Source organism: Mugil cephalus, chromosome 7 (assembly GCF_022458985.1).
Source record: "Mugil cephalus isolate CIBA_MC_2020 chromosome 7, CIBA_Mcephalus_1.1, whole genome shotgun sequence".
NCBI lineage: Eukaryota > Metazoa > Chordata > Actinopteri > Mugiliformes > Mugilidae > Mugil > Mugil cephalus.
In genome coordinates this window covers 11,523,823-11,757,022 of record NC_061776.1, presented here as the reverse complement: position 1 = coordinate 11,757,022, position 233,200 = coordinate 11,523,823, and the positions used below count along the sequence as shown (strand labels likewise).

Sequence of the window (233,200 nt, the reverse complement as noted above, 5' to 3'; positions counted from 1 at the left end):
AATGACTATGTATCATTTAAAGAAGATTTTGTGTTCAGATCGGTTATGTTTTTCTTTACTTCGTTGTTCTCCTTTCTTTGCCTCTGCTCGTTATTTCTTATATTAGTCAACATTTGGAATCATGTCATAAATCAAGACACAAATTTGACAATGAATCTCATGGGAAGCTTGAGAGCTTTACTAAACACAACATGGAGATTGATTTTCAGTGAGCCTTGATCACATTATTTTTTTATGAAATGATAATCTGTCAGAAGTTACAAACATGTTGTAAAATATTTATATATCAAGTATATGATCAGTACCAGGCTTACGTAGGACCGACCTGGTACGCGTGCTAATCCATGTTCAGTCCACGTTCGTCCAGTGCCGCGAAAGAAATCAAGTCTCGTATCCGCAGCCATCTTAATTCCACTCAGCTGAGCTCAACGTTATTATCTGCAGCGTGTTTGTTTGTATTTAGGAGACATCTTTGGTCCTTAGCAGCCATTGCCCGTGTTGTTTTCGCTGCATTTCTCAGTAATCTCTGTGCCAACACGGTGATGTCACCGGACTGGCAGCAGCTGCCAAACCTCCAAACAAACAGGCATGAGCTGTTCGGCTGAGACTACAAATAACAGAGCGGGCAGAAATTAACAGGGCGCCTCGGTGACCTGTCACGTCGATGTCTGCAGCGACGAAACCGCAGTCTTTTTAGGAAATGGGTTTGATGGTCAGAAACTTGTCCACAATACGTGTGCTGTAACGCGTGCTTACCTGCACGGAAGCAGGAAAGATTTAACCGTACGCCGTAAAGATGTTTTAGATTAACTGCCATCAGTTAGGAATATACACAAGTATTTATTGAACAGCCAGAGGAGAATTAAAATGTCTTTATAGGCATTGCCACCCCAGCTCTGAATCGTTTGGGGGTGTTGCATAGCTACCGTGGTTCTCACATTTCGCAGTGACTACCTTAAACCTGAAACCTGTGAAGGCTACACACTAGTTTGGTGTGTTCAATAAGCTGGGTGTGGAAACTGGTATATATATATTTACCAGGCGCCTCCAGACCTTTGGATTGCCACTCTGTCCTAACACTTTCATACAGCTCCTCAGTTCTCATTCTTGTCTGTAACTCCACAAAGTCAAGGCAGTTTGTGACTCAAAATATTTACACAGAGAGCATTTAGACCCGGCCGCGGTGCAGTTTGCAGAGAAATAAACATTTGAGTGCACTGTGACTCAACTAACTTTTCCTTTTCATCAAATTGAATGACGAATGACGTCAGGATGTGAAGAGACTTCTCTCCACGCGTTGTCCGAATGTGTGTATTTAGAGTTACAGCAATCGATCATCAGGGGAATAGCATTAATAATCTTGTTGCTATGCAATATTCTGCTGAGAATTCTGCTCCTGGTGTTCATGTTCATGTACAGTAGATGTTATTTAGACATGTACCTCAACAGTTGCTGCTTTTTCATTTCCATGAGAAATCTGCTAATATCGCTAAAACGTTTTTACGCTCTAATGAGGTGGTTTTGCAAGTTTATCGCAATAGTGCAATGGAGACTTTTGGAGATGACGCAGGGGGTCATGTGACCAGTTCATTTGAGGTCCACCTTCCTTAAAAAGAAGTCTCACGCAACAAGAATTTAAGAGAATTATGGGAAATCACGAGACTAGATTTTACAGGTGTTACAGCTTATTTACAAAACATCTTTCATGCACACACTATATCAAAATTTCAGAAATATCACGTTTATTTTGTAAGGAATTGCAATGGAAATGCAGCGGGGATGAAACGCGGCCTTCAAGGTGTTGACCTGGCCTCTGGATTATTTTGCGTCCATCAACATCGCAAACGGTCCCTGACGGGAAGAGGCTTTGTCTTCACGCGAATGGAAGACGGAAGCAGGAGATGTGGCGGGACGACGCCTGGCGGAGCCTGTTCCTCCGCCGCGTAGTTTGGCTGCCGTACCCCGGGGAGCGCAGGATGTCGCTCGCAGGTGTGAATGAAGAACCTGGCTGGTTGCCTCGCCTCCCTATGTTTCCCACTCAAACCCCTCCTCCCCCCTCCGTCACACGGCTTCTCCCCTCATAGCGCTGCAACACGCAACAATTCCCGGGTTGCATCAGCGGCAGGCAGTTCCTTTTGTTTTGAGTATGTGCGAAGAAGACGGGAAAAGCCTGCGCCTGCTTTGTGCCTCCCCCCTCTCACCGAACAGAAACACTTACCCTTTTTCGTTATGCATGTGAGAATTGGGATACTTTGGGACCCCTACCTGTGAATGGCTGCAAGCGCGAGAAGTTGATAAGAATAGGAAAGATAAAAAGATCTTATATATAGGAGCAGGAATAGGAACAATCTCATTTTTATCCTGTCTTTTTTCTTCTCATGTGTGCTTCTTTGTTTGATGTTGTCTTGTTGTATGTGATAGGTTTACGTCTATATGCTTTCCTGTATCACTAATAGAAAAAAAAATAGTCCACAAATATGTTACTGCGCCCATTATGAGCAAAAGATGCTCGCTTTTCTCCACCGCCCTTTTATTTTCCGTTGTCATATCCAGAGCCATGTCCTTAAAGGCAGCACGCCTGTATCATCATATAACCTTTTATTCGTCAGCGTGTTAGAGCGTTTCCCACCACACATGCACCCACGTGGGCGCACCAGCTCAAATTGCGTTCATTAAAAGTTAAGAAGAAAGCTAACATAACCACAAGCTGTGTGTCAGTGCGTAAATCCGACTCTCGTGAGCCCGTATCCCACGAAAGCCCCCGAACGTGACGAGCGTCTCCCTCTTCTTCTCTCGACTGCTCTCCATTCATTAACACTCGGCTCATTCAGGAAATCTGTCACAGCTACAGAGAAGTGAGGGGAGAATGATGTGGGAAAGGGTGCGACCGTGATGTCTGCGCGGGGTGGTGGTTGTCGTGGGTGGGGGGAGGCAATAGGCCGTCTTTCTCTTTTGTATGGAGGCAGGTGAGTGCGGTGGGGAGGAGTATTAAAAGAGCGCAGACACGTTTCTTCTCACAAATCTCACGCCGAGTTTTCACACCTAACTGCTCCAGCGATGATGCATTATTCAGTGTTTGCACAGCCTCGCCCGAGCCAGAACGGGCTCTGCTGAGTGTAGGAGCTACAAGAAGAAATAAAAACGCACGTAACAAAAAAAAAAAAAAAAAAAAAAAGATGCGAGGTGCCTGCACCTCACCCTGAACTCTGACCACGTGTGATGTTCAGGTGTAGTGGGGTAGGACATGCGGTGGCGTAACACAACCTCCTGGCACACTTCACTAAGTAAGTTCAGAAGACCCGCCCGCTGCGACACCCCCCTCCCCACTGCCATTGTTAACAGCAGAGACATCAAGAAGCACACTGGGCCCAACAGCTCTCTCCTCGACTCGTCTGGAGAACCGCACCGGGAGAGGGCCGCTTTAAAGAAATTTGTTTGATGTTAAACAGCGCGGAGCCACAAGCTCTGGGGATTCTTCCAGTTAAATTCCACCGACTAAAGGGAGAGGGGAGTTCTGAGGGTAAGGCTGTTAAAATGTGTGCTAACAAATTAGGGTTTCGTCTGTCCTACGGTCCTACGTGCAAGGGGGAAACGTGTAAATACTCGAATAAAGCGGGTTCACCATTTCCAAATTGTTCTTAATGCTCGCATTTGAGCGCGCGGATCGGATTCGCCTCCCCGCGACACTTTTAATTATTTTCTGTGGGGATCTGAAGGCCTTCAGGCAAACATTTAATTGTCCAATTAGTCTATGCAGACGACACCCAAACATTATTTAGTAACAGCATGACGGCAGACGCATCTCGACTTGTTCAGTAAAGTCATGAAATCTTCCCAGCTGCGCTTTCTCTCGGCTCCGTGAGTGTTTAAGCGTCTTTCAGCCCGATTTTTCTTGTGGTTTCATGGCTCACCGTGACGTCAGCCTCATTTTCGGACCTGTTTTCTCCAACCCTAACCCTAACCCTGACCCACGACTAACTTCCTGCAAAAGCACCAAACAGCAGCAAATCAACATAGAAAAATATTTTATATCTATGTTAATCTAGTGCAGAGATCTTCAGCATTTTCCAGGCCAAGGACCCCAAACTTTTAGAGAGATGAATGTATGTGTTCTCTTTCTAAAAATTATGAATATACATTATTATTGTTATCAATTCTAAGCTATTGCAATAATACACAGGTTCAATCCATCCATCTATCCATTTTTTTTTTATTTCAATTCCCTGCTTCCATTTATCCCTTAACTTAAATATGCCTGATTCATGTTATTGTGTAGTTAAAGAAATTTGAATTTATGGAGGAAAAAAATCATATATTAAAAAAATACACAAAAAATATCTAATCAACCAAAGATTTAGTGACCCTCTTGCAGTACCTCTGCGGACCCCCTAGGGGTCACAGACCCCCTGTTGAAGACCTATGATCGAGTTGCTAATGAACGCAGGCGCATGGATTCCGAGCTTGTTTTTTCTTGATTCATTATTTATTTTGACTTGTGCATTCTTTATTCTCTAAAATCTACATTGGAATAAAGTTATTTTAGCACTTGTCATCACATTTAGCTCTTGTCTCTTTGGATCTCTTTGGATTTTCAGAAACTGCCATGAGGCCATGAATTAAAAGTTTTCGGTAGACGGTTATTTTACGGTGCCACTGAGGAAAATGTGGATTTTCCCAACAGCCTCGTCCTCCCATTATGTCTTTGCATTTCCCACATTCAGCTGCCCACCTGTTAGTTTGCTAAACCCTTAGCCTTGATAGCTGCTAGGTGCCAGCAGTTGCCTAGCAGCGGCGTATCTCACGACTCGCCGCTGATGTTGCAGCTACCGACGCCATTCCGTGCGCCCGACTTCCCATGTTGGGATCAGAAACTTCCAATTCTCATCGGAAAATGACATCAGTCACACGGATCAGGCGTAACATCATGGGATCTAGTGAATTTGGAGGCCAGGTCAGATCCACACGAATACCAGGTCCAAAAGTTTAAGTAAGAGAGTCAATGATATTTACTTCTTTCAGTGGTTGTAATGTTGATTTATTTTGTGTGTATGTAGCATGTATTTATGAGTATTTTGGCGCAGTGATAAAACTTTCTTTGCCTCATTTGATCCACTGTTGAAAGCTCCACTACACATGACATCCCGGGCGCGCGTTCCTCGAGGCGACGTCTCTGTTCGTTTATTTTAAGGTACACATCACAGTCGAACTTGGCTCGGAGACACATGCGTGTAGTACAGTAGCTGAGAAAATTACATTTGAGAAGGTCATTTTCCTTCGTGGCCCAACAGCCTCATAATAAATGATGGATAGTTCTGGTCACCCGTGATTACTCAAGCAGCACAGGTAAAGTGTTTCCCTCTGAGCCAGAAGAAGCTCTTGATCAGTGGTCCATGTCTGCGAACCCTCGCCTACATCTCCTGTTTTCTTCCTCCCCTGTCTCTGTCTCCTCCTCCTCCTCCTTCTCTCTCTCTCTCTCTGTGTCACTCTGCTCCCAGAAGAGCGGCTGATCACCGCGGAGTGCCTCCTGCTCCGCGGTGGATGTGACAGGGCCCCACCACAAGATAGGATTCAAAAGGAGAACTGGGAACTTTTCGTGGCTAAGGCCATCAAGGGGTTTCATTGCAGACAGGAGCTGACCCCACCTCCCCCGACCCCCTCCAAAAAAAAAAATTTACCGCTAAATGATTCATGAGGTGAAATGCAAGGGTGGAGTGGGTGTGAGGGGAGGACGGTTGCATCATTGCTGTGTCTGGGGCCTCTCCTGTGTGAGTGCTGTATTCTTAACCCTGACACGCAAGAGAGATGCTGTGAGGAGGAGGAGGAGGAGAAGGGGGAGGAGGAGGAGAAGCAATAAAGGAAAAGTAGAAGCGATAATCATACAATCAACAGATCCGTGTTAGATCTCGTTCACGCACACTTCTGGCTTCACACGCTCATCAAGTACAGCGACAAAGAAGGGTGGGTGTGGCTGTGGAGCTGGGGGGGGGGGGGTCTGGGTTTTCCTCCCTGTAAAAGCCCTGAACGCAGCCTCCCCCTCCCCCTCCCCCTCCAACACATCCCGCGCGATTAAGACGCGTCTAGAGAGGCCGAGGGAACGCCGTTAAGAGCTGATTCCAGACTGGACGTAGCGTAGCGTGAGCCAGGCTGGACCTTTTTGGAGCTCTTCCCAATACCTCCCCCCCCCCCCCCCCCCCCCCCCCCCCCCCCTCACCCTCACCCTCCCCCTCCCCCGAGCAGAACGACCCAGAGACGCGGCTCTCTTAAAAAAATTAAGCTCGCTTGTAAAACAGCTTAAGGATCCTAATGGGGAGATAAGAACCAGAGCAATGCACGCCACAGAGCAGAGATGAATGCGGCGCTACGAGGGAGGAGGAGCCATGTTTTATTGATTCAGGCATTAATGTACATTATGTACAAATTGGTTGAGGGTGGCCCCTCATGTGGAGACTTACTGCTGTGCAAACAAATTGGAGCATTTGTCTCAATATCCACTTGTGGGCCTACGAGGACATGAATTTCAAATCCAATTTATTTGTGAATTTTTTTATTTTTTATTTATTTTTCTCCATTTCACCTGACTGAGTTGCTCCATGCGTCTGTAGTGGAAGCAGAAATGTCACGGGAGAAATCTGGGGATGTGGGCTTGTCAGGAGGATTAAAGCTTCCATGAAAGCGTCTTTTTCTTCTTCGACGGCTAAGAAAATAGGAAGTGTGGCGGCTGGGGTGGTGGCGTAAATAAAAACTAGAGGCTTCCCGTGTATCACATGTTAGTTAGTTGCAAACCACGACGATCTGCCAGCGTTTTCACAGCAAGAGGGCAACTCCCATGGACCGGTTTCCTCGGGGGGGGAAAGAAGCAAATGTGAGTCTCAGATCGGGATCGCGTGGCAGTTCCTCGTGGCTAATTCAGTTTTTTGTTCCATTAATCGCGTTTAACACCTGCGCTCTCCTGCACCGGTGACTGTGGTCGGGGGTTATTACAAGATCTGTGCTCGGGACCCTGTTTCCTCTCGGTCCGCGGACGGCGCCTGCACACGAATGTAAAACCGAGTGCAGAATACCCCTCCCGCCCCCCATTCCAATGCAGAGCACCTCCTCAAGGTCTCTGCCCGCGTGGCGCGCAACAAATAAACCCTCGCAGACGTCCGCACGTACACAGATCCCTCAATCTCGCTCCCTTTTCCACTCATACAAACACACACTTGACACATGCATAACCGTGTCCCTTTGTGGCCCGTTGCCACGCAACATTTCTCTGATTGGGTTAGTTGTTCTCTGGTGCATGTGCACTCACACACACACACACACACACACACACACACACACACACACACACACACACACACACACACACACACACATATACGCACTCCTGCTGCCTGATGAGGATCAGATCACACACAATCCTTTGCCACACCCATCCTCCTCTCCCATGGGACACAGCTGCACTTCCAAGGCCAAGGATGGAGAAAGACACGGCTGCTCCAGCGGGAGGGAGGGAAGGAGGGAAGAGAGGAGGGAGGGAGGGAAGCTGCACGAGCCGGAGTCGCGGCTTCTCTCTGGACGAGCTCCTCGGAGATTATCGATGCTTCTTCGGTTCGAATTACAGTTTTATTTATTTATGAGGCCCTTTCATGAAGTCCAGCTTGAAATTATTATTTGGAAAGATGTCATTATGCGGTGAGGATTGATCCGTAGGAGACAGCAAATTCATCTCACTTAGTTTTTTTTTTTTTTTTTTTTTTTTTTTTATCTTCGCTGGATGATGCAATGAATGTCTGTTTCAGAGCTTAGATCACACAAAGCGCGGAGGCTTTCTAACGTTTTCATTTCTGTTGATCTGCCTTTGGAAAGATAAATTGAACCTGATAGGACTTAACGTCAACACAACCCGCCGGGGCCGGTGGCTGTGATTGCTGTGATTGCTGGAGGTGGCTCCTCACCTTAATTTCTCTAACATGACTTTCTATTTGTGGCCTGTTGCAGGGGGCCGGTCGGATGGGATGCTGTGGCCCTCGGTGATCACGCTTTTTCGAAGGTAAATTAAATCCTCGATTATGCTAGAAGTTAACTTCCTAGTCCACGCGTCCCTTCCCCTGCTCTCACAATGTGGCTCTTTTAGGGAACAAATGATGTATTTCAAAGATTAGACATCGATTAGAAAATGTTGTTGTTTACAAAAATTTATTCATACAAATCTTACAACACTTTCATGACATTGAGCAACGTAAAACCCCATATAAGGACTCCTGTGTGTATAACGATGTCACTTGTACTAAGGTTCACTTTTAAAACACATAGTTTTCAGATAGATAAGAGATTAAACATTGAAGTAAGGCGTTGGGCGCTTTCAGAAATATCAACAACAGGCATTTTCTATGATCTGCACAACATCTCTGTTATGTTCTGAAACCCTTTTTATTCTAGATAGATAGTGGATGCACATAGTGGTAAAGAATATGTAGGGGCTATTTTTTTTCTTCTTCTTCTGATTAATAAATTACTGACCAATATCAAAATAATCAACGACAACACCTCATAATCAACAATAACAAACACTGGTCATTGTTCACGACTCTCACGGACACTGAACACCCCAAACTCATGCACGCACGCGCACAGAAAACGCACACACACACTCACACACATTTGCCTGCTCCATCAACATATACATTCTTTTCTTAGTTTTTTATGTTTTTTTATTTTTTCTTCCACTCAACAAACCATTGGCCATGCTTCAAAAGAAAGCCTAATTCTACTACTACTCTTAGGGGGCAGACTAAGCCGAGCGATTCAACAGAGTAAAAGGAAGTCTCGATGTAAGCTAATGGACTGCAGCATTGTAGGGCCACTAAAATTGCCATCTGTCACTTGTGGCGAATTTTTTTCTTTTCTTTTTTTTTTTATTTATTTTTTTATTTTTTTTCTCACGTCAAAGCAAGGCACCGAAGCCAGAAGCTGGTTCCACCTCCACGCGCGCTTTCAGTCACTCGAAACATTAAATGCGCGCGCTCACCCACACACACACGCACACACACACACACACACACACACACACGACACCCAAACATCCACATCCATTCACACACATTCACACAAAGCCTGCAGGATAAAGCCCGATTGAAGGAAGGAGTGGATTGATAGTTTCTTTTTGAGGGGGGGGGGGGCACAGGCCACTGATTAGATTGCAGAGGTGCATAAAGCTGCATTTGCATAACATTGAATAAATACATAAGATGTCTCTCTAATAAAAGTCAGAGGGAATGCCCCTGTGCTGGAGGGGCTGTGGTTTTTTTCATTCCCCTCTGCTCTGTGATGGGAGAGGGAATGCTCTCGGAGTGGCCTCGTCCGGATTCACTCACTGGAGCTAAAGAGGAGGGAATTCAACATCCGATATGTTTCTTATCAGACTCATTGACCCTGATCTTGCTGTGGCAGGTGAGCGGAGGCGCTGCCACTCCATCTCTTGGGGGCTTCCTATACATCGACGTGTGCACGTCGCCCCTCCTTCTGGCTCTTATGCAACAGCCTGCTTTGCTTTCCTTCTCTCGCACACTCTCTGCCTTTCTAATCCTCCCTTCAGTGCTCGCTCTTCCTCACCTGACACTCTCCTCCTCATCCTCCTCATCATCGTCCTCCTCTCGCACTTCACACCTAACGCACACACCTGCTTCGTCTAAACGGTCAACAACCACAACCACTATCAAATCAGCAGCTTCAGCGTGGCGATCTATCTGGAAGCGAAAACAAATGAATAAATGGTAAAAAACTAAAAACAAAAACAGGACGGAGGCGGTTTAGCAGAAAGGAGAGTGTGGGGTTTCCAGTGTCTTATCCTATGATATCCACAACAACAACAACAACAACAACAGCAACAGCAACAACATCATCATCAGCAGCAGCAGCAGCAGGGGAGGTGATAATAACTCAACAAGTCAGTGCAGTACCAGTTTCCACCGCATCTAGCCCTCCTCGCCTCGTTCACATCTCCACCTCTAAACATCTGGGGGAGGTGGTGCTGAAAGTATTCTTAGTGCACCTTCCCAAAAAGCAGAAAAAAAAAAACGAAAAAACAAAACAAAAAAAAAACACACTGTGGCATGCATATAAGCAAAAATCTTAGCGAGGTGTCAGTTTTCACATGCGCCGATAAATTAAGACTTTAAATATTCCTGACTGATGCTACCTTCCCTCTCCACCTCCTGTCACCCTCCTCCACATGCTCCTTACACGTGCGTCCGCAGAGCTGCCCAACACAACAATCAACAGTTGGGGCACATTCTTCCGAGCAACTCTGCTGACTGAACGCGGACGGCGTAGGGATGAACGATGTGCACCTAGGTTCTACACTGTACGCAACACACGCACACACACGGTTACATACACGCATGGGACATTCTTTTGCACAGTCCTACAGAGCACGAGCTGTCTCCCACTGTGAGCGACTCTGAGGCAAGTGAGCAAGCAGTGTTTTCTGCATACTGTCGAACGGCAACTTGAGTGCTTCCTTTGTCTTTAGTAAAGCGGTGAAGCTGTGGTGCCCTTGCAGAGGCCCTGCAGTGGACTTTTCTTTCTTTTCTTTTCTCTTGTCTTTTTTTTTTGTTGTTGTCGTTTGAAAGAAGGTTAAATTGCGCCACCAGTTACAGGAGTGACTGTGTAAGTCAATCAGCTATCCATCAAATGAGAGGCTGAACAGCAGAATCCCCTCCGAGCTTCCCCCGGGGGGGCAGCAGGCCGCACAAAACCCACGCAGCTCCCCCATTAAGGGAGAGCGTGGAGAAGGGGAAGGGGCGGGTGGGACAGGGGCAACATCTATCATTTAGGATATGCCTCACATAGCATGCTCACTGCTTCTTTGGGCCTGTTTTGGAAAACAAAACAACACTAAAAAAATAGAACGTTGGTTACAAAAATAAGTATAACATTCAATACTTTGATTGTCTTTTTAAAATCTATTTATTTTCTGCATATGTAGATGACCTTTAAAGATTTCAAGCGCATAACGTTGAAGGTGCACAATTATCTTTTTTTTCTGATTTCTTCTTCTTCTTCATCTTCTTTTTTTTATGCCATTTTGTTCTGTTTTCAACATCTTAACATGAAAAATAAAATATTGGTCCACAACTGTGCGGTATCAAGTGCTTTTGTACAAAAAGAAAAAAAAACGATATTATTATTAAAATATTCATTTTAATGGCTTTACTTCATACATAAATACATGTTGAAAGAACACAGGCGCAATCCACTGGTTGGTCAGGTATATCTGAATGACTTTGATTTAACGACTGGATGTATATACACAGGAGGGCAGTTTGGGCGCTTTAACAACGCTACAAATAGGCAAGTCTGCGTCCTTTGTTCCTGACTCTCTGTCTGTACCTTCTACCCAGAACCGCTGCCAGGTATTTCTGCACGGCCATCTGCTTTCTATAGCGACTGTAGCTGTCAGTGAAGATCCCATCTGAATGTCTTTTGGATAAGGGCTCTGACTCGTCTTCCATGCTGTTGTCATCACTGGAAAAAGAAAACAGAGAAAAAGAGAGAGAAATAATAATATAATCATTAGTTAAAGGTGCAAGATCTTCACAAAAATGTAGTAATTTCAATGGCATTTTAGTTTTATAAATCTAGACGCAAACCATTCATTAACAATACATGTATGGGCCTTTTGTCCCTTTTTTTTATTATCATTGTTATTATTATTATTATTTTTATAATTTAGTTTGGATAAAAAAACAAACAAAACAAAACAAAAAAAACACGCTAAGCAATATAGCATAAAAGAAACAGTGATTTAAGCGTTTTTTTTTTTTTTCAAAAACGTATCAATTATTCATTTACAGCCCATTGTGTATTCTGACGCATGGTTTTTTAATTAGTGCTTGGACAAAAAAAAAAAAAATCAATCAATCACTTTTGAAGACAATAATCACAAATATATCGCAGATTATTTTACAGCCTCAGAGACCCCTCATTCCTTATAATAATCATGAACGCAGAGCCACGCCACAACAAAAATAGAACCGAAAAAAATATATATGCATGTATGTATGTGTGAGTAATGATCATGTCTTTGTATAGAGGGAGGGTGAGGGGGGAAAAAAAATAATTAAAAATTAAAAACCACGCACGTAAAATGACAGACAGTGGTGGAGCAGCCTGAACTTGTGCAGCGCAGAAACATTACAACAAAAAAAAAAGAAAAAAGAAAAAAAAAGATGATGACTGCAGGTGAACGCTTATAAGAAATGCCCTTACCCTGCACGAATTGTCATCAGAGAATGCAGATAATGTCTCGCAGTTAACTGACCCAGGATCTCCCTCAAGGCTCTATCTAATTCTTCCTCAGCATGCCTTTCTGGTCTGAGATGATAAAATGCCAAAACACATAGATCATCAGTGACTAAAAAGCGCAGACAGAATGATCAAAAGTAGCCTAAAATGTCCCCACCCAGCCGCAGGTCCACTGTCAAACCAGGTGCAATTAAATCTCATAGTCTATTTTTACGCACAGGCTATATATAGATATATGCCTCCATATCTGCCGATCTTGGGTCTCGATTATCACCAGTATGGAATCAACATTTTAGGCTACTCGGTATGAAAATAACACAGAACAAATAACATGAGAAACTCTGGGGAAAACAAAGCGAGCAAACATTATCGCAAAAAAGTCATTAAAATGGAATCCAGCTCGGGGCTCAAGCTGCGGCGCGAGAGCACATATTTACCTCTTCTCCGGTGGGTAGTAAAGAGTGTACGCGTCGTCGTTTAAGGATGGTGGGCTTCGTATAGCAATCTGGTCGCTATCAAAACCCATGTCGGATAACGAATTCCCATCCTCATCGAAGGCGTCGTTTTCAAGTCTGCGGAGGGAAGAACATTCATCACAAATCTGATCCAAGTGGGACGCAGGCAGTGAAAGAACGCCAAATGTCTGCATCTTCTTCTAACAAAAAAAAAAAAAAAAAAAAGAAAAAAAAAAAAGAAAATCAGTGGGAGGTGAAGTGGAACGTGGAAAGGGGAAGAAAACTAACAAAATAAAATGCAGAGGGTGTTTTTAAATAAAACCAGGATAACGAATTATTTAAATGTGATCAAATAATCCTGTATTAAATGTGCGCAGCTTTGTTCCTTCACTATTTTTTTTAACATTTTGTTCTTCTTCGGGAAAATCGAATTAATTGAATCCAACTTGGGGCTTTTGATCTTAATACATGCTACACCCTCATTAATTATTTAAAAATCGAAACAATGGGTGTGGAAATGCTCACATTTTGTGCTGGCGAGGAACCAGAAAATATATATTTATTTAAAGGAAACGTTGAAAGCAGATGCGAAAAATAGAGAATCGATAAGAACCACGCCCAAATTATGGATATGCTTTTCACAAGAAAAAAAAGAGAATAAATCTTAAATGGATATAGCTCTCCTATTCGTTTTGCCTCGCCTCTCCTTGGTGACGCCAGTCCACCGTCATCCCATGGGCTATCCATTGCATTGACTGCACTCTCATTTTTAATAAGGGGAGTTCTGTGAACCGTCCCACCGGACAGATACCGCTGTGCAATTTCCATAGCCATTTTCCACACAGGACTTGCACTTGCGTGTGTTGAAATGACTGCATTTCTCTTTGTTATTGTCCTCAGGTCGGTGCTTTAAAAACTGCGCGCATAGTTTGTGCGCAATTAGGCGCACAATTCGAACAAAGTCTCCAAATTGAAATCCATTTATATTTAATCGCAATAATGAGCAGATATGAGGTTTAAGCAGCATTTTAAAAATGACTACTGACATAAAAAGAAACCAAAGCAAAGATCCACAGAGCACAGACCTACCTAATCTTAGGGTAACTTAGTCCGATAGGTGTGCAGAAGACGCTGTAGTGCATTAAGATTCCGTAGATGAGCAAGATTAAAGTCGCTTTACTCGAACTGGCCATGCTGTTAAAGAATGAAAAAGAGACGTGACATTAAACAGGTTAACACAACATGATTGCCTCCTCGCGTTTGATCAAATTTACAGGCAGTTATGGCCACGACCTAAAAGGCTGGATCGAACATAAACCTGTTTTAGATTAACGGGATAAACCTAACGTCCGTTGGCTTAATGTCCTCCCTCCCCCGAAAACACAGATATTTCTCTTTAATTCGTAAAAGTTAAACTGCCTGTACAGACACCAAATCCTTCAGCATGCAGCGCCAAAGTAATTTTAAAAAAATGCAGATTTCCGCGCAGTTCAGAATAAAAAAACAAAACAAAAAAACAAAAATCCGTTACTTTATCTCGCTCTCAAGCCCTGAATATCTCCGAGTTTTAAGATAATCCGGAGACAAAACACATACCTATAGCAGGGAAGCAGAGAGAGGCGGCTGTGCTGGAGGATGTGATCCGGGCGCGGCTGTGGTGGCGGCGGCGGCGGTGGTGGTGGAGTGTGTTGAGAGAGAGAGACTGTGTCTTTCTCTCGGCACTTCTTTCCTGGCTGAAGCGCCTCGGTCTTCTCCTTGTGTTGCCCTCAGTGCAGCCCGTCTCACTTTTATACACAATTGATGGGACTCAGCCGGTCGCACACAGGCAAACAAGAAGTCGGTGGGAAAGTGTGCCGTGTGTGCGTCTACATATCGTTGCTCCCAAACTTTTGTCCTGTGCTGTGATTGCCTTGGATTTTTATCCGCGCACCGTAAGCCTTGCCCCCCTCCTCCTCCCCCTCCTCCTCCCTCCAATAAGTCACATTAAGGATGCTATAGACGTCATCAAGTCTTCCTCCCGGAATATAATAGTACAGTTCCTTCCTCATCGATGCATCCGTCAGACTCAGCCCCCACCTCCCTACTAAGATGGAAGTTTACTTCGAAACTTTCTCTCTCTCTCTCTCTCTCTCTTTTTTTTTTTAAATAACCAGAATCGGTTATGAATGCAAACATGAATTCACACACAAACTTGTGCCAATCAATTTGTCTCGCGTCACCAGTGGGTTCAATTATGCATTAATGGTTATGACTGAGCAGGGAAAAGCTGGGAAATGACCATCTTTGTTGTTGCTGGTGGTGGTGGTGGTTTCATATGACTGGGGGATCAGGCTGCCAAGTTCAAGGCCTCTGGGGAGCCGGGAGCTGTCCGGTGCTGAAGTGAATCGTCTCAAATTGCGGCTTTCAGACTTCACAGTCACTTTTTCCTAATCATTTCCAATAATTGCCCATTGGATATGGAGTGGGGGGGGTGTGGCGGATGGCTTTAATGGCCGTGCAGTGACAGCACTAAGGTCTCGACCTATCCGTTAGATTGTTGAAATAAACGAGGCACGTAATCGGATTTGAACGTTCTGGTGACGCAGGATGCCGCTTCAGAGAGATACGTGGCCCTCTGAACGTCTCACCCACTTCCCAGACATTCTGCTGAAATTGCCCGTGTCATTAAAATGTGTCGATTCAAACGTTTAATCGAAAAAAAATAAATAAATAAAATAGAATTGTGATATAGAGGCTGTGCACCAATTAACCAGAAGCAGTTTGGGGCCTGGCACTCTTGAATTCTAATTTGTTGCATTTTGGCCAAAAAGTCCAACTTCTTTATGCTTCCGGCCTCTTAGTAATGTGCCACTTATTATCTGCCATCACTGCAGTCCAATAAAATTGCAGTGGAATCGCCTAAACTTGGCATTACTATTCATGCGAGAGTGTGCCGGATCCAAGTTATAGAGACTTTTAATTTGGAGGCTGTGGGCGCCTGGTCTAAAAAAAAAAAAAAAAAAAAAAAAAAATGATATATATATATATATATATATATATATATATATATATATAATAAAATTCAAAAGCTTGAATAGGACCTCGTTATAATCACCAGCTGCAGGCAGATTATGTATAAGATTATACTCCACTGAATCACACCTATAGCTCACCAACCTATTGAAGAGTTTGCCAAAGAGGAGAGGGGGAACCACGTCAGAGATTTGTTTACTCTGACGCCATATGACGAACAGAGCCAGTCACGGCGGGAGGGGGGCCTATCCACAACTTCTTTCCGCGCTACGTGCTTGCTATGAAGAGCACAACTTAAACCCCCATAGGTCTCAACTGGAGCGGACTGCTCATATCAGGCCTGGTGTGGCAGGTAAAGATGCGGCTCAGTAGCCTGAGAGAACGGCGCCATCATGAGGACAGAGGAAGTAAATGACGAGTAACTGCCGAAGGTTTGCTCGTCGCATCGCAAGGCAAACACCGAGGGAAGAGGGACAGTTGAGGCCCGCATCGTCATTCTGCCCATAGCTAAAAACTGATTAAATGTGTGCTTTACCTTTTACACACAGTATAAAGATGCATGCATGAATGCACCAAGTGTAACTTATATTCACAACCATAGATCTATACACAGGTTCCTGTATTTTCTGTTTTTGTTTTCTATTGTTGCTGCGTCACTTTGAATTTCCCCATACAGGAATCAAGGATCTTGTCTTGTCTTGTCTTGTCCTGTCCTCTTATGTGTTGTCATCCTCTCCTCTTTCTTATATTATCGCACCCCTTCTGGTTTTGTCTCGTCCTGCCTTGTCCTTATTTACAATTTATTTGAGACTCTCATCTCATGTTTTCTCATCTTGTCTTGTCCCATCTCATCTATACTATCTCACTTTGTCCTTTTCTTGCCTTACATGTGTTATCTTGTCTTGTATTTATATGGTTTGAGCTGATCTGGTTACTTGTGGCTGGATCTGACCTGATCTGATCTGATCTGATCTAGTCTGGTCAGATGTCATCTGGTGTAATCTGGTTTGATCTGGGCTCATCTTGTTGACATTTTGATTATATTTTAACATGAATCTCTAAACGTGCTTTGATGTGTGTGAAATTAAAGATGAACAAAATCTCATTTAAAATCTCCAGGTATCCAGTTGCAATCTCTTTTCGGAGAGAGCAGCTGACATGTGAGATCCTTAAAGGACAGGCATATTTTATCATGTATGCACAGTTGCTTCCTTTAGATGTATATTTTTATTTATTTATTCTATATATGACCATTTGTTTTTCATTCGTTTTTATTTTGGAAGGAACAACTCCCATAATCATGCAAGACTATGGGACCTACTTGAGGCCTACACTGGAGATCCATTTCAAATAATGTCCTGCCAAATGTTTCGCCAGCTGTACACCTTTATGATAAATATGATGATCTAATCGGACATCTGATGATTGAACTGCACACGTATGCCGAGAAAGTGGTAGCAAAGTAAAAGTAATGTTTTTAGACTAAGACTTAGACTTTAATCAACCACAAGAGAAATTGCTTGGTCACAGTAGCATGGTTGCGCATAAAAAACACTCTTGAGGACCACAAGTAAAAAGACAGATAAGATAAAATAAATAAGATTAAAAAAAATAAAAAATAAAATATAAGTAAAAATCTAGTAAAATAAAACAGTATAGTCATACTAAAAAAAAATGCACAATTAGCATATGAACAAATGTACATGAAATAGAGATGACCAACTTTTAGGCCTTTGTTCTATGAAGAGGGATCCAAAATAGCTTCAGTTTATTCAGCGTTGCCATTACTGCATTAGTGTAAACGGATCTTGTGGGAATGTGTGGGTGAATTGTGTACGCAGGTTGCTTTTTAAGTGTGCAGATCAGATGGCGCCTGCGCACAGAGCAGTCAGTGTCAGTAGGGGTCAGCAAATCCCTTCAGAATCACCTCAACGAGAAAAAAACAAAAAACTAAGCACACACATTACGACAATATCAGCATGTGCTCATTGTTTTTCAATTCACTTCAATTCAAATTACTTGATTTGGTAATTTAAAAGGGCGTGACTGGAGCTTAAAGGACGTACAAAACAGTTGCACATTCAGATGAACAGTAATTTTAAACTTTAAAAGTGCATTTAGCTTTCTGAGGTCAGAATTAAGAAGCTGGACGAAGGAGCCGGACAGCCTTGGGGACAAAGGTTGTCCACTTTGTCTGTGTCCTGCAGCCCGAACAATGGAGTCTGCGTCCTGAGGGAATCTACTCAAACTGAGGACACAGAATGTGGGAAGAGTCCTGTAAAATCCTGCGTGCAGCCTACGAACAGGCTTTAGAGCAGCCATTCACCTTCTGTACTGCAGTGTTTTGGAATAAAACCAACATGTAAAGGAGGATTTCATATATGTTTTTTTTTTTGGTTTTTTTTTGTAATGTTTTCAAAGAATAATGTGCACAAATATGCTCCCCCCTCATAAATATTATATTATATTATATTATATTATATTATATTATATTATATTATATTATATTATATTATATTAAAGTTTAAATATACTTATTTCCAGAAGCACCAATAAACAGTTAACCTTTTATCAAACCTAGAGGGCGCCAGACGCCTGCGCACCGTGAATGAGGTTCAAAGGTTAAGCGGCACCACAAAATAATACAACCCCACTGTTTGTCTCACGTTTAAATTCCGCATCTTACAAATATCTGCACACAAACGAGTCGACAGGTGGAAACGGGCACAGTTTTATCTGTCTGGTTCGGAGCCAGATGCGGGATTTTCCCCTCAATATGAGACAAGGATGTCGGCCATATTGGGCACACGGGAAAACCGTTCAATAGGACACGGCGTTGCGTTCAAGAGCTGTCGGAAATCATAATGATAAGAGACATTTCTTTTGTTCGTAACGTGATTGCGTGCTGTTTTATACTATTTCCACTGTGAGGTGAATTAAAAAGGAGTCACATATACAAGGGAAATTGCTTAGTCACAGTAGCTCATTTGCACATAAAAAAAGACACTTTGAAAGCCGATAGTTCAAAAAAAACGTGTAAAATATTAATTAAAAAAAAGAATAATGAAAACAATAATGTAAATAGTTATAATAAAGAAATAAAATAAAATAAATGTGAACCAAATAATAAAATACAAAGTATAAGCAAAGCAACAAAAACAAGATCTACATGTTCACATATGTTTTTCTGTTAAAATATTACTTAGAGGTTCTCAAACTGGATCTCCACGCAGGGTCGAAAGTTAAATCACAGGTAATTAATTAATTTAAGTGAGAGAAAACCCCTCTCCGCGGTAGGCAACGATATATTATTCTGCTCATCAATCGTCAATCTTTTTATATACATGTATATATAGATCTGTTTTCTTTGTGGGTGAAAAAACGTGGGAGTGACTGCTTTGAATAGGTGTTTCCAGTTCTGGAAAGCCCAGATGTCCGAGTCTAATCTGAGCGCGTGAACGCGGCATGATTCCTTCTTTGGCCTCGTCGGCTCCTCGGTACTAGTCCAGGGCTATTGTTGTGTGTCTTTTTGGGGGCAACCCTGACCTATCAGCAGGCGCTGATTTCTGATATTTGAACTGTTTTGCTTTGCGGCTCCTCTCCGCCATATTACGGCGTCTTTGTGCGCCCGCGGTGCGTCCTCGCTGCGAGGTGGGGAACAGAAAAGGATCCCAGTGCAGGACTTTGGGCTGGTGAAGTAGTTAATCGGTATGGGACAGACGGAAGACTGAGATTCCACGTTAGAGGCTGCTCGTGTCGGCTGTTTCCACTCGTTTTTGGGACTGTCGACGTGAGGTTAAAAGAAAAGGAAGAAAAAAAAAAACGTGGGAGGAAAAGATCACAGGACGCATGTAGCCGAAGTCCCAACACTGCTGAGGTCGCTTTTAAGGTAAGAAACGCTCGCTGTGGGGAGAGGGGGGGGAAAAAAGTCACATTTTGTCTTGGAAGTGGTGTGTGCGGGGCCTTGCGGTGTTGTGACACTTGGAGAAAGTTGGGGAAGGACCCAGATCATTTGCTTGGCGTGTTACATTGTGACTAAGAAAAAGAAACAAGCTTTGTTGGAGATCCCGAGTTGCTTCTTTTTTTTTGTTTTTTTGTTTTTTTTGTATCATTCGGTGGGTGAAGACAACAGTGAGGCGTTTGGAGGAGGAGGGGGGCTCTCAATAAAGGGTCCCGGGACAAAGCTGGATCAGTAGCCACGAAAAGTAACACAGGGAAAACGCAGCGTCGTTGTTACTCTCGTGAATTTATTTTTTTATTGGGACATGATAAAAGTTTAGCCACCTACTCCCTTCCTCTCCTTCTCCTCTGTGCCTCACCCAGTCTCTATCTCCTCACACACAATCAGCTGCTCCAGGCCTCAGCTGTAACAGGCCTTTAATGCAAGACACACAACAGAGTTCCCAAAATGACAACGTGTAATTCAAGCTTTCTTTTTTTTTTTTTTTTTGTAGCAGCAGATACTCTGCTCTTGCACTCACTCCTTGGGACGTTTCACATCTACTTCCTAATAATGTGTGTGTAAAACACTGCTGTGTTTTGTTGTTGTATGTTTTTTTAACTTCTATATTCGCTGTCCTGTCCTACATGTGTCTGCTGGTGTGCTTATATACTCCAGTGCCAAGGTAATCCTCCTCCACGGTAATCCCTCTGTTAGCACAGCCCCAGTTGGCTGGACAGTTGTGTCTCCTGCACACACACACACACACACACACACACACACACACACACACACACACACACACACGTTTAAACACAGCTGGAACGGAGAGGGCTGTTGGCGGACTAGTGAGGAGCACTAACAGGTGGCCCGCGTTCAGAGCCTTGGATTTGACTGGAGGCGTGAAGGATCGTCGCCGGCTCCCCTGGTGTCACCATGAGTGACACTCAACACGTCACTTCTGAGGTCGTGCGCCAGGGGAGGAAAGTCCAAGGTCCCGTCAAGACTCGCTCACACGTCGGCGGCCTGGACAAATGTTTGACTTTTTGCATGATTCTAAAAAAAAAAAAAAAAAAAAAGGATTTCAGAAATCCTCATTCATGTATGTGGGGACATGGGAACACGCAGCGCTCTTCTGTTTTCGTAGCCTGAAGATGGCTCGGTCTCTCTCTCTCCCAGCCTGACTCCAGCCTTTGACGGGCACAGCAGGTGGCCTCGATGGCATGAATGGACTCGGAAGGAAGTTCCTCTCTCTCCCTCCCCGTCTCCCTCTCTCCCTCTCTCTCTCTCTCCGCCCCCACCGCCAGCGAACTCCACTCGGTGTGATTGGCAGAGAGTGGCAGGCTGCCCCGAAGATAAGAGCGAGCCGTGCCTCGGAGTGTGTGCCAGGTCGATTACAGCTATGCTTCAGTAATGGCTTGCAGCCCCCTTGTAACCTCTCGTCTTTCTGTGATTGTGGCCGGTGTTGCGGAGTGAGTCAGTCAGTTCAGGCTCGTGCTCGACTTATCTTTAGCAGTGAGAACTGTTCGGTTTTTAGATGTGATTGCGGACGGCACCTTAAAAAAAAACATCGGCCAGTGGCTTTTCTTGCCGTGACGAAGGGATCAGGATCAATGGAGAACAAATCTGCGACGTGGTTATCTGTAGTTTAAAAAAAGTCCAAACAGGGTCAAGTTTCTCCTCTGGTTCAATTTTTGTTTCAGTTGTCCAAAAATGATGTGTGTCCATGAGCTTTACTGCCAGGTCTGATTAGTTTTTCCATATAAACTTTCTTCTCTAACAATCGACCCATCCCATACAACTAATGGTGAAAACTCTAGTGCCTGTGCAGCAGTGTCAATGTCTTGGGGTTGTGTGACTACCCGACGTTACACATGGGTGTGGTCACAGTACAATAGATCACATGCGGCCGCACCCAGCTGTGACATTGGATCAGGGGAACGTGAGCTCGGTCAGGGCTTGGTTGTGTTCGACGAGTTTCCGTAACTTTTTTTCTGAACGGTCTCATTTACATTAGATAACGCTTATCTGTAATTTTCATGAATGACTTTCAGGAAACACTGTTCAGCTCATTAACACCTACGTTTAACCTCTTTACAGCTTCTTTTGCTCAGCGTGCCCCAGACAGAACTGTTGTGACTTCCTTCTGCCGTATTGCTCCGTATTAAAAACCTTACGAAGACGTAATGGGGGCGACGTTCTGCCTTTAGACCGTTTGCGTAAAAACGAGAGCTGACGGGACAGAAAGCGTGACATGTCGTGTGTACAACTCCCTGCTGGGAGGATTAAGCCATATAATAATAAACAATTGACGGTTAACTCAGACAGACCACAACACCACTGTCAAAATGAATGGTGAAGGAATAACTGGAATAACTTGATTAAAGTGTTGTCAACACTTCAGCCACCGTTATTATTTGGGAGGCAACACCTGAATGCTTGGGTGGAAGCCAGGATAATAGGACGCCTCAGTGGCAATATAGCAGAATCTTTTAAAGAAAAGGCGCAACTCGTATTTTCAGTCCACCTTCCATTGGGGCCATTTGGACTTCAGAGATCTGACATTGTACAAATCGCTTCTGTGCATCCAGTTTGATGAACTGATTATTTCTTATGAAACAAAGGCACTGTGGGTGGTAAAATGTGGCACATCCTAAATATGAAACTATCTCTTTGCCAGGTATTTTATCTTTCATCACAAAGACGATGACGTAAAACGTAGAAATAGATGAATGTCAACAGACTTTAGCTTTGACTCCATAACTCATCTGTTTTGTCTTTTTATCCTTGAACCCTCCGTAATACGTAACTGGTTCCATATTCAGAGAAACCCAAATGGAAGGGTCAAATCATTGTCGCGCATCGAATAGAGAAAATATCTAAGGTGATTGGAGCAGAAACTACTAAAGTTGCCTCAAGAGCTGTCCAACGTATTGTTAAAAACTGGAATGGAGAACTGTTGTCTTCGAGGGAGAAATGTGGTCCTGATTGAACGTGATCGGTGATCGGTGAAATCAAATCAAAGAAAAACAACAGTAGAACTCAGGGCGATGTTTAATCGTGAAAGTAAGAGCATTTCCAGATGTACAATGGGAAACAAGGGAGCCCAAGGGAACAGCTGTGTAGCCTTAACAAAAGCAGTTATAAGTGAGGGGGAAAAAAAGGTTTCAGTTTGTTAGGGAGCATAAAGACTGGGCTCTGGAGCAATGGAAGACGGTCATGTTTGTCTGATGAGTCCAGATTCACCCTGATCCAGAGCGATATCTTGGTATCATCAACCAAGATGTTGGTGAGACATGAATGCAGCACTGGACGGGAATAATCTCATGACGTTGCAGAAGCTTATATTCAAAACAATGCCAAAGCGAATGCCGCTGTAATCAAAGCTAAAGGCGGTCCAGGCGGTGTATTTAGGTCTCTGCTAAAACAACACTGAGGTTTCCCATTCCTGTTTGCTCAGTTTTCAAAGGCTTTCGCCGTGAGATTACGTGAATACGTGTCTGAATGGCAGCGTGAGCCGCAAAGCGTATACGTCTGAATACACACTGTATGTGAGACTCGGTCTGTGTCACAGATCTGCGACTTCAAAGGTTACGCAAGGCAGCAGCTCGGGGTCAGAGGTCTCCTCCAGAGTTTCATCTGATCTCATTAGTCAGAACGGTTAACAGCACTCAGGAGCTGAGTCATGGATCACTTCGGTGAATGCATCCGACTGTGTCTTTTCTATCGGATTAAACATTATTCTTGACCCAGGAGCAGTTTTACATAATGCTTCTTGAAATTTCTTCATTTTTATCCATTTTTAATCCGTGTTTTCTGCTGAGAAACGTGCCCACTTCTTTATACAGTGCTATAAAATTCTTCTTCATTTATTATATAACTTTTTATATAGATAAGCTGAACCATTGCGCACTAGCTTGTACACTGTTCTCAGTATAAAACAGTGGAAATTAATACAGTTCAATGGGTTGTACCAATGCCAGGTGGAAAAAAAAACTTTTGATAATGCAAAGTTTGCACCAAGTACCAAGCTGAATTGATTTGAACTTTGCATTTGAGGGTCCTGAATCTGAACCTTCAGCCTGAACCTGAATCGGTTCAATTCAGATTTTGATTTTATCCGAGGTCGATTCACTCAGACGTTGCTTGTGTTTAAAAATCTTATGTTTCAAATCGAGATGGATTTAAACGTCCAAGGTCCCTCTGTCTACCTCTGTCCACAGACGAGCAATATGTTTGTGTTCTACTTATTTCACTCTGAACCGTTCGGGGCAGGAATGCGAGGCAACCAGAGCCTGTCGAGTCCATTACCACCCAACAGTTTTGAATAATAACATGTCGTGCTGGAATTCTTTTCTCCTGAAAGTTGTTGCATGCCAGCTTCAGAAAACAGCTCCCCGTCTGTGGCGCTTTAGCGTCGCTGCATCCGTCCCCGCGGGAAGCGGAGCAGCCTGTGTCTCCTTAATCTGACACGGCATCATTGGGAGTCTGGCCTCAAATGTCACGTATCCGCGGATGGAGTCTGGGTCCAGCATTTGATATTTGAACACGCATCAGCGTCTTTTGTGTGGTCATGTACGTCAAACGGATTAATTATTGAATATTATACTTGTTTCTCTGTTAGGCTCCGTGCATCTCTAAATTTAAAGAGACACAGAGAGAATTGAAGCTTCGTTATTAGTAACTTAAAATACAATTAATGACCCGACGGATTATCGGGATAAACAGTTGGCTAAGCTCGTGCTACAGAGACGAGGTTTGCAAAATAATATTCAATTAAAAGAAGTGTATATAACTCATCGGCGTATGAACACGAGGCACTAGTTACTGTACTCCCTCAGTGCTACCAGGAGAATGGCACATTTCTCTCGGCTAATCATGTAACGGCCTCATTTAGAAAACCCATCCAAGAGAGGATACAATAATCGGCCTGTAATTTGATTCGCCATGAAGTCGACTTGAGCAGTCATTAGTTTTGGTGGATTTGTCACACTACATTAAAAACACTGGTGGTAATCTTTCTACGCATATGTATGTGTATATATATATATATATATATATATATATATATATATATATACACACATACACACACACGTCACCACAGTGCATCGTGCAGTGATTTCCTTTATCTCGCTGAAATAATAAAACTGTCTGCCCGCACCAGCTGCGATTGTAAATTTGCGCCTCCGAAAGCATCTGTTTTTTGAATATTTAATTTCGGTGCTTACTTTGATTGATTGCGCCACATTAGCATTTGTGCTGCTCGACGTAGTCTGCATGTGTAAAGGGACGGAGGGGAATCGGGGGATCTCTGGGCGTGATGTGCTCTTTTGGGGGGAGCACCACGAGGTGCTCTGGCTTTAACCATAACAAAAGGTAGATGAGAATGACAAAAGAGGAGATCCAAAGGCCTTTTCTTCTTTAGAGGACGGAGGTGGGGGAGAGCTTTTCTTTCTTCTTCTTCTTCTTTTTTTTTCTCTCTTAGTGCAGTTCCCCGGTCTGAGGTTAAAAAAATCTTTCTGGTCATGCAAGGCTGTTGATTGAGACTTTTCAAAGTGGAGCTTGGGTCCGTTGAAGGAATTTGAGACACCAGATCATCTCGGTTGACTCGAGCCATATTCACACATGAGTTAGTCAAGGAAATCTCACACACATTGATGAACCACCCACTCATCTGGTGTCATCTGCATACGTTGAAATATGTTTTTTTTCCCATAGACTCTATAAATATGGACAATACGCCCCCATTTCCTTGCATTGGCCAAACTAAAACAATTTTTCATTTATGTCAGCGGCCATTTTTTTAGACATGTTGTATTCTGAGGCAGAGCAGAGGATTTGAACCGTTGCAACCCCCTTTATGCCGCCGTTTCACTGTTGTCTTACTTCTCAGCTGTTCACTTACTGCGGCATTCGCTCTAAGGTCAGACGCCAAGTGTTTCGGACGTTCGGAACAATGCGGCCGTCGACACGTGCGACGGACTCAGGTCAAAGGTGGCGGTCATGTTTGTGTTTGTCCCTGCTCCCGTGACGGCGGCTTCCGTTACGACCGGAGCTTCAGAGGCCTCGTCAAATGTTTTTGTTTTGTTTGTTTTTGAGCTGGGGTGTAACACAAAGAGCAGCTGGAAGTTCGGATCACAGTGGAAGAGCTGCGGCCGACAATTACTTCATCATCAGTGCATCCGACACGTGCGTTTCCCAGTAAATCAGCCTGCGCGTCTGTAAAATGTTAGAAAATCATAAAAGAAGAAAAATGTCGGCTGAGGTTTCCGCAAACCCTAATGTGCTCCTTGAAACTTCTTGTTTTGTATAAGCAGCTGCACGAAACCCACAAAATAATAAATTTGCTCTCACAAAAGACGAAGCTTTTAATTAGTCAACGTTTGAACATCTGGAACTAAGAGTTGTTTGCTTGAATAAAGATTTTTGAGCCATTAATCATTTAAAAAGTGCAATTTTTTCTTGATTAATTGTGACAAACTGAATGATTAATTGTACCTAATTAATACAACTTAAAGCATAAAACATGTATGTTTATGCACTAGAAAGTGGATAAACTACCATGGGCGTGTATTTGAAGGAAAATGTCAAATTTTAATTTGCGTTCTATACAAGAAGAAACCAAAATGATTGATAAACGGTATGAAGAACATCCATTGTGGTCGGGTTTATATTTGCCTCTTATAAATCATTACATTTAGTCATTATGAGGTGACGCATTCAAACAAACAAGCAAGCACATGTTTCAGACTTCACTGGCGCAAAAACCTACATGACTGTACTGCCATAAATAAGTAGACCAACTGTAATAATGTCATTTTAGACTTAGACTCAACTTTATTGATCCCTTTGGGAAGTCTCCCTCTGGGAAATTACATTTCCAGCAGCTGTATACAAAAACAAATTAGAAATAAGGACTAGAATAGAGAATGTACAATATACAATAAACTCTTAACTGATTTAATACAAATAACAGATATCAAGTATAAAGTATTTTGTACCAGTTAGATTTTTTTTTTGTTTTTTCTGTTTCCGGTTTTATTTCACCTTAACCAACTTGGAACTAAATGCCAGGGCGAGCAGCTCGCATGCTGTCGCCACCAGCTGTTAGCGGCCGTCCTTGTCTGCGCTCACAGTCCTGTGGAGGACGTCTGGATTCTGAAAAGGCCACAGTTTAATCCGAGTGGACGCGTCAGCTCACGGATTCGGATGATTTGGCTCTGCGATTTCGTAAATGCTGAAATGCACTCGTGTTTTTGCCGTCAGCGTCTACTTTTCTACTTCCTGCTTCTCTTTGATTCTCCGTCATTTGTGCTTATTTATTTCCATCCGTCTCTGTCGCCAGCTCCTGCTGCCTCACCGTCGGCTTTCAGTCCGTACTGGTTGCTCATTGATAGAAAGTCAATACACCGCCCGGCTCATTTAAATAGATCCATGTATTGATTGGTGACCTTCATTTGGTTCAGTTGTTGCACGTCTATTCACAAACCAAGGCCTCGCTTTCAGTCGCAACAGATATTTGGAGCGGAGGTTCTTGGGGCCGGTGGACAGAATAAATGGAGCTCGTGACCTTTAGCCGGACTCCGAGCTGAGTCAGAGTTAACAGGAGTCCACCGGCTGGGCGTCCGTAATGCTTTACGCGTACGTCGCTCGTAATCAGGCCGCATTGTTCTTCATGTTCCCACAGTCGCCGTGTTTGCGATCTGTTGAGCTGCAGACAAAGCACATTGTGCAATCACTCATTCATTTATTTATCCATTCATAGAATTCATATAAAGGCAGGAGCGTTTATTCTTCCTCCCGCGCAGTCACGGAGGAAATGTTTGCCCCGAAACCGTCCTCAGAACAAAGACGGATGATCCAGCGTGAAGTAAAGACTCGCAATCATAATTGCACATAAAAGAGGGATTAATTGTTAGTTTTTCTGTTGTGATCCCTAATTAGTCTTTTCTTGTGTTTCTGTGTTTCACCGAGACGATGCGATTAGTCAGGGACTTTCGAAGACTCTGATTTCCAAAATCATCGTTCACGTTTTGACAAGCAGAAGGGAAAATGTTTGCCCAAAGTTAAGTTTTAAGAATCCTGCGCTCTGTCTAATTAATGTAAACATGACATGTGGCGCAGTCTGCCATAATGAAAGGGTGTTCTTTTAACGTGAAGTGCCACTCTCGAGTCTAAAAATAGTGCAGGAAGATCAAGAACCGGGTCATTTCACCAGATTGCGGAGTCTTCGCTGCTGAAACAATGTGACGATTGCCCACGCAAAACCCACACGTAGCAGTTTTCCGTGAGGTTAAAAAGTAAATGACTGACGGATGATGTGTTAATATTTCAAATTTCCCAGTTAAAGTTTAAAATGCATAATTTATTCATTGAGAATCTTTGTATCCAAGAGGCGTGTGGAAAAACTTCGGCATATCAGTGAATACAGTTCAATATAGGCCAATGTTGGGCCTAAACGAATGTCTACGCTAACTGTTTGAATTACACTGATCAGGCATAACATTATGACCACCTTCCTAGTATTGTGTAGGTCTCCTTTGTGCCTCCAAGAGAGTTGTGACTCGTCAGAGAATGGACACGGGTCTTCTGAGGGTGTCCTGTGGTGTCTAACAACAGGATGTTGTTAGTGGGGGGGCCTTTGGGTCCTATGGGTTGAGGGGGGGGCCTCTGTGGATCATCCCTTTAGGGAATGTTTCACTTTGAAGTAACATCCACGTGAAAGCTTGGTGCAAAAGTTTCCTACCAGAATGTTGTCACGAGATGGTCAGTGGTTTTAATGTTCTGGCTGATCAGTGTAAATAGCACCTTAGAAATAAAACCAACACTCCGCTTACGTAAGTCCTCAAGCTTTAACTTCATCATATTTTTGTCAGCGTTAGCATATTTTCACAGAGTCATCCGCTTTATTTTACATGACACCGTCTGTGGCCATAGAACAAATTGAACTGAAAATGTGTTGTGTCATGCATTCTGCCCGAGAATCCCACAACTCTGCTTCTGTTACAAATACCTGCGTGTCCGTGACAGCCGCTTAAAGAATCTGCTCTAACGTTTTTACAAATGCCAGGATGTGAGTCATCGAAAGTGGAGCAGTCCTGAAGCAGGAGCTCGATCTGATGTGCAGTGGCAGCCGGTTTTATTTCGCAGACGCGCGAAACGCACGCACATAAAAACAGTTTGACTGAGAGGCTTAAGGTGGTAGAAAGACGAGTAAACAGAGCAGAATCTGCGGAGGATGCCCTCTGCTTATGAGGACACACAAACTCATGAAAGCCAACAAAGGAATGTGTTTGTGAGGACGTCACGGTGACTGAAGTTGTGCGGAAGCAGGCTTATCTCAGGTGGTGGACTGGCACACACCTCGGTACACAATGTAGTCGGGTGAGGGCATTCGAGCCGAGCGTCGCTGCTGATTTTCATTTTCAGTTAAGTTGAGAATCGATTCCTTTCGAGATACTCTTGACGTTGGTTTCCGAGATTTGTGGTTTTCCCACGTTTGCGTAGCCCCAGTCAGGTTTTGGATCTCCCTCAAACGTGGACTAATCTTGTGGATGCAGGAAATGTCATGTATTTAAAATAAATAAATAAATAAATAAAATCAATTCCCAAGGAATTTATGAATCGGTAGACGTGTCCAAAGTCAGGTACACACGGTGAATAAAACCGGTTGCGCGTGCAGTCTTACAGGTTTGACGACAAAGTGCATACTTGTTCTGGAAACGTGAGCCAAAATAATAACTGTTACCCGTATTTTCTGCTTATGTAAAGTCATTTGCTCTTAGTCCTGAATTTCTAGGAAACAGCGTGCACACACCCTGACTCACTGGGTCTCATGTATCCATAATCTCAGGAGTGACATGAGCACAAGCTCTTAACGCCAAAGGGCTGCTTTTCGTTTGTTAATTCTTACTTAGGTTGATTTATTTTATAGTTGGGTAACAGCAACAAGGACAGAATATTTGAAAAGGCTCTCATTACTAATGAACACACATTAAAAAAAGAACAGGGTGCTTTTTCCTTTTCATGCGTCGTGAGTGAGTCGAGAGTCTTTTAAAGCGATTCAGGACGCATTGCGCTCGCACAAACAAATGAATGTGGACACGAGATCCAGACCACCTCCAGATGTGGTCAGAGATCATTGGACCTCTCAGATGTGATCTCAGTGGTTCCCAGGGGGTGTTCACGACCGTCTTTTTACGTGATCAGGTCACCCAGATCGGATCTGAACCCGAGATCTGACCAGGCTGTTAATGAGTGCGTTTAACATGCACAGCTTAATGGAGCTATGTTCAAAATTCAACTTTCTGAATGTGGTTTACATGAAATGGAGAAAATCGAATAAGTGGGGGGAGCATGTCCTCCTCCACCACACTAGGTGGCAATATGTGTCTTTTCAGTGGGTTAATACATCCCCCTTTCCAGTTGACCTGTTACGTCATATAGTAGACTGGAGTCGTTCATGCAGCAGACCCGCATTATAAACAACAACATGATGGATAATAGTACGGCTCTTTTTAATCCCGTGCGTAATGAGCGCGCTGCTTATGGTGAGGATAAGATGGCGCTATCCCTCAGGTGGTTCTTCTACCGACTCAGTTTACCTTCTTTTTCTCCGACCGGCTTTCTTGTGTGTTTTTGTTCCGGGGTCATACACCAGCGCAGTGGTTGTTGAGCATGCGCACACGCGTTGTCTAGTTTAACTCTGATTAAGGTGTATACATGCCGGAGAAAATCAGTGTCCAGACACGTTATCTGGGTGTCGTTTTTTTTTTTCAGGTGCCTGTAAATGTACTGAGTGTGATCACTGGTGCGAGCTGGCGGTAACAGTTTCTAGCTCTGCTCTCTTGTCAGGGCTTTTGTCGAGACTTGTGAAGTCGTGTGAGGTCACTCGGCTTGGCTTGCAGTCTTTTGAGAGTTCAGTTATGTTGAAACCCACCGAAATGCTTGGTTCTAGCCTGAACAGCCTAAACGGCTTCTCTCCGTTTGTGTTGCACAAGCTGAAGTTCGGCCTCATTACAAAGAATATCATCAAAAATGTCCATTGCAGAATAGATTCCAGTTCCTCTATCTATTAATAAATCTGTGCGTGTTTCCCCCAGTGATCACCTCATTGTTTCCCATTCTGACAGGAGACACTATATATGTCTTACCCGAGGCAAATGCGAGCGCGCGCCGTAATCTGATCCTCAAATATTTCTCTTCCCTGCAGGCTCGAGGATGGGTTGCGTCAAGAGTAAAGAGGACAAGGGCTCGCCGCCGAAGTACCGGCCCGACAACTCGAACGCCACGCCGGGCCACGCACACCCGGGCCACTACGGGCCCGACCCCACCCTGATGGGCCACTCGCCCTCCATGAAGCCGTCGAACAACAGCTACAACAGTTCCGCCGTTACCATCACGCCCTTCGGCGGGGCGTCCTCGGTCATGACCCCCTTCGGTGGAGCGTCCACCTCCTACACGGCGGTGACCATGAGCAGCCCCTTCCCCGGTGTCATCACAGGTCAGTTTGTGGATTCGTGTCTTTCGGTGTACGCACAGAGAATCTGCGAGTCCGCCTACGGTCGCGTGTTTCTGCATATATTCGTTCAAATATTTTTTTTAAAAAAAAAAAACCCTGCTTCTCAGAAGTTTTGTGGGTTTTAATTAAACGCCGACGTATAAGTAGTAAATCAGTTTAATTAAATTGCGGAGAAGGATGAAACTGCCACAATTATTTCCCTCTGCCGTATTTCAACTTCGAAATTCTGTTGGCACAATGTGCAAAACAAACTTGAGAATAAACTCCGCTGGACATTCGCTGTGCCGAGGACATTATGAGCAGCAGATGTTATGCAAATCAGACATTTGAAACGAGTCAAAGAGGCAGAACAGAGAGCCAAAATAGCTCTATGATATGGGAAGCAATGCAGCAGCCTCGGCCTCTCCTGAGAGGAGAAGAATTACACCGAGCGAGTTCGGCGGCTTTATTTATTTACATTTAAAGTTTTCATCTCCAGCGGTAGTTTGAACTTTTTGATTAAGGACGCGCCTGTAATGAAAAACGACTCTCGGTGACATTAGGATGAGCGCGGTGAATGAACTCAATAAAGAACACTTGCACGCGAAAACCAGTCGACGCCTCGTCCTCTCGGGGAAGATCATCCGGCTCGAGGAGCCGCTGCAGATCTGATCCTGCCCCATTCAGCTTTCTCTGTGAGATAAACACATCACAGTCCTGTTGTCCCCTCTGTCACTCGCATTTTCTTTAATCGTACGTAAGTGGCGTCCCCTTTTTTGATTCGAAGGGATGCCGCCGAGTTTTGAGAACTGCCGAGGGAATGTTCTGTTTTGCCGGTGGTATTTTTAGACGCGCTCCGAGGCACAGGAAGTGGGACGAAAACAGGGGAAAAAAAATGTTCAAGGGTAATGCTCGCACTGATCAGCCACAACATTATGACCACCGACAGGAGAAGTAAATAAGGTTGGACCTGACGTTCATGTGGGTGGTACTTAGACCAGACCAGCACCACCACCACCCTGACGCAGACACACAGGTTAAAACGGAAACCAAAATATGAAAACCAACACAAGTTGTTGACCTGGCCTCCAAATTCACTAGATCCCAAACTGATTAAGTATCTGAGGCCCCTCCCCTCAACCCATAGGACCCAAAGACCCCCAATAACAACATTATGTTGCCAGACACCACAGGACACCCTCAGAAGCCCCATGATGAGTCACAACTGTCTTTGAGGCACAAAGGAGACCTACGCAATACTAGGAACGTGGTCATAATGTTATGCCTGATAAGTTTATTTTAAGGTAATAACAAAGACTGACCTAAATGCACATTTTGTCTTCTGTCTTCAAGGTGGCGTCACATTCTTCGTGGCCCTGTACGACTATGAGGCTCGGACGGCGGACGACCTGTCCTTCAAAAAAGGGGATCGCTTTCAGATCATCAACAACACGTGAGTGCATTTGCTTTTTGCTCCGACAGACTGCCGGGCGGATTTATGCGTGCGTGGTTGCGTGTGTTTAATCCCTCTTTTTATTCAGGCCCGATATTAAGGCTGAGATCTGTCTGGGTTAATGGCCTCCTCTAATGGGCCATCTGTTTAGCTGCCGTCGCTTTCCTCCAGCCACTGATCGTGCTTTTAGTTTGGGCACTCAATTTGGGGTTACAGTGTGAAGCGCGCCCTCATAATTGACGTAATAAAATATGAACGTAAGTAATAAGATTTAAAAGAAAGAGCTGATGATGGGCGCACTGATAATATGCCTCTGCTGCCAGAACGGCCTTCATCCCACACGTGTGAGAACGGGCAGAGCTCCAAGTCCGTCTCCTCATTCATCACGTCCGACCGCTGCCTCCACTGCTTTCGCAAAGGCAAAAATTACATCTGCTGTAAAAAAAAAAAAAAAAAAAAAAAAAAATTACTTCCCTCGTCTCTGTTACATATTCCACATGCGCTGTCAAACGCACCAGGAGCTGTGGCTACTAGTGATGCGGAATTTGATGCAGAAGGTGGAAAAAATATTGCACTTGGTCAGTTATTGCTCTCATTCCGCATGTTATGCATTTCATGCCTTGAAGTACGTGCACAATAAAATGAAATGATTTTATTCCTTTATTATCAAGAGGTTTCACTTAATTGTACATAGTCCATTTTCTACTACGTCAACTCCACGACATTTACTTTTTTTAATTTACTGTACTGCTTCTACATTATATGACAGCTGATTAGGGTTTACAGGAAAACAGGTGTAGCACAGTGATCAGCCACAACATTAAAACCACTGACGGGAGAAATAAATAACATTGATAATCATCTTGTGATGATTCACTGTTCTGCTGGGAAACGTTTGGACCTGGCATTCATTCATGTGGATGTTACTTGGACACGTAGCACCCACCTAGACCAGACCAGGCACCCCCACCTCATAGCAGTGACACCAGAAGGATGTACCCTGACACGGGGACACAGTCTAAAACGGTTTAGAAACAACTCAAAAAATCGTGAAGAACAGCACAAGGTGTTGACCTGGCCTCCAAATTCACTAGACCCCAAACTGATCAAGTATCTGTGGGATGATCCACAGAGGCCCCTCCCCTCAACACATAAGGACCCAAAGACCCCCCTCCAACACAGTAAAGGACGGTGGTCATAATGTTATGCCTAATCGTGTACTTACGTACTACTTTGTTCAAGCTTTAAACCAGAGGTTTCTAACTGTTTTTGTCTCGTGGTGCCTCATTAAAAAGCAGTTTGTCACATTTGAGATGTACAGGGGTTGTTTTTGAATCTAATTATATTGTTCAGAGCCAACAGAAGTAAACTTCAGCGCGTTGCAGATACATTCGTGGCCAAGTAAAACTTTTGAGTGGGAGCTGTGTTAATACAGCGGTGGTTTCACACTCGCCCATGCCTTCCTCCGGCATGATGACGTATCTCTGCGTGACGTGGGATATGACCTTGTTCCTTTCACATCTTTTGTGCTCTTTTAAACACCTGGTGTATTTTTTTCAGTCACGCTTCTTGCCTCTCATTTATAATTGACTTCTCCCCTCAGGGAAGGCGACTGGTGGGAGGCGCGCTCCATTAACACTGGACAGAAAGGTTACATCCCCAGTAACTACGTGGCTCCGGCTGACTCCATACAGGCCGAAGAGTAAGAATTCAGATCTTTACTTTTCATTTTTAATTTCTCGTTCTGGCTGTTTTGCCCTCACCCTTTTCCTCACCCCGCTCAGTCAGTTCTTTTTCCGATTAAGAAGAAACGTTGCTGCCGGGTGGACACGCGCCGCGACTGGCTCATCATTTACACACGGCAGGTTAAACAATGGAGCGCTGTATTTTTGCTGAGAGCCGCTGGCTTTCTCAGTGCTGTTATTCCGGTGTGACAGAAACGTTAATTGACTGTGCCGCATCTGCACCGGCCTGGTTTCTCTCTCGTGCCGGGGAAAAAACACAGTAAATGAGCCCATTAACTTTGTCTTAAGTATAAAAAAAAAACAGTTATTGACAGCTTGCAGGGCTTCTTCTTCTTTTTTTTTAAAATTCTTTCAAATTAGTCGGTGAAAAAAAATACCTTGCAGGTGTCACAACTCAGCTGCTTTGTTACACGTGTGAACATGTCGGGATTTCTCAAAATAGACTGATTTATTTTTTTTTATTTTTTTAAAGGTTGAAAAGCCTGTTTATAGCCGTGAGCTTCACTTACTTATTGTGACTAACGTTTTTTATGGAGCCATTACATTTAACAGAACGAGCCAAAGATGTGCTTCCTGGAACAAAGTTAATAATGAACTGTAATAATAGTTTGACGGGCTGCGTCATATTGACCCAGCTGAGATTTTATGGTATTGATTTGACTCTGTGAAAGAACCACGTCAAATTCCCGGTGTTCAGTGTCGGTTCATTTCATCCCAGAAAAGATTATACAGAAGATCCAGATGTCCGAGGTCTAAATATCACCAGCACCATATTACACACACGCGCACACACATATATATATATATATATATATATATATATATATATATAAAGAAATATTTCTAAATGTGCAATATGCTCGTGCTGCCTCTGACTGTTTGACTCTCTCCATTTTGGCAGATGGTACTTTGGTAAAATGGGCCGCAAAGATGCAGAGCGTCTCTTGTTGGTTCCAGGGAACCAACGGGGCACTTTCTTGGCACGAGAAAGCGAGACGACCAAAGGTGAGGCGATTTATACGACAGGGTATCCGCTGGGGCTTGAGAAGTATTTAAAGTTGAAATTCAGAGGCACAAACGACGTTTTAAAAGACCAGAGAACGCCCCGGGTACGTCTTGGTGCTAGCCACCGTGCCAGTAGCGTTGCGCCACCACAACCTAGTGTTAATGTTAGACACCACACCTGAAGCGACAGCTGAGACCTCTGCTAGTAGGACTGTCTCCTCATCTTTACCGACATCAGGCTCTGGGCGGCGCGGCAACGCTGCATGCAAACTAGTTTTGAGTTTATGCAAATGTGCAATATGCAACATGCAAATGTTATACAAGCGTTTACGCTAAACGTGTGTTTGCTTTCTGTCTGTTCTCTCAGCCTATTTGAATTCTCTTGTATGTAGAGATGTAACGATATGAAAATTTAATTTCGCAATTATTGTGACCAAAGTGATCATCATTATAATCACGGTATTGTTGAAATGATTTAACCAACTATTATTTTGGGAAAAAAAACAATAATCAGACACAATTTTAATGATAATAAAAATATTAACTGGTATTAGAAAGCGTCTGGAAACCGGTTATCGTTACATCCCTGGTCAGTGGTCTGTAGTGTTCATAGTAAACTACAAACTGTTAGGTTAAGGGTTAAAAATGTATTGAAATTAACTTGAAGATTCCTGTATGTACCGTGTACGAGAAAATAAATTAAAAGAAAGCCAGTGTAAAGACAAAAGGTGGTTTTAATGTTTTCACATTTACGGGATCTGCAGTCCTTCTTCAGTGAGATATAAAGCTGCTCTATGTGCAACTTGGTGCGTTTGTAGAGCGATGTCAGTGGAAATCTTCGTCATCCCACCGACGTTTTTCAGTTGGGCGGCTGTAAAATGTTGTACATTTGCTTGTTCGCGGTCTCCAGAGGATTAATCACGACGGGGATCTCCCCCCCGCTATCCCTGTAGTGTTGTCTCAAAGCTGGGATTTGATCCAAAGCTGAAAAACACTTGGTGACATTTGGCGCAGACATGATCCCCTGAGGATAAACTGTTCATTAATAACTTTTGTGAATCCTCAATTTCTCACCCAGGGATGTTATTCCCAGTAGTGTCATTGAAGACTTACTGTTACCGAGAATAACATGAAAAGTGGAAACAGTTTAAAAGACTTGAGCACTTATATAATAAAAAACAAACAAGCTCAGAGCACGTAGTGTGGCTGACCTTATAAGTCTTGTGTTCTTTTCCAGGTCCTGCAAATCTGGCTCTCAGACTTTACTATGAATTTGTTGATTTGTTGTCACATTAATTCTCACTTTAAATTAGTTTTCTACACTATCAGACACATCTAACGTAATGTCTTTGGATCTTAAAGGAGCGTACTCTCTGTCTATCCGGGACTGGGATGAAATGAAGGGAGACAACGTCAAACACTACAAGATCCGCAAGCTGGACAGCGGTGGCTATTACATCACCACACGAGCCCAGTTCGACACGCTACAGAAGCTGGTGAAGCACTACACAGGTACTCGCTCGCACGTCATGTTGTCTTGAAGGTAGCACTTATAAAAATTGTTGTTTACACCTGGACGGATGCTCCAGCCCAGAGCAAGCTGGTTATTTTTCTTTGGGATTCAGGCTCTCTGTGTGTAATAGTCACAGTAGGGTGTTCTCGTTTTTTGGAGAACAACACCAGTCGCCTCTGCTGCCTTCTTCCTGTCGCATTTCTGCCGGAGAGCTCTGGCTTCACGGCGGCGGATGCATTATTCAGCTGCAGATCTGTTGCCGGATATGCGTTGAATATGTATGCGTATTACAGAGGCTTTTTTTTTTTTTTTTTCATTTTTCGTGATTCTAAACGCTTTGCTGACATGGTCACAGCTTGGTAATCTCGACAAATACCCTCCAAAAAAAAAAAAAAAAAAAAAGCGAAGCCATGTGCGACTTAAGCCAAGAGACGTGAATACAAAAAAAAAAATGTTTCGTTTCTTAAGCTGCTGTAATCTGCACAATATTGATAAGCAAGCGGCTGTTCCTGGAAAAAAAAAAAAAATCCCCCATGGTCTGTCACGAGAAAGCATCTGCATCACATGAAGCGTGCAAACACACACATGGCAAAGTGTTTAAGAACTTTGCAGAAAATACTGTGAAAAACAAGTCGTTTGTTAACGTTTTCCCTTCTTGCACTGATATATATAACTCGCACTGTTCACTCACTGCTGTGTTGTCTATAATTGATGACTGGTAGATTCAAAGCTCTGTGCTTCTTCTTATCCCTCTGAGTGCAGCATTTGATCTCCAGGCAGAAGTCAATAATAAGTGAGAAGTTGCACAAAAGAAAGATCTTGAATACAATGGGCTGGTTTTCCACTGTTTCTCCCGTTCTATGTGCCTTATTTTATGTCATGAGATCATGAGTGTCTGAAAAGGCTTCTTCACCATAAACATTACTTCTTATTTTATTCTGAGTTATTCTGGAGGTCGTGAATGAACTGTTCTTGTTTCATTGTGGTTTGATTATGTTTTTTCCCGCCTGCCTACTGCCAGGAATGCGTTTGCATGTATCACCGCTCAGACACCGGGTGTTTATGTTCACCAGGCTGGTGGGGGTGAATTAGCAGGCTGGTCACTAACCAGCTCCACCTTAAAGCTCATCCTGTTTTTCTCCCTCTGTGTCTTTTTCCCACCCTCTCCAGAACATGCTGATGGTCTGTGCTACCGGCTGACGACTGTGTGTCCCACGGTGAAGCCTCAGACTCAGGGACTCGCTAAGGACGCCTGGGAAATCCCGCGAGAGTCCCTCCGACTCGAGGTCAAACTGGGACAGGGCTGCTTTGGAGAAGTCTGGATGGGTAAGAGACCCTTCATGTAGCGCCGAGTATGTGTGTCAGTGAATGAACGCTGGGGCCGCTGAGTCTGCTCCTCACAAATGCTTTTTTTTTATCATGGATATTTTCATTGTGCCCGTTCACACTATGAATGGGCAATGTAAAATCCATTCACATGGCAACTTGGGAATAAGGGGTGCGGGCGGTGGCACTTTGACACTTTTACTGCAGAGAGTTAGTTGGCGGTTAGCTCTATGTTGGTGTCTGGCTTCCCGAGAACCCTCGTCGTTACCGTGTATCCTGCACCTTTGACTCTATCGTGGACCCCTGATAATAGATTTCCAGCCAATTCAGCACGTTGAATCCTTATCTAATCTTAATTTAGACAAATATTTTCAGGCCAAGGACCCCCAAACTGATTGAGAGATTAAATATGGAGCCCGTTCCTACTATGTGTGTTCTATATTAAACTCGACCTAGTGTTATGTATAAATATACATTATTATCATTATCATTTTGCATTCATTATGAAGCTTTCCCTTTACTAAAATATGTTGGATTCATGTTAATGTGTATGTAAAGAAAGAAAAATTACATTTTTATATATTTTAAAAAATATATATAAAAATGTCTAATCAACCAAAGATTTTGCATTTTGATCTAGAATAAATAAACTATAGAGCACCTTTTTGGCAGAAAAGCCGACTGCCTGTGATGACTTGTTGCTCTTCTCAGCTTCTTAGCCTATGAGCTAATAGTGACCTTTTGGTCCAGACACGGCGGGATTAGGTGACATGCTGGGACTTTTTGAAATTTGAATGCGAAGGCGTTACATTAGTCATCTGCTTTAACAATTCTGCTGCTCTTGAGCATCAGTAATTCGGCCGTTTATCACATTTAAATTAGCCTAGTAGGAGATTTGAAATTTCAGTTTTCTTCTTCTTCCACTGCCGATGCCAGCTGTAACTTCATATTTAGTACCCAAATATTAGAGGGGAGCTGTGTTTTTCAAGTAGAACTCTTCCTCATACTGACTTAACTATAATATATAAATAGAAGGTGTGAAACGGGTGCCTGATAACGATGCGTTTTTGGGGAGAGATTTTTTTTGTACTTTTGTTGTGAGATTCTTCATTTAACACACATAACTAGCTAATTTATTACTGTGTAAAATCTGTCAGCAGAACTTGTGAAGAGTGGTTGTGCACATAAAAACTTAGGAGCTTTAATTATTGGAACTAGTGGGCCGACCTCAGGATCTGTCCTACCAGGATACTCTGGGTATTTATCAAACATGCAGCACTTCCTATATCAACAACACGCATACATAAACACACCCCGAACAACTGATGTCTGACACTTGTCATGAATTAGTAAAGAATATGAAGAGTTTTGTCGATGCATGCTTACCCGTCCATTAAAGGTTTACGTGCAGGACCATCCATTGTACATTATTAATAACTTAATGTACACTTAATGTAAATGAACATATAAGCAGGCAGCGTATATAAGGCTGTTTATAGAATTGGTTTCCTTAGTAATAAAGTTTTGTAGGATTATCCTGGGAAGTGCACTTGTCTTGTCACCACAGTAGCCCACATACCGGTGCATACACAAGCGTAAAAATGTTTGCACACAAACACACAAGTTTGCATGGCTGTCTTTGTGACATTTATTGACATAATGCATTCCCCAGCCCCTGACCCTAACCATCTCAACAGTGCTTTTAGAGTATTGCGGCACCTAGACACGCCTAGTCTCCGCTAGTGCGAGCCATTTTTACTTGTGCGCTCATGACTTTTGCTCGATCTGCAACTACGCCACCCGAGCACTAGACGGCGCTGTGACTTTTTTTGCCAGTCGAGTTAATTTTTGTTTCTGCATTTACTGATCCAAAACAATTAAAAAAATAGCGGCAATGGAAAAGCTGCTGGAAACACTAAAGCGGGAACATGCTACTACCAAGCACAGCTCTTGTGGTCAGCTACAGCGCTAGGCTCTGCGTAGGGTGTACGTAGGTATCTGCGTTATCGCCATATCGCGTCAACTTGAGGTCTAAACTGCAGGTAACTATAACCTAACCTAAAACTGAGTCTTAATCCTCTTACATCTTTGTAAATAAGTGTGGACTGGTCAAAATGTCCTCACTTGGCACAAATGTCCTCACTTCGATGGTGTAAAACTCAGCACTGGACCTCAAAAAGATAGCTGTACAAGAACAAACACACGTGTTTGAATGGCTATCTTTGTGAGGACATTCAATGATGTAATGCGTGTTCTACCCCCTTAACATAACCATCTCTATTAAGTGCCTTAACCTTACCATTATTGTCATCTTTACCCTAAAACCGAGCTGTAACCCTCAAATAGCCTTGTAAAAAGTGTTGAGCAACCGAACTGTCCTCACTTTGCACAAATATCGTCACTCCGATGGTGTAAGACTCAAACTGGTCCTCAGAAAGATATAGCTGTGCGAGAACACACGTACAGAGCCCAGTAATCACAGGTCACTTCCTACGCTTCATGTCTCTGGCCCGCATGCGATAGACGGGGGGGGGGGGGGCCTTTCAGCAAACACGACTCTCTTCTTTCATCACTCAGCCTTTCATTAAGCCTGGCCTGCAGCAAGCCTCGACCTGCAAGCCTCCTCTGTGCAATCCCAGGAATCCCTCTCTCCGTTTTTTTTTCCCCCCCTTGTCCGTGATTGCTCAGCTACAACTTTTTCTTGCTGCAAATCTGCTCTGCTCGTGCTTGTTTTACCCATTGCCCTCATTTTCTCTGCTCTGCTGCCACCAGCCCATGTTAGTATTACCAGATATAATCACTGTCCTAGTTTGTCCTTCAGCCTGTGTGTGCATGCGTGTGCGTGTGTAGAGTTTGTTCAGTATGATTCATTCATGAAGGTCAGCCTCATGACGGAAGCAGTGGATCTCCTGCCTCAGCTCATTGTATGTAAACAGGGCGTGAGTAAGTGGCTCTGAACCAGGAAGTGGCCGATTATCTCAGCTGTCATGTTCTTTCTCTCCTGAGCTGCTCTTTACATGCGGGAACACCGCCAGAGATCAGCAGCACGACGCTGATAGATCTAGTTTAATCACTTAAAATGGGTCAAATGTGTGCGTCAGTATTTTTAGTATTAAACGGTATATGTCAATGTAAGGAATATCTTTTGAATTGAATTGTCTCCTCAATCCTAATACAGTTTAATACACATTTCAGGCACATGGAACGGCACGACCAAGGTGGCGATCAAGACCCTGAAGCCGGGCACCATGTCTCCGGAGGCTTTCCTGCAGGAGGCTCAGATCATGAAGAAGCTAAGACATGACAAACTGGTGCCGCTCTATGCCGTGGTGTCCGAGGAACCCATCTACATTGTCACAGAGTTCATGGGAAAAGGTGAGGAACCGGGGTTCAGTTTCCCCAAACTAGAAGTCACGCAGATGTACTTAAATATAAAATATGGAACACCAGGAGCTGAATGCAAGTGGGAAATTTCGCGCTTCCGGCTACATCCGCTAAACCCGGGCCAGCTGCCCCTCAAATAAAGGTGTTTGCACTTTGTTGTTGGTTGGTCAAAATGCGTTTCTTGCTTCTTCTTACATCACTCTAGCGTCTGAGATCTTTTTCTAAAGACGCTTTGTGCAACTTGCAGAGAATAATGATTTGCTGCTGTGAAACGGCAGGTTCACAAATAAACACGAGTAAATTTGGTTCCAATTCATCGTCTTGGTTTTAAAAGAGAAAAAAGAATGAATAGACTGAATTGAATAGATGAATTTTGCAGTGTTTTATTTAAGAGGGAGAAGAGTAAGTTGTTTATTCGCCGCACTTTGTCGAGGAAGGTTCTCTTTGCTCTCAGAGTGGGATTCCTTGCGTCACAGATCTTTTCAGAGCTCCGTTTACGTCAACCGTATCCGCGCTTCTTGTGATGTTTTGCAAGTAGTATGCCCGTAAAATATGAAAGGTTGGCTTAAAGTTGGCGGCGTACTCCGGAATAAAGCGCCTTCCGCTGACGTTATGAACCAGCCCATGCTGTTATTCACCACTTCTTGTTGATCATCACTCTTTTGCCGACGTATTCCCACCGCGCCGTATTCTCGGCGGTTTAACAACCTTTGAAAACACTAAATTAATTTGCGGTTGCGATAAGTTTGAGGAACTTCGAGGTGATGAATCTGAAAGGTCTTTCAAACAGAGTTACCGCAAATGCGGAAGTTTTAATGGAACCGTTGGAGCGTAAACGCGTCACCCTCGATGCATTTTTGATAAAATATTTATGCATGAGAAGAAACCTGTTTACACACCAATCAGGTCATTAAAAGAAGAAATCACTGAAGGCTGACGTCAGTAAAATTGATCGTCTTGTGACAATTCAATGTTCTGCTGGGAAACTTTTGGACTGGCACGTAGCACCCTCAGAAGACCCATGTCCATTTGTAGGCACAAAGGAAACCTACACAATATTAGGAAGGTGGTCATAATGTTTTGCCTGATCTGTGTATACTAAGAAGATGAAATTTAGCACAAACTTTGGACTGATTGTAACTTTTAGAACATAAAAGATGGAAGAACGTCTTAAAGCAAAGTGTTTTTGTGTTTTTTTTTCTGGCCTTTTTATTTGTTGTGTTGTGTTCAATCACTGCGCAGACATTTGTATTGACTGTGCTCGTCTTCTCTGTCAGGGAGCTTGTTGGACTTTCTGAAGGAGGGAGATGGGAAGTATCTGAAGCTGCCCCAGCTGGTGGACATGGCCTCACAGGTAGGATCAAAACGGGCTCGCTCCGGAGCTGCAGCTCCCACTGTGCCTCTCACCGGCCCAGCTGAGCTGCTGCTCCGACTGTGAGGGAGGTTGTTATCATGCGTGTGCAGCGCTGCAGTATAGGCGACTTTCCAGCTATGCGTGCTGGTGCGTGGGAGTCAAATATCCGAGACCTGGAAATAAGCGTCTCTGTTTGTTCTCCATGTGGCTGCCATATTTATTTAATATCTGCCCCCCCCCTCGTCCTCCTCCTCCTCCTCCTCACCTTGTGTGTGCCTCCCCTCGTTCCCCGCCACTTAACTGCCTGTAGCACTTAAACGCCGCTCACCGGAGGCCCACTTAAGCTCGCTGGTGCAGTCGCAGAGTGTGATCTGCTCTTAATTCGCCTCTCCACGCTCGCGGGCTCCCTCTCCTCCCTCTCCTCCCTCTTCTCCCCACTCAGCCGAATGTTTGAGAATCGATCTGACACCGGCTGAAACTCGGAGACGCCTCAGAGGGAGTAGACGTTAAGAGTTTGGGGGGTGGTGTTTGACAATCGGGTTCACGATGAGTCCGATTCATCGCCACAGACGCGGATATTCCCCTTATTTTTCCTCCCTCTGTGGCTCAAGCCTTAAGATCAGTAAAGTTTTATTCTTTTATAAAGTGTCAATTAAATGTTTTCTTTCTTGACCCAGATCGCAGACGGCATGGCCTTCATCGAGAGGATGAACTACATCCACAGGGACCTGAGAGCTGCCAACATCCTGGTGGCTGACAACCTGGTGTGTAAGATCGCCGACTTTGGCCTGGCCCGGCTCATCGAGGACAACGAGTACACGGCCAGACAAGGTGTGTGTTTGGGACGGGGAGCAGCTGGTGTGTTTGTGTTTGCGTCTTGTCTGCGTTTGCGAGGACGTGCAGGTTATAAATAGAACTCATTCACTCTGAACCTTTGGCACACAGGCTAAACCTTCAGCGTACAGTAGCTCTTAAGGAAACGACCTCTCGCTCGTTACTTCTCAGGTGATCGTCAGCAGAGCGTCTTCGCACACTTTTTTAGACGACTAAATACAGATAAATACAAATAAGCAACAGATTAACCAGAGATTATGAGATTTTGTTACAGTTGATCCTTACACGACTTGAGGTTCACACCCTCTCATCATACACTCTGTTACTTTGGTTTAGTTTTAACCCTTTTCCTGCATTTTAACCTGATTACAGTGTTAATTTAACAGATTAGAAGTAAGTGATCATGTAGAAATAATAGATCCTCTTCCCCCCTTTTCACAAATTTTACTCTCTGTTTCCCAGGTGCTAAATTTCCCATCAAGTGGACAGCGCCCGAAGCTGCGTTATTCGGCCGCTTTACTATCAAATCAGACGTGTGGTCGTTTGGTATACTACTGACTGAGCTGGTGACCAAGGGCAGAGTCCCGTATCCCGGTAAGGAGAACACACGCCATCGAATATCAAATCATCAAAAAATATTATACACGTCTCAGCTTCACCTTTGCCTGTTTGTTTAGCCTTAAGCGGCTCGTCATCTTGATGATAAACATGAATGAAGTGGTTCATCAGCCCAGCTTTTTTTTTTTTTTTTTAAACTTCACACATGTGCAGATCAGAATAGAAACGTGTGTAGGCGTTGTGAGTCAACGCAGGTGCCTAGTGATTTATCAGCGCATGGGAAAGCACCCCTCTGCACAGCTCCCTGCTCACCGCTCACCGTCTGCCGCCTCCTCACTGCCCCCTGCTGTGTCAGAGCGGTACTGGCAGAGCCGGCGTGCACCGTTAACACTGTTTGACTGGCACCGGTTACAGAGCGTGCCATATGGGACTCTTAACCGCCGTCTCTCTTAGAGGGCCATCTGGCTCCTGTGGCCTTTCATGGTTTCAGTGCGTCTTTCTAATTAATTCACCCCAGAGCTGCAGATTCTGGAGGGGGGTGGGGGGTAGGGGGGACTCGAGTCCCTTCTCAAAACTCTAGTGTGGTCGTTTGCGTCTCTGTTTCGGCCCTTGTCTTAATATGTTGCATGACAGCGTAGGGACATTCGCAGGTCGGTATACCAAGCCTCTTCTGTTTTAGCTCCACTATATTTAGATATCTGCACACACTTGGATATGTGACAGACTTTTATATATATATATATATATATATATATATATATATATATATATATATTATTAGAGCGTAGGCTTTCAGGTGTAAGACATTAATCATGCTAACACCTCAGCATCCGACATACCGCTGCCACCATATCCGGGCCTCAGCAGTTGTTCTCGGCCTTTTCCTCTCTCAGGGTATGAGATAATCTGATCCCCACTCTCCCACAGTGAGACGGCGGGGAGGGAGAGAGGGAGGGAGGGGAGGGGGGGTTGAAGGATGCGGTCGCAATCATACCAGTGACTCTGTGTCATAACCTCTTTTAGCTGCAGTGGAGCTCCCCATGGAGCCTTTTCTGCGGCGTGTCACAGGGTTCAGGCTCGCTGTCTTCCTGTCTCTGGAAGGGATCCGCGGAGCAGGAAGAGGCCTGAGGATGGAGCACCGCTGTCTGCTTTGTGTTTTAAAATCCGCGCCTCTTATGAAAATTGAGGGTTTATGTCAGACAGGCTCTGTTTAAACGCCGGCACGTCTAGTTTAGTTGATCAAAATGTGTTTTTTATTTCACCTTTATTTAACCTCCTGAGACCCCTGCGTTGAGAATTACAAAAACTAAACATCATCTTTGAGCAGAGTGTTTAATCCAAACGTCCTCAAACGGGTACTTGCTAATTAGCGACGCTGTAGCTTGTTACTGGTGATAGAATTTGTTAAATTTGCATGGTGTATCAAACTGGAGACGTCAATAAGCATAAATAGACAAGTTTCAACCGTAAAAATAAAATAAGGTGAACACAGACTAGTGTATTGACCCTTTGATTCCTCTAAATGGCAAATAAAGAGGTCCACTTATTAGGACAATGGGTCTAAATGAAGGAGAATGAGCTATCACGAAACTAAAACCTAATGTCCCCATATGAGGACACAGGTTCTCAGGAGGCTAACCAGATAAAAAAGACCCAGTCAGATCAGGACCTGGCCTGTGTTGTACCTCTAATTTACTTTGAACTGAATTGTGAAAGTAGAAAGGCCGATCTGAAGCTAAACTCCAACTCTCATAGTTAAGTGTCGATTTCTGACAACGTGGTTGGTTCAAAAGCGTCACGTGACCGGACGTTCTGCCGGTCTGTGTTTATCAGAGAGGGGGACATTCAAACATGCAGTGACGTCTTCTCTAAGAAGAAAACTACAGCTCAAATTAGTAAGAAAAGTCAAAGAAAAGACACATGAAGGAGAGGAGAGGGGAAGTCAGACTCATCTGAGTTCATCCGGCCGTAAACTGTCTTTGGTGAAAGGAGACGAACAGCAATGACTCATCGTTCATGTTTCACGCTTGAATTAACTTATTGAAAATTGAATCTGATATTTGGATATTATGATATTATATACTTTAATATGATTATGTGATCAGTTTTAAAGAATTTAAGTAGATGTGGTTTTGTTACATAGTGGTTTCCAAGAGAAACATCCATGATGTTTCAATGTAAAACTTTAAAGGTCGTCTTCTTAAAATTAGTTTTTCTGCTACTTTTTCTCCCTAACTACATTCTGCGGGTATTTACAGAGGGGATTTTTCATATATCATCCATCCTCAGATTTATGTAACATTTTACTCCTAAAAACATTTTTTTTTTGTGTAAATTAGTGCATATTTAAGTGGATAACTCCTCTTTTGCATATTTAAATATAAATTCACAGAAAACTTATAATTTAAAAAAATATTGTATTATGTAATTAATCGACTGGAGAAGTTTCATGGTAATATCTGTTAGTTAAAACTTTTACCCTATCCCACTGTAGTGTCTCAGAAACACAGACGCTGCTGAATGGATTCCCCGTTGTCTGTCTTTTAGAACAGAGCGAAAGGCCTCAAATGAGATCAGACGTTCCCAGTTCAGAGAAACCGTCTGAACAATGTTCGTGCGGCTTTAAAGCGCTTTCTTTAACTGCGCTATATAAATCCTCTCCACGTTTGTCTGTATTTTCTCAGGTATGGTGAACAGAGAGGTCCTCGAGCAGGTGGAACGAGGTTACCGCATGCCCTGCCCCCAGGGCTGCCCCGAGTCCCTCCACGAGCTGATGAGGCACTGCTGGAAGAAGGAGGCGGACGAGAGGCCGACCTTTGAGTACATCCAGTCCTTTTTAGAAGACTACTTCACGGCCACAGAGCCGCAATACCAGCCGGGAGACAACCTTTAGTCCGGACGGTAACGGAGCGAACTCTGGCACGCCGAGCTGCACGAGCGGAGATCAAAAACAACAGAGGAGCGTGGAAGGAGTCGATGGTTGCGGAGGCTTTGGATCCTTTTTTGTTTTTCTTTTTTTTTTTTAACGAACTAGCTCACAATGACACCGGCCTGACATACCTGAAAACTGAAGCTCGTCCCCTGAGGACCAAAAGTTTTGGGGGGGAAAGCGCCCCGAGCGTGCAGATCGGTGCCGGTACGTTAAGCTCCGGGAACTCTGCTAATCAGAATAATCCACACGGGCTGGCCACAACACTGTGATCAAAAAGGTTTCAGATTAACTCGCGGACGCACAGCTTTTCCTCTTCTTCTTTTTGTTTTTTTTTAGTTTTTTAATTATAAATGCTCCCTCTCTTCTCCAATTCCCTACTTTTTATTTTTATTTTACAACTTGAGTCTTTAATATTAGAGTCCAGATCTTTTTTTATATGTACATGAGTTTGGTTTGAACGTGTAAGGTTGTTTGTTTTTAAAAAGTGACCGATAACTGTGGTTTGAAATGTCAAGTATGTGCTGCGACTGTTGAGCTTTGATTGCGAGTTGCGAAGGGAAGTCGGTTGGAGGAAGAAAAAAAAAAGGATGAACGAATGTACTGAGAGATCAAAGCAGATGTACATATTTAAAGAAAATGTATTTTAGCAGGTTTGACGAGGTGGACGATTGAGAGGCGGTTTGTATGATTCTTTTTTTTTAACACAGTCACTTGAAAGGCATATTACTATTAGTTTTCTTTCATTTAATCTGGGACTTGAAATCACAAAGAGGTATTTTCCCGATTCACATGTGCGACTGTTTTATGTTTTTTTTTTCTGATTAACATTTTATAAATGTTTTAAAAATTTCAGCTGTGAAATTTTAATCGAGTTCATTTCTGTTTGGGGAAAATTGGCCATTTAAATGTGTTTGTCTTTCTGTGGCGCACATCCACACAGCTCAATGATGCAGTGGGCGCGTCGTCCCGTCGCTTAGGTGCTGTTAAGATGTTTTAATTTCTTCTCGGTTAAATCGCACAAACCTTCCTCACTCGTGTCTTCAGGACGGGAACGTTTTACCCGAAGCTACAACTCATCCAGTTTTCATTTTCTTATTTCCAGAAAGGGTGGATCTCTTCTCGGGTGGGTTAACTAGGACCAGACAAACTAAACCAACACCTTAGGCTTTTATAGGTATTAAAATATTCACTTCTTAAAGGTACGTTCTGTTCAGGTGTGTGCAGGTGTGGGAAATTTCAGACGATTCAGTACGAAAGATGCCACAAAGATGTGAACTTTTCTTTTTTTCTTTTTTTTTGTTTTGTATTTCTTTCCGTGCTCCACTTCACTCACAAATGTGTGATCGTTCCTCGAAGAGAGGGAGAAAAAAAAGCTAGTGGAGACGTGAATAATGAAATTAATGAGAATGGTAACTAATATGATTTTTGTACAGACAAAAAAAATAAAAGTTTTTCCCAAAGCTGTCATTTAACGCTCACGTTCTTGACGCTCGATCGACAAAACCAGGAAGACTCAGAGACACATGACACAAGTTTTTATTTACTGCCATTGGTTGACGACAGGTACGTGGTACATTTACTTCCTTTTTACGTTCATTTAAGTGCACTGATTTATTATGTTTCAGCAAGATGATTCTGCCTACTTCACAAACACGATCTAATTCTGCCCACAGTTAAAGTTCTGCATGAAAAGACGCTTCAGAAGTTTTACTTCTCCTCAAACCTGCTAACAGAGAAAGAAACATTATTTGAGTCATTTACACATGAAAGGTTTCTGAAAAGTCTGAGAGCATTGTTTTTGCCTGAAGCCTCATGTCTGATCACAACGTCCTTCTTCTCTTTAAAGGAATCTGGAAAATGACAAACTAAATGTATGGTCTCACCTGACCATCTCCTTGTACTTGTCCAGAGCCTCCTGCGTCACGTACTGGATGAAGGCGTCGTCCTGCAGGTCCAGCTCCCCGGGAACGGTGAGGATGAGTGGGGGGGAGTTCAGGATGTTCACCTCCACCTTGGTGTCGGTCACAGACATGTTCTGCTCGCTGTGGCTCTCTGGCGCCACCTGGAGGGGAAGTCATGATTATGAACTCAGAACTTTGTGACCACTTTCCTAATATTGTGTATGTCTCCCCTGTGAGGGTGTCCGGTTGTGTCTGGTTTCAGGGTGTTGTTAGTGAGGGGGGGTCTGTGGGTCCTGTGGATCATCCCACAGATACTTGGTCAGTTTGGGATCTGGTGAATTTGGAGGCCAGGTCAACACCTTGTGCTGGTTTTTCATGCTTTATATTTAGTTGTTCCGAAACCATTTTTTGTGTGTGCCTGTGTAAGGCTGCTGCCGTTAAGGGATGTCATTGCTATGGGGTAGTGGGGGTGTCTGGTCTGGTCTAGGTGGGTGCTACATGACTAAGTAGCATCCACATGCACTCATTTATGTGGCATTTTAAAAGATTTTCTATTAGTTATCCGAAAGTGATGCTTTAAGCACTTTTAGTTTTATGTGTCCCTGCTCACCATGGTGATGCGGAAGATATTTTGGGGAGTGCTTCCGTTGCTCGCGGCCTGACCAACCCAGCTGAACTCGGCCGCCATGTTGCTGAGCCAGTTGACCGTTTCGTCGGTGTGCTGTTGGACGATGGACAAGATCTCTTCATACTGCTCTCTGGAAACGTCCAGCAGCTGAGACACTTGGTCCAGCTCCACGTGCAGATCCCGGACGCTGGGACACTCTGTGGAGACGAGAAAGAAGATGAGCTCCACTTTTATTTTTATTTTAATTATGGCACTGGAATAAACACAAGCTGCAAAGTTGGTGCTTCACCTGAGAGCAGAGCTCCCTGACAGGCCTCGCACTGGTTTTGCAGTTGCCAGCACTCTGATGTCTGTCTGCGAAGGTCTCGGCACAATTTCATGTTCTGCAGGAAACGAGGGAAACTTTTCTTTCCTACAGCAAATGGAAACATAGAGTTTAGACGATCATTGTTACACCTGATGCACACTTTCATTTCGCCTAGACTGAGCCACGGCAGCTCCATCGATCCCCTCACCGCCTTTCTTCTCCTCCTCCACTGCCTCGTGGACGTCGTCCAACGCCTGAGTCACCACGGCTCCGAACTCCTCCACCACGCTCTTGCCAAAATCGAAGAAGGACTCCAGCACCTCCTCCAGCCCCACGCCCTGCAGGAAGCCCGAGTCCCGGCCGGGGTAGAAGGGATCCGAGGTGGCTTCCTCTACCGGGACGTCGGAGCCGTTCAGCAAGGCTGTCTGGAGGACTTTGTCGAGCCTGCCGCTCACGCTGGACGCCAGGGTGATGCTGCGGTTCACCAGCGTCCCCACTCTGCTGACCAGGCGGTTGAAGGAGTCCTCGACGCGGGTGACCTCGGAGTCCGTGGTGTCCGGGCCCTGGTTCACCAGGATGTCCCCGGCCTCCGTGCGGGGCTCGCGGCGGCCGAAGCGCCTAGAGACTCTTTGGAAAAAGGTTTCCACCTTCAAAACAGAATTCATAAAAAGTGCATTTACTTAGCTGCGATTTGAGGCAATGCAGAACACAAGGTGAGATTTCAGCCGACAAACGTGCATTTTTATTTCTGTATCCCCTGTAGGAGGATGGAGTTTGAAGGTTAGAAGAGGAGCAGCTGCATTTTTCATACCTTAGTGTGGAAAGTAGCAAAGCCCCTGCGGCAGGTGGAGGTATAGAAGCTTTTACACGCGTCCTCCAGACAGGGTCTGCACTCCTCCCACTCAGACTGCAGGGAGTCTTTGCACTGCTCCTCCGCCTCCTCCAGCTTCTCCGTCACCTCCTTAGCCAGCTGTTCTGCTCCCTAGTGGTGGAAATGAAACCACTTGGATATTTTCATCATCAGCTGAAGCTTTTCTTTTTTTTTCTTGCTCAGGAAAGTGAACCTTACTTTCTTCTTGTCGCTGCTGTGTCTCAGCGACTTCATGAGGTGTTCGTGCTTCTGCCCGTTCCTCCACAGCACCTCCTTCATCTGCTTCACCCCGTACAGAGCTCTCCTCACCTCCTTATCCACGAGCCTCTCGCCATCCACGGACAACTCTGGGGGAGAGAGTAGGTACGCATCAAAATATCTAGAATGGACTGAACAAGCCCCTCTGGAGTGCTGGAAGCGATCCTGCTCTGCCGACTCACGTTTTAAGGTGTCATCGGAGACGGCCTTGGACTCATCGGCCGGAGCGGAGTTGAAGACGCTCAGCGTCGCCGCCAGAAGTGTCAAACCAAGCAGGAGCTTCATTCTCGGGTTCAGTCACAGTTTTTGAAATCTAAAAGACGGAACACGTGCGTGAACAGAGGTTTTGCGTGAAAGTGCAGACTCGACGCTTGGCAACACGCTCGCAGATTAACAGCTTGCATACACAACTCTGTGTGTACACATGCATGCATAAACACATGTTCCAGTTTAAAAAAGAACAACAGGTTTAATTTAGTCTGACCCAGAAAGGTAATAGGATTTGAGCTTGAGCTTGAGCTTGAACATCAGCACCATGCATGGTTATGTGCCGGCCTGCCACTAGGTGGTGTTGCTCACCTATCTGGACCTCCAGTCCTGCTATCATCTGTTCTTCATAGGTGGGATAGAACTGTCCAGATTTAGTTGGTTGTACAACACATTCCCCACAGCAAAACTAAGTGAGATCATGAAAAAAAAAAAAACTGAACTAAAATAAAAGTTAAGGTAAGTTTGGAAGCGTGATTTAAAAGAAGGTCCTTCAGGTAAATAGTTTGGAACACAGTAGGAGGGAAGTAAGGCTCATTGGGCTTGAGTAGATTTATGACGCAGGAAGGAGCAAAGCTTTTAAAGTAGTTAGCAAAAGTTTCAAATCAAAGCGAATCCCGGTACGTTGAGGGTGATGACATGGTTCACATGCTGAAGCCTAAACATGGGGAGCGGCGCTGGTCCAAGTGTGATGAGATGAATGCGTGCAGATGCATTCAAGTGCATAAAAACTTGAAGCGTCTACAAAGTTCTGACGTCGGACAAATCAAGACTGTTCTAAGTCGAAAATCACGTCTAGGTTGTAGGCGTAATCCCTGATGCAGTTATGCAAATGTCATCTTCTGAAATTAGAAACCGGGGTTCCTATGCTAGTGACCGGAAGTCTCTTTTGTCCAAGTCAGGTTCCTGCTCAAGACAAGTGATGAGTTCTGTGTTTAAACAAAGCCAGGTCCTGTCTTGTTGTTTGATTACAATCATTCAAGCTGAGTTTTTGTTTTCGCTGTAATCCGTGCCATCGATGTGTCAGCAGTCGACATGTGAGCACCAAACCTAAACTCCATCTCAGCAGAGGGCGACGTGGCGAGTCCGTGTTTACGTCTCAGATCATCTGCTGTGCCCCGAGGCCGGGCTCCATCAAGTCACAAAAATATACAAACACACAAAAAACTGCTTTCCTAACTGCTAACGTGCTGGTCTGCCCCGATTCAGCCATGAGAGGAGTTACACAATTTGGCATCCAGCAGGGATTTACAGTAAACTCAAATTGATACATTATTGGTTTAAGCCACTGCTAAAAGAATGAATGCCCTATTTTATCCTGTTGATGAAATGTCTAATTTTAATCAACAATGCAACATACGTGTTTAATTATTAGTAATAAGAAGTGATGGTTAAACAATTAGAGCTGCTGCTCCTGTGCCACTGTGACGTATTATGCTCTGATTATTAAAACGTGTTCATCAACCGACTATAAGACTCAGCAGAAGTTGCATACAGTACCACACTGTCATTAACACAAGGTGACGAGAACCTTCACAGCAGAGTAAACTCACCGGCAGACGACAGAAGCTGCTTCTCTGCAGACACAAACAAATGAAATGCTCCGTGTGGACGGCAGGTGCTCTTGACCACGTCTATTTGTGCTCTTTCCACTTGAGCTTTATCCTCTTACTGACTTTGGTTGATGTTGATGCCCATTAATCCTGCGTTCGTCACGCTGGAGGAGTGTTCTGCAGGAGAGACTGCTGATTCATGTCAAAAACACTGTTGACTATTAGACCAATTGATTAGTTATTCAAATTAGGCTTTAATAACATGATATATAATTGTTAGGCTGAGGAGGAGAAAGGCTAGAGGAGGGGCATGAGTCTGTCGTGTAATTTTATTTGAGGTACAGCAAAACATAATAATTTCTAATTATCCATTTCATTAAATTATATTAAGAAATATATTAAATTTGACAAAACCTCTCTTTATGTTCTGCAACCAGTTTTTAACACACACACACGTTTCTATAGCTGTCTTTGTGAGGACTATCAGTGACATAATGCCTTCCCCAGGCCCCAACCCCAACCATCTCCACTAAATCTCCACCCAACCCACAACAATAACCTGTTCACATTTACACTAAAACCGACTCTTAACACTGAAACAACCTTGTAAAGAAGTGAGGACCAGCCAAAATGTCCTCACTTTGCACAAACATCCTCACTGCGATTAACTGTACCTGGTCCTCAGGAAGATGCCTGTACAAGAACACACACACACAAATAGACAAAATGTTCTTAGTTCAGTGTTTAAATTTGAAACTACAGCAGCTCCTTTCAGTCTCAATGATGTTTCTTTCTTTTTTTTCTTCTTCTTTTTAATGGCTATGTTTCTGGCATTTGAAGCGGTTCATGAAGTAATCGCATCCTTTACTTGAGTGACGCGCTAAACTAAAAGTACTGGTTTGGTAAATTGGACCTAACTGGATAAATGGATTAATAGTGAAGCAGCAGGTTAACGTTGTAGCTGCTGCAGGCAGAGAAAGTTGTTTTGTTTGTTTGTTTTTTACTTTTTGCAGTTTCATACACAGACACAAAAACCGAGGATGAAACTGAGGCTACAGCATGTGATGGATAAGAGAGGAGAGCCTGGTATTTATAGGAATGTTTCCAGAGGAGGGGAAAAAATGTACTGTCTGGTAGATGAAGACCTCGCTTACACATTAACAAGCCTTTATAAGGTACAGTATTAGGGCCACCCATGAGAAAAATTAAAACTTAGAGGAGGTAGATTTTTTTTTCATCATGTACTTTGAGAAAAAAGTTGAAAAAAAGAAAAGACGAGCATCAGGACTCTATGGCGTGAGTGACAATATCCACACCGCTGTTTACATGCAACAGTCCAGTATAATATATCAGCAGTATATCTGAAAAAATAATTGCACTTCAATTTTAAATTTTAAATATTAATTAAGCCCCAAAACTCTTCCGCTGAGTATCACATACGGTACTGCTGGTTTGAAGGTCTACTTTCTACTTTCAACTTTTTTCTCAAAATTTCGACTTGATGAAAAATAATCTACCTCCTATTTTCTTTTTTTTTTCTCATCGGTGGCCCTGATATGTATGTGATGTATTTTCAGTGTGTTTTATATCACACCTTGTGTAAAATCTCAATCTCAAAAGTAATGAAGGACGTAAAATAAATAACGTGGAGTGAAGTATAAAGTGGCATAACATGGAAATACTCAAGCACAGTACAAGTACCTCAAAATTGTACTTCAGTACAGTTCAGTACTTGAGAAGCTGTAGTTATTTACCACTACCAGGAAGTTGATCTTTGATTTGTCAGAATTAGCTTCAATTATTTATAAGAGATCAAATTAAAATTTAAGTTGGAAATACATCTTCTTTACCTTTTACACTGCACTAAATACATTCACATTAAGTCCTGACTGTCAAGTGACGGCCAAAGTCGCTTATATAAAATTGACCACCAGTTATTTTTAGATCTATAAGAAGAATCTGGAGTATTTTTAGGTAAAGGAAGTATTCCTCTCAGCAGGAAGCCGTCTCCCGTCTCCTCACCTGATGAAATGTGAGGGACTCGGGGGAGGTCAGAGGTCTCCCCCGTGCCCGTCCCTTCACTGCTGACTCATCTCCCTCAGAAGTGTGCCCTTTTTCTCGCACGCTGTGACCCAGAAAACAGAATCCTTGCTGGATAATAATCAGAAACATGCAGCGCTTCAGCCTCTCTGACACATTCAGCACCTGGTCCCTATAACACCGCGGGGTGAAACGCTCTTCCCATGTTCTCCCACGGTTGGCCCTACACTTGAAACAGTCGGCAGTAAAAAAAAAAAAGAAAAGGGGAGCTCCAAGAATACAAGAATGCTGTTATTCCAGGAGTTCCTACAACTGGAAATTTAAGGAAGCGATCCCTGGTTTTTATTTGTTCGTCGTTAATCTGGCGTTGTCACTTCTCGTGCAAGTGTTTCCAAATTGTTTGGAGAGATTTATGAACTCCTCCGAAGTGTGACGGCAGGTTCATGTAAGAGGCTCATGGTGTGGTCTGAGTTTTGTGGCACCGATCAAAGTCCCAGACTGAAGAGATAAACAGGTGCTGAGGATAAACGGCTTTACAGGGAGCTGAGGTGGAATGGGTGGAACGGTTGAAAGCTGTGTCGTTTGAAGTAATAGGATCAGTGTAAATAACTCATTAAACGTCAAAAAAAAAAAAAAAAAAGGGAAAATGTAGCAGATACACTGATAAGCCACAACATTATGACCACTGACAGTCAATGTTCTGATGGGAAACTTTTAGACCTGGCATTCGTTCATGTGGATACATGTACCATCTACCTAGACCAGACCAAACACCCCCACCCCACAGCAATGACACTCCTTCATGGCAGCAGCCATCCCCAGCAGGATGCAGCCTGACACACACACACACACACACACACACACACACACAAAACGGTTTAGGAACAAATAATCAAGGGGGACCTGTGCAATATCATCGGTCATAATGTTATGCCTGATCGGTGTGTTTTCACGGTCATAAAACACGGTTGTGAAAAAGCAAGCAGTCATCTAGGAAGATGAGTTAGTTTGGCAAACTGGCAAAGGTAATGAGAAAAATTTGTTCCAGCTCTTTGTTTTCATTTTACAACCCGCAAGTTTGCTGTTGTGGTTAATTCCACAGCTGATGGAAACTAAAACAAACGTTAAAGAAACGAATAACTTATATTCACCAGGTGGCCATAATCGACTTTAAATTAATATTGTTGTCACAAAGGGAAGTACAAGTCTGACCAACTTCTTATTCATATCAATTATGTTGCTGCCCCCAAGTGGCCAAAACTAAACATTAACACAGTTAAAGTTTATCCACTTCTGGGAATTTTTTTAACAATTTTGCTTTTCTTTCTTTTCACTTTTCTTTTCTTTTTTAATGATCATCGTCTTAATTCAAACACAAAACTTATTTTGGATGAATTTCAAAAGCAAAGGAAAGTTTGCCCGAAATAGTCATATCACAATACGCACTCACTACCAATTTTCTACAATAAGTTCCAACTCTACGCATCTTTTAAAAAAAAAAATCCAAATTACATCCGCAAAGGGGGTGCGTTTTCATCTTCACTGTGACCCAGAGTAACCGAACTTGAATGTGGGGAGCAAAGACATAGGCAGACCTGCGGTAGTTGCTGAGATGGGACATTTGGTCACAACATGTGTCTAAACGCGAGGAATCCTCAAACCCTTCGCACGTATCCGTAAGCGGACCGCATGCGTGCACTTGTGCAAGTTTAAGTGGTGTTAACTGATACGATCACCAGTCCTTATTCAGCGTAATTGTGTGCAGTAGTAAAAACACATTGTGCGCGCACACACACACACACACACACACACAGCGACATTGAGCATGCAGGGGTGCAGACGGTGCGCACAGATGTGAGGAGCACGTGGTTTCTCCAAGCAGTCCTACGGGCGCACCACTTCCTCTCACGTTAGGATTCCTTCTCTTTTTGAGTTTGTCCTCTCCCTGCTGCGGGCATCACTTCACTTCTGAGCTGGACCAGGATACACCCTCAGCTCAGCATCCTTCCAAACAACCTGACAAATAAGAAGATATATTTTTTTTCCTTCTCTTGCTCTTGCAGCTCCTGCTTGCATCCAGTGTCCTGCCCTCAGCAAAGTTCACACAACTTTTTTTTTTTTTTTTTTTTTTTTGCTGCAGCACCGAAGTTACCTGCGCTGAAGGAGGTTTTACTGACCCATCTCTCAAGAAACGGGATATTCGGGTCAACTCTGAGATTCTGAGGAGGAACTGTGGCGCTCAACGGGAGCTTTCGGGCAAATGCCATTGCGATGCTGTGGATGTGATTTCAAACAGCAGCTTTACAACGTCAGTGCTCCGTAAACCACAATGAAAGGTAGGATCAATTAAGAGACACTTAAAAAAATAATAATAATAATTGAAAATATCCGATACGCACATACGTCATTGATGACAGTGCGATCTATTTTCTGCTCATTCCTCATGATGTTTCTTTGTCACTTTTCTGCGCTCTTTCTCTCAAGTCTGGGACTTGAGGAGAGGAGGAGGAATGCGTGGGCTACAACTCGCGTCTGACATCTGGTTTCCATTAAAACACTCTGTTTTGGATTGTTTTGCATCTGTCCGCTGCCGCACATCAAACACTAACCTACAATAAGAGCAGTATTCCAAACGGAGGCAAAGCGCAATCACCCGATGAGTTACTGTGGCGTTTTAGTGATAAAATCGGTAGTTCTTTTACTTTATGTTTAATCCACATGTTGCGCCTGCAGACTCGTGTTTGGAGTTTTTCTTGGCTTTAAGAAATCAAAGGTACCGAAGGAAGCTCTGAGTCACACTCAACTCGTGCATGAAACGCTTTATTGTGGTGTTGCTCCGTGCGCCCCGCACTCAAAACCTGCTGCCTAATGAACACATAAAATGAAATAAAACTGAAGGAAAGTGCACGAATCACTGTGGTCAGTGGGGTTTAGGTTATGGTTTCAAACAAAGGTTTATATTTAGTTTTCCCGGATCATCATGTGGTTCCCTGATGTTTTTGGACTAAATTAAGCTTACGCACGTCACGTTCACTGGCAAACAAAGGCTGGAAAGTTCAGCAAGCTGCTCTCCCGTTGCAAAGGATAAACACTGCACGACTCCTGTCACCTCGCGGTCAGTGTTAGAAGAGCTCCGAGTTGTGAGCACAATTATGAGCAAACCCATACAGTAAATCCTGGATGTTATTGGGTTGTATTGGCTGCCCCCTACAGCTCCTGTCATTGCAGTGAGAAGAGGTAGGATTTCACATGGAACGAACACATTTTTCGGCCCAACGCAACAGCAGCCCCAATCTATATTGCAGTAAGTTTTACTCTTAACCATAATATTGGAATATGACTGGGAAAAACCTCTGTTTAAAGATTTGTCAGGAGCAGTAACTTCAGTGTTCTACCGGGAAACATCTGAACTTGGTATTTGTGAGGATGTTACATAGACATGTACCACCCACCTAGACCAGACCAGGCACCCCCACCCCCGTAACAATGGGGCAGCAGCCACCCCCAGCAGGATGCAGCCTGATGCAGACACACACACACACACACACACACACAAATGGTTTAGGAACAACTAAAAAAACAAACAAATATGAAGGACAACATAAGGTTCTGTCCTCCAAATTCACTAGATCCCAAACTGATCAAGTATCTGTGGGATGATCCACAGAGGCCCCTCCCCTCAACACATAGGACGCACTAACAACATCCTGTTACCAAACAACAGAGTACACTCTCATGTCCATTCTCTGATGCCTCACAACTCCAAAATATCTTAACTCACAGTTGTCATTTCGTTTTTCGCATAATCATTTGAAACTGTGTTTTATATGCATCCTACATGAAATGGTTTTATTTCAGTTTGCAACAGGTCCTACAGTAACAATGCAGTCATTTAATGCTTTTACTTTTTAGTCAAAGCACAAGAATTCTTAAAAAAAAAAAAAAAATGCTTGACTGGACAATCACTAAATCAGTCGTAGATCTATTGCTGCTGCTGTGGTGCTCAGCTTTTTTCCCAAGTATTATGACTGCACACATGAATATATATCCACAATCCTCCTAATTACTCTCACTTTGACTTCACGTCTATTATGAAACCAGCGCGTTGGCTAAAACTGAAAATCCGTTTCCCAGAATGATTCCAAGTACACTTACAGTAACATCAGCATTGTAATGGGACACAAACATGTTGCTTGGATACATAAACAGGAAACAAATTGTTGGGGGGTATTGGGAAAGGCACATTCCTCAAGTAAGATGGGGATTGAGAGTTTGTTTTTATATTGTTCTTGTTACCTCTTAACTTTATTCATCCATCACAGGGTTTGCTCAGAGGTCACTGGGATTTGTTTCAAGACCAGTTCTCTAGAGCTACTGTACGTAGAGGGTCCCATCATGCATTTGATAATTCTCAGTTTGCAACAGATGAAACAGAGGTAGTCCTTTCACTGCTTTAGACACCTATAGATGCTTTAGACTCGACTATAAGAGATCTTCGGGATAGGTTGTGTTTCTTTATTTTCATTGGTAAAGGGGATGACAGAAAAAACAAACAAACATTAAAGCAAAGTATTTTCTCACAGACGTAAGCGGTGCTTAAAAGGAGACAAAACCCCAGGTGCCGTCAGGACACGGGTGATGGGCATAATATGACAATGTTGCTTTACTTAAAGGACCTTATCTGAGTCAAAATTCGACTTTCTGAATGTGGTCCTTGTCCCAGTTTACATGCAATGGAGAAAATCGAATAACGGACGGGAACATATCCTCCTCCTCCACACTAGGTGGCGATATGTGTCTTTTCAGCAGGGTCATTCTGGTTGACTTATTACGTCATATAATAAACAACTGGAGTCTAATGCAGCAGACCGACATTTCAAACAACAACAAGATGGATAACAGTGCCACTTTTTTAATCTCGGACGTAATGTGCGCGCTACTTCTGGTGCAGATAAAATGCGCCCTGTCCCTCAGGTGGTTCTTCTACCTACTCTGTTTACCTTCTTCTTCTGCGAATGACTTTCTTAGATGTTTTTGTCCTGGTGTCACACGGCAGCACAGCGGCTGTGGAGCATGTGCACACACGTTGTCTAGTTAAAGTCCAATTAAGCGTATACATGCTGGAGAAAATCGGTTTCCAATCGCATTACCTGAGTGTTGGATTGGATATTAGTCGGAGTTACGCCTTTACATGAGCTTAAATTGTCCGATTAAAGTTGGATTAAGGCAATAATTTCTGTGTGCATACAAACTTACTGTTAGGCAAATTCTGCTCTGATGTCTTAGGTGTCCCATTCAGTGGATAAATCAACATCAGGCTAACAAGACAAAAATACCCTCTTTCTTTCTCCCTTTGTTAGGACGTCTTCCAGTCACTCTGATGGAGAGAGATCCCATGCAGAAAAAATCTGTTGCTCAGATGTGAAGAGCAACACAATACATTAATTCAATAAGCTCTATGTACAGACTCAACTATGTCCTGTTTCAGTTTGTCCCCACTATTGTACATGATTTTACACGAGTAGTCTCCAGGAAAAAAAACCTTAAGTGAACCTTGACTTGAAAATTTTCTTGTAAGAGCATTTTCATGACTAATATGGTTAATGTTCACATTTGATCTAATATATTTCTGTGTTCTCCCACCAGACGACTTTGCTGATGAAGAGGAGGTGCAGTCCTTTGGCTACAAGAGGTTTGGTAAGTATCAAGTGACTCCCAGCATTCCAGCTGTGTCCGCCTACACAGGTTCTTAATCCTCCAGTGATGTCAGTCCAGATTAAAGAATATAGTCTTTTGCTTGGCTGTGGCCCGCATACAATAATTCTTGAGGTTAAACAGTGTCCACACCTCGTTTCCCGTAAAGGAACTCACTTTTGGCTGCCGTGTTCATATTTATTTCTCTGGAGTAACAACAGTTGGGGTACAAAAGGGAAACCGCAGCGTCCTGGGTGTTCCAGCTGATGACTTTGCAACCTTATCAGCATCATCGTGTTTGTGTTTCACCCACCAAGAAAAAAACAAAAAAACATTCAGTCTCCAAGTGACTCAGATATACTTTCCCTTGAATATATTTGGTTCTCAGAGTTAAATTGTCAGGGAACAGGTTTATAATCGCACCCAGTCAATAGGTAAAAAAAACTGCACCCAGACACCAGATGATAGAGACTCTAAACTGTGTGAAACAAATTAAAAAATATGCAAAATCTATATGCGGCATTTTATCTGGCCTCCTTCATGTTAGTTCTTTCTGCAGCCCTTGATTAAGTGTGTGTTAAAGCTGCCTAAATATGGATTATATCCAGTCAACAGAGCTTTCTGCAGCAACATATTTGAGATTTAGGCTGATCCAGCACATGGTATAATAAGAATTTCATTAACTTCTAAAAGGATTTGCCAAGACAAAGAAATGGGAATTTCTAGTCAAAGCCTTAAGGCTTGGACACACCTGACCAGCATCAACAAAAGTCAACCGATGTCACCTCATGAAACCAAAATGTTGCGCTTGAACGCACCACAAAGATTACAAACAACAGCCAGCAAACATATATGGTCTGTGGGTGGCTGTGGCTCAGTAGGTAGAGCAAGTTGCCAGAGGGAACCAGAGGGTTAGTGGTTTGACCACTGATACATGCCAAAGTAACTAGACACTGAAGTTGCTCAGAGTGTTTGACACTGGTGTGTAAACGTATGAGTGGGTAGACTGTGAAGTGCTTTAGCTAACTCTCGGTGGCAGTCGTCCCTATCCTTATCCTCATATTAGCTGTGAGGCTAGGACGAGCTGCCAATCGTTCCGCAAAGCCTTCTCTTTCCGACCAATCTGTTTGTCTACAGTTTATTCATTATAGATGATTAAGTCCCTGAGATCTCTTAGGGTTCTCTGGCTTCCTCATACTTAATAGATGTGGTTGCTAGGTTAATTGGTGATTCTAATATTACCATAGATGTGAGCATGAACGGTCTCTTTGTGTTGGCCCTACGTTAGACTACAGACTGTGCAGAGTTTACCCCACCTATTACCAGCAACCACACTCGCAACCCAGGCAGTTACAGAAAATGAATGAGTAAATGAACAAATATCATTGTGAAAGTCTTTGTGTATTTGAATGCCGCAACGAATCATTGCTTTAAGCTATAGCTACCACCCATCTGTTGTATAGTTCTGGGCTCTAGTGTTGTGTTATAACCACTATTTTTACGTAAACAGTGTATCCCTAGTGGACAAATCAGGAATAGCAGCTAATTTTTTATTGACAATCAATGTCTTCTATGTAATTTTCATACTTTGCAAATTCGTCCTGCGGGCCAGACTGGGCCCCCTGGCGGACCAGTTTTGGTGTGGTCTGTATGTCTGACACCTTTACACTGGTGTATAACTTCAGTTTGATGCATTTGTGCCTACTCACGCCATTTTTCTGCTTCTGTCCCAGGACAGGGAGCGAGTTACGGGAGTTTTGGTCTTCTGGTTTTAAGACACGCTTCAGTGCACATGTCATCCAAGCACTCAGCAGCTTTTTTGTCAAGGAGTGTGAATGCAGTAGGAATCACAATCAGTTTACTCGTGTGCACACGCCTCACTTCCTGTATGTGTTGATCCAGCTCCTTTAACAGGAGACAGTTTGACTTTCTTGGATACCAAACCAAACATCAATCTTCTTGTTATGCATGTGTTCATTTATCATTCTAGACAATATTTACACTGCACATTATTTAATCAGAGCATCTGTATTTTTTACCCAGCTGGTCAGCCCGTGGTATTAAGCAGCTGTGCAGCAGAAAGGAACACACAAAGCCATCTTTTGAGTATCAAATGTCCACTGTTTGTATTATTGAAAGATGTTAAAACACAAGTAAATCAACACAAATATAAGACAAGATAATATCCAAAAAGCTTTTTAATGCTTTTTGGATATACTAAAAAGTACAATACAAGATAGAGTTTGTGTCTTGGGAATATTTTTGAAGAGAGAAGCCCTCAGGAAAATATTTGAAGTTGACGATAATGCTGAAGATCACTGTCCTACTTGTAGCTCCAAAACCTTCCAAAGATGTACAGTACAGTTACTGCATGTCTAACTTATTTTCATCCAAAATGTTCACCTACACCTTGGGAGGATGTGTCTGCATTTGTTGCATCTCTTCATATATGTAGAGTGGCAATCTTGAACATTTCAGACCCGGCTGATGTGGTAACACCTGAAGCCGCTAGTTGTCGCTGCAGCTGTACCATACTTAGTACAGGTCTGAAAATTCTCGTTGTGGCAGAATAAATTGATGTTGCAAGGAATCAGTTACCTGGCTGGAGAGGTTAGAGAATTCTGCAGCTCTTCATCCAACAGCTCACTGACGTTTTTTCTTCTTCTGGTTCTAAAAATGGCCGTCATCTTTGTCTTTTTTATGTTGTTTTTTTTTTTTTTTTTTTTTGTACAGCTGCATCATTGATTAATGATGTGGATATAAAAAATGACTCCTTCCTGGTACAAGTCAACTTGCCTTTTGCCAGATCAGTGCTTTTAATGTGAAGTTGCATCAGTAGGAAATATTTGGATTGCGTTAGCAGCGATCTCTGATCCCGTCAGCTATTGTCAAATGGTGATCCAAAGTTCAGCATTCAGACATATGACAGATAATAGATTATCGGGAGTCAGATACGAAGATTGAAACTTTTCTTATGCTGGTGCTAAGAGGCAATTAGCCTAGCTTTGCATAAACAGAGTGTTACCACCCGTGACTCCGAGAGATCAGTGCTCTTAATACTTACTGCGTCTCTTCAAACCAGTTCAAATTTACTTTGTGTACTGACTAAACAAAGATCATAAAACATATCAGTTACCTTTAGATGTGTACTGGTTAACTGTAAATTCACCTTCTACCAATAAAAAGGACAAAATGAACAGTTGAGCTGTTCCTTTAACCTATCTTCGCTACACATACTTGAGCAATGACGGGAAACTATGTTGTCGTGGGTCTCCCGAGTCTTTCTCCGAAGAGAGGAATGAGGTCCAGGGCTCATTTTGACATCTGCTTTCCACAAGAGGTCTATTATCCCACTGAGAGTGTGTCCAAACCTGAGAAGTTGCTGAGCCACTTCCTGTGTCCAGACTGGAAGTTTATTCAGAGCAAACCTACAGTTTATACTTAGAAAGAAAGGCAGAGCGAGAGGTGGAGAACGCAGCATGACGGGTTGTGCTGTGTCAGCAGCAGGAGAAAGAGAGGGAAGGGGGGGGGTGGAAAAGGAGAAAAATGTGGAGATAATTTCACCAAAAAATATTTATTAATTGCTCCACTGTTGTTTTCTTTATTCTCGCGTCCCTCCATGTCAGCTTTTGCTTTCGGTAATCTGCTTTTATTTTTGTGTCTGATTCAACAGGGAAACATTTGTCAACAGTTTTATTTTGAGCTGAGAATCGCATTCCTCGTCTGACTTATTTTTGGGAGCAAAACAGCAAGTGGTTTTAATTTACGGGGACTTTATTACCAGAAAAGAATGTTTTCAGAATGCCAGCCTGTTACTTACAACCCCCTCCAGGACATGCATGCATGCCGTTTGTGTGCTGTTGTCCTAATGAAAGATTACCCACTTGTGTTTTCAATAAAGAGCGGAGCGAGCCATGGGAGGAGAAAGAGGGAGAAAACATTAAAGGATTACATAGAAGTAGGAAAACAATTTAACGTTGGGGAGTCGGTGACAGATAAAACTGCGCAGACCGCTGCTTCACTGACTTGTCGCTGATCTTACCGCAGACCTGCAAAGTCCGCAGGGTCAGTGCGTGAATGGTCACGGTGCGGTGGGTCAATCCTGGATTGACCAATGACAGGCAGACTGGAATGGATCCCAGACAGTGCAGAAATCACTGTGTCCTAGTGGGGGCCAGGGTAAAGAGGCATGCCACGGGGATTGCGGCTCAAAGCGTTGCAGACGTGGGTCAGTCGCAGGTCAGCAGAACAGACCCCTGCAACCAAGAGTCTGCAGATAAAGACAAACGCAGACGGTGGTGAACGTATCACTCTAAATAGCAATTCAGAGGACCTGGTACAACCACATAATTAAATGCACTGTCGCAATACAAAAAAACAAAAAAAAAAATTGATTTAGATTACAAACAGTGTCAGATGCCTCAGTTGTCTCAGTTGACTTAACTCTTGATTTTTGATGCTAAGATCAACTTAATATTGTGCGGAGTCTAAACTGATATTTCTGCTTCACTTGGCTTTGAGCTGGTTTCAAATTCTGGGAACTTAATAAAAATTGACCTGATGATGACTAATGTCACCAAGTCTCAGTCTGCACTCTAAAAAACAAATATTTTGGCTCAACAAAGAAAAGCAACGCAATAATTTCCATTTGTCTTTTTCAGTTCTTCTCAACTTCTCATGAAATGACTTTTACCGGAATTATTTTTTATTCTGCAATCAACAGTGTTTTTAATTATGGGCAACTCAGCCTAGTCCACTCTCAGTCATAACGCAACTGAGAATGTTCCAGAGAATGTACCAATCTTCATAAATGAAATCACACTCACTTTGAAATGTGTTTTCCATCACCGTTGCTGCACGATCAAAAACTAAGCCAATGGACGGCAGTAGCTCAGGAGGTGCAGTCCAATAACCGAAAGGTTGGCAGTTTCGATCCCACCCTGTCCCCAGTCTGTCCGTCGTTTTTTGGACAAGACATTTAACCCACCTTGCTCCCCTGTATGATTGTGATGACTGTGGTGGTCCGAGAGGCGGTGAATTGGCAGCCAGGGCAGCTATGACTGCTGAGGTAGTTCTCCACCACCAGGGTGTGACTGTGTGAGTATGTGAGTAGATGAATAATGTATAAATAACTCAGTATTTTTTCTTGGTTCTAAGTAATTTCATGAGAAGTTCTCGGAACTCAAGACGACAGAACAGGAAGGAATGTGTTGCGTTGATTTTCTTTGTTGCGTTTTTTCTCTTTTTAGAGTGTAATCAGTCAGGCCTCCTCATCAACATGTCTTACAGTTCATTCATACATCTAATATGAGTCATGACATTGGTTTCGTTTTACATCCTTAGTTGTTCACTGGCTCTGCTTCTTCACAAACGTTATTTCCCACTGACGGACTCTCTCAGTCGATGCTCAAATCGCCTCCACCCAAATAACCCTCCAAGCATGTTCTTATTTTGGATCTTAAGCTATATTAAGATATTTAATGAAGTGTAGCTGAGTAGGCAATTATGTGCTTCAGATTCACAAGGGAATTAAAGCACGTGCTCCAGCTGGTTGCCAAGTCGTCGTTGCCGTCTGCATATGGTTGAACCTTCCCTGACTTTGACTGAGCGGTCGTGTCTGAGTTCAAAATGTGTGAAAGCACGCCGGGGGTGGAGGATGGGTGTGGAAACCAGAGCTGGTGCTATGTCGCACACCGACCAATACTGGTGGATTTTTTTTTTTTTTCTTTCCTCCAACCTTACCATAATTTCAGTAGCCTAACCTCAGTCACCACGGTAACTATATCTTAGCTGAATCATTCCTTGGTTTCTGGCCTTTGCTCACACATCTGAGAGAACAGTGTGAAACTTTTAAACGGACACAAATTGGTAGATATGTAGGATGTATGCAGGAATCTGAAGGCGACTCAGATGATGATGGTGTCAAATTGATTATATGGACTGAAATGGACGTCCAGAATGGACGTACAGTATGTTAGATGTGACTATGAGGCGACTTCTGTTCCTGCTTAAACTCTGACATGGCTTCATTTATTTTTTTTGTTGTTGTTTGTTTATCAAGCCTGGAGATCAAAATGTCTTCCAGCTGCCCTGACTTCCATCTTATCTATAAAGCAGGGGGTACATTACTTAGGAGGAGGTTCCAGGCATTAACTCGCATGTCGGTGAAAAGGTACCTCCTGGAGTCTCTGTAGTTGCAGTTAGCTTTGTCTGTCTGGTTCTATATATAGACGTTGTTGTTTTTGTCCAAAATCAACCTAACCGCCCCGTAAAACCTCCTCACACCGCTCACCAGCGCCTGCAACCGACTGTCATGTGACATGGTGTCTTCTCACACATGATGGATGTTTGTCGAGTTCTGCACTTCACAGCAGCTTTTTGGCGCAGGCGCAAGAATAGCAGTGTCTTCAAGCGTCTGGCTCCATTTTCTGTCAAGTGTCTGCGTCTCGGCACCGGTGTCGTCCTCAATGGAGGGCCCCCAACGAGTGTCCAGCATCAACTTCGCTGTTTCCTCTCTTTGAAAAACAGCAGAAAGCTCAAATGAAAAGTGTGTACTTTTCTTCGTGGTGCAGTGAGTCACGGTGCTGCTCACTAGCTGACTCTCAGACCTGCCCGTGGGGCTGTTGTTGCTCTGGCTGCTCTTACCTTGGCCCCAAACCAGCGACACTGCTGCTCAGCGTATTTCTTGTTTATGCTTTAATACTCTTTTTTTGGAGATAGAGAAAAAATACCTGCGTTTTATACAAAGAAAAAAAGCCACATAGTTTTTTTTTTTTTTTTTCCATTTATTCAGCTCACAGGTGTTTAAAATGACTGTTTGAAGCCAGACATTGGTTTGTGTGTTCAGATCTGTACATCTGCTGCAAAGGAAAGTATCAGAACCGCTCGGTCTGCTGGAACATAGTAGTGCTGTGTCAATTCACCCAACATTACTCTAAATCAGATTTTCTCACTTACCTTGTAAAATACTTTCAGGTACTGATATTTGTCGTGCTTAGCAGTCAGTAGAGATGAGAAGAATATCTGGAGCTGAATGCGTTAAAAAAAGGAAAAAGCTGAAAAATGTGAAATGACAGAAAGAACGCGTTTCAGATTGTTTAATTTATACTGGAACAGCTTTGGTGGAAAAACATTGCTTGAATGTGACGAGCTGTGGAATGGACTGTCATCACTAAAACGGTGTCCAGGAGTTTTGATCTGAGCTTTTTTAGAAAGTCTGAAAATGGTTGGATCAGACTAGTGAGGATGCTGAAAAGTAATGTTGTTACCATGAAGTGAAATTTAAATCATTTACAAATCTTGATTAACTTAAAAATGTTTTTTTCTTTATGTTACTTTGTCAGATATCGGCTACATTTTTAAATGGACAGTCTCTCTCTAAAGCATCTGAAACAATCTCGATTATAGATTCCAATTTAAGTGTTTACACGGACGCAAAAATAAAATAATCCAGCAGGATGCAGTCTGAGTGTTTCCCTGCCTCAAAACATCAGAATATGAGGTTTTTCTGTCTGTGGAGATTTGAATCTTTCAAATTTAGTTGTTTCTGTCCGTGTCATAAAACTCTAAAATGATCTGATGGGACTGTACCAACCATATCCTTTATCTTAACTGAATTTTGCCAGTCTGTTCCAAATGGTCCCTAATTCTTATTATTATCTAAGTACCTGTGTTCATTGGATTATGTTAGACATCTCTGTTATCGTTTTCAGTTACTCCAGAGATAGTTAGAGATAACTAGGAGCAGCTTTTGTTCCTATCCTGCTCTCACAAAGTTTTTTGCGCTGCCAAAAAAACAATGTCCTCTATCTTAACTTATCTCTTAAGTTATTTCTGTTAGTTATAATGCCCATCGGCCATTGATGGGCACAACACAAAACTATTTGAATTAACTGGTTCAGCCCTTTAACCAAGATAATCTCAATGTTTTGAGCCCTTGCAGAATAAATCTCAGAGGTGATGTCACAAAACCTCAATGATGCATTTAGAGATGCAAGGACTAGATAGCACTTACAGAAATGGATAAAGTGTTTAATTTTGTTGTTGTGACAATCTGCTTCCTGGCTTCATTTGATAGCAAGAATAATAACACATTACACAACTGTTCCGCTAGTTTTGATGGGGGCCAGAGAAGAACTACGGGAGCCTGTAAAGGCAGTAAGATGCCATCTTCTCTGTGGTCGGCATCTTTCCTCTACAAGTAAAGCCAGACTTGGCTGGATCTCCGACTGCGTCCACACTGCGGTTTTATTGGCTCTATGGGCGATGAAGCTTGAAAGTGCGATGTGGGATGTGACGGGATGGAGTACAGCACGGACTCAGCCAGACTCAGGCTGGTGAACATCAGGCTCAGTGATGATTGTTGCTGATTCAGTATCATAAGTGCCTCCGCGGCGGGCCACCCAGCGGGTGCGACCGCACAAAAACCCAACTGCGCAGATGGTCCTCGGAGTTAATTCCAGCGTTCGGCTCAGCACCAGAGCGGTGGTTTTGGGCTCACACGAGAGAGTAATATAATATTTTTAACCTGTGTGACAAAATGTGCCTCAGTTTGTTTGTGTTCATGTTGTAGTGGTGGTTAGATGTGGGTTTTGTGACTGATCTCACTGCGTGTGACTTTTAAATGTCTTCCAAGACACAGATAGTTCTCAGTCATTATAAATTCTTAGATGACTTTTTTCCATAATAACATGGTTGCAATTACAGAATGGTTTGATATTTATCACACTTGTGTAATGTTCCACATTTTACAAACAAAGTGCTGCAGGGGTTGTTGTTTTTTTGTTTTTTTTTACCCAGGAATTAGCTGAAATTGTGTGTTTCTTGTGCAACAACAAGATCAGTGACGGCACGTAGCAACATGGAACGTCATTTAAGTTCTTGTTTTATAAGGCACGCTTGTTCGCTTGAGTTAACGCTGTCAGTGACATAAACCAGTGACAGAAATGGGTTTATATATGATGTGTGTGTGTGTGTTTTTTTTTTCTTTTACTGAAGAGGCCAATGCATGTGGTTTCTTTTATAATAACTTCTGAAGCACAGAATCTACTATGAAGCTTCTTTCACGCTGCAGTTAGCTTTAGCTGGATATTGCGTTGCTATAGCAACCTGTACTGAATCACAAGTTGAACTATTCATTAATTCACAGGATAAGGTGTTACAATCCCTCGTGCCAAGATCCGAGGCAAAACACATGTAGAAGCTCAGTCCAACGGTAAAACTGACCAGTGGGCTAGCAGTCAGCTACCAGCTAGCAGCCAACAAGGAGACACCAGCTAGCTAGCCTAGCTAACAGCAGTAGGCAGTATGTGGCACATCAAGGGGTTTTCAAGTGGGCACCTCCCTTCACCGATGTTTCATTAAGTTACACCCATGATGCCTCAAGAAGGCTTAACAGTGAGTCCCAGCCTCCTGGAGTCACCCCCCTCCATGCTGCCACCGCACAACCGTGTGACTTTTAACCGAAAGATTAGCTTAGCCCTGATACTAACTACTAACAGTCACTTTGTTAATCATGTTCATTTTAATGTAATCGGTTCACTGCTATGGTACTAGCTGTCTGAAGCGAATGTGTTGCCAACTCAACCTTACAAGGAGCTCCTGGCAACCATCCACTCATCTTTGCGTGAGCTCCCGGGGTAAGGACCTGAGTGTTTGTTTAGATGTCAAAGTAAAATAAAAAAAAATAAAAAGAAGGAGAAGAAGTTTTTTTTTTTTTTCCTGGACTTTGCTCAGCTGCTTCAACCACAATTTCTTTCTCTTTTTTTTTCCCAGATCAGAGGGTTGACCCATCCAACTTGCGCGCCTCTTGTTAGTTTATTGTATATTTGCTGGCTGAAATGTTTTAGAAACTAAAATTCCTGTTAGTTAAAATACCTACACAACAGCCCGTTCACATCAGGACTGAATTTAAAAGACGGTCAATTTAGGAACAATGTTTTCCACACACCACAACATCATCAGATGGAGGGAGTCCACCTTTAGCAACACAAACATGTCAGCTCCCACTGTCAGTGTCCTCGGTTCAACTCCTAGTTTCTTCTATACTTATGCAGGTCAATTGTGTCTTCTTTTATCGTGGTTATATTTTATATATTTTTCATGCTTACGGTGTCTGTGCTCAAACCCTTGTTTATAGTAGCTCATCCTTTCCTGATTTGTTATTGCTGTCATACAAAGTTTTTGCAGTAACTTCAACCTTCATTGTAAACATGGCTGCGTGCCAACACCCATAGTAAAGGCAAGAGCACATGTATCTCCATTCAAACAAGTCATAAGTCAAAGCCTAAAGAATGATACCCATCTGGTGAGGCTTGACATGGTGAAAGAGATCGGCGATCAACCCTCTTTCCTCCTTCGCTCTGAGGTTCACATGGTCCTGTTTTACGTGAAATGACCTCATTCCAACATGCCAACGCTGGAACATGAGCAGGAGGAGCCAGGGGGTCTCTTGTTCTCCACTCAAGCCAATAAATTTGGTTTATGGCTTCCACGTTTTTCTACAATCATGCATGTGAATTGTGGTGGTTAAATGTCCGTCTTAAAGAACTGTTTTTACTACTGAATATATTGTGCAGCGTTTGCAACAGAAGGTTGTGCGTGGAAGACTGTCTGGAATTTACTGTCTGTCTTTTTCTGGACCCTTACGCATCATTTTGTTTCTTAGCTGCTTAAAATGCCAAATGTCTGATTTTCCCTTCTAACAGAGAGAGAAATTACACAAACAGAAAAGTGTGTTTTTATATATATATATTTGAATCTTTCCTCTGAATGATGAGTTTGTGTTTTGTTAGGAGCATCATAATATTTTCTTGGTTGCCTCCTAGCTCGGATTTCAATCTTCCTGAGTGCCAGAAACCATGCACTCAGAGAAACCGTAGTTACATTTGTAACTCTCATTTTGCCAACATATTTCTAAATGCTGTTGACTTCCCTCTTTTTCAGCTCTGGCAAATAATTATTACTGATTGATGTAGAATAAATTGCTAAACAATGCAAGCAAGCATAGGAATGTCAATCATGTATGCTGCAGAATACACAAAGAGAGTAACTTTAGCTTAATCAGGATTGCGTGAACTAATATAGCAAGACCCTGATTGTTGCAGACGTTCTTTCATGTGTAAACATCCTGCACCATAGTGTTCAGTGCTCTAATTAATTATATGACTTTGGCAAATATCTTAAACCTTGTCCAATGAAACCAGTGCTCCCTGTTCAGCAGAAGTAAACAGCAAATGGTTCACAGAGTGTACGCTTGGTTTTTAGAGCACAGGGATATTAAGTAAAGTGTAATCGGCCTTTTAAAGCAGGAATTCACACATTTAGCTTCATGCTCGAATGAGTAGCAAAGTTAAAATGTGAGCTAACAAGTGCACATTATGCATGTATCGTCTTTTAAAGCATTCCTTCTTAATAGTGTAGATGCAGGTGCTATTTGAGTTGCACTTTACTGCCTTCCCTGGGAATGTTAAGTTTCAATTACATCAAATGGTCCCGCCTGCCAACTCTCCCACTGCTTGCCAGCTCGTGGTGGACCCACATCACAAACTATGTTTTATAGCACAGTGAGTAGTTGGTATTTTTTCCCATGAAACTTGTGGCAGCACATGTGATGTGATGAACTGTCCAAATCTCATCATAAGCTGTCAGATCCGAAGAGGTGAGCGTTGGTTTTAATGGAAACTGCTGACTACAACACAATCCTACCTCACCAAGTATCCCCAATACAGTGGTCCAGCTCTGTTTATGAGTCACACTTGCGTGCTTTAAAGTCTTTGTCTTTGGATTACAATTTATATATATATATGTGTGTGTGTGTGTGTATAGCCCATTTGTCATAGTTTGTCTTCTTCTAACCGAGCACAGATGGGATGACAAAAAGAGGTCTAATCAACTCCACGTTCACTGCGTCATTGACCCTGAGACTCTTTAATAACTTGTGTTCTGCTATTTTAGCACAATTCTTTCTTCTTTGTTTCTCTCTTGTTGCAAAACTTCAATAAAACTTGCATATGTCCAAAAACTTGCTGGAGTACTATGGATGCAGGTGGCTTTTGAAAAGACTGCAACGGCTTTTTAGTAAATAAATGTTATGTATGTTCTGCTTCACAGCATTTGAAAACTAGAAGTAAAGAATCATATATAAAGGGACTGTGATAAAATCATTGGTTAATAGTATAAGTTATTGTTATTATTTTAAGGAAGATCTTTCCAGTGTAATTAATCTTCATCTTCATTTTTTTTTGTTTTTACTGATAATCAGTGTCGGTATCGGCCTGATACCAGACAAAATTGCTGCGTTGAACATCGGACTGTATGAGGTATACAGATAAGCTGGAGTTAATTTAAGTTCAAAGAAGAACAAATAATCAAGTGTAATTAATACAATGTGTTATGAGCAGAGGCGGTGGAATTGTCAACTTGACAAACGCTTGGCAAAGTTGAACGCTTGCAGAAGCACCGCTGATATTAGTGCATTCAGACAAGTATAAATAAACATGAGAGGTAGTTGTTCAGGAGGTGGAACAAAATGGTATTGGACTGGTATCAGGTATGAATTCAGCGATTACAATATAATTTCTACCAGACAGCTCTTTAAAATCGTGTCCTTCTGGTTTAGTTGTTTACAAGTTACAGATATAGGATGAGAAGGCCTTTATAGTCTAGGACTCAGTGGCTGAAGGGAGTGTCAAAGAGGACGCCCATTCACATTGTATATCCCAGAATGGTATTTATGCTATGGTCTTTGGTCAAAGCCTTCAAAGAGCTTCATTCAGCTTCTTCAGCTTTAGGCAACATGTTTGTGTGTATGTGTGTGTGTGTGTGTGTGTAATGAGCGCATCCTGTTCAGACATGCAGCCATCCATATGTTATTTTTCCTTAATCATCAATCAAATGAAGGAAGCGACCGCCACCGAAAGCGCATCTTATGAAAACCTCCAAAACAAACATGGCACAGCTGAGAAACATGGCCGCTTATTCTTGTGATGCTTGGCATGAAGGGGCGATGTATCAAATGTTTGCATGCGTCCTTTGATTTGGCTCCAGTGTAACAAGGTACAGATGTGCAAGAAGACCCGGGCCCAATTTAAAGCGTCGTAAACCTGTTAGCATGGAGTTTAAAAAAAAAAATAGTCCACGATAGGCTGGCTCAGCAATTCAGGGAACTTAATGTCTCAGTAATTTGTCTCAGTAGTAACTTCCTCAGTTGGATAGTGCCTACTTGTTAACATTCCAGTTGGCGACTACTAGCTGTAAGGGCAGGGGGGAGGGGAGGAGGGGAGGAGGGGGACACCACGACCGCAGCGCACCCTGTTAGCCCAGTTAAACGCTGAACATGATCCCAAGAATGGAATCAGTCATCACTCTTTTCTTCATCTGCGCCACACATGATTCATTAACACAAATACAACCATTTGTTGTGTAGTCCAAGGCTGAAGATGGCTATGAAATGGGAAAAATGTGTTTTTGGTTGGTTCAATGAGTTGAGCTGGTTTGGTCCAGATGGAAATAACTCAACTCCTTTTGGATGAATTACTATGACATGTTCTGAAGGCAATCATTCTCACCAGGAGATGAAGAGAAATAGACGGCATGCATTGATGTCACTGCTGCCCCCCTGAGTGGCAAAAACAATGTGAAATCTATCAGTAAATACAGGGTCCTTGATTTGATCTGATAATCCAAAATGTGGATTATCAGATCAAATCAAGGACAACTGGACTCGACTATGATTCACATGTACTAGTATGGAAAAAGTGGATTAGCCTCACTTTCAGCCAGCTTAAGGTAATTTCAGTTATGATAAATGTAGCTAAATAAAAGATGCTAACGCTAAGAAGTAACGTTAGCCATACAATACTGTAGCGTCTGACCAGACATTAAAAAGATGACAAGGAGCAATCACAGATATTCAGTGTATTATTTTGTTGTTATCTATTGTTTGAACTGAAATAGTTACTGTCGGCCGTGACTACAACAAAACAACAACATCGACACATTTCAGAACGTAACATAATAAGCGACTTAAGTTGTGACTTCATCAAAAAACCACAACACCAGGGTTCGCTGCTTAGATTCCAGTTGTTTCGTTGCAATGCAGCGATCCATTTACTTCTCTCTTCTTTGGCAGTGGGAGCAATCTGTAAAAATATATCTCTGACTGCTTTTCAAGTCTGCTGGTTCAGTCAATCGCGCAGCAGCTCTTCCCCATTTTTTAAAATTAATTTTACAATTTAGACGATTAAAGCCTGTAATTCAGGCTAATGCTGCTAATCTCCGCTTGCTGTGACGTCACGTGCACACCCTCTATTTCTTTGGTGTTCCTGACGATGATTGCTGTGAGGTTGAAGGAGAAATGTTGTTGGATGGATTTTCTCCCTTGGGATGAAATACAAAACAATGCAATATCCTAACTCCTCAGTAGTGCCACATGTCAGTTTCATTGGGGTGCTAGGGTTAACCTTCTACTAGTTCCCCCTGCTTTTCTGTCTCTCAGTCTCAGTCAGATGTTTACCCCAGAACGACGTGACTTCTGTTCCAGGTTTCCTCCTGTTGAAGATGACTTTTTCCTGGCCAGTCTTAGAGCTCGCTGTGGAGGTTGCTGCAACGCGCCCTGCGACAGTTTGTATTGTTATTGATGCTATAAAAATAAAGTTCAGTCGAATTTAAATGAAAGTCAACCTCAGCCGTACTCTGTGTTTAGCAATCCGTCTTCAGTTGTCAGTTGTGGTACATGTTTGTTTGATAAGCATTTTTGTGAATCTACTTGTGTGTGTCTTGGTTTGTCGGAGCTTTTTTTTTTTTTCTTGAACCAAACTGCTTCAATGCAGGTCTGTGAATTACAAACTGTAACATAAAACCACAATTAGATGTAATGGTAGCTCTGACAGTTTGTACATTTGTGGATGGATACCACAAGCACTTAAAAGAAAAACATTTGTGTTCCCTCTTGGAATGTGAGACACACAAAAAAATAATAAAAAAAATAAATATATATATATATAAAAAATTCAGCATTGGCAGGATTGTACTCTGTCAGATTCCATCAAGGTGGGGAAGAAAAGCGCAGCCTGTGCTGGTGTTTGGCTTGTGATCATATCCAGTTTTCATATAACACAAAATAGAAGTCAAAGGATTCCTGTGGTTGAAGGAAGTAGAAGTATAGTATTAACACTTTGCACAAAGACTCTTCACACAAAAAGGCTCTCGTCTGTACAGGCTTTCTTTGTGTTGCTATGGAAATTTCCACTGCCAGCCAGGAGTGAGATGAGGCATTCAGGCACGTCTAATGGCAGGTACATGGAAAACGTTGATTTTTTTTTTTTTTTTTTTTTTTTTCTTACTCAGTCCAAATGAAATACAGCTGTTTTACAGACACCGTGCTGGACTGCCCCATCCTTCTCTCCTTCCTTCCTTCTTTCCCTCTCTCCCAATCTGCTTCTGTCTTTCCTCTGCAGTTTAACAACAACAGTGAAGCAATTAGCAACGATTAAAACCGGCCCACAGCCGAGCACGAAGCCTTCTGAGGATCAGTGCCAGCAAAATTCACTAGGGAGCATCTACTGCGAAGGATCAAGGCAGTCGAGAGGGTCGCGCAAATGACAAACTGTTCCTTGCTTCTTTCTTTTAAACAGAGTCCATGAGCGGTGCACTGCTGAATATTAATTATAATTCTAACATGCTGGTGTTGGGCCTGTGCTTAACATGTTTACTGTCAGAACTGCGACATCTGGAAATGAACACTAAACTCAAATTACGCATGGCTGGTGGGAACACCATTGGTTTTGCAGAATTCTAACCAAAAAAAAAATAAAAAATTGAAATGTCATGTGAATTTGTTACAAAATGTAAATGAATGATTAGAAACCGTAGGAATCCTTTCAGTCGTTTCTCTTTGAGACATTTCACCCGAGAGCATAATTCAACTCATGGCTCCACAAGAGGAGAAGGCATCAGGACATTTGTAGCAAATCTGTAATCCATCATATAGCTGGAATATGCCTCGACCACTGCTAGCGTGGCAAAACATAAATGTAAATCTTTTTTTTTTTTTTTTTTGGAATATATGTATTTATTTTTTTCTCAGCCCATGATCTCAACCCATAAAAAAATAAAAAAATAAAAAAAAAATAGAGGTAGACGTTTTTTTACTTGACAGCAATAATAAGACACAGTATCCCCCCACCATACTGCTGCCTTTTCTAGGCTTCTCTGGCATTTATTTACCTCTTGGGGATTTTATGGCTCATGTCCAGCCTGTAGATTGGGACGTCCTGGCTTCTGTCCAGCTTCTTCTGAGCTCTCAATGTGTTTTCAGTCAGCTCGTGACATGCGTGTGTCAGCATGTTTATGTGCAGCGGACGTTTACGCTTGAAAGCTATAAGTCACACCGGCACTAAATGAAACTTGCTGACTACTATGTGCACGGCTGTGACGGCTGTGAAAAAAAATTCAAAATCCAGTTTTCTGACCTTTGGATCTTTCATTCCCAGTTAGTATAAATTGCACATGACATGTTTTATTTATTATTTAAGACACTGCTGTAGAGTGGTTGGATAGTCATCATCAGGATGATTAACCTTACATACCGTAGCGTTCTCTGTGTATTTTACTGTCAAACGCAGTGGATTTTCTCTTTTTTTTCTGATTTCTATGCAACAGGAATACCACAGCTACATTGGAAGTGTACTCTCTCCGTGATTACTGTGCACTGCATCAGGCAGAATTCATATTTAAGCATGAACCCTCTGGAGTGGACCCAGTGGGAAAATGTTGCAACCCTGGACGCAGTCACCAGCTGCCCTGCCCAGAATGAATTTCCTTGTTCATTCTGCGGGAAGCATCGGTGTGGGGAGAACATTTATAAACTGTCCCAGCCAGGTTACACAACACAGTATAAGCTAAGTAATGTTTGTGTTAACTGCAGCTGAAACGTTAATGTAGGGAGGCCACAATTGTACGTACTGTCCTGTTGGTTCAAGTCCTTCTTTTTGGTTAAGATTTTATAATTGTAGACATTTTTTTTTCTCCCCCACGATGAGTAAAAAATAGCGTTAACGTTCCAGGACGGTATCCAAAGGTGACCGAGCGTTTTCCGTCGCTGCCCCCTCACTATGGAACAGATTGTAACAGTCCTGTTCTGTCTTGACTTTATTTTGAAAAATTAAAATGCATATTGGTTGTTGTTTTTCGGCTCTCTTGAATTCCAAATACCCGGATATGTTGTTGGAATATTACTAAATTATACTGCATATTTTAGAATACAGTAAATAAGACTGTTAACCATTAAGGTGCAGTAATAACACTGCAATTTAATCAGCAACTGTATGCGGGGGCATTGTACCTAAAAGAATGTGTTTGTTAGTAGAGAGAGATTGAGGAAAAGTTAATAATTGAAGCATTATTGTTTTATTCTGTATAAAAAAGCTGAGTGAGGAGAAATGTTTTGGGTGCACGGAAGTATTTGAAATCCATTGACTGCATCGGTACTTCAAAGTCTAATAAACACAGAAATACCACCTGTGACTCGCTCTTGACCCAGAACCTGCAGACATTTGGCTGCTTGTTTACATGGTGTGATGTTGTCCTTTAAGCAGCGTGTGGTGAGGACCAGTGGGGGATTCTCTGATGAAGTTCTCCACGCTCGCTCCCAACGTGAGGCTCTTGGTACACATAAGGACATCAGTGGCCTGCATATCCATGTCTAGGCCCACGCTAGGGGCCCCTTCTTTGAGGTGGTCAGAAGTGATGTTTGCACAGATGTGTGGGTCCGAAACCCCCCAGTACCCCTCTGGTGGTCCTGGCCCACCACTGACTGGGAAGGATGGCTTCATATTCAGTCCCATCATGGGCGACGTGACCTAAAGGCGGAGAGCTACACCTCTGGTTCTGTTTGAGGAAGGGAGTCATGCGAAGATGTCGGTCCAGCTGCACAGTCAACTTACCCATAATGCCAAGAGGACCAGAGGACATTCTGACCCAACAAAACTGTAATTGATTACTTATGTGTAAGGTCAGATTTAAAAGCAAAAGGAACAACATTTATCGATGAATATAAGAGAGTGATTTCAGATCTTTAGTTGTACCAGCAGGAATTACATTACAGTTGGATAATTCATATAATTCCTCTGGATCTTTAAATGCAAATCAGGATTTATTACAACGTATGACCATATATTTAATTAAATTTTATTTATTTTATTGAGTTGTGGTGCCTTGCACTTGTACCCAGAAGTTGGATTTTCTACTCAGAAAATCGTAGAAGATTCGCTACCCCAGAGAGCTGAGTTTCCAAGATGGCCGCCCAAACAGTAGTGTAAACAGTAATTAGAGGCTCCAGTAATATCCTGTTTATTAGCACTTCTGTTTAGTTTTTGTTGCATTAAATCGGTCGTACAGACAGTATTTTTCCACATACGTATGTTGAAATGCTGTTACAGTGTAATGTAAAAGCCCATGTTGCGCTAACAATGGCTAAAACAATAGCCTGCTAAAATCAAAGCAGTACCAAACACCATCGTGGCAACTGTGTGTAGTCATAGTGTATTTTTTTTGTACTTTTAAATTAAACAATTAAAACTTTTGAATATTTTTATGAATTTCTGCCTTGTGTGGTCCTGTAAATTTCATCACTGTAAATAATTCTAATGGAAAACTCATGAGTTGGTTCAAGTTTTGATTTACAATTTGTGTAGCTTAAATAGCCTGAATTTAGTTTTACATTCTAGCAATAATATCAAGAATGTTTTTAAAACTTGTAACATGTCATTGTTGAACACACTGAGTTATATTCAGATACGGCGAGGGCTTTCATGGCCAAGTAGTTTTCCGACTTCTGTAACTGGAACGCCGATAACTCAGGTGTGACGTCATCGCCAGAGCCGACTTCCTCCCTGCGAGGTAAAAAGAACACACCATGTCTCTCACAAAATTCTTGGTTGACCTTCGACCTCCTCATAAATAGCCACTCCACCTAAACAGTTAGTTTGCGCTGTATAGTCGTCTAAATTTTATGCCCAATCAGATGCCAGTCTTTCCAGCACAAAGACAATTCATATACCAATGTGCAGAGTGAAAATAAAAGTTGTAATTACTGATCATTTTCTCATTTTCAGTTGTCTACATGATGAGCACATTTGGTAAAATTGTGTTACAATCTGCTTGCTGTTGATCATGCTCAGGAATTATATTTTAAAAACTTCCTGTTTGAAAAGCGTTTCCATACATTCCCTCTTCCTCTATAATCTCATTTAAAGCTTGTTCCATCAACATAAAGACATTATTTGCTTGTTATACACCAGCTGCCCCCTTGCTCTGCTTGCCAGAGGCTACTTGGTCAGTTCAAGTGGAGTCAAGCAAACATCCTGTCTACAACGTTTAGCATTGTGTCATTTAGTCTCGTTGATTTTCAGAAAGCAGTGGTGGATTTCTGTGACGTATACGACCAAAACTTTCACTGCCCTGTTGTTTTAGGTCGGGTGGCAATGAGGAATGGAGCACAAGGGGAATGGTTTTGTTTTGTTTCGGTTTCTCCGCCGTATGGATAACACATGTGCAGTGTTTCCAAAGTTTCGTAGTGAGTCTTCTCGTCTATTCATGAGCCCAAGTGTTTTCAATTGGTGCTTGGCTGCGGACAGGCACAGCGTGTTCCACTGCAGACATGCAGGACCGAACTGGGTTATGAAATGGATAAAACGTCAGCCATGTGATTTCACTTTTGAATGAAAACCTCAAAAGTCAGCTCATTTTTTTATTAACTCCCTTCTGCAGTTGCACAGTCTACAGTTAGACCCAGGATTATTTGGACAGTGACACAATCCTTATGATTTGGGCTCTGTGTGCCACTAACATGGCATTTCAAATGAGACAACTGAGATTCAATGAAATTTTTAAGTTACAAATAAACAAATACCCTATGAAACGTTTAGGAATAGCAACCATTTTTATACAAAGCCTCCTCATTTCAGGGGCTCAGAAGTAACTGGACAAATTAACATTAACATGAATGCAATCTTAATTTTTAAGTATTGTTGAGAATCCTTTGCAGGCAATGACTGTCTGAAGTCTGGAACCCATGGACATCACCTAATGCTGGGTTTCCTGCTTTGTGATGCTTTGCCAGGCCTTTACTGCAGCTGTCTTTAGTTGTTGCTTGTTTGTGGGTCTTTTTGCCCTAAGTTTTGTCTTAAGGAAGTGAAATGCATGCTCAATCAGGTTGAGCTATGGTGATTAACTTTGGGATTGCAGAATACTCCACTTCTTTGCCTTAAAAAAACAACTCCCGGATTACTTTTGCAGTGTGTTTTGGGTCATTGTTCATCTGTACTGTGAAGCACTGTCCAATAAACATTACTCAGCATTTGGCAGAATTTGAGCCACAAATATATCCCCATACACTTCAGAATTCATCTGGCTGCTTCTGTCTTCCGTCACATCATCAAGAAACACTAATGACCCAGTGTTGGAAGCCCTGCATGCCCATGCATTGCACTGCCACCACCATGTTTTAGAGAACATGTGGTGTGCTTTGGATCACGTTTCATCTGTCCAAAGAATTATGTTCCAGAACTGGGCTGTTTTATTGTGTTTTTTGGAAAACTATAATCCGACATTTGTATTTTTGAGGCTGATTAATGGTTTGCACCTATTTACTGCCATTAAGTCTTCTGTTTATTATAGACTTAGATGCCGATACACCCTACTTTCTGGAGTGTTTGTTGGATGTTATGAAGTGTTTTTTTTTTTTTTCACCATGGAAAGGATCCTGCGATCATCCACCACTGTTATTTTCCATTAACTTCCAGACATTTTTGAGTTCCTAAACTCACAAGTGTGTTTGTTTTTTTTCCGTTTTTTTTTTTTTTTTTTTTTTTCTCAGAATGTGTCAAAGTGATGATTTGACCAGTCCCAGCATTTCCATCATCTCTCTGATGGAGTTTACCTTTTTTGTAGCCTGGGGGTGGTCTGTTTCACTTCCAGATCTCCTTTGACTGCATGTAGTGGGTTCACAGCAGCAGCTTCCAAATGCAAATACCACACCTGAAATCAACTCCAGACCTTTTACCTGCTTAAAGCATGAAGGATTATTCATGCAGCCCATGAAATAGCTTTTGAGTCAACCGCCCAATTACTGTTGGTCCCTTGAAAAAGAAGTGGGTAGATATTGAAGAGCTTTAATTCCTAAACCTTTCCTCCAATTTGGATTTGATTCTAATTGCATGACAGCTGAGATTCTGCACTTTAAGCCCACATTGATTACATATGTAACTGTATCTTGAACATGTTTTGGTAAACAGCTAAAATAACAAAACTTGTGTCAGTGTCCAAATATATACTGTATGTATGTATGTATGTATGAGTTAGTGCCACTTCCCAGTATTATATTCCTTTACTAGTGGCAGGCTTTCAATAATTTGTGACACAGTTTCTGTTGTATGTTCCAGGTATTCAGGAGGGTACAGAGTGCACCAAGTGTAAAAATGACTGGGCATTACGGGCAGCCATTGCACTCCTCTACGTGCTCTGTGCCCTACTCACCATAGCAGTGGCTGTCCTCGGATACAAAGGTAGGTCGTACCTTTTTAGCACTGTAATTTTCCATCATTCCGCTGCAAACCTGCATCAATTCACCAAATTTTAAATTTGTGGTTGAAATACACAACTCCAACACCAAAAACACACAAATAATAAGTGTGTGTTTCTTTCACAATAGACGTTTGACTTGTGTGTTACACAGGTGTAATGGATAGAATGAGTTTTCGTCCTGTTCTGTCTAGTTTGTAAATGGTCTTGCTCTTATATAGCGCTTTTCTACCTACTCAAGGGTACTCAAAGCGCTTTTACAGTCAGAGACACATCCACCCATTCACTCACACAAGCACACACACATTCATATGTGGCATATGGCACACTCGGGGTATCGAACCGCTAACCCTTCGGTTCATGGACAATCCGCTCTACTTACTGAGCCGTAGCCGCCCGCTTGTCAAAGCAAGTGAGACACACTTCAAAAAACACAAGGCTCTGGCCAACCTCAATGGCGCAGGATCAAAATTTGATTTATAAAAATGACTCCTATAAAAAGGGATTGTTGTGCAGGTCTGAGGTGTTAGATGTGCTGTGAGGCCTTGACCTTTCATGTAGCACTCTGGAAAGAAAACTAGGCTGCCCTCAAACAGAACTCATGAGTTTGTGATTACGACATGGGAAATCATGTGCACAAAACGCTTGGCGTATAAGTGATAACATCAGCTGCAAAGCTCCATTTACACTCCCATGACAGCTCTACACAAAGTCTATGCTGTGCCATACGCTGGTGTGTTGAGTTGGGGCTAATACGTTAAGCTAATAGTATTTGCTTCCACTGAAATTACTGCAACTGAGAAAAGTGAAAAGACATATGAGCAGATGATTTGTAGAAGGGTGAATTTTATGTGCATGTCCCAGAGAGATGTGGATGGGACAAGGCATTTTGCAGTTTTTGCTGTCCGCAACAGCGTGAGGTGTAGCTACATGTATTGGGAGATAAATGTCAGGCTATGACGTAGCTATGCCTTAACTTACACTGACTGAACTGTAATTGTGAGAACATTGCTGCTGGGCAACCCTTAACAGCTAGTTTAGCAAGTTAACAACTGGATAACCCTAACCCTAACCCATAATATAGGAAACACAAGGGCATGATGATAGAGATATTAAAAAACTACATACTAACCATCGGCCATTTTTAAAAACGTCATCAAAACACATCACAACTCAGGGGCAGTTCATATGATCTCCTCTTGTGAACACAAGAAACGTGACCCCATTTGAAGGCAGAGTTAGCATGCAAGCATTGGGGTTGTAAGCATGTTTAGCTTTGTGACATTAGGCGCCAACTACCTGTCTTGTTTTTAATTGGTAGAATGAGTAGACAAACTTCAAAATGCCCACCTGGTGAAATGGTCAAGACTCAAGTTTAACTGTTCTAGTGTTTATCATGAATTGATGTGTTTATTTGTCACAAGTGAAATATCACATTTGAAAAGTCAGTTATTAATAAATTTTTACTCTCCCTTTATCTCTGTTCCGCCATGTGCACTCGCTCTATGTCTTTATTGCTGGTGTCTGAAAAAGTTCAAATGGAGCTGTCACAAAGCAACAGCTATGTTCGAGAGTTGTAGATTTACAACTAGAAGAGTCAGGGTCCATTGTTTAGCCTCCATGGAACTGCTTTCTTTCAGAGATTTGGCCCAACTTGAGAAAGTTAGAAACACATTGTGCAACATTTTTCTTGTTACTACAATTTCTTCTTTCAATTTCACTCTGTTTGAACTGGAGAAATTATTTTAAATAGAAACAGAAAGAGATTCCTGTTATCTCTGGCGCCATCAGTATGGAATGCACTTTGTGTATTGTCCAATCTTACACATTTGTAGCCCAGATCAGCCAGACAAAACCTGTCAAAATGTCCCTGAGCAAAATATCGACAAACTCCATCTGCTCCACAGGCAACAAATAGCACATTCGCTCAATTGGGAAGGGCTGTCAGCGAGTTTAGATTGAAATCTGTGTTACATTTTTAAAGGACTGTCAGGATTGTTTTGGTTTTCCAACTTTGCCTCTGTGTCAGCGTGGGGACCATGTGATCTTGATGGTTGGCTCTATAATGTCTACCAGATGACTGTGTAGTGAGTACCCTGGCTCAACAACCCAGAGGAGATTTTATGGCTTGGTAGCAATTTGTTGTCTCATGAACCACAGGTTGACTCACAAATGACTACAAATGTCCAAAATAGTTTGCAAGAAACCAACGTGTGCTGGATTCCACATTGGGGTTTTCTCTGCTACGTACTTTTCCAACTTTGCATAAACTGTTGGCCCTCAAATGACCCTTTCTGCTGAAGCATTGTTTGTGTTACCTGCTGTGTCACTAGGTGTTTGTTGCAGCGGCATTGATCAGTGTTAATCTGCAAGGCCTCAGGTTGGGTAACAGCCTAACATAACTTATCTCAATAGGCCGCCTGTAAGCTGCACTTAAATTAGCAACCTTGCATAACTCATAATGCTTTTCCGGTGCTGGAATGTGGGGAGAATGGAAAGAAGTGTTCACGATTGTTGGGAAATGTGTCCGTTCTGTACTACACTGTTGTCATGATTGCAGTGCTCTGCAATTCAATGAGTGCGTGCAGCATTTAAGAATGAAAATAAATTGGTGTTTTAGAAGAAACAGGAAGCATACAAGTTGCATACTCCGGCACTCAGCACTTGACCAACAACTCCCCAAAACTGGGCCCTTGTGCCTTTGTTTGTCCCAAGTACATGTTATTGTTGCGTGTTTTTGTCACTCCTGGAATGATAACAGTGGAAGCTTGGGATGTTTCCCAGTTCAGTTTTTAGGCGCCCACATACTGACAGAAAAACAAAGCCTGGAGGAGAGATGGACTCCTGCTGCACATGTAAGGACAGAGTGAGAGAGGGAGAGGGGAACCAGGGTCTGTTATTTATTATGGGTCTGACATCGTTTATACTCATGAAGTGGAATTTGTGAATGTACTCAGAAAATTAGCTATTTTGATCAACATATGGGACAGTTGCCTGGTGACACAAATCTTACGAAACTCTTCTCTTAGTTTAAAAGCGTGTGTCAGTAATGCTGTTGGACTTTTCTGTTAGTGGAGGAGAGGTGCGAATGCAGCAGCGCCCTCTGCTGTTCAGAAATTAGAGTATCTATCTATCTATCTATCTATCTATCTATCTATCTATCTATCTATCTATCTATCTATCTATCTATCTATCTATCTATCTATCTATCTATCTAAGGGTTCTTTCAAATTTCCTCTTCTTTTAGTGGTCCAGAGAATGGACAATGTCACAGAGGGCATGCAGAATTATGGAGGCAAGATCGATGCTGTGGAGACAGACATAAAGAAACTAGGTAAGTTTCATTAACTCATTATGTCGCACATTATCAGCTGTAACCTTTAACTTAACGGCTGTTTGGGTGTTGTCTACAGGAAGAAGTGTTTTAGCTGTGACATTTTACCGTACAAGTATTTGGATTTTCTTCTTATTTAATTTTTTTTTTCTGTGTGTGTCATCTTTACAGATGACCAAGCAGGAGAGAATTCAGTCAATGCCACAAGTGACATCATGACTTTCAAGTCCAATCTGGAAGCATTACAGAGCCAGCTAAAAGACATCGACCGCAGGGCAACCAGCAACAGGGACATGCTGGAAGAACTGCGGGTCACAGGAGATGGCATGCAAAATGGTCATGTCTCACTGAAGAGTTTTCTGGAAGGCAACACTGCCTCCCTGCGTGGGGTCAACCAGACCTTGGCCTCCTACAGTGGAATGATTGATGACCTCCAGACAAACACTGCTCGGCTCCAGTCAGAAATACAGAGCCAGGTCAAAGAGCAGAGCCAGTCCCAGGTTAGTATCAGAGCACTGAACATCACGCAGGCCCAGCAGCGCAACCTCCTCAGCACACTGCAGAAGACGGTTGAAGACGCTGGTCAGGCAGTACAGAAGCTCAGGAATGACTATCAGATTCTGCAGCAAACAGCCAGACAGACTCGGGCTGATACAGAGTGGCTAAAAGAAAAGGTCCAGAACATTCAGATTTTGGCTGTCAACAACACGGCCCTGGCCAAGTCCAATGGAGAGTCTCTGGATGACCTGGGAATTCAACTCAACAGCCTAGGCAGCCAAATCCAGAACACCTCAACCCTCACCGAAGGGCTTGACCAGAGATTGCGGGAACTCATGGACCACCAGAGAGACCACGATAACCTCACCTCATTTAAGTTTGATGAGATGGAAGCACGATTGGACAAACAAGAGAACGACATGGACCGCGTGACTGGAAATGTGAGCTTTGCTGCACAGATTTTAGGTGTGATCAGCTCCGACCTGAATGGCCTAAGGTCTTGCGCTGAGACTGTGATGCGACATTCAGACCTTTTACTGGGATTGAATGGAAGTGTGACGGAGGCCAAAGAAGACAGCAAAGATCTGCGTGCCCAGCAGGATGATCTGTCAGCCAGGCTGGACAGAGAAGTTGACAAATTGTCGATGGTGATGGAGGAGATGAAGCTGGTGGACAGCAAGCATTCACAACTTATCACCAACTTCACTATCCTGCAGGGTAAGAAAAGAAGGAATATTTAGTATGTCCAGTTATTTCTGCAAATTGTGCATTATAGATGCAGTTATTGTTAGTAGCAAGTGTATTTAACACACGATTAAATATAATTTGGTTTTGAATAAATTGTGTCTATGAAATTTTAGGGACTTTTGACTAAATCCTTGGATTTTATATCTGATACTGTCTAGTGCTAAGACCTCATCCATGTGACATATATTGTAGCCCATGTGTCTGCTCTTTTCATGGTTCAGGTCCACCAGGTCCAAGAGGCCTCAGGGGTGACAGAGGTCCTCAGGGGCCAATGGGCCAGACGGGACCAAAGGGTGATAAAGGGGACAAAGGGATGCCGGGACTGGTGGGACCTAAGGGAGAGAAAGGTGCTGTCGGACCGCCAGGTCCGACAGGTCCAAAAGGCGCAGCGGGGCCTCGTGGTCTTCCAGGAGCTAAAGGATCGAGAGGGGCGGGAGGTCGACCTGGAAACCCTGGTGAGAAAGGTGACCCTGGGGCTACAGGGCTTCCGGGTAGGGATGGACAGACTGGGATACCAGGACCACAAGGGCCACAGGGGCCCAGAGGAGCAGCAGGACCGGCAGGTCAAGAGGGGCCTCGAGGGCCAGTTGGGCCCATTGGCCCTCCTGGTCCTCCAGGTTTACCAGGGTTGCCTGCACTAGCACCTCCACTTCATGTGAATCCACCACCTCCCCAAATTCAGCCCACTCAGGAGCTCCCCAAACCCACTCAACCTCCTAAACCAGCAGAAGAGCCACAAGACCGTGTGTCTCAGCTGCCGGCCACCACCCCAGTGCCTGGTGAGTTAAATGACTCCATAAATGTAGGAAAATGATTGATGTAGCTCATAACCAGTCCATTTTACAAATATTTGTATGTGGGATGAGCCAAAGGACGTCTCCACCGATTTTACTTTTATAGTTTTATATTCCTGGCAATGAATTGTTACAGGCTGCCCACCTGAGTTCAGAAAGTTTGGAAGCAGCTGTTACTACTTCTCCTCTGGGGCTCAGAGACTCAACTTTGAAGAGGCCAACCATTTTTGCACCAACATATCATCTCATATGCTCTTTATCAATGACAATGAGGAACAGGTCAGTTCAGTGACAACCAGGTATTATGTGTAATATAACAATTTAAGCTGATGTTAAATGGTAATGTGAACTAACTGACTTGTAAATCATTTGTTGCTTTTCTGTCTGCAGCAATTCATCAAAGATGCAATCGCAGGGAAAGGTTATTTCTGGATGGGACTCACTGACAAGGAGGAAGAAAATGTCTGGAAGTGGATGGATGGAACCATTCCAGTTTTCACGTGAGTTATGAATGTTTAAATCTATTATAGTGATATATATGACCAGGCCCTTTTCTTTATTCAGTTCAACTCAGCATGCATCTATGAGCTGTCTAACACGTTGTCCTTGTGGTTGCTATCAGGAAGTGGAAACCTGGCCAGCCTGATAACTGGACTCACGGTCATGAGGACGGCGAGGATTGTGCTGGCCTTATCCATAATGCCAACTGGAATGATTTCTACTGCACTGACCGCATCGGTTTCATCTGTGAACGTGCCTCTGACTGTCAGTACCTTCTAAATATCAAGCATTATCTCAGTTTTGGAAGCTTGTATTTTTTTTTCTGCACTATTGAATGCATGCACTGCCCATTAGCAAACTGATCTCTGGGGAATTTCTAAATATCACCTCATGCTGACTTTAACTATAGTACAGTTTCAATTCACTGTTCACAATAAAATAAAGAAAACCACCAGCCTTTAATAAATATAAGTGCCAGTTTTGTTTTCAGTTGTAACATGGTTCTTCACAGAGAGATCCAGGGGGATTTGATTATGAGATAAAATTCAAATCTAAAATGTCATTGAATCATTATATGTTTTATATTACATTACATTACATTATATACACTTTCGTTATCATCATAAATCAGTATGTTTAATTTTGCAGACATTTGGACAGAAAAAGCACAGGTGGAATAGATGGAAACTTTAATGAAGTTACAGAAACTGCTGAGTGGAATGTAGCATCATTAATATATCAGTGTTTTGCTATGACAAGTCTGAAACGATGAAGATATATTACTGTCACTCTAAGATAAATATTTCAGTCGTCCATCAATTAAATGTACCTTATATGTTATGTTTGTTCTCTTCATAGTGGACGTTCCAGCCTTATAGCATCCATTTAAGGCAGTGGGAGCTGCCTCTGAAGCAAAGATGAAGAAGTTGAAGTTGAGGCTGAAGATGCGTCGATAGTGAAGGACATGAGGAGGAGCCCTAGATGGACTAGAGGCCTCGGATAAAGCCAGCCCAATCAAGTGTCACTGACACTTGGACTGAAATTAAAAGGCACTTTACAACTCAGTATGGTGCGAAAGACAGGTCAAGCCCAGAGTCACCCCACTATTGCATTGGTTTATCATACATGAGAATGTAGTCATTCATTTAGGCTATACTAAAAGTCCCCATTTGGTGCAGCCACTGTTGTACATGTGTATGTGTAAATAATATTTGACTAAAAAAACAAACAAAAAACAAAGTTGTTGTTGGCTGGGATTGAATTTCATATCGTTTCATTTGTTGACTGCTTTTTTAGATATTTACACTTGACAAAATTCTGTTGTTATGAGGTGGTCCTATTTTGTATTCTGTAAAGTAAATCTAATCACAGATTCAGCACTGTAATTAAAAATGAGCTCCACTCTCCACCAGCAAACAACTGCAACCTCAGACAAAAAAGGACAGAATAAGTAAATGTAAATTTTAACTTTTCTAAAACTGAAATCTCGGCGTCAGTATTTCCTTGAGAATAGAGCGTTGCTGCTGTTATGAAGGGACAGTAATTTCTTAGACTTTAGGCTGCCAGTATGAGTTTTATATGAGGTACACATTAACGATATGTAAATGTTTTGTAATGTAGCCATCATAAGATGTTTTATTCATTATGCCAAATACAATATGTGAACCATTTTACATGTTTATAATTTGCATAATCAGTTGTTATTGTTCTGTGATTGACCTTTGCCAGGTCATGTAATGCTTAAGGACTGAGTAGAAGTTTGTAGTCAGGCTTAAGGCTGATTATGCTTTCATTAAGTTCTTGTGGATCAAGTCAGGTCACGTACCACAATAAAATGTGAAACAAACCGTGTGTAGAGTCTGTGATTTTTTTTCCATTATTGCAGTAGATATATCTGTAATTAAATGTAAAGAATAATGTAAATGTTTACTAGTTCACTTTCAGAAACTCGTTTGTTAATTATTTGGATCTTTTTGTTTTATACATATACATGTATTGTTCAGTATTAAATAAAAAGATGTATTCATAAGTTTAGATGCAAAAGCAGTATTGAAATATACAAGACCTGCATATGTACAAACCTACAAGAAATAGAAATATAAGTAAAATACACAGAGGTAGGATAAATGATAAGGTGCAATAGTATTAACATGGATATATGTTAATGTCTGGTACAGAAAGGTGAAATTGTTGCACAACTGGATTGAAAATTTCTTCTATTACTTGAGAGAAAACGTCATGTGATCACTGTCACCTGAGGAAGACGTGACGTTTTTTGTTTTTTTTTATGGCAAGGGCAATTTGTCTCTTGTGAATCATTTTCTGGGGGCCACAGTGACATATGGTGGTTAGCACCGATGCCTCACAAAGCAAGAAGCAAACACGAGAATGAGAATTTACCAATTAACTTGACTGACCAAATAAAAGTTACAACATGCTTGTGATTGTTAATGACGTGGAGAAAATAAGAGACAATTTAGATTCAAATACACATTTTCCACAACTCAGGAGTTTATGAGCTTAATTTACTGATTTATCTCCAATGGAATTATTGAGACTTTATTGATGCACACAGGTGAAGTTGCTCATAAAAACAGAAAAAAACAAAACAGATTTGCATATGTATGCATAGAAATAGAAATAGAAGTAAATGTATACTGAATACACATAGGTAGGATAAATGATAAGCTGCAATAATATTAACATAATTAATATCTGGTACAGAAAGGTGAATTGTTGCACAGCTGGATTTAAAATTTCTTCCCACACTTGATGAAAAAACGTCACATGATCACTGTCACATGACGATGACATGTCACATATATATATACACACACACACATATATATAAATATTTTTTTTTATTTTGAACCACAAAGGTAATTTATCTCTTTTGAATCATTTTATGCTGCAGACCAGACGTGTCAACCAGCAGTTGAACTATTGTCGATGACAGCTGTTTATTTACCACGGCTCCTGTCTGCTGGTTACCCAGAATGCCTCGCTGTGGAAGAAGGAGTGACTCTGTAGAAAAGACTCGGCTAGCCTAGCAGCGTCAGTTAGACACCCACCAGGCTGTCGTTACTATGCAGTTTTATTGCAAGAAGTAAGACGAAGGGGGAAAAGAAAATAACCAGAGAAGGCGAAAATCCGTTGTTGTCCACACGCCAGCGATGCCTCTCTTCGCGACCAACCCCTTTGACCAAGATGTTGGTGAGTAATCAGACCTGGGAGGAGGAGGAGGTGGAGGAGGAGGCGGGGGGCTGCTGCTGCTGCTAGCATGCTGGCTAAAGTAACAGCTTTGTTTGTGTTCTCCAGCTCTCTGGCTTCATATTTAAATTTTATTTTAACATGACGACATTGCGTGTACACGGGATCTAGTGTATAAACCGACAAGAAATCTACAATTCCTGTTATATTTCTTTGAACTTCTGTTTTGTCTGTGTTTGTTGTGATTCGCCCTCTTAGCCAAAATAGCTCAGTTGGCTAGCTTATTACAGCATTATCTCACTTTTAAGGATGTTTAGCTCGGTGCCAGCAACTAACAAGTTGCCCATAGCATTACTTAAAATGTTTACGATGTTTTTCCAAGTCATAATATATGTATAGTTGTTTGTGTGTGTGTGTGTGTGTTAGGCTAACTGCTGTAGACGTGAAGGAGAGATGCTGTCATCAGCTAACTGAAGCAGCAGCCTCGTCATTAGCTACCTTTTTATTATCATTATTATTATTATTGACAAAATATATTACATAGAGAAGGTGCAAATATGGTCAGGATGAAATGCAGTTGCAAAACTAATAGGAATAAAACACAAATGCAACAAAATAAAAGGGCTCGAGGTTGAATACAGTTCAAACAATATTACATCTTGTTTTGGTCACTTTGGGGTTTAAACTTTATTTCATTAATATATTCAATAACATTATTAGTATATTTTTAGTATAGTATAGTATAATATTATTAGTATACTGGAAGTAAATTTTTCCAAATAGGACATTGATATTGCTTAAAAAAACAATAATATTTGGTCGGTGGTTAGTAAATTTGACTATAATTATGACAAGGTTGATTACATAGATTTTATCTATAGGCTTAATTTTTCATTTCCCAACCAGCCAAATAGTACATACTGAGTATTTAATTTAAATGAAGAATCAACTTTGGAATAATAAAAATAATCTATCAATCTATCTATATAAAGGTCAACTCAAAAAGTATGAATGTAAATACATTCCCAGAATAAATCATCTATAATGCAACAAAACAAGCGTGTATCTTGTCACGTGTTTTAAAACTAATCTCTTATCTTATATGTAATAATACATATTCTTGACAAGACCTTCGTGTTTTTCCGATCTATATCATTATATAAGTTATTCCTATAGGAGACTGCTGAAGGTCTCTGATTAACATCTGATACAGTGATTGTCATTATCTAACTTTAACCCAACTAACCAGTGTGACGAGGATTACATAGTTGCTGTATGTGGAAGTGAAAGAGGATGCGGTGTTGTGTGAAACCATAAATTCACGCTGCGTTTCCTCTCCTCTCTTTGTTGTGTGTCCAGCGGTTAACCACTTCACTGTTATGGAAAGTGACCAGGGTTAAACAAAGTACACAAACGCATCAGTGCGTTGTGATGTAATGCGATGTAAAGCCATTTGCAAGATAAGATACTCCTGCATGTGAGCCTGTTACATTATTTACGCAAAAAACTACAAAGGAGGATAATGATTAATCTCATTTATCTTTTAGGCAACTGTAAAACATTATGTCCCAGTTTTGTAACATGTATAAAGATTCAAGATATTGTATTTGCCATCTGTGCATTGACACATAAGAACTCCCATACGGTCGCCCAGAGAGTCAGACAAAAAGACACAGGAAGGCACACAATTATATTGAAAAAAAGACATATACAACTGTATAACATAGAAGAAGTCCATAAAACTTAATATAAAAAGAGGTGAAGCTTAAGCTATTAGTATTAAACCATTGTATTGCCCAGTTAAACACGCACTTGCCAGTTTATTAGGTACATTAGTGGAAATGAATGCATTCTAATATAACGGTCCTGCACTAAATCTTAACCTGGTCAATGTTGATGTACTCTGCATTTGTTTAATATAACAGAGAGAGCTGTTGACTCAACTCAACATTTTGGAAGCTGTGTGTTGTTGTACTACTGAATTCTATTGTGTTGCACCCATGTTTCTATTATTTTGACAGCCCCATTTGGGTTTGCGTTTAATTTCAGTGCAGCGTAACAACATTGTCAGTTACATTGTCAACATAAACTGAACGTTATCACATTCATGAGAGGTGGATGTAGTGCAGGACTCTTACATTAGAATGAGTTTATTTTCACCACTTCTCGAAGACTCTCAGTCATCTGAGTCAGGGTTTAAACAAAAAACAAGCACTTAAATGAATTCAATTCGACTTGTTTCTTTAAGATGTTTCACTGCTCATCCAAGCGGCTTCTTCACTTCTAAATGACTGTTTGGGAGTTTAAGTGGTTATTAGGAACGTCTGCGGATTGCAGAACAGGCAAGTGAGTTTACATGTGTGTTTAGTCTGACCAACAGTCCGAACCCAAACTTATTATAATGAAATAAAGTGATGTGACTTTACTAAATTAGCTTTTTTTTTTTTTTTTTTTAATGTTTTTTGTGAATTATCTACTTCTGTACTTTATTTAAGATGCTTTTTGGATCTACTTCTCTATATAGAGGCTTTTTCAGCACTTGCAAACCTGTTGTAAACCTGTTAATTACTAAATAACCTGAGGGGAATGTCTGAGATGGGAAGTCAGCAAATTAAATGCATTCATATTTCATCAGTTAATCACAGTGTGAAAAGCTGTGGAACACACAGATGCAGTCGTCCAAATTGTAATGCACGTTATCGCCCATCTGCCCCACGTTGTTGATCTCAGTGCAGTTTTACATAGTATAATTATTTTTCGACTCTTATTTCATACGTCTAGAAGGTAGTATGTTTCCACTTTGCACGAGGTTTTGCTCGCTATCTCTTTTAATGATACACTTTTATGGAGACGTTAGGTAACCTACGAGTCAAATGTACAGAGACTGGAGGCTGTACTTACTGCTTGAACAGCTGCTATATTAAACACCGCAAAACAAGTGTCATTTGATTGTGTGAGAAGTCCTTAAAAAAAAATTCCAAAGAAAGTGAAACTCTGGAAATCACTACACTAATTGGTAGATTTTCTTAATCCCACAAGTTACCGTCTCAGATAAAATCCAGGTTAAACCAGCACATTAACTATTTGAACATATGAGCTTTATTAGATTAGTATTTACTGTAGTGTTGTTGTGTTGTGATGTTTATGCTCAATTGTTACCAGGCATTTTAGTTTCAGGAGTCTATCTAGATCAAAATATAGTCACAAGAAGATGACTTTCACACACAACTTTCAACCAATACAATGCGTTTTATTGTTTTCGGATGAGAACCCTCACGTCTCTTCTTTGTCTCCTTCTCTTAAGTGTAATATATTATGAAATGATTGCTTTTCCAGTTCTTTAAGATTACTGCTTATGATGGCCGTTGTGCATCTCTCCTGCAGAGAAAGCAACCAGTGAGATGAACACAGCTGAGGACTGGGGCCTCATTCTGGACATATGTGATAAGATAGGGCAGTCACGCACTGGGTGAGTTCACTTGGCTCATTCTAAGCCGCTCCGACGCTTTTATCAGAGGCTTTTCTAGTTTTCTGCTGTGAATATATGCACTCAACGGCTTGTGATTAACTCCAGGGAAACCGACTTCAAGAGACGTTTAATTTTTTTCTTACAGCTAATTTCCTGAAACCTTTGACTTCTACTGTTTTGTTGCAGGCCTAAAGAATGTCTCCGCTCTATAATGAGAAGAGTGAACCACAAGGATCCCCATGTAGCCATGCAAGCGCTGACTGTAAGCAGAATATAAACAATAACTGTAAATCCTACCTTAATTAACCCCTTTTCTTGAGCTGTGGCCTTGTGGAGCCACTAAAATGAGTCTGTGAGAGGTTGTCATTATATGTGCTACACACTGCGTCCTGTAATTTGTGAATGTAAATGTGTGCGCTGCGTCTTCACAGCTTCTCGGTGCTTGTGTCTCAAACTGTGGGAAAATATTCCACTTGGAGGTGTGCTCCAGAGAGTTTGCCAGCGAAGTCAGTAATGTCTTAAACAAGGTATGCGGCCATTTTTGCTCCCTGTGTCATTTAGTGTCGCCTCGTACAGGGAACAGATTTCTCTCATGTGTTTTATGTGTGTGTGTCTCCAGGGTCACCCCAAGGTCTGTGAGAAGCTGAAGGCCCTGATGGTGGAGTGGGCGGAGGACTTCCGCAATGATCCACAACTCAGTCTGATCTCAGCGATGATCAAGAACTTGCGCGAGCAGGGTGTCACGTTCCCCGCTGTGGGCTCCCAGGTAGGTAATGTAGTAATTTAGCTTTAACACGGTGGTTAAGGTCAGAAGGAGCTGAAACATCTCATTTGATTCAGGCTGATTCCAAGAATGATACTAGAATATACACCACCACAATCAGACATAACATTATGACCACCTTCCTAATATTGTGTAGGTCTCCCTCTCATCAGAGAATGGACATGGCCCTTCTGAGGGCTTTGGATGTTGTTAGTGTGTTAGTGTAGGCCTTTGAGTCCTTTGGGTTGAGGGGAGGGGCCACAGATACTTGATCAGTTTGGTGTCTAGTGAATTTGGAGGCCAGGTCAACACCTTGTGCTGTTCTTCATGTCTTTTGAGTTGTTCCTAAACCGTTTTTGTGTGTGTCCTGCTGGGGATGGCCATTGCCACCAAAGACTCATTGTTATGGGGTGGAGGTGTCTGGTCTGGTCTAGGTGGGTGGTACATGTCCATCCACATGGTTTTCCGTCCTAAAGTTTCCCAGTGGAAACACTGAATTGTCATAAGATGGTTTAAATGTTATTTACTTATTTTACGGTGGTCATAATGTTGTGGCTGATCAGTGTATATCGTTACTCTCAAACGTCAGAATGCCCAGTGCGTCTAATAATTAATGACATTTAATTAAAATCTGAGAATTTAAGGTTATTATGCTGCTCAAATCTTGAGTGTGGTTGTTTTTTTTCTCACAGGCTGCAGAGCAGGCGAAAGCAAGTCCAGCTTTAGTGGCAAAGGATCCCTCCACCTCAACTAACAAAAAAGAAGAAGAAGACTTGGCCAAAGGTAAAGAGCCTTTAAACTCGCATTCGTAGTATTTCTGCAAATGACTGAACAGTGTATGTGAGATGTTTCATTATTCAGACATCAGTCTAAAATGTATGAAAAGGAACATGGTTCTGAAATCATGCACGTTAACACCTTAATAATCCTTCAGTGGCTTCAGTTTACATCCGATTAATGAAATGTTTAGCAAAGTGTAAGACTTATCAAGGGCAAACACGCAGACACACGTATTTGTCTCTGCTGTGCTCAGCTATTGAGTTGTCGCTGAAGGAGCAACGTCAGCAGCCGCAGACCTCCTTGTCGGGCCTCTACCCAAACACAACCGGCCTGCTCTCCTCGCACAAGTCCGACGGCAGAAAGGTCCGCGCCATCTACGACTTCGAGGCCGCGGAGGACAACGAGCTCACCTTTAAGTCAGGAGAGATCATCACTATCCTGGACGACAGGTATTATCACGATCTAAAGGGCATCTCTGTCGCTTTATGACTCTTTAAATCTCTCTGCAGTGTCAAATCGACAAATTAAATAAAAATCTGCATCTGCATCACTACTATAACGAGGTTGAATCCAGTGTTGCTAGTTCGGTTTCATATTTGCATTTTTCTCTCTCTTAGTGATCCTAACTGGTGGAAAGGGGAAACGTACCAGGGAGTGGGTTTGTTCCCCTCTAACTTTGTCACTGCTGACCTCACTGCAGAGCCTGAGATGAGTGAGTACATGACACTCGTACGGAGAACACAAAAGCTTTCTTCACTTGCAGCATCCCTAATTTTTCGATCGCCCGTTTGGTCCATTAGCAATAGTGGTTGTATCGATCCTACTGTGCTGTTACAGAGACGGTACCGTCAAGATGTGGCTGCAAAAAAACAGAAATAGATAAATGGGTTATTACACCATGTGAAGTCATTCAAGGAGTGTCTCGTTGCATTTGGACACTTTTCCTCCTATTGAATAACACCTCATCGTCATGTCTGATGCTCATATATGTCGTGTTAGTGCAGGATCTATTTTCTTCTGTTATTATTCAGCTGTTAATGAGGCGCTCAGATTCAGAAAACTTTTATTTGTCCCGAGGGGTTAATTTAGGTCGCAAGTGAGCAGCATGATGTGTAAGCACGAGACACTTTTATGGAACAAAAAACACAAACAAATAGAACAATACAAAGTATATCCAAAAAAAAACAATGCCATAAATGTGTGGACTATCCAAAAACTGTCCATGAAGGAAGAGTAAAGTGAAAATTTGAACAGAAATAGCGATTAAATTATTAATATTTTGCACTTAAAAATTATATATTTACTTGTCATTCTAGAGGTAGTTTGGGTAATAAATATAATTAAAAAAATTAAGGTGCAGCTTCCATATTATTGGTAATCTTAATTACACATTTTTAACTAATTAAATCCTTTCATTGATAAATTTAACCTCTTAACTTAGTTAGAGTTGAAGATTTTCACTGCTTTGCTGCCACCTAGTGGGAGTTTTCATCTTTGTTTGTATTTTTGTTGCATTTTTCTCATTGTATTTTTTATTTATTTATTTTTTTGTTTTTTACATTGTGTTTCTGCATTTTCATTCCCCCAAAACATTCATATGTTCCCAAGCTTTATGCAGTTTTACTTTTACTCAGAAAGTCTGATGAGAGCACATCATTGATTGAACATTTGCATTGATCATTTTTTCTTTTTCATACCAGGTGGCACTAAGAATAACTAAACACATACTTGAATGAAAGCTTATGTCAGGTTCATTGTTTCTTGTGTTGTGTCGTACTGATCATTGAGTCAGTTTACCCCACTCTGTGATGTATGTGTTTTTGATTGCTGGTACGTTTTGCTTTGCTTCGTTGAAATCCACAGTGAAGACGGAGAAGAAGACGGTACAGTTCAGTGAGGACGTCCAGGTGGAGACTATAGAGCCAGAGCAGGAGCCTGTTTATATAGATGAGGTAAGTTTCCTTCCCGTGCGCTCACCAAGCTTGTTCAGCCACTTTGCAATTTCATGTTCAATAAATAAAGTGCTTTGTTTCGGTGTAGCATTTTCAATCATTACCTCCTCAGGATAAAATGGACCAGCTACTACAGATGATTCAAAGTGCTGATCCAACAGACAACCAGTCGGACAGCGTCGAGTTACTACAGTTGGAAGGTAAACTGGAATAAAAATGACTATTAATTATCTTCTGTGTGTTTGTAAAGATGAATTATTGTTGGCTAGAAACCATAAACTATTTATTATTTTCATTAGGTGCTTGTAATCAGATGGGACCCCTCATTGACCAGAAGCTGGAGGATATAGACAGGTACATTGTGTCTATGTGACATTTTTGTTCCTTGTAGAAAGTTACTGAAGAAATGTGAAGGATTTAAAGATAAAGTTGGCAGACAGAAGGCTTGTAGCAAGGCGTGGTTCAGGCATTCGTTAAATATTTATTGACGTGAGTTTAACTCTTTGATCGCGTGGCTTTGTGACATCAGGAAGCACTCGGAGCTGTCGGAGCTGAACGTGAAGGTGATGGAAGCTCTGTCTTTGTACGCCAAGCTGATGAATGAAGATCCCGTCTACGCCATGTATGCCAAGCTGCAGAGCCAGCAGTACTACATGCAGCAGCCTGCCAACGCAGCACAGCAGGTGGAGTCACATCTCAGATACCACCTTGACGTGTTGACAGGAACTTACTTGACTTTTTTGTTTTACCTTCATTCACTGCGTGTCAAACGATGACACATGTAGAGTCTGAAAGCTGTTGGGACTGGGCTCAGTATACAGTGCGCTATATAGTACAACCCTACATAGGGAGTAGGGGTTAGGGAGTGGGTGAACGATCTCAGGCACAGGGTATAAGTATATTGCTGAAGGTGTTTAATCAACATGTTAAACACATATATTCCCTTCTTTCTTCAGTCTGTTTGCTCATGCAAAATTAATGATATTTAATCGTGATTAATCTAAATTAATCCACAGCATCCCTGTGATTAATCTGATTAAAAATAATAATCGTTTGACACCACTAACTATGAACTCCATATGTTTTCTCACATCTCAGAAATTAGAAAAAAACTCTATTGCTGCTGTGTTTTTCATACATGTTACAGTGAATCAAGGTTTTTTTTTTTTGTATATGATAGAAAGAAAACTATAAATCTTAATACTCAAATCAAAGAAATTCACCTTACTCTGTTACTATTTGCCTTTTAAACGACCCAGCGGCTCATTACATCTAAATCTATGTGTATGTTTCCGTCCACAGGTCTACCCTGGTCAGCCTGCATCAGGCTCCTATGCCATGAGCGGCACTGGGGTTCAAGGTTACTCCGTTCCCATTGAGCAGCTTCCTGCAGGAGCCCCCATTCCTGGTCAGCCACCTCCCAGGTCAGTTTCTTTACACTGGTACACTAAAGCCCTGTCACAAGTTGTTTGTACGTTATTAGGTTTTGCTGTAAGAGTTTCAATATTCACTGTCTGTCTGTGATTTATTTATTGAGGAAGAAACCTGTCAGACAGATTTAAAGCAGCAACATAGATATGTGAATAGTGTAAATTCTCCAGTAGTTCTCCCCGGGGCTTTTACTTTACTCAAGTTCAGATAGAAACCTTAACTATTCCCAGACTCGTATAAAAGAGACGGGCGTTTCCCTCTTGATTCGTCATGTTATAAAAGGATAACACATTTATGTACGATTGTTTTATGATCTGTTGTCTCTTGGGGTCAGTGCAAACTCAAACCATCTTCTACGTTCATCAGTCAGAATACTGGTAGCTTAAAGGAAGGATTCCTCCCCATACAACCATCAAGCCATCGGGCTTTTTATATGCAATATATGTTTAAAACTAAACTCACAGCTAACAAGATCCCTCACAGTCCTTATCGGCTTTGCAAATTGAAACAACTTAAATTGACAAAAGCTCAAAGCCAGCAGAGAGCAGCGATTTGCGACTTAACAAATGGAAGTGGAGCCGTGGATTGTCGAGTGCAAATCATATTTTCACTGAATCCGAACGATGCAGCTCGCCTCTTAAGCTCCGAGTGCCTTGAGCCGACACTAAAAGATGACGTGCGAGCACTGCAGAGCGCTGACTGGCCCGAGAGAATAGTGGCAACACGGGACACATTCAAAGCTATCAACAACAGTGGCTGCAACTGTTCTCTGGAGCCTTATTAGCGACTCATTGTATTTTGTTTTTGCTGCTCGGGGCTCGAGTTTCAGGCGTTATTTGAAAGGCAGATCAGAACAGACGTTGCTCCGTTTTTTGCTGCGTGTAGTAACAACTTTTCCCCGCACCCTTTCCGCAGCGACGTCCACATGTACATGGGCCAGCCGCCGGTCTACACTGCAGCTCCGGGCGGCATGCCCTCAGAGGTCCAGTCCTACCAGAACCCGGCCAGCGGCCCCGGCCCCGCGCCGTGCACGAATCCTGCCGGCATGACGCAGACGGCGAACTACAGCGCCCCCTCCGGCCCGAGCATAGCACCTTCCTCAGACGCCCCACAGGCCCCCTACTCGGAGAAAGCGTTGCTATAGGCCCCCCACACCCCCTCACCCCCGACCCCCCAGATCTCACCGTTATCCTACCGCACACACACACAAACACACCTGCGCCAGACCTGATCAAATAGTTGTGATAGAAATGTTTTTTCATTACGTTTTATAAGTTAGTTTTTATCATCGAGCACCAGTTGCATGAAAAAAAAAAAAGAAGATCATACAGTGTCACATTTTGGTTTTATTTGGCAGATTTCACTCCAGGTTTGGAAGTGATCATGAGGTGTAGACGTGGAGAGTGTTAAAGTGGAGACTTTTTTTTTTCGTTAATTGATCATGTTTCTCCATTTTCTTTCCACTCCCTTCCATGAATTCACTTTATGTCATTCACATCGTTCAGGTCGGATCACTTCCAAACTTAGATCTGACAGCAATATATGCATTATCTATTTTTATGTACGAGACCTGACATTTCTTGCTTCCTTTTACGATAGGACCGCCAAGAAATTCCCTTCAAGCTTTATTTTATGGGTCTGGATTTAAAATAAAAAATTTAAAATTAAAAAATCCTAGATTATGTCCTGGAAGTAGATCCACAACTCGTGTTAAAAAAAATTAATTTCAGGTCTAGATTTATTAACCTTTAACTAAAAAACCCATAGGTTATGCTAAAACAGCAATTGTGTCTACAGCAAAAAAGATAATCTGTCGTGATTAGTGCCAGATTTCATAGGTTTCACGTGATAACTTGGAAAGTTATTATGAAATGTCAGACTTGTTTTAAAAAAAGAAAAAAGAAAAAAAAGCCAAATGAATTAGAGTGAACAGGTGGAAGTGCAGCCACATGAACTTAACCACGCGATTACTATTTGATCAAGTGTGAAACACACACGGGCTTTCCCCGACCACCACCCTCCGCTCGCACACACACTACATCTGCACTACTCCGTTCACGCGCCCTCAGCAGCGCATGTTAATTTACCTTCATTCGCACACTCACACAGAAACCGATCGATACGCAACTGCTGTGCTAATCGTGTCACGAGAGAGGGGCGCCGATTTTCGTCTTTTTTTTTTATTATTATTATTTTTTTTTTTTAGTAAAAAGGACTTTTAGCTCTGCTGGAAACATTAGGCTAATACTACTACTACTACATTCTGTGTAGGTCGTCGACTTTTAGAAGTACTGAAAACTGAAGCCACTTTGATTTATTTCTTTTGAAAGGGGAAAGAAACAAGAGGACCTGAAGCATGCACATGACTCTTGTATATTATACTGTACTGAACCGGTAGCGACGCCTCGTGACGACCTCATGGGTGCGGCTGCGCTAGCACAGCTCCAGGTGTTCTCCGAGTTCCCCCCCCACCCCCGTGGGTGAACTCTGCAGTCGCGGTGAATTAAAGGTGTAAAAGCCAAAGAGGTGTAAGTGAAGGGGAAACAGTAATGGACTTCACCCTGCAGAGTTTTCCCGTTCCCCCGTCTCCATCGGGGTCTGTACTAACGTACTCGCACCGCGGACACGGCTACTAAAGGGGAAGACTCTCTGAACCCCCCCCCCCAGCGTCTTTCAAGCATCTCTTTTAGTCAGTGTTGGGAAAAAAAACAAAACAAACACATTTTTGTAGTGCATTTTAATTTATGTTTTGATTGTTATTATATTTTAAATGGAGAAGCAGGGCAGGATGTACGTATTCAGAGAACAGAGCGGGATGTGTGATATTCTGCCTGACTTAGTTGTATATTTAAATCGCTCACATGAGAACATTTCTCTCGGTGTTTGATACATGCTTATCGTACTGTAGGGTCAAATGTGAAAAACTGACTGAACCACCACCCCTGTGCATTTTAAAGCTGTCCTTTCTCAGAGCTGTGTTAACACTAAAACAAGTTCTACCTGAAGCGAAACTCAAACGTGTTTTGTTGTTGTTGTTTTTGATTTTTTTTCTTTTTTTTTTTAATATGATCCAGTCAGGATTTGTAAACAGCTCTGGGTTAAACTAACCAGAGGGACACATTCACGATCAAGTAGGTACTTCTCATACCTCATTATGCCTAACATATGTTAAGTACTTTCTGCATTTCTACATGTTCGCAGTGTTTGGAAAGAGCTGACGTTTACAAAAACTGGCTGGATATTCAGAACCCCTGAAGAGAACATTTATCTGTTGTGTTTAGTATTAAATAAAGCTACATGAAGGAAATATGAAGTTTTTAAATCACTAGGTTTTCTGAGCATATTTTGCGTGTCGACCTGATAAAGGTGTGTTTAAAATGTGCCGCCCCCTCGACTTGACTTCACATGCGACTTCACATTTAACTGGATTTTTTTTAAAGATTCGTGTCCGGTGGAGGAGGAATTCATTTATTTATTTTGCCGCCTTCAACTAAAAGCACGAGTGAGAAGGATACGATGTTCAAATTGAGCGGGAAGTATTTAAAGCAGCAGCTACTCTGGGACCAGGAGCCAGTTCATCATCGCCACACATCGCTCGGATGTAACACTTTATTGCAGCGCAGCATTGGACTGCAGCCCCGGGGTAAAGTTTTTTTTTTTTTTTTTGTATAGGATTGAGATGCTGCCTGATTTTTAAGTTTTAAACCCGACATTATTGTAAAGGTTCTGTCTTAACTTGTACCCTGCTGTTTGTATGTATTCTTTTAACCATACTTATTAATTGGTATTCACAATAAAACCAGGCCAAATGTACAGAATAACATTTTTGTGGCTTCGTTTTGGTTATTTTTTCAGTTTGGTCAAAGAGATCAGGGCGTCGTCGGGTCATGACGACTTCTTTTCTTCAACCGGTTTAAGTGCGAGATGGAGAGGAACATGTCTGGTCGCATATTTTGTTGCTCCAAAAATCTAGGGACATGGAGAAGTTTTCACAAGAGGTCCCCACAGCTTACTTGATGCTTTAAGTCCAGTTACTTATTGTCTCTCTCCACTGATGATTATCCAATAAAGCCACTAACGTTCACACTAGTGTAAGTTGGACTGCAGCTAAACTTAAGCAGTGAAGTGTGAAAACAACCTCTATACATGAAGATCTTTAAGTTAATAACTAAGACGTTGTTTCCTGAACTTTATTGTATTTCCAAGATTTTAAAAGTTTCCGTACCGTACCACTAGATGGAGACTTGTATGTGTGAATTATACACAGATCAGCCACAACATCAAAACGAAGTTCATAAAATTGACCATCTTGTGACAATTCAGTGTTCTGTTGGGAAACTTTTGGACATGGCAGACATGGACCACCCACCCTGTAGCAATGACACTCCTTTATGGCAGCAACCATCCCCAGCAGGACACAGCCTGAGACCGACACACGCAAGCAATTTAGGAACAACTGAAAAAAAAAGAAAAAAAAACATGTAAAACAGCACAAGGTGTTGACTTGGCCTCCAAATTCACTAGATCCCAAACTGATCAAGTATCTGTGGGATGATCTACGGAGACCCCTCCCACATGCCCACTAATTCCCCCTAAAATTTTGTTGCCAGACACCACAGGACACCCTCAGAAGGCCTCAGTATTAGGAAGGTGGTCATAATGTTATACCCAGATAGGTGTAAAATAATTTTCATAGGGTATATCTTCACTTTTAATGTTGTTGCAGTGTTGACATCAGCATAATACAAAATTACCTGTTACCATGATTCTCTTTTACCAGGTGGAGAAAATTATAAAGATTTCGAAAGCGAATTTCTGAGGGGAAATCCCTTTTACCGGCGTGTACACTGACATTGCATCTCAACATGATTGATGATGATTAACTGTGACATCACAGTAGCACAGCAACATTTCTCTCCACAAGGTACAACAGGGCATTCATTCATTGCTTCATTTTCTGTAACCTCTTGTCCTCTGGAGGGTCACAGAGCTACAACATAACACGAATGAATGAAATACGTGGCTACTCACCTTTTTTTTTTTTTTTCTCAAATGTTTTTTAGTGCTGCAGCAATTGCTGGTATCAGGATTTGGCCGTAGCGAGCCTTTCTCCAGCGGAGGCTCCTGTACCTGCACGCACAGGTCACAGCAGTGAAGTGGGCAGCTGAGCGGGTGAGTTATGTCCTGTTATAGCATGATTGCAGTGTGTGGGATGGCTTTATAATTGCGCGTCCAATAAATTTTGGGGCGGGAGAACTATTATTACCTTTTAAGCATGTCAGCTACATACAGAAACACACTTAATGATATAGGAAAAAACAAGTCATGTACATAATATATGATCCATATGTGAGTATCTGTTCAAACGTCTCGTTTCAGGACAGGTGCCGTTTAGGCTCAGTGTCATTTTCTCCTTGAGCTCTTCTTTGTATTCCCATAAAAAAGACCAGCGTGACCACCTCATTACCTCAGCAATAAAAGAATACAGCCTCCAGTGCAGTGTAAGCACTGTCAGTGTGCAGAGTCCAACGGCTCCACCGGCTCCGTTTGCGGGACATGATTGTCAAACCGTTCGGCTCCACGTTCAGACCAGAAGCCGCCTCTCAGGGACCATGCCCTCGGGGAAGACGATCAAGCTCGTCGCGTACGAGCTGCTGCAGTTTGCAGCTCTCATCGTGCCCGTCTTCGTAACCATGGAGAGGTTCGCCAGGCTCATGAGTCACCTGAAAGGAGGGGATCACACGGCTTACTGGCTGGTGGTGGCGGCCTCCATCGCCTACATGACCTCTGCCACCCTCCTGGTGTGGGCTCCTCTCAAATATCTGATCCTGAGGCGACGGAGGTTCATCACTGAGATCACGCAGTGGTGAGTCCAAGCCGTTCAGTTGTAGCGTGATAAATGTGAGATGCATGTGAAGCGCTAGAGAAACATTCTCTGAAGTATCAGAAGTGATAATGCTCGTCTCTAACTTTTCTTTTAACTGTGTTTGAGTTTATCATGTTTTCTATGTATAATTTTAAACCTGCCTTTTGAAGCAACATCTTAAACATGAAAAGTTGACTTCCTTGTAAACAGAAGCTGGAATTTACTGCTACGACATTCCACCGTCATCTGTTATGGCCAATAAATTATAGTGGCCGATGTTAGTCGCTCTTTAATTGGATGACACACATTTTCGTGACTGTGGTTGTCAAGTCTCACAGCAGCTTAACAGAGTAAAATCATCAAGTGGCATAAAACAGTTAGAGTTAACCCTAACGGTGGTGGAAGCATTGAGGAACGGGTTAAACTGCATCACAGTGGGAGGATCATTCTGCAAATGTGAACTGAAATCACTTGTTTTACTTTCAGGAGGCCGACGGCGCTGGCTTATCTCGTCTTGAGCACATTACCGTGCTTCGGTGTTTTAATAGCCAGCTCCAAGGTAAAGTCACCCACACTGATTGATCTAGTCACCGGGGGAGCACCTGTTATCCCGTCATGCTCCGCCGGGGTCCTCGAAAGACGCATATTTGTTGTAAACAGCCCATTTGTGGCACAAGCTTCGCTTTACGAACCCCCCTGTGTAACAGAATGCGCCGTAATTATTCACTGAGTGACGGCCGACACGGCACATTACTCCACGGAGGAAGAGAAGCATCTCCACGCTCTCTCTCTGTCTCTCTCGAGGTTAATTTTCTCTCATCCAAAGATTTTCTCTCCGTACTCTGAGTGGGGGAAGAGTTTAGATCCGGGCGTGCTGATTTATTATTGTCAATCAGCCATGAGGCCGTCTTTCAGAAACCTTTGGTAGTTAAACCACAGACATTTATTAGAAACCGTGTCGTTGTGTCTGCACATTTTTATGTTTGACATTATTGTATTATCACTTCCTCAGGGGTTCCCAAAACAGGGAGTCACTAGATGAATGTGAAGGATTGAGAGAGGATTAATGGGAGGAAGAGAAGGCAAAGTTATGATGCAAAAATCTGGTGATAAGGACACACAACTACGCAACTTAAATTCTTTAAGGAATCGAAAGCAAAATCAATAAATACCCTAAATAGTAATATTTTGTGCATGCATTGTCCAGAAAAGGAAGAAGTCATTGGTTAAGTAGTTGTAGTGCAGTTTAAGGAACAATAACTGCCACCGAGTTGTAGTATAGAAGCCAAAAGAATAAATTAAAAAAAGACATCATCTTGAGTAAATGTATTTACTTTCCACCACTGGACTTTAGGACTTTAGCACCCTCCCAGTCAGGAGGAGGAAACAGTGAGTCCTCCGTCACGAGACTGTGAGGTATTCAGTAACCCACGGTGAACAAAACAAGTTGCCCATTAACCCAAACTTTAACTCCATCCACGTCTTAGACTTTTACTTTTACTCACGTGCTACTCTGTGTCACTAACTACTTTAACTCATGGCAAAACAAGAAGACTCGTCAGACATGCTTATTATAAGTCTAATGTTTCTTCTTATGTTAAGGGCGTTCAGCAGCATCTCTGTAATGATGAGGTAGTAAAATCAGATAGGGCCATAAAGCTTGAAGTTCCTGTTGGATAATTTGTTCTGGCCTTATCTCTCACGGGTTTCTAAGTGTCAGATCAATTTGTTCTGCCGTTCTCACTTTATTTATTTAATTTTATTTTTTTGGGCTCATTGTTTCACATCCAGGTGCAGGTGGACAACGGACTGAAGTTCGACCATTTCGTCGAGCTGCCTGTTTCCTTGGTGCTCGTCTCCCTCATCTGTGTGGATATCGTCGAGAGGATTCGCCTGTTCAGGCTCAGAGGAAAATGTAAGGAAGTAGACGCTCTCAGTGGTTTATCATTTGGTTATAAAGTCCTAGGAAGGAAAAAAATGAATTTAAGAAACTTCGAGTGTGTTCATGAACACCTGGAGACAGTTTTCACATTTCACATTGTTCATGATAAACCAACGTCCTACCTGACAATTAAAAGACTTCTTGTTTAGAATGAATTAAATGTGTAATAACTGTCTTTAACTTTTAATTTGTGTCAAATTACGCTCTGCATCTTTCCGTAACTCCTTCTAGGAAATTATCAAGAATAAACAAAAGGCTTCTCATCAGGATTTATGTTGCTCAGTATAATTACAAATAGCTGCACCAGAGTTGCCCCCTGAAGGCCACACTGACACTTCTTATATAAAAATATACTTTACACCAATCAGGCAGAACATTATCACAGCTGAAGTAGATAAATAAATAACATCTACCATCTTGGGACAATTCAGTGTCCTGCTGGGGAACTTTAGGACCTGGCATTCATTTGGATGTTACTTAGACATGTACCACCCACCTAGACCAGACCAGGAACACCCTGGGCAATGACACTCCTTGATGGCAGCAGCCATCACACATAAAAACAGTTTAGGAGTAACTCAAAAAAATGTGAAAAACCTTCAGATTCACTAGATCCCAAACTGACAAAGTGTCTGTGGGATGATCCACAGAGGCCGCTCCCCTCAACCCATAGGACCCAACTGTTTTGGAGGCACAAGGGAGACCTACACAATATTAGGAAGATGTCATTGTCTGGAAACAGACAATGACACATTAATCGTGATATTTAGGGTAACCATTCATGTACAGTGTGTTGCATATCACCTTGCTCTTCCCATTTGCAGCAGACGGCCTGGATTCTGACTTTGACTTTCCAGGCCCCCTCCTCACCCACCTGGAACAGGTGAGCACCATATCAAGCCAGCTGCACTCTGACGCAGGCCAGAACGGCCTGACCCAAGAGCCCAGGATCGGCAGCAGCTTGGGCAGGTGGCAGGACCCTGCTGACTCCCCCAGGCAGCCTCCAGCCAGCCCACAAGCACACAGCACCACTTACCTGTACTCGTCGGTGTCACGCCGCTGGTCCTATTCAGATCACAAAGGCTTTCTGTGGAGGAGGGACGAAAGGTCAGAGGTGTTTGTGGATACTTTCCTCTTCTGGTTAGACACTGTGGAGATGCTGCGAGTGGCAGGAGAGCCGTCAGTCTTCTACTCCGTCTGGGTGTTTCCAGTCTACGTCTTCACCTTCCTGTCCACTCTCCGCGTTATCATCACTCCACACAGCCCCTTGTTGTCTTTTTTTGGAGTTGCTCTGCAGGACTTTCCCTTCTTTGTCCTTCGACTTGCTCTGGCTGCCACGTTTGGTTTTGTCACGCCTGTGTTGTACATGGTGAAAAACATAGTGGTTAGCGTGACTTTTATCTATTTTACATTCCTGGCCCACCTGCGGATATTTGGGCTGCAGAGCTTGTTTTGAGGAGGAGTGGCACATTGTGCTTTAGCCACTTGGACTGTGGACGGTTAAACAGCTGGTGATCATGTTCACAGAGCAGCACCAGACAAGGTTGGTACTGATGATTTAAATTATGGTCACCTGCTTTATTTTAAATTTTTCTCTCTGTACATTATTTAAAATGCCACAAAGAGGAATAAGAATAAATATTTTAAGCCTGTTTCAACATTAACTTTACAAAATAAAAGTCTTTTATTTTACCACTGGTATGAATATTGTGACAAGTTTCGCTTTTCAATATTACCACAGTATTAACAGGTGAAATCTGCATGTGCTGTTTCTGCCACGCTGTTAATGACAAGTGGAAACTTTTGGAAACAAAAAGTGGAAGTGACAATAAATTGTAGCCTGGTGTGGTCATGGTTAGGTCATCCCTAGGGTTAGCCTTAAGTCATCCCTTAAGTCATCCCTAGGGTCAGGGTAAGGTTATCTCCAGGGTTAGGGCTAGGGTTAAGTCAGCCCCAAAGTTAGGGTTAGGTCAGCCCCCAGGGTTAGGGTTTGGTTATCCCTTGAGTCAAGGTTGCCTAGAGGTTACCTGACCGCAACCTAAATGTCCAACCTTTGCCAGCTATTAACTCCCCCATTAAAGTAGGTGGGGCTTAAAGTCATGCAATATTAAGGAAAACTAGAATAAAGCATTTCAGTAATGCACCAGTACAACTGCAAACTTACAAAACGGTGTTTTTCTTCTGGCTTAGATTCTCAAAAGTGTCGAACTGAATTGAAGTGAAAGAAATGAACACTCATATTTGATATTCTAAATGGGGTAGTGTTTGATTTGGGTATAATGTTGTGACTGTGGAGAACACAGATTGATTAGTTGATTAGCAACTCATCCCTGTGGAAAAAATCATTCACATCTGAGAAGAACTTGCTATTACAGAGCAAGTAGACCTCAACCATAAACACTTGTGGAAACATCTGCAGTTTCTTTCTTCTAGTTTGTCCCCAGTTCACATTCCTAAGAACAAACGTAACGTTACAGTGGAAAGGAAATTCTAGACTTTAGCTCTGATCTTTACATATAAAAGAAGACAGTTACTTTGTATAGATCTCACTGGAGACAACATTTCCATTGTAATTTTCTTCAGCTTCAGGAAACAGAGACAATACAGAAATAGATTTTCTTTCGCCTCTCGGGTTGCTAATGAGTTTCTTACCCTCGTCTTTGGACCGTGGCTCGGGCACACGGTGGTTTATGTGGTTCTAGGTCCATATAAGTCACTGAACTGTAACCTTGGGATGTGCGAGTGTATGTATCAATGCAGAATGCTCCAGTGACAACACAGCGATGCCGGTGTAATCGGCAGTCCTCCACCAGGACAAGTCTGACAGAATTACACCACCGGTGCACTTGGTCCTTGTTCCATGTGATGGATGAGCTGGGCCTTCGGGACAAATCGTTTAAAGGGACTGCCAAACTCTCTCTTTATATATATATATAAAAAAAGGAAGAAGTAAAGGAATTTGAAAAATCACAGCAAACATGCTGATGAATTCTTGGCCAAAAATTTACTGAATATCAGACAGAAATTTATATCGGCTTCAAATCTCTTGCCACACTTTAGAGGGAAGATTTTGAGGTGTTTTTAGTGACTGTGACAGGACACAAGACAAACAGCTGTAATTCACAGACCAAAGCTGGCCTCGTATGAAAACTAAAATTAACTCCTCTTAATTTCCCCACAGCCATGATCCTCCTCCTCCTGCTGCTGCTCCTCCTCCTCCCCCTCCTTAATGATTCATACTATAATCTGCAGGGACGCATTAGGGCTGCTCAAGTTATTATGTCTATTTTGCAGTGCGTCATGTTGGTGGGACGAAGAGCACTTTCTCTCATTTTTGTCACAGACTCAACGATCAAAGGAAATTGGAGTAAAATGCCACAGCCTGCATCCATCTATCCATCTCTATCCAAGACTCCGAGATCCAGAGGCTTTCGTTTATGCTTTTCTTGCCATCAAATGAACCTCCCATGCATGCAGAGAGAAGCTTTACATTTAACTCATTCACTGTTGGGTTCATGCTCAGCTCGTCCTCTGCTAAACATTTCCTGCATTTTGGCCTGCAGTCGAGCATTTTGAGTGCCGCTTCGCTTCTTCTTCTTCAGATTTTTTGGCACCACTGCCTCCATGATGCAGACATTTTTGAGTTGTGATCAGACATTGCAGGAACACTTACGTCCATTGTCATTTAATAAACACATCCATCACGGTGAGATGATGTCTCGTGGTTTTCTTTTTTTTTTCTAGTGCTTCTAGTCGTAGTCTTCTAGTAGTGTGACGTTTTCACTCATTCAGCGAGTTGTAGCTCGAGATCAGGATCAACTGTCTGGCCAAGACATTCATAGTCCCCAGAAGGTGATTTTTTGTGACTTTTTCTTTCTTTTTTTTTAATGTAGCAGTTTCCATTTCCATCAGGCTCAGCTGTCCTTCAGGTTTAATACCAAATGTCTTAGACCAAGGTGTTAGCATGCTCACATGCCTGTCGACTCGTGGTTTTGCTAAAATATTGTCTATTGTGGAACACTTGCAGAATTTCACCGTTTGCATCAAGAGCATAGGTCTTCAACAGGGGGTCCGTGGCCTCTAGGAAGCACCTGGAGGTAATTTAGGGGGTTCCCCAAATCTTTGGTTGATGACATTTTTTGTATATATTTAGTTTTTTTTTTTATTTCCCCCCATAAATTTACATATTTTGGTAAAGGGACAAAGGGAGGTTGAAGACGTTATCTTTCAGTCAACACTTCACTTCAACAGCTCACTGCTTCACACAGAGAGCTGCTCCAGACTTATCAATATAAGCTTCCTGTACACAGTAGGCCCCGCCCCTGTCGCTGCTGAGCCAATCACGAGGCCGCATATTACACGCTGACTCTATCAGGTTTCCCCTCCATTGGGCCCCAAGTGAAATTCAGCAGCTATTAGCAGAAGAGAAGCTAACGGTGCAGCTTGTTCCAATTAGCCAACTGCTGAGCCCAAAATGTTTTATTGTTTTATTTTCTTTAGTTTTTTTAATTTATATACAGTATATGTGTACATATATACATGCGTATGTTAATGTTTACTGTGTATTTGAATAGCTTAATACTGAATGCAAAACGATAATAATAATAATGTATATTTATAAATAGCACTAGGCCGAGTTTAATATAGAACACATGTAGTAGGTAGGGGGTCCCTACTTAATCTCTCCATCGGTTTGGGGGTCATTGGCCAGAAAAACGTTGAAGACCCCTGAACTAGAGGTTTTTACCCTCAATTATAAAGGAAAATGAAAAGATACAAGAACATATCTATTTCAGAATAATCCCCCAATGCTTCCTCAGGCCACTGCCTTGTTTGTCATGTTTCCTGCCGAGAAGAAAAGGGAAGCAACAGCAGACGGAGATGAGGAGAATGAGATAGAGGGGAGAAAAACGAGTGGACAGATAGAGAGATGACAGTGGAGGAGGAGGAGGAGGAGGAGGAGAGGTGGTGGTGGGCGGGGGATGGTGGGGGTGGGTGAGGAGGGGTGGAGGCTTTAGTAAATGTGGGAGGCTGGAGGCGCATTTAAATTCAGGCTGTGTGTCTCCTGCGCTAGCCGAATGTTACCTGCTCTAGCATGGCAACAGAGAGAGGGGGGAGCGCGGGGAGGCTTCAGCTGCAGCCTCCACTCACGCGCACACAAACACTCACACACACGTGCACGCGCACACATGTGCAGCCACGGTCACCACAGGAGTGCAAAGAGTGACTCAGGTAAGGAGGAACGCCCCTGATGGGAGAGAGAGGACCCCCAAGAGAGGGAAGCAGCTCGTGGAGGGAGAGATTCTGGAGGAGGAGCTACAGAGCTGGGATTTTTTCTTTTTTTTTCTCCTTTTGAGGAGGAAAAGGAATCGCGCTGAATCTTGACTCGGGCTACGAGAAAGGGACACACAGAGAAAAACAAGCGAAATGGACGTGGAGTGATGCAAGGGCGCTCCTCTGCTCAGTCGGATGAGAGAGAGCACAGGGCTCCGAGAAATTCACAGACAGACAAAATGACATTTAGTTGTTACAGCAAGACAATTCGGGGGACCTAAGCCGGAGGAGACTGGAGGGGAGGCTTTTTTCCGACACTGGGAGTCAGGACAGGCAGAGGGGTGAGGAGGTGGGGGAATGGGAGGGCACACACACACACAGACACACACAGAGAGAGAGAATGGGACGTGAACCACCTGTGCTTCCAGAGGCGAGGTGAGCACATTAACTCAAGCACACGCGCAAACGTCACACACTCCGCACATCAGACTTTGGGACGGTCGTCGGACTTTGCAGCAGACTGGACCCCGGGCTCCCCACAGAGCGCGTGACTTTGGAGATGCTGTGAGACGTCTGGATCACCTGGACTCACCTGAGGACGGAACTTGGGGGGAAAAGAATCGTCCGCTAAAAAAAAAAACTCCTCTATGCGACAACCTGTGGACGCAGGAGATCGGATTTTCTTTTTCTTTATCTTTTCGCAGGAACTCCACGGTGAGCTCAGGTGGACGACCACTGCCATGAGGATCCTGTCGCCGAGCCTGTCCTGAAACGACCCCACGCCAACCACCCCACTTCACCTCCTCCCCCCACCCTCCACACACACACACACACACACCCCATCCCGGAGGCTCTGTCGGCCTGTCCCCTCTTCTCCCTCCAACTAGATGTCTTGATGTATTGCTGTGGGCTGGGACACTGGCGGAGAGTGCAGTCCACCTATGTAAGTGACCACGCTTTAGATCCCCCTAGCAACAGCGGAGTTGTTTGGTGGAGGGGACGGGGGGGAGGGGGCGGTGCATCTAAAAACGGAATAACACAATAAGGCTCATGATTCAGTCCCGTTTCCATCCGCGCGTCTGTTTCATCTGCAGTATGTGAGCATGCTCTGCTGACACCTGAGAGTAACACGAGCGGCTCCTGTGGGCGCTCCCTTATTCCCAACTGAGCTGCAGTTTATCGGGATGTGTTTGTTTTCCTCTTGAGGCAACAGTTTGGAGAAAGTGAACTGTTTAAGATTTTTAAATGACACGACGGCTGCTTAGAGAGGGGGTGCAAAAAAAAAAAAAAAAAGCTTCTTTCCTCCTCAGTGCTGGCTGAGCGGGCGAGAACAGGCGGGTGCAGTTATCCCATCACAGAAGAGGTTTACTGTCCTCTCAATGACAAGATCTCACTTCTCATTTCTTCTCTCTCTCCCCCCTTTCCTGTCTCATCTCGTTTTTTTCCTTCTCCTTGCTTTATTTATTTATTAATTTCATTTTTTTTTGCACGTGCGCGTCCCTGCTTCTGTTAAGACTCCGCCGTGGCCGATTCCACGGAGCGCGGAGCTGTGCATTGTGCGATGGCGCTGACTGCAGAGGAGCCATATCATAACCGCGCAGCCACATGAAATAGGCTTACTGTCAGCCCCCGCGGCGCTCAATGGGATGTCGGCGCGGAGTCCTCGCAGATTACCACACACTGTACCGCTGCATGAAACGCGTGTGCCCACCTCAGCAACAAGCCAGGGGAAAAAAAACAGGAGCTTAAAGAATCAGAGGCATTGACACGCCGAGAAGCGGGACCTGGTGCACGCGTAGTCTCGTCGGTGCGTGTGTGTGTGTGTGTGTGCGTCTGTGTGTGTGTGCTTAGTTTTGCACAAGTGAAACACCAGATCTGAAGAAATGCACGATAAAAAAAGAACTCTGCCTTCCTGTCTAATACCCTGAAAGCATATTTTTCCATCCATTATTTTTTTTAGTAATCCTACAATATGTTATGCGTTGTGTTGACATTTATCCATTGTCACCGGTGACATTTAAAAAAGATGAATTCAAGTCTTTAAATACAGTCCAGGCTGTGAGGCCGGTAAAGGGTGGAGATGGGACAGTTTGAGTTTTTATTTTTATTGTTTTTTTTTTTTCAGATTTATTTCTAATCTTGGCTTCTTTATTATAATAAATACTAGTTTTCTTTCTTGGTGCTCTAAAAACACACAAAAATACACAGCCTGAGAGGGAAACATCACTCTTTGCTTCAACTACTCGCAGCTCGCTTATTTATGCAACCCCTAGAGAGGCTAAAAGAGCTGTATTAAAAGCCACAAATGTCAGGGACGATGAGGGTGGACTAAGACACATTCGTTGTGCAATACATGACGCACATAAAGAGTTTATACACTGGTCCGGCATAACATAATGACCACTGTCGTAGTACTGTGTAGGTCTTCCTTGTGTCTTCAAAACGGTTGTGTCTCATCAGAGGATGGACATGGGTCTTCTTCGGTGTCCTGCTGTGTCTAGTCGTGGGTCGTTTCTATGGGGTCCCTAAGAGGAGGGGTCTCTATAGTGGATCGTCCTACAGATGCTTGATCAGTTTGGGATCTGGTGAATTTGGAGGCCGGGTCAACACCTTATGCTCATCTTTTTTTGAGTTAATCCTAAACCGCTTTTGTGTATGTGTGTCTTTGTGTGATGGCTGCTGCCATCGAGGAGTGTCATTGCTATGGGGTGGGGGTGTCTGGTCTGGTCTAGGTGAACGAATGAATGCCAGGTCCAAACGTTTCCCAGCAGAACACTGAATTGTCACAAGATGCTCAATTTACTTCTCCCGTCAGTGGTTTTAATGTTGTGGCTGATCTGTTGATTTTTAAGAAATTTTAAGAGTCTTATATTTCACTCTGCTCCTCCAGGTGTGTCCTTTGCTATGTAAACTGGAGCTGGATTAGATTAAGTGCTCACCTGGCACCAAGGAAGTGTTTTTTTTTTTTTTTTGGACTTCAAACTGTTTTTCTGCTTAGCTGCTGCCCTTTTTCATAACGCTGAGTGCTGGGACAGTTCAGCTGAGATGACAGGCGGGAATCAGTTATCCCCATTACAGTTATAAAACCTTAAATAATAAAATAAATTTGTCATAATCAGAGTTGTATGCACAGTCATGATGATTTTTAAGCAAGAGAAACATAACAGATATTACACCTTGCAGTAAATTTAAATAGAAATATAGAAATAATTCATTATAGTACATTGTACAAATGTCTTGGACATTTTCAGTTTTGGTATTGCCTTCTTGTTTCATGCATGTTCAGGATGCACCTCGGCCCTCTCTTGCATTGTATACACTGTAAAGACGACTATGTTAGAACCACTAAATCTATACAGTGTTGGGGTGGACATTGATCACAGCGCCTCACTCAGAACGATGTGGAGATTTGGAGAACATGCTGCAAGCTGGAGTCGGTATTGACTTGTTTCCACATTCAGCACAACGCTGCTATTTCCTACTTCACCGGAGGCGATGGGATTTTAGATCACAGACGAGTATCTCTGTCGGCCAGAAAACTTCAGAGGTGGTTAGCCTCAGCTGCTTATTTATTTATTTGGTCTCAGAAATATTGTTTTTCCGTAGTATAGGGTGGTTGCATAAAGAAATCCCTAACGCTTCCCCGGTAGTAATTTCGGTGAACAAATGTTTAATAGGCGGCGGAAGAAGATCACTTTGATTATAAATTTAGAAAATTATAGAATATAGAGCCGAATGCCGCTGCAACATCTAACCTGGCTCTCTCCAGATAAAATATTTCTACCACCCAGCACCTCGATGTATGCAAGTCGAAGTGTAAAACCAATGTTAAGTAGTGATTATATACCATGGTATTTAAATGTTTAAAGTTAGATGTAACTTTTTTTTATTCACATAATAAACTTACTCCATGTTAAAATTTTAGGGAACCCCAGTCAGAAGATCATTCATTGTGAGTTATGACATGTAACTGGGATTTGTTGAGAACTAAACTGCTTACAATGAGCCCTACGCTGAATCTACATAGGTAGAGTGTCTGTGGTTGAGACCTGAATGTGGGGATGGAATCAGTGGCCGTCTCTAACCACCAACCCACAAGGGGAAGGTGACTGGGGGGTTCCAGTGCATCCCACAAATACCAGATCAGTTTGGGATCTAGTGAATTTGGAGGCCAAGTCAACACTTTGTGCTGTTTTTCATGTTTTTGTTTTTTTTTAGTTGTTCCTAAACAGTTTTTGTGTCTGTGACAGGCTGCATCCTGCTGGAGGATGGCTGCTGCCATCAAGGAATGTCATTGCTATGGGGTAGTAGGGTGTCTGGTCTGGTCTAGGTGGGTGCTACATGTCTAAGTAACATCCACATGAATGAATGTACAAAGGTACAAAAGTTTCCCAGCAGAACACTGAATTATCACAACATGGTCAATGTTACTTATCCTGTCAGTGGTTTTAATGTTGTGGCTGATCAGTGTGTAAACGTTTATATCTGAAATTTATTCCCGAGACTTTCCTCCACCCTTGTCACCCCTCCAGCTGGTGGCCCCTGTTAGACAGTCCCTCTTATAGCTGTCAAGATGCACTCAAATTAGTCAAATGAAAGTTTCATGTTTGCTGCCCTACCATCGGCCTTCTGCACTGTTCCCACGCGTTACGTTCTTCCATCAGAAAACTAGCCAGGGTTTAAAGTGAACTAGCACTTCAAAACGGTCGTACTTTCAATACTTACTCTTAACTTCTAAGTAACTCGGCTGAAACCATTACATTCATGCAGCCCTGCGAGGGGTTCCCTGGGGGGAAAAAAATACAGAGATTTGGGATTGGCAGAGAGAGACAATCATCTATAATGCCATCAATCTCCGATTCTGTCAATCCTTGCCTTTCGCCCTCTGACCAGTCATCAGCTCACCGGCCAGATTACCATCACAATCACACAAGCGAGATAACACAGTCACACAGGATATATAACAGTACAGGTGCAGCCTGCCTCTTCTCTGTCTCTGATGGAAATTAAGGAACAAGCTACAGCTAAGGAAATGTTGCATTTGGCTACAACCAGTTTTGTTCAGCTTTTGTTTCGGTTTTTTAAAAAATCTCGTGTTTTTAGGGATCAGCCACCTGCTCTTTGCAGTCATTGGTCGTTCCTCTTCGACACCATCACCATGTCCTTCCCATCTGTCACAGCACTTCTCCTTTCTATCCTTCTTCCTTTCCCTCACATATAGCTGCATATTCATACAGGGTTTCTGAATGCACATAGAGAGCAGGCGGCCACCAATGAGGAGGCAAACTGGAGGATACAGGTGGAACTTTCTCCACCTCTTAGAAACACTTTTGGAGTTGTCTTTGCTTCTTTCACACTCCTCCTCTTCCTCCTCGGCTGAGTTTGTGGGTGTGAGTGAAAGGGAGACGCTCCAGGTGGATGTAGGACCTGGTGAAGGTTGTTTGGTGGAAACAGTGGAAGTGCGTTCCACAAAATGGGATCTGCGTGTGCGAGTCATGTCAAAAGGGACCAAAAATGTCTCCTGGGTGAGTGTTAATGTAGGCTGGTAGGTTTCGGTGGGGGGAGGAGCAGAGATAGAGGGGATGGAGGGGATGGAGGGGAGGGGAGGGCCTTTGGTGGATTATAACACTCCACATACGACCTCGTCTGCTTTCAAATGTGTTATCTTTGGCTGCATTTTTGACTTTCAGAGCATTAAATCTGTGTCAGAGCCGAGGAAGCAGCAAGTTTCATAGACTTAATTAAGGGTTTAGGGATTCTGACAAAACGGACAAAACAGATAAAAACCTTTCTCATTTAACTCTCTTTTGAACGTCTGCCTTGACGTGTCCGACATCTGCGCAGCCCAAACTCTCCTAGAGCCAGGCTGCTTCGCACCAGCAGAAAACTAAAAACCACACCAAAGAAAACATGTCAGGATCAAAAATCACTAAACGGCGCCATAGCTGTAATTTCAAATTTAATGGAAATCATTTTAACACTTAAACTCCTTAGTGCTCACCATCAACAAAGGGTTGTGGTGTGTTCGGACAGGGGCAGATGTGAGCACAGTTTCTAGCTGTGTGGACACAGAGGAGGGCAGAGCAGGAGGCCGAGGTCTGGAGTGTTGCCTGAAATTGTGCGTGCCATCCATCTTTGGCCCCGACTGTCCTGCCTTGCACTACTAGCCCCAGCTTGACAGCACACACACACGCACACACATACACACTCGCTCTCTGGTTGTAAGAAGCTTAAGGACGGATGTTTGTTTATGTACGTGTGAGAGCACATGTGCACAGGAACACGTGGGAGGGGGCTGGGGCGACATGAGAGACGTTCACTTTGTGCGGAGATGCAGTAGTGACTTTGAGATCACACGGCCCCTATCAGCAGATTAATGAAATTCTTAAGGAAAAGTAATTCAATTGAGTCAGGCAGCCAGAGAAGAATATAAAGGACAAGAAATGAGCTGTCTGATAAAAAGGCGACCACTATTCTTTGACAATACAATGTCAAAGAATGGGAAAGTTTTGGACCTGGTATGTATGACCAGACCAGGCCCCCCCACCTCGTAGCAGTGACACACCTTGACGGCAGCAGCCGTCCCCAGCAGGACGAAAAACAGTTTAAGAACAACTCAAAAAACTTGAAAAAACAGCACAAGGTGTTGACCTGGCCTCCAAATTCACTAGATCTGTATCAAGTATCTGCAGGATGATCCACAGGGGCCCCTCCCTTTTACCCACAATACACACAATATTAGAAAGGTGGTCATAATGTTAAGCCTGATCGATGCATGTTTGGTGTTTCTTAATGCACATGGTGGTCCAATTAACCAAAGTATTTCGGCTTGATAAAGGCTCAAATCTAGTAGCCGAAAAAAAACGAGATGCTAAGGTACAATAAGAATAATTCCCCAGAGTGAATTTGAAAATGAATCTTTGATCAGTTCCTGTAACTTAAAGAGACCACAGCTTTTAACTTTCTTTGTATGAGTCTGTAAACAAGTTTTCAGCCCAAAAGTACAGCAGAGTGTGCTAACTACATGGACACTGACGCTTCATGGTGCCTTCAGGAGACATTTTTAGATGTTCAGTGCACATTGTGTTGTTTGGCGAACTCCGACCACCAAGTGGCGCCGTCTTGTTTTGGGTAATGGAGAAGCCAGCATTAAAGGAAGTTGACCTCAAGTGTTTCTGAGTGGGAAGGTGTGACATGCTCTGTGGTCTGCCTCAGGTTCTTATTTCTTTGCACGTTTGAGGAATAGTTTGTGAACGGTGGTTGGAGATCTGGAAGAGGTGAGCTAAAATAAAAGCTGGTACGGGGTATTTGGTTTGAAAACACGCCTCACCACGGTTCTTCTGCACTCTCTCAGTGACTTTTAAATGAAGCTAACAATCACTAAAGCACATTACATGTGTGTGTGTATGTGGGGGGAAGGGGTCATTTTCATCACCAGATGCAGTTTGTATTCCTTAAACCTTTTAAGCTGGCGAGTTGAAGAAAACACTGAGTGTATTTAAAATGATAACATCCAGGATTACGTGAAAACTCCATCTGCTGATGAAGATCGTGTCGCATCACTGTGACTGTTACTGAGATCGTTTTCTGAACAGCTGGTGCAGTCCGTCTGCTGTGTAGGTAGGACGCTTCATGGTGCGTGTTTGTGATCAGAGAGTGAACCAAATATTAGCTTCGTTCAAACCAGCCGGAGCGATGTGTGTGTGAAGCTCTTCAACAGGCTTTATTAAACCCTTAATCCAGGAATAAATGCAGACACTCTTTCTCGAAAGCTTGCGTAACAATTTCACAGTTATGGTTAAAGGGAGATGAAGCGAGCGCAGAGTCGGCTTGAACGTTTTCTTTGAGGCAGCTTATTCTCACCGGGGCAGTTCTAGTGAAGCCTTTAAGTGTGATCACATCGTTTTGGAGGCTGGTGTCTGACTAGAGATGCTGATGAGGGCAGGTAGTGTCTGTGAGCAGGTCCAGGTGTGTGTCTGACCCAGAGGTCAGTGTCACACTCAGCTCACTCCCACTACAGCGTTGTGGTTTCTTTTCCATTCTCTGTTATGTAACTTCTCTATCAGCTGACCCCCCCTCGCTGACCCAAAGTGCTCCTTGTAGATTTTGGTACCTCATCGGATCGACCATCTGCTGATGTCCTCCGCCTGGCTTTTCAGTGCATGTGCAAGGCAGCGTTATGTAATTCCAAATCCTTTATTTTAAGAAACACTATAATGTAGAAATATGGAACGGTCCGCATGCAAAGCTTCACTGAGGATAGTGGCGTTATTAGCAGAAAAAAACACTCAAGAGCGTCACTGTTATTTTTAAAGGTCAGTTCACCCAAGTTACAAACAGTAAAGTTTTCACACTTACCACTTCTGATTTACATTTTTTTTTGGAATCGTCTGGAGAAATCTGTTCACTGTGAGAAACATTTGAAGCATTTTCCCCCAGATTTAACTAGAAACTAAAATTTCTTGCCATCTTCTTACATTATGGTCTAAATGTTATTTCCACATCTTACCCCAGTTCGTTAAATCTGAAACCTCATTTTGTCTGAAAGACAGAGCGACAATTTTATATACTTAACCTAGTGTGTGTGTATATGTTCTAGGATGGAAAAAAGAATGTGTTCATAACTAGATGCTGGAGGCAGAGATGTGTTTGGATGAACTAAAAATAACTGAACAACTGAAGTTGCAGTTAAATTGGAGTCGGAGTGGAGGGATATATTTGATTCTGTATAAACAAAAACTATTATTAATCCTTTATTTATCCCACGCTTTGCACTTTTGCAGAGTCTGCTCTGTCCTTTCTTATAAAGTGCACTAATGTGGTCAGTCCAGCCCAGTGTTTTGTTCAGGCGAACACCCAGGTGCTTATGAGAGTCCAATATATCTGTGTCCATTCCCTGGTTGTACTGGCGTGTGTGTGTGTGTATGTGTTGTGTTTGTGCCTGTGGAACTCCACCACCAGCTCCGTGGTTTTACGCACATTCAACTGGAGGGAAGTTTTTCTGACACCAGGCTATAAGGTCTCATCTAAGTCCTTTGTATTCTCCTTCTACCCCATCCCCACTGTCCTTGCTTGTGGCCCTTCCCCTGATAAGGATGAGGTGAACTCATCCAGTATTTAATAAAAACTAAACAAAACAAAACAAAACAAAAAACATCTTCAATTAAGTTGGCACTTCAAAATAACCTGTGCACTATGTCCCAAACATTATGATGCTCTGTGTGGTATGGAGAGCCTGTGTGTGTGTGTGTGTGTGTGTGTGTGTGTGTGTGTGTGTGTGTGTGTGTGTGTGTGTGTGTGTGTGTCGGATAGCACAGAGTTTTAGTGGTGACATAATGACACTGGACCAATGTGATGAAAGGATCTCATGATTACGCTCTCCCGATGATGAATTCTGGGTTTGCCTGTAGTTCTGTTCTGTAAATCGGGCGCACAAAGGAATTAAACACCGCTCGCTTTTTTAATTTCATCTCTCTATTTTGGAGCCGGGCCACTATAATAACACTCACACTTGCGATGCCAGAACCCTAGGGAGTTGCTTGGATGCACCCACACAAGCGCAACAATCACGGCAACACACGCGCCGAGGACGGAGTGTGGTCAGCAGCGTTTCTGGACGCGCAGGAAGCTCAGACGGGGTTGGACACCTTCTGGGTTTGCTCGGTGCTCGAGGTCAGCGGTGTGCGGCGCAACAGATGCCGCGCCGAGAAATAAGCCTTTAATACCCCCCAGGACTCGGGAGAGGGTAACTATTCTCAACTCACAATTCAGACTTGAGTGAAACCCCTCGCGCAACTCATCCGGGCTCCGTGCGTCGCGGTTCTCTCGGAGACATCTCACCTTTACGCACGGAGAGGACGCTCAAAGAACGGCGTTTCCGTTAACGGCATCCACGGATTTATCCACCGGGAGTGTTTCAGAGGTGACTCGAGCCTCGTGACATGCTTGTCCATGTCTCAGTCACTGGAGCCAGGAGAGCGGTAATTTGAACCGGTCGTTACAGCCGTGGAACGTCGCTATAGTGGACACCTTGGGTCAGCATGCCGCCCAAAAAGAAGGTAAAATATCTTGTCTGTCGCGGTGTGTGTTCGCGTTTCGTGCGCGCGCGCGCGCGCTGAACAGGAAGGGTAGGAGCGCACGCCATCTGTTGCACTGAGCGTTAATCCTTGTGCGAGGCCTTTCCACATCACTGCGCTCACTGTGACAGTCACAATGCGCAGGGCCGATGGAGACGAATATCCACATGCTTGTATCATGCCATGTGTCCAGCTGAATAAGGGAGTGTTACATAAGCAAGGGTCTGAAAATCAGATGGATTAAATCTATTTTCTTGCTTTCTCGCTCACTCCATGGCCGCGCTGCGAACCGACACCGTTTGGATTTAGTCACAGTTTGTGTGTGGCAGAAGTTTTACATTAACAGCAGTAGGTGGAACCCATTCTGTGCAATCTATAGGTCCACCGATACAAAGGCTTGCCGTATTATTGTAGTGTTTTAATAATGCATCCTGTCATAATTTGCTTGAATGAATAATGTAATACTTATGGCTGTAAAGCAAATGCCACCTTGCAGACACACTCAGAGAATTTCGTTTTGGTCACCCTAACCCTAAATACTTGCTTAATGAAGACTTGAAGACTGATTTAGTTTGGGCCGAGCGAACCTAAACCAACAGGTTATATCATCAGTCATATCTTTATTAATGTTTCTATTTTTGTTTTATTTAATTTTTCATTACATGCAGCTTGGAGGAGCTATAATGAAAAAAAGATCCCTGTAGCTTTACTGCTTGGGTTCATTCTTACCATTTTTAATGAAGTGGGCACCGAAAGGAAGACAAATTTAAGGAAAAGCTACAGTGAACAGCTTTTCTTTGGAGAAGGGAGGGAGGGAAAAAAAACGCTAAATAAAAGTCGGGTACAATCGCCCGGATGGCCTGAAATGGGACTTCAAATAAATACTGATGCCGCTCTGTATCTGCAGGGTGTGTGAATAAGCGCTGGTTTTCCAAACATGTCAGCCAGAGCAGCTGAAAGGCACTGGCTTTGTTTCAGATGGGCCCAGTTGCCAAAAAATATTTTCAAACATGTCAAGAATAGAGGTGAAAGATGTTTTGAAAAGATCTCTGGGTATTTATTTTTCAGAAAAAAAAAAAAGGTTGATAACTTCGTATCAGAAATGTAATGCAGCAGAAGTAGGAACTGGCTGGAGGAAGCTGTCTTGGATTGTGGTGCGCTGGTTAGTGCTGCCCCACTGCTTGTTACCTAGAATAGGAAAAGCCTCTTAGTATTTGTTCCTGGGGCATTACAAGCAGGTACCTGCTCTCCTTCCAGGCAGGAAGTGGGGCAATAAGAGATGTCTGGAAACTTCCAGAAGAACTCTGGCTTGACCTCTTTCCAAGTTTACAATTATATATATATATATATATATATATATATATTACATTTTCTCCACACGCTGCTTGTTTTATTATAAGTTTTAAAAGCTTTTCCAGCAGGCAGGCAGTGTCAGGCAGGTCCATCGATAGTGGCGGTTTAATAATTGTGCAGTAAGTGAGAAATGATCATAACGGGGAATGGCCGGCAAAAGGATTTTTTCATAATCCCCCACACTCCCTCACACTCACACACACACGCCCCTCCTTATACCAATTCTAATCACGTTGCATCATAACGCCGTGCAGTGCGGAGAGCAGAAAGATTTCAGTGACCTATAGATGGAAAGTATCTGTTACAGGAGCCACGCGAGTCTGGATTAAGTCATTCAGATAAAATTAATGCAGCCATTGTGTCTCTATCTGATGACCGTCGATGAGCTTGAGCAAATGCACTCCGAGCGGTCGTATTGGCCACCGGTGGGGAGTTTGCATTTTGTCTCTCTGTCTCTAAATCCTGGATTGACGCATGCTATCTTAATCTCCTTACTCAGAGACAATCATGACCCAGAGAGACCGAGGGAGAAAGAGAAGGATCCAGATAGATTGCCTTTTCCTTCTGTAACGATCCGTCTTCTTTTTTTTTTTTCTCCCCCACCCCTCCTCCCAATTTGTGGCTTTAATTTTCTTGGAGAAGACATTTTTTATTTCTCCGCGATGTTCTTTCATGAATGAGTGGACATTTACTGCCAAATGATGATGAAATGGAAGCGCGGTGCTTTAATATTCTGATCCCACATTAAAAAGAATGAATTAAAGAGGAATTTTTAACATCCATCCTGTTACCCAGAGGAACTCTAGAAATCTTAGGTGGGCACAGCCGGCCAGTCCATGTTTGGGTAGGATATTAAGATAAAAATTTATAACGCAAACACTGGTAATGCAGGAGATTGGAGCAATGCTGAAATATCCCCAAAGCGCAACCTCTCCATCATGAGTCAGTATGTTTAAAAATGTGAATTCTCATTTAAAGTTGCTTTTTCTGAGTCTGCGCCTTATTTCTTTCCATGTTTTATTTCAAATGGCATTTAAATATGGTAAAACAATCATTCCCAGTTTTTCTCTGTCACCCAAGTACTGAATATATTTTATATACTTTTGACTGTTTTTGTCAAACGTTATGAAACTTCTCCAACCTGTAAGACAGTTTCAGGCCTAAAGGTAATATCTCTTTGTAGGGAGTTACAGAAATCAACAAAACAAAAACAAACAAAAGTGAATGTGGTTTAATCAAAGTAAGCATGCCGGCTTGTAAAACGTGAGACCTGGCGTCCTCATATGGGGACATTGGGTTTTATGTTTGTGGCAGCTTATTCTGCCTGTTGTTTTCATAAGAAGACACTTTTGTCTGCCATGTACTGGTAGCAAAGGCTCAATGCACACATTCATTTATGCTGATTAACTTTTCTAGTTTGATGTCACATGCATATTGAACAAATTTACAAGTACTCGTTTGAGGACATTGGGAATTCATAGTTTCCAGTTTTTCCTTTGCATTAAAATAAACAGTTTTATATTTTGGTACACACCGGGGACTTAAATTAGAAATAATACATATGTATTAGACTTCTTAGGTCCTACTAATCACAAATACCTAAAGATGTTAATCTTACCTTAAAGAAATTAAGATGCATGCCAAACAAAAGCCTCTTTTAAGAACTAGGACATTCACTGTGGTGTTCCCATATCTCTATTATGTGGATGTAGATCAGTGCTGCCTTCCAATAAAACTCTTACAACATAGAGAAGTAAAAGCTGTGTACCCAAAATTCAAGTATCTGTGACATGATCCACAGAGGCCCCTCCCCTCAACCCATAGGCCCCAAAAACTCCCCACTAATGACATCCTGTTACCAGACACCACAGGACCCCCTTCAGAAGAACATTATCTTATGAGTCGCAACTGTTTTGGAGGCACAAGGGAGACGTCTTCATTACCTCTTCTTTACCTTATCGTCCACATGGATTGTCAGAAAATGCAATGTATTTGCCTGAAACTGTCAACTTCTGCACGTATCCAACCTCGAGGTGCATACTGAAGACCACTGTCGTTTCAAAATTTGCAAATAATTTAGATTAAAGTCTTTGACATGGGTGTCATTAATTGCAAATGACTGCATCTGACAGAACGAGAGGCGCGGCAAGAGTAAAAAATGGTGGACATAGGTCAGCAAACAGTAATTTAATTGAAGTCACTTTAACACAATCCGGGAACGTTTGTAATAGAGATAAAATCCATTTGAAAGTACTGTATGACATGAATTACATTAACGATAGAGATTTGCTGCCTCTTTTGATCTATAATTGGAGCTGAAAGGGTTGTGATGCAGCCTTAAAAGACCCGTGCCAAAGTAAAGATGGCAGTGCCAGCTCGACCATATCTGCTCCACGGTAGCGTCAGGCCGAGGGCATGGAGCCAGTCTCCTTCAGACAGATGATGCAAAGCAGCTGATTAGACGGGGCTTTGGGGAAAAAACTGGATTGGAACACACACCGCATGCAAATGCTGTGAATGCCCAAGAGGTAGAGTAGAGTAACACGGAAATCGTCACAGTTTCAAGAACAATACATAAACGTACACGCACAGTAAATTAACTGAAAGGGGATTGATTAATTCAGCAGAAATGTCACTATCCCTCAGCTCCTCGGCTTCCAAAATAAGAAAACATTCACAGGCAAACATGAGTTAATGTCTTCCCATGAACACCTGGGCTCAGAGCCAGCTGCTCATTGGTGGGCTGACAGGAAATTAGTCACAATTAGATTAGTGACCTGCTGCACAGACAGCTATGAACTGTAGCGCACGGTGTTTGGGGAGCGGGCTGTGCTCTCTTTTTTGATGCATTACTCTCTATTAATCTGCAAGGTTTTAATGAGGCATCGGCCTACTACTAGACTGTATCTGCATATTAAATTCCTGAGATATGAGTATCTGCATGGACAGCTTCTAATGTAAGCACAGATCAACCGCTAAGCCGCCATCCCTCTTAATGCGTGGGTTACACCAAACACTTCTTCAGGACACGTTTCAGGCTGCACTGAAGATATTTTTACACCTCCCAGTTGTCAGCAGGTGTTTACACAGCTAACGCACATGTTCAGCATATACCAGTTAGATAGGGTGTTCAAACTTTTGGTAGTTTGACTAACATAATACTAGACTAGTGGAAAAAAAACTAAATCATCAAGCCAATATACACCGATCAGGCATAACATTATGACCACTAATATTGTGTAGGTCTCTCTTGTGCCTCCAAAACATGTTTTTCAGGTCAAGGACCCCAAATAAATAGGATGTAATGTATATTTATAAATATACATCACTATTATCATTCAGTCTTAAGCTATTCAAATAATACACAGGTTCTCATATTCATATATATATATTTTTATTTATTTCAAACATGTGCAACAGTAGAGTGTCCAACTGCCGTAAACATAAACACACCTGACACAAATATTGCAGCCTGCGTTTGGGATTTCACCTGGGGACTGAATAGGCTCTCGGCCAATTGCGGCCATGTGATTGGCTCAGCAGCTATCAGGGCAACGCCTAATGTGTTAGGAGGCTTAAATCGACAGGTCTCAGCTAGTGTGGCGCTCTGTGTGAAACAGTGCAGTGTCGAGGCAGCTCCTGTATCGCTGAATGAGCAAAGTGCTGAAAGAAAGATAACGTTTTCTGCCTCCATTGATGCTTTTACTGCAGTATGTTGGACTCATGTTATTTATGTATTTGTGTGGACTCATGTGTATTTAAAGACATTTAAATTTGTGGGGAAAAAATTATATATATTATTAAGATTTTTTAAAAATTTATTTCTATAAATATATAAATATACAAAAAAATGTCTAATCAACCAAAGATTTTCCAACTTCACGTCACCACTGCTTCTTAAATTCTGTCCTGATGCAGTACTCCACATAGGAGATAATCTGCTGCTGTGTTTCTAGTATACCTCCCTCCCTGTTCCCTGTTCCTCTATTTTACCATAAAAGAATTATGCAATGTATGCATGAAAACATCTTTTTGGGTGTGTTTTATTGACGTATGGCATGAAGCCGTCATGGAGTGACAGTCGTTAGATGTCGTCAGTGTTTGATAAGTACAGTAGCAGAGATGAGTCTTCAGAACTTCCAAGCTGACTTAATTATACTGACATCTAATTATACTGAGATCCAACAGTCAGTTCAAAAGCTCTCATCGATTTTAATGTTCTGTTAAATTAATGTCTTTAATCAGTCTCAGGTTTAGGGGTGCGTTTTCCTGATGATTGTGTCTTACGAGTATCTTCCTCCGTTGGGAGTCATTTATGCTTAGGTTGCACTTTTCGCTCAATAGTTGCCATGGAAACGGCTCTCCATCTGTTGGGTGAGTACGCAGAGAGAATGGCATCTTTACAGACACAACTGTATAGTGTCTGCTACACCGGGGATACATGCCGCTAGTGCTAATAAAGCATGTCTGCCACAGTGAGGAGGCATTTTGTGATTCACCACTGCCACAGATTTACTGTCTGTAAGAAAAATGCAAACCATTTTTACTTTAGATTAGGCTGCCCAATCACTCACTTTAGATAAAATGGCTGACATGTGGCTTCATTTGCCTTCTGACTGATCCACTATAAACTGTCCTCGACTTTGAGGGAGTTGACCATGGGCATTTTTTCCAATAAAGAATGAGAGATTTTTTTTTATTTATTTTTTTATAGCATTCAGTATTACACAGGATGAGAAGTTACAATCCCTTGTGCCAATATCCGAGGCAAAACACATTTAGAAGCCCAGAAATCCTGAAAAACCGACCAGCAGGCTAGCAGTCAGCTACCAGCTAGCAACCAACAATAAGACACCAGCTAACTCACTAGAAGTGATAACAAGAGAAGACTGCATAGATTTAGGATTAAATGGCTGATTTATTAAAACCAAGTTGTAGTTCAGTAGCAAGTGTTAAACCTTTTAACAGATCAGGCGATATGTTAAATGTGTCATATTGGTTATGAGGGGTTGTAATTTCTAAAATGAAAGTTGGACGTTTTTATATCAATTAATTGTCCTTGTTCGATTCTTTTATATCACAAAAACCTGCTCTTTGAACAGGAGTGGAATGAATTTTGTTTTAATCCACTGTACAGATGATAAGACCTGAGGGTTGTTCCAGAGTGTTACAGCAGGGATTTATGAGATCAGGCTGGTGAAATGCATTTGTTCTGTGCTGTATAAGGGAAAGTTTCTCCGTTAATTGCACTCAACAATCTTGCTTTAGTATACTTTCATTGAACTTGGTTAGAAATCTGAATCGGACTGTGCACATTTTGACAGCAGAAATATTTGAATATTTGAGAAAATCGGTAAACAGTAGTTTTTCTTGCACAGTCAAGAGTCGCTCATTACTGTATCCCGTAACTCTATGAGATTGACCTGTAGAAGTTGACTTACCTCTTAGTGTTAGAGATGCAGTCAGATGAAATATCTTTAATGTGAGCCAGAGCTCCATCTCAGCATCTCTTTAAGATCCTTTGCAGAGTTGAGTTTGACCTCTGGGGAATCGCAGTGCTCGCGGCCAGCCAGCTGGCTCCTCGTGACTCGATGGCTCTGATTATTTCAGATCAGGGATAGAGTCCATCTCCCCAATCAGACGCTGCTTCCCTAATGCACTCCCCTGGCGTGTGTCAAAACAGCTGTGTAGACGCTTTTGAGCGGGAAAGAAGTCACCTTCAGGTAGCACATGAGAGAGTGTGGCTTTACTTGTCCTCCAACTTCCTTAGCCCACCCTTTAAACCTCGTAATCACCTTAATGGGCTGAGAGAGACAAGGGGGGGAAACACAGTGAGGAAAGAGGTTGGTGAAAAATGGGAGATGAATTAAGAAGAGTTGTAGTAGAACAAGAAATCTTTAAGCTATTTAGCAGCTAATGATCCTCCGTATCAATTAATATGATGACTATATGAAACTTAACCACTATAAAATATCAGCCACAACATTATGACCACCTTCCTAACATTGTGTAGGTCTCCCTTGTGCCTCCAAAACAGTTGTGACTCATCAGAGAATGGACACGGGCCTTATGAGAGTGTCCTGAATGTTGTTAGTGGGGGCCCTTGGGACCTGTGGGTTGAGGAGAGGGTCCTCTGTGTTAGTCTTTCTTAGCAGTTGACTATTGATAAAACTGCCACTGCTGTTTAACCACCTGATCAAATATTAAACCATGATGATGGTAATCATCATGGTTAATGTTAATGTTTCATGACCTTCAAGGTTCTGATAAGAAGAAGAAAAATGGGGAAAGTTTAATCTGTTGATGATCTGATGAAGCAAAAGCTAAGACAATATGTTTTAACCACAGGAAGAATGTTACATTAATTTTAATTATGCAGGTTCTTTGTTTTGTCTACTTTTAGAATAGTGAACCGACAGAACCAAAAAAAAAACACAACAAACATAAGGGTTTTTATTACAGTTATTTGAAATTAATAATAGTTTGTGCATAGTTTTAATATTTACACCTTATTTGCTTATTTAAACATGATTGAGACACTTTGTGATACAATATAACAGTTCTGTGTTCTCTAAGAAAAACTAGCAATAACATTCTCTTTTCTCAAAAGTATGTCAATGCAAGGACAATGTTTTCGAAGTATTACTTTGACTTTTCATGCACCAATAGATAATTTAGTTACCATCAGTCTGTGTAGTAAATTCAGTTTTTTATTTTACCTGAAGTAAAAGTGAAACGTAGTGTTATTGAAGTCAAACAGGTTTAGTGTTATCAATAAGAAAACAATGGCTTGAATTCAGATATTGGGGTCTCGTTATGTCCAAAAACATTAATAAAAAAGTAAAGAGACACACAATTAAAATAGAGACACAAGACGAGCAGCAACACTGTGAGGAAGGTATTGCACTTCTGTAATAATCTTCATAAATCTATAGCAAGGTGAGTTACATGTACATCACTTTTTACTTCTTTGGAAGAAGAACAAAACCATATGGCAAAAGAATAAACCTGTGATTGATAACTTGCACAAATACAGCTTTGTTTTTTCTTGTAGAAATTCTGTCATTTCATTTTGAAAATTTAGACCGTTAAATATTGTCCAACTCAAAACTCAGCTATATAAGAGATGTGTAGACATTAATATATTGTTTTTTATTATTATTATTTTATTTTTATGCTGTTAATGAAAACATTAATTCATTCACTCATTCATTCATTGTCCGTAGATGTTAGAGCATATTCCTGTTGATGTCTGGAGCTTCTTCCAGCAGGCAATGGACAAATGATGTTTTTGTCCAATACCGTAAGGACAGGCCGCCAGTACATCACAGGATTAACACAGAGAGACACCAGGCCACTCTGGACAGGGCTCCATCACAGGACAAACACACAGAGACAAACAACCATTCACACTCACATTCACACAACAATAAACAAAAATGGGGGTTTTGGTCGGGGAGTGGGTGATAGGACAGCGGTTATGACAGAGGTCAGACTGAGGCTGGGTCTCTCAAGTTCTTCTGAAAAAGTTGACGAATCGCTTCTTCAGAGATTTCTTCTTTACTTTTTTTGGCGTCTCCTCAATCTGCTGTTCCAGATGTTGTTGTCTAGAAATTAGAAAAATTGCTCGCAAATCAATGTCTAGTTATAGTTTAAATATATGCCAGCTGATCGAGTTTCCAGCTTTATTCTGTAGAATGTAGAATAGTAAATTGACATGTTAAGTGATGTTGTTTAGCTTTGTACTTTACAACTGCAATGTCAGAATTTTTAATGCTTTGAACCCATTTTAATAATAGTGCAATTGTGAAATTTTTCATAACTCTGGTGTTATTGACTACTGTTCTTAAACACGCTGACATACCAACAGTGGATATAAATAAAATTAATGTAAGATTTAGAGAACAAACAATAAGAAAATAGTGCAAACTGAAAATTATGCCGTGATTATTGCGGATGATTACATGATGATGATAAGCATCAACTTTTGTTGCCCTTGCTCTCTGGTTTATGATGCAGGCAAGGCAGACTTGTTTTCATTTCCCTGCACTTTGGTGCTGTGTCAATGGTTTTGTGTGTTTTCACTTCCACTCGAAATAAGAACAGATCCTACACTCAGCCGTTGGAGAAGTGTCTATGAGCTTCAAGGGATTTATAATTTCTAAACTCCTCGAAGGTGTAAGCACTTATGTCATGTAGTTGGTGATGTCCAAGGAAGATGTTGGAGGCAGCAGTTCCGTGTTGGTGCTCGGATCGGATTGATATTATTTATAGTGACCAACTTGGCCAAGTACCTGTACCTGGAATCTCTTGTGATTTTGTCTCGGTATCCACTTGTTTTTTTTTTTTTTCTTTTGTTTTTCCATTTTCCAACTCCAGTTAAACCTCTCCTGCCGTATGCTCACATTTTGTTTATACTCTGGTAACCATTAAAAATGGTGAAGGGGGTGTGTCATTCATGTGACTGACAATGACCGATATCCGATGCAGCACCGTCACAAGCCTGTAGTTCACCATTGTTGTTGTTACGAGACGTCGGGGTTAGGGTTCTTTCATAATCTTTCCTGTACTACTTTTGTGGCTTCTCTAGTGGGGATGCATATGAACAGGGAGATTACATCATAAGATAAGAAAGAAAGATTTCCATGACATTCAATAGTTGACGTAAGATTGAAGCTGTAAAGTCTGTGAAAATAACTACTAGAAAAAAGGTTAAGCTACAAGCTATGTAACTGCCACAGATCATAAACACGTCCATCAAAATAGTTGAACCTGCAGCAATAAATTAAGATTTGCGAATTCTAACAATTTATTCTAGTGACTAAATGGTCTAAATCCTTTCAATAATTCATAGAATTTACGCGTTTCGTCCATCCTTTCTCCCAGACATCTCTAAGTCACCTGCAGAAGCTCGGCATTGTTTAATAATTCAGCGGGGGCGTTTTCTACTTTTGGCTGGGTGACATTGGCTCGCAGGAGAGGCGGGTGCTGTGCGAACAGATGTCTACGCCAGGCATGGGTAAACAAAAATCCCATGCCTGGGCATAATTGCGCCCCGCGGAGATTTGTTTCCTCCTCATGTTGAATCCTTCGTCTTGACACCGGCTCCACTGCATCCTTTCAACAATGTATTCTCTAATTACCAGCACTGTTCTGCCTTGTTACTGCATCATGTCCTAATCCTTCTCTTGACACATCTGAGGTGTTATCTACTTCTCAGGTTGTTGTTTTTTTTTTATGTTCTTTCCTATTGTAAGAGCATTATGTTTTACTTTAGCTTTCTGAAATGCAATCTGAATTTGCAATTTATCTATTTTGAATTTTGTGTCCAATTTATTTATTTGTCTCTAAATATAGCACCTTATTTCTCGTGTTGTGTGTGATGTTGACACCTTTCTCTTTGAATTCCTCTGTTGCTGTTTGACATTGCATTTGTTTCTTCCTGCTCAAGTCAATGAACATGGCTGCGGGGAAACAAATAGTGTTTGTGCACCACTAGCTGCGTGGCTCTGGGGATGGCAGTGTCTGCCCTTCTGTGTGATGGATTGCGATAAAACTTCATATTCCCCAAATGATAATGACTTGGTGATCACATGGATATTTTTGGTTCCACCGTGTGGTTTATCTACCACGTGGACACAGTTTTGAGTGAAATGCTTCAGCGTAAAATATTTTTAATGACCCTTCGCTTTTTTATCTTGCTCCATTGTCATCAATTATTCAGTATTTTAGTTATGACCTAATGCCTGTAAACATCCCTATCAACCAGCTGTCCATTGCATGTGTCTTCCTTAAGTTGGTGAAAATGTCTTCGGCATCATAGATCAACCAGTAGGGCCGTAGACTCTATTTCAAAGTTGCTTCGTCTTACGAACACACATTTTACTTTTGGTGCATCCTTTGTGTGTGTTGAGTCACTCCGATGCGTAGCCAATGCACCCACTGTGCAGACATTAACCAAGCTGGCAACTGATGCTCCAGATGTGCTTGTGCTTTTGTGCCCAGCCTGAACTCCTGAACCTCATCACAATCTCTGTAGTTTCTCTTTTTGCTCTAATTTCTGCTCTTGCCTCCGCATGCTAATGACACAGGTTCCTAAATACAAAACGTTCCACTCAAATTTAAACTACTTCTACTCCTTAGAAAGGCGTCCATTTGGTCCTTTTATGCTATAACTAAAACCTTGTCTTGGCACTTCCTCCCTTCTTCACCAGCACAAAGGCTATTAGAGCAGAGTCTCTTGGTGTTGAAGATGAGTCCATCTCAACAGTCGGCCTACAGTAATGACGTTGCTGCATCATCCATCATCGTCAGTGTCTCGCTGGTGTCAGGCAGCACAGTGTGCACTCATTTGGAATTACAGTGGGAGCAAGTAATGGGGTGAAAAAGCGCTAGCGACACTATTGTGTTTGAGCATTGAACACCGTCTGGATTGACATTCACATTCGCACAGTGTATTCTCATTAGTCTCCTCGGGAACATAAAAAAGCGCCTCGGCTCTCAGTACGTATCAATTTCAAATTCAAGTTTGATGAGGAGCACATAGACGATGGAGGAATTATGATTTCTGAGTGCAACATCATGTTTTGTTTGATTGCATTCCAGTGAACAAAGCTTCGTGCCGGTTGCAGAACGTATGAGCCAGGATGGGCTGTTCAGATCAGACTGTGGTTTGGGTTATGTGTTAAATTAAAATCTACGCTTTGCAAAGCAAGCTTGACTAGAAGCAATGTAGAAGCAATTTAAAGATGATCTTTAGATGGAGAAATCTTTAGAAAAAGTATGACGGAGGCGAGTGCCAAGCAGAGCCAATCTCATCTTTGAGCCAACGACCAATGGGAGTGACTATGCTGACGTTCCGTCTGACACAGGGGTAGGATCTGTTTTTGGCAACAGCCTTTCATCGAACTCTGTGTTTGAGTCATATGTCCTTTGACCACATCGACCGCTCTCATTGGTCGTTGCCGTAACCACGTCACAGCACTGCAAAAGATTATTTCGGCTGTCGTTGCTTCTGTGGTTTCTTGTTGCCAAATTGCTGCTAGTCTCTCGGTGTGTACCCCCCCCATTTCACAAAGTAAAATGCTATATGTGTGGACATAATTTTAGAATCTGAGTGACCTAAATATAAACATTAATCCGTCCTTTGTTCCTTTTGGAGCACATGTAGAAAAAAAAATCTAAGTGATGATCTTTTGTCGATACATTCAATATGATAATATCCTCGCTCTGTTGTCCTGGCTCAGCTACAGTAGAGTGCAGTTAACTCTGCCATGCTTCACTTACACCAGAAGTCTGTTTTTAATACTCCACAATGAGAAAAGGGCTCTTATTACTTGCAGTTTATCAAGAAAATTGTACAGTGGGTCGGAATTCTCAACTTCTCTGTGCCAGAGAGCAACACACCAAATAGCCATATTGCCAAAATAATTAAGCTACAATTTTGGAATCCAAGTCGAGCAGAATACGATATAAATTGTTGAAGGTGTTTTTAAAGTTTAATGTCATTGCTGTCGACGCAACAACGAGCTCAAGATTAGATCTGAGAATATTGACTTTGTCACACCAAGGACTCAGGATCGCTGTCTTGTTAAAATGCATCAGAATGAGTAAACTGTCCACGTTTGGGGGGGGGCTCTGCCACTTCCTGGGTATGACACAGAGAGGGCATTAATTCCCATGTCTTTGAGGGGACAATCTAATCTCTGAAACACATTGCACATAAAACCTGAGCGTCCCGGGAGGGATTTGCCGCAACACTTCCTGACAATTAGAAACAGGAGGTTTCCCGGAAAAGGAGCAGTAAATGAGAAAGCATATCAAGGAGTACTTATTAGCTCAGAAGCTAAACAGTATAATCCTTTTGAATACGCCTGAAACTATAAGACATTTCGAGTTTAGTTAATAAAATGTAGTTTCAGACTTCTATGACCATCAACCAACAACAGGAATTCAACAGCTGGAACACAGACATAGATTTCCCCAGGAGGCTAAGGTCGTTTAATATCTGGTGGAAGCTGCTGGACATGTTCTACCAGACTTTCCTCACTAGTGCCCTCTAATACGCAAACTGTCCCTGACATCAGTGGCAGAGGGAAGTACCTTGAACAAACTCTGGTCTATCGTGAACAATGTCCACCAACCAATGCTGTCTAATTTTTACACACCATTATATGTTTTTATCTGTTTCCATGTGATGAAGCTACTGGACCCTCAATTTCCCTTGGGATAAATAAAGGAATATAATCTTACAGCACTGGAGAATATGTTGTATGCGATAAAAGAGCTGCTCCATCTTCCTGAAACCATTTGCAACTTCATTGGCATTTTCCATTTCTTTAGTCACATCGGAGAAAAACTCCAAATGAAGTTACACGACGTCTTGCGGGTAATTGACAGCATAGGAAGATAGATGAACCCTCAGTGAGGTACGGGATACCTGAAGAGTGGTTTTGGAGCTCAGTGTGGCTGGATTTGGTGGTCACAGTGGCTGACTCCGTCTTACTCTTGGCTAATTCAAAGTGGTTGAGTGTGGGTGGAGCTGGAGACGGGTGGGTTGGATAGATACAGAGCTAAAAGTGGCGACTCCCTCAGTTATGCATAACAACAAAAATAAGATTTCACTCCCCTCACATTTGTCAAGAATTAAGAATGAACAGCAAATATTTTTGTTTTTTACACGTTTTTATTTCTTCTGTAAGAGTCGGAAATTTTCACATGAGAGTTTATGGGGGGGGGGGGGGGGTTGACTCGCTTTTGGACGCAGCCTCAAGTGACCATTTGTGGAACTGCAGTTTTTTCAGCATTGGCTTCATTTCACAGGCAAGAGGTTTCCACTCAGGCTAAGGAAGCAATGTCGAGTCTCAGGAAATTATCACTCATGCATCACTTGAGTTTTCTTGCATTTAGTTTGAAGACTTGGGGAATTTTAAAATAGAGCCTATGTTACTGACTGTAGGTGCACTCTAGTACTGCAGCCATACTAAGGACCCTGTTCTGCATTGATTCTGACATTGTTTTTATATTGTTGAGACTTTATGGATGCGTAGCATTAAATATCTGGAGTACTCTTTTAAAATAACGTCTGCAGAAACTCTGCTTTCTTGTCTTGTTTGTAATGTTTTGGGATCAGAATATATTCACTTAAGCTGTTGTTTTAAAAAATGTGATTTTTTTTTTTTTTTTTTTCTGGCTGTAACTCACTGCTTCCACGTTGCTATGAGTCAGATGGTTTGACCACATATCGATTCTTGTCCGTCCCCTGCAGGGAGAGCGTCAGGACTCGGACGTCGTTGAGGAGAGAAACGCCCAGGTGCAGCTGGAGAAGGCCAAGGTACTTTTGCTCTGTTGCGTCACAGAGTCACGTGACCCGACCCACCGCGGCCCTTTGAGGGCTCATCTTTCGAAAAGGCTGCTCTCAAGGACATCACTGTATCACAGACAGTAAAACACAGACACCAGATTAGCGGAGCAATATTCTGCTATTACAAAAAGGCCTCATCCATGTCATGACTTTATGTGATTAGTATCTGGAGGAGGATAATAATGATATATATTAATATTTTATATACAGTATATGATGTGAATATCTTATATATAGTATATGATGTGAATATCAATTATTGCTGATCATTTTTCACTTAATGAAACCTTTTAAATTACTTTTAAATGGAGCAACTTGTGAAATTTACAATGTGAGAAATGACCATGCTGCTCAAGGTTATGCAGTAAAAGACACATTATTGCCTTATTCTGGTACACTTGCTTAACACAGACTTTTTACAACTATGTGAACTCACAGCACAGTCTGCATTTGCCTATGTACAAACAAAGATGTCAGAACTACAAAATAAAATTGCTCCTTTGAATAATTTACATTAAAAAAAAGACAAGGAAGATGACACATGCATCCAAAGAATGGTGTCATTTCAGTCTTCAGCCATGATTTTATCCATAACTCGTCAGGTTTGGCTGATCAGAATAATTAAGCTCATGAACCGTCCAGAGACCCCTGCGCTGCCGCTGAGGGTGCAGAGGGATGTAACCTGAAACTTGACTCATTGAGGGAGGAAAAGATTTTGAAAAATATTCATTATTATACTCAAAATGTTTTCATCAAACACAAGCAAACTCAGGACTGTTACTCAATGTCCAATAAAACACCTCAACTGTATGTTTTTTTTTCTTATCTTAGGTACTAGCCAACCAAATTCACTAATTATATACTAATAACTAGTTTATTCATCTTTTTTTTAGCTGCCTCAGGAGACTGTTGTTTTAAATGGAGCAGAATGTATCGTATTTCACTATACTTTAGATTAAACTTCATTGTCATTGGATATAATACAGACATAACTTATGTACGAATATAACGGATTCGAACCCACACCTCCTCTGTAGATTTCCACCTGACTGGTGCTTTAAGCCACTCCGCAGGCCTGACAAGTTCTCTATGAGCTTTCTGGCAGTGCGAGCCGAAAAAGTTTTTTATTCGCTTTTCTTTAGTTTTATGACATTTCAATTTAGTTTTGCTCTCTATGGTAATGTAGCAAGGTGACATTTAAAAAACGAATTTGATCTATTGCTAAATTAACGCGTGTTTAGAAAAAGTGAATATTTTTCAGCGGGCATGACAGCCAAGGTCTAGACAATATGAAAAAAAAAAAAAAAAAAAAACACCAGCTGATATCAAACCTGCCCTTTCTTTGCCTGTATAAGCATCTCCTGCTGATGCATGTCCTACTGCATGCTGAATTAAATCCTTCCCCACAGATATAATGTGCTCCCGGTGGTGCTCTGTAATTAAGGTGGTGGACAGACTCTGCCTGTCCCCTGCTGACCCCACAGCCTCCCCCACAGCCTCACCTCTCCAAAGTGGAGTAATTAGCAGCCTGAACGGCATGCTACTGACATTTGACTCTGATGGGAGTTACAGCACCAACAGGCATGCAGTCAGGTATCTACTGTAGCTACCACGCCACAGAGAGGAGGATGCTGTTATTACCACAGCAGGCGTATTGGTTTGTTATATTAGGAACAGAACGCCTGTGTTGTCTCAGCAGTGACCCTTGACAGTGAAGCGTGAAGCAGATAAATGATTATTTACCACTGTAAACAGTAGCACAAGATGTATACAAATGAATACCCGTTCTGTTTCCTCAGTACAAGCCTGTGGCATTTGCTGTACGTTGCAACTTCTCTTACACGCCAGCAGACGACGACAACGTCCCCGTACCAGGACAGGCCGTCACCTTTGAGGCCAGGGACTTCCTACATGTCAAAGAGGTTTGAAGCAAACACACGCAAGACATAAGGAAGACACAGAATGACCGCAGTGGCAAAGGCTTTAAATTCACACCCTTTTCCCTCTTTTCGATGATCAGAAGTTCAACAATGAATGGTGGATCGGACGGCCAGTGAAGGAGGATGGTGTGGTTGGCTTCATCCCCAGTCCCGTCAATCTGGAAACCATTCTCATCAGAAGAGAAGTCCAAGCGAGGAAGGCTGCCAAGGCCTTAGCCAAGTATGTACTTCATGCTGCTCTTTTCACTCGCCTCTATACAAGGGGGTTTTATATGTCCATGAATGCAGACATTGATTTCAGAAAAATAAATAAATGCAGTTTTACTTTGAATTTCATTAGGCTAAAAAATAGAAAACACTAAAAAGCTCTTTGGCCACAATCAACAAAGGTTTACATGAAGAGGCAACATGGAAAAAAAAGAAAATAATACCTTGGGAACATTTCGTATATCAAGGTTAGAAGGATTCCACTAAATATTTGCAAACTCTGGATGAAAATATCAACTGAAACAGAAATGATTTTGGCTTCAACAAATCATAGGACTCCTTCAAAAGGGAAAAACAAGTTGTAGCTATTGCACAGTTCTTGACCGTAAACAATGGCTCCGTTTGTAGGGAAGAGCTGGTGAAAAATCCTGATTGGAAAGAATCAAAAGATGCAAAAAGCATTTGCGAGTTGCGATAACAGAGAAAGTCGTCACCGAGTAATGACATTACTGACCGATTTAACTTGACCCAGCTGGTGTGACAGAAACAGAGTCTTTTGCTGCATAAACGCATGAGGACCTAATTTCATGATGGCTGAAGAACTGAAATGTAGAAATGCAATGAAACAGATGAGACACGAGAGCTAATTAAGAATTTTTCTCTCAATTTCAGCAAAGCGGCAACACAAGCAACTCAAGATATGAACTCGAAGAAATATACTCCTCCATCACAAGGTTAGTACTTCATGCATGTACTTCATGTATGTTACATAGTTTAATATTGCTTGATTTATGGCGACTAGTCCTGTAACAGTGGCTCTCTATTTTCTCCTTCTATATGAACAGCCAATCAGCAAGTGAAAAAGAAACCGGTGAGTGACTGAAGGTTTGCACATTTTCACAAGCTTCAGTTTTGCTTTGTGTAGTATTTTTGCTTTTGTTAAAATAAAAGCGTGGTTCCTTAATTGATTTGCATTTGTCAAAAATGACACAGCACAAAATGCCTCTGATCTAATTGGTTCATGCAAGACAAATCCAGATAATAAACGCAGCTTTTTAGCTTAGCTGAGTATCTTTGGTCCAGACAACGACTATCTAAAGTGCCACCCACGTCAATGACGTGTCCACGTCAATGATGTTTTGGGGCGTTAGCTTTCTTTTAGAGAATCAGACGAGGAGATTGATACCTAAAGTGCCACCCATACATGTGTTGCCGCTAGTTCATTAATATACTCACAGCACAGGTAATGCTAGCAGGTAATTTAGCATCCCCCGCATTCTAGTTAGCGCAAAACGCTACCCTAAGTGTGAAGACTGCAGCTACCTGCTGCAGTCATCTGCTAGCAAACCCTGGTGTCGTCAACTCAACAGCAACAGTGATCTCATCAACCCTTATCTTATGCTGCAGGGCATGCAGAACTGATTCTGAAGGCCTCCAGGCAGATTTCTTTGACCCTAGCAACAAACGAATGCTGAAATGTGATTGGATAAGAGAATTTATATGAAAATAGACGTTTGGAAGCAGCACAGCCAGGGGAAAAGCTATGAAAGGAAGTGAACAGACCTTTAGGAATAATTTAATATTCATGGAAAATATAATTAAGTCTGTTATTCAGATATTTTGTAGGCCAGCAGAGAAGGCCTTGTGTTTGACAGATGTTTAATAAGAAAGGAGTGAGTGAACTCAGACTTTGCGTTTCAATTAGTGAGACAATGTCAGACTTTAGGGTGGTGGCCTGTTGTCCTGTTGAGGTGAAAATAGAAACAGGTAGGCAGGGAGTAGAGAGCTGGCAAAATGGGGCTGGTGAAGACACTAGCCATCCCTAAGTCATAGATATTTTCTCTCATCCACTGACTATAGGGGGAGCAGGTGGCTATGTATGATGTAGTGCCTACAATGCGTCCTGTGGTTCTAATGGGACCATCACTGAAGGGCTTAGAGGTGAGTTTCACTTCACTCACAATGTTTATTTCCAACAGCGATTGTATTTTCTGAATCTTAATATGTTTATGTTTAATTCCAGGTTACAGATATGATGCAAAAAGCACTGTTTGACTTTTTAAAACATCGATTTGAAGGCAGGTAAGTTCTGATTTAACTCTCAGTTGTCACGCGGTTGTTGCTTTTTGTGGGCATAAAAACATCATTACAGATGTTGCTGCGATTATAACTCCTGTTGTTTTGTCTCATCCCCAGAATCACTATCACACGGGTCACGGCAGACATCTCTCTGGCTAAACGGTCCATCCTCAATAACCCTGGCAAAAAGGCCTTAATGGATCGGTCCAACACCCGATCCAATTTAGGTATGTGGGTTATCGTCCTGCAGTAGACGAGACAAATTATCCCTGGGGTTTCTCTTATCTGTTTGGAGCTTCCCGCATCAGGACATCGCAAATAGTACCAGTCACAGAAATGAACACTACATCAGTTTTTTTTAAATAACTTCTTTAATTGCTTTCTGGCACTCACTGTTATGTCCCTGTTGGCAAACCGCAACCACTGGGAACCATATTTAGGTTAAAACAAGAAACTGATGCAACCTGACCCAGGTCTGAAAATTTACTTTTTCTTTATCTCTCTAAAATATTAGTTTACGCTCTCAGGGTTTTCTTGTGTACGCTGTATGTTGTATAGATAAACAGATATTACCTGACGTTGCTGTGTCCACAGCAATGACAATAGTTTTGGGGCAGTAGCTTTCTTTAAAAGAATCAGATGAGGAGATTGATATCATTCTCATGTCGGTGCACTAAATGCAGCCACAGCATTTTTATTTTGGCTATTTTATTGTATATGTATCTATAGTATAACAGTTTCTTTTTCCCAAGACCATATGGTCCCTTTAAATAAACAGTCTGTGACTGTGCAACCAACCTTGATATTAACAGTTCTGCATTCAGGATACACTGTGCTGGACTTTTAGATTTGTTTTAAAGCACCGTTCTGATGGAAACTCACAGTCTTGTCGTAACATTTACTACAATGAGAATTGAAGCTTCTTATCTTATCTTATATGACCAAGCCTGGAAACATGGGAAAACTGACAACAATGCTAGCAGCTGTGAGGCCGAACTTGGGCACAACAGGGCTTTGTGTTAAATGCTATCACTAACATGCTCACGGGACAATGCTAACAATCTAGCAAGTAGTGTTTAGCATGTTCGTTTTTAGTTTATTGTGTCAGCATACTAAAAGACTATAGAACAGCTGAGGTCATGACCAATTAAAAGCAGTCACAGTGATGATGATAGCACTAGAGGAAATATCAAATTAACAAAGTGAGTTTAACAGTTTAAAGTGTAAGGGGGCAAGAATGTATGCACAGTTTTACTGATGCATCTGTTAGTTGTTGTAACCAAAAGTATCAAATACACAAATTGACATCTCTTGGTGCGAGTTTTCAACATCAAATAAACATACACCTAATCACAACACTTCCACTTTATATTTGCTGGGAAATTACTTTCTTTGCCTCGGCACAGTAGAACAGTCAAAATCCTCCCCCACTTATTAAGAAGAAGAAGAAAAAAAAAATGATATTGGAATGGGGGACAAGATTTACATGGTTTTCTCTACTCTTGTCTCTCTCATTGCTCTCATCCCAGATGCTGCCGGTATGTATAACTGAAAGCACTGGTAGTCCTTGTGTTTTTATTTTTCCACCTCCCTTCCTTTCTTTCTTTCATTGCTTCACATCTGTATCAACCCCCACTGTTCTTTCACTCTTAAGATGATTATTTGTGGAGATAGATTTGTGGAAGTGGGATAAATGCCATTTACTGTCATCTGTGAGTTGTATGACTTGCTGAAGGGCAGAATCGGCTTCCTCCTCGCTCTCTCCTTTCCTGCTATCCCTCTAGCGGCCATCCTTTAAATTACTACCATGAGTGTAACGTCTTGAATCACTCCGTGGTTTAGTGAAGGAAGACAATAAAAATATACCGCTTTACAAGACAGCCTCATTAAGCAGGCACAAGCCCAGTCACAGATTTTTTTTATTTTTTTTTTATATCTGTTTTGTGATTTACGTTAACTCTTCATTCTGTAAATTGCTGACAGGTCTGTACTTTTCCCTCAATACTGATTTGTTTCCTGCATTAGACATTTAGTAATATGATTCAGTTTGTTTGCATTTCTGGGACTCAACCTGCTCTGGATCATGAGATAGCCTATATGCTAATAATGTATTTCTAAGTAAACTTTATCTTTTTGGGGGAGATTTCACTGCAGCATATTGCTATATATTATTTTCTTCTACTACTTTATATGCAGTAAAATTAAATAAATAAAATCTATGGATCCTCAGGTCTAGGACGCTCCAAAACAACATTTTCACAAGTTACCTGAGATGCAGCCTCTTGTTTTAAATGTCAACAAAGAAATCCAGTGTGTGCGTGGATTTTCTGGATCTCACTTGTCTTGTTTTCACTGTCTCCTCTTGCAGCCCAGATCCAGGGGGAGGTGGAGCGTATATTCGAGCTCGCCCGCAGCCTGCAGCTGGTGGTTTTAGACGCAGACACAGTCAACCACCCTCTGCAGGTGTCCAAGACCTCCCTGGCTCCGATCCTCGTCTACGTCAAGATCTCCTCACCAAAAGTAAGCTTCATCAGAGAGAACTGTACTACTGGATAAAATGTATCCTGAGCTCTGATCAGTGTAGAAGAACGTCTGTGTTGAGAAATGCCAGCAGCTACCACTTTTCTGCTTTACTCTGCTTTTTAAATCCTCATTCATCTCAACTCCTGTTGTGCAGGTGTTAACGAGGCTCATCAAGACCAGAGGGAAGTCTCAGACCAAACACCTCAATGTTCAGCTTGTGGCTGCAGACAAGCTTGCCCAATGTCCGCCGGTGAGTGCCATCTAGTGGCAACTGTCAGAAATTGGTGCAGTGTTAGTTACTGTACGATATCACTACATTTTATCTCTAATATATAGGTCTTCAACAGGGGGTCCGCAACCCCTAGGGGGTCCGCTGAGGCACTGCAAGGGGGGTTGCATATTTTTTTTATTGATTAGACATTTCTATATATATGTACTTTTTTTTTTTTTTAATTTTCCTGCACAAGTTAGAATTTCTTTAAATACACATTAACATGAATCCCACATATTTTAGTAAAGAAATAAATGGGGGTCAGAAAAACGTCATCCTACTATTGCACATGTTTGAAAAAAAAATAAATAAAAAAAATTAACTTGTGTATTATTTGAAAAACTTAATATTGAATTTAAAATGATAATAATGCTGTATATTTGTAAATATTGAGTTTAATATAGAACATGGGGGGTCCCTACTTAACCTCCCCATCAGTTTGAGGTCCTTGGCCTGAAGAACATTGAAGACTCCTGGCCCTAATAGAAGAATGAATAGAATGTAGGTCTGAATTTAAACTGGTAAAACCCAACTTTTCTGCAGGAACTGCTAAAGAGTGTGGGGCCATTTCCTCATTTGCGCAGCAACGTGATATCTCTATAGACTGGTTCCTTTACTTTAGGTCATGATGTGGTTATCTAGAATTTTATGTTGCGAATAAAATTTTAACAATCACCATATGTTCATTTCACTGTTCACAATTGTGTCAGTTTTTGTGATGGCCTTGTTTCCTTTCACTACCTTGGCTGAATCACAGCACCTAACCACAGACTCACCTGGCTAATTACCACATGTCTGCCCTACCTTTAGTGGTGCCACAGATGGCATTTCCCAGTTACCGATGGTTTGTTTCTTACTGTTGGGCTGTTTCTTATTTCGAATCTCCTGCAGGAAATGTTTGATGTCATCTTAGATGAGAACCAGCTAACAGATGCCTGTGAGCACATTGCTGATTATCTGGAGTCCTACTGGAGAGCGACTCATCCACCAGAGATGGAGCCTGCCAACGCTCTGGTGTCGCAGCTGGCTGAGAATACACTGCCTATGAGTCCTAGAGCAATACCGGTACTTAAAATAAGCACACAGACACGTCTGGGGGAAAAAACATGCCTCAACAAAATAAATGATTAAATTTAAAGTCTCCTTCTCATCTCATCTCATCTCATCCCACACATCTCATGAGCACCGAACGACGGCTGAATGTGGAAAAGCTGCAGTAACTGTTAATTAAAGTGCAGCGGGACTGTTATTGTTTGTTTATTGTGGAGCTTCACGCTGCGCGAACTGCATCAGTGTTTCTTCCCATGAATTCATCTAACATTTTCATTTCATGTCTTCTCATCCCACTCCACTGGAAAGCCGAAGAAATGAGAGAAATCTCTGGTGAGTGAGATGCATTCAAATTCTACTGTAGAGCCATTTCACCATTTCATTTCCAGTAAGGAGTGTAGCGTAGAAACAGAATTAGATTCCCTGCAGGAAAATGAGTTACGTTGTAAACCAGAGCATCTGTTCAGTTGAAAAGGTGCAATCAATTTATTAACAGAACTGCTGTTGCTCAAAAAAAGAAACGTCTGTAATGATCAGAATAATTTACAATCCTCCCAATGTGGATTTCCAGGCTGCTGCTTTTGGTTATGTTTGACTGTGGCACAAGCTAATTTTTTTACGGACAGGACAGGACTACGTTTCCCAATGTTGTTGTATTTAGACATGGAAATAACTTCTTATCTGTTAAATGTGCACTAATTTTTATACATTTCCAGAACAAAAATTTTAAAATTCTTGCTTAATTTTGTTGACACACCAGTGTCAAATGTTGCTACATCCAGGATTTTGGATGTCTCTTTTTGAAGATACACTCTAAAAAGTATTTCTCAAACAAAGGAGATGTTAATGTCACACAGAGAATCTCTAAACTGAAATGCTTACAGTAGATCACTGAACCCGACTGTTGCATAACTGATTGAACAACAATACTCAAAGACTAATGGGGCCATATTTGTTGTTTGCTGATTTAACTGTTTAACTGTTGAAACTGAGGAGAAAAGGAACTTCACAGGTTGAACAGTGTGAGGTGTCTTATTTTAAAACCCCAAGTCTGTATACTAACTTATTCAACTCCTCATTCTGATCTGAAATGGTTTCCATTTTACCGTATTTAACATTTTTCCTCCCATTTACGCCCCCAATCCCTCTATAAATCCTCTGTGGCCTCAATTTGAAGACACATTGTATCATAGTGCAGGGAATGACAAATTAAATTATGCTTTTTGTTTCTTTTCTTTTCTTTTTTTCCTCCCAGGATGAGCAGAAAAGTAAAAAGTCAGCTGCCCCCAAGAGGAAGGGCTCCCGTGAGAACCACCTTGACCAGGAGCCCCCTTCAGCCCCAGACCAGGAGGAGGGGGCTGAGGAGGGCCAAAGAGAAGAAGAAGAGCGGCTCCTGAGGACCGAACCAAAGAAACCCCAGCACACCCGCCAACACCACCACCACCACCACCGCCGGATGGAGCACCACAGTCACACCCAGCACAGCCAAACGTCCGGCGGCATGGACATACAGTCGAGCAGGGATCACAGCCAGAGGCTCCCCCGAAGGCACCTGCCCGAGGAGAGGGACGCCAAGGTGGAGGACGTGGTGGAAGCGGACGAGGAGGAGGCTCACTATAACCACCGGGGCAGTAACCACCATCACCATAACAGCAACCACCACCACCACCATCACCACCATCACCGTGGGAACAGCCAGCCGCACGTCGTGGAGGACTATGAGCAGGCGCACAATGAACGCAACCGGCAGCACAGGCATCACCAGCATATTCCACCACGGACACACAACGTGGATCACTATCCTGTACACAACCATCACAACTACCACGGCAGAGACAGGGACAGAGACCGAGACCGAGACAGACACAGAGATAGAGACAGAGAAAGACACAAGGACAGGGAAAGGGACAGAGATAGAGATCATGGTAGAGATCGAGACAGAGATGCACGACAGTGGCACAGAGATTCCTATATACATCAGTGACTGTTGTTTCTACTGAGGGTTGGTGCATGGTTGTATGCTGCTCATTTTATAATGCACTTGTGGTCGGGGTGAGTGTGTCTTCTTGGTAGACAGTGTTTCTCCTCATGTTTGCCATTTTTTTTTCACAGTGTTCCTCTTTATTATTCTTTACCGAAAGGTATTTTAGCGTTTGTAGGACACATTTCTGTGTGTCATGTTTTCACCCAATCCTGTGTGTGTGCTTTGCACAAACAAGAGTAAAATGCACTGATATGGTCCTTATAACTCATATGTGAATGAAACACCAGACAGTAGGGACAGATGGCTTTTATAGCTTCCATAGTCTCGCATCACAACTCAAAAAATGGCTTCGACTAAAATCAAAAGATACACTCTTTACTTCCATTCAAAGGGAAACTAACTATTAAAAAAAAATAAAAACTATAAAAGTAGTTACATGCTAATCTGATAACATGATAAAAATTTTCAATTTTAATAAAAAGAACGTTGTTTTGCAACATGTCCCAAAAAGTAATGCATACAATTGTTTGATGAATTGAATGAAATTCTCTGTAACGCACATTACAAACATAGTTTAGTTTCATCATCTCAGATTTATGAATTTTCCACTTTATCTGTGGGCTAAACGACGTAAGTGAAGATGACACCTTGACTTTTGCGAAATTGTATTCTGTAAGTAATTGACTGATGAGAATATAAGGTTAATCAATAATCACACAGAAAAATAAAATAAAAATGAATTTGCTGTAGCCCAAAAGAGGTCATCTCAGAAGTGACCATGAGATAAAACTAAACTACTAAATCAATAGCTGTGTTAATTTTACATTTATACGTTGCACAAATGTTCAAATGATTGCTGGGAACAGGTTGTGTAGTTTCTATGTCACGTCTTCCTCTGCCCCCATGTGTTTAAATCTGTGTACCTTCAAAAGCCAGTGATTTATTTCTAACATGAGTATGAAAAGTCAAACTATTTTTCTACATGATTCCAAAGGGAAATCATACGTTGCTTCCTACTTTTGAAAACAATGTTCAAGCATATTTACTGACTGGAAACATTGCATTTGCTTTATCTGGAAGCATGAATAATATTTTGATGACACTGACCTGTGCTACATGCTGGATACTCTATGCATCCTCTTGTGATAAAATATACTGCTTGAATACAATCTCTATGCATTTGTACATACTTCATAAATGCCTTGTTAGGTATATGTAAGGACAACCAGAGAGCCTGTTGCACTGTTTGGCAGAACTTGAACTTATGTGTATGATTTGCTGTAAGAAGACTGATTCCTTTCAAGGTTTGTTTTGATGGTTTTTGTTTTGTACAGAAGTCTGAAGTTAATTTTGACAAATATGCATTCAGTTGTTGAAAACCATTAAAATGTAAAATATATATATAATATATATATATATATATATAATATATATAATATATATATTATATATATATATATATATAACATGTAAAGGGATATTTTTTATTTAAAAATCAAAATTCAGCAACTCTGTCTCTTATTACTATCTATATCACTAACTAGTATTTTTTTAAATTTCATTTCAGTTTCAGTGTTTGTCCATTAAAAATACATTTTAAAGAATGAGAATGTGGATTAGAACGTGGATGGACTTTTATTGTTGCTTACTTAACCCTTTTGTTTTTCACAAATTTTGCATAACTTTGATTTAAACATTAATTGCATTAATCATGCTCACATCTGACGCTGCTTCAGTTTAGCTCAGATTAATGTATAAACACACTAAACAGACACTGAATTAAAATTCTTGTATCACTGTAAATATACCCAAACTAATTCAGAATTAAGACCAGCAAGGTTCTTAATTTGCACTTTGTTGATAATAATGTGGTGTAAGGAGAATGGTAATAGTTTATACAGACCCCGGTTACCTTTAGGAAATTGCATTTCGCAGCCAAAATAACTATGATAAATAGGATTAATCTTGTGCATTCACGGATTTACTTATTTTAGACCTGAATATGCACAATGTAATGGTTAAATTCTACAAGGATGTATATGTTTTTTGAAGTGAAGATAGCTTAGCAGTTTGATGCACTTTTTTGGTGGCCACATTTGATTATCATTATTCTAAGTTTATTTTCCATTATTTATCATTTATTTACCCAAATCAATAGCAAATTACCTCTGCCAAATCCTGGGGCAATGGCAACTAAAATCTGGCTGTTCGAAGCTATATTCAAGTCTGAGAAGAAACAAATGGGCCTACGCGTTGCGGCCATATTGGCCATAGTCAGCAGTCATAGTCAAGTCTATCTTTGTGAAGCACTGAGTTACTTTTTAGGCTTAAAATGATTTGACTTGTCAACTGCTGTAACACAGCAAAATGTGGACTAGTTGAACAGTAAAGATCAGACTGAAATGCAGTAGTTCTGTGAAACAGACCGACCCAAGCAGGACTCAATGATAAGCTCCTCCCGTATTTGTTGTTAGATGTCTTTAAATGTACGAAACAGCGCCCCCCTAGACGCAGCGGGTGGACAATGTTCTAGCCTGTGGTCAAAGGTGGTATTGCGCTGGGGACGGAACGAAACTCGAGAGTGCTAGTGATATGTTAGCTACGTGTTTTGGCTAGCTTACGGGAACCAGAGTTACCAACACAGCAAGCTAATCATCCCCACAGAGTAAAGGATTATCTACTTTTGCGTCGAACTACGTAAGTCAGATACACTTTCTACTGTCTTTTTTGCTCCCCAGTATGTTTCGTATATTTTCAAGCTTATTTTACCATGGAAGAAACACTCAACACATGCTTTCTCAGTAAATCACAATGTCCTTTATTTCTTAAATTTCTGTGTTTCTTTCAATGGTAATTTTTCAAGTTAAACACGCCTCTCCAACACCAGACATGCCACAACAAAGTTGTGAAAGCGGCTATTGATATATAACTGAGATCATTTCTCAAATGATCAACCTATCAACTTAACATCCAAGTAACACAATTAGCAAGCTAAAGATACCCTTTAAAATAGAGCGGTTAGGAGAGAGTGGATGTTTCCAAAAATATAATTATTTCTATTGCATTTTTTTTTTTCACGATGCCTGGACTTAGATATTTCTCTAAATGAATTAATTATTAACATGTAAGTGAAATTATGTAAGTCATTTAACAATAAGTAGAATCACAAACAGCAAATAAATGTAGTGGATAAAAAAGCAGTGGACTAAATGTGTAAGTACTCAAGATGCTACCAGAAGCAATGCCCTTTTAAGCTAAGTGTAGATTAGCACAAGCAAAAGCCAAACGTAACATTCACATTGCATGACTGTGTTACTCAGAACACCTTTTTATAAAGAAGTTTTAATTCTTCCATCTTACAATTTTTTTTTACATTTTTGCCTTATTTAAAACCAACAAGTACAACTGAAATAATGGAGCAAATGCAAAAATCCCAACACAACGCTGTCTCTTCTTCATAGACATAGACTGACATATTATTGTTAAATGAAACATTTCACCGTATGTTCAAACAAGGAAACACTATTTTCTGTGTGTATTTACATTAAACAGTTCTAACAGTGCCAGAGTCATCCTCCTCTGCATTTCCGACCAGTTTATTGGTGTCCACCTGACCAGCCTGGTGCCGCTCATTGCTGAAGAAGAGTGGGTTGTCAAAGGTTGTTAACTTTTCTGGAATAGCTATTCGGACTCCCGATTTCTTCAAGAAAAAGAGGACGGTGACTGTGCCTATAGCAATCACGGCAATCACAAGTACCACAGCCAAAATGATGTGGCCACGTGTTTGAGAGTCCTCCTTAGAAACCCCTGTACACATTCAACACATAGATAATGAGCCACAAATTACAATTGTGATGCGATCATGACAATTATAAAGAACCACTACTTACCAGGCTTTGGTGGAATTTGTTTTAGCACTAGAAAAAAAGACAAATATACTAGAATGTTTATTTGAGTATCTTATTATAATAAAAATGACAGCATAATTTACAGTAATTATTGTTTGAGTTCTTTCTTTTTTGATTCATTGTTGTATGAGCCACACATTCCTATAAATCAAATAAATTTTAATATACTCACCTTTGTGTGTTTTACAAATATACCCTCTGTCATGCCAACGGTTGCCTATCCTCCATCTTCCGTCTAAAGTTGTAATTGCTGCATAGGTTCCATAATTGCTGTCAGGCTGACCTGGACCCCAGTTATTGTAGTCCATGACTGTTTTATCCAACCATTTCCACGAGCCTAGGAACAAAGAGAAATGTAAACTGTATATATATATATATATATATATATATATATTTTTTTTCCAACACAGTTTCATTTTTTTTTTACCAGGTCTTCTTTGGCATACTTTCTTTCCATGTCAATAGAAAACAGTTGTTTTACTGAACACTTGTAAAGAATTTATGAAAAGGAATAATTTAAATGACAAAACTGAAAATGGAGTTGCCACTTGAGGGCAGCAGAGGAACAAGACTGACATACAGTATTTGTTTTAAAAATGTTTTGGTTAGATGTGTAGCAAACTCTCAATGAGATGAGCGAAATAGATTACAAATATATTTAGTTTTTTTAGTTTCTCAAATGTTTATCAGGCCATAGTTATTTAATCCACATCTATTTGATATAAAAATATGAATTGATACAACTATATGTTTTTTTTTCAGCTTGTTGTTGGCCAGACATAGTTTCAGTTCTCTGTCCAGATGAAAAAAATAGTTTAACTTCTGTAATTATTTTACTTTTTAGTTTCAGGGAATATGTTTTTGCAAAGACTGTTTCCTTCTTTATGTTTAACAAAGTGTAGTTGATGAGGAAAGAAAGAAAATGGGACTGTACCTTTGTGAGTTTTGTACAGGCCAATCCAGAAAGTGGGCTGACTGTCTTTATACATGTTCACATTGCTTTCAATGAAATTTTGCTCCTCTGGAGTTTCAATGCTGGCAAGAGTTCCACCTTTTCATACAGTTAAAACAACAACAAAAGCCTCTTAGTAATATCCGAATAAAACTGTCAGTGGCTGTGAAATTATTATTATTGTTGTTATCATAATACCATTCACAAATCCTTACCGTGTCTTGCACAGCTAGCAGATGCATCTGGCCACTCAATCCTTTGTGTAATAAAGAGGTAACAGTAACCCCTAAATGGTATCCAGCTATTTTCCTGGATTGCGTATCTGGGGCTTTCTGTGTCTTCAGGGCAGATTCCTGGGAACTCAGTCGATTGAGTTGGAGGGACATCTGTGAATAAAAGAGCAAGCAGTGGTTACTTAAACTATGTCACATCTAAACTGGCTATATTACAAAAGTGTCACCATAAAATCAGCATGCTCCATAGTAGTGAACAGTAATCTTAAACGGACTAAAACAATGTTACTAACTGGAGAAGGCAGGGGATTTTCCAACATTTTGTAATTAAGAAGAGATAGAAAAATGTATTCAAATGTATGTGTGCCATACCTGCTGACTTCATGCAAACACTGGTCATGTTCTGACTGCAGTCAGCTGTCTTCCATTTTCCATCCTCATCCACATACACGCAAGGATTGCCCATTCTTGGCTCAAATATATCCCAGTTTGATATGGTCATACTCCAACCAGCAACATATCTGAAATATCCACCAGTCTGAAAACACGGATGTAGATATATTCAGCATCACTCATTGAAAAAGAAAAAAAAATCATATTTTTTTTCAAGAAATCTTTTGTAATTTTATTGTAAAAAAGTAAATAAATTAAAGTCTTTTGATCAGAATAGACTGCCTTGTCACTCTTTACAGCATACTTGCCTTCACCCCTGTCTTTTTGTTTTGTCGACTCGGGTCGAATAACCCGGGATTTTCAATGTGAACAGGAATGCCGCGTTGACCCGCTAATTTACACAATGACGCTGATGTACGTGCCTGTCACATTCTGATTTTATTACTAGAGGGCCTGTCAGACTGTGTCATTGTATAAGCTCCAGGGCTGCAAGCAGATCAAAAATAGAGCAAAGTTTTGGTCTACCATATTAGCCCTGGATTTTCTGGAGTTAAGTTATGAGCTACCTTTTCCACACTACATTGACTTTGGCACCTCTATTTATTGGTCTGAAATCCAGGAGAAGACAAGAGAAGAAAATCCTTTAGGAATCTCCAGGGGAGAAACATTATAACAATTAATATCGAATCGGGGAAAGGGAACTTGATAGGCACATCCCTAATTATGGCCATGGGTTTCTTTCAACATATACAATAGTCAACAAAATATTTCAGCAGGTTAACTAGTATTTTTAAATTTGCGTTCTGAAACACTTAATTTTACCATGTTTCTGTTCAGTCCAATCCACATAGGAGCTTTCAGATCCAAAGCCATCAGCTCGACATAGACCTGTGCCCCCTCAGTACGCAGACTTGCCAGGTTGGCGCCATCATATTCGCAGTTCTTCTGGGCTGCATACCAGTTCATTTGTTGAGTAACAACCTTGATGGAGTCATTGAATATACTGACATAGCCAGTAGGAGTTGGATCAGAGGAGTCCGGGAAAGTTTCATCTATTAGTGGTTAGAAAAAAAGACAAATTTCTTTTCATTTTAAGGTGAACAGCTCTCTTCTGCACATGCTTAGGGTTACTATATGTTTTCCTTAGAAACATTAAATTACATATTCACCAAGCACACTTTTGTTAAAAGTGTTTTATGTTGATTATTTGAAAGTAGTGCCAATTAGAGGGCACTCACAACAAATCACAAAGTAGCACAATTGGTAGTTTGAGGGGCTATTTACTTGTGACATACAGTATAACTAATTGGAGAACACTGAGCCAGGCTGTATGTTGTCTGTCAGATCAGACAAACACATTCTAATAAATTGAAAAATAATATCTGTTAATTGGTTCAATCGTATTTTGTCAAGTGAAGGAATTTGGAGATAAGTTTAGTTACACTGTTTTTTTTCTAGACAAGGTGATCTGAAGATTGATCAAAAATAACTAACAGATTATTCAATAATGAAAGCAATTATAGTCATTATTTGAATGTAAATTGTTGACTCACCAACATTTCGCATACAGACATATCCATTGGTGTCATTGCAGGACCTTTTTATCCATTTCCCAGTACCAATTTTGGGATCAGTAGTCATCGCCACACATGTTCCCTTTTAAGGCACAGAACAAGAATAATGACGAAAAGATTTTTTTGTTAGCACATTGTGCTAAAGAGAGGGGAACTTGTGAATGTTTCAAGGCAAATTGAAATTTTTTACATTACAGTACAAGTAAAGCATTACCTCTTCATTCAAATGCAAAAGGTGAGGATAAGACATCTGGAATGAAAAATCAGGATTTCAAAAATGTAAGAAGAAAATATACAGCATCATTAACAATACAGATTCATATAACTTGTGTTTTACCAGATCATCTGTCATTTGGGGGCCGTATGGATGCCTCTGCAAAAGCAAATTGGTATTAGCAATGTTAAGCAACAAGTGCAACTTATAAAAAAGATTGTTGGTACTTGACACACGTCAGTTTTTCTATATCCTAAGCTGCCATGGCCAAAATTATAACAGAAAAATATAAATGTGTTACCCATTGAGTATCGCCATATATGATATGGGAAGTGTATCGCTGCAACAACAGAAATAATAATTAAAAAAAAACAACAACATAAAAATCTTTTTTTAAAACACACACTAAAATGTGATTCTACACAACTAAAGCACTTATCATCATAATATAGAAATTACATTGTCCACTTACTTCAAACCCCCAATTGTTGTATCGCCTTGGTTGCCCATCAGTCCAGTAGTATGAAGAATCATGCGTATTATGTAAACCAATCCATAGGTTCGTAGTAGGCGCTTCAACCATTTTATTTGTCAAAAACACTAAAAATGTAACAAATATTTAAGACTTGGTTATTGTTTATTGCAAAAAAACAAAAGTTTGTTAATATTGCAGCCTAAGCATTGCAGTGTAAGAAATCCAACAGTTTAAACAAGTTTTCTAGTGTTTTGCTATCATCATCGTCAATCAAATTTAAATAAATCTCTTTTTTTTTTTTTTTTTAACCTTGGAATTTTATCCTTCCATTGAAGCAACACTCAGATTCACTGAGAAACAGAAGAACAATTTTATCAGTGGCACAGAATTTTTCTAGTAAGTAAAAAGACTGTCAAACATGGCTTTAGTAGTAGTCGTCGGCTCAAAGCATGAGTAGTGTCTGTTCACCACTGACAAACAATCCTAAAGGCTTGGGGTGGAAACCTTTCTTATTGATGACTTGGAAAAGTTTTTCTTTACCAATATAAGTTTGACATTTGTGGCCAACACTGGATGGTATTTTTAGGGAAACGAACAGAAGAGAGAGGGTTATGGTTTTAAACCCCAGTGAGACTATGGATCAGAATATTCAAGTCTGGGGATGTTTTCTCCAGTCTGAATGCCTAAATAGACCTGAAATGTTATTGACAATCACTTGAAGCCCAAAGGGTGCTGGCTATTTTCATTATTACTATTTTGAATATTCAGTACCACCCACAGCACAGGGGATGATGCTGGTGTTATCATTTACATTCTATGTTACAAATTAAGAAAAAAGCAGACCATAGTACTATATATTGTTATAATATACTATAGTATAATAGCCTAAGTAATTTTTTGACTAACTGTACAACTAAAAATTGTGTTTTTTTTTTCTTGTTTTCCGAAAACATTCAAATCTGACTATGACTAGGCTAACGATATCAAACATAAAACAAACCTTGAACATGTCTTGTGGTAATTGAGGCCAGATTTCCTCCCATGCTTTTGCATTTTGTCCTCGCTCCCTCCCACGTCTCCTTCTCGTTGTTAATGATGCTGTAACACTGGTTGAAAAATCAACAGCTTTGTGTGATATTTTCTAGATCAGCAGTTGCTCATTTTAAACATGTAATTAGTGCTGTATCAGTTGTATTACCACCTCGGTGGTAATACAAGACTTAACTCTTACCTTTGAATTAATTTTTTTCCAGCTTTGTGGGCAGCCACCTTTTGGGGGAACAGTTGGTGCTACAGTAGCATTGGCGGGTGGTGAGCCACTGCGTTTACAAATTGATCTGTAGTCCAAGCCACAATTATAATCATGCCAGAATCCTGTGACCCAAACCAGAATTTAGAATACATTTTTCATCTTGGCTGTTAAAATTGAATGATGTTTTTTAAAATGTTTTTATTACATTAATTACATGAAAAGCCACCATAGATTAGTCAGGATTAATTAATTTAAAGCCACTCACCCATTGAAGAAGTAATGGCAACACAATTCTCATCATTGTTCTTGAAATCAGGTTGATTTTCATTCCACCTTTCAAACTCAACTGGTGAATCATCCATCCACCTTTTTGTAGCAAAGCAAAATTACAAGAAAAGACTCATTCATTTACTTTCATCTTGACTGATTTTATAAAATGTATGTTGCTAATTACTGTGGTCATGTTTAAGAAGTTAGTTTTGCAACAGTAATATTTACTTTTCATAAACAAATTTATATATTTAGGTCAACATAGTTCACATCAGAAATGTGTCACAAGTTTCACATAATTTTCTTGTTTAATATTTAGTTTTGAATCCATTCTTCACTATTTCATTAATACCCACGCAAATGATCCATCAAGATCTACGATCAGGCCTATCCAATATTGGCCGTAATCTTCAGATATCTGCACACAGAGACGGGAGGAATGCAGTAAAATTACCAGTACTTAAATTTCCGTATGTTCTGAGCTTAAATACTGTGGCGATTGATTGTTAGTAGCGTAGTTTAAGGTAACATTGTGGCTCACCTGTTTCCAGATAAAGACACTTTCAGCTTCACTGTTTATAGTCGCCAAGTCACCGTGCCGCTGTTGGCAGAAGTGGCGAGCTTCCTCCATGGACATTGAATCTCTGTTAAAATAATACTGATTCCCTTTCCATTCTAGCCACCAATCTGAGGTTCTATTGTAGTCTGAAAACACAGCACAAACAGGTCATTATATGTGCTGTTCAAGTGTAGCTTTTGATTTTTTTATTTATTTATTTTTTCATAGTCACTGGTGTTTTAATCAGTTTTCTCCAAATTTATGAGTAGATCAAATATTGGTCCACGTTGTGGAAATTAATTAGGTGACCTTAATCAGTGGCGTCTTTGAACACAGTTTCCTCTGTAGACACTTCTTGTAGTGGTAGTTGTGGGTGAATACAGTTTGTTGTGTCTGATGCTGCGTCTCTGTTTACGATCGGTGGAGCATAGCCACCCAGTTTGCGTAGTAGAGCCTGAGGTTCAGGGCCCCAGAGCGATTCCGATTGGCTTATTTGAAGCAAGGGCGGGGACTGCACAGGTCTGGCTAGCTCAGCTAATGTATGTAACGTAACATAGCTAATTCATGTTTCATTCATTCACTGCATGATAAATCGAGTTGACAACCTGGCCAGTGCGATTTGGGACTGGAGCAGAAGTTGGAGATAAAATAATTTATATTTATTTAAGACAAAAGACATAATTTCTCAAGACAAAACTAAGTCATTCAACCAGCAGTTTTTTAAACAGACAACTTGGTTAACCAGGCAGTCATAAAATGTCGCTTGGTTACTCTAATTTACCATTCTAAATGGAATCGATAATGTAGTTTACATATTGTTTCAATTATAATGGAATTTGTGTAATCCATAACTAGCAATACGTGTGTGGGTGTGTGAGTGGGGGGGCACAACCTTACGGAGCTGTTTACCTATCTGTGGAACTGAAATGGCTGTTTGGCCACAGTAAATTGTGTGTGGTGACTTTGTATATTGCTTGCTGTGTATTGGGTGTGCGTCGTGTGCCATGCATTGCATTTTGCGTGGGTTTTCTCTGGGTATTCTGGCTTTTGTGTTTTTGTTGTGAGGGTATTTATTATGGTATTTCTGGATTGCATTGTAAAATTTTCCTGCATGGCCCCACCAGAAATTCCAAACCCAAATCCCCATTGATCTTAATTAGTTTTAATGTTGGTTAATTTAGTTGCTACCTCTTTAGTATTGACCACCTCTTCTAGCAGGAGGTCTTTCACTTGTAATTATTTTATGACTTCAGTTATAGTTATTAGTTGCAAGTTTTTATTTGATACTTGAAGTTACATGATTCAGATTTGATTTCATAATAGAATCCCAACCTTTTTCCAGTTAAAGTGAATATATTTAAATTATTCTTACAAATGAAACTGTAAATGTTGGTGTGTAGTTTGAATGCAGTATAATTAAATATTTTGAGGCCAAATTGAATCTTGCCATTTTCTGTGTGGTTACATTGAGAAATGACTTACCTGGAGTCACTGGGCTTGGAGATGGACTTGGGGTCACTCCTGTTAGGAAAAAAGATAATTAAAGTCTGAATAAATGCTGAATCCTTCAAAGAGCTACAAGCTATAGATCATGTTTCAAGATGGCAATATAAAAAACAAAACAAAAAAAAAAAACAAGGGATGCCCAACAGTTGTTGCATTGTTTGATAATATCACTTCACTCCATTCACTTTTTTCGACGCTCCAGTGACACGGAGACATGTCAACCAGTCATGTTTTTTGTTATTCTTGCTGTTTTTTAAACCGGTCAACTTTTGAACGTCATAGACGAGGACACCCAGCACTTGAGTCAAACTTCAGTGGTGACGTTCAGACAGTTGCGGCATTTCCATTACCCTTACAAATGCGCAAAACCTAAATATTGTAATAAAAAACTGGTAATGGAAACACCTACATTTCAAAAAACCTCTCAAATGTGGCTAAAACTATTTGTGTTTTTTCAGACGTATTGATATAAGTTTATCGCAAAAGTGCAAAGGAAACACTTTTTTTCGCAATTCCCCGTCGCCAGATATGATACAGGATATGACCAGTTCATTTGAAGTCCATCTTCCTCAAAGTGAAGTCTCACGCAAATTTAAAAGAATTGTTGGATATTGTGAGACAACACTTGAGAGTTATTTACTGATGAGACACAAAACAGTTTTCAGTTTTCCTAACCCCTAACCCTAACACTTGCAAAGAGCAATTGCACTTTTTTGAAATTTCAGAAATATTGCTTTTGCAAAAAGTGTATTTGAAATGCATCAAGTGTAGGTGGCCACGCTCATGTGAAAGAAAACCTGTCCAGTTTGTCAATGTTTTACCTAAGCGAATCTGGCAGAGCCATCCTAAGAATGTCTCACAGTGCACGTCGTTCCAAGATCCACTTTGGGACCCTCGGTGTAGTTTGATTTGCGCACAAGATTCAACATTATTTTTATTGTTTGGTTCTCCTTCCTCCCAGTGTTGGAAATTCAGCTGTAAATAATACAAAAAAACAACAACAGTGGATTAGTAAATACTTGTGTTCCTTACTAAAAACTATACGGAAAAGTATTTACTTACTGGAGACTCATCACTCCATACATAACCAGCATTGGGATCAGGGGCACTTAGTCCAATCCATACTACTTCATAGCTGTCATGGACAAATTTGAATGAATGGTTTAAATATAACACATTTTTGTAAAAATTTTCCCAACTTAGTAGACTCAGTGATGTGCTGCTGCTCTGGAAATATGATACATAATTTGTCATTTCTCACTGTACCGTTCTGGTAGAACTTGTTGTTCAGCATCACTGTGGATGCTGAGCAGGTCTCCTCCAATAGCTCTGCAGTAATTTCTGGCCTCATACCAGGTCCTCTTTGTTTCCGAATACTCTCCAAACAACTGCAAACCAAACAAGATGTTCAGCATTGTTTGATAATATCACTTCATGCCATTCACAAGGAAACGTCTCTGTAGGTGGTAACATTTTTAAAAAAAAACATTGCCTTTTAAGTTCTCATTGAAACCCTAGTAATCTCAGTCTTTGTTTTGGGACTAATGGTGCAAATTGTGTGAACCATTGAACCTGAAGTGCATAATTTAGACATTTATGTGTGGCCTCAAAGGTATGTTTTTCGATATTGGCTAGTTAACATGTTTGTGAATGATGGTGAATCCTATCAAAACTAAAGTATTCTCTAAGCTGCAGTACCTCCCACAAGTTTGTACCTTATAGCACTGGTTTCTTGATCTTAATGGAGTCCACCCCAGTGGACAGTCTGGAGGGTTGACAGTCGGTGGGGCAGGGGTTACAGTTGCCCCGTCTGCTCGATGCTTACAGATGTATTTTTCCCTATTGGTGCAAGGCAGTACGTCCCAAAGGCCAGCAAAAACCCCAGTTTTCATGGCGACGCAGCCCTGTGTGTGACCTTACGTTATCAAAAGAGAAATAGTGAATTGTTAATTGTGAAGCTACTGTTTCACAACCTGTCAATGATGGACTTAAGTATTTCAACGTACCTGGCATTTGAGCATTCCAGTGAGTAAATCTTACTGTTTCTGTGTTGGTCCATACAAATTTCTCTGCATTGTCCTGATTTGAGAGCCCTAGCCAGAAATGTTTCTCTGGTCTGCTCCCAACCAAACTCACAAGGAATGCATTATCCACCCTGGAATTATTTTCATGGATCACAGGTTATCTGGTGAAACTAAACGTTTTTTGCTTCTTGTTTTGCTCAACGTATGTGTTAAATCTCATGTGTAAATGTAGTGTGCCAACAACACTTGAATTCATTGGAATTGTTCTCACCCGGTTGAAACATCAGCTAAATAAGAGTCCGAGCTCTTGCAATCGTCTTTAGCTTCGTCAAAAGTTTTGGTCTGTTTTCCTATGAAGTAGCAGTATGAGCCATGACGCCTCCATCCCTGCATTGGCGGAAAACACAGTGAAGAAGTTTGATGTGGTTGCTTAATATTACAGAGAATGTCAATGAATGGACTGAAAACAACATAGTCACACTTATGCGTCTTATTTTAGCAGAATTGGTATCATATCAGACAAAATTAAATTACTGCCTTAAGTAATACATAATTTCATAATGTCATAGTTTTTGTTTAATTCTGCATAATAATTTTTTGACCACTTATTAAAAAATAAAATGAGTTAAAAAATAAAAACCATATCATTATATCAAGTAGTGACACTAGTATTCATTTAGCACTGTGTTACTGTCCACATGTAATTATACAATATGAACACAAAATGAACGCTTTATTAAAAAGGCAAACCAAAATTAATAACAGCAAGGAAATGCAACACACCTTTTTGCAGCCTACGTCCTGATCTACTTCATCTCCGGTGGGTGTTGAAACACTTGTTGTCATACAAATGAAGCCATGTTTCTCCTCACACACGCGGTCGGCCCAATTTCCATTCTGCAACACAATACCAAAACGTGTTTATGCGTAGATTACGTCTAAAAGGCAATGTTACCAAAAAAATAAATACAAATTTAATGTCATACAAACAAACAAAACAAAAATATATACTACAAATTTTTCTGTGCATATATACTGATCAGGCCTAACATTATGACATTTCTAACATTGTGTAAATCTCCCTTGTGCCTCCAAACAGTTGTGACTCAGACAAGGGCCTTCTGAGGGAGTCCTGTGGTTTTTTGCAACACAATGTTGTTTGTGTGTGCCTTTGCGCGTCAGACTTGTTCCAGTGCATCCCACAGATAATCCATGGATTACCATGACTTGGATAACCGAGAACCTTCACAGACATCCCGCAGATACTTGATCGGTTTGGGATCTAGTGAATCTGGAGGCCAGGTCAAAGCCTTGTGCTGTTCCTAAGCCATTTTTGTGTGTGTGCCTGTGTGTGCCATCAAGGAATGTCATTGCTATGGGGTGGGGGTGCCTTCGTCGAGTCTAGGTGGGTTGTACATGTCTAAGTAACATTCACACAGATGCCAGGTCCAAAGGTTTCCCAGCAGAACATTGAATTGTTACAACATGGTCAGTGTTGTTAACATTTCCTGTCAGTGGTTTTAATGTTGTGGCTCGTCAGTGTACATAGAAATAATATGTTCACCACAACCACACGATGGTCCAAACCTTACCTCCCCTCTGATGAGAACACAGTCCTTTATATCCCCCAAAACAGTTGGTTTTCCATATTCCCAGCTAGTGTAGCTGACGATGGAGTGGTCACTCCACTCAAATAACCTCTCTGTCTTCTTGTCATTTAGTCCAATCCAAAGCTCATCTGTGGATCCTGCCAACATTCATAAACAGTTGTCAGATAACTTCATTCAGCTGCAAAATTGCAAAAAAAAAGAAAACCAAATAGAAGAAAGGCGCCAGTAATAAAAGGCTGTAAGCGTGTAAGCACATACCATATCCAAGTTGAGAGATGACAAAACTTTGATCCTCCACATTGCGGATGCTCACAAGGTCCCCTCCTACCCCACGGCATCCTTTCTGAGCATCAGACCATGTTTTCTCAGTTCTGTTAAGATGGAAGCAGTGGCCATTGTAGGGAATCCATGGACTTGGGCAAAATCCTGTCCAAGGAGCTGATGAGGCAGAACAAAGTTATTTAAGCACCGAATTACAGACATACAGGATAGTTAAAGTGTAACAAGGGAATGTCTAGAATACTAGAGATAGTTTTTGTTACTTTGGGTGGGAGTCTCCTCAGCTCCATTACTGGAGCAAATATAGCCCAGTTTCCTGCTGCAAGATGAACTTTGCCAGGAGTACTGTACAGAAGGATCAACAACTGCACAATTGTGACCTGGATTTGGAAGTGGATGCCCTAAAACAAGACAATAATCATGTTTACTGTTAGCATTATAGAAGGCTTCATATCACTTCCCTGTTGCTTTGCTTACATTTGTGTTTGTATCATTTTGCTTCTCAGCTAAACAACTGGTAACCACACAGCTTCCCACTCTATGAGCTTGATTGAGTATTGGTAAAGACTTTAAACACATTTCCGTTTAATATATTTTTAATGGCGTACATAATTTGAGGTTGAACCTACCTGAGTCCCAATTCAGATAACGGTAAGGCCTTCCACTGCTCCATTTCCAACCATGCTCTGAATCCAGGAACAGCCCAATCCAAAGTGTATTACCCCCTCTTCCTAGTAGTGCTGTGTGGGCCATGGGCAACACAAATGGAAAAATGGTCATTCCCTTTGTCATTGGATTTTGATTGTAAGCATTATGATTTGACTATGTAAATAGAGCCTCCAGGAATAGAGAAAGTTATCTTCTCAGTAATCGATATTGATACATACTGTTGCTAATGTCTGTGCCCACATTTTCCACTGCATTGAGCACAGAGTCACTGTCTCCTTACCTGTGATATAAGCATGCTCATGAGGATCATTGACGCTAAGCAGGGAGGCACCTTGCTGTTTGCAGCTGATTTCTGCCTGCGGCCAAGTCAGAGCTGCCTGTGTGTTCAACTGGTAATACACGTTTGTTATTGGGTTTACATTCCAGTGTTCTTTGGCTGTTAAACAAAAAAAATATATATGTTAAGTGACACTTTCATTCACGTTAAGACAAGCCTTATGTGCGTATTTTTTGCCAGTTAATCATGAGTGTTGTCTTAAGTGTAATTTAGTCCTAAACCAGATCAGCACCTGAACTTGAGTGAGGCAGTACTCACATGTAGTCGGGCAGTAGCCCCAGCGTTCACTTTCATATTTTGTCTCAACCGCACACCAGAGGCGCTTTTCTGACGAGTCAAATGTAGTGCAGTTTGAGTACCACTGGTCTTTGTACAGAAAGGGAAACATGCAGGTCTTTCCAGCTGCATTTCCACCTAAGGCAAAAAGTTCTAAAAGGTATCAAGCACAAAAAAAAAGAGACTGGTTATTGAGCAGTTCATTGGAATATCTGCATCACTTATTTTCATGAGAAAATATGACGTACAGCTTTAAGGTACAAAGATACTGGAAGTGAGAGCATGCATGACGTACGCCCAGTCTACATTCTTCTTCTTTCTGTATGCTCAAACCCAGACAACCGGTGTTCTGTGTGTCTCCTCGCTGTTAATCTTTTTCATAGTTGGATTCTGGTTGTCGAGTTTATTTTTTAGACAGAGAACCTTGGTTGGATGTGTCAAGTGACATGTCGTACCTAGCGAGAACCCTCTCAGAATAAAAAGACCAGACTTTGCCAATAAATATCTAAAAAAGCCATGCCACTTCTCAAACAACATTTTTTTTTATACTGAAGACTCTAACCTGCACCAGGATTGTGGGAAAAAAAAAATCTTGGGAATGGTAGGCATGACTTTCAGTGGCTTTGGGTGACTAGTGTTTATTGATATGGAAAGTTGTTTGGACAGTGCTTTACTATACACATGGGCAACAACTCAAAGCACAAATTTGAGATTTTGATCTCAACCAATCGAGTGTTTTTTACCCCAATAATATTAATTTGTCCGAATGTTTCATTATATACTCTGAAAATGGAGTGAAGAAATTATCAAAGTTATAATTACTAAATCCCCTTGGATTAAAATAGTCTCCACTCAAAGTCCATGTTCATTGTATAACTGTATTTTTGTTTATTTTTTTTATTGTAAAAAGCCAAATTAATGAAAATTGTGCATGTGCCCCATTTTAAATGCAGACTGAGATAAATTTGCCTTTCTGATGGGTGAAGGTTATATGTAAACACATTTGACTTCAAACCTTTCAACTTGAAAACTGCCTCTAAAAAATCTTCATCATTTTAGCTTTGCTTTGTAGTTTTTTGGAAATGATTTGTTCTTGTGTAAAGTTCATCACAACTCTGTTAATGTCACACAGTACTGTACCTCTGTACGTTCTTGTGCAAGCACCGCTGGACGTCCCTGAAATGGTGAGGTGGTTATTGGGTCCTGTCGTCTTGGAGAGAACGGCTGTGTTATCTGCTGTGAGGTTAATGTAAAGCTCTTGGCCTTTGAGGGCGAGCACTGTTTCGTTCCTGCATTCCCACTTTTGGAGTTCGCTGGTTTCATCACAGTCGTAGAGGCTTATTTCACTCCCCACACTTTTCCCCTGGGTTCCCAGGCACTTATTCCTCTGCTGGACCAGGAGTCGATCGCCGGTTGTCCAGCGTAAGTCATTGCAGTGGTTATTTGTTTTCACCAAACAAAAACCTGTGGCCTTGTTCGTTAATTGAAATGGTGAATCTGTAGGGAAAGAATTCATATAAACGCACTTGCAGGATCTCATCATTAGGATTATTTTTGCAGAGTCAAATTAGATGTTATATTTCCTGAACAATAATACTGGTAACTAATAATAGAAATTTGACAAATGACAATACTTTACCATCCGAAGCCAAGCATTGGAATGTTTGTATGAGGAGCATGAAAGCAGTACAAGTTATCCTTTCCATTGTTAGCGTACTTGTGTCTGACAGCAAAAGACTTTATTCATGCATCCTTGCTGAGGATTTAGGAGCTGTGTGAATGATCGTTGAACAGCAGTCTTTGTAGCACGGAGACATCCTTTTTTTTTTTTTTTTTTTAATCGGAACACACTTGCACACTTGTATCCGGAATAGTGCTTTTACGAACAACATTGCACAACAAACAGACTGATGTGGAAACCAGGAAGTGTTGTAGTCCAGTGAAATGACAATTCGCCCAGATACCATGCACATTAACTAGGGCAAGCAATTTTCTTTTTGATGGTGTGTTTATTTTTCAGTTTCTTATTAAGAACCCACTGTTGGCCATTAGGGCGACTGCAATGTGTTCTATAGTAACATTCTTGAATATATATTTCCAGTTTTTTAAATCTGTTTTTGACACATATGCATGTAGGGACAGAGAAGCAGATGTGATTCAGATTGTGGTCGGCGGGTTGGTGCAGCCAAGCATGATTCACATTAGTTTTAACTTACTGTAGACATTGTGCAACATCCACTACAAGGAAGCTATAATGCTGACTTTATATTTTTGTATTGGACATTCTTAGGAATAGAAAAAATAAGAATATTTTCAGTTACTGTGTATAAGGTACACTTGTACTTCTCACACAATCAAGACCAATACTTGGCTTTCGCTTCTGTATTATTATATTGTTCTAAGGATTGAAGTATCACATTAAACATAGAAAAATACAATCTCCCATGAAAGTTTCTGAAAGGCTGGTTGTAACTTTGCACTTTTTAGCTTATTTTCAGAAAGCATAGAAGCTAGTTACAGATTGGGGAGCACAGAGCAATGGAGTGCCAAATGTCACCGAAAAGCCTTCGGTCAGAATTTGTCTCCTTCCCATCCCAAGTAAAATAGGCAGACATAAAACTTGAACCCTTTCTGCAAAAATGTGGAAGTTTAATGCCATGTGTCTCTTACCATATTAATATCTTATTGTACCTGGGATTATATTAGATTATATTAGATTAGATTATCTGAGGTAAATGCTTGAACACTATGCTGTTGAGAATCAGTTTAAGACAGCCAAAAAAATCTAAAAAGAAAAAAACATAATTACAAGTTAGTCAGTGGGAGGATTAAATGCTGAACATTTGTTCTTTGTGGTCCACACCCATAACCCTTGGCTTGCATGAGCATGGACATGGATGACAGGATAATACGAGTTTAATTAAAGTAGGCATTTGATGTTGAAATACTCACTGTAATCTAAATCATAATTATTCTTGATTATGTCATTTACAAAGAGTTGGTCACTGCTGGTGATGAGTAAGAACAGCAGGTGAGACGTGCTAGTACAAACTGTCTAAAAGTTGAGCAACATCAAAATGACATGTTGTGCCAAATCACAAACCAGCGAAGCAGTCACAATACCCAGGAAAACCACACAGGAAAAATGGTCAACTAAACCTAAAAACCTAAGAAAATCCAACGTGTTTCTGTGAATGAAATCAAAGAATAAGAACTGAGTCGTTGCATTTTTTCAAAGTTGATTAAGTAGTTTTTCAAGTTTGGTCATAGTCGTGGTAACAAAAAGCAGAACTTGACATTAAATGTGTCAATTGCATGAGAGACTTCCTGCAAAACATATCTTTCTTCTGTCATCCATAATGAATAATTTGTCTCCTCTTTAACTAAACTCTTTGCTTTATTGCGGAGATTAAGGGTGTATTCACACCAGGAAAGTCTTGCTTTGATGCAGACCTTTAAAAAAAAAAAAAAAAAACTTGGTTCAGTTTGTATTCACATTGCATTTTTTGACAAGCGCACCAACATTGTAAACAAACCCACGTGTGTCCGGTAGCCGCTCAGTCACTGGATAAAAATTATTGGCGAGATCTTTGCGAAGTTTTGGACACTGCGTCGGAGTCTGGGTAAAGCCTGCCTCGCACATTCTCTTGGCGATTTGGACGTCAGCAATTTTGTGCGTCAAGCAGCTGATACATGCTGAGGCAGTGCGTCTCTTCTGTGCCCCACATTGACCGACGGCTCATTCTTGGTATTAAATAGAAACGAGTGAATGAATGAAACGACCGATGACCGATCACAACATTTGTAACTTTTTTGTTCCTGGTATACCAGTTGGCGATGGATCACAGATTTTAGTTTTTTTCTTGTTTTTTATGGAGGAAACTGTCGCTTATTTTTCCTTTGTTTAACTTCACGGCCACCAATGCCGTGAAATTAAACAAACTTAATATCATTTAAACATTAAACATTTAAGAGTGGGTTGAATAGGGCAACTTAAAATTTTTTCGTTAGATTTGGAATTATTCTGTTAATTAAATGCGGGACACCCTACACTCATGTCGGCCTTTTGTGTGTTGTATTGGTGGTTTCAAAGGCGGGGTCGGTTTTTCCGTAAGATATTAATTACATTAAAAGGTACTGTTGTCCTGAAAAGATCCCCCTTGTGTGTATGGTGAGTTGTTACAAACGGAAGCCCGTTTAATCCAAGAAGGCGCTCGGGTTTTGCATTTGGTTCGGAACTTGCATTCACAGGACAAGCGAAGTATACCAGGGTTCGTTACGGACTCTGGTGCGGACCAAACAAGTGAACCGAGTCCCAGCTGCAGAGGTGGTCTCGGTTCACATGTTTGGTCTGCACCAGAGTCCGCTGATTTGTATTCACACCTATCCAACAGGTTCGCATAGGGTTTCAAGTGGACTAAACGAGCCTGGTGTGAACACACCCTAAATCACCATCTGTACTCTGAACTTCTGTAGCCTTTTGGTCACAACCTTCTTCATTTCAACCTTTTTATTGTATTCTCTTATACATAACATGCAGTATAACAAAAATGTCAACATGTAAGAATGAATGCACTGAAACAGGGAAATTAGCCCACTGTTATATATGTACATTCCTATACTATTTAGTTCATCAACAGAATCAGAGAACAAGGAATTATCAACAAATCCCAAAATGAAACTCCAACAATTTCCCAAACTTTCACCCCAAAAACCAAGGTATATACAGTACAGAAATGTGAACAGAAGTGATAGTGTGGCCAGTCTGTACCAAGTGTACATATTTATCTGTAACCTATACAGAATTTTGTAGTAAAACAATGTAGTCAAAAGGTTATTACAATATTTTCATCTTGCAGGAGAGATTCCTCTTACACTGTCATTCAAAATATGCTGTTATATCACCGTACTGCCTGCTCTGGTCAAACATAAAGAACATACATGAAACATGATTTCACCACTGAATTGTCCCAATGGGCCAGCAACAGTGGACCTTAATAACATAGTATTTCAGATCAGACTCTTTTGATTGTTTTTCAAATTACATAGTTATCAAGACTTCAGTGTCGTCTGCATTGTCTACTTGTGTATTGGTGTCGACCGGAGCAGGCTGGGTCTTGTCAGTGGCTGAATCAAGCTGCTTATTACCGAAGAAGATTGGGTTCTCAAAAGCAGAATAATTCTCAGGGGGGAATGTGATGTGATAGCCCATCTTCTTGAAGCGGAAGAAAGCGATGCATGCCCCCACCGCAATCCCGGCAATGATCAGCACCACTGCCGAAATTATGTAACCACGATGATGATGAGCTGATCCAACATCTGCACAGACGGGGAGGAAAAAAAGTAGATGATGATCACACAATAGAAAGCTGTAACAAATGTCACAGTGAAATAATGAAGATAAGAGGAGTTGCTTACTAGTTGTTGTTGTTGGTGGCGGTGGCTTTGTTGGTATTACTGTAAAGGGAAATTGGAGAGAAATTAGAAAGTAGCTACTTGTCTTAACTCGCGATTAAACAAACGAACCAGTGCAGCATCTAATGCGCTTATGAAGCATTGATTTTACATGAATTCGTTCACTTAACCTAGGTGACACCCAGAGGATTCCTGAAGAACGGTTTTGAAGATCAGTGTGCAGCAGCTTCCAGGAATCAAAACCTTTAGTACTTCCTTATTTGTTGGTGTTTGGCGAGTGGTTTATTAGGAGTGATGGCTGACAGCTAGGTTAATACGATGGTTTACCTCTGTCAATAGCCTTGGTTTACCTTTTGTTCTTCTATTATAGCATTCACTGACTGATGTAGTCCCTGACTGTCAGTTATCTCAGGAGACAACAGTGTTATTATATATCCTCTTACCGGTTTCATCTGAGCTATTTATGGAATACTTTACCTTTGGATGTTTTGCAGATGTATGGTCTGTTATACACGTTCCTGCTTGTCCTCCACGTCCCATTAGTTGTACTAATTTCTCCATTAATGTATCCACTCGGTTGATCCTCACCCCAGTTTGTGTAATCCATTACAGTCTTGTCCAACCACTTCCACTCCCCTGGAAACAAATAGGCAAATAACTCATGCGTTTGTGCTATGATCTAAAAAAAAACTACAATACAACAATCCTTCCTCCTTCAATAGTACTTTTCAAATAGGAGCATACCTCTGTGAGTTTTATACAGGCCGATCCAGAAAGATGTGTAGCTGTCTTTGAATGTGATCACATGTGTTGTTATAAAGTCTTGCTCAGAGGGATCTTCAATGCTGGCAAGATTTGCACCTACACAGAACACAGCCTTTTTTTAGTAAAACAAATTACAGGTGGTTTATTGCATGAAAAAATCTTTCATAGAAAATGCCTACCATGTTTAACGCAACTAGCAGATGCTCCTGACCAGTCTTTTTCCATAGTGAAAAATGCATAACAGTAACCCCTAAATGGCAGCCAGAGAGAACTGCGCTCTTCGCTTGATGTATCTGGGTCTTGAGGGCAGACTCCTGGAAAACCAGTGGACTCTGTAGGTGGCACATCTGTGAATGAGGGAGACAATGATGAGATCACTAGAATCAGCTAATTATATGTGTTATTCTTACAAACCCAGTGCATTGAAAACACTTCAATAAAATACTGCGTCCAGATTTTTTCAGTCAGATAAATGCAGGAGATGTTCAAGTTTATGGGGTATTGACTTAAAGGCACGAGACATGCTAAAGTTTAGGATGAGTTTCATGTCAGCATATTTAAATGAACATTTGCTATTGTTTTCTGTCATACCAGTAGACTTCATGCAAACACCCCAAAAGGTCTCATTGCAGTGAGCAGTCTTCCACTTTCCATCCACATCCATGTAGACACAAGCTCGATCTGGGCTTGGTTCATCTTTACCCCAGCGAGTAAATCTCATACGCCACCCATCAGTATATCTGAAGTAACCATTGGTCTGAAAGCAAAGATTAATCAAATTCACCATTGTTATAATTTCAAGAAGTGAGGTTGCACAAATGGTCTCACAGTTGATTTGATTAAGTGTGGGTCAGATTCCTACTTGCCATACGTTTCATAATGTAATGAGATTGTTGTAAGTTTACAGTATTTAGCATTTATATATATTGAGTTTTATTTAGCAATTATAACTTAATAAGCTATGAGGGTAAATGTTACACCTTCTTATAGGTGGCCTGTACAACAGTAGAACCAATAGATTATTGTTTGCTAATAATAACTAAACACCATGTGGGCGGGCAAAGACCTTATTTGGAACAAGTTGGTTTAGCAGTTTTTTATTTTTATTTTTAAAATATGGAACAAGTTAGCCACTTAATTTTGTTATGCTCTGTTTAAAAGGCTTTCAGCAGTGTACCTGCACTTTGTTTAGTCCAATCCATAGAGGAGCCTTGAGATTCAAAGCCTGCAGCTCAACATAAGCCTGCGCCCACTCATTCCGCAGGCTAGCTAGGTTGGCACCATCCCCCTCGCAGTGCTTCTTGGACGCATCCCAATTCATTTGCTGAGGTGCAACCTTGAAGGAGTCATTAAGAATTTTGATATAAATGGTAGGAGTTTGTGGTTCAGGGACATCTGGCAAAGTTGTGTCTGTTTAGAACAAGAATGGAAATACATTTATTAGATACCGTACAGCAGTACTGCAACCGTAGTAGCGGAAAGGCAGATATGTGTGGGATGAAATAGAGACATATGCAGTAGGAATTACGGCTTTATTTAAAAAACAAAAAACAAAAATGGGCTCACCAACATTCCGAAGACAGACAAATCCATAGGTCTGATTGCAGGGCTTATGTATCCATTTACCAATACCAGCCAAAGTATTGGTGTTAATCACAACACACTTATTGTATGGTGACATTTCAGGATGCTGAAAACAAGGACAAACAGACTGAGGGACAGTTTCTACAACAAGGTCATAGCCCTGCTGAATAAAAACAGCTGTCACAATCATGTCATTTGAGCCACAACGTTTTACTTTCATGAAAAAAATGACTGTGCAAGTTTTTTCCTTTTCCTCAAACAAGTGCAATATTATCCAGTCCTATTTACATTCTAATTTGTATATAGTGTCCTTTTTAGTTTGTCGTTGTACATGCCTTGTCTAGTTTAGTTATTTATTGAATATTTATCTTTTGCACTGACGGGAGAGCTGTACCTCAACTTTGTTGTGCAGTATATATTGTTATATGCTGCGGTGCAATGACAATAAAGACTCTAATCTAAAAAAAAAAAAAAAAAAAAAAAACGTTGTCAATGTCTGTGAAAACAGACTTTGAGATAAGCAGAAGAAGCAGTATGAAGAGAGAATACTGTTCATTCTTATCCTTAAGTCCCATTATCCTGCTGTTTGCTTTCCCAGCAGGAATACAGTAGTTATGATGTTCAGTGTGAGGGTCTGCTATACTATAATCACAACTTTTTTAAGATAAGCATTGTGTCTTAGTTGACATACATAGACTTTGTTTTCCAAGTTAGCTTCAATGTAATATGATCATTAAATTGATTATGTGTGTCCGCAAACATTTAAAATACGGATAAAAGGATGGACAGATGGAGATGGAGAGGTTCCCGCAAAGATAATTTTACTATACCAACATTTTAGTTTTAATTAACTACTGACCTCTTGCTCAAATTGTCTCTTAAGCCACCAGTGCATGAAAGGCTGCAATGGAAACCCACAGATTACAGATATGGTTATAAACAATGCAAATGCATTTCACTCCAACAAAGCATGGCACACTTTTATACAGAGTAATAGCTGAAGTATATTGAAACTTGACCACATTACCAAAAAAAAATCATCGCTGTCCTTCCTCTGCAATGGAGAAACAAAGTGTCACACTTTTAAACAAATGTGCTACCCAGTCTGCACGATATTAATCCAGATGTGTCCACTTACCAAACCGAAGTTGACATATGACCTCGGTCGCCCATCAGTCCAGTAAAACTCCTTACCTTCGAAACTACGGAGACCAATCCACAGGTCTCTAGCATTTGCGTCAGCCATTTGTGACATCAGAAACACTGGAAATTCAGATATAAGTAAGAAGAGTACATAACCAGTCGTCCGCTTAAAACCTAAAACTTTATCGGTAGCAGCTTTTTTGCATTGAAACATAAATCATTTAAAGGGTTAAAATTAGTGATTAAGTCAGTATTGAACTCCATCCAATTGTCAAAGGCCTTATATAAAAAAGTAAAAGCTAACAGAAGTTTCATTAGCTGAATCACATGATTCTACTTCAAGTGGACATAAAAACATTTAGAAAATATGACTATTTTTCTGTGGGAAAAATGAAGCAAACCTTCTGCATGTCTTGAGTCAATAGAGGCCAAGTCTCCACCCATGTCTCTGCATTGTTTCCTTGCTCCATTCCATGTTAAATTCTGGTTGTTGAAGATGCTGTAACACTAGAATTTTAACACACAATGCATATTACAGCTCTGGAAAATATACCAAATATCGGTATCCCACTTGATGTGACAAAACCGCTTAATGCAAAATCTCAGAGAAAAAAACTTACACCTTAAAAGATGAATATTTAAAAGACAGTGCCAAGCTCCAAGAATGTATATTCCATAGTTTCCTTCCCACCCCTTACATTCTACATGATTTTGAATCTTAAGTACTGGCTGACCTTGGAGTTGAATTTCTTCCAGGGGTCTTGGCAGCCACCTTTAGGGGCCACTGTAGGTGCCACTGTGGTGTTAGCAGGTGGTGAGCCACTGCGCTTGCAAATAGACTGGAACTCCAAACCGCAGTTGTGATTGTGCCAAAATCCTGTGAACCAGTTCAAGATATGAAAATCACTGTACATTATAATCAGCACCCAACACAGTCTGCACTTCTTTCAATATCAAATATGGATTCAAGCTATTGTCCCTGAGATATTAATGAAATCACACCCATTTTTGATCTGACTTATGGTCTCTAGACATGCGGTGTATCCACATCCAGTCATTATTCCTTCACTGTATTTAGCCTTAGTATTTTGGACACAAATTGTTGACCTTAGAACAAGTGATTGACAGGACGCTGTACAATTGTGTGATCCAGTGCCGTTTTTATCAATATTAATAGCCTTGATATCAATTGTTTACTCTATGCCTTGTCAGCTGTAAGACTTCGTGTCTTAATAACTCCTTATATCAATATCTTCAGTTTGAACTGCTTGACATTTCTTGTCACAAATCTATAAAATAAGCCAGTGACTGTTTTCACAGCACATTGTAAATCATTTTTAATTTAAAGGCCACGTTTCTATTGTTGTGTTGTGCAAAGCCTGAAATCTGAGATTGGCTTTATATATATGTATGTATATATATATATACACATACATACATATATATATACATATATATATATACACATACATACATATATATATACATATATATATATATACATACATATATATATATTAAAACAGTGTGTATTTATTAGTCAACTTCAGTCTCTTCTTTTTCTAGTTCTGACAAAGTAAGATTACACTTTTTATACTTTTATTTACTATTTATATGTTAGTGGAAGTGAATCATATTTCAGTTTACTCACCATAATACATCATAGCTGCACAGTTTTCATCATAATTCTTGAAATCAGGCTGACCTTCATCCCATCTTTCAAACACCACTTGAGAACCATCCACCCACCTTAATGTAATAAGACATCAACAAAAACTAAATTTTAGTAGAAATGCAAAATCTGAAAGAGATATACAAAGCAGTCCAGTATGAGCAATCAAACAAATATCCCATTCATACCAAAATTGTTTAACATTTTTACTGTACATATTTTGCAGTATTATTAACTGGTGACGTGACATTTGTGTATATACATTTGTGCTATTTTTTGCATTATATTGATACTCACTGAGATGTTCCGTCAAGATCTAACGTCAGGCCTATCCAGACGTTTATGTAACTTCTTGATATCTACAAACAGACATACAATGATTACGTTAAAAGCCAATAAATGTATGTATAGAAATAAATGTATTTTATTCTTTTAGTGCTGAAGTGAAAAGCTTTGCCTACTGTACTTTAAAATGCTTTGTGCTTTATTTATTTATATTTTTCTTTTTCAAAGCGCTCACCTGTTTCCATAAAAACACACTTTCAGCCACGCTGTTGATGGTTACGAGATCACCATGTTTCTGTTGGCATACGTGACGAGCGTCTTCCATGGCCATTCGATTGTTGTTAATGTAATACTGATTCCCATTCCATTCTAGCCACCCATCAGAGGTTGTGTTATAATCTGAAAATGTGCAGAAATAGTTAATATAGCTTCAGTATACTGTATATGGAATTTCAGATGGTGTGTTTAAACACATGTATTTTGTTAATTTCAGAATTGCCTCATGCTTAAACAACAGATAAATGTTGGAACTGTCTTTGTCTTCCATAATGAAATAATCCTTACAAGAACCATTTATGAGGAAAGTCTTTTGTAACAAGACTGGGACAGTCCTTTCCGAAATGGATTTTAGTTGTAGTTGACCACTGTCACACATGTTTTGTGGCAGAAAATTGGGCTGGAGTCACTCCCTTGGGAACTCATGCTCCACCAAGTGTCAATCAAGGGGTTTTTAGGCTTTATTCAGTGATAGGCAGAAGGCTAACACTGATTAGTCATGTCACCTGGTATTGAATTTGTTTACGACCAAATGGTTCTGATTGGTTGCAGGCTATCTAATTGCATGTAGAGGTTTTTTTTTCTCTGTATGTGTGCTGAAACACACCCTATAATGTAATCCAAATAGCCTTTTACCAGGTTCATCCAAAGAAGCTAGGAGGGCATATTGTTGACCATATACATGTAATGTTTGAGTACCTTGAGAATAAATTTCAATTACCTCTGCTTCACTTGAGTGGCAGAAAAAATCAAGTAACCAGTTCTTCTAATCCCATGCATATTTGTCCATAAAGTCATACTTACCAGGTGCAACAGGGTCCGGAGGCGGCTTTGGAGTGATACCTGTATGGACACGGAAACAATTAATTAATTTCATCGTTGAGGTGACAGTGACAAACTTTGCTGCTACAAGTTGGGAGCATTTGAGCACACTAGAAGACAACTTTAAACAGTTGTTACTATAGTAACCACTTCACCATGCCTTACCTGGACGCATCTGACAAACCCAGTTGTTGTACTCTTCACACTGCGCATCATTCCATGACCCACTTGACCACCAGTAATATCCAATATCTTCAACACATGATTCTGCATTGTTCCTATTATTTGGCTCTCCATCACTCCAGTGTTGGAAGTTGACCTATAAATAAAAGCCAACAATACATGTGTTAATATAATTTATTGTAATTTGTGTTGCGTAAACAACAACTGGTTTACGGTAACAGAAGTAGTGACAGAAAACCTACTGGGGTTCCATCACTCCATTCATAACCGGTGGCTGGGTCAGGGGCGCTCAGTCCAATCCAGACAGTGTGATGGCTGTAATAGACAGTTTCATATTCATGATTTAAATCTGTTTCTTGCATAATAACTGTTGTATGGATTAGTTTTATTCCCTTGAATCTCAGTTTTACAATTTGCAATTGCCTACACACTACAAAGATGTTCTCTAACAGATAAATTTTGTGACCCAATATGATATTCAATTATGTGGATTAGATTACAAAAAGGGGCATTTATAAAAGAAAAGATATTAAATATTTAACTAGATCATACTATACCTCACTGATATTCGTTGCTCAGCTGTGCTGTGGATGCTAAGGAGATCTCCTCCGACGGCTCTGCAGTAATCCCTAGCCTCATACCACGTCTTCTTTGGGCCCTCTATAAAATTCTTAAACATGAAGCAAGAAGTTCTGTATTTTTAGATGGAAAATAGATGACAGATCTTAAATTAAGTAGCATTTGTCAAAATGAATACGCATTGCTAGGTAAGAAAAGGAGATGAACATTTACATTTATCAAACTGATAATTGTTAACTGGCACAAGCCTACTAAGTACTAGGTGATATATTGCATTCATTTGATTCAGTTTATGCTTTGGATCAATATGACAAATGCCTAAATCGCATCATTGAGATTATTTCTCCTTCTCTCACCCAAATACTGACAAGTGATGTAGGCTGTCATAATTTCAGCGTTGTTTTACTAGTGCACCATGACCTACAGTATTGGCTGCTGCTGAAGGCAACCTAAGGCAACCTGAAGTTGTCACTTTCACATTTTGTTTTGCAGTGTCCAAAACAGTCAAAAAACAGGTGTGTATTCTTAAAAGGTTATTAATACTAAACATATCTGCACCACAGAGCCGTGGTAGCTTCCGACTGCGTTCCACAACTAAAACGTAGCTAACGACACGGCACCAATAAAAGGAATAAAACGTTAACATTATTCCTTCAAGCTGCTGATATTTTGTGTAGGTAGCGTTGCCCTATGTGTCCAGCTAAGCATGTGAGAAGATTGTGATGGAGCTGGAGAAGATATCACAATTGCCTGCATATACTACATATTCTTGGTCATGAGTTGAGGTCTGTGTGGTATGTTTTCATACTATGCTTTTTAAGGCTGACAAATGCGTTGTTCAATCAGCATTAAATGTGGTGTTTTCACAGTATTGTGATGGTAATTCTTGTTTTTCTCTATAAAGTGTTGTTCAAATGACGGCTGTCCAGTCAGTTGTTCTATATGCGAAGCAAGTTTTATTCTTACCCGAGGAGAGCAGCTCTGTGTACAACAGCAAACAACTCTGACTATCCTCGATATTCACATCTCTTTATAGCAGTGCACAAACATCTTAAAATGATGATTATACAGAAAATGTGAGCGCATCCTTTCCATGAACTCTCCACCTAAGACCTCGAGTCTTACTTCTCCTTTGACAGGAGGTGATATGATCGAGAGGAAGTGTAAGCGAAGTCAAACAAGACAGTAACAGGTCGTCAGTCTACACATGTACGCATAGAAAATCTGACGTGATGTTTCACTTATTATGAACTTTCGATGAACTTCTGCTGAACTTATTTTAACTTGTTATGAACTCATGTAGGCTAAAAGGTCACTTACGCAAATACAGACAGCGTATATGAGAGAAGTAAGAATAAAAATGTAATTTTCCATCACAGTATCCAGATGGCGTCAGAATAACCTTTATTGGATTTTACCTTATAGCAGATATTTCTCGTTTCCATGGGATTCCAGCCTTCTGCGCACTTAGGGGATGGAACCGTTGGTGGAACAGGGGTTGAAACCGCCCCCTCTGCCAGGTGTTTGCAGATGTACTTCTCCGTACTGGTACAAGGCAGCACATCCCAGAGGCCAGCAAAACTCCCAGTTGCCATAGCAACACAACCCTGTTGGTGGCCTTGTTTTCGTCGTAAAAGAAATTGTCAGCTGTCATGTGTTAACCTGCTTTCAGAAACATCTTACAGAGAGAAATAAAAACTTTTCAATACCTGGCATTAGGGCATTCCAGTGTGTAAATCTCACAGAGTCTGTGTTGGTCCACACAAAAAAGTCAATGTTTTTCTGATTTGAAAGCCCTAGCCAGAAGTGCTTCTCTGGTCTCAGTCCCACCAAGCTGACAAGGAAGGCGTTATCCACTCTGGAAGTATCAAGTAGGATCACAAGATTTTACAGTGGCGTTATTGTGCATGTTCCTGTTAAGCTCATTCAGAATCTTAGCAGCTATATGATAAAAGTTTTACCCAGTTGAAACATCAGCCAAGTAGGAGCCTGAGCTCTTACAGTGGTCTTTCGCTTCATCAAAGGTCTTTGTCTCAGTACCTACATAGTAGCAGTAGGAGCCATGTTTTTTCCAACCCTGGATTGTAGACAAACAAAAGTGGGAAGACTTATTTAGCTTGCTGTCATATAATGGACTGACTGATGTGATGATAGAGAGAACAGGGACTATTAAAGAGACTGACAGAGTTGTAGCAAAGTAGCATACATAAACAGTCTGAACTAACCTGTATTTCGTGGCAATGTGATTGAGGCAACGACCAATGACACAAACGCATAACTCCCCAGATATTTACAGCAAGCAAGTCAAGTCAATATTTTATCATCAGCTGTTAGTTTTAGCGCGTCAAAGTCTCATCTTCTCGAATGAAAAGTAACACTGCTAGGCGCCCTGTTGGAATCTAGTAAATTTACGTCCCTTTTAAACTGTGCAAGGTAGGAGTGTAATTAAGCATTCAGAGACAACTCTGACTACCCAACGTCTGTGGACATCAATTGACTGCGAAGTATTTAGAATTTAGATTAAGAAAGAAATACTTTTAGAGCAGAGACAGGCAATAAGTTCACTCACAGTTTTGCAGCCTAAATTCTGCTCCACTTCATCTCCAGATGGTTCAGAGGCACTCGTCTTCATACAAATGAAGCCATGTTTCTCCTCGCACCTACGGTCGGCCCAGTTTCCATTCTGCAAGAAAGAGATACCTTAACATTTATCTATGTGGAAAGTAATTTAACAACAGATACTCAAACCTGTTCATATCACCAAACAATAGCCTTGTAAAAAATTGTACGCAAAGTAGGCTGAACAGCCCAAAGTGTAGACACTGAAACTTTGTTCTCATTTGTAATAGTTGATTATCTAAATTAAAAACGGTATCTGTTATAGGTTTTCTGTAAGATTTTTCAACTTGGCTGAAGGATAATACCCCATTCAGTTCCAAGAACAAGGTGGTGGGATGATGACGCTTTGGACATATCACTTCTTCTACATGAAACTGGGGAGGGAAAAAAGCTCGTCTTTCTGACCTCACTGTGAGGAGCGTTATTATGTTGAAACAGGAAACGACCTTCCCCAGACTGTTGCCACATTCGTGACACTTATGTAATGTGCTTTGTCATCAGTTTTTCACTGGCTTAGAACAAAGGTCCTTGCCTAAACCATGAAAGCCTTTCCCAGAACAAACATTTGTGGGCAAAATGCGTAGAAATACACTCATGGAAAACAGGACTTTTACTTTTACAAATCAATGGAGGAAGCTTATTTGTTTTTAGGTATATGCACTCTACCCCCATGCTGCTCCTTACCTCCCCTCTAATGACAACACAGTCTTCTTTTTCAGTGGTTATAGCTGGTTTCCCATACTCCCAGCTAGTGAATCTGACAGTAGAGTGATCACTCCAGTCAAACAGTCCTTCTCTTTTCCTGTCATTCAGTCCTATCCAAAGCTCATCAGTAGAGGCTGTGAACAGGGGGGAAAAAAACATCCGACATCAATTTATAATGCGTGTCTAGTATTTGTCAGTGTCAGTGCAAAGCATTTATTATCCCAAGGGACATGCCTTTTAGCTCTGAACATATAGATATCCAAAATCTCCAGTGGTCTTGTCAGAGCCATGGATTTTACGTGGGAGGGGGTAGATGCTGCACTGAAATAGCAGCAACTTTAACATTGTTACTCTGCGTTTGTTCTAATAATATTGCTAATGTTTATAAGGCTCTACACAAGATGACTCTTTAATTACTTGAACTAAAATTCCAATATCTGAAACGTGACTCAGCAGACACAATTTGAGCTTTTTTGAAAAGGAATTTCTTCCTGAAAAAGCTGGTAAACACTAGTTTAATCTTCATCAGCGTGCCATGACTGCATTTTTAATAGTAGATAATCTGTCAGAGGAGTGAAGTGATGTATAATCAGGATACTTCTTAAGTTTCAAGTAACTTAAATCGGAAAATTTCTTGTAGATTTCAGTGCTCTTGTTCGTTGGGAAAAGATGGAACAAAGTTCTCACTGAATACCTAGCACATAGGAATGTCAAAAGAAATGTTTCAGTCTTGCCTCATGATGGTGCCAAACATTGCTAGGTACCGTACCATATCCAAGCTGAGAAATGACAAAGCTTTGGTCCTCCAAATTTCGGATGCTCACTAGGTCCCCTCCTTCCTTACGGCAAGCCAACCGAGCATCGGACCATGTTTTCTGGCTACGATTAAGATGGAAGCAGTGGCCATTGTATGGAATCCAGGGTTGTGAACAAAAGCCTGTCTCAGCAGCTGACGAAGAAACAGAAGTACAGTCACCAATGTCCTCATAGTAAACTATGAGAAGAGAAAAGAAGTTCTCTCTACCTTCAGTTGGGGGAGCCAAAACTCCTTCACTGTAGCAGATGTAACCCAGCTTCTTATCACATTTTGAACTTTGCCAGGAGTACTGTACTTCTCCATCGATGACACCACAGTTATCTCCTGGGTTAGAAAGTGGATGTCCTAAAACAAAATGATGGTTAAAATGAGATATAATGACACAGGCTTCATGTATCTCAGTGTTTATTTTATTTTTTTAAATTATATACTGTTCTAAGCTAAGATCTAGAGGTAGTCTAAGTGCACACCTGTAATTTGTACATATAGGTGACAAGATTTTCATGGCAACAGCAGCAGCTAATTTTAGTGTGGTGTGAGACTGAAATATGAACAGTCAGACGTCCCCCACTTCCAGAGATATTGGCTGCGTTCCTTGGACTTTGCTCGGCTTTTCATCAGTGTTTTTTGTACAACTGACTGGTAATACTTGTGACATGCAGACAAAGAAAACACATTCATCTTAGCCTCTTATCTTCACAAAGTTCTGAACCAGAAAGAAAACTTACCCGAGTCCCAGTTCAGGTAACGGTAAGGATTCCCATTAGACCACTGCCAGCCATGTTCTAGATTCAATGTCAGTCCAGTCCAAAGCTTGTATCCCTGGTCCCCTAGTAGTGCTTCATGAGTGTTTAAAAAAGGAGTGGGGAAACAAAAAGTGATCATGTGTAGGTTGCAAAACATAATCATCAACTTGAGTAGCATCTTTATCATTAAATTGTAAACCACTGAAGTTCGGCGATTAATAGATTTTAGCCATTCTTGAAACACTTCTTAGTCCGTATACACCCGTTTGCTATCAATATAGAGTCTGTGTTACCTTACCTGTAATGTAACCCTGCTCGTGAGGATCTGTTATACTGAGCAGGGAAGCAATCTGCTGTTTGCAGCTGGCATCAGCCTGAGCCCACGTCAGAGCTGATTGTGTGTTGAGCTGGTAAACAGCTCCTGTTGCGGGGTGTTTGTTCCAGCCTACTTTAGCTGTGAAGTAAACATGCATTTAGAAGTGTAATATTTTCATGTCAGGCCAATGTAAATCTGCAGTGGGTTAAATCAAATTATTCTATTTTTGTGTCTTTCTCTCACTGCACTTTAGCAAAGCATGGTTCATACGGGCAGTACTTACTATTAGTTGGGCAGTAGCCCCAGAGTTGATGTTCATATTTAGTTTCAACCGCACACCAAAGAAGTTGGTTAGAGTCTTTCGTAGTGCATTCTGAGTACCACTGGTCATTGTACAGAAAAGGAAACGCGCAAGGCCTCCCAGCTGCATTTCCTCCGATGGTGTAAAGCTCTTGAAAGACCAAGACAAATGAGAGCCTGATCAGTTTGAACACGCATGTGCTCATTTCCAGTGCATGAGTAGCAGTTTGACCTTCTGTTGCTGGTGCAACATTTAAATCCACACAACAACCCCTAATCTATCATCTTTATAACCATTTGAAGTTTAAATTTCATGAGAATGCTCATTATTTACTCTAAACATCTGTGTGTTATACCTCTGTACGTTCTTGTGCAGGCACCCTGGTTCGTCCCTTGGATGGTGAGGTGGTTATTGGGTCCTACAGTCCTGGAGAGAACGGCTGTGCCGTCTGCAGTGAGCTCAATGTAAAGGTCTTGGCCTTTCAGGGCAAGAAGTGTTTCATTTTTGCATTCCCACTTCTGGAGGTAACTGGTTTCGTCACAATCGTAGAGGCTTATTTCACTCCCCACACTTTTCCCCTGGGCTCCCAGGCACTTAGGTGACCAGCCATGTAGAATTCGGTCGGCGGTTGTCCAGCGGACCGTACTGCAGTGGCCATAAGTTCGAACCAAACAAAAACCTGTTTCTTTGTTGTTTAACAGAAAGGGGGAATCTGCAGAGAAAGAATATTAACATATTTTTGTTAGCGATGAACTACATTGATGAAAATATCAATGGTACATTCTCTGTAGATTTGGCTGCAAGAACAATGCTGCAAATAATTCTCAATATTAAACATCTGAAAAAACAGGATGTAAAACACACAACCTCTCAGTGTATCATGAAACACGCATGACCTGTTCAGTAAAAACATCAGAAACTTTAAATTAATATTAATTAATATTCAGATTAAAGGCGGGATACTTTACCATCTAAAGTCAAACATTGTAATGTTTTCAAGAGGAGCACAAAGACTGTGCATGCAGCCCTCATGGTTGGCGTTCTTCTGAAATCTTCTCAAAGACCTCACCCCTGCATTGTTTGCAGAGAATATGAAAGTGTTACTGTGCAGGGAAGGGATCTTAATAGTCTTGTCACATCCTGCCACATCAGCAATATTTTTTAAGTTAATCTGAACACGTCTGAGAATGATTATATTTCTGAGGAAAAGGGAAGAACACATACTATGGCGCTGGCCATCCGTCTGCTATCATCACTGAACTCTGACTAAGTTTTATGATGGATGTGGGAGGATGGTGTGGTTGAGTGTGATTTTGAGGAAAACTAGAATTTATAAGCATCAGGACATTTCTTAATCTGTTCTGATCATCAGATGTGGTGAATCAATCTCAGTGTGAGTCATCTGAAGATTTGCCACCTGCAGCTAAAGGCTAACTGTAATGATTGAAGTTTCCTTCACTCGAACGCCCTTGTAATTAAAATATGTATCAGGGAAATATTTAATTTGCTGCATTTCCATTCCAATATTAAAAAACTGGTAATGGAAACTCCTACATTTTGAAAAACATCTCAGATAACACTGAAACGCCTTTACGCTCTCATGAGGTGTTTTTTTTTTTTTTTTCAGACACATTGATATAAAAGTTTAGCGCAAAAGTGCAAACAAAACACTTTTTTTTATTTTTTATTTCCCGTATCCTGCGTCACCATAATGATGCAGGGGTTCATGTGACCAGTTCATTCAAAGTCCCTCCTCCTGAAAGTGAAGTCTTGCGTTGCGAGAGTTAAAGGACATTGTGGGATTTCGCGAGAGTTACAGCAAAACACCTTTCAGTGGAAAGTGTACTTTATCAAAATTTCAGAAAAATTGCTTTTATCTTTCAAAAAACTGTAATGGAAACACAGCTAGTGTTTGTTTTGAGGAAAATATCACATGCATAACCTGTAACATTAAACAGTATAGGTGTTGCTCATTGAAAGCATAAACTGTTCAGTCTTTTTGTGATTACTGAGTGTATCTATAGCTACCTTCCTACCTACCTACCCTTTCCTACCTTCCCTGTGATTTACAGAATCCCAACCCATTTTATGTATCTGTCATTTATCGTACATTTTTACTCACTGTGGTCTCATTTTTCCGTGCACAGTGAAGTCCTGCACCTCCATAGCTTCGGGACACACAGGGCTATAGGCTGCTGTTACTCAATTATATCTCCATGCAATGTATCAATTTCTAAAAGCTGTACATGATTAGAAAAAAGAAAGACAGAAATTGAATTTCTCTGATTTTTTTCTTCTAAAAAATCCAAAAATTGAATGAATTATTGTATACAACAGATTTTCAGGTATCCTCAAGAATGATAGATAGATAGATAGATAGATAGATAGATAGATAGATAGATAGATAGATAGATAGATAGATAGATAAGGTGTAGTGTAAGGTGTATATAATATAATATAATATATAATAATAATAACAACAGTATATATTACTAATAATGGCAGCAGCATCAGTATGTAATAATAATAATAATAATATACACATAGAAATGTGTCATGTGCAAGGTGAGTATACGTACATAACTACAATATATAATATTTAAACATGTATTGATGCATGTACTGTATGTATATATATATATATATATATATATATATACACACACACAAGATAGGATATAATATGATATATCGTGTAGGTATATGCATATAAGTACTTGACTATGTAAGATATACTTGAAGTGCAAAGGTGACAGGTAGTAAAAGGTGACAGGTAGATTCAGTGCAGTTCTGTGATGGTGGATCTGACAGAGGTAGATGAATTGGAAATTCTTAGTGCGGTTGGGAACATAAGGAACATAAAAAAAAATATTGGTGGTTGTTTATTCCCTGAAACAAGGCTGAAAGACACTGAGAGCAGGCAAATAAAGCCAGGACTTGCTGAAAGCAGGAAAGACCGTTGGATTATTTGTTTTTTTTACAGACTTTAGCTCGAGAAAACGATGTATTTTCTGCAAATTTTCAAAATGACTTTAGATTTTTTGATGAAAACCCTAACCCTAACCCTAACCCCCTGTTGAAACACTGTGATTTACAGAACGTCCTGAAAGACGGACAGGAGCAGTCACTCAAACTGCAACATATTAAAAATGGATTCTAGAGAACAGGGCCTGGTCTGTTAAATGAGTATAATATTGTGCAGTAACTCCAAGTAAGGGACCAAGCTTTCAGTATGTCACTGAAGCCTCCCTAGAATGATAATAACTCAGAGTTCATTGAACTCTGAGTTAATCAGGTTCTGGTGATTTGTTATCATAGCACTCTGAGGTTTATGACACATTGTTCCATATTAGACCTCAAAAGACACGTATGCTTGGTAGTGTTCCTGATTCGACTGACATGTCTGGTGTGAACTGACTGACAAGCTACACTTGGGGTCTTGGTCTATCTTTTATTTACAACATGTGCTCCTGACAAGAATTGTCATCAAAAATAGAGTCCTGTCGATCATGGTGGTGCCATCAACTATGGTTCCTCCTTTTGTTCTACCAAAGGTTTTCTCCACGTATGCAGCTATGGGCATGCCGTGTGAAAAGGAGAGGGCATTCGCTTCTGACCGTCCAAAGATGCCCGCACAAGTGTGATTTTACAGTGAGAAAGGCATCACCTTTTCTCAACACAGCTGGAAAAATTACATAAAACAGTAAAAACACACACACGCACACAAAAACACCAATAGCACCAAACAGGGTCTCATGCTGAGTTGAAAGCCAATAAATAAAAGTGGATTTTAAGACACGTTTTTAAAGTTACTGATTTTCTGAAGGAGTTTTAATGCGCATTTTTGAGGTAGATTTATAGAGGATTAGATTTATATCGGTTATTAGTGCATTTATCAAACATTCATTTTAGTTTTTTTTTTTCTACTTTGTAATGCTGTTGATTTTGTGGTTTATTCAGTTTAATCGAAAAGTTGGCAAGTAGTTCTATACTTCTAAACTATTAGTGACTTTTAGACTACCCGTCTGTGTTGATCATCAGAGCTGACAATAAGTTTTTTGGCTTGGTGAGTAATCTTCAAGAAGAGGAAGTTTCCTAATGGAATATGTCAAGTGTTGGTGCACTCCTTTTAACCCACTGGTGGTTTAAAAGCAAAGGTCAACATTACTCGAATGAGGGTGGCGCTATTGGCAAAACAGTTGTGCAACATGAAGTAGCGTTAAAAAATGGCATCATAAACTTTTTTTTTTTTTTTTTTTGTAATAATGTGGCACCAGGGCATTATGTGCCAAGAGAAATATGTATCCGAAGGAGAGGCGCTGTTATCATGTTTATTATTTAAAAAGCTTAATTTCTGAATGCAAGATAAGAGTAATGATAATGTATATAATATAGAACACCTGTAGTATAGGGTCCCTGGCCTGCAAGGGGTTGAAGACCCTTTTCCTAGAAACACAGGAGCCAGTGAATGCAGTCAATGACCGGTGCTGTCCAAGGAGACCCTTTTGGCCAAATGTCTTTTTTGTAGTTGCCTTTTTTTGTCCTGAAAGTCGTAAATAAACCCATTTATTTGGTTTAAAGTAATTTGTAATTTAGACTTAGACAGACTTTAATGATCCACGAGGGAAATTACTTGGTCACCGTAGCTTCGTTGTGCATAAAAGTAAACACTGCTTTTATAAAATAAAATAAGATTAGATTAAAGTAAAATAAAAATGATTATTATCTAGTAAAGTCAACTGTCTAATCAAGAAAATTTACAGAATTAGCATTATGAACAAATATGCAAAAGTAGTTGGCAAAACAGTGTCCAAGGTGATGTGGTGTGGCATGGATCGCGTCGCATGGTATTTCCTTGTCCTTGTCGCTGAGGGACGGGTGTAGTCCCGAAGCCGGGCACAGACGTGCTGTGGTCAGTATGACCCAGGTCACCATGACACACTCCCTCCGGGAAGTAACATGAGAATTAATATACTATTACATTAGCTTCAAACACACTTAACCCTTTCACCCCCTGCCAAAAAAATCCACTCCAAGCTAAGTTTAATACTTGAGAGCCCTGCGTATTTGAACATGACAGTGTTTTCAAAGATAGTTCAACCATATTTCTGAATTTCTTATCAGTATCAAATTCATTTTGCCAGTAAACACGTTAACCTGTGTGCGCTACTAATTTTTTCTTTGTGCTACTAAAAGTTTTTACCTTTTTTTTTACCTAAAAAAAGTAAGTGTACAGCCCTGGGCATGCAAAATAAACCTGCAAGCTAGTTCAGGTAAAATTAGCCTATTGATTGATGAGTATTTGGTTTACTAAATATTTTACTGTATCAGTTTCAGTCCATTGCTCATCAGATTCGGAATGAAATCTGTATCGGTAACTCTCCATTTATATGAAGAGTTTGGTTGCACTTGCGATAACACTAAGGAGATTTTTTTAATGCTGCCTCGCTGCCTTGTGTTTGAAGTTATTGGTGTTATAATGCATGTTCAGACTTAGTCACGATGTCTTTAGGTTAGGTCTGCTTTTTTTTTTTTTTTTTTTACAATACGTCACCATTTTAAAGAAAACACTAAGTCATAGCTCATAACATTTCCCATCAGTTTCATCTGTTATTGGATTGTTTTGATTTGACCTTTGTGCATTTCCAGTCCAGTCACCACTAGGGGGCGCTCTAAAGTCATTCAAATACAACTTCACACAAGAACAACTTATCTATACATAAGCCATATTTAATTATTGTATTGAATATATCTAAGCATGCATGCAGTGAAATGCAGGTGAAGTGCAGATGTAGACTTTAAAAGTAACACATGTTGTAGTAATTAGTAAGTTAACACTTAAAGACCAATAAGTATGCAAATAGAAAACATTAAATTGTGTTGCAGAGTTGCCCGTTTCAAAAGATAATGTGATGTATTGACTTGGTATTTGTTAAGCAGCTTTAATTATTTGAAAATATTAATGTTAGTTAACAATAAAATAATTTCAAGAAACTATGTGAAATGTGTGAATTTACATTTTTTTTATACAAAAAAACTACGAAAAGCACATTTATTATTTAAGTTTAATATTTATTTAACAGTGACACACATTGAGGTTTTTACACATTTTAAGGGCACAAGCAATGAACAGCTTCTAGTGAGCATAAGCACCACACGTGACAGTTATATACATATAGTCATAGATGAGTGAAGAAAAAAAAAATCAGGTACTAATCATTCCCATCGAGACATCCTAGAGCCTAAATTGTTCTGTTCTGAGAGGGTAGACATTTCCAACTCGACTGAAACTCACACTTAGTGACATTAAATAACTGAATATATACTTTATATAGTAAACAACAAAGCAATGAAGCAACAAAGTGTTTCGCATCAGTCTGAGATAAAGTTAATGTCCGACTAGATTCTGCCACTTTATGAATCACAGAGTTAAAATAGGCTCGGGGTTTTCCGCGTTCTCTATTATTTTATTGGTATCAACCACATCGGGCGGCGATTGCTCGCTGTTGAAGTAGAGAGGGTTTTCAAAGGTGGGCAAGGGAAGGGGACTCTTCTTGTAGAGGAAGAATCCAACAGCCATCAGTATGGAAGCGACAGCAATGACCAGCACAACTATCACACTTGTGTGGACACGACTGCGAGGATCCCGACTTCTGTGAGGGTCTAAGGGTTGAACAAATAGTAGATGATCAGTTACAACCTTTGAACAAATGGTTAATTTGGCTGTAAATGTTTAAGTATATGGAATACATTATTAAATTATTCAAGACTTGCCCTGCTTTGAAAGATACAAACTTACCAGGATTTGATTCAGGATCCTGGGACAACACTGGTGACAAGGAATGAGAAAAGGGAAAGACAGTTAATCTCTTACCAGAAATATAAATGTGGAATTGTATTGCTTTCACCTCGACTGCCGTCTAAGGCCTTAGAAGACTGTACGAGGTACAATAAATGACCTAAGATGGCAAGCTAAGACTTGGGTAGCTGATTACATGTGTGTGGTTCAGGGAGTTGTTGTAAGTCAACTACTTTCGTCCTGCACTGGGAACCCAATGGCCAACATAAAGACACATTTTTTTCTGTTGTTTATTAGTTCTTGTGTTCTTTTGTTTTTAATGGCCAATCAATGGGAAGAACTGGACAACGCGGCCTCCAATCACAGTCTCTCTAACGATGTGTTTCAATTGTTGTTTAACACTATGAAAACCTATAAAAAGACCTGGATAGGTTTCTGTGTTGGAAACTTCTGTGCAGGCATTGGTTACAAAGGCCATCAGTGCGTTTACACGCACATGGAAAAAACAAAAAAATTATTGCCTTAATCGGACTTTAACTGGACAACTTACAGTAAGTGCATGTAAACACATTATTCTATATCAGACTACAACAATCGCAGAAGAAGAAGGTAGCCAAAGCCGGCAGAAGAACCGTCTGAGGGATAGCACATATCTGCACCAGAAGTAGCGCACACATTACATATGAGATTAAAAAAATGTACTATTATCCATCTTGTTGTTTGAAATGCCGGTCTGACGCATGAATGACTCTTGTTTATTATTCGATGTAATAGGTCAACCTGAAAGGGGGCGCATATCACCACCTAGTGTGGAGGAGGAAGACACGTTCCAGTCAGTTATTCGATTATTTCTCCGCTGCATGTGAACAAGGACAAAGAAAGTCGAATTTCGAGCATAGCTCGATTAAGTTGTGCATGTAAACTCACTCCATGTCGTTAATTTATTTTACATAAACTGTGATAGTAGAATTTTGACCAATGTTTGGCTTATGCCTGTCTTTAAAAATGTGACATCTGTAAAAACAGATTCCTACATGAGGAATCCACACTGCTAGAAAGTGTAATACACTAAATCTGAGAGTATCATTTCTGGATTACTTAAGTATTATTGTCCTGTCTCAAATTGCCGTTAGTAGTAATTCGTAAGAAACAGTGGACCTCGTCTCACAAGCGCCTTCTTACCTTTGGGTGTTTTACAGATATATCCTCTGTCGTGCCATCTGCGTCCCGAGTTCCAAAACCCATCTGAGGTTCTGATTGAGCCATAGTCAGAATCAGGCTCATCCACACCCCAGTTTGTGTAGTCCATGACAGTTTTATCCAACCACAACCAGTCCCCTAAAACCAAACAAAAATTGGGTTCATAAAATGATGCGGCTACATGGAAAAAACAAACAAACAAAAAAAACAGGACAATTTATCGAAGATAGTGGCCAAACCTTTGTGAGTTTTAAACAGGCCGATCCAGAAAGACGTGTGGCTGTCCTGAAGTGATTCCAAGCTGCTTTTAATGAATTGTTGCTCAGACGCATCTTGAATGCTAGCCAGAGTTCCGCCTGTGTGACAGAAAACAGGTTGTAGGAATTATCAAACACAAAGTCATACAGCCTGCTGTTTAATCTATATATATTATACTGTCCTTCACTACACACCACACATCTAATCTAGATTCGATTACAACCGGAGGCCCGTTTCTGGAGGTTCTCTCACCGTGTCTCACACAGCTGCTTGCTGCGTCTGCCCATTCAATTTCATCGGTGATAAACAAATAACAGTGACTCTTAAATGGCAGCCAGGAGTAAGTCTGATGGTACCCTAAGTTCGAATCTTCAGGGCAGTGTCCAGGGTAAATGTTGGAGTCTGTCGGAGCCACATCTGTGAAGAACAGAGACAACAATGAATTAAAGTTTGATTGAGCCTTTTGTATTCTAGGACTCCTTCTATAATCCAAATCCTGAATGAGGTGTGTTGTGTGACTTTGATTCAATACTAATTAAAATCTGTGTAATCTGACTACTGGAATCTCAACACAAGGGTAGAAAAACACATGTCACACTTTTACCTGGAGACGTCATGTGATTCAGAAATGCCACGCCTACGTCTGTCTGTGTTTCATGTGGCGTATTCGCACAGGATAAGCAAACTCTGTGCTGTGCCCAAATTCATTATCCATAGTTATGTTTCTGCTACTTTCCGCTGCACATTCTTACACATTTTGACAGCTCTAGACTTCATGATTTCATCCATCTAGATGGGTGAATGGGTCAGTGACATCTCAGCTTTTCACCGTAACATCTGTCCAAACCTTGATTTACCGCATATCCTCCATAATTCTTAGGTGACAAGAAGCATAAAAAACGCAAAACAAAAGTCTTAAACACCCCTGAAAATTGCGGTGTCATTTTTACTTTACAGACATGGCTGATATGCATGGCATTAAGTCAAAAATTATGTATTTAATTCCAATATCTCTTAACTGATGCTTTGTGAAGGTAACACTTTGGGAATTAGGTGTTGGCTACATACAATCAGGGCTACGTATTCAAATTGACTACGCAATAGTAACTTAAATACAACATAATAATGGTCGTACCTGTTGTCTGCATACAAACGCTGTTCATGGTCTGGTTGCAGAACGCCGTCTTCCATTTCCCATCCACGTCCAGGTACACGCAAGGTTTGTTCGCCAACGGTTCTGATGGAGCCCACGAGGCTGAGCTCAGATGCCAGCCGTCAATGTATCGAAAGTAGCCTCCAGTCTGCAAGCAAGGATGGATCATAACACATTTCAGCATCAGTGTTTGCGTGCCATTGTCAAAGGGAAATGTAAACGGATTAAGTGCACATTATATGGAATCATCAGCTCAACGAGCAATGTGTTTTGATGAAGGAGTCATTCAATAACTCTGTCCACATTTCCTTCATCGGGCGTTGGTTAAAAACTGGGGGCTTTGTTGACATAATTGACCTTTTTATTACTTTGATAAATCTAAGAATACCTTCTTGCTTTTTTCTTGATTACTCATCAAATATTATTTTGTTGCATGTGATGCAATTGGTTTCATTGGTTTCAATCCAATGAGCGCCAAGCAGTGCCTTTAATGTGGAAAGTTCGTCCGTATTATTGAAACGGCAGTTCATTTTAAGCAGTCATTTCTTCCTTGATCTCTTCTGGTAGAGGTTAATTAAATTTTGAGCTTTGGCACAGTCATTTACATTGTGGCAGCCTTGTACCTGTTCTTTATTAAGTCCAATCCAAAGAGGAGTTTGGAGAGTGATAGCCAGCAGTTCAACGTGGGCATGTGTCCACTCATTTCGCAGATTGGCCAGGGTGGCCTTCTCACTTTCACAACGTTGTTTGGCTTGATCCCAGGTCAGATTTTGAGTCACAACCTTAATACTGTCATTCCCCATACGTACATAGATGTTAGGATCTATTGAATCAGGCTGAGCGGCGATATTTGTGTCTGTTGAGAGCAAGACGAATGTCAAACAAGTGATGATTACATTCAGATATTTGATAATAGTAAGGATAGATTCATTTTCTAGCCTATCATTTACAAATGATGTCTCTATGTTACTGCTGTAGAAGGAGAACTGTAACTGGAATCTTAAGTGGAATCAACAATTTTGAATGCCCAATGTTAACTACATTCACTTTGATATGCATGACGTGCTGTGCTCCAAAAAAAATATTTTATGATTTATCTGTAAGCCTTTGACAACTTCCAAAACGGAAAAGAGGAATAAATCAAACTCACCAAGACTCCTATGACAGACAAATCCATAGCTGTCATTGCAATTCCTGACCATCCATTTACCAATCCCAGAAGTATAATTGTTCACCATGAGAACACAGTTTTCCTGGTTAAGAATGACAAGAATGGATTTTTTTTTTTTTAAAGAAAATTTCAGCATGACATTAAAATGTAAAATAAACAAAATACTTTTTTTTTTTGCCTAATTGAAGCAGTAGTTTACCGTAAAAGCAATCTTACCTCATTCCACCTTTGATAAAAGGTCCCAGGACGCCGCTGAACTTTCTAACAAGCAGAGCAAAGTATTTGTAGTGAATAAAAATTTTATTTTAACATTTCCTGTATTCTATATGCCATCTGTCACCAAAACCTCCCAGTAAGAGCAACACACTGCTACATTACTGCAGCAAAATCAAAACCCTAAGGGGTCAACAAAAACAGCACTTGTAGCAATGAATTTGCTTCGTTTTTACTGGATGCTGTGTGTACTTACAGAATAACCCCAGTTGGTGTATTTCCTTGATTTTCCATCAGTCCAATAAAATCCATCTTGTTTTATAGCGTTCAAACCTATCCACAGGCTCACACCTGGTGTATCCACCATTTTAGTGACCAGAAATGCTGAAAATGACAATAGTAGAAATTCAGTATTACATTACAGTACAGGTACAGTATGGTCAAAGTTATGAAAATTATTAAGTATGATGCTAAAAAAACACACAACATAGAACTGAACATTAAAATCTTGAAATCCAAAAATACATAACCAAAAATAAAATAAGATACTCGCACGAAGAACAACTAAAAACAACACTTACAATGGAACAAAACATGCTCTTTAAAAAACAAACCTTGCACATTTCTTGTGGTAATAGAGACTAATTTGCTCCGCATCACACCGCACTGGTGACGTGCTTCTTCCCAAGTGGTCCTCCTGTCAGTGATGATATTGTAACACTAGATAAGAGATGAGAGATGATGAAATCAGTCAGTCATTCAGAACATTAAATTTGTTTATTTGTCTTTTTCTTTGTGGTCATTTCTTTCTCCCTGCACTTTATTTGGACCTTCTAATGCATGCTACTATCCAATCACACAACCATGCAGCAGCGCTCCAATCCTGAAGTCCTGCAGATCTAGGAGCTTCAATGTATATTCACACTGCAAAACAGAAATGTGAAGGCACAATCTTTGCTGCGGCTAGTGATGATAGGGTAACAGTCCAGCTTCCCTGAGCACTGTTGTTGACCTTGTGGACCCCATTTATTTTCACAATTGGCCATCTTCCGATGTAGAATGAATTCCACACAGAACTGGGCTTTCCTTCCTGCTGCTGTGATGCCGTACATCTAAACCTGCCCCTAGTGGGTCACATGCCGACTGTATAGCTATTGTATTGTTGTTATTGTATATATTTGGTGTCTTTCTTTTTTTTATGTCTTGTGTGCACCGTCCTTTGGACTAAATGCTGCTTCAGCACTGGAAATTTTGTATGGTATCGATATTTTCATAGATGCATCAACGCAATAGTGGCAAGAGAAAAAGGAAATACAAAATATTCAAGACATTGCATGCTGATCTACCCGATACCTGTGACCTCAACTGAAGATTTTTTTTTAGGTCTGACCACTCATTTCTTACCTTTGAGCCAAATTTCATCCATGGGAATTGGCAGCCACCTTTAGGAGGAACTGTCGGGGCTGCAGTGGTGTTGGCAGGTACTGAGATACTGCGTTTACAAATAGACTGAAGTTCTCTTCCACAGTTAGTAGTGCGCCAGAAGCCTGTGAGCACACCAAAGTTTCACTGAGTAACGTTCTCCTTGGACATCTCATCTGGGCTCAACGATACTTTGATTTTGTGTATTATTTTTACTCACCCATGTGATAAGACACAGCAACACAGTTCTCATCATAGGCCTCAAGATTGGGTTGATTTTCGTCCCATCTTTGATATGACACTGGAGTACCATCCATCCACCTTGAAGTACACACAGTTAAGCTAAATTATAATCTGTGATTCAGTAAAGTGAGGTTAGGCCTTTTGTTTCTTGTTGCTTCGTTGCATGGTAAGTTAAGAATTGCAATGAATTATGTTTCTAACAACCATAAGAGACATCATTAATTAAATGTCTAAAAAAAATATCATTTGTAACACTGTACTCACCAGAATGACCCATCGAGTTCCACTGACAAACCTATAAAATATGACCCATAGCTTCTGGATATCTGTAAACACAGGAATACCAACCAGGTTTAAGATCTACTTCTCTAGCCCATAAACTATAATTTCATTTAATTTGTTTTTTGAAGCAAACAAAAAAAAACACCAACCTGTTTCCACAAGAATATATTTTCTTTTTTACTGTTGACCGTCGCCAATTCACCGTGTCTCTGCTGACAGAAGTGTCGAGCTTCTTCCATGGGCTTTGACATTTTGTTGATGAAATACTGATTCCCACCCCACACAAGCCAACCGTCTGAAGTGGTATTAAAGTCTGGAATAGAATACAAACACGCTGCGTTGATATTTGAGTCTTGTGAACATCTCGTGCAATGGTCTTTTCTCTCTTTTAAGTAGGATTTTCAAAGCCCTCTGAGGGTGTAACAAAACTAAACTCTGGTTGTTTCTAGCTAATCAGTATCAACTCACCCGTTGCTGTATTATTTGGAGGTTGTTTCGGAGTATCTCCTGCAAGAGCACAAACAGGTTTCAGTTTTTTTTCCAAAAGAAAATTGCAGCCATAGAAGAACAATGGAAGACAATTAATTGAAATTCGTAGGCTTTGTAGCTCCAGTGAAGGCATTGGCTCCACTGTTAAAGCAGGCTGAAGTCAGCTTTTAAAGTACCTAACAGACTTTTTCCCAACTGTACCTGCACGGATCTGACACAGCCAGTCATTGTAACTCTCACAGTGCACATCGTTCCAAGACCCATCTTCATCCTGGTTATGTATCACGAACTCGGCACAAGACTCTGAATTCATAAAATTGTTTGGTTCTCCGTTCTGCCAGTGCTGGAAGTTGAGCTGAAAATAAATAAATGACTTTCGTTTTTGTTGTTCTTGTCAATATATATGTGAAAAAACAAAATGTAGAAGTCTGTTAACCAACCGGGGTTCCATCACTCCACACATAACCACTGTTTGAATCAGGGACGTGAAGTCCAATCCAGCCTTTTCCACCTCTTCTGTCAAAGTAAAAAAAGAACTAAAATTAATTTTCCATGTTTTCAAACCCTTGATGCTTTAAGCTTCACCTTTTTCTAAATTTGCAATTATCTGTGGAGAACAGCAAAGACAGTGCAGTTAAATCCACCACCACAGAGAAGAGCTACTGTGCTAACAACAAAAAAAAGAAGTTGTGTAGTTATGACAATGTGTCCCAGAAAACATGGTTGTTTAAACATGAAAAATAATAAGCAATTAATCATTGAAACACTGTTTAAGCTAATCTAATCGATGAAGTAAATGCTACATTGTGAAGTTAAAATGACTTAACATTTTTAAATTAAATTTAAATTAAAGTGACTGGTTGAACCAACCTAATGGGACTGAGTTAAATTTATTCAACACAAATGGGCCGTATGTAAATGTCTCATCTTTCTTTAAACTTGACAATGAAGAGTCAAAAAATGCCACGGGTCCATTGAAAGTCAGCTGGTTGCATTGAGTAAAATGAACAGTGTTAAGTACAATACCGTGTTAATTTAACAAAACCTGCTTATTTTGACTCTAAAATGAACGAATAGTCGTAATGTCACCATAAATCAATTATATAATCATTTTACTGACTTTTTTTTCTAATGTAATTTCTAGGACTGTGACAAGCTAAGCTGATATTTGGCAACAGTGTGTTAGTATTGTATTTTTTTTGTAGCAGTTCATACCGTCCCACATTTAGCTCATGAGCATTGTGGATGCTGAGCAGATCTCCTCCAATCTCCCTGCAGTAATCCCTGGCCTCAAACCAGGTCTTCTCGAATGAACGAGGCCCTGTAAAAAACTTCAACACAAGACCAGACATGCAAACTGGATTACCAGGATTACTCTGATAACTCTTACAAGATGTTGTTAACGGATATAATTAGAGTTGGGCAATGACCACTCTCTTTTTCTGTCTCCCTCAGCTCTTGATGCAAAAATCTAGCAAAAAGAGACGAGGTGAGCTGGTGGAGGCGAGATTCAGGTCGTACTTCTCCCTTTGTTGATTCAAGTGATTCATGTCTTTCTCATTGTCATTTGATGCATTGATCCTTTAAACAATATAGACTTTGTCTGCTTTAAAGTACAATCTGTTTTGCAGTGCATTCACTTGCATTAAAATTGGTGCAAACACACAGTTTGGTCTTCTGCACTTAGTCCTTATAATTTCCTTATTTGAAGTTGACAAACCATGGTAATTGGGGAAGGACATTGCACAGTTTGAAGGCCTCCTGTTTTGTTGGCATTACCCGCTAACATGCTCTAATTAACAAGTGTTTGACTTGTGCCTGTACCTTAACGCAGACATTTCTTGTTCCCACTCGATTCCAGCCATCCGCACATTGAGGAGGAGTTACAGTTGGTGGTGGTACAGTCACAGTTGCCCCATCTGCCAAGTACTTGCAGATGTATTTCTCCCTATTGGTGCAGGGCAGTACATCCCACAGTCCAGCGAAAATCCCACTCGTCATAGCAACGCAGCCTCGTTCATAACCTTAGGTTGTTGAGACAAACAATAGTCAAATGTCAATTTTGGTGCAGCTGTGTGTATCCCCCTTCTCTGGGGACAGAATTAAAAAATTTTCTACCTGGCATTTGAGCGTTCCAGTGAGTAAATGTCACAGAGTCTGTGTTGGTCCACACAAACACGTCAACATTTTTCTGATTTGAAAGCCCTAGCCAGAAGTGTTTCTCTGGTCTCCAACCCACCAAGCTGACAAGGAAGGCGTTATCCACCCTGAAAATATTCACACAAATTACTATTTATTTTTTGTTCAATTACATGACATATAATGTCATAACATTTTTATCCAGTTTCTTGCTGAAATTGTTAAAACATTTCTAAAAAAAAATAAAAAATAAATAAAAATTCTCACCCATTTGAAACATCAACTAAATATGAAGATGAGCTCTCGCAATCTGCTTTAGCTTCATCAAAAGTCTTAGTCTCAGTCCCTACAAAGTAGCAATAGGAGCCATGTCTTTTCCAACCCTGTACAAAAACAAGCATGGAACTTGAGAATTATTGACATCCATTCATTTTTAACTTATAATAGTATAATATTGTTATTAATCACTTTACTCACAGCTTTACAGCCAATGTCCTCAGTTACTTCGTCTACCGTGCTGTCAGTGGAACTTTGCTTCATACAGATAAAACCATGTTTTTCATCGCATGCGCGATCTGCCCAGTTCCCATTCTACAAGAAAAAAAAGAAAACTAGATGGATAAAACTGCAAATACATAAATCTCATTGGTCTCAGCAAACATACATTTACAACAAACTTTTGGCTTAGTCAGGTGTATGTCTCTATCTAATGGTAATGGCTAAGCGATGATTTTGAGACATTTGTGGTAGCCTGAGAACATTTTGTAGTGACTTTGGTGGTTGGTGTCATCATGAAGTTGATGTGTTTTTATTTTACTAATATCCACGGAGCTATTTGGCGGGTTGCCATGATTTTTGGAACAGGCACTCATGGTCTCCAGAGGGGAAATTTACTTTCATATGGCACCATCCTCAGGAAGAAAATGAAATATTTTGCTTCTGGCCAAATACCAATAACTAAACAGATTCCCTCCAGTTTCACTTGTAATTTGTGTTTTGATATATGCTAGCATGCTAATGGGCTAAGCTATGATGGCGATCCTTGTACCTGCTAGTTATCCAGGATGACCAGACATCCTCTTTTTCACAAACATGTCCACTTTTTGAGACCTAAAAAATCGAACTTTGAAACAAATTTAAAGTTTCTACTAGAGCCTCAAACAGGTTTACTCTGTGGGTCCTCTTTTTCACAAGCTCAAATCTGGTCACCTGAAGTTATCAACATGTACTTCTAATGCTGTTTGGCTTTTCTTAATGGTTAATAGATCAGACCCCCCATGATATGTCAAGGTACACTGTATAGAAACATAAATGTAGACATTCATATCTGCCTGATGCTCCTAACCTGTCCTCTGATGAGAACACAGTCTTCGTTCTCAGTGGAGACTGTTGGTTTCCCATACTCCCAGCTAGTGAAGCTGACGGTAGAGTGGTCACTCCAGTCAAACAGCCCCTCCATATTCCTGTCATTCAGTCCAATCCAGAGCTCATCAGTGGCGCCTGCAGACACAGAAAATAGTCAATGGCCATGGTCCTTCTGAAGGTTGTCCTGTGGGTGTCCTGTGTGTGTCTGTATCAGGCTGCATCCTGTTGGGGATGGCTACTGCCATCAAGAAGTGTGAGTGCTATGGGTTGGAGTAGTCCGGTCTGATCTAGGTGGGTGGTACATGTCTAAGTAACATCCACTTGAATGCTAGGTCCAAAAGTTTCCCAGCAGAGGTGGGTTTTGAATCTTTTTTATTAAACCAAACCAAAATATCTATGATAAAAGTCTAATAATACTGTAGTACTAGAGATGGATTATGAAGTCATTTTCATTTACATTTCCCTGAAAACATATGTGCTGTTGTAAGTTTGTTGTGTGTAAACAGAAGTTCAAGCAGACAGTTGTCACATACCATATCCAAGTTGAGAGATCACAAAACTTTGGTCTTCCACGTTGCGAATGCTCACAAGCTCCCCTCCTTCCTTGCGGCACTCTGTTTGAGCATTGAGCCACGTTTGAAGATTACGGTTAAGGTGGAAACAGTGGCCATTGTAAGGAATCCAGGGGCTTGGGCAAGATCCTTGTTCAACTGATGATAAGAAGATAAAAAAAATTTGGACTGAATGAATCATACCAAACACCGTCAAGGGTGGAATAAAATGTAATGGAAAGTTTTCTCTACATTGTGGAGGAGTTGGCGGGGCCCCGTCTTTGTAGCAGATGTAGCCCATTTTTTTGGCACAGGATGAACTTTGCCAAGAGTACTGTCCAACAGTGTTGAGAAATGCACAGTTGTGTCCTGGATTAGGAAGAGGATGTCCTAAAACAAAACGATAATTTTAACTTGAGATTCAAGCTGTGCTGCCCGAGCAAAGAGTTTCACATCAACATTTCCATGATTCGAATGAGGCAAAATAACAAGCGTTTGTAGCACTGCTCTGGGTAATTAAATATCCCAACACTTGACATTGTCTGTAATTTTATACAATACCACTGCATGGGAAGTGGGATTAATGGAAAGATAAAAATTTAAATACTAATTATGATAGTATAAAAGAAAATCTTCAAAGTTTTGTTTTTGTTTTTGCACTGCAAATCTGTATTGATTTGAAACCAATACCAACATATTACTTCAGAGTCCAAGTGGTATTTTTTTGTTAGGATTTGTATGGTTTTATGCCAGATATATCCTTAAGTTCCATACAATTTCTTTTAGCTCTGTATTTGGCTTCCACTAGCCCCTAATGGATATATCCAGATACAATTATCAAATCCTCACCTGTCTTTAACAACTAGTCATTAAGTTTGTCTGCTGTTTATTGTGAACGTGCACAATGGATTTGTCAGATTTTTTTCCAAAAACAGGCGGAGATAATAACTGAGACTGAAGCAAAACCATTAAGTTGTGCAACATAAAACCAAAGCATTTAGCTGAAAGATGCTAAAGCAGCCCAAAGAGTCTTTATGGGTCACTATGAGAAACCCTTCAGATCCATGCAGTGGTAGGATCCATATTAAAATACTGACAAAAGCAGGTTTATGGTTTAAGGGCAGGGCTTCATACTGTATTTTTACTTTTCGGTACACTTAAATCTACCTCAGATATTCGAGGATTCTTGCACCAAAGACTTACCAGCTTCCCATCTCAGGTAACGAAATGGCCTCCCATCAGACCACTGCCAGCCATGTTCTGGGTCCAAAACTAACCCCAGCCATAGTTTATTTTTCCCTGATGCCAACAGTGCTGTGTTGATGTGTGTTTTTGTGATAGAGGGGGACAAAAAAAGAAAAGCAAGAGAGTAAGGCTTTGTTCCTGTTTTTCATTGCTCAACAACAGTTCTGCAAAAAAAAAAAAAAAAAAAACAACTAAAATCACGGTCAAACAGCCACAAAGGAACAGACTAAAAACACAAGAGTAGCAATATGCTGACTGTGGGACCTATGGATCTTACAACATAACTAAAGATCTCTATAGCGTAGCAGGCTTCAAAATGTTTAGTGGTTGACTCAAGTGTATGTAATAAGTAACTGGCTTGCCGAGAGTAAGGAACCTTCTGGAGCACTTTGGCATGAAATAATCTTTATTATTTAAATTATTTAGTAATTTTTTAAGACTGATTTAAACACCCAGAGCCTGTCGTGTATATTGCAACACTGGTCAAATATATTAAGTGGACAGGAATGAATTAAAATTACTGTTTGGCGTATGATTTATAAACTAAAACAGGACTACAAAGTTTTACATATGCACATGTAAAATTATAGCTTGGTGGTAAACTAACCTAATATGATTAAATTGACATGGGAAGTCTTGACATTTGCAAAAGTTCACTGAAAAAAGAAAAAAAAAAGGTTTCTGGATTTTCTAACACGTGCTACCAACATGATGGGTGCACTACCAGCAAACATCCACCTGGTGACACCTTACCTGAGATGTAAGCCTTCTCATTGGGGTCGATAATGCTGACCAGAGAGGCAGACTGCTGTTTGCAGCTGGTGTCAGCCTGGGACCAAGTTAGTGCGGACTGTGTGTTAAGCTGGTAATATGCTCCTGTAATGGGGTTTCTGTTCCAGTAATCCGTGGCTGTTAGAGGTAGATAGGGTAGATACACAAAACATGTGAAATGTTAAGCCATTGAAAGATTTTGATCTGCCGCATGACATTGTGTTGCTTCAGTTTATGTGCAGTGTGTTTAACATCAGTTATATATTCTAGACTAGCGGTACGTCTGGTTTAGAGCTGGTTTTCATTTAAGTGTGCTCAAAGAGATGCATGAAAGTCTGGCATCTGCACGTTGATTCATTGTGTCTAAGCAACATGCAACATAGTCACCATAGTGTATTTTAAATTAGGCAAACTCACAAGAGGTCGGGCAGTATCCCCACTGTTCATGTTCGTATTTCGTTTCAATGGCACACCAATTACGCTTCGTTGAGGAGTCAAATGTGGTGCAGTCTGCAAACCACCGGTCTTTGTACATGAAGGGGAACATGCAGATCTTGCCAAATGCATTTCCCTCAATGGTATAAAGCTCTAGAAAGGGGAAAAGAGAGATTAATTCTGTTTTTTATACTTTACTTCAGGAGTACTGAGGCAACATCATGTGAGAATAAAAGAGAAGCATCATTGTGAAAGTTGATAGGTAATTGTCAAGAGAAGTCATTTTAAATCCTCACAACCAGCAGGGATATACAATATCCAAACAATACAGTATCTGATGCTCATGTATTGTATTTTTCCACCTTATCAAAGCAGATATTTCATACTGTACCTCTGTATGTTCTTGAGCAAGCACCACTTGCTGTCCCCGTGATTGTCAAATGGTTATTTGGACCAACAGTTTTGGAGAGAGCTACCGATTCATCGGCTTTGATTTCAATGTAGAGCGGCTGGTCTTTGAGGGCGAGCAATGTGTCATTCTGGCATTCCCACTTTTGGAGGGCACTTTTCTCGTCACAGTCGTAGAAGCTCACTTCACTGCCCACGCTTTTGCCCTGCGCTCCCAGGCACTTCTTAGTCGTGGTCACAAACAGACGGTTGCCGGTGGTCCAGCGGATGTCCAGGCAGCGGTTGTATTTTTTCAGCAAACAGAAACCGGTGGCCTTGTTCGTGAGTACAAATGAGGAATCTGCAGGGAGAGAGTAGAAAAACAACCTCTGTTTAAATTATGCTGCATCATTTGTATATATATTGTGGACCATTTAAACCCCAACTCCTCACTAGTCCTATAGAGCTGATGAAGCTACTTGGATGACAAACTCTGCAAGTTCACTTGCCCTCCTTTCAGTGTTTTTGGATATCTGATGCACTTGTTTGTAAGACTTTCTGGGGAGCTACAGCTTTGTCATGAATTCAGTTTACTGACAGATGTTTGATTTTTATTTCAAAAGACAATACATTGTTAACACTACTTCAGTTTTCTGCTTCGAGTTCCTCTCTGTTCAAAACACAAGCACTTTTTCAAATGAACATAAATACACGTAAGGTGAAGGTATTAACTTGATCATGTTATTTACATTTTACACATTTCATAATTAGAGTAATATTTAATACCATTCTGTGATAAAATTATATTTAATCATTTCCATTATAATAAATTAAACCTATTCAGGATTGTTGCTACCAATTAGCACCAACATATACTGACAACAACTCCCTCACAAGACAAACCTAGACATTGCAATGACAAAAAAAAAAGAAAAAGAAAAAGTTGCTTAAAAAGTTATACTGTACCATTTGGTGCTGAACATTGCGATGCTGGGATGAAGAGCACAAAGGCCGCTAGAGTTATCCTTGGAGACAACATTCCTCTGATGAGTCTCAGAGCAGCAGACATCGTCCAGGCATTGCAAGCGAGGGACTTATGAGGATGGACATGACAAGGAGGGTATCTTAATAGTGCTGACATGGCCTCCTTTTTTTTTTTCTCCTTTTCATTGAGAAAGTGTCATGTTTCAGACTGGCACATTTCAACATTCAGCTAGTGACAAAGACGTCGGGAAGGAAGTAGGGGCAACATACACACAAACACACACACATTCTCGCTTGCACGGATGTTAAACTACAGAGATGGCGAGAAAAAAGCGGCCTCATTCACTTCCCGTCCATTGAGAAAAAAAAAAAGATAACATGTTCCCACTAAACGTGACTCATGAATCAGCACCAGTGTTCCACTACAGCAGTCACCATCAACAGCTCTGATACACCATTCTCATGGATTCATATTGACATTATTATATACTCGTAGTATAATTCAGTCCTGAAGGTGGACGTTAGAACACAAGAACCTAAAAATGACCCTCAGTCTGATTGAATTTGTTACTGCATATGTACAACAGATAGACCAACGATCAGTGTTAGACATTTGTTTGTTAAGCTGTGTTTTTCTAATTTATATCTCTGTTTATACTTATATCTCTATTTTCTTGTTTTTGTCTCCTTCTTTTCTTTCGTCGTTTTGTGTTCTTCATTATCGTGTTTGTGAAGCACCGAACATTGACACATAATTCACAACTATATGGGTAAAACATAATTTTTTTTTAATAGCCACACTGTACTGTATATTATTGAAAAATGGTGGAAAGTTACACATTCCCAGACATTCTAGAAATGTTACAGACAGAAAAGACGTGCGCAATTTGGTCTGAGGTAATGAGGCCAGAGCAATATAACGTTAAAGATGAAAAGAACAGTGTGTGCATCCTGAGTGTAGCAACACAATATCCTGTTTTGAGGCAGAGGCGTTAAGATGTTCATCATTTGTTCTCCATCCCTTCCTTAACATCTATCATAGCACTTTGTATTTTCACTTCCTCTTTGGTTATTCTCCTTTTTTCCCTCTCCTACTCATGTGCTGTGCTGAAACTATATGACTATTTTCATGAGGCCTGTATGAAGCCATCCCACCAGTAAAGCTCAAGTCAGGACATTTTACCGTACGCTGAATGCCACTAAAGACCAAGCAAATGATAAATGGAACCAAACAAACAAAATTCAGACTAGAAGAGGTAATAATGATGGATGCCTTTGTTCTATATGCCCAAACCATTGATGGGCCAATGGTTCTGCTCTGGAAGGTCATATGAAAGGTTGAAAGGAAAAGAGAGACCATAACAGAAAATCAGGGGACACACTCTAAAAACTAGATGTGCGCATTTCTGCTAATTGGGCATATTTTCCATTTCATTTTAATTAGACACACATTAGAGAACAAGTTGAATTTGTGCTTTGCTCTGTAAAGTCTCTGTAAGCACATTTTCCATTATTCACCATTACAATTATCACTATGGCAACTTCAGCACCCGTGGAACTCCCCTCTCCAACCACATATCGCACAACAAACCAACATGGCCAGACGGAGCACAGTCATTGCTTTTCTGTGAATTAACCTAGAAGATCTGCTACATCTCCTCCATCTTCCATACTATGCAGTATCAAACTATCCATTGTCCTTTATGAAGCGCACATTCATAAAGAATGACATTACCAAAGCCAAACTCAAAAGCTTAAACAGGAATATAGCACCATGAAGACTAAAGGGCGGCTGTGGCCTCCTAAAACACCTGGAATTCCCCCATGACTTTGCCAGACTTATCTTCATTGACTTCACATCTGCTTTTAACACAATTCAATGTCAATAGATGATCAAGAAACTCAATGACCCCCCCCACTTCTCATCCACTGGGTAGACATTTTCCTCAGTAACAGACCACAATGAGTCAGAGTGGGTAGTCTCACATCCTCAACCAGCAGCCAGCACCAACCCTGGAGCCCCACAAGGTTGTGTCCTGAGCCCTTTCCTGTTCCCCCTCTACACCAATGGCTGTATCAGTTCCTCACCCATCACCATGTAGTTCAAATACTTGAATAACACTGTCATACTTGCACTCCTTAATCTATTCTGTTCTCCTTTTGTTTCAAGGTTTCCGAAAAAAAACAAAACTCTTTGATCTGCCATTTTGATGACATGTTACTTTTAGGGTCTAACGTGATACTTTTATATAGAGGTGGATTTATGCCACCTGTATTTTGCTGGATGACGAAACAAGTGTGCTAGACAACCTTCATACACTCAATTTACCAACTTAAACCATAGAATTTCCCAGCTTTTGAACTTGATCAATTGCAGACGGGTTTGTTTGGAGATCAAGAGAATTACATCCTAATGTATGATTCATAAGATTTAAATGGCATTATCATTGTCTTTTCTCTCCTTTTCTGAGCTTAAGAAAACTCTTTGACCTCACATTCTGAAGAAGAACATGTCGTGTCTACTATTCCTAGATAGTTCTATCTCACAGCCGGGAAACCAGATAAGATCAAGTAAAGGTTGGCCATTGCAACATATAGAGTACTTCACAGGGCCATAATTTGACTTCAAAATGAGAACGCTTTTCAACCTTTAGAGGTTAATATCCATGCTTGTAGACAGTTACTTTAACGAATATTTCACCATAAACCATATTTTCAGTTCATCATTCTTCTTTGATGTTATGTTAAAGTTCATCCGCAATAACATTTACTGTTTATTTAAGCAATTTATGATGAAGTGCTTCCAAGAAGAACAGATTGGTTTTATCATTTGGGCAATGTATCAATCGTTATGTTGCTCTTATAATCCAGACCTCTACTTCACTTAAAGAAAATGAGTAAGGCATGGTCTAAGGGCCATAAAGACAAGGGACAGAAATGTAAAGCAATTTAGTGACTAACCGTGGACTTTAAGCTGTGGTTTGCCGATAAGAACTCCCAGCCTTGGCTCATTTGTTGAAATGGAAGTTGCAGTCCAATAATTCAGGTACAAACTGTTAATCGGACAGGTAACATCATGCTTTAAAGCGATTACCTTTTATTTGGATTCCTTGGTTGTGTCATACCTCTCCAGACATGAAGCATTTATTTATTCTGCTGTCAGGTAAGCGAAATATGAAGCGCATTTCACGTTTTTGAAATGTGGTTTTTACATATTTTAACAATAGAATATCACGTCACCTTCGGGTTGCGTCTTCTTGCTTTCTCTCTGTATTGAAACTGCCTTTTCAGTATTGTTCGTCATCGTGTCCTCTTGTCCTGACGGAGAGTTCAAGTGCAAATCTGGAGGATGTCTTCCCACTCGACTAGTCTGTGATTTTAAAAGTGACTGTGCAGATGGCTCAGACGAGGAGTTTTGCGGTATGTTGGCAAAACTGCAGTGTGAACTGTTTTCAACATACAATAACTGACAAGGCGGGCTGTCTTATCCCACATGCATGCACATGTTTCTAGACATAAAAACAATACAGATACAACAAAGTGAATTTAACATTTGATTTAATATGGTTACATATCTACGTTAAGGCTCATGCAACTTTGACCATCACTCCTGTGGTTGGAAAAATGCCAGTGATTCAACCTACAGCTGGAGACGGCAGATGGCAAATATTACCTTGATACCTGGGCAGGACCATACAACAGGAAGCCCTTGGGGTAATTAGTGTTATCGGCTTCCTTTCATTACTTTGTTGAAGATCAACTAGAAATGAATGCAGCTACGTTTGATTACACGATCTAGTCTTCCGTGAGAATCTGATTGGATTTTGTACTTCTGCTGCTGGACACAGGGCATGTCATGCATGTAGATGCCAATCACTCAGCTCGTCTCTTTGAAAGGGCTAAATTGGAGTATTCTGTTGACCACCTGGCGGCTCTGGGATGCCAGATCAGGTATTATTTGACAGATAAGTCCTTGACTGAGAATACACGTCTGTGCGCCCTACCTGTTTTTGTGATTTCTCTGTTGATGTGTTCTAGCTTTTGGTACCATATCCATGAGTTCTCGCCATCCTACTCAGCGTCCCTTGAATTAACACTGGTCAGAGGCCAAGATGTCAAAAAAATATTGCAGATTTCTAAAAGTAAGACAGATGTTTGGGAGAATGCCACAGCCTTCATTGGTAATCAGCCAGGAGGATACAAGGTTAGTAGAATATCCTGCATGACTTAAACTAGAGGTTTAAGGAGGTGTGAGAAAACTTTTTTTAATACCTTCACTACTGTCTGTAGTTTGAGGCTGTAAATAAATTCAATTTGATTTTACACTGTCCTCCAGGTTTTATTGATCTTTATCTGCTGTTTATCTGGTTTCCTGCACTTCCATAAAATTTTACCCTTGCAGGTCAATAAAGCACATTATGTTTCAGTGTTTGCCTTTATCACTGGTGGAATTAGCTCTTCAGTGATGACACATTGTCAAGTTAAGGCAATATCTGCCTTTTCATAACACATCATAAAAGTCATGCTAACAGTTTTGGAAAGTTATTTTGGACAAAAGCATCCACCAAACGGATATGATGTAATTGTAAAATCTAATGTTTGACTCATTGTGCGTTAATTGTACTTGAAGGCAGCAGTGCACAAAAAGAGCACACGTAGTGGAAGAAACTAGGTAGTCAGTCGAGGTCTGCAGCTAATTTTTACTTAAGTGAATTAATTTGACCACAACTAAAACGCTTTATCAGAGTAACAGATAGTGGACTGAAAAGGAAACCCCTAAATGATGTTGAAGAACATTGATTTTCCAAAACAAATGTGGCTCTTCTCTTTGTGCAGCTTCTGTTTACATTCAACCCTCCATTTATGGTAAACAAGGATGTTATGCTGGATGATATCAACTTTGAATACTGTGCAGAGAACGATGTCCCAGCAGGATCGGAGAACCTCTCGTGTGATTTTGAAATGGATACCTGTTCATGGTACCGTGACTACACAACCAGTCTTTTGTGGAAAAGGACTAAAGGGTCGTTCAAAGATCTGTCTGGTGAGTGTGGAAACGGTGATCCATCTGACAGTAATCAAGTTTTATTTGTTGGTACACTCTCCCTTGTTAAGGAAACATAAACCTACTCAGTGGCCTTAAAACCTTCCCTGTTTATTTTAAAATAGACTCACGATTATGTAATAGTGTTTTGAGGCCCTGGATATCCAGGCCATTCATCCTGGGTTTCGAGGCTTTCTTCCTTTCAAAAGGAAGTTTTTCCTCCCCACTGCTGCTTGGTTCATGCTTTGGATTCTCTGTATTATTGCACATACTATCCTTACTTTGGTAATGTTATGAACTGAACTGAATCTCAATGTTGTTATACATTTATATCAGCTTTTTTTGCTCAGATGAGTTTAATTGTTTGGATCCTCAGTGGTTCCTGCCAGAATAGAATAAACGCTAAGGGAATAGAAAAGCAGTCCCAGTATATTACAGCATTTGTTTTTAGAGTAATCGTTTTTAATATACCTGGCATCATTCACCCCAGATATGCCAGATATTTTTATCTCACTTCTGGGAAATCAGATAAGAACCAGTAAAGGTTGGCCATTACAACATATAGAGTGCTTCACAAGGCCATAATTTGACTTCAAAATGAGAACGCTTTTCAAACCTTAGATGTTAGTATCCACACTCGTAGACAATTAATGTAAGGAATATTTCACAATAAACCATATTTTGTTCATATGTTGTGAATGGACTGAATTGAACTTCAATGTTGTTATACATCTATATCAGCTTTTTCTGCTCGGATGAACTTAATTATTTGGATCCTCACTGCCAGAGTAGAATAAACAAAGAATAAAAAAAGAAAAGAAAGACAGTCCCAATATAATGTAGCATTTGTTTTAGAGTAATCGTTTTTAATATACCTGGCACCATTTACCCAAGATATGCAGTTTCACTTAGAACAGTAGATTGAAGTTCATACACAACTTTATTTTTACAAATTGTTCCCGTACTTGATGAGCCTTCAAAAACTGCACTCAACTTTTACTCCTGCGTCTCGGTCCTCAGGCTACTACATGGCCATAACGGCATCACACCACCTAGATACCGCATCAACAGCCAGACTCGTCAGCTACCCTCAGCCTGCAGGACAAGTCATATGTGTGAGCTTCATGTACCACATATTTGGTAACAGCATTGGTAGGTAACTCTCTGTCAAATTTTGTCCATTTTCCAACATCTTTAAGCTAAAGATTTTCTTTTCTTTGTCTTTCTTACTCACGTCCTGTTGAAATCTTTATTTTAAGGCTCATTGAAGTTTATTGTAAAGCGTTCTGGCGAACCAGAGACAGTCGCATGGATGAGAAGTGGCACTCAAGGAAACAAATGGCGATTTGCTGATCTTACCTTCAACAGTGACAAACCAATACAGGTAAAGCCATATCACTAAGATCTCACTATCTCATTGCATTTAATATGTTAGCTTAAATGCATTGTTTGCCCCCATTGAGCCGCAATGCCATTTTAGTCCAGTGCAGAAAAGGAATATTTTATTTCATGATGAAGTCAAACTCACTGTTGTCTTGACGTTGTAAAACCTGCATTTTAAATAATTCAAACTGTTCTCCAGTTTATTGTAGAAGCAGTGGTGGGTGGTGTACAGGGGACCATAGCCATTGATGACATAGTGGTGTCCAACAGTGGGAGTGGCTCGTGTCCTCCTGAGAGAGAGTGCACCTTCCAAGGTTCCCTCTGTGGGCTGCTGCCCCAGCCGTCTGCTGCCTTTAGCTGGGACCGGATCAACGGGACGTCCCAACCTGCCAACTCTTCAGGCCCTGTCACGGATCACACTCTGGGGACAGAACAAGGTTTGCATCTCAGGACTAAGAGTTTGCTTCCATGTTAGGAGCACTTTAAGGCTTTACAAAAATCTGCATGCTCACAACAACAAAAGCTTTGCTAAAATGTTAATATTCAACTAATACCCTGTTTTCCATTGTTTGTTGAGCATGTTAGCGTCATAACCTGCATGACAGCTCTATTGCCAGCCTATTGGTATATGAGAAAGTTTATGTGAGCCTCGCTAAGGTGTAAACGGTCATAGCTATGGGGTGTGGTTGCCTGGTCTGGTCTAGGTGGGTGGTACATTGTCTAACAACCACATGTCAGGTCCAAAAGTTTCCTAGAAGAACATTGAATTGTCATAAGATGGTTAATGTTATTTACTGCACCTGTCGGTGGTTTTAATGTTGTGGCTGATCAGTCTAAGCCTCCAGCTAAATACACATGTGTCTCCACCTTACGTGCAGGTTATTACCTGAGTGCTCAGTTGTGGAAACACCCCGTGGGGACCAGAGGCGCCGTGATGACCGCAGTGATGGAGGCTACTCCTCCTGATGGAGAATGCCTGATGTTTTGGTACTACATGGAGGGAAGTGGAGTGGGTGAACTTGGTGTTTACCTTCAAACCCCTGACAGCCACCGGGATCCCACACAGCTCTGGACCAGGACAGGAGATCAGGGGACGCATTGGAGGCATGGGAGAGTGACACTTCTCAGCCCTGATACGCCATACCAGGTAGGTGAAGTGTGGATCAGACTTTAAGACACTGTATTCAGTTTATCTTCAGCTTGCAAAACCTAATAGTTTGGGAGATGCTGTACATGCTTAGTTCCACTTAGTTTGTGCGTCTGATTGACAGGTGATTTTTGAGGCGATAGTAGGAGATGGACCAAGGAGAGATATTGCCATTGACGACCTCACCATCCTGAACGGAGCCTGTCCCCCGACAGGTTGGTGACCGCTCTGAACTTAACAAATGCATGAAAGATGGTCATTGGTGTGTGTTTGCTGGGTAATTGTCATTTTTATCCCTTGCAGGATTTTGTGACTTTGAGATGGACTTCTGTGGTTGGGTCAACAATCCTTCACCAGAGTCTGGACTCGACTGGGACTGGCTCTCGGCTGAAAGTGAGGGAACGTTTATTCCGAGAAAGGACCACACCATAAATTCTCCTTTAGGTGAGTTATCACATACTTGAAGTACCAGAGTTGCAAGATCATTTCAATGAGTCAACACGTATTGTGTAATTTAAAGTTGATGGATTACTGACGAATTTCTGGGTAAGATGCTCATTTTTGTCCACTAAGGTGTTTTTTAAACTAAGGATGTCACACTTTTTTATTTATAATACTACCCAGACTAGAAGTGGATATAACGCTAATGGGAATTGAAATTCTGCAGATGTGTCTATGCATTGGACTGATAACTGTTTTTTTTTTTGTTTTTTTTTATGTTTGCAGGTCACTTTGCCTTATTCATGGCCTCTTATAAACGAATGTCTGATAGAGAAAAAGTTGCCAGACTAGAGAGTGAGTCCATGGAGGCTGTAGACCAAGCTTGCCTGGAGATTTGGCACAACTCCCAAGCATGGGTTTATAATAGTGAGTACAGTTTCAAGTTTTACATGCAAACATGTGGATCATGTGTACGTGACGCTTGGTTTAATATCACCTAACATGGAAATGGGTAGACAGGTAGAGCTCATTACAAAGACAGCAAAAGAGACAAAGTCTTTTATCAGTTGCTCTGTGTACAAGAAAACTAGTAGCCCACTAACAATCTGAATAATAAAATATATGTAACGACCTCAGTAGGAACAGACTGGCCCAATCAGAGCAATATTACATGACGAATGTTAAATATGAACATACTAGTAGCTAATAATCATGCATTGGTTCTCTCTGGTTGGAATAAATACAGTCTCTGTGGGCATGGCAAAACAACAGCATAAAATGTGTTTCAACAAAAGTCTGAAAAGATTAACAAAGCTGTAATTGAGAGGAAGAAACAAGATCCAAGACACATTTTCCCCAAAACTTGGTGTCCACTTTTATGAATCACTTCGCCTAGAAAGAGTGGAGGGTGAAAGTTTATTTATATTTTCACTGTGGTATTATAAAGAACCAAATCAGATTCTCACTACATTTGTGGTGCTTTCAGAGCCGTCGGACATCACACTGACTGTATATGTCAGTGACACTGCGGGACTGCATCCTGTATGGAATACAAGTGGATTTGCAAACAGCACATGGATCCGAGACCGGGTGGATTACAGTTCACCAGGTCCTCACAAGGTCAAACATTTATTCTTTCATAACATACCTTGATGAATTCTTTTGAAGTGACCCACAAATGGATCAAAGCAAAGTTGCAAAGGAGATCTTGTCTTTTCCATTCCAGATTATTTTAGAAGCCAGGTGTCCTGCTTCAGCGGAAGGAAGCTTTGCCTTGGATGATGTCCGCATCATGAGGAACAGGTCTTGTGAGGTCATCATTCCAACAGCTACACCAACCCCTACCACCACAACCACCACGGCTCCTGCCTCCGCTATGGACTGCACTTTTGAGAAAGGTTCATCTGGAAAATATTGTTTCTATGGGGAAACTGAAAGATTTTTGATTAGACTAACAAGTACAGCACTGAAATGAATCCTCGTCAGGAGATCTTTAGTCATCAACATAAATCTGATGAGATCCGTTGAATCTTGCTTAATATGTTCCCTGCTGCGGCTGAATGACTCAATAAAAAATAGAAGAAACTGTTTGTATGTCTTAACTGGATATCTAAACTGAAATTTTGACTGAGTAAGAGTTGTCCAGGATTGTCTGCTTTTCCAGAGTTACTAATAGAGTATTTTAATACTGGAATGTGTTTCTTGTAAAACAGGTTTGTGTAATTGGATCCAGGAAGTGAATGATGATTTGAACTGGACCCTCAGTGTCGGACTTGAAGCAGACCAGCCATGGGATGGACCTCGGTATGATCACACTGTTGGGAACGATCAAGGTATTTGTCTGGGCGACACTGGTGTTCACAATAGGAACATATTTAAATCAGAGGTTATCACAGAAGCTTAATTAACAACTTTTATAAAGAATTAATGCAAATCTCTTTATCAGTGTAAAGTGTATATCCTTGGACTGTTGGTAGAGCAAAACAAACTATTTCTACATTACGAGTTTCTTGTAGAGCCAATAAATAACACAATGTTTTTCCATCTGATCTCGATGTTTTTTTCTTTTGACGAAGGTTTCTTTTTATTGCTGAATGGATCTGGATCTAAGGATGGCAAGAGAGCAGTCGTCTCCGTTCCTGTCGTCAATGTTCCGTCAGAGATTTGTGTTGGATTCTGGTATTTCATGCTCGGGCCTTCAGTGTCAACCCTGGATCTGCTCGTTCAGACAGTAAGCACCCACCTTAGTACAACTACAAACTTTCCACACTTCATAATGTCTTCCTTTGGAGCTACTGTACGTTCACATTCTTTGCTTTAGATATCATCTGAGCTGTTAGTTTGGACACGTCACGGCACCCAGAATCCAGAGTGGATGACTGCACAAGTAACCATCAGCAGGAATGATGCAACACGGGTAAATTTAAACACAAGCACACATTCTCGTTTTTAGAGGTGTTCTGTAGTATAGCTGGTGCTTGATAGTTAGGTTTACTTGGGTATTCAATGTCAGGAAAGCTGCGTTTCTGTAACCACTGACTGTATATAAAGATGGATGAACAATCTGTGACATCACACACAGGTTACTCAAAGATCATTTTTGATGCTCAACGCGGTGGTTCTGCCCACCTGTCCTATCACAAAAACCAGCCATTAACAACCTTAACCATACCTCCTCTTCTTTATACCAGGTTGTAAACAAGTTCATTTCTGCTGCAGCGTTGGTCATTTTAACACTTTAGGTGAATGGGATTAATTTTGGAACCAGCCTCAAGTGGTCAGTTGAGGACTGCAGTTTTTTTGGCGCTAATTTTAAAGTGTTTGCACACATTTCCTTTATATAGATTTTCATTGTTTTTTTTGTGTAAAACTGTCCATTCTTCATCCACAGATCATGTTTGCTGGTCATAAAAACACCAATAGCCAAGGATTCATCGCCATCGATGACATTACTGTGAAAGCAGGAGTTTGCCCTAGTCAGAGTGAGGAAACACTGACCCAGCACTGCTTGGTGTTGACATGTCAAGAAAAGCTAGAATGACAAGCTATAAATAAAAACTGTTTTGCCTTTTTTTCTCTTTTCTTTTCTTTTTTTTCTTTTCTTAACACCATTTTAGCTGTGTGCGGGTTTGACTCCAGCTCGTGTGGCTTTGAGAACGGTGTCAGTCACAGGGGTCGCTGGGGTCGCAGAAAGGGAACCAAGGATCACGTGGATCACACCTATGGAACTGAAAATGGTGAGCACAAAACTGGGTCACAGATCAGCTGCAGAACAAGCAGAGCAAGCATGTTTGGGATTTGCAACACTAGCAAGATTATCACCAAGATAGGAAATATGGTCTTCTAGTTTTCCACTGCGGGTCTCTGAAAAAGTTTTAATGTCATGTAATTTAACAGCATCAGACAAGACATTTTTAGCCGTGTTAGTGAGATGACTCTGAAATGGATGCGGTGTCATTTATATTTAGTGCAGGTATTCATTGTTTCCACAGGATGTTCCTCTGATTATGTCAATACCATGTTAATACAAGGCCACATTTTTAATAGCCTAAGAGACAAAGTTAAGAGAAACTCTTATGTACAACCTCAGCTGTATGTCAAGTATTTTTGTGATATTGTGAGGAGACTGGGGACACTTAGCTATTATTGTATATATCATATTGTATCTGGGAGGAAAAAAACATGGCCACATATAAGAACCAGTTTCCTTTTTTGCAGGTTTCTACATGAATGATTTAATATCAAATTCTACACAGCCGGAGGAAGCCCAGCTCCTGTCACCAGAGCTCAGGTCTGATACGGAGATGTGCGTACGCTTCTGGTGAGTCCAGTGCTGCTATTCCACACTATGACACACCGTTGTCTCGTGCACATTTTAATTTTTGTTAATGTAATGTTGCTGTTTTTTTTTTTTCAGGTACTGGTTAACCGAAACTTCCTCTAATGTCCTTTCCATCCATGTGCTGAGAAACGGGGAGCTGGGTAATGCCCTTTGGCAGCGGCATGGAGCGCCCTCTACAGGCTGGGAGGTGGCAGAGGTCACCGTGTCCTCACCGGCAAACTTCCATGTAAACAGTTTTGTGTAATGGTTTCAGCTCTCTGCCAAATTATCTCTCTGACAGTTTGTTACTTAAGTCTGAAGTTTACTTGTCCCTCTCTCACGTAAGGCTGCTACATTACAATAGTTGCATTTCTTTACCAGGTGGTGTTTGAGGCCCTCCGTGTTCCTGGCTCTAATTCTTCAGTGAAAATAGATGATTTTTCTGTGAGGAATGGAGCATGCAGTCCTCCAGGTAGCTGTGACTTTGAGTCTGGACAGTGCACGTGGGTCAACGTCCCCAGAGAAGGTGGACATGACTGGGTGCTGGCCAACGGAGGCTCCCAGGGTCCGCCGACAGACCACACCACTCACACTCCAGATGGTACGATCATTTCCTTCTGTGTCTTTATGTTATCCCAGACTGACTCATTGGTGTTAAGGTCAGGACTACTTGTACTTGTACAGTTCTTCTTTGAATGAAACTGCCTGTCAGTTCTGTTTGACGCATGAAAGAATTATATTTAAAAATGAACTGACCATGAATTTTAACACTGGACTGTAGATTGTGCTCAACAATAGGCGCAAACCCAGTGAATGTGTTGAAACTGATGAGTGTTATTGGCCTTATTACTCACACACAGCAGCATGGACACTAATATATCTAAATTTAAACCTGAATATTTTATATTAACACGTTAATGACTATTTACAGTATAATATTAAAGTTAGGTTTGTGCCTCTTAGCTTATTATTTGAATTTTACAAGATGCTGATGTCAACGTTTAGGTTCAGTAAGATATTGGCTCCAAAATGAGTAAAAGGCTAAACTGGTTTTAACTTTAAAGAGTTTGGCTGTATTTGATAGATTTTGGAGGAAAATATGGATATATAGCCTTATAGGCTGTAGTCTACACAAATTATATCAGTCAAACTAGCTAAAACTAGCAAAAAAAAAACAAAGACTTAAGATTAAACTCGTCAACAAAGTTCTTTTATGGCAAATTATATGCCATGTTACCTCCTCCCTTCACCACAAAAAACGTCCTAGAAATGACTGTGTTTTTCAGTCATCACGTCCTCCATTGTAAAATATATATATATATATATATTCGACATTTTCGTTTCCTTTTTTTGCATGCAGGCTGGTTTTTGTTGAGCTCATCCCCACGCCGGAACCACAGCAGTGTAGCACAGGTAGCATCGGAGTGGATCCAACTCACAGACACCTCCTCCTGTCTCAAGTTTTGGTACCATATGGACGACAGGTCAGCAGAAATAAATGGAAAAATACCCACTTCTTTCACTGCATACAGTATGTGACAACGCAGTGTGAGGGAGGATGCACTTTATCCTGTTTATCTTGTTGAGGTTCCCCGTTGACTTCCTCAGGAAGTGTGCACAAGTGTCCTTTAGACATGAATCACCTGCTTCACTTTGTGCAAGACTGAGAATATTCTGTGGCAGAGTTCGCAGTTTAAGTTGAGACTTACTCTCAAAAAAATAAAAAATAAAATAAGCAGCAAGCAAATACATGTGTTGTTTAAGCAAAGATTTATGTTCAACATTCAGAGTAGCATCCCTTGAAAGAATCTGTGTCATAAAATGCAAACTAACTTGAGCTGTTTCTCCTTTTTCCTATATCAAACAAAAAGTGACTCTGGGACACTGCGGGTGTTCGTAAGTTCGGGGCCATTTGAGAAGGACCTGATTTTCCGCAGTAACAACAGCGGGAGCATCTGGAGCAGCGTCTCTCAGTCTGTAGAGACATCCAAACCTTTCCAGGTCAACCTAAAGCTGTAAACATAAAGTTTAGAGAAGAGCAGAGTATCTATCAATGATGTTTTTCGTACTCTCTCAATAACAGTTGCTCATCGAGGCGGAGACTAACGGCGGAGGATTTATTGCCATTGATGACATCAGTCTAACTGCGGGTTCATGTCAAGGTACTGCCACTGGTCCTAAAGGAGGTATTTTTTTAACAGCGACAAAAATAAAACTGTTTTCTTTCTTTTGTAGTGAATGAAACAAGTTCATTTGCGGGTTGTTCGTTTGAAAATGGCACCTGTGCCTGGGAGGAGATCAGTGTTGGTCAGTTTCAGTGGGTGAGAGGCAGGAATGCTACAGGGAACACTGGACCGTCTGTGGACAACACGCTGGGCACTGAGCTGGGTAAGGCCTCACACCCTCCCTTCTTCTACTGCCTTTACATACAGCAGCAGGTGGACTGTTGTACCGTTATAAAACAGACTTATTCTGGTCTTAAAGACACGAACACACCTTTATGCTACAAGAAGCTGTAAAAGTCGGAGCTGGAAAGGTTTCACAGTAAGGTTTCATAATTTTCATAATTGCAGCCCACCAAGTGAGGATCAGGAGGGCTACATGTAGGGATCACTGAGAAGTTTGTTACTAGGGGAAAAAGGCTTAATATGAGCCATGCGTGATTCCTCTTGTGTTTCCTCTTTAAACCGTGTATGTTTCCAGAAATGCTCTTGGGCAATGTACACATACAATTACCGGACACTTTATTTTTAGTTAGTAATAGTAATAGTTTTGAGTTTCTCCAACCAGTCTGCCCATTCTCCTCTGACCTCTCACATCAACAAGGCATTTTTGTCCGCACAACTGCCGCTCACTGGATATTTTCTCTGTAAACCCTAGAGATGGTTGTGTGTGAAAATCCCAGTAGTAGTTTTTGAAATACTCGTCTGGCACCAACAACCACACCACGTTCAAAGTCACTTAAATCTCCTTTCTTCCCCAGTCTAATGCTCAGTTTGAACTTCAGCAAGTCTTCACCTCTACATGAATAAATGCATTGAATTGCAACCATGTGATTGGCTGATAAACCATTTGAGTTAACAAGCATTTTAACAGGTGTACCTAATGAAGTGGCCAGTGAGTGTATATTTGCTAAAGAATTAACAGTTTTAATTTATGTCTCATGCCACCTCTTTGTCAGCTTACATCTTTCTCTACTTTCTCTACAGCAGATGTTTCTATTCTGTTGTTTCTATTTTCAGCATGCGTGTGATTGTGTTCTGATCTGACTCCTCCAGGTTGGTACATGGCGGTCGACACAGACCGGGGAGATCAAATGAGCCCCGCTGCCCTGCAGAGTCCCACCATGACACAGGCCAGCGCCACCTGCACCCTACACTTCTACTACAACGTGTATGGAGAGGGTATGTGTTGCATTCGCATGTGTAAATGAGCATGCGAATGTTTCTCCGTTTTGATATTCAATTCTGTGAATTCTAGACGCTGAAGAGCTCAGTGTGCTGCTGAAGGAAGGCTACAGGACCACCACGTTGTGGTGGCTCTCCGGTAACCATGGAGATGCCTGGCAACACGGTGAGGTGACAGTTGGCCGAATCCCTCAGGACTTCACCATCCTGTTTGAAGCGTCCAGGTCCTTCAACAAGCCTGGACACGTCGCCATTGATGATGTCACCTTCGCCAACTGCACCCTGCCCGGTACGATGACCTGCAGCTTTTTACTTATTGTCCTGACCAACGCAATGAGCTGATCAACGCTTCCTTCTTAGCGCCCCAGCCGTGGTGTCCTGACGGTGCGTTCATGTGCAACAACAGCGCGTGTGTGGACCTCAGCCGTGTGTGTGACTTCAGCGATGACTGTGGAGACTGGTCTGATGAGAACAACTGTGGTGAGATATCGCACATTATGTAGTGGTGCAAATTTTTTAGAATTATCCTTGTTTTGAACATTTTCCTCAGAACAGTTACACATACTCCATATTAAAGTAAATTGTAGTACTTTTATAAGAACTATGGCATTGTTATAGCAGTTTCACAAAGAAAACATGACTATATCTGAATTGTCTGTATCAAAAGTAATTGTCTTTCCAACAAGGTGCGGTGGAGAGCTGCAGCTTTGAACAAGGCCTGTGCTCCTGGGCCGACAGCGACGTGGACACACCTGGAGGCGAATGGACGCATCGCGAAGGACAGGAAGCCTGGCCGAATCACGGCCCTCCAAGGGATCACACCAAAAACTCTGCTGCAGGTACAAGACAAGTTCTGGTCTCAGTGCAGAAACTTTTTTTTTTTTTTAAAAAAACATCTTGAATTTTAGCCGTGTTGTTTGGTGTTGCTCTGCAGGTCGTTATGTGATACCTGGGACTCACCTGACTGAGGAGGGCCAGACGTCAGAGATTCTCTCCAAAACTTTACTGCCCTCCTTAAACTGCACCGTGAGTTCACCGAGATGGCTAAATGTGTATAAGCTGAGTGCAACAGCTTATTTCTTTCCTGTACTTATACCGATCAGACGCAACATTAAAACCACCGACATGGGAAGTAAATAATATCGACCATCTTGTGACAATTCAATGTTCTGATGGGAAACCTTTGAATCTGACATTTGTGTGGAATGTAACTTAGACAACCCCCACCCCATAGCAACTACTGTCACCCCACCACAATTTCAGGATGCAGCCTGACACGGACAAACAAACAAAAACCGTTTAAGAACAACTAAAAAAATACATAAACATGAAAACAGTACAAGGTGTTGACCTGGCCTCCAAATTCATTCATGCATTTTCTGTAACCACTTGTTCTGTGGTTGGTCACGGTGGGTCTGGAGCCTATCCCAACAGTCATTGGGGCTAACACAGTGAGACAGACAACCACACTCGCACCTACGGCCAATGTAGAATCACCATTTTGACCTAAGGAGCATTTCTTAAGACGGTGGGAGGAAGCTGGAGTACCTGGAGAGAACCCACACAGACGCAGGAAAAGACCTTAGTACCATCCACCAAACCACTGTGCCAACCCCTCCAAATTCACTAGATCCCAAACTGATCAAGTATCTGTGGGATGATCCACAGACTCCACTGACAACATCTCATCACCAGACACCACAGGAGACCCTCGGGGGGTCCATGTCCACTCTCTGATGAGCTACAACTGTTTTAGAGGCACAATATTAGGAAGGTGGTCATAATGTTATGCCTGATCACGTGCTATAAAGGTGCTGTACATTATTAATAACTCCTGGAGGCTGATTACAGTTTGCAAGACTACTCCAACAAATAATGCCTCCTTATACTTTCTTTTGTTCCTTTCTCCTGTTACAATTCCTCATAGGTGAGATTCTTCTACTTCAGCGCCAACGATGCTACAGGCAGACTGACAGCGCGGTCCCGGACACGTCGGTCCGGTAGAGACGACAAAGAGCTGTGGCTCAGGGAAACTTCACAGAGCTTCAGCTGGCAGAGAGCACAGGTCACGTTCTCCTCGTCAGCCAGAAGCAAGGTCAGCGAGGACGCGCCAAAAGGCAGCCATGTCCTCATTTAGATTGTGTCCCCTTGCCAATATTTGGCCTTCACTGTATTGCTTTTAATTTACTTTTTTTTTTTTTTTTTTTAATTATTCTGTTTAATGTCTCCTCCTCAGCTCGTCTTCAGCTACGAGCTCGGGGAAGGTCCCAGGGGGCTGGTTGCACTCGACGACATCTCTTTCTCCGGCGAGTGCTCATTTGACCCCAACGACAGTGAACTCCCGGACACATCATCCACCTCTGCCCCATCTACACCCTCAGTCCCTCCCACTTTCCCCCCGACCACGCCGATGAACCCCTGTCAGGTAAAACGTGTGCAGTATTTTCAAGCGCAGAAGAAAAAAAATGACGTAGCTAAATTTGTTCCGTTGGTGATGCAGGATAACGAGTTCTTTTGCTGGAGCTCCGGCGGAAATGTGTGTGTTCTGGCCGCGTTGCAATGTGATTATCATGCAGACTGCCCCCAGGCGGAGGACGAGGCTGGCTGTGGTGAGAGCTTCAAGTTGCATTCGCTGTTTCTGTCCAGACCGTATGCTACATATAAACTGTTGAATGTTTCATTTTCCTCCCGAATGCTCATAAGGCCCAAAGGTTTCCGTCTAGTTTTTGCTGCAGCATCATGCCAGAGGCTGTCATTTGTGCAGTCCCTCTAATCTAATTAATTCAATTTTCAAAGTTTCCCCATCTTATTTTAAACATTAACAAACACCATTGCACTTTATTCCTCGCATAAATAGCGACTTCCTTTTTTGATTTAGCTTTGAAATGTCGGCAAAACGGGAGAGCCGAGATGACTCATGGGCTGACTGCAAGAAACGCTAATGTCTTTTAATGCCAAGTGTTTCATTGCAGGTTTTAAATTATGGGATAAATCCAGAATGGTGCCATGTTATGTTAAAGCGAGGGGAGGGAGCGAAACTCGATTTTCTGCAGAGACAGGAAGTAGAGACAGATGGCCTCTTCCTGCATGATAATTTAGAAAAGACTCGCACATTTGTCCTCACAGAGGTCAGCCTGCCCCGCAACAACAACATTTTTATAGTCGTTTGTCGGCCCCGGCTCTAGCGAAACAATTTGATTTGGTTCACACGGACAGACGGACTTGACGTAATGTTTTCTCTTGCACGGGCACAAAATAGTCGTTTCCTGCAAATATGGTAATTGCAAACCGGTGTCAACCTCCCCGCTTTCTGCTGAAGCGTCACCCGCGCATTGACTTGACGTTTCAGGTCCGTGCACATTTGAAAGCGATCAGTGCGGCTGGACTGACACCAGCGACGGACGGAGCACGTGGCGGAGACAGAAGGCTAATAATGACACTGAGCCGCCGGCTGATCACACTACAGGCACAGGTGACCGTTTAACGAGTGGTAAAACAGCGAAATGATCACAGCTGCTCTCATCCATCTCAATCTCCATTTAAGACCACATTTCTTGATTCTCCTTCCCTCTCAGGCTACTACATGACCGTGAAGTCCAGACAAGGGTCCACACAGAGTGAGGCCATGCTACAAAGTCCTCCACTCGCCCCTTCATCACCCTACTGCCAGATTCTGTAAGAGATTATCACTCCAAAAAGTCTATTACATATTTATTTTGATAGAGAGTCGAATATTTTAGGGTATGAATTGCTCAAGCCTCCCCACCGCCCGCGCTTTTTAACCATGCAACTCTCTTCCCAATCCAACACTCTCCTCTTCTTCCTTCCTTCTTTCCTGTGCCCAGGTTTCACTTCCACATCAGCGCAGCGAGTGCTGGGTCACTCAGAGTGCTTATGCAGCAAGCTGAAGGGAGTGAAGCAATCCTGTGGTCACGCAGTCACAACACTGTCTCCCACTGGACCCCGGAGCATCTGCCTCTGGGCCGCCAGCAGCAGCCTTATAAGGTGTCCGCTTGACAAAAGGGCTTAGAACACAGGGCGCACGAAACGCACAAAAGTGAATTTTCAGATCGCAGTAAAAGAGCAGAGGGGGAGGTTGAATCTGCCTTCAGGCCTGCGCCTGCACTGTGCTACACATACTTGATTGCTAAGTCTATGAAAATAAATCTGAAATGCGTGGTATTTTTATCGTCGCAGTCACATGTTATGGAGAAAAGACACTTTAAAGTAGCTGCAGCAAAAACCACCTGCAGGGTGGTTATATTACAATGTGCATCACATTTTCTGTCATATGCCAGTAGACACATAATGCTCCATTAATGCAGTGTTTATTGCACTTTAATCTTTTAAACGTGTTTTTTTGTATTTCAGATTTCGTTCAGTAGCATTAATAGAGCTTCTACTTGGGACCACATTGCCGCTGTGGATGATATCTCTTTTGTAAACTGTGAGAAATCCTACCAGCCACCAGGTAACTTTATGTTTAATCAGACTTGTATGTGGACTGTTTTCAGAGTGAGAGTTAGTGCTTTTTTTTTTTTTTTTTTACACTGCCTTTACATTTTGACATATGAGGAAACTTTGAAATCCCTTTCCCCTCCTCAGCTCTGCCTTCCTATGGCTGTTCTTTTGAAAACGGGCCGTGTGGTTGGGTGCAGGGGGCTGAGGATGAGCTGGACTGGTTCAGTGGGTCAGGCCCCACCGAGAGCCCCAACACCGGGCCTGCAGGAGACCACACCACAGGCAAAGGTCACTACAGTGCTAAATTGTTCTTCATGCAGGGAGTTTCCTTGTTTTGCAAGCCTGTCTTTTTTTGCAAATTGAATTGAACAGAAATGCTTTTTATTTTTTTATGCATCTCTGAAGAAAAAAGCCACAGTTTGTTTTGCTCATTTTTATTTAATATGTAATTTTAAGCATTAGCTAGGGCTTGGAAGTATTATGGCAGATATTTGCCCACATTAAATCTTAAGGGTGTTGTGAAAAAAAAAAATTCCTCATTCAAACATTTGCATTTGCCGTTTTATTGTGAAATTCTGTGGGAATTGGAGAGTGGAAAATCCCTCCTCATGGGTCTTACAAGCAACTTGTCATGAGAGGCTGCAACTATACTTTTATTGAGGTTTAAAAGATTCTTGTGTTTGTTTCACAGGGAGATACCTTTACATCGAGAGTTCCCTGCCTAGTGTGAAGGGGAACAGAGCGCAGCTGAAGTCTTCACTGCTGCCACCTGCTGGCGAAAAAGGATACTGTTTCACATTTTGGTATCACATGTTCGGAGCCACTGTGGGGTCCTTGAGGATGCTTCTACAAACAGCTGATCACTTTAAGGAAACTCTGGTAAAACATGCACGAAATCCTCAGTTTAGTTAACATTCAAACAAGCCAAAAGGTCAGAGAAGGCCTCTTTTTTTATTTTATTTTTTTTTTTTCGTTAATAATTCTGTTTTTCGTCTGGACACTTCCCTTTGCTGCAGCCATAGAAAAAACAGCTGCATGGCTGATTGGGAAATATTTGTGGCTGGTTCAACTGGACCTTCTCCCCCTGATTATACATTTCACACGGTTGTGAAATGCCGATTGCAAAATAACATTAATGCATGGTATATTGAGTGCAAGCTGCACAGTTTCACTGCATACTGCTGTGTTGCAAAAGCCTCCTCACATCCTCATTGTGACGAGTGAATCAACCTCCTGTCTTTCCTGTAGGTGTGGCAAAAATCAGGGAACCAGGGGGATGAGTGGCTGCTGGCTCAGAGCCATGTGGCAATGAAGGAAGTCCACCGAGTGATACTGGAGTCTACGGTGGGAGGAGAGGCGGGAGACATAGCCATTGATGACATTGCCTTCGCTAATGGACCGTGTCCTGCCACTGGTAATGAGGCTGAAGCTGGAGAAAATCTGACCCAAAATGTGTTTTATCAAAGTAATATTTAAGTTGTTAATGTGGCTGAAAGTAGACTCCTGTCAGCTGGCCAGTTTCCCCCTGTTTGAGTCACATGTGCAACACCTCTTTTTATTTTAGGATTGATAGATATCTTGAAGTCAAACAACTAAATGAAAACTAGGGGAGAATCCAGCAGAAATAAAGTTAAATTATTACCACACGCTTTGTTTTAAAACATAAACGTGCATTCTAACATAATATCGTGCTGTAGATTTGTGTGACTTTGAGGAAGGCAGCTGTGACTGGCAGCAGCAGCAGACGTTCGATGACACTGACTGGGTCAGACAGTCTGGTGCCTCTCACAAGCCAAACACAGGCCCAGACAGTGACCACACCACCAACACACCCACGGGTCATTACTACTCCCTGCCTTCCTCCGCCGTTGACCAAGCTGGCGAAACCGCTTCGATGTTTTCACCGCTGTACCCTGCAGGTAAAAGGACGCCTGATTCAAGCCATTTGATCATTTTAGGATCGGATCTACCATGTCCCTCAGGATAAATTGTCCAGTTGTTGCTATTTAAGCGGTCATGATTGATACCACCGATTTCCTTACCGATCTGATACCAAGTGAAATTCAGGCCGGTATCGGCGATACCGATCCAATACCGATACTTTGTGCAAATACATTTAATGTGTCTAATAAATATATATATATAAAGTAGTGTTTCAAATGATAGCTTCATAAAGAATTCAAGACTTTATTTATTTTAAACTTGGAACTATATTGTGCTGTCTGCCTCATTTACTAAATAGCCGAGCTAATACAACAACAGAAAAAACAAACACAATAGGACACAATATGAGAAAATGGTTCTTCAAACACAAAAAAAAGTAAAGTAATGAGACCATTAAAATAAATTGTTGTTTAACTATTGAGAACTTTTCTACGTCTCGTCACAAATGCCTCGTATTTTGTGTTGTGGTTTGACCTGAGGTGTTTCATGAGGTTTGTTGTGTTGCCACAACTCAGTAGTTAATTTAGTTGCTCTCCACTGTGTTCCTGTTGATGATATACATCACCACGAGTGACTGAAGTATCGAAAGTATCGATATTTTGATTTGAGAATCGATTTTAGAGCATAAAGATATGTTATCGGATGTATCGATATTTTAGTATTGATTTGCACATCACTAAATTTAAGGTGACCACCGACCTGTTCTACGTTTCTCTCTGCGATAACACAAATAACTTGACTTCTAAGCGGCGTACAAGTGTAAAAGGTGAACAACAAGTGTGCTGCTGTGCATGTTGTTATATAGTCTTATTTCCTTTTTTACGTTACTCATCTAGTTGCCGTCTCGCGAAGCCGAGCAGAATTCCATCGTATCGTATGTCTGCAGGTAGAGGATCGTGTGTGCAGCTGTGGTACCACATGTATGGCACAGGAATGGGGACGCTGAATGTTTACCAGCAGAGCGAAGAAGGGAAGGAAGCTCTGATCTTCTCTCAGTCTGGAGACCAGGGCCGACTGTGGAGGTTCGCTCAGGCTGCACTTCTGCCTCGGGTTCAGCCTTACAGAGTGAGTCGCACAAAAACATACGCACAAAATGCATGGTCGGGGAAAAAAATACATGTACTCGTTAAGTAAACAAGTACACGTTTTGATTTACTTACATTTTATCTTACTTTTCATTTTTAATATTAACTGGCATAAATTCGCAGATTGAGCCTTTGAAGTATATATTTCAGTTAGTTTGCATATTACATTTTAAAGCATATATAACTACATAATAATATAATAAATTGTGTGAATTAATTTTTTTTAGTACCTATAGTCCAATAATACAGTATATTATGCATTATTAAAACGCTGAGCCATTGTGTTTATAACTTGATACTTTTTTGATTAATCAGTACTAACGATGTTTGTTTGTCAGCAGCATAAAAAGAACGTGACCTTAAACTTTGTGTTTCAGATTGTGGTGGAGGGCGTGAAGGCTGGACCCACCCGGGAGGGGGACATGGCTTTCGATGACGTACGGCTGACAGATGCTCAGTGCTCTCCTCGCGGATTTTGCGACTTTGAGAGCACAATGTGTAGCTGGAGCAACCTGGGTGGAGACGTAGACCAGGGGGACTGGCTCCGTGGCAGCGGAGCCTCCCCAAACCCCAACACGGGACCCAGCATCGATCACACTACCAACTCTACACATGGTAATAATACACTCTGAGTCAGACCTCGGTTTAACATGTGCATGTGTGAGAGAGACCACTTTTTGCAAACATATAAGAACATCATTGTCACCAGTTCAGTTGTGAATCATGGCTGATTCTTTATACATAGAAATAACTATAGCGTAACTAAAACGTGTGTCAAAGCAGCTTAAATCAAGTATAGGTTTATTTCATTAAATTACACTCAACTCAACTCAAACAAGCAGGTCAGACGTGTTCATGATTGTAGGTCTGTGAAGGTTCTCAGTCATTCTTCATGAAACTCTTCAAGCCCCGTTTTCTTTTGTTTAACCTTTTAACATTCTGCGGGGTCGTATATGGGACGACAGTAGCTTTTTGAACTAATCAGATCTCTGTGCACGAGTGGTATTTGAGTAAATTCTGCATAAAATGTGTAATTTTCTTCATATTTCATTGATAAAAGTCGTTATAGGATTCAACCGACACAGCCAACACATTTTTTGACAGTGTACCAACTGTGATTACTCAAGAAGAATACCATTTAGAGTGATTCTGACTTCTGTGATAGAAACGTCAGAGTTTTGGCTTTCAAATGACACCAAGACCATGTATGAGCTCCAGAATGTTTCGTGAACAGCATTTAATTTACTGTGGTTATGTCCTAAATAGATGGGGTTTTTTTTATACAAACAGGCTATAAAAGGTTATTGGACATACGTGATACTTGCATTGGAGCAGTACTTGCAGTACATGCAAGTTACATGATTGTAAAAGGACAACAAGAGCTCACTTTGTTGCTCTTTCCTTCAGGTCACTATGTGTACGTGGACAGCTCAGTAGGGGAGTGGGGAGACACATCCTTCCTCATCAGTGATGTGTTTCAGCCGTCCACTAGAGGGCACTGTATCTCGTTCTGGTACCACATGTATGGCGACCGCGTCGGGACTCTGAGACTCTACATAAATGACAGGTGACATTAAGCACAAGCTTTCTATTAAGTAACATTATATTACAGTAACATTTGCATTACATTAATCTCATAGGAAAATACACGCTGGTGGCAATGAAGAAGGACTCATGAAGTGGATTAAGACAGGAAACAATGGAGACCAGTGGCAGGAGGCCAGGGTGTCTATTACACATGAAGAGGCATTCTGGGTAATAATTGACTTTTAATAAGACTGATGCATTAGTAGTATTAGTAGTAAGTATTTTTTAGTACTGCCATTCATGGAGTCACTCCTGAACATCTTGCTGCAGCTGTATTGTTGGGATATGATTGGGATATGATCCCAATCCCAGGGTCGTGGACTCCCTGTTAAAGACCTATGTTTTAAGGCTTTTCTCAAAGTCACCAGTGAGCTACACAATTTCAATTTGTCATCTAGACTATTCCATAGTTCGACTCCTAGAATAGAAACATGTTTATATTTAACATTGGTTCTCACTCATATAACCTTAAACATCTGTGCCTTTTCTTATTAAATGTAACTAGATTCTAGTTTAAAACAAATGTCTAAAGGAGTTAATTTATTGTAAAATATGTAGAGATTGCAGATCAGGGTACAAAAAAAGAACTGCATGGGATTTTGTCAATAAAAACACACTACTGCGCATTCTGCAAAAGAAGTTCAATAAAAACTCAAATTTACTAATAACAGCAATGTTTGCTCATGCATCCTATGAATTTTCGTCCCCCTTTTTTCTTCTCCGCCGCAGTTTGTGTTTGCGTATCAGAGGGGGAAGAATACGGGCGGAGACGTTGCTCTGGATGATATCGCCGTTGTTCCCAGCAGCTGCTTCTCAGATCCTACCGTTGAGCCGTCGGATAACAACAGTAACACGAAATCCTCCTTAAATCCTGCTTGACTTGAAAAGTGCTATATGGATAAAGATTATTATACATGTCGCCTGAAAGAAAAAAAAAACTATAATATCTACCCATGCAACTGTGATGTTTTCTGCAGAAATGGAAAAGTGAGATAACTTTATGACCTACAACATGGTGTTTTTCCCTTGTTTTAAGTTTACATGGTTACGGCTTGAGTTATTCTTCTCTGTCTGATGTCCACCTGTACTCTAAAATGAAGAATCAATATTTTTTATTTTAATATCAGTATTTTACTACAAAGAACCTAAAAAAAAAAAAGCGTTTGATACCAAAAAGTAAACCTTCCAGATGTTGATGTTAAATTCTTACCATCTGTTGTCCTCTGTGTGTCTACAGGTGTGTTGTACGTCGGCCTCGCCGTTGGTCTGACTTTACTAGTCGGACTCATCATCTCCTTCTTCCTCTTTACATTGAACTGGAAGCGTGGTTTAGGGTATGTGGTCATCTAAATACTTGACTAATTAACATAAAGCCCCTAATAAGAACTCTCGTTCATGGTGTTGACACACAGCTTTGCTTGTGCGTCCTAGGTCGTCAGTTTTTAGTCATGACAAAACCGACCAGAACTCTGTGATTGACCTCTACGACTGCAGAACAGATGTCAGTAATGTTTGTAAGAGTTCCACATTTTCTTTTTTACGTTGATCTGAGGATTTAAATGTTTGTTTCCTATCTAGGCCACGCAGCACGCTGACTTTTCCTTCTACAACAGAAATGAGGATCCGTCACCACGTGCAGAGGGTTCCGCCGTCGCCTCGTCTGATGCTTAACCCTGAAGTTTTCCCTTTGTTTTTAAATTACAATAACTCAAATTAAACAACAATTTTGTAATTTATTAACCTTTTTTTTTTACTTGAAGATGTTTTAATGGAATTAAAACAAGAAGGTGAAAATATTATTCTGTACAAGACATAGATCAGAATGTAATGGCAATGTAATTGTGACTCTTTAGTTTTAATAAGAGTTTAATTCATTAAACATTTTAACAGAAGTGTCTGCCTTTACCTCTCTGGTACTAATCTATTTCAGTTTCGGTGTCATTTTAATCTGTAGATCCTTCTGTCACATCATTGTTGAGTTTTTTGCCAAAATCTTATGTTTTAAGAACCTGTTTATTATATAGACAATCTCAGTGCCTTCACTAAAACTTGGAATAAATTAACCTTACAGTGGATTAAGTACCATCTTCATTTGAGAAGCAGTAACTAAACTACATGACTCCCATACACCCACTGATGGCTGATTCAATACAGAGACGTGTAAACATTAGTATATGTTATTATTTTTTTTTTTTTTTATTTTCATGCTGTTATTGCAAACACTCATTCATTCACTCAGAGCATATACCTGTTGATGTCTGGAGCTTCTTCCAGCAGGCAATGGACAAATGATGTTTTTGTCCAATACCGTAAGGACAGGCTACCAGTACATCATAGGGTTAACACAGAGAGACACTAGGCCACTCTGGACAGGGCTCCATCACAGGACAAACACACAGAGACAAACAACCATTCACACTGACATTCACACAACAATAAACAAAAATGGGGGTTTTGGACGGGGAGTGGGTGATAGGACAGCGGTTATGACAGAGGTCAGACTGAGGCTGGGTCTCTCAAGTTCTTCGGAAAAGGTTGACGAATCGCTTCTTCAGAGATTTCTTCTTTGCCTTTTTTGGTGCCTCCTCAATCTGCTGTTCCAGATGTTGATGTCTGTCCATTGACACCTTTCTGGAGTTTTCCCCCTCCTCCACCGTCTTCTTAAGGGCCTCGGTCACGGTTTGTAAATGTTGCTGGAGGTCGGCCCTTTCCTGGTCCCACTGTCTCTTTTGGTTTTCCAGGTCCTCCTGCGTCTTGGTTGCTGCAGCCGTCATAGTTGCTGTAATCACTATGTTCTCAGAAAGGTAGTGGAGTTTCTCCTCCTCCCACTGACGCTGTTGCTCGTCCATCTGAGTCCGCATGAGAGTCAGTGCAGCTTTAACTTTAGCGGTCTCCTCTGCCTGTTGTTGAAGACAGGCCTCGTCTTCCTTTCTTTTTTTCTCTTCTGCCTGGAGAGCCTCTTTGAGCTGTTTAGTGTGCAGGGTAACATTTCCATGCATCTCTGTCTTCTTGCTGAGCTCCTGATGAAGAAGAGCCATCTCTTCTTTTGCCTCTTTTCCTTGGGCTGTGAGCTGTTCTTTCAGTTGCTCCAACTCTTTTCTTAGAGCAGCCTTTTCTTTCTCCAGGGAAGAGATCTTGTCTGTCCCTTCACCCAGAATTCTTTGAAACTCCAGCTCCGAGATCTGAAGTAGAGTGTCAGTCTTGATCCCAGCAGTGGTGAGTTCAGGCTTGACAGCAGGCTGTGGTTTCTCAGTTGTGTTTCCACGCAGCATTTGGAGAATTGGATGTACTTTAGTTGCTGCAGGCTGCTGTGTGGGCTCTGTAGTAGACTGCAGTTTTTGTAGGGTGAAAGTTGTGGGACGCAGTTTGGCATTGACAGGTATTGGCCTGGTGGAAGATGGCAATTTAGGTGTCAGCTCCATCAGTTTTGGCAATGCCAAAGGTTGCACTTTGATCCTTGTGGTGGTCTGTGCAGGGTTTGGTGCAGCAGGTACGTTGAGAGCAGCGACAGGAGTTTTTGGAGCTGCCACAAGTACAATAGGAGCTGCGACGGGCATTTCTGGAGCTGCACACTGGAGCATGGTAGACGGCTCCACTTTAGGTGTTGTCTCAGTCCGTTTCTTTGGTGTGGATTGCTGTAATTTAGGTATCCAATCCATCGGTTTTGGTCCTGGTTGGACTTTAGACCTTGTGTCCATCCTATCTGGCCGTCTGGAAGGTTGGTCTTGATGTCTTGTGTCCATCCTGTTTGGCCGTGTGGAACGTTGGACTTTAGACCTCGTGTCCATCCTGTATGGCCCTGTTGAAGGCCTCATGGCAGCCTGTGGACGGGTGTCTCCAGCTGCCAACCCAGAAGTTGGCGGAGGTGCTGTGGGTGCTGCTACAGGAATCTCTGGAGATGCATGTACAGCAGGAGCTGCAGCGGGTACTTGTGGACATGCAGCAGGCACTTCTGGAGACGCGACAGGCACTTCTGGAGATGTGACGGACACATCTGGAGATGTGGCAGGCACATCTGGAAATGCGGCAGGCACTTCTGGAAATGCAGTAGCCATATCTGGAGATATGGCAGGCACTTCTGGAAATGCTGCAGGCATTTCTGGAGATGTGGCAGGCACATCTGGAAATGCGGCGGGCATTTCTGGAGATGCGGCAGGCACTTCTGGAAATGCAGTAGCCATATCTGGAGATATGGCAAGCACTTCTGGAAATGCAGCAGGCACCTCTGGAGATGTGGCAGGCACATCTGGAAATGCGGCAGGCATTTCTGGAGATGCGGCAGGCACTTCTGGAAATGCTGCAGGCACCTCTGGAGATGTGGCAGGCACATCTGGAAATGCGGCAGACACTTCTGGAAATGCAGTAGCCATATCTGGAGATATGGCAAGCACTTCTGGAAATGCGGCAGGCACCTCTGGAGATGTGGCAAGCACATCTGGAAATGCGGCAGGCATTTCAGTAGCTGGCTCACGTACTGTGGGAGCTGCGACAGGAATCCCTGGCGCTGCATCAGATACTGTGAGAGCTGTGGCTGGTACTTCAGTTGCTGTACCAGGTACTTCGGCGGCTGTGGGGGACAGTGTAGGCGAGGTGGCAAGTGATGCAGGTTTGGTTGCCTGCGCGTAGGTCATTTTAACTGCCATCTTGTCCTTCTTCTGTTTACGGGGTCCCCTCAGGTTAGCGGCCTTGGAGTTCTTCTGTGACTCCTGGGGTTGAGTCGGCTCGGTCTGGAGAGCTGGAAAGTCTTCATTGTTGAGCTGGATGCTGATGTTCTGCTCAACCTCCTCCTGGAAGTTAGAAGTGATTTTCCTGGAGTCCGTTGGCTGAGACTTCTCCTTGTTTTCCTCTGCAGACGTCATGGCAGACTTCTTTGGAATGTAGACTTGGTGCCTAAAGTCACGCAGGGTAACTTTAAAGGTTCTGTGAACCTTATAGCGGTATGTAGCACTGGTCTCTGGAGTTGTGGCAGGCACATCTGGAAAGGCGGCAGGCATTTCTGGAGATGTGGCAGGCACATCTGGAAATGCGGCGGGCATTTCTGGAGATGCGGCAGACACTTCTGGAGATGCGGCAGGCACTTCTGGAAATGCAGTAGCCATATCTGGAGATATGGCAAGCACTTCTGGAAATGCAGCAGGCACCTCTGGAGATGTGGCAGGCACATCTGGAAATGCTGCAGGCACCTCTGGAGATGTGGCA

At 41.3% G+C, this 233,200-nt stretch overlaps 10 protein-coding genes across 17 annotated transcripts; 5 read left to right on the top strand and 5 right to left on the bottom strand.

The window, feature by feature from the left end:
- Positions 1-8,165: 8,165 nt before the first annotated feature.
- On the bottom strand, positions 8,166-14,665 carry adcyap1b (adenylate cyclase activating polypeptide 1b). 2 transcript variants are annotated; one of them, XM_047589453.1, is made up of 5 exons: positions 14,346-14,665; positions 13,839-13,943; positions 12,732-12,866; positions 12,259-12,363; positions 8,166-11,514 (listed from the first exon to the last, which is right to left on the bottom strand). In XM_047589453.1, exons 2-5 carry the CDS (start codon positions 13,940-13,942, stop codon positions 11,331-11,333), a joined length of 528 nt encoding a protein of 175 aa, XP_047445409.1. In that variant the 5' UTR covers position 13,943; positions 14,346-14,665; the 3' UTR covers positions 8,166-11,330. The 2 variants fall into 2 exon arrangements, with proteins under 2 accessions (XP_047445409.1, XP_047445410.1); XM_047589454.1 differs by lacking the exon at positions 12,259-12,363 and having other exon boundaries at positions 14,346-14,664.
- A 4,568-nt stretch (positions 14,666-19,233) lies between these two features.
- On the top strand, positions 19,234-48,775 carry yes1 (YES proto-oncogene 1, Src family tyrosine kinase). The gene is made up of 12 exons (XM_047589415.1): positions 19,234-19,650; positions 30,917-31,207; positions 32,558-32,657; positions 34,261-34,359; positions 35,304-35,407; positions 36,770-36,919; positions 38,091-38,246; positions 41,442-41,621; positions 42,908-42,984; positions 43,662-43,815; positions 44,281-44,412; positions 47,061-48,775. Exons 2-12 carry the CDS (start codon positions 30,925-30,927, stop codon positions 47,267-47,269), a joined length of 1,644 nt encoding a protein of 547 aa, XP_047445371.1. The 5' UTR covers positions 19,234-19,650; positions 30,917-30,924; the 3' UTR covers positions 47,270-48,775.
- A 53-nt stretch (positions 48,776-48,828) lies between these two features.
- clul1 (clusterin-like 1 (retinal)) lies at positions 48,829-53,250 on the bottom strand. 2 transcript variants are annotated; one of them, XM_047589416.1, is made up of 9 exons: positions 53,094-53,250; positions 51,456-51,586; positions 51,214-51,362; positions 50,956-51,126; positions 50,353-50,791; positions 50,127-50,249; positions 49,820-50,034; positions 49,192-49,370; positions 48,829-49,034 (listed from the first exon to the last, which is right to left on the bottom strand). In XM_047589416.1, the coding sequence occupies exons 2-9, from the start codon at positions 51,556-51,558 to the stop codon at positions 49,016-49,018; spliced, it is 1,398 nt and encodes a 465-aa protein (XP_047445372.1). In that variant the 5' UTR covers positions 51,559-51,586; positions 53,094-53,250; the 3' UTR covers positions 48,829-49,015. The 2 variants fall into 2 exon arrangements, with proteins under 2 accessions (XP_047445372.1, XP_047445373.1); XM_047589417.1 differs by having other exon boundaries at positions 48,829-49,031.
- A 3,699-nt stretch (positions 53,251-56,949) lies between these two features.
- Positions 56,950-103,709, top strand: LOC125010287 (collectin-12-like). Its single transcript, XM_047588772.1, has 23 exons — positions 56,950-57,469; positions 60,780-60,830; positions 82,271-82,393; positions 85,657-85,743; positions 85,915-86,958; positions 87,210-87,767; positions 87,919-88,061; positions 88,173-88,282; positions 88,405-88,474; positions 91,418-91,496; positions 94,878-94,962; positions 95,149-95,224; positions 95,394-95,489; positions 95,582-95,728; positions 96,418-96,508; positions 96,759-96,954; positions 97,123-97,217; positions 98,369-98,457; positions 98,570-98,657; positions 98,757-98,811; positions 98,987-99,140; positions 99,760-99,881; positions 100,804-103,709. Exons 1-23 carry the CDS (start codon positions 57,463-57,465, stop codon positions 101,030-101,032), a joined length of 3,795 nt encoding a protein of 1,264 aa, XP_047444728.1. The 5' UTR covers positions 56,950-57,462; the 3' UTR covers positions 101,033-103,709.
- A 1,279-nt stretch (positions 103,710-104,988) lies between these two features.
- On the top strand, positions 104,989-109,388 carry tmem236 (transmembrane protein 236). Its single transcript, XM_047588771.1, has 5 exons — positions 104,989-105,060; positions 105,268-105,754; positions 106,241-106,313; positions 107,546-107,669; positions 108,521-109,388. Exons 2-5 carry the CDS (start codon positions 105,501-105,503, stop codon positions 109,150-109,152), a joined length of 1,083 nt encoding a protein of 360 aa, XP_047444727.1. The 5' UTR covers positions 104,989-105,060; positions 105,268-105,500; the 3' UTR covers positions 109,153-109,388.
- A 3,938-nt stretch (positions 109,389-113,326) lies between these two features.
- cacnb2b (calcium channel, voltage-dependent, beta 2b) lies at positions 113,327-149,261 on the top strand. 3 transcript variants are annotated; one of them, XM_047589437.1, is made up of 14 exons: positions 113,327-113,913; positions 137,667-137,732; positions 139,562-139,684; positions 139,783-139,922; positions 140,582-140,643; positions 140,755-140,780; positions 141,770-141,850; positions 141,933-141,991; positions 142,106-142,215; positions 143,518-143,526; positions 144,357-144,508; positions 144,666-144,761; positions 145,674-145,847; positions 147,088-149,261. In XM_047589437.1, the coding sequence occupies exons 1-14, from the start codon at positions 113,866-113,868 to the stop codon at positions 147,814-147,816; spliced, it is 1,875 nt and encodes a 624-aa protein (XP_047445393.1). In that variant the 5' UTR covers positions 113,327-113,865; the 3' UTR covers positions 147,817-149,261. The 3 variants fall into 3 exon arrangements, with proteins under 3 accessions (XP_047445393.1, XP_047445394.1, XP_047445395.1); XM_047589439.1 differs by lacking the exon at positions 113,327-113,913 and adding an exon at positions 122,318-123,028; XM_047589438.1 differs by lacking the exon at positions 143,518-143,526 and having other exon boundaries at positions 113,328-113,913.
- A 1,349-nt stretch (positions 149,262-150,610) lies between these two features.
- LOC125010679 (macrophage mannose receptor 1-like) lies at positions 150,611-166,152 on the bottom strand. Its single transcript, XM_047589436.1, has 33 exons — positions 165,987-166,152; positions 165,488-165,844; positions 164,330-164,500; positions 164,015-164,170; positions 163,695-163,805; positions 163,329-163,466; positions 163,045-163,224; positions 162,769-162,923; positions 161,960-162,073; positions 161,448-161,563; positions 161,159-161,307; positions 160,868-161,067; positions 160,419-160,540; positions 160,215-160,287; positions 159,974-160,127; positions 159,129-159,167; positions 157,629-157,792; positions 157,444-157,505; positions 157,083-157,183; positions 156,797-156,939; positions 156,566-156,671; positions 155,563-155,690; positions 155,392-155,430; positions 155,214-155,249; positions 155,091-155,126; positions 154,856-154,958; positions 154,125-154,354; positions 153,282-153,447; positions 152,892-153,062; positions 152,659-152,775; positions 151,897-152,061; positions 151,707-151,733; positions 150,611-151,623 (listed from the first exon to the last, which is right to left on the bottom strand). Exons 1-33 carry the CDS (start codon positions 166,051-166,053, stop codon positions 151,361-151,363), a joined length of 4,359 nt encoding a protein of 1,452 aa, XP_047445392.1. The 5' UTR covers positions 166,054-166,152; the 3' UTR covers positions 150,611-151,360.
- A 2,556-nt stretch (positions 166,153-168,708) lies between these two features.
- Positions 168,709-183,649, bottom strand: LOC125010190 (macrophage mannose receptor 1-like). The gene is made up of 32 exons (XM_047588576.1): positions 183,544-183,649; positions 182,931-183,287; positions 182,558-182,725; positions 182,257-182,412; positions 181,941-182,051; positions 181,420-181,557; positions 181,165-181,344; positions 180,375-180,529; positions 179,641-179,754; positions 179,033-179,148; positions 178,781-178,929; positions 178,490-178,689; positions 177,050-177,162; positions 176,735-176,807; positions 176,475-176,628; positions 176,292-176,330; positions 175,447-175,610; positions 175,224-175,285; positions 174,906-175,003; positions 173,989-174,131; positions 173,656-173,761; positions 173,250-173,374; positions 173,139-173,165; positions 172,971-173,012; positions 172,094-172,217; positions 171,705-171,937; positions 171,119-171,284; positions 170,707-170,874; positions 170,507-170,623; positions 170,240-170,398; positions 169,766-169,804; positions 168,709-169,666 (listed from the first exon to the last, which is right to left on the bottom strand). The coding sequence occupies exons 1-32, from the start codon at positions 183,605-183,607 to the stop codon at positions 169,389-169,391; spliced, it is 4,338 nt and encodes a 1,445-aa protein (XP_047444532.1). The 5' UTR covers positions 183,608-183,649; the 3' UTR covers positions 168,709-169,388.
- Positions 183,650-188,626: 4,977 nt separating this feature from the next.
- Positions 188,627-203,833, bottom strand: LOC125010852 (macrophage mannose receptor 1-like). 3 transcript variants are annotated; one of them, XM_047589723.1, is made up of 31 exons: positions 203,665-203,833; positions 202,703-203,059; positions 202,294-202,464; positions 201,859-202,014; positions 201,064-201,174; positions 200,113-200,250; positions 199,843-200,019; positions 199,290-199,444; positions 198,422-198,535; positions 198,212-198,327; positions 197,924-198,072; positions 197,630-197,829; positions 197,021-197,136; positions 196,246-196,321; positions 196,007-196,160; positions 195,785-195,823; positions 195,466-195,629; positions 195,299-195,360; positions 195,012-195,112; positions 194,774-194,916; positions 193,984-194,089; positions 193,626-193,753; positions 193,373-193,417; positions 193,136-193,238; positions 192,609-192,841; positions 191,968-192,133; positions 191,085-191,249; positions 190,814-190,930; positions 190,557-190,712; positions 189,375-189,404; positions 188,627-189,238 (listed from the first exon to the last, which is right to left on the bottom strand). In XM_047589723.1, the coding sequence occupies exons 1-31, from the start codon at positions 203,765-203,767 to the stop codon at positions 188,997-188,999; spliced, it is 4,293 nt and encodes a 1,430-aa protein (XP_047445679.1). In that variant the 5' UTR covers positions 203,768-203,833; the 3' UTR covers positions 188,627-188,996. The 3 variants fall into 3 exon arrangements, with proteins under 3 accessions (XP_047445679.1, XP_047445681.1, XP_047445682.1); XM_047589725.1 differs by having other exon boundaries at positions 196,246-196,318; XM_047589726.1 differs by lacking the exons at positions 188,627-189,238; positions 189,375-189,404; positions 190,557-190,712; positions 190,814-190,930; positions 191,085-191,249 and adding an exon at positions 191,462-191,707.
- A 2,844-nt stretch (positions 203,834-206,677) lies between these two features.
- On the top strand, positions 206,678-229,893 carry si:ch211-106h4.4 (MAM and LDL-receptor class A domain-containing protein 2). Of its 2 annotated transcripts, XM_047588430.1 has the most exons (51): positions 206,678-206,845; positions 206,974-207,102; positions 207,268-207,396; positions 207,531-207,633; positions 207,721-207,886; positions 208,519-208,726; positions 209,747-209,878; positions 209,986-210,110; positions 210,309-210,546; positions 210,988-211,256; positions 211,381-211,471; positions 211,560-211,700; positions 211,983-212,123; positions 212,683-212,816; positions 212,923-213,094; positions 213,410-213,529; positions 213,773-213,927; positions 214,018-214,113; positions 214,588-214,678; positions 214,814-214,933; positions 215,415-215,517; positions 215,614-215,764; positions 215,899-216,118; positions 216,878-217,001; positions 217,389-217,518; positions 217,601-217,679; positions 217,753-217,905; positions 218,796-218,921; positions 218,998-219,213; positions 219,285-219,404; positions 219,611-219,763; positions 219,859-219,950; positions 220,852-221,019; positions 221,161-221,349; positions 221,425-221,533; positions 222,274-222,396; positions 222,500-222,599; positions 222,770-222,929; positions 223,296-223,395; positions 223,530-223,673; positions 224,077-224,264; positions 224,634-224,799; positions 225,083-225,304; positions 226,216-226,394; positions 226,792-227,029; positions 227,822-227,981; positions 228,055-228,169; positions 228,731-228,848; positions 229,239-229,335; positions 229,433-229,502; positions 229,580-229,893. In XM_047588430.1, the coding sequence occupies exons 1-51, from the start codon at positions 206,818-206,820 to the stop codon at positions 229,670-229,672; spliced, it is 7,194 nt and encodes a 2,397-aa protein (XP_047444386.1). In that variant the 5' UTR covers positions 206,678-206,817; the 3' UTR covers positions 229,673-229,893. The 2 variants fall into 2 exon arrangements, with proteins under 2 accessions (XP_047444386.1, XP_047444387.1); XM_047588431.1 differs by lacking the exon at positions 229,433-229,502.
- Positions 229,894-233,200: the final 3,307 nt, after the last annotated feature.

Excerpts from the sequence above, each read along its gene's own strand:
- si:ch211-106h4.4 (XM_047588430.1), top strand. The coding sequence starts at position 206,818 with ATGAAGCATTTATTTATTCTGCTGTCAG. Across the intron at positions 215,518-215,613 it reads GAGATGTGCGTACGCTTCTG|GTACTGGTTAACCGAAACTT; the intron begins GTGAGTCCAGTG and ends TTTTTTTTTCAG. Across the intron at positions 228,849-229,238 it reads TGAGCCGTCGGATAACAACA|GTGTGTTGTACGTCGGCCTC; the intron begins GTAACACGAAAT and ends GTGTGTCTACAG.
- yes1 (XM_047589415.1), top strand. The coding sequence starts at position 30,925 with ATGGGTTGCGTCAAGAGTAAAGAGGACAAGGGCTCGCCGCCGAAGTAC. Across the intron at positions 41,622-42,907 it reads CACAGAGTTCATGGGAAAAG|GGAGCTTGTTGGACTTTCTG; the intron begins GTGAGGAACCGG and ends CTTCTCTGTCAG. Across the intron at positions 43,816-44,280 it reads CGAGTACACGGCCAGACAAG|GTGCTAAATTTCCCATCAAG; the intron begins GTGTGTGTTTGG and ends TCTGTTTCCCAG.
- LOC125010190 (XM_047588576.1), bottom strand. The coding sequence starts at position 183,607 with ATGAGGGCTGCATGCACAGTCTTTGTGCTCCTCTTGAAAACATTACAA. Across the intron at positions 171,285-171,704 it reads TTGGACTAAACAAAGTGCAG|ACCAATGGTTACTTCAGATA; the intron begins GTACACTGCTGA and ends CTTTGCTTTCAG. Across the intron at positions 170,875-171,118 it reads TGTTTGCATGAAGTCTACTG|ATGTGCCACCTACAGAGTCC; the intron begins GTATGACAGAAA and ends CCTCATTCACAG.
- tmem236 (XM_047588771.1), top strand. The coding sequence starts at position 105,501 with ATGCCCTCGGGGAAGACGATCAAGCTCGTCGCGTACGAGCTGCTGCAG. Across the intron at positions 105,755-106,240 it reads ATCACTGAGATCACGCAGTG|GAGGCCGACGGCGCTGGCTT; the intron begins GTGAGTCCAAGC and ends TTTTACTTTCAG. Across the intron at positions 107,670-108,520 it reads GTTCAGGCTCAGAGGAAAAT|CAGACGGCCTGGATTCTGAC; the intron begins GTAAGGAAGTAG and ends TCCCATTTGCAG.
- clul1 (XM_047589416.1), bottom strand. The coding sequence starts at position 51,558 with ATGAAGCTCCTGCTTGGTTTGACACTTCTGGCGGCGACGCTGAGCGTC. Across the intron at positions 50,250-50,352 it reads GGAGGAGGAGAAGAAAGGCG|GAAAGAAAAGTTTCCCTCGT; the intron begins GTGAGGGGATCG and ends CATTTGCTGTAG. Across the intron at positions 50,035-50,126 it reads TCAGGGAGCTCTGCTCTCAG|AGTGTCCCAGCGTCCGGGAT; the intron begins GTGAAGCACCAA and ends TCGTCTCCACAG.
- LOC125010287 (XM_047588772.1), top strand. Across the intron at positions 87,768-87,918 it reads GGCCACCACCCCAGTGCCTG|GCTGCCCACCTGAGTTCAGA; the intron begins GTGAGTTAAATG and ends GAATTGTTACAG. Across the intron at positions 88,062-88,172 it reads TCAATGACAATGAGGAACAG|CAATTCATCAAAGATGCAAT; the intron begins GTCAGTTCAGTG and ends TTCTGTCTGCAG.
- adcyap1b (XM_047589453.1), bottom strand. The coding sequence starts at position 13,942 with ATGGCCAGTTCGAGTAAAGCGACTTTAATCTTGCTCATCTACGGAATC. Across the intron at positions 12,364-12,731 it reads TACTACCCACCGGAGAAGAG|ACCAGAAAGGCATGCTGAGG; the intron begins GTAAATATGTGC and ends TTATCATCTCAG. Across the intron at positions 11,515-12,258 it reads CTGATGACAATTCGTGCAGG|TGATGACAACAGCATGGAAG; the intron begins GTAAGGGCATTT and ends TTCTTTTTCCAG.
- cacnb2b (XM_047589437.1), top strand. The coding sequence starts at position 113,866 with ATGTATTGCTGTGGGCTGGGACACTGGCGGAGAGTGCAGTCCACCTAT. Across the intron at positions 140,781-141,769 it reads AGCAAGTGAAAAAGAAACCG|GGGGAGCAGGTGGCTATGTA; the intron begins GTGAGTGACTGA and ends CACTGACTATAG. Across the intron at positions 141,851-141,932 it reads CATCACTGAAGGGCTTAGAG|GTTACAGATATGATGCAAAA; the intron begins GTGAGTTTCACT and ends GTTTAATTCCAG.
- LOC125010852 (XM_047589723.1), bottom strand. The coding sequence starts at position 203,767 with ATGTCTGCTGCTCTGAGACTCATCAGAGGAATGTTGTCTCCAAGGATA. Across the intron at positions 195,113-195,298 it reads GAACTCGATGGGTCATTCTG|GTGGATGGATGGTACTCCAG; the intron begins GTGAGTACAGTG and ends GTGTACTTCAAG. Across the intron at positions 193,239-193,372 it reads TTTATCAAAGGTGGAATGAG|GAAAACTGTGTTCTCATGGT; the intron begins GTAAGATTGCTT and ends ATTCTTAACCAG.
- LOC125010679 (XM_047589436.1), bottom strand. The coding sequence starts at position 166,053 with ATGGAAAGGATAACTTGTACTGCTTTCATGCTCCTCATACAAACATTC. Across the intron at positions 160,541-160,867 it reads CAAGAAACCAGTGCTATAAG|TTGTTTGGAGAGTATTCGGA; the intron begins GTACAAACTTGT and ends TTTGGTTTGCAG. Across the intron at positions 157,793-159,128 it reads TCCAAGCCCAGTGACTCCAG|ACTACAATAGAACCTCAGAT; the intron begins GTAAGTCATTTC and ends CTGTGTTTTCAG.